Source organism: Sciurus carolinensis, chromosome 11, assembly GCF_902686445.1.
Source record: "Sciurus carolinensis chromosome 11, mSciCar1.2, whole genome shotgun sequence".
In the NCBI taxonomy this organism is placed as follows: domain Eukaryota; kingdom Metazoa; phylum Chordata; class Mammalia; order Rodentia; family Sciuridae; genus Sciurus; species Sciurus carolinensis.
The window spans coordinates 34,171,622-34,436,030 of NC_062223.1; the positions used below are offsets into that span (position 1 = coordinate 34,171,622).

General features: G+C 58.8%; 3 protein-coding genes across 9 annotated transcripts; 1 reads left to right on the forward strand and 2 right to left on the reverse strand.

Moving 5' to 3' along the window:
* Nucleotides 1–14,960: 14,960 nt before the first annotated feature.
* LOC124959453 (putative cuticle collagen 80) lies at nucleotides 14,961–29,562 on the reverse strand. The gene is made up of 3 exons (XM_047517908.1): nucleotides 29,491–29,562; nucleotides 25,932–26,621; nucleotides 14,961–16,343 (listed from the first exon to the last, which is right to left on the reverse strand). Exons 1-3 carry the CDS (start codon nucleotides 29,560–29,562, stop codon nucleotides 16,239–16,241), a joined length of 867 nt encoding a protein of 288 aa, XP_047373864.1. The 3' UTR covers nucleotides 14,961–16,238.
* On the forward strand, nucleotides 25,257–40,892 carry Tp53i11 (tumor protein p53 inducible protein 11). 7 transcript variants are annotated; one of them, XM_047516765.1, is made up of 8 exons: nucleotides 25,257–25,471; nucleotides 34,930–34,993; nucleotides 35,538–35,694; nucleotides 36,405–36,463; nucleotides 36,699–36,747; nucleotides 37,179–37,275; nucleotides 38,392–38,493; nucleotides 38,711–40,892. In XM_047516765.1, the coding sequence occupies exons 3-8, from the start codon at nucleotides 35,566–35,568 to the stop codon at nucleotides 38,842–38,844; spliced, it is 570 nt and encodes a 189-aa protein (XP_047372721.1). In that variant the 5' UTR covers nucleotides 25,257–25,471; nucleotides 34,930–34,993; nucleotides 35,538–35,565; the 3' UTR covers nucleotides 38,845–40,892. The 7 variants fall into 7 exon arrangements, with proteins under 7 accessions (XP_047372721.1, XP_047372722.1, XP_047372720.1 ...); XM_047516764.1 differs by having other exon boundaries at nucleotides 25,262–25,471; nucleotides 34,837–35,026; XM_047516762.1 differs by having other exon boundaries at nucleotides 25,262–25,471; nucleotides 34,930–35,026.
* Tspan18 (tetraspanin 18) lies at nucleotides 39,866–186,501 on the reverse strand. The gene is made up of 11 exons (XM_047516770.1): nucleotides 186,216–186,501; nucleotides 157,523–157,606; nucleotides 86,120–86,234; nucleotides 60,940–61,023; nucleotides 57,718–57,790; nucleotides 55,729–55,923; nucleotides 49,819–49,893; nucleotides 48,986–49,084; nucleotides 48,377–48,559; nucleotides 45,497–45,580; nucleotides 39,866–43,636 (listed from the first exon to the last, which is right to left on the reverse strand). Exons 5-11 carry the CDS (start codon nucleotides 57,778–57,780, stop codon nucleotides 43,589–43,591), a joined length of 747 nt encoding a protein of 248 aa, XP_047372726.1. The 5' UTR covers nucleotides 57,781–57,790; nucleotides 60,940–61,023; nucleotides 86,120–86,234; nucleotides 157,523–157,606; nucleotides 186,216–186,501; the 3' UTR covers nucleotides 39,866–43,588.
* Between the last annotated feature and the right edge of the window lie 77,908 nt (nucleotides 186,502–264,409).

Genomic DNA, 264,409 nt, shown 5'->3' on the forward strand with positions numbered 1-264,409 from the left:
CCCTGCCCCGCCCATTCGGCTCCCCCTCACCCACACCTTCTCCCGGCCCTGCCGCGGGGCCAGCTGGGTTCTGCCCGCGGTGTGAGGACGCTGGTTCCGCCCGTGGGGAGGCACAGGCCCTGGCCACCTACAGGCTGCACGGGGCTGCCCAGACCCTCTGCACCCCAGACACTGCGGCCCCACCTGCTCACCTGTCTGCCTCGCCTGGTGGGGACAGGTGGCTGGGCACAGCATGGGCTCTGCAGGAGGGGGGACCCTGCCGGTTCCTGGCCCCTCACCTCTGCCTGGGTCCCTGGGACGGGGCAGTGGTGTGGGGGGCAGGGGCTGGGCAGATCCGGCCCTGAAATGCGGATGCTGCGGCTCTGATCCACCCAGGCCACAAGGGCGATACCCACCAGGCTTCCCGGCCTTGGGTCAATTCCCGGCGAAGGACGTCTCCTCCCCCATTCATGGGGACAGTCACGCCCACCTCTCGAGGTGTGGCCAGGTCAGGGCCTGGTACGAAGCGAGGGCTCCTTTGCTCAGCTGACCTCTCAAGCCTCAGTTTCTTCGTCTGTAAAGTGGAGATAATACTGTGCGCCCGGCAGCCAGCAGGAAGAATCGGGGTGCTGCCAGAGGTGGGGCAGCTCGGGGGGCCCAGTCCTGGGTGACCTGGGGCCAGCCACTCAGCCTCTCTGTGCCTCCCTCGCTCCTGTCCTGTGAACCACATGTGTGGATGCAGTCAACATGCTCCGAGTGACCCCAGCACACAGTAGGCGCCATTGTCATCATGCATGCCAAGACCCGCTGCACCCAGCACCTAGTAGGTGCTCACAAGACCCCCCTGCACCTGAAACCTAGTAGGTGCTCAGTAAACAACGCCTGTTCGTGGTTGGGGTTCCCCAGCCCTGTTGTGAGGTGGTCACCTCCACCCTCACCCCAGCCCTGTGGCTTCCATGCCCAAACCTCCCCCAGCCTGGGCTGGCTGGGAGCTCCGGTGGGGTGGATCTGGGAGGAGCAGGCCCTCCCCAGCCCTCACCCTCTCTGGGCCTGTCTCCCAGCGCTGGCCCCGAACCTGCCCCTTCTCTCCCCCTCTCTCCACCTGGGGCGGCCCTTACTGTGGGCTCTGTCCCCCACCTGCCACCAGCCGACGGACGGGGCCTGCCGGGAGCTAGGGCTTTGCTGTGTGGCCCTGCCCTCCTTCTGAGGCCCAGGCCCTGCGGCAGGGAACGGCCCCCAGGCCCTACCCGCCTCGGCTCCCGGGCAGCCCCTGTGGCCCGAGTCCCCGGGTGGCCTGCGTCTGTGCCCGTCCTGGTGCACCCCTGCCCACATGGAAGCGGGCGGCTTCCAGAACCCGCCCGGGGCCTCGGGACAGGACCCCCAGCTCTGGGCTTTCCCTCTTCCTCTGGCCCAGCAGGTCGGTACTGCGAGGTTCGTCTCCGCCCTCCCTGGGCCTCAAATGCCCCACAGGGAGCGGGCCGGCCACACGCTGGGCAGCGCGGGCGCCCCCCTGCCCCACCTGGCGCGCCTCCTCTCCGGCTGTAGCGAGCGCGCTCCGGGCAGGCGGTCACCCAGCCGCCCCCTCTGCTCAAGAAACCAACCCAGACAGCAAAGGCGTCCAGGCCCAGCCAGGGCGCCAAGCCGCGGCATCAGGCCCCGGGAAGCCAGGCGGGCCAGCCCTGGCCTCTGGGCTCGGCAGAGAGGCACAGTCCCCGGCCCTGGGAAAGGCGGTCCAGGCGGGCGCCCAGGGAGCCCACCCCAGGCTGCCTGGCTGCTCTTAGCGGAAGCCTCCCGACTGAGTCCACTGCCGAAGGCCGCCTCCCCCACCTCCTGTGACAGGCTCGTCTCTTCCTCTCTTCTGGTGGAAGCGTCTCCCAGCCTCACTTGCTTCAATCTCCTCTCTCCTAGACAGACAGACAGACAGACACACACACACACACACACACACAGACACACACTGCCTCCCTCTCCATCACCCCCTCCCCCCAACTCCCCCGCCAGGCGTGGCCCCGCAGGGCTCCCCGTGACCAGTGTTCTCAATTTCCTTCTAGATTAAACGACGCTTGGCTTCATTCTGCCTGAAAAGCTCCTGTGCTTTAAAGCTCCCTCCCCGGCTTCCGAGGCCTCCGCTCACGGAATTAAATGAGATGCGACGTGCCCCAGGTGGCTCTCTGGCTGCACCAGCCCTCAGAGCGCCCCTCAGATGGCCCCGGGAGGTCCTGCCATCCCCAGAGGCCACAGCGGCCCAGTTGGTGGTGGTGGTGGGGGTGTTTGCAAAGCCTCGCCGCGTGCCGGGATGCTAGGGCAAGGGAGGGCCCCGGGCAGGGTCCTGTGGGGACCCCTGTAGGGTGCCGGCCGCCTGCGTGGGCGGGCAGTGATGGGGGTGGAGCACGGGAGACCTCCAGGCGGCCTGTGGTCCCATCCCTCCCTCGGGGTCTCTCTGCTCTCTCCTGCTGCACCACCATGCCGGCCTCAGAGGTCACTGTGGTCATCAGGGCCTCTGGCTGGGACCGCACCCCTTCCGTGGGTCCCCTCTGCTGAGCTGAGCCAGGCCGTCATCTCCAAAAGCGTTCTGCACAAAGAACAGGTGGAACCCTGTTCCGTCTCTGGCCGCAGGCCCCCCGCTTATTTCTTGAGGCCCGTGGGTTCCGGGAGGCGGCGCAGACTCGCTGAATCTCCACGGGAAGCCAGCCAGCCCCTCGTGCTGCCCAGCGCCGTCTGCCCATCACGCGAGCCTCCTTCCGGATGCTCTCTGATCCGAGGGGCAGCTGTGGTCCTTGGGCTTCGAGTGGACCAGGGAAGGAGTCGGCCACATCCTCAGTCCCGTGCTGGGACAGTGCCGGGAGCTGGTGTCCAGTCGTCCACTCAACCTCACAGCTGCCTTGTGAAACAGGCTCAGTAAGGCCAGGTGACCTGCCTGGGGTCTCAGCTGGAGACCATTGCTCCATGTGTGTGGGGGCGTGTAATCCATGTCACACATGTGACATCACCCACCCAAAGGACAGCAAAAGGTTAGTGCATGGTTCTCCTGTTTTACAGATGAAGCTCAGAGAGGGCAAGCGATTTGTCCAAGATCACCCAGCAAGCAGAGTGGAGGAGAAGAGCCTCCTCCTGCCTCGCCAGGCTGTCTTGAGGAGAGTGGGCAGACACAGCAGTGCCCAGGGCTTCGCCACGAGCACCGCGGGGCTTTTCATGGGCTCGAGGTCCTGGAGGCAAGAAGGTGGGGCTTCTGGTGGCCTGGAGTCCCGCTCTGTCGGCAGCGTCTGGCCCTGGCCACAGTCCCTTCTTTAGACTCAGCAGAGGCAGGGGTTGGGAGGCTGGGGTTCCGATGATCCTGGGCCAGGAGCCCTTCCCCTCGCTCCTCCACCAGCCGCCTCCCCACCCAGGCCTCACTCTAGCCTGGCCCCCAAGGTGGGCAGTGCTCCTTCAGGCTTCCATGTTGCTATGGACAATACCTTTCCAGCCTCTGCAAGATCTTTCTGTCTTCTCTGAAAGGATTAGTTTGCAGGATGGACCAGCAGAGTGTCCAGTGCCAGACCCCCAGGGCTCACATCCCAGCCCTACCATGCGAGAGCAATAGTAGTAAGATGTAACCAATAGCGGTACTCTACTGGAAAGGTTTTCTTCACTGCTCCCTCCTAGCTTTTATTTTCATTGGTATTGAAATGAAATGATGCTGTGTGCACTGTATAATCCTCACCATGAGCCGATGAAGGAGGCTGTTACTATCTTATTTCATAAATGAGAACTCTGAGGCACAGAGAGATCAAGTAACTTGCCCAAAGTCACACAGCTAGTAGGAGGCAGAGGCAGGATTCAGGAGCAGCTTGGTTCCCGAGTCCACACTCTGAATTCTCCTCTACAGTGATATGATGTGCATCAAGTTGTCAGCCTAAAACTCAATAAAGGGGAATGCTTTGCGCCTGGCGCCTGCAGCCGCTGTGTCACCTTAGGCTGGCCATTCTGCTTCTCAGGCAGCTCGGGGCAAAATTTCAGTGGAATCTGGGTGCGGAGTGTCCACCACAGATCCTGACCCAGAGAGGGCAGGGCTTCTGCTGGTCCTCCGGGAAGGGACAGGTGGAGGTGTGGGGGCTGGTGTTAGTCACACAACCAGCCTTGGGGGTCCTGGGTGAAGCGGCAGGTGACAGAGAGCAGGTGGTGCTGAGCAAGGCAGGGCCGAGGCCTGAGGGGTGGAGGCCGGCCAGGAGGAGGCGGGGTAGGGGAGAGGACGCTGCCTCTCCTGGCCGTCGGGCGTCCGGTGCTCACGCTGACCCTCAGCAAGCAAGCCTCAGGGCGGGGACGCGATGACGGAGGCCACACTGCTGGGTAGGGGTGGCAGGGGCTTTGCCTCCAGGACCCTTTGTGGTTGGTCCTTGGTCAGAGCGCCCTTCAGCCAGATGCAAGGCCAGCCACAGGGTCAAGGTTTAGGTCAGGAGCCACCGCGTCCCAAGAGGGCCCCCAAGCAGGCGGTGGCCAGGGGCCCTGAGCTGGCCAAGGACAGCAGCAGGTGGGCAGGGGTGACCAGTGCTCCCTGAGGTCAGGCTCAGCTCTGGAAGGTTCCGGGCCTGACCCGGGTGTGGGGCAGGTCCCCAGATCTGCCCGCCTCTGCCCATCCCCGGGCCTCAGAGCCACCCGCTGCGGGGCTGCGGGCAGCGGATGTGGCCGGCCCTGTCCAGGGAGGCTGTCTGCTGTCTTCAGAGGCAGGAATCGCTTCCTGGGGCCCCTCGTGGAGAACCAGGCTCCGGTGAGCTCAGGAAGGACTAGGAGAGGCCACCCAGGGCCAGAGTCCCAAGAGGCACGGCTTCCCTGGGGGCGGGGACAGTGGTGACAAGCAGGGAGCTTGCTCCTGGCCCAGCCAGAGGCCCGGGGCCCAGGGAGGTCACCACGGTGAGGTCTGGCCTCCACGTTGCCGTGGGGATGACCAGGATGCTGGCACCCCCACCCGGTGAGTGGCACCTTTCGGGGGACCCAGTGCCCGTGGGGCTGCGCGTCTGTGCTCAGGGTGAGGGACAGCGGTGTCCCCGCGCTCGCAGAGGGCGCCACTTCCAGCCTCCCTGGCTGGGCTGGGACGCTGATGGCTGATCACTGTGCTCCTGATGGGGCCAGGCTGACATTCACAGCACCCTGGTCCCCATGGCAACCAGCTGTGATGTCACCAGGGACCCAGGGAGACCGAGCTGAGCAGAGGAAGCGCGAGCAGGGCGAGGGGGCAGAGCCCGCGGCTCCTCCCGAGGTGCCTGCGCCAGGGCAGGTGGCCCGGCGCTGCCAGCGGCCCTGCTTGCGAGTGCCGGGCCTCTGTGCCCGCTTCCCCGTGAGCAGGGTCCCCAGGGGACCCTCCTCCTCCCGCTTCCTGCCCTTTCTCCTGATGCTTGAAAAAATGGCACCTGGGTGTCCTCGACAGTAAGGGGAAGACAGAAGCCGCTCTTGGTGGGCGTCACCAGGCGCCGCCCTGCGTAAGCAGAGGGAGGGGAGGCGCAGAAGCGGCACCGCGGCCTGGCGGGGCGCCCGCTTTCCTCGCTACTCGAGAAACACCAGATTCCCTGCCGCCGCTTCCCGTGCGGCTGCACCTCTATTTCCAGCCCAGCCGGCGAGCGCTGCCAGGCCGGCTCCAGCTCACTCCTCACGGTGCCTTGTGGCAGGAGGCGGTCTCTGCTGCCCTGGGAGGTCCGCAGTGCCCCAGCGAGGATGCGGGCAGGCCTGCCCTCTCCCCCAGGTCCCCACCCATGTCACGGTGTCCACTGGGCCGACCTCAGCCAGCAGCGCCTGGGAGCCAGTGAGGAAAGCCCCGACCAGCCCTTCACCTGGACAGCAGCCGAGGACCCTCCCAGCAGCACGGCCCCGGTCACCCCGGCGTGACCTGAACGTACGTCTCTGCTGCTCCGGCTTTCCTTCATCCCGCTTGTGCCAGCCCCTCACCGCTGCTCCCTGGGTCACCGTGCGTCTGGATGGCCCCAGAGCGCCACCCCACAGTGGCATTCCCCTGGACCCTGGGGAGATGCAGCAGGCCCTGACAGCAGTGGGCTGGGGGCAGCGCCCAGCACGCTGAGCAGCACAGTCGTTGAGACTGTCACCGTGCGGGCCAGAGATGCGTGGGGGGCAGGGTGGAGGGCTGGCATCAGACAGTAGACAGCCGTGGTGCCCGTGAGGCCGGGGTGACCTGGCTGCTTGCCGGCTTTGGAAGCCTAAAAGAAAGAAAATAACAACACTGGAGAACCCACGGCTGACTTGGGCCTGCGGTGAGGGTCCAGATCCTCACGCTGCCATTTAAAGACCCCTCCACTGCAGCCCAAGGGCCCGTGCAACTCAAAGTCAGACTCAGGGTGGGACTGGAGGGGTGGCAGGGTTTGGGAGGAGACCAGAGGCATGGTCTAGACAGATCTGCTCAGCCAAAGTCAGAGAGAGCCCTGTAGGGCCAGTGGGACCCAGAGTCAGAGAAGGGGACAAAGGGTAGATGATTCTGAGAACCTTAGAGGCCCTGACTCCTTTGAGACTTTGAGCTCTGAACCCCACAACCCAGCAAAAGCACCACCGGCTGGTCAGGGCAGGGGACCAAGGCGGGACTCCCCCCAGGGAAGGCTCCCAAGGCTCCCAGCCCCACCCTGTCTCTGCTTGGCTTGGGCATCATGGAGAAGCCCCGTCACCCACAGGAATGTAGCAGCAAAACATGGTGAGGTCCAGTGTGCCTCGTGTCCAGTGAGGCAGGAGTCATGGAGTCTTGAGTGGACAGAGCAGGTCGGAGAGCCAGGGGCAGGCCTGGGCTCGGGCTCAGGGCCCAGCTCCTCAGGGCCCAGGCAGGCTGCCACCTGGTCCATCTCCTGGGTGTCACGCTGCTGGATCCAAAACGCAGGATCAGAGCCTGGACAGGCGTTCGGAGCACCAGGCACCGGGAGACTCGGGCTGCAGCCAGGAAAGAGCTCTTACCTATTTCCAAAGCTCTCAGCGCAGGAGGGAAGACAGATGCCCGTCCACCAACTCTTCCAGCAATAAAGCTGCTTTTGAGATCCTGCTAAGTGCGAGGCTCCGTGCTGAGCGCTCAGATACACAATATCACAAGATCCTAAAACAATCCTGCAAGAGACAGACTTCCTCCCCGTCTGCAAATGGAGACCGGCGGCCAGCTGGGATGCGCCCAGGCTCACCCCTCTGCCCTCTCAGCCGCCTGCTTATTTTGAGAGCAAGACGGTCTGGGCAGGAGGTCCAAGACCACAGGAGAGAAAGACTCCATTGGCCCGATGGGAGGGTCTAGGAAAGCTTCCCAGAGGGACGACAAGGTCCTTTGTCTATTTTAAAAGCAGAATAAATGAGAACCATGGTTAGCTGTCCTTCAGCACCCAACCTGGGATCCAGGGCTCCAGCCTGGGACCAGGTTTCCAGAAATGGCTCAAGGCAACCCAGCTCAAAGCAAGCAGAGCTCTCGCTCATGCTGGGCCGTGCCAGCTCTCCAGGTCGCAGCACCAGCCCTGCCAGGAATCCCACAGGCCAAGCCTCCCCATCCGGGTGTTTTCTGGCCTGCACGGGGGTGGGGCTGCTCTGGTTGGCATTGGGAGTCTGGAGTCAGAGAAGCCCACTGCAGCTGGACTTGGCAAAAACAGGGACTTACTTATGAGCCCCCATGGGTGTCCACAGACTTCCCTGGGTTGGCAGGAAGGGCAGCTCTGGTCTGCGACTTCTTGCACGCTCACCCTCGTCTCGGGCCCTCTCTGTGCTAAGAGTCACCTTCCATTCCCCAGGGCCCCGCGTCCACTCCAGCTGCAGTGAGCCACAGGTGACTTACACTCTGTCCTTCCCGCCCCTTTCCTTTCCAAATCTACTAGGGAGAGAGACCTGATTGGCCCAGAAGGGGTCACGTGCCCAACCGCAGTCCAATCGCCCTTGGCTAGGGCGGGGCCTGCAGGCAGGGCGGGGCCTGAGGAAGAACCCCGCCCCCTTCTGTAGATACAGGGGTCTTCAGCAGCAGCCCTGCGAAGGGACTGGCGTCCGGGATGCGTGCGCCTTCCACCTTCTCCTGGCTCCAGCGAGACTCTTGCAAAGAACAGTTTTTGAAAATGTTCCCATGACCAGGTCTTGAGAAATCTCTAGATAGAGCCTTTCCCTGCCCCTGGAGTTAGAAACGTTATTTTCCTGCAGGTGGTCACTGTTGTCATCATTGATGACGGTCTCCCTATCTTCCAGGCACTAGGCAAAGCCCTTGGCACATCTTCATAACACTGAATCAGACACCATTATTCCCTCCCTCCATGGGCTAGGAGACACCACAGGAAGATGAATCAACCCACCGACGTCACCCTGGAGGGTAGAGCTGGGTGGGGGGTCCCAGAGCCATTGCTCAGCTCTGCCTTGGAGGCTATGGGGACACAGAGCTGCCGGTAGTGGGCTCCTTCCCTGGGAGGTTCTGTTGGTCCTCAGGACTCTCCCAAAGCAAGGAGATCACAAGAAAAGGAGCTCAGGCCGGGCTTGATCAGGCAGGGACGGTTTCCTGGAGAGTTGAGCATCAGACTCAAAGGATCAGGAAGAAAGGGGAGCTCTGCACGAAGACCCTGGGTGGTGCCCAGCTTGCCCGCAGCCTGAGGGTCATGGGCAGATGTTTGGGCAGTTAAGGGACACAGAAAGCACAGAATTCTGGTGGACCTCATTTCTTCTGCACCCTGGAACCAGCACACAACAGAGGTCACGTGGCTGCTCCCAACATTCATTAAATTGAATTGACTTGGAACAGCCAGTCAAGCTGACCCAGAGGGGCAAAAAGGTTTGAGTTGCAACCAAATGTGATCAAGTCCTCCCAAGGACCGGTGTGTGCATCTGTAGATGCAATTTCCCTTCAGGCGGGTCTTCACAAGTCAGGGTCTTCACAAGGGTCACTCTTCCTCATTTCCTGCCGAAGGAGCCAAAGCACAGAGAGGTGAAGCAAGTTGCCCAAGGTCACACAGCAAGTGGAGATTCATACTGTATTCTTTACTTTAAATCCAGGGATTCCAGGAGGAGAGGATTTGGATGGCACCTGGGAACAGGTTTCCAGTGTCTAAAAGAAAACCTGCAATGAGAAAACACTGACGCTTAAAGGCAGCAGAAGTGTTTTGGAACTACAGGGACCTGGCTTTGAATTCAGGCTTTCCTAGATGAACTTGGGCAAGTCACTTATCTTATGAGAACAAGGATTCCTCCAAGGATGAAAGGAGTCAATCAATGCATTTTATAATTGTAGTAAGTGCTCAATAAAAGTTACTTATTGTTCGTTACCATCAGGAGTCACTTAGTCTATGGGTCTTGGTTTTCTCGGCTGCAAAATGTGGCCAAGGACCACAACAACCTTCCTGAAGAGGGTTGTTGGGAAAATAAATGGGACAACATGCTGAGACCCATCCTGGTGTCTGGCCCAACACGTGTTGGTTCCTTTCCCGGACCCCTCCCTCTGTCTGCTGTGCTCCTCTAGCACAGCTATCGGAGACGAGTGGTGCTTTTCTTAGACACTGCAGTCTAAGAAAGGCACACTTGTGAACTAGAACGAGCAGGTGCGAGCTGGGGGGGGCACCTTCCCTCCTGCTGGGATTCGAGCCTCAGAAGGCCTCGGGTACGACTGCTGAGTGCGGGTGCGAGGGGGCACTCCCGAACGGGGTCCTGCTGCATTCAGTGGCCACGACTGTCCTCAGGGGCTGGCGGTGCAGGGAGTGGGGAGGAGGCGGCCAGGCCTGGCAGGAGATCTGGGCGGCTGGGCACGTCCTTTGGGTTGGGTTGACCAGGGGCAGGTGGCAAGTGCTGGGACGCAGGGCAGAGATGACATTCTTCTCCCCAAGAAGGAGTCTGGACCTGAGCCCTTCACAGAAAACAAACCACAAATTAATGAGCACTTATTATGCTCCAGGCACGGCGCCAGGCGCTTTGCATGGGCCCCAGCTGCTGCCGTCTGCGCCGCCTTGGGCGGGTCGTTGAAGGTCCCCGGGCCTCGGTCTCCTCATCTGTGACAGGGATGGTAGTGGCCTCGGCCTCCTGGGGCTGCCGAGGGTGAAATGCTCAAGCTCGAGCAGTCTTGGCTGGCCAGCTAGACACGGGATGACGGCAAGACTGATCTACTGCCTTCCTCCCCTCGCGTTCTCATTTTGGTTGAGAAAATGGAGATTTAGAGAGGTTGGATGAGCAACTCCGAAGTGCTGGCTGGCCCGCGTTCAGAGGCTCGCGGAGAACGCTGACCAGCTGGGCTCCTGTGGAGGGGGACCTGGGCTTCTGGGATGGGCCCTGTGACATGGGCCATGTTCGCAGCTTGGGCGGCGTCCCCGGGGATTGGCGGCCTCCGTGGGCTTAGGGGATTTGGCAAAGGCCTCACAGCCAGTATGGGGCAGGGGTAGGTGGGACCCTAAGCCACCGTAGATCTACTAGACCGAGTGCTTCCCTGCCGGCCCTCTGCCTCTGCCTCGGTGTCTCTGACCTGGCCCTCTCTCTGCAGGAGAGCTGGCCGGCACTCACCGGAGCAAGGTCATCTCGGTGGCCACCTGCAGGCCACCCGGCGCTGTTGTGGCTCCCTTTCCCATAGGCCATCCAAGCCAAGTCACGGCGAGACCGTCAGTCCTGTGGATTCTGGAAGGTGTCACCAGTGATTAGGAAAATGTCCCCCTGTGGTTCCCCAAGCCCCCCACCAGGGCCTGTCCCCACTGGGCATTCAAGGACCTCGGGCAGACTTCAGGAGCTGCCAAAGCATTTGGTTATTTTACTCATTTTATTAATAAATGCGTCCCAACGTCAGCCACATGGAGACGGCTGCCTGGGAACGGGAATTGGAACATGCTCTGGGGATTTTCTGGCTGGGTCGTGGCGCCAGGAGAAACAGGCGGGATTGGAGGGAGGGAGGCTGCTGCCGGCGGGCCCCACCCGGGCATCTGGGGCATCCAAGGACCCCTGCCAATGTGAGGGCCTTCCTGGGGAAGGGGGGCTAGGAGGAGCTGGACCCTCGGCCAGAGGACCTGGGGCGGAGGCTGGCTCGGCCCAGCGGGGACCTGGGACCTCGGGTGTGGCCGGGGTGAGGCAGAGGGCAGCAGCATGGACCCTCACCTTCCACCATTTGGGACGGGAGAAGAAGCCATCCAGATGCACGCCTGGCGGGGGAAAGCGCTGCTCCACAGCGCCAGGGCCGGGGCTTGCCGGATGGCGCACGGGTGGTGATGAGCACCTGCCAGGCAGGCCCCTCAGCCTGGGGCACCTGGAGCGCCCACTCCTGAGACAGCCAGGCTGCTGGGCTGCGTGCACATCCTGAGCCGGCATCTCCCCCTCACTGCCCACAGAAACGCTGATCCCCCATCCCATCTGGGCAGCGTTCACCAAGAGTCACCTGCACGGCCGCGTAACAGGTTAGGAGTGTCACCAAGCACTCAGGGTAGAAGAGATGAGATCATACTGGCAAAGGCCTCGACCCCGGCCAACGTTAATGCTGTCGTGAAGGACGCTCGAGCAGAACACCCATTTAGGGTCAGGGTCTCAAGTCAGAACAGAGGATGAAGTTCTGGGTTCTAATTGTCATCGTCTTCACAGTGTGTCTGGGGCCACCTGCTCATGAGACTTCCGAGCTGACAGTGCAGCCTGGGGACCTGCCGGAGCCTTGTGCCAGCGACAGGCCGTGTTCCCGGCTTGGGCACATCGGCGAGTCTGCCCTGTTCTCCCGTGAATGGGAAGTTCAGCGTGCAGGCAGCAAGGACAGGGCCAGTGCCCCTTCCCACCACCCGGGAGGAGCATGTCACATAAACGCCAAATACGGCATCACCCCGATCTATAAATACTAGGAGGACTAGAGTGTTTTCTTTTTTGGTATGAGATAGAAATAAAAATTTTAAAAATATTTAATATCACTTTTCCCACCAAATCCTAGCTGGCACACCTCCCAGGGTGCTGGGGACCCCCTTTAGGGACCTCTGTGTCCCACCCTCACCACTCACCCAGGGAACCGGTCCACAGGAAAGATAGTGACCCAGACGCAGATCAGCTATGAAAATGTGGAGCGAGGAGACCCACTCAACCTGCGTCCGTGGCTTCCCAAGGGGCCTGAGGACAAGCACAGCCCCCCGGGTCTGGTCCCCACCGTGCCTGCCCCTGCTGCCCACGCTGCATCCACCCCTCCTTCCAGAGCCCCGAGGGCTGGTCTCCCTCCCCCACCCCATGTGACGAGTGGTGGCTCCCTCCCTCCCACCCCCAGGTCTCAGCTGTGCTGTCCCCCTCAGAGGGACCAGGGTCAGGCCCTCATCTAGTGACCCCCACACAGCATTCTCTGTCACAGAGCTTCTGTATGCCTCTAAGGCAGCGTCACATTTTGTCACTGCATCAGTCCCTCTGTGGACTCTGCTGTGCCTTCCTCGAGATGACCAGTTTGGGGTCCATTAGGAAGGAACTGTGTCCGCTCTTTCCGCTGCTTCATGCCCCGGAAACTGGTATACTGTAGGCGCTCAATAAGTGAATGAATAATGAAGTGAATGAATGAGATCTGACCAGATCTACAAATGCCTTGCTGGACTGGGCTGGCTCTTAGTCGCAGCCGGAAGCCACTGGATGTGGGAAACCAGCCTCCCAGCTCCCTGGCCTCAGACCTGGCCAGCCGCCCCGCTTCTACCCAGTAGCTGGAGGTGCCGGGAGGAAGCCTGGGGTGGCCTCCAGGGGTGGGAGAAGCTCCGGAGGGCAGTGAGCCTAGAGGGACAGAGAGGGGCAGGGCCACAGCCAGAGATGCACAGCAGGGCCAGGACCCGGCTGCCAGGCAGAGAGTGGGGCCCCCTTGGCTAAGCAGGCGGGGGCCCTGGGGCACTGGTTGCTGGGGACCCGGCATCTGTCTCCTGGACTGGGCCTCTGGGAGGGCGTGGGCAGGGCCTGCTTCTCTCTCTGGCTCTCAGACCTGTGCTAACAGTCCCTGGGGACACTCCTGGGGCCTTTCCACAGCCTGGCCTAGGGGGCACAGATGAGGCTGGGAACCGCCCACACGCGTAGGGACAGGAAACAGGAGGGCAGTCCCCATGGGGTCTCCCCACACAAAGGGCCTGGGCCGCCCCTCCCTGCAGGCCCAGGCAGCGCATGACCACTCCAGATCACAGGAGGGAGGGGACCTGCATCGGCAGGTGTGGCTGCTCCCAAGTGCCAGCAGCCTCCAACGGCCTCCTGCTCGTGTCTGCCTAGGGGAGGAGCGGAAGTTGGCCAGGGAAACCTGGTGAAGGAGCCTCTCTTCCAGAAAGGGCCCAGAGGGCGGGAGTTCTGCCCAGGCGGACAGCTACATTCTCAAAGCAAAACCGGCCCAGCAGGCGGCTGGGGGCGGCGGGACTTCGGCTCTCCAGGGCCCTCTGGGTCCCAGCCGCTCTCTCTACCGCCAAGCCGCTGACCCCACGGGCAGCACACGTGGGCCTCGGTCGGGCCTCCCCTGGGAGGAGGTGGGCGCTTGACTTGGGTCCTAGAAGGCCTGGCAGGAGCTGGCGGCTTGGGCGGGAGGAAGAGCAGGTCGGACAGGACGCGGCAGGTCTGAGGTCAGGAAGGGGCCGGGGAGGGCGCTGGAGTGACGCCCAGGGCCGCCCAGGGCCTCCCATGGCCTCCAGGCTCCGGCCAGCTCCGCCCCCGGGCGTCGAGGTGAGGCTCCGCCCTCCGCCCGCAGGTCTCCCGGTAGCAAAATGGCCCGGCAGGTTTGGAGGGGGTGAGGCTCAGATCCCGGACGCTGTGCGGAGGCCGTGGCCGCCCTCCTCCACCGCAGCGCCACCTGGGGCCAGGCCGGGTGCTGGGGCCTCTCACACCTGCGCCTCTCTTCTTCGAGCTTGCCATGGGGACCTGCTAATCCCCTAAGCCCCCTGCTTCCTGGGGCCGCTTGTGGGGGCCTGCTCTCCCAGGAAGAGAGCACTTTGCGACTTGGCAGGGGGAGGGGGCAGGCCATCTGTTCTGCAGGCCAGTTCCCAACAGAGAGGCCATTCAGCGCTCGCTGGCCTGCGTCGGCCCCCTTCCCGGGCCCAGGCCTGAGCAGATGGCCCACTCGCCTTCGCTCCACGGGGTCTCCGGGGCCTCAGGCCCAGTTGCAAGCAGCGGGTGGTGGGTCTGCCCTGCCCTGAGAGAAGCGGTCAGCTCAGCCGGCCACCAGAGGCCAGGGCTGGGGGTCTGGCCACCAGGCCTGGAGCCTTCCTTGCCCCTGGCAGCCAGCCCACTCCCCCAGGCCCCTCGAGAGCACAGTAAGGGCCACCCCTCACCTGTCACCCAGGCCAGTCCCTGAGTCACACAGTGGCATCTGTCACCTGCCCAGGGACCAAGCAAGCTGAACCCCATTCTCTGGCTCAGATGGGGGCTCAGGGGCCCGTGAAGCTGCATTTTTAATAAACTCTGGAGGCTCGGCTGTTTCGCTTTCTCGCTGCGCCGGATGGCAGCACAAGGTCTGTGACTAGGGAGCAATTATCTTCATTTAACAGAGGAAGAGATTGAGGCCCAGAGGCACCCAGCCTTACAAAGTACATTCCACATGGCAGATCCTTGAGCGCCAGGAGCGGCGTCCGGTACTCTGGGTCCTTGGTTAATGCCTTCTGGATCTCAGCCCCTGCCATGTCCCCAGGGGAGGCCAGGTCCCCTCCCCTGCATAGTCATATTTAAAGTCCAGAAAAGATCCTGGTGCCTACCCTCATCCCCAGTGAATCCTAAATAAACACTAAACGCGAAATGAACTGTAAGCCATTCCCACGATCACAATAGCAGTTTGATGCATTTTTCAATAAATATTAAGTCTTTTTGCGTGTACAGGGCCCTGGGTTTGGTCGCCAGCATGGCAAAATATATAAATAAATAAAATAAAATAAAACAAAATAAAACTCCCCTCATTTTATTGGCGACATTCCATTCGGAGTGCACAATAACATCTTGGCTCATGGTCCCCAGGGCCCCAGCCAGCCTGGTGTCTCAGTGCGGGACAGGCAGCCACCGATCCTGCCCCGCCCCAGCCCCTCCCCCAGGCCTGGCCCCGCCCCAGCCCCTCCCCCGGGCCAGGCAGGCTCCTGCTGAAGATTTGAAATGTTATGCCTCTTGTCTCCTTGACGACCTGGTATCTTGGAGGAAAGACTGGGCTCCCCTCCCCAGCAGTCTGGGAAAGGGCCTCTCCGACCTCTTTAGAGAGGATAGGGCCCGGAGGGAAGGGCGGCTCATCCAGGGATGCAGCCCAGGCGTATTCTCCTCTTAGGACCCTTGGAGTCGGCCGTGCTGGAGAATGGAGAAGGGTGTGTGGCGGCTAGGACAGCCCAGCTGTGTGTCCTTGGTTAAATCAATGAACTTCTCTGAACCTTAGGAGAGCAACACGGGGCCTACCTTCCTATCCTGCCTAACAGGATTACTACCAAGAAGAAAGGTAGTAGCTCAATACACATGAGATCTTCAGCACAGAGCTGGCCTGGCAGCCAGCCCTGGACACCCTGCAGTTATCCTCCCTGTGACCTTCCCAGGATGAGCACTGGAGAGGGTACAGTCAAGGTACATTTGGGTGACACCACTTACCGTCAGCTTTCAAAGCTTTCCAGATTCCTCATCTGTAAGTGGGAGTGTGGGACAGAACTATGTCGCTAGTCTCTCTTCCAGAGCTGACTTTCCATCACTCTATCACCTTCCATAGCTCCCATGCACCCTTCCCAGCTCAGTTAAATGCAGGACCCCTAGGAACCCTTCTCTGAGATCCCTGAGCTGTGGGCCTCTTTGGGCACCCCTGGCTCCATGTTCTCCCATTGGCTTTTGCAGGAAAAATGTGTCCCTGACAGAGTCCCACACTGGCTGTGTGCCACTTTAATCTCCGATTTCCAGCCCCAGTGAGCATCATGGGAGGAGAGACGTGTGGTCAGTTCCCCTGGGCTCTGTTCCTTCTCTCATGGGAGCAGAGGAGGCTCTAGGGAGGGGTCCAAGGAGTTCCCGGGAGAAGGCGGAACTGACTCAGGACCAGCAGGGTTGCTGGCGGACCCAGGGAAGAGGGTTCCGGCTCTGCCAGTCAGACATCGCAGAGGTGTCTTTGGGAAAGTGGACGCTGGCACATTCCAGAGAGGGCAGGGCTGTCTCAAGAGTGGCGCCTCGGGGTGCAGCAAGGGACGTGCATTCCAGGGAGCTGGGCTCTCTCCAGACCGAGCTGTGATCTCCAGACTCCTGCTCCTCTTTTAAAGGAAAGGCGTCGAGGGGCTGGTGCGGGGCAGTGATGTCCCTCGGGTGGTCTCACAGGGGGTTCCGGGGTGATGGTCAGTCTGGGGAGTCAGGTTGATGTCCTCTTCACTATCTGATCGGCAGATGTGTGGAAAGCCCCCTCAGTTAGGTTCCTCAAGATACCGGAGCTCTTTGCTGGTGTATTTATGAGCCGTGATCAGCAGGGCCGGGCCCATTTCCTCCAGGAGCTGGGAGATCTGACGGGCCTGGGAGAGGAAGGAAACTTCTCAGCTCGGCTGCTGGCGGTCCTTCCTGGGAGCCCCTTCCCACCTGGTTCCCACTGCTTCTGACGCCTCACTCCCATTTCGCAGACGCAGACACTGAGGTTCCGCGATTGAGCCCCGGGATGCGGCGCGGGAGCCTGCGAGTCCCGGAGCGCCGGCCTCAGGGCTTCGCAGTCCTAACACCTTAAGTTGGTGGCTTGTCCCTGTTGCCGGCTGTGCGGGCCTGTTTCCCCGTTCGCATTCTCCAGGCTGCGGGAGGGAGGGTCGCCCGGCAGACGGCAGACAAGAAAAGGAGAGGGGGCGGGAGGGCCGGACCCAGCGCGGAGGCGCGGGGCGTGGGCTTTGTGGCCAGCGCCATCTGCGAGGTGGCCTTGGCCCCCGGGAGTCGCCGGAGTGGGGGCGGGGAGGCGGCAGCAGGTGCGCGTGGGGGGAGTTCAAAGTTGAGCGACACCCCCCCCCAGTTCCAATCAGGCTGGGGGTACTCCAGGGACCCCTCCACCTTCCTGAACTCAGTGAACTTAGCTGTCACAGGACCAGCGTGGGGGCCCTGTGGGTGCCTGGGAATGCTGCCTGGGCCGGACCTTGGACACAGTGAGGGGCTGAGGGGGTCTGCGGGGTCAGGAAGGGTTTCCAGAGAAAACAGGATTCCAGCTGAGGAAGGAAGGGCACAGGCAAGAGCCCGCAGATGAAGGCGGGATGTGATGGGAAGAGAATCCAGCAGAGGGAACAGGCAGGGCACGGGCACGGCCCCAAACCAGGACAGAGGGACAAGAGGGGACCTGGGGCTAGCTTCTCCACCAGACTATGAACAGCTCTGATGCAAAACCATGGATTTTCTGTATCTCTGGAAGTCTGGACACATGCATCCATTGCTGCAGTTGTTTTAGCTGGAAACATTTAAAGTTCATTACAAAATCTTGCAGAACAAATCGACAGATCTATGTGGCCTGTGCCCCGGGGCTGCATTGTACTGCTGCACAGGCTGCGCACTGCACCACTCTGTCTGCGCCTGTGGCCCTGCTATACACTATCATTTTTTAGTAGTGATCACTCATTTCTTTCTCTCTCTCTCTGCTTATATAATGTGAATCGCGAACAATCTGGTGCTAAGTGAGAGAGAGTCTCCATCCTCAAGAAGGAAGTGTTTCAGAGCAGGGAGATAAGAGAAATGGGCACTTTTGGAAATGGAAAGGCAGTCTTGGATGGTGGAGCCATGAGTGACAGGTCTCAGGGGTTCAGTGGTCTGGGACAGCCTCCCCGGGAGGGGAGATGGCAGCAGCCACGTTGGAGAGGAACGGGAAGGGAAAATCAGCCTTGGGGACTCAACAATAGCAAGGTCAATGATAATAATAATATTCAGAGCACTCAGCTCTTCGTAGCTGGTGAAACAGAAAGGTGCCAATCGGTCTGCGTTGGGCTGGGTAAGCCGAGGCTCAGAGCGGGGCAGTCCTGCCCCAGGCCTTGCCTCTCCCCTGACGCCTTCTGTCTCCACCGTCCTGGTCAGCTGACCCGAGAGCCCTGGGGACAGCTGTCCTTCCCTGCTGCAGGATGTGGGCTGCTAGTCCAGGTGGGCCTTAGTTTACAGCCTGGGGTGACGGGCAGCCCGGCGGCTGGATGGCAGGTGCGTGGCGAGCCCTTCCCGAGACGTGGCGGAGCCGTTGGTTCACTGGGACGCTTCCTTCCGCCAGGCCTCCCGCACCCCTTCCTCAGCCCCCCGCAGAGGGCTCCCAGAAGGCCCCGGGCCAGGAGCAGCCCAGGAAGAGCCCCGAAGGGCAGGCAGAAGGAGACCTAAGGGAAGCCTCACGCCGAAGGGGTACTGTTGCCTGCTGGCCCTTAACTGTTTCTCAGGTAATTACCCAAAGCATCCTGTGAAGAGGCTGAGGCAGGAGGAGCGCAAGTTCAAAGCCGGCCTCAGCAACTTAGCGAGGCCCTGCCTCTAAATGAAAGATAAGAAGGGCTGGGACGAGGCTCGGTGGTTAAGCACCCCTGGGTTCAATCCCAGGTACCAAAAAAAAAAAAAAAAAAAAAAAAAAAATCCTGTGAGGTGGGGGGGGGGTGGCTCGGTGGCAAGGCACCTGACATGTGCAAGGCCCCAGGTGTGGGTCCCAGCACTGCAAAGATGATGCTCCTGTAAAAGGGACATGCGAAACAGAAGACAGTGGAAACCCAGGCTCTGCCCCTTATCAGCTGAGTTACTGACCTATGGAATGGAGAGATCTGTCAGTGGCCCCTCCGCAGGGCTGGCGTGCAGAGTCCATGAAGTCACCCAGCACAAAGTAAGTGCTCAGGAAACACTAACCAACATCAGGAGGCTCTTTGACCAATGGGAAAACAGGGGCCCAGGAGGACAAAAGTCACTCAAGGTCACACAGCTAGGAATACACAGCCAGAGGCAGGTCTGTGAAATCTTTCCCTCCCCCACCTTTTCCTTGCTTCCTCCCTCCCTCCCTCCCTCCCTTCCTTTTTCTTCCTTTCTCTTTCTTCCTTTGTGCTGGGGACACAAGCCAAGGCCTCCATGTGTGCCAGACAGGGACTCTGTGCCACCTCCCTAGCCTACGCCAGAGTGTGAGGACCAACAAGCATTAAGCCCTCTGAGGTTGGTCCCTCACCTCAAAGCCAGCCCATGCTGTGGGCTAAGGGGCTGGGCTGGGGCTCTGGGTAAAGATAAGCTGGAGGCTGAGCCCCCATCCCAGACGTGTAGCCTGATGGGGGCAGACAGATGACAAAAGCTTCCGCGAACAGTTGGCGGCTGCTGTAGCCAGGTGCTCCTGGGGCTGCGAGGGGCACCCTGAGGCTTCCTGGCAGTAGAGGGTTGGGGGCGGGGCAGGACTGCCTGGCAGAGGGCCCAGCCTGAGCGGAGGCCAGGAGGCTTGAACTGCCAAGGGTGTTCAGAGGAACTGAGGCCCGAACTGATCCCTGGTGGTTACAAAGACCCCTTGTGAGACCCAAGGCGGGAGAGAGCATGGGCTTTGGAGCTGAGGAGCTGCAGGACTAAACTCTTCCGCGCACGAAGTCAACCATGGGCCTCAGTTTCCCATCTGAAGAATGGACCACCTCACAGAGGTTGTCGAGAGTTGGACACACAGTCCGGGACGCCTGGCACCCAGGAGTCCTGCGTGCCAGGCGCTGCTCCCCTCCCCCACCGCAGAGGGATGTCGGGGCAGAGGGACGCTGTGGGTCAGGAAGGGAGGCTGGCTCAGCCTTCGGGTCCCTGGGGCAGATCTGCCTCCCGGGGCGGAGGGCTGCGTTCGGCCACAGGGGGTGGCCCTCTTCAGGTCGCCGATCGGGCACGAGGCGGGTGCTCCCGACAGATGCTCCCTCTGCCGCCGGGAGCCCAGCTAGTGAGCGCGCCACGGCGCCCGGCCTGCGCCCGGCTCCTGGCAATTACATAACGAGGCCGGCGAGGCGAGGCCGCCTTTGTTACTGCGCTCCGCCTCGGCAGCGCCCCGGGAGTATTAATAAACCGATCGCTCAAAATGCCAGGCTGGGCTGGCTTCATGCAGATTTGGGTTGGGGCGCCCGGGACCGAGGGACCGGCACGGCCCGCCCCTGCCCCGGGAGGGAGGGAGGTGGGCTCCTCCCCGCCTCCTCGCCCCTCCCCCCACACCTTGCCCAGCAGCCTGTCGGGGAAGGCGAAGGGCAATATTCCGGAACCCAGAGCTGTGGGCTCCACGCCCAGCCCTTCCCCTTCCCCAGGGTGGTATCTGACCTTAGCCCTACCTGTCAAATGGGCCCGGTAGTACCTAAGCGTGGGTTTAAATGAGATCATACAGACTCAACTTCAGCTGATTCCAGAATCCCTTGGCTGGCTCCGTGGGACGCAGGTCGCTGCCCCTGCCACGCCCCCTCCAGAGTCTCTGATTCTGTTCTCAGCTGAGACTGATAATTGGCTTTTCCAGCGTGCACTCCCCCGCCCCCCTCCCCAACATGCTTGGAGAAGCACACGACTCTAAAGCCATTTATAAACAAGCATCTGCTGGCAGATGTCCCCGTGGGTCTGGGCGGCACTGGGGAGGGTGCCGCAGAAGTGGCTTTGCCTTGCAAAAGGATCGGCAACCCCTGGCCTGCTTGGTGTTGGAGCCAGAGCCAACCTGGGCTCTGGGCCAGACCACCAGTGAACTTACCGTGTGACCTTGGGCACATGTAACTCAGGGGGCCTTGGCTTTCCCATCTATAACATGGTGTCAGCAATGACACTGACCACGACAGATTTAAGATTAAAGAACTAGCTGGGGCCCGGTTCATGGGAAAGGCTCAGTGGTAAAGCCCCTGGGCCTGGTACCCCGGTGGCCCGCATCCTCCTGAGCAGGGAGCAGGTGAGAGACTCGCCACAGCCCTAGATGGATGCTCAGGCCTATAACCGTGTCCCCATAGCCCAGAGTGACTGGTGGGGGACTTTACCAGGACAGGATTCTGAGGAGGGGGCACCCAAGCTGAGGGTCCAGTGCCTGCTACCCTCCTTCGCCACACACTGATACTCCTCTTGGCTGGGCCTCAGCACCACTCGAGGAGCAGGGCCCAGCCTCCGGCTCCTGCTTGTCTTGTGGAATGGTCAGGTGTCCCCCAGGGGCACTTGTAGTCCATCCAGACTGAGGTCGGGCAGCAGCGATCCTGGGCTTGGAATGTAGGTCCTCAGACTGCTGCTGGGGGGTGGCTCCCACAGACAGTCACACACTGCGCCCGCTCCCTTCCAGCTCCCCTGTTCCTTCAGCACTGAGTCAATGACCATCTTATTGGGCACTTACCACGAGTCAGGCCCAAGCGCAGGCCTCACACGCACATCTCACTTAACCCAAGTGCCCTCTGCATCATTGGCCTCTCTCTATGTGACAGATGAACACATTGGGGCTCAGAGAGGCTGAGCAACTCGCCTACAGTCACAGAGCTGGTTATCAGGGGGCTGGGACCTTGAACCTCAACCCAGGATGGTCTGACTCCCAGGTGCCATCTTCCCGGCCTCCCTGAGCCTTGCCGCGTGGGAAGCAGGCCAGGGCTGACCACAGTCTGTGGTCCCCGCGCTGACCCACTCTGCCTTTGGGGAGACCTGTTAGCTCCCGCCCCCTCCGGATCAGCTCTCTCTCACAGGTAAGGAACTGCCTGACACTTCCGGTCCCAGCAGCAATGCCAGCAGCACAGGGGATGAGTCACAGGAGGAGGGCAGCCATGGGGGCGGGGGCTGGGGGAGGAGGCCGGTCAGTCTCCCCGCTGGAGGAGGGAGAGGAGGCAGGACCTGTGGGGAGGCCTGTCTGGGGCTTCCTGAGCTTCCAGATATTTCTGCTGGCCCCCAAAGCCCCGTCCAGCCCAGGACCACAGGGCTGGAGAGGAAAGCACAGAGGTCATCAACTGAGGAAGGAAGCTGGGGACAGCAGAAGGGGAACCGGAAGGAGCTGAGAAAGCCCCGCCCCTCTGCCCGCTCCCGGCCCGGGGAGGCCCCTTCTGCCTGGGCCAGGCCGAAGCGTGCGCCCGCCACCCGCCTGCTGCCCGGCCTCCCCGAGAGCCGCCCTCCGCAGTCCCCAGAGCACAGCCGCCCGGCTCCCTCCTGCTGAACGGCACACTGGACCCCTGCGTGTGCACAGCAGGGATCTTCTCAGTGGCCTGATGGGTGGCGACCAGAGGCAGGTGGGATGGGCAGAGGCGGTGGGTGGCCGGGCCTGCCTGGAGGATGCCCCCTGCGGCCCCTTCCTGCCGCACCATGAGCTGAGCATCTCCCTCCAGTTCACTCTCCCGTGATGCTGGGCCTCACCTCTGCCCGGGACAGTGAGTCAGCTGACCATGGACTGAGACCTCTGATACCAGGAGCCCCAAATAAACTGTCCCTCCTCTGAGTTGTTCTTGCCAGGTGTTTTGGTCACCGCGATGCAAAGCTGACCAAGACACAGGCGCTGACCCTGAGATTTCTGGAAATCCCGTCATCCCCATTCTACAGATGAGGAATCAGGCTGAGAGGGTCCCACAGGCAGGATTCGAATCCCGCTATCAGCTCCAAAATCCCTGGCCACAAACACTACAGGCCTCTAGCAACGTCTCCACCAGTGCAGGTCCCCAAGCCCCAGGGTAGGGCGGGGTGTTCATTGTTGAAAACTGGGCCTCAGGTCCTGGGCCCGAAGGCCAGGCCCAGCCCCTGCCCCAGCCCCTACCCCAGCCTTTCTGCTGCTTCCTGATCCGGGTGGCACTGAGGTATCTTTGAAATCAGATTACACCCTCATTCTTCCTCCAGGATTCACAGGCCGTAAGTGATTCTGGCGACAGACACTGGCGGCCCCTCACTGCTAGACCCCCCTGCTCAGGCAAACACAGACACAGGGACACAGTCAAAACTCCTTCGCTCCAGGGAACAGACAGGTCCTCAGCCCTTGGTAAGGGACCTTCCGGCCAGCCCTCCTGGCTCCACCCCCACCCCCACTCTACTGGGCTCTCAGAACCTTTCAGCGCAGTTAAGAGTCACAATAATCATGATAATAATAGGAATCAGCGTTTCCAGTTTGCAAACCTTTTAATCGAATCCCTCACTTGACTCTCAAGCTCTGAGAGGCAGACGGTTCTGTTTCCATTTTTCAGGGGCAGCGGAGGGTCATGTAGCCAGGTAGGCGCAGAGCTGAAGTCGCAACCCCTCCTCCCTCAGTTCACGTTCTTCCTCCTGCGCTGCAAATAACCAGATGCCTCCTGGTTACTGCCACCCTGCCAGGTGAGCTTTCTACACCCCGCACCTGGGGCACCATGCAGCCCTGCAGCCCGAGGACTGTCCTGGGCTAGACGCACGTGCACTTGCCTTTAAAGTAGCACACGGGAGCGAGGGAAGCGGCCTTCGAGGGCAGCCCGAGGGAGCCCGGGCCAGGGCACGCTGCTTCTAATAGGCAAGAGGCTTTCCCAGCAGTAGTAAGCACCTGTCACTAGCAGCGTGCAAGCAAGAGCCAGCACAGGGCTGGCAAGGGACCCTGGAGGAGGGCTCCCCACTTTCAGGGTTGTTTGTGGGCGGCCTTGGAGCTGTGCCTTCTGTGGGTCTCCCTATCGCTTCAGCTGTAACTGACAGTGTCCCCTGCCACCCTGGGCTGGCTCCCAGGAGGCCTGGAGCCCGCCAAGGACAGGGACGGGCCCCAGCATGCCGCACCTTGCCAGGCACACAGGAAGGGCCCAGTTAGGACTCCCTCCTTCACAAACGATGGCAGCGCAGCCTCGCCCGACCTGCGATCCAGCTTAGGACACAAGCAACCCAGAGCCCTGCGTGCCGGAAGAGCAGAAGAGGGAGGGACGAGGAACTTGCTCTCCCGGCTCCCTCCAGCTGTGTTAAGGCACTGAGCTGTGGCAATGACCAGGACAGGGTCCCGAGTCAGGTGGCTCTTGGGTCTGTGCTCCCCCCAGCTCACCCCTGGAGCCACACACCTGTTGAGCGATTCATTCCTCATTGACTACCACCAGTGAGGTGTTAGCTGCAAACAGAGTTGGTGGCACTACGACCATCAGAGTTCAGTTACCTTGGTGATCAGGACAGTGAACAGTCACTGCGTGCTATAAGCCAAGCACTGTTCTGTTTACTTCCTGGCAAAGGGCGCAGCCTCTTGTGCCCAGTGCCCGCTCTGTGTGGCACACCAGCCCTGAGCACCTGGCGCACCGCCCGCGCTCAATAAACCCGAGCTGCCCTATTAACTTGAAATCTCTACAACCAACAGAGGTGCTTCCTGCTGTGGGTCACCCCCATTTTGCAGATGAGGAGATGTGACATGAGGTCAGGTAACCTACTTGCCCAGGGCACACTGTCCCTAAAAGGCAGAGCCAGGGTTTGAAGCCCAGCTGTCTGGCTCCCGAGCCTGCTTGACTGACCTTTAAGGAACTAGTGCAGAAAGATTCAGACCCAGTCGGGAGGCCCACCTAGCAAGAGGCCTGGGCAGCCCTTCCCTCCCGCTGTCCTACTTACCTTGTGAAATGGAGCATGTCATCTGCCTGACTTTCCTTTTCCCTCCTCCAGACCCACTGTGGCCACTGTCAGAAAAAATCTCAGCGTTTCTCTAAGCAGGAGGGTGCAGGTGAGATGGGGTGGCCGGGGAGCAGGTGCTGGCCCTAAGGTCCAGAGTGAGCCAGAGGCGCACCTGCTCTCAAGGGCCTGGTTCTTTAGGCTGGCAAGTTCCCAGAGAGCCTCCGCGATCCTCACCTCACACCCCCAAAGCCAAGTGCAGAGAGACAAACGCTCTGACAACTGTGTCCCCAAAGCGTCCCAGAGCCCCAGATACAGTACAATTGCCAGCAGCATCCCTGGGGTTGGATTTTAGGGTGGAGGAGGAAGGTGGGGGTTGAGGGAAGAACAAAGTCACACCGAGCATGGGGAGAGAGGGTGGGCCTAGGCTGGAAGCAAACATGACCCACGACCCTCTGTAAAATGGGATTAAGCGTCCACTCACGTTGACTAACTGGACCGACTGGTATCCGCTCATCATTTCGAGGCGGTTGTGAGAAGCAGATGATTCCAAACTTGCAACTCCGTGAGCACATGGCGTCTGCCCCAAGCCGGAGCTCAGAAATGGTGAGCGTGCTCACACTTGGATGTCGCTGCCAGACAAAGCGGTCCCTTCCATTTTAGACCCCGGCCTAGGCGAGGCCATTCAAGACAGGATGATCTGCCAATCCACGGGGATGCTGGCAGTCCCGGAAAAGGGGCGCTGTCCTCAGAATCTTCAGAACTTGCCAACAAAGTCCTCCTGGGCGGCGCGGGCCACTCTGGGGGTGTCCCCATCCTGGATTTCCCTTGCCAGGCGCCTTCTCCCAGGCAAGGGTGCGCCCCCCGCAGGCGATCTCCAGCAAAGCTTTGGTTGGAGAGCCCGGGGCCCGGTCCCCCAACCCCTCTGCTCCCGCCCCGGCGGCCACCTCGGGGGCGAGGCAGCCGGGCGCGTGGGAGGGGACGGCGTGCCATTGGCTTGTGAGCGGCACTAGAGGAGGGACCAGAGCGGACCGCCAAGACTCGGGCAAAGCCTGCGGCGCAGGAGTCCAGCCGGCCCTGCCCTGCCCTGCCCTGCCCTGCCCTGGCCGCCCGGAGCGGCAGCGCGATGTGAGGCGTGAGGGCCGGAGGTCCCCGGGCACGCCAGCTCCGCGCCGCGCGGGCGCCAGCATGCGCTAGCCACGTAAGTCCGCCGCCCGCCGCCGCCGCTGCCTGCGCAGCTCAGCCCGCGGGGCTCCGCGGCCGCAGGGACCGCCGGGGGCAGCAGCACCCGCGCGCGCCGGCCGTGTGCCGGGACCGCCGGCCACCTGCGGGTTCGGCCGAGACCCAGCGGGTCCCCTCCCCGGCTCCGCCGGGCGCCGTCCCGCCGCCCCTTCGCGCTCTCCCGTTCCTCTGACTCAGTTTCCCTGTCCCCCGGCTTCTGCCTCCGCCGCCTCCTTCCTCCCGGACTGTTTATGTCACCTGGGCCTCCGGGTCTCCGGCTGGCGCCCTCTTCCTCGGAGCAAGAAAGAATCGCAGCAGTTTGCCCCTCTCTGGGGTCTCTGTCCCCGGCGCACGGTGCTCTGTCCCCTCCCCCTCCGTTTCTCTGCCTACCGCACCCCTCCCGCCTTTGTTCCCCGGCCCGACGAGTGCGCTGTACAAACTTGCGGGTTCCCCGATCTTCGCCCCCGCAGGGCTGCGGACCGAGCTGGTGGCGGGGTTGCAGCTGCCCACAAGTCTGGCGCGACCTTCTGGTGTGGGGCGGGGGGTGGACGGGAGGAGGCGGGGGCACCCTGCTGCCAGAGAGCCCGGGTCTCAGAAAGTGGGAGGCGGGGTGCGGAGCCGGGCGGCAAGCGACAGATCGGAGGCGGCAGGGGCGAGGCCGGGCGAGACCCCAGTGCCGGGGCTGGAGAGCAGCGGGAGGAACGCGGGCCGCGGCGAAGCCCCGGCTCAGAGGTGGGTAGAGGCGCGCAGGTGGTCAGCGACGCCCCCGCACCTCCCCAGGCCGCGCGATCAGCCAGAAGAGAGCGGTGTGGCGCCGGTGGCCTAGAGCACGGCGGGCCGGGGCCCCTCCGGTGGGCAAAATACTCGCACCCACCCCCCGGGAGGAAAGGCAGGAACGGCGTGCCCACCCCCGGTGCGCCCCCAGGGCCCGGCGCTCGCTTTGGGTCCCTCTGCTCTCTCTTCCCTGGTCCCCTCCCAATCGGGCGCTCCCGCCTCCTCCTGGCAGCCCCCGGGAAGCGGGTTCCTCCGCGCGAGCCCTGGAGGCTGTGGGCGGGACCCCGGCGGAGGCCCGGAGCCCGGAGGCTTCTCCGAAGCCCGGCGCAGATGGCCAAGGCCGCCTCACGGCCCCACTACCCGCACTTCCTGTTTGGTTTCTTTTAGAAAAACTTTTCTGGGCTGGGCCGGACTGTGGGGAGAAGTCCCCGGGGCTGCAGGAGGCGCACCCTACTGTGCAGCCCCCTGGACCTTCATCTCTGGTGGCCCGTGAGCAGGGGGCCAGGACCCGCAGCCCGAGGATCCCAGGGACACGGGGGTCTCTTTGTTGAAGGACCAGGAGGGGGCACTGTTCACCCCTTAGCTTGTAGTCGCAGGCGCAGCCAGGCTGAGCAGGGATTTTTGGAATCGGGTAGTCAGTCCAGGAGAGTGTTCTCCAGGTCTCTGGTGTTGCATCTGTAAAATGGAACGCTGTCTCCTGATGTCCCCTTTGGCCCCAGCGTCTTAGAGCCAGCTGCCTGTCTTCTTTTGTGCCCACGGCTGTTCGAGTCATCGAGATTTTCAAACGTGGAGTGGGACCCACCTGTTCCCTACAGAGCCCTGCCCTGGGGACCCTGCAGCCTCTCCAGTCCTGCCTGCCCGCAGCCCCTGTCCTGGCTCCAAGGCCAGCGCCCTCTGCTAGAGGGGGTCCTGCCTCTCCGGGTGGGTGGTGGGCATTCCCAGCACCCCAGGTTCACACGGGTTGCTCTTCACTTTTACTGAGCCACACGTTGTAAACACTATGCCAAAAATTACATATTAAGCAAAACCCAGCGCAATTCCAGCCACTTGGGCAAACAACTGTGGACAAAAGGAAGCTGCTTGTTCTCAAAAGGGAGCTGACACTTACGGGCGGGGCTGGCATATAACTAATAAAGAGAGTCTATAGCGTACTGGGAGCTGAGGGGATCATGAGGAGTGCTGGGGTGCTGAGGCGGGGGTGGCACTGCCATCTTAAATAGGCACAGACCTGCATGGTCAGGTAGGCCTCCCCAGGGGGCTGCTCACTTTTGAGCTAAAGCTTTGAGGGAGTGAGCTGTGCAGCTGTGGGGAGCAAAGGTCCTTCCTGCAGGGCACAGCTGGTGCAAGGGGCCTGGGGCAGGAACCAGAGCTGGGTGGAATGAGGGGGCAGGGAGGAGAGAGGAGGCGAGGCCAGCTGCGAAGGGTGGGAACACACCCCCGTTTTTGCAGATGAGGGAATGTTGCTCAGAGATGATACATGAAAGTCACTTCCCTGTGGCCACCCCCTCCCGTGGTATCTCTGAAGCTGGTTTGGCTTGGTTGAGGGAGAAACAGGCGAAGAAATTGAGTCTCCCAGTCCAAACGACAACAGCAACATTATTATCAAGTCTGTTCTACAAGACTGTCCTATTGCAGGTGACTTTGTGCCTCTTCCCATCAGGGAGAGGTAGGTATCATTACCACACCCATTTAACAGAGGGGGAAACTGAGGTCCAGAGAGGCAGAGTCCCTGACCCAAACCATGCAGCCAGTGAATGGCAGGGTCAGGATGTCAGCACCAGCCTTTGAGGGACCTACGCCTTTAACTTCTAAGCTACAACCCTCGATGTTGGGGAGACTCATTCCTGGACTGTGGTTCCGGAAAAGCAGGGGGACGGTCTCCCTGTCAACTGACCCAGAATATAAATCACCTCTTGCTTCTGAAAAAAAGGCCTCAATACGGCAGAGCATCCCTCCAGGGAAGCCCCTCCCTCCCTCCAGGGAAGCCCCTCCCTTCCTCCCCTCTGCACCCTCCTCTCCTGGCCAAGGTCCTGGGCAGCCTCGGGTGGTGGTGGGGGTAGCCCAGCTGCTCTTGTTCTCACAGATCCCTGGCCCCATGGGAGCCGGAAGCCCAGCTGTGCCAATGACAGCGGTAGCCGCCTGGAGGGCCCTGGCATGGTCGCCAGGCCACGGCAAAGGTGGGCCCACTCTGGATTGAAAAGGACAGGAATTCTCCACATGGCCTGCCCTTTGCCACTGACCGTGGAGACAGGAAAGGCCCTCTTGGTGACTTCTGCATGGTGGAGGGTGGCGTCAGAGGGCTGGCCCTCCCTCCCACACAGCAGCAGCTGGTCGAGGTCCCCAGGGATCCTGTCCGCCCTGCCCTCTCAGCCACTCTGGCCAGCAGGGAATGGTTTTTGGTTTTTTTGCCCCTGAAACTTTGGGCATGTTTATAACAAAAGCTGAGGTTTTCCTCTGCCTTTCTGGAAACTGCATGGCTTTGAAAGGGAAGGGACCCGTGGACGAGGACATCCACCTGGCCCGAGGCGCTGGGGGTGCGGGGTGGGCAGGGCTGCCTGAGCCTGGCTGGCGCAGAGGGACGGGTGGGGGAGAGGGGCCGCGGGAGGCAGGAATCGGGCGCCAGGACCTTGGGGGGTCTGGAGACCTCCTGCCCACTCGTGAGGACAAGGACACTGAATCCCAAGACAGGCCCGGCTCCCAGGGCAGCAGACCTGGCTGAGCTGGGCCTCGGAGCCCTGGCCTGCACGGCGCGGCCTCCTGGCGGCAGGGAAGCCCTGCACTGCCAGCGCCCGGCCGTGTTCCTGGAGGTGCCTGGGATCCCTTCCTGGCTCGGTCGGGGGACAGAGCCCTGCCGCAGGGGCACATCAGGCCCCCTCCGCGCCTCGCCCGGCCATTCGGGGCAGCCTGGCCGCTGAGCCCAGCAGGGGCGCTGAGACCCGAGAGGTCAGCAGCTCCGCCCTCCGCTGGCTGGTCTGCCTGGGAGGAGGCCGGGAGGCAGGCCCGGCCTTCACCAGCCTTCAGAGCGCTCTGCTCTCCGGGGACCCAGGGAGGGACGCTCAGCATAAGCCCCCTGTAGCCTCGCCGCAGCTTCCCCCCTTGGCCCATGTCCCCGAGGACCCCCCAAAAGACCTGCACCCCAGAGGCCGCTGTGCTGGTGTCAGTAACAGCCCCTCCTGTGCCACCTCTTCTGCCTCTGGTGACGGACCCCAGGGCAGCCTCCCTCACGGTCAGCATCGCACTCGAGATGCGGGCCACTGTGCCCAGGGGACCCCAGGGCCCAGGCCCAGCGGAGGCCATTTTGCCCCAGGCTGCTGGCTGTCCGGGAAGGGGCCACAGATGACGCAGGCTCTGGACACCCCCGTGGCGAGCCGAGGCTCCATCCCTCCCTGCCTGCCACCCGTCCCAGACCCCATTTCCAGCTATTTTGTCCCAGTGATAACAAAACAATGGGCTCCAAGTTGCGGCCCTTCCCAGGTCCCGCTGTGGGTCCAAGGTCTTAACCCCAGAGACGCTGGACCCCAGGAGGAGCTCAGGTGCTCAAGGACAGGTGCCCTGGGTGAGGTGGCTTGCAGCTCAGTTCTGGGTTGGAGCTCACCAACCTCCTCCCCTCCTCCACCATCTCACGTATGCGCGTGTGCACGCACACAGTACACACACACATTCACACACACGCACACATGCACACACACAGTACCCACGCAAACACATGTACACACGCAAACACGTGCACACACAGTACACACATGCACACACATGCAAACAGATGTACATGCACGCACACAGTACACACATGCACACGCACACACAGTACATGCATGCACACACATGCAAACAGATGTTCATGCATGCACACAGTACCCACGCAAACACATGTACACATGCAAACACGTGCACACACAGTACACATGCACACACAGTACACATGCACATACACACACAGCACACACATGCACACACATGTAAATACATGTACACGTACGCAGCACACACAAACAGATGTACGTGCGTGCACACAGGTGCACATTACACACATGCAAACACATGTATATGCACATACTACACACATGCAAACACGTGTACGTGCATGCATGTGGTACACAGATGCACACACACAGTACACATACACACAGGTACACACGCACACATGTACACACATGCACACATACATGCACATACGCTCCTCTCAGGATGTCTAATTAATGCACCGTTCGTGGTTAACGGTTTGAAGGCCAGCTCTGCCACGTCCCTCGAGGGACACTTGGACAGGTCGCTCTGGCCTTCGTTTCTGGTCTGTGAAACGGGGGTGAAGTGGACCATTGGCATGGGGCTGGGTGGGGATCATCAACTCCTGATCTGGACTGTGCCCTTCCCACCCGCCCTGCGGCTGTGGGGAGCGCCCTTCCCACAGATGGGGGGACGGTTACTGCAGCTGTAACCAGCTGCTTAGGGAAGGAAGTGGCTCCTCGGTGGAGGAGCTCCGCAGAGTGACTTCCCCTCGTCTCCGAGCTGAGCTGCCGCTCGCTGGTGGCTGTTCCGGGTCCCTTCCTCTCCCCACCCCCGCCCCAGCCCCTCAGGGTTTTTAAGCCAGTCGGGACAGCTCTGCCGGCCACCCGTTTCTATGGAAACCAGGCTTCCTGGGAAGGACACAGGGAAGTTGGGGGAAGTCCTCCAGGATCTGCATAGGAATGATGCCCGGGCCCATCTGATCTGCTGCCCAGGGCTGAGCCGGGCAGGCGCCCATTAATTATTAATTGCTCTCCTCTGTGGGGCACATACCAGGTGCCAGGCCCCTGGGCTGCGTGTTCTCATTATTCTGCATCTTGAACCTGTGAGCTGAGTGGAAGCAGTAATCAGCTTTCACCGATGAGGTCATGGAGGCACAGAGAGGTTAAGTAATTTTCCTGAGATCACAGAGCTCTGAAGAGAAAGAGTTGGTTTCCTCAGTCATTAAGGAAATGCTTCCCCACCCCCGCTCTGTCATCCTCTGTTGACACTCATGTCCCCAGATAAATTCCTCTCTTCCTGGCCTGGTTCACACTCTGGGGACGTCACTGGGCTCTGGTTGCTGCCAGTGGGAGTCATGTGGAGATTCCTTCGCTGGCTCCTGGGTCACAGGGGAAAGGAGATCGGGTGGGGCCACAGGGAGCCCGGCCTCGGCTGCGGAGACTGCCGCTGCGGGTGGCCAGGTCCTGCTCCAGCCGCACCCCGGCCCCTCCCACTCCTGAATTCAGTCCCCAGTGTGGGCACTGTCCTGGCCCAGGGAACAGGGGTGACAGAGATCCCTGCCTGGGTCACTCGCTTTCGACCCTGGCCCAGCGCAGAGGTAGGGGCAGCGCCAGGCCCGGTGTCCTGGTCCAGCCCTCCTTGAGCGGGCAGCATGAGTAAGGTGGGGGCGTGCGAGCCGGTGTCCTGCCCAGGGCCACTGGAGCCGCAGGGACTGGGCAGCCTGGAACCCGGCTCTGCCTCACGACAAAGCTCCGCTCCTGCCCTGAGCCAATTGCTCGCCGGGGCCTCGAGTGTGTGGCTGGAGCAGAGCCCTGGCCCTCAGGCCCTCCGCCCCGCCACAGCAGTGCCCAGTGTCCCGGCTGCAGCTCCTCCCGCCTCTGTGGACAGAGCACCTACTGTGCGCCTCAGGCCAGCCAGAGGCTCACTGGGGCACAGAACCTTCCGGGCTTCACATGCTCCCTTTGGGGAACCAAACTGCCATGAAGTGAGCAGGCACAAGCGGGGTGTGGCCAGGAGGGGCGGACACTGGGCCCTGGGGAGCCCCTGGCAGGGGGCCAGGCAGCGGTGGCCTTGACGAGCGAGGCGCGTGGGGCGAGGGAGCAGTGGATGCTTGGTGGCGGTGGCGGGGGGCTGGGGGGACCTTGGTTGCGGGGAAGCGCCCCCCTCCTCTGTGGCAGCTGCGTGTGGATGGAGGCCCGGCCTGTCCTTGGCCAGCCCCAGGCGGCGTGGGGAAGTTCCCAGCTTCAAAAGGCGCCTGGCGGGGCCACAGGCCCAGTGGGCCCCGGGCCTGGCGCTGGCTTTTCCCTGCACAGCCGGGTGGAGGAGGAGGCCGGCCCAGCCTCTCCCCTGCAGCGTGGAGGGCAGTTTTTTTTGGTACCTGGGATTGAACCCAGGGGCACTTGACCACTGAGCCACATCCCAGCCCTATTTTGGTGTTTTATTAGAGACAGGGTCTCACTGAGTTGCTTGGGCCTCCCTGAGTTTCTGAGGCTGGCTTTGAGATCCTCCTGCCTCAGCCTCCTGAGCCACTGGGATTACAGGCACCTGGCATGGTGGCATTCTTATTACCCCACTTCACGGGGGAAGCTGTCTGAGCAGCGAGTGGTAGTGACTTGCCAAACGCCACCCAGCCGGTGAGAAGCGCAGCTGAGACTCACAGGGCTGCCTACCCTGAAGCCAGTGTTTGCCTGGGGTGCCCTGGGTGGAGGGGGGCAGGTACCCTCTCCATTTTAAGGTACTGGATGTCTTTTTTAGGACCCCTTCTTTTCCAAACTATGGAGAGGGAGACTGAGGTACAGAGAGGTTAAGCAACTTTCCCCTAGGCACACAGCTAAGAAGCATAGACTGGGACTGGAAAATGACCTGAGCAAGGAAGCCCTTAGCCATGGCCCTAGCTTTGGCATTCGGGGCTCTTTATGAAGCCCTTGTGGCATTGCTTTGTGTCTCCTCAGACCAGCTACAGGCAAAATGTAGGGTAGTTGCTCCCATTTCACAGACGAGAATCCAGGGGCTCAGAGACGTGTCGCTTGCCCCAAGCCGGGCTGGCGGGGGCCCCTCCCATGCAGGTGGGGCTCCTCAGGGAGTCGCGGCCCCCGCCCCGCCGGGCTCGGAGTGGGCCCCACGAGTGCTCTTGGGGTGCCGTGCCATGCGCTGGGAGGGGTCCGGGGCCCAGGTGCCAGCTCGCTTGGCGGGATTGCGTCGGGCAGCAGGTCCTGCCTCACTGGTGAGAGGGAGCTTGGGATGCCGGGGCCACCTGGAGGGCAAGACCGATGGCAGCAGCGTGTGGGACGCGGAGGCTCTGGAGCGCCCGTGCTGGCCAGGGGACACGTCAGGGCACTCTGGCAGCCAGGTGACACTGTCCCAGAGGTCACCGTAGCCCTGCCGTGCCCCTGCTGAGCACGCCCGGCTGGGCTCTCACCTGAGGGACATGAAAATGTGTGGTCCCACCCAAACCCGGGGCCTGCCATGACAGCGGCTCTGTTTGTGATGGAGGGACACGGCGGGGGGGCGGGGGGGGGGACCCGATGGCCTCGGTGGCGAATGGACTGCAGACGGCACATCTGGGCGTGGCTGGCTCTGCAGGGACAGGAGAGGGCCCCATGCCCAGGGCCGGTGTGACTCCCCAGGTCACGTGCTCCCTGCTGCCGCGTGCGTGTGTGTGTGCGCGTGTGTGCGTGTGTGAGGTGTGCGTGCGAGTGTGTGAGGTGTGCATGTGTGTGTGAGGTGTGCGTGCGAGTGTGAGTGCGTGCGTGTGTGAATGTGCGTGTGTGCGTGTGAATGTGCGTGTGTGTGCATGCGTGCGTGTGCGTGAACGTGTGTGTGCGAGTGTGTGCGCGTGTGTGTGTTTAGCTAGTGGGGAAACCAGACCAGGCGACAGTGGTGGAGGACAGACCCTGCTGCCGGGAGCGGGGTGCGGGCTGTGGCTGGGGAGGGAGTTTTGGGGTGGTGGCACTCCCCGCGTCCAGACTTGGAGGCGGCAGCTCCGTGGATTATCCGTGGACTCAAGTCCACAGAGTCGCACGACAGAAAAGTCCGTTCAAATGAAGGGAGCACCTGGGGGCCGAGTGGGCGGCCGGGCCAGGCGACCTGGGACGCGTCCTTCCATGAGGGACGGGCTGGGGACCAGGCTCTGCCCTCTGCCTCTCACGGGCTCTTGTGGGCAGCCAGGCCAGGCGGTGGGAGGGACGCCGGCCCGTTACAGCTTCCGTGTGGATTCACGGGACGGTGGTGGCCAGGGATGAGGCGTGGGGACAGTGCCCGAGGCCTGGCAGGAGCAGTGAGGTTGGGTGGGGCCCTGGCTCCCTGTGACCAGGCCGTGTCGTGTGGTGGCAGGTGCCTCTGCAGGGCTCCGACTCTCAGGGTCCCCGGGGCACGTGCACAAGGGGCAAAGGAGACACCCCCATTCCGTGGGCGAGGACCTGAGGCAGGGCTCAGGGGCCGTGTGACCAGACATCACCCCACTAACGACCCCTGCACTGCCCCCTGCTGTCCCTCTGACCATGGACGGGCGCAGGGTCCCTGCTTATCTGCCTGAAGCCACGGCCTCCCTGTGCCCTGGGGGACTGCTGGCGCGTCTTTGGGCGCTCCCTTTAAGAGCTCGCAGGCCCAGAGTGGGGGGCAGCCTGGGGACATTTCTGCCCTGTCCTGCAGCCCTGGCTGGGGCTCAGAGGACCAGACTGGCTTGGGGACACATGGCGCTGGCCGGCGGGTGCTCTGAGGAGGGATGGGTGGCTTCTATGCTTCCTTGCCTTGCCAGGGGTGGCCGCCCAGGCTCACGGGGAGGCCAGCGGGGATGCAACTGGTGTCAGTCTGGTCTGAGGAACATTCTGGTTTCCTCCTCTGCAGAATGGGTGTAAGTAGTGCCCGTCTTGCTGGTGGCTGTGTCTGAGGAGCCCAGGGCCACCATGAGACCAGCCTGGGGCTCTTCCCTTTCCTCAGGGACACTCCTGTCTCCTGCTTGGACAGTGCCAGCTGCCGGGGAGGACGCAGCTCATCTCTGACGGTCAGACTCAGCACAGCGCCTGGCTCCCAGGAGGTGGGGAGACCTGCGGGTGTCCCCGGCGGCTGGAGTGGGGGCTGTGGGCGTGGAGGGGGCGTTGGGGGCAGGGCGGGGCAAGGCCTGGGCCCCTGCCAGCCGCCGTCTTCCCTGGGGTCACTGCCCCCTGGTATGCCCCTCCCCTTGCTTGGGTCCTGGGGTTGGCAGGCGGTTGTCTGGAGAGCCCGCAGGGGGGCCGGCTGCGCAGCTCGATCGCCTGGGCAGCCAGCATGGCCAGGACCCCGAAATCAGGAGCCCTCCCAGGCTGGGGCAGGCGGCCCCTGGCCCAGGCTCCCAGGAGAGCGGCTGCCCGGCCTGACTGCCCTCCGCGGCCCAGGCCCTCCCGTGTCCACCGGGTCAGACGAGTTCCCAGAGGCGGAAGGGCCTGAGCAGCGTCCGCCCCACTGTACCGACGGGCAAGCGGAGGCCACGCTGCCTCTGCCCAGGCCCAGGGCGTGGCCTCGCGGGACGCGGCGCAGGAACCGCGGCTGAGGCCAGGTCTCTCCCGCAGCCCTCTGCAGAGGCCACTCGAGGACACGATGGCGGCCAAGCAGCCTCCACCCCTCATGAAGAAGCACAGCCAGACCGACCTCGTGAGCCGCCTGAAGACCCGCAAGATCCTGGGCGTGGGCGGGGAGGACGACGACGGGGAGGTGCACCGCTCCAAGGTGGGCCCGCAGCCCTGCCTGCCAATCCAGGCGCCTCTCAGCGGAGGCCCCCGGGGCGGCTGGAGCCTGGACCGCGGTCGCTGTTGGAGAAACTCGATGGTGATGCGGGGGGCGGTGCAGTGAGGAAAGCCGAGCGTGGGCATGAATGGAGGCCCGCCCGGGGATCCCACAGCCCTGGGGAGTAGATGCCATTATTCACCCACTTTACAGATGAGGAAAACTAACACTCAGAGAGGGTAAGCCACTTTCTTGAGGCCACACCAGTAAGTGGCAGGAGCTTCCATTTTTTGAAGTTTTATTTTGTTTTGTTTATTTTTGGTACTACCAGGGATTGAATCCAGGGGTGCTTTACTACTGAGTTCTATCCCCTTTTATACAAGCTACATTGTCCTTTTTAGTTTTGAGAAGGTCTTACGAAGTTGCCCAGGCTGACCTCGAACTTGGGATCCTCCTGCTTCAGCCTCCTCATTTTCTGGGATTACAGCTGAGCTGAGCTTCCTTTTTTAGCCACTTTACTTCCAGCTTCTCTTAAACCCAGTGCCAAGGGGGGGCAGGAGCGGGCAGCCTCAGTGCAACCTGCCCAGCCCTGGGGGAACCTTCTGCCAGGCCCCAGTGGGCCCCTGAGCAGGCCTGGCGCTGTGGGAGGGGGCCCTGCGCTGCGCTGCTGAGGCCCCGCCCCTCCCGCCTCTGACCCCGCCCCGTGTCCACAGATCAGCCAGGTCTTGGGCAATGAGATCAAGTTTGCTGTCCGGGAGCCTCTGGGGCTCAGGTGAGCATCCGCCCTGAGTGTTGTGTGTGGGAAACGGGTCTGTGTGTTGGCGAGGGTGCAGGACACCCTCCTCTGGCCTTGGCCCTGTCCCGCGTGTCTTCTTGCCCTGTGTGCCACCCCATCCCGATACCCACCCCAACCAGCCACTGCTGGGCATCTTGGCTGGAAAGGGGCAGTCCCCTGGGGCTGGGGCTGGCCCGGGGTCCTGGCTGTGACCTGGCCCCTGTCTCTGCAGGGTCTGGCAGTTCGTTTCTGCTGTGCTCTTCTCCGGCATTGCCATCATGGTGAGCCCCTGTCCCCAGCCCTGTCCCCCCACAACCTGGCCTCCAGCAGGCAGATCCTGGGCCTCCCAGCTGGCTGGACCCCAGGACTCAGAACTGGACACAGGCCCTGGGTGTGGCTCCAGGCCCCCTCCCGCCCTCACAGGGGGCTCCTCCTCACCGGCCCCTGGCAGCCTGTCCCCACGCTGCCGTCATGCTGACCCCTGGGAGGACTCTGGCTGCCTCCCAGGGCTGGCTCCCGCGTCCCTGCCCTGCTGGGACACGCCGCATTCCATGGGCAGTGGCCCTACTCCTCGTCCCAGGAGTCCCAGAGCCTCCTGTCCTGTGGATGGTGGGGGCAGTGGTGACCTGAGCTGCCCGAGGACGCTGGCTCTGACGCAGGAAGTCCACCCCAGCCCTGAGCCTGACCTCGGAGCCCCTCCCACTGTCCCCAGGCCCTGGCCTTCCCTGACCAGCTCTATGATGCTGTCTTCGATGGAGCCCAGGTCACTAGCAAGACCCCCATCCGCCTCTACGGTGGCGCCCTCCTCAGTGAGTATCCTGGGCTGAGGGACCCCAGGGACCTTCCTCTGCACTGGGCTCCCCTTCCTTTCTGGAACTGGCTGGGGCAGCCACCCCTCCTGTGGCTCGGCTGCTGGGTGTGTGCTGCCATCTTGTGGCCACAGGTGGGAAACGCAGGGGATTGGTGGTCGTGCTCTGGGATGCGAGATGAAGGAAGCCCAGGTGACCCTTCCAGGCCTCCCAGCCTCCATGGAGGAGGCAGGCTCAACACACTATTCACAGAGCTCCTCACGCCCACCCCATCTTTATCCTTGGAGTGTTTAACCCCTTCTGCTTCCTCTAATCTGAGTTGCACACTGCGACTGTTAGGAAGGTGAATTAGTTTTCAAAGCTCAGCATTGGTGGCATCTCTCCCCTTCCCTACAACATGCTATGGCTCCCTATTGCCTCCAGAATAAATCCCTGGCACCTCTGCCTGGCATTGAAGAGGTGGATCCATCCCGCCTCCTCATATCTACATTCCGCCCGAACCTGGCTTCCAGCCACTCCTGATGGCGCCCGCTCCCCACTTACACTGTGTCCCCGCCTTGTACACGTGATGCTGTCCATTCGCCCAGGGCCGCTCAGAGAGCTGAGAAAGGGAGCGTGGAGCTGAGCTGCGCTGCCTTCCCGCAGTGGCGGAGCGGAAGCGGGGACTCAGGGGGTCTGGGGTCCGCTGTGTGCGCATCTGGGCACACCTGGGTGAGCTGGCTCGTGCCGAGCCCAGTGGTGATGCTTCCACTGAGAACCGTGGCCCGTCCCACCACCCCAGGCCAGCTCCTGGGCGATTCCTCCGGGGCCTGGGGTCTTCTGCTAGTTTGGAAAGAAAAGCCCAGGTCGGCAGGAACCTGCGGCTTCCACGCAGAGCTACGGCGGGAGGGCCGAGCCGGTCTGGAGCCCGCTCCTCCCGTGCGGCAGATGAAGAGTCCCAGCAAGGGAGCAGGGTGGGCCCAGGGTCCCCGGGCCTCGCAAGCACCATGAGCAGGGTTAAGAGCAGGGACCCAGAGGGCGAGGGCTGGGGACAGCGTCTTCCTGCGAGAGGGCAGGGTGAGGAATGGGCCCGAGGGAGGAGGAGCCGCCCCTCCCATGCCCTCTGTCCCCGTGCAGGCATCTCCCTGATCATGTGGAACGCCCTCTACACGGCGGAGAAGGTCATCATCCGGTGGACCCTGCTCACTGAAGCCTGCTACTTCGGGGTCCAGTTCTTGGGTGAGTCTGGAGGCCGGCGGTGCGGGAGGCCGACGGAGGGGCAGCGGGCAGCCCTGGCCCCTGAGGTTTGCAGAAAGGCTGGGGACCTGGCCTGGGGGGAGGGGGACGGCGGTGCGGGACCCCGGGGTGCAGAGCCCGTCAGCGGCATCCTGTGTGGGGGAGGGGAGGGCACAGCCTCTCCCTGACCTCTGTCCCCTGCCTGGCCTTTCTCCCACAGTGGTCACCGCCACGCTGGCTGAGACAGGGCTCATGTCCCTGGGGATCCTGCTGCTCCTGGCCAGCCGCCTGCTCTTTGTGGTCATCAGCATTTACTACTACTACCAAGTGGGCCGGAAACCCAAGAAAGTCTAGCCGGCCGGGGCCTGTGCGCCTGGGCTGGGGTGGCCGCGGGGCTGTTCCCCTTTGGTTCCCGGAAGGCAGGAGGGACCCCTGCTCTGGCCCGGCAGCCCCAGCAGGCAGGGGGCGCCTCCTCCCCTCCCGGGCGTCCCCAGATGCTGCGACCTGGCCTTTGGGTTTGACACACTGGTCGGGGAGAGGTGGGCCTGTGCCGGCCTCACCCCAGCAGCAGCACCTCCTCTCCTGGGTACTCTCGGCCTCCAGGCCCCCTGGGCAGGCAGCCCTGAGGCTCAGGGTCACAGCAGTGTGGGCTGAGTGGGCTCGTCCCCCGGAGTCCTTCTTCACGGAGAGGCGTGGGCTGTCCCGGCCACCCAGCTAGGGTCCCTCTCTATGCCCGGAAGACCCGAGGCCTGGACCTCGGGCCACTGTCCCTCACCTGGGCCCTCCCCACACGCGGGCCCTCTGCGCCCTGAGCACACACGCCCTCCACAGCCCAGCCGAGGGCCACAGCCAGGGACAGCTGTCTCCTTGGACTTCTCTGCAACCATGGGCCACCTGCAGCCAGAGGCTCTGTCCCCGTCCCCAGGCCTGGTCCACCCTGAGTCCTGGGGCCCTGCTCTAGGGCCCTGAGGCCCCGAGGCCCCTCCTCAACTGGCCTGGGCTCAGGGGTCGCCGGGGGCCACGCCCACACCCCTGCACACAGACGGCTCACCCATCGGGCTTAGCGAGCAGGAAGAGAAGCGCTTGGTATTTCCTTGACCCTTGGCACGTCCTCCAGGCCTGGTGTCCCTGCCCCAGCCCCTCGTCCACTCCACCCCTTCCCCAGGGTGCTGCTGGCCCTGGCTGTCCTGGCTGGGTGGGGCTTGGTACCTCAGACCTGCAGGGGCAGTAAGTAGAGGCTTTTCAGCCCCGTCCCCTCCCGTCCCCCCTGCTTTGCCCTGGACAGTGGCTCCTGAGCCCCAGGAAGGTGGCCCCCACAGGCCCACTGTTAGTCCTGGCTCCCGTGCGCTTCCTCCAGCACACAGGTGTGCCCTGGGAATGCAGCAGTGTCCTGGGGACAGGTGTGGGGGCCACTTGGCCTCCCTTCTGGGGACAGCAGGGTTGGCGGTAGGTGAGGCCGTCTGTGGGTGGTCAGCCTGGCTGCCCCTCTGCCTGGGGGCCTTCCCCTGCCCACCCTGTGCCTAGCTGTCCCTAGCTGTCCCCACAGCCACATGCCCAGTGGCCTGTGCCCAGCAGAGGGGGCTGCATGGTGGAGCTGAGCAGAGGGGCCTTGGGCGCCTGGGCTGTGCTGCTGGTCACCGTGGCCCAGTGGCGTGGGAGGGGCCTCTGAGGAGGGGCTCCTTTCCTGGTCAACTCCTGCCCTTGAAGCCGGACATCTCCCCAGAGCCCCACCTCCTGCCGCGAGCCTGGAGCCCCAGGCAGGTGGGGCCATGTCTCCTGCCACCTCCCCAGGAAGCTGCCCAGCTGCATCCGGAGCTCAGCCCTGTCTGTGGGCCTTTGGAGGCCCGGCTGGTCCTTAGTGGTGACCACTGGCCTGTCCTCCCCCTAGCTGCTGGACACAGGTCCAGTTCTTGAGGGGAGGTGGACGCACTCCCTGGGGTCAGGCTGTGGTGGCATCTGCGTGGCAGGGGCCCGTCCAGCACTGTGGGGTGCGGAGGGCGGCGGGGCTTCTCCCGGTGGTGGCGGGCACTGGGCGGGCGCGGGCGCGGAGCAGTGCTTCAGTCAAACTCCGCGGCCAGGTCTGGGGAGAGGCGCGGGCAGAGCGCACGTGAGGTCCTGTGGCTTGGGGACACGGGGGACGGCAAGACAGGGATGATCGGGGTTGGGAAGGAAGCAGTGACAGGGCAGAGGGACGCAGGGCCCCGGATCTAACGGGGAAAGCCAGGTGGGACCCTCCGCCTTGGAGCTGGGGCCCCGGCCGCCTCTGCCGGGGGAACCTGCCGCTCTGGCTCCGCCCCGCCCAGGCCCCTCCCGAGTCCGACCTCCATTCTTCACGGTCACTATTTATTCTTTGTTCCTTTTTCTTTTTGTAAGAAACAGTCACAAAAACCAGTGCAAACCCATCTGTGCGGGTGTCCTGTTTTCTATTACAAAAAGTCCTCGTGGTGTGTAATATAAAAGGGGCTCGTGAGAGAAACGGGATAAATCAGCCCTGCCGCCACTGCAGGGGACTTCGCGGGTCTCAGAACAGACTCAACATCCGGCCCACAGGGAAGGGCGGGGCTCCTGGGAGAGGGGCTGCCAGGACCTCGGCTGGTTCGTGCAATCGGGTCTGGGCCCCTTGGCTTGGGCAGCAGGGGGACAGGGAAGCCGAGGGGTCCCCATCAAGGCTGGGTACTAACGGGGCGTGGGAGGGCTGAGCCCCTCTCCAGGGTCACTGCGTCAGGGACAGTCTTGTGCCGGCTGTCCTGGAGGAGCCAGGCATCCTGCCCCGCGTGGTAGCTGGGCCACGCCTACAGGGCCCCTGGTGCCTTGCAGTGACCGCAGGTGGCCTTGTAGATTGCTACCAGCCTGGACAGGTGCCTCGGGGACAGAAGCCCTGTGTCCCTTTCAAGCTCAAGGTGCAGGTGGCAGGGAAGTCAGGTCGGGGCTGACAGGGCCCCTTGGCACTTTTACAGAAAGCCCTTGGGGGTGAGTCTCAGATCCACCCTGGGCCAGATGTCCCCCCAGGTCTGCCTTCATGCAGATCCTCACTCGCCCCAGAAGCCTGGATGCCCCTGGGCTGGAGCCCAAGGCTGTGCCCCTGGACTCGGTTCAGCCCTGCCGAGGCGTGGGACTTCTGGTCAACCCGGGCCAGCCATCTGCCTTTCCGGGAAGCTGGAGCTCAGGGCACAGGCGGGTCCGGAGCAGGCAGGCCCTGGCTTTTCTCAGGCTAGGCTGGGCTGGAGGCCAGCCACAAGGCCCCTAGGCCCAGGAACTCAGCCTCTGGGGAGCTTGTGGCAGCACGTGGACAGACTGTCACATGGACAGTTTGGGAAGATGAAGCTCAGAGACCTGGGAGGAAGGCCAGGATGGGTGGGGACAGCAGCAGGAGGAGGAGGGTCTGGCCCCGGGGAACAGCAGGCACAGAACTTCTGGTAGCTTCTCAGAAGGGGCAGGGGCAGGGCAGGGGAGCTCTGGGCTCTGGGCTGTGGCTCTGTCTCTCCCAGGAGGCTGGAAGTGGACACAGAGGCGAGTGGCTTGCAAGACAGAACTAGCTTTGCCCCAGGACTGAAGAGGGCGAGGGAGAGAAAAAGCAGGCAGCACCTGCCTTCCATCCCTGTGTCCTGACAGACATCACTAATCAAACCCAAGGTGTCTGGCAGGCATCACTAATCAGGATTCCATGGCACTGTCCCGCTGAGCCCAGACCAAACTACAGCCCCCCAGCACAGCCTCCAGCAGCCATTTCTGATTGCAAACCATTTGCCAATCTTGATCAGGAATGTGAGGCCTGTACAGTCGTGGGGTTGTGAATCTGTGTCTGTGGGGAAATCTCTGCCTCCACCTGGAGGGGACACAGAAGTGTCATGTGGACAGGAAACTGTTGCAGCAGAAATGGTTGAGATGCCCTGGGGCTCTTTAGCCTGCAGACAAGAAGGCTTCTGGGAGTCAGTGTGTGACCTTGACCCTCACGAAGGGCAAGGAGCAAGAGGGATGCACAGACAGAAGCACAGAAAAGTGGAAGCCAAGACAGCAGTCAGAGTGGACCAAAGGCAGAAGGCTGCCTGGGGAGGTAGTGAGCGCCCCGTCCCTGGAGGTATGCAAGAGGAGGGTGGGGAATTCTTGGCAGCGGTCTTACAGAACATCCAAGCCTCCATGCTGGGTGGGGACAGGGAGAAACAGATGATCTTGGGGGTTTCACCCTGGGGGCCAGGGAGTTAGAGAAGAACATGGAGGGGGAACCTGCGGGGAGAGGTGGGCTGTGTGCCCCATGGGAGGTGACACGTGTACATTGCAGGGGGCTTTGATAGAGAAGGGGACAGCACACAGACTTCTTAGCTGTAGGGCTGGGAGGGGCATTTCCTGGGCAGCTTGTCCATCTTTCCTGGAAAACCAGGATGTGCAGGCCAGAGGGTCTGTGAGCAGCAGATCCGATGGTGAACAGGATGGAGTGACAGCCTCTCAGGCGAGTCAGTTCTTGTTCAGAATCATCACACATGTGCTGTGTGACTGGGCAGCCCACTGACCCTCTCTGGGTCCTACAGGTGATTTGGTCCAACAGATGGGGAAAGGAGGGACTGGCAGCAGGGTCACTTCTACCAGAAGCCCACCCTTGGCCCCTGCTCAGCGTGGGGATGGCTCCATGCTCTGGCGGTCCAGGGACTGCGTCTAGGTTCTGAGCCCTCACGGACGTGGCCACTGAGTCTCCTCTGGCCTCTTGGGCTTTGGCAGTGTCTCTGAAATTCGCTTTTGCCTTCTTGTGGCCTAAATCCTCACTTTCTTGGCACTAGGTCCTGAGGCTGTGGGGAGAGAGGGCCCAGGCCCAGGGATGCCCGTGTCCGGAGAAGGCCTGGGCCTGGTGTTCCTGCATCCTGGTCAGGCGCGGGGGTCCCTGCAGGGAGCCTATGGCGCCCGCCCTGGAGTCCGGGCGAGGGCGCCTCAGTCCACGTTTCTGTCTTCATCTTGTTTTGTTAAAGAAAAATAGCTGTGCGCTTCTGGCCTTCTGACAGTCCAAGGTCCAGAGGGCCTCGTCTCCGCCACTGGGGCCAAGAGGGCAGAGGAGGGGCATCGGTGCTGGGCGTGGTGGTGGGCGGGACAAGTCCTCAGGCCACGCCCTCTACTGGATGCCCCGGAAGAGGCACATGGCGAAGATCATGACGAAAAGCTGCAAAGAAAGCCAGAGTTGATCGACGTGCCTGGCTCGGCCCAGAGCCCAGGGCGCTCAGCCCGTCCTGAGGGGCAGGGGCCGGCTGCCTCTGGGTGCTCTTCTGCAGGGATTCCCCACGTTCCCCTGGGGCAGTCACCTGGGGAGGGCGACTTTGGAAATCATGTCAAGGGTTCAAACCCAGGTCCCCCCTTATCAGTGGTGGCTTTGGGCAAAGTGCTTCCCTTCCCTGGGCCTGAATGTGACACAGCTTAGCCCGCAGGCACAGTTCTCCGTGCTTTCCCAGAAAGCACAGAGAGGTCGCACACCTGCCTAAGGCCTCACAGCACAAATGGGGGAGCCAGGGTTTGCTGCAGGCATGCCGGCCCAGAGGCCACGCATAACACTGATGTCTGCCTCTAGCTCCAAGAGGATAGAGAGACTGAAGTGGAAGGCAATCACTTAACCATGTCCCGAGGCCCGGCACCTAGCAGATGCTCAGTAAAAACTCCTCGGCGCTAAGATTAAGAGCAAGGCAGCTCTGGCCGCCCCCAGGGTCATGAGCACGGGGACGGGTAGAACCTCTGACTCAAGGACTCCGCTTAGATGGGAGCTGCTGCCGCCCTGGAGGTCACAGTTCTTCTTGCCAGCAGCACAAGGAACGGTCCCTAGACCACGTCTCATGGCCAGATTGCCAGGGTCATGGTAAAAGTCTGCTCCACATGGGGCTCAGGGCTGGGATTGGGGCTCTGGGCTGGATCCCAGTCCTGAGCCCCTGCAACACGCCAGACATGCTGTCCCTGTCGCCTGCAACCGTCACACAGCCCAGAGGAGCAGAGCAGTTAGCACCGTTTTGCAGATGAGGAAACGGCTCAGATGATCTGGTCTGAGAGAGCCGGGAGCTGGACTCGGAAGTTGCCCTCTGCCTGCACCGGACACCCTGAGCGCCCCGGCTCCTGGTGCGGAGTGGTCTGTTTCTCCGTCACCACTGCCGCTCATTTACCACACTCTGGCACCCGGCGAGCGAACGAAAGAATGGAAAACAGGCCCTTCTCCTTGCCTCCCCAACAGACTCTACAAAACTGCTCTCAGGGGAGCAGCTGGGCACAGTAAGAAACTGAGCAAGGTGGCGTTTATGGTGCCAGCTGCTCGGGGCGCCCCCGGAGGGGCCCTGCGAGGAGGCAGTGAAGTCGCAGATTGGGCTGCCTGCCTTCATTTCCCCGCAGGCCCTGCAGGCGGAGGCCCGGAGTGTCCCTTCCTGGAGATGGGCGGGGATACTGGTGAGCAACACAGTGGCCCCACCTCCGGGAGCCGCCCGTTTGAGACCCCTGGGAGCAAGGCGGGAACAGCTCCTCCTGTTGGCTGCAGCGCCACCTAGTGGTGACTGGAAGGTCTGCAGCGCTCCCCTTTTGAGAGGCTGGGGTTTGATCACTGTGAGGTTAACAAGGCCCAGAAGGCTCTGAACACCCCCCCCACACACACAGAGGAAGGGCCTGTCTGTAGTCACAGGCTGCAGCCCACCCTCCAGAGTGGCTAGCGGATTCCTTCCTTCGTACCCAGGGGAGACCCTGGGTTCAATCCCGGTGCCGCAAAACAACTAAAAACCAAACAAAACCACACACCCTGCACCTGGGAGCTGCAGGAGTCAGGTGACAGTGCCACCCATTCCCACTGCCCAGAAACTGGCTCCGAAGTGCCATCTCCCGAGCCCAGGCATAACCCTCGGCCTGGGCAGGGGCTGCCAGGCTAACTGCCCCGCAGGGCCCGCATTACAGATCCCCTGAGGAAACGGATGGGAGGGAGGCCCAGGGTGCGGGCGCGGGGTCTGCCCCAGCCCCTGGAGGCTTCCTGGGGGAGCAGCGAGGTGGGGCCTTCACTTACCTCGATGGCCAGCATCCCGATGGCCAGGGCCCCGGCCAGGTAGACGTAGGTTTCGAAGGTGTTGAGGATCACCGTGTAACAGCCCTGGGAGGGAAGGACCAGAGGTGGACCAATGCCAGGGGGACAGTCCAGGCCTCTCCCACCCTCCGCCCCACAATGGTGCTCCCCAGCCCCATGCCCCGTGAGCACCCTGAGGGATCACCCTCACAGGCTGTCCCCAGACGGGTCAGCGGGCCGCAGAGCTGTTGGCAGCGCCTCTCTTTCCTCTCTGCAGAGAGGGAACACCCCGCCCCCTGTTCCCTCCACAGTCACCCCTGCCAGTGTGACGCAGGGCAGCGAGGCCAGGGTAGCCACCCAGCGACCCCCCCACATTCCGTCTCCAGCATGTGCTCCCCTGAGCCCGGCTCCGTGTGCCCAGCCACCCACCAGGAACCTGCTTGGTGTCCCAAGGGCGCCCCCACTCCATACCCCAGGCCTGATGCGGGATCTCCCCCAACCAGGACAAGAGACGTCCTCCATCCCCCCCACACGGACCTGTCCCCAAGGCCGCTGGACCCACCTGCAGAACGTCCCCCAGAGCCCAACGCCTCAATCTCCGGCAGCGTCCCTGATCTAGCCTGCTGTCCCTTCTCCCTGAGACCAGTGTCCACCCAGGCTCACCCCCAACCCCAGCCCTGAGTGCCCACGTGGCACGTCACCTCCACCCCCACGTGGAACTGGGCCCTGCGGCACCTGGACCCGCAGCAGCCAGGGAGGCAGCCGGGCCTTCGAGGAGGAAGCTTTGGAGACAAGCCGGCTAGAAATGGCCCCACGGCGGGGACTCTAACAGGGAAGGAGGCCTCAGGGGATGCGCGTGTCAGAAGAGAAATCCCAGAGGCCACTCTGAGCTGAGCTCCCGAGGAGCAAAGCCACGGTGCGGAACTGAGGTGGCCGCAGAGGGACGGCTGCTGAGAGTGGCTTTGGAAGCCAGGCTGGGAGAAGGCAGGCGGCCCTCGGGGTGGCCCGGGGAGCGCCTGGGAGGCCTGGAGGAGGGGCGCGGAGGGCCCTCTGAAAGGAGCCAGTGCACTAGAAGGACGGGAGTCTGGCCATGAGCCACGCGCAGCCCAAGCTCCTCCGGAACTCAGAAACCCAGCTTTCTGGCACGTCGGCTCCTGAGCGGTGGCCTCGCTCCGTCTGTGACGCGCCAGTGGCCCAGCTCCTCCCGATGGTGCTCTACCTTCATGGGGCGGCCTGGCGCTTTCTAAGGACGTGACTCAGGTGGCCCACACCGCCTCTGCTCGCCTCCCTTTGGCTAGGACTTGGCTCCGCGGCCTAGCTGCAGGGGAAGCTGGGAGGCACGGCCTCTACCTGGAGGCCCTGGGGTGTGGCCACAGTGGAGTGGGAGGGACAGCAGGCAGTGTGCCACCGTGCGGGAGTCTGAGGCCTTCAGTGAAGGTGACAGAAGACCTGGCGAGAAGTCACAGTCCACACCTGCCTGGGGTGGAAGCAAGAGCCCTACATCCCGTGGCAGGTCCTCGGCAGGTCTGTGCAGACCTCAATCCCAGGGTGGCCGAGCTGCCCAGGCTCCCGGTGGCCCGGTCCCAGGTCCTCTTTCTTTCTCCATGTCTCTTTTCCTCACTGCAGGAAGGCAGGGCTGTGTGGGACAGAGGGAGCGGGGCCCTTGGAGCCTCCCAGGTCCTTCACACCCGGGCAGGTGCAGGGGACAGAGGTGCCCAGCTCCCGGGGCCACGCTGAGGCTGCAGGGGGCTGGTCAGCCTCTGGGGGCTGACCCCAGCTCCACAGTCTCCTCCTGGCCACTGCACAGAGCCCACCTGAGCCGCCACCCAGGCCTGCTCAGCCGCCGCCCGGCTCTAGCTTGTCATGGCGATCCTCACCATGTGACGCTGTCACTCTCTGTGGGTTTGACCTGGCTCCCTGTGCTTCCTGTCCCCTGGCCCTGCTGGCTCTGGGTCGTCTGGAACTCTCCCCCCGAGAGCCTTGGTGCGAAGAGGGGTCTGGGTGCACCCAGCTCCCCTCAGCCCCCCGCTGCCCAGCCCGATCTCACACACGCCGCACGAGGGCGGAGCAGAGGGTGTTTCACTCCCAGAGGGGAGAGACACCCCCAAAAGCTCGTCTGTTGGAGACGCCCATGCAGCCATGTTCCAAGGTGGGGTTTGGGGAAATGGTCGATCTCGAGGGCTCTGACCTCATGGGTGGATTAATCCACTTATGGATTCACAGCAGCCCGGGTTTGGGGGAGGGGGCTTTGTTATAACAGCAGCTCTCTTTCTTTGCTCCCCGGCTGCCATGACGTGGGCAGCTCTGCTCCCCAAAATGCCCCTGCTATGATGGGCTGCCTCACCATGGCAATGGAGCCAGCCGACTGTGAATGGAAACCTTTCTTCCTCAAGCTGATTTTTCTCAGGTATTTTGTTACGGCAACGGAAAGCTGACTCACATGGAAGGGCACGGGGCATTCTGTGTCTCATGGAAGGGGCAAAGCTGGGGCTCTGTTCCCATAGACTTGTGAGGAAAAGAAAGGGGTTTCAGTTTGCAAGAGAAGTCTAGAAGCTTCCCTGGCCTGGGACAGTCAGGCTGGGGAGAACGAGCTCCCTGGGAGCCATGGGGTGCTCCCATTTGGCAAACATGAGCTTCCTCGGGAGCAGTGTATGGCGAGGTGGGACTCCACTGGGAAATTCTGTTCTGTCCCTCTTCCCCCTGACCTGCATTCTCAGAAACGAGCTCAAGAACACTGGAAAATTCCTACTCACCCCTGAACCCCAACCCAAATGCCCACTCCAGCCTTGGACCAAGCTCATCGCCATCTTGATCTTTCTCCGCTTTCTTTGAATCTCGGGGTTTGGAAGACTCTCCAGCTCCCGCCAAGCCCAGGGCCCGTACCTGCGTGTGGATGAACAGGCTCCTCCCCAAGAGGCACTCCTCCCTGTTCAGCAGGACCCCGTCCCGCGTCTGGGGTTCCCTCCGGCAGCAGGCCTCTGGCACCTCCTGGCTGTCTTGGGTCAGCATTCGAAAAACTGAGGCGAACTTGAAGTCCTCAGGCCCGTTGACGCCACAGCACCCGAACTGCGGGAGCAGAGAGCAGGCGGAGTGGGTGGGTGGGGAGCAGCCCGGGGGCTCCCAGAGCAGGGCCCGAAGGCCGGGGTGCGCCTGGCTGCCTCCGTCCTGTGTGACTGTGGGGAAGCCACTCAGCTTCCCTGAGCCTTTGTGTCCTGTCTGCACAATGCAGGTGGCAGTGCCCACTCGTGCCTCCCGGGCACTTAGTAAGTGCTCAGTGCACAGCTGCTGTGATCACGGCTACGTCCCCGCCAACCCCGGCAAGCAGGACTGCGAGCGCGCTGAGCTGCCACCGCTGGTTCTGGGCCAGGTCTGGGCAGGGGGCGGGTGGGGTGCTGCGATCGAGGGGGATGTCTGGCCAGCGTGGTAACGGCAGGGCTCTGGAGGCAGCCCCTCCCCAGAGGGAATGTCCGCAGCCCCGGCCGGGGCACTCACCGTGACCATGACCGAGTTCCAGGTGGCGGAGAAGACGTCCGAGTCGTTGCTCCCCTGGTAGTGCTTGCTCAGCTCCTTGGTGAAGAACTCCCGGGTGAGCTGCGGGGAGAGGGCGCTGAGGGCGGTGCCCGCGCTCCCGCCTCTGGGCCGGGTGGGGGTGGCAGCCAGGGTTCTCCTGAGCGGCCAGCCTGGGCCAGCCCTCAGCCCTCCCGGGCCTGCCCCGCTGTCGTCACCAGCTCACTGGTGACAAGGACTCTGTGATGTCTCTGGCACACCCAGAGCTGGGTGCCCGCGACCCTCGCCCAGCCCCTGGCAGGCTCAAGGGTCCTCCGCGCTCGCGGCCGGGCTCCCCGCCCAGCTGCCCCTTGAAAGCGTGTCCAGGTCTCCGAATGCTCTCCGGAGGCGCCTGACCCCTCCTCCGCCACAGGGAGGGCTGCCAGCGGAGCGCCAGGCCCCACGACTGCACCCCCCCCCCCCGGGTCCCTCTGCCCAGGTGCCCAGAGACTCAGGGGAAGGAGTCGGTGCCCTGGCAGTTGGAGCCTCTAGGGAAAAAAAAAAAAGGCCCCGGGGGGCACGGTGCCCAGAGAGGACCCAGCCAGGCCGGGCACGGCCTCTCCAGCCTCCAACCACCGCAGGCCGTCGCTGGGTGGGCTGCAGGGGAGGTTTCGGAGGCAGCCTGGGCTGGCACCAGGGGCTCTGGGAGTGGAGGACACTGACCCTGGGCTGCGGGTCCAGGTTGTGTTTGGGCTCTGTGAGGCCCTCTGGGGAGGAGGGCCGGGCGGCCCGAACGGCCCCCAGCCTCTGATGGGTGGCGGGGGAGGGTCTGCACCTACATTTTCCCTGAAGATGAAGGCCAGGACGGCTGCCGAGAGCTCCGCCAGGAAGATGACCAGGATGAAGAGGAAGAACTGCAAAGACAGGGGCCTGTGAGTCCTCAGCCTGGGCCGGAAGGCCACTCGGGTGGTGCCTGTCTGTCTGCTGCGGAATGGACGTAGTACGCTAACCATGTGAGACTCAGAGACCTCACTGCCATAAATTAGACAGTTGTCACAATAAAGATACCAATGACCCATCAACAGAGTTGTAATAAAAAAATGAAAAATAAATACTGCAAATGGAGTAGGAAGGCCGTGATTGCGCAGTGCACAAGCTGAACAACCAGACCAGGGAAGGAGGCTGTGGCTGAGGCTATTCGGGCTCTCTCCAGGTGCAGTGTCTGAGCTGTGGGAATAGACACTGGGGGATCCCTGACGGGTTTTCCCCAGCCGTCAGCCCCAGACCACTTCTCCCTGCCCCACTACCCCTGGTTCCCATGGGAAGTAAGGCAGTTCCATGGATTTTTTGGTGGGAATAAAAAGAGCAAGATGGGAGGCCAGGTATTGTGAATATCAAAATCTGAAAACCCGGGGCAGGGGTTGGATATGTATAACTGACAGAGGCTCCTCTGCTCCACTCGCCAAGTTTCTGTATGTTTCCCAGGTTAACCACGTTGACTCTGCTGTCAGGGCCCTGGAGGCGGGGCTGCCTCTGCTAGGAAGGCCCCTCCCTCCTTGCCTGCCACTCCAGCGTAAGCCCCGCCCTCCCCGGGAGAAGCCTTTTCCCGCTTCGCCGGCAGGGGGCGCTCTTCCTCTCCTGGGCTGCCCGGAGCCACAGCGCCCACAGGAGGCGTCACGGCCGGTTCCTGGCGGCCAGGGGAATGAGTGAGTCCACCAGTGAGCGACCCTCCGCGAGGACCTTGCCCCTTGATGCATCTCAGGTCCTGGTCCTGGTGGGGACCGTTTGGACTGAGGGCTGCTGGCAGAAGAAAGGGGTGGCTGTGCCTTCCTTCCTCAGCATGGCTGGTGCCCTGGCCCCACAGGAAGCCCCCCACCCCGCAGGACTTAGTCTCTGGTGTGCACAAGACTGGCTCCTGCACACTGTCAGACACCTCGGTGGCACCCCAAGCCCTCAGCATCGCCCGCACTGGACATGCCGGATGGACAGAGGCAAGGGGTGCTGGGCTCAGGGTCAGGCCACAGGGGCCGTCCCAGCCTGTGTGCCTGGGGACAGTCATTCAAACCTCAGAGTCTCAGTTTCCTCATCAGTTAAATGGGGCTGATCACCCCCTCCCTGTGGCTCAGCTGGGTGAAGACACAGACGGTAACGGTGTTGCATCTAAAAGGCAGGTGACCAACGTGGGTCAGCTGGCACGCGTGGGCGCAGGCGGAGCTGGCTGGTGGGGAGGAGACCTCCAAGGTGCCCTTTGGACCATGCTGAGGCCATGGCACGTGTCTCTCCTGGTCAGGAGGCTGTCACTTCATCCTTATCCTGGCCTTTCAGCTGCACAGCGGCTGCGCCACAGCCCCAAGCCCTGGGGTGGCGGGCACTGCGACCCTCCTGCTGCCCAGGGCCTGGCGTCCGTGTGGAGCGGGGCCAGGGCCCTCGCTCAGCGCTGCCGTGGCACAGGACGGCCATCCTGCCCCACCCTGGCTCTGCTCTCTGGCCGCGCCCTTGAGTCCTGCCGCCCGCCTGCCCGCCCTGCTCCCCAGGGCCTGCACAGGGGTCTCGCTGGTTCCCGCTGCGGACACAGGCCGGGTCTCAGGGGTGCTCCGTGGCAGCGCCCTCGTCTGCCGACGAGGAAAGCGGGGCTGGAGGGAGCAGCTGCTTGGGGCTGCGGCCGTCTGAGCGGGTCCCTCCTCGGCTGGCTCTCTGCTCAGCCAGTCCTGCTCCTTGCTCCGCAGGGATGGCGGCTCAGGGATGGCCCCACAGGCCGGTGGGGGACCTAGCAGCATCAGCCATGGGGGCTGCCTGGCACCTCTGGGTGACGGCTTGACCCCACAGATGCGCCTGCATTTCCTGAAGGTTGGGGTGACCCAGGGTTGATTTCAAGTGACAGCTCTGTAAGCAGAGCGAGTGTGACAGAGGACCTCCTGGCCTGGGCAGGTGACGGCCATCCTGTCACCACCACAGTGGTGCACAGCTCAGGGCCAAGTGGCCACCGAGTGGGGGTCCTCTGCCTCGCAGCCTCCTCCCAGCGACCCTCGAGGAGGCCTGGCCCGGGTCCTGGCACTTCCATTGGGCTGAGGAAGGCCAGCCACGGGCTGCGTCGCCGGCCACCCCTCCCGCCCTGCGCCCGCTCTGGCTGCTGGCAGGTCCTGGGGTTGGCAGGGGCGGCCGGGAAATGGTTTCCGGCCTCGGCGATGCGCCTGGGCTGGCGGGGCTCCCGGCCCGGCTGACGCAGCTCTCAATCATGAGCGGGCAGGTGGCGGGCGCGGGTCCCTGGGGACGGCACCATCTCCGTGACTGAGCACCCTGCGGCCTCTGCGCAGGACCGGCGGGACGCGGTGCTCAGCACAAGCTCGGCGCTGCTGCTGGCACCGCGGGCGCCTCCGGAAAAACAGCAGTTGCTGCCACGGATGGAGCATGCGCGACCCTGGCACCGGCGCCACCCGTGGACCCTGCCATCACCCGCTGGCAGCCCCGGAGGCCGGGCCTTAGCAGCAGCACCCCCATTTTACTGGTGGTGGTGTGGCGCGGCGAGAAGCAGCACTTTGCTCAAGCTGGCACAGCTGGTAAGTGGTACAACAGGGACTCAAACTGCCTCTTCACATCACGTGGTCGTGGAAGTTATATGAACATCCGGGTCTTAAAACTTGCAAATAGTCTGCAGGGTCTCTTACAGGCAAACATCAGCTCTCTTCATTTCCGACTTACCAAGTGCATATGCACCTAAGTGGCAGAGCTAAGGTACACATGTTCTCATGGGATCCTGAGCACAAGGAGGTGTAGTAATCCCCGTTTTGCACATGAGGAATCAGGTTCAGAGAAGTTAAGTAAACAGCCCCAGGACACACAGCCAAGACCACAAAGCCCGGGTTCTTTCTCACACCTCTGATAGGGTCTCCTCCCTGTATTTTCCTTCTAGGGCTATTACTGGGCACCTCCTGGGTCAGGCACTATCCTGGGTGTTGGCAAACACATACCTTCAAGGCAGACAGTCCCCAGCCTTGCGGGATTTGCACTGAGTTGCAGCATCAGGAGAGGAAATGAAAGAATGAACTGGCAACTCATGGACCAGGGAAGTGGGAGCAGACTGCCCGCCCTTTGCTCCCGTGTGGAGCAGGTTCTGCCGGGACACAGGGGTGGAGAGGTGACTGGGTGTGGGTGTGGGTCACTCTGGGGAAGTGCAGGACTGCAGGGTTCACATCAGTAGCCACGTCACTTCCGCCTATTCCTGTCCAGCGTGGAAGAACTTCCTCTGCTTCCCCGGCTTCCCACCAGTTATCCGGGGATTCCTGGAGCTCCTCTAACCGGATCGCCTTTGCCCAAGCACCAGGCGCCACCTGTCCCTGACCATCCGATCCACAACACCTCGCTCGGGATGGAACCATCCACGGAGGGCAGCAAGGATTCTGCCAGCGGAAGCTGCTCTTTGCCCCACTTGCAAGCATCTCTAGGCTTCTCCCCCTCTGCCTGCCGCGACATCTGCTTTCAGTTCTCATTCCTAATAAATATTTACCAGATTTACATACTTCACACACAATCCTGCTCATTTATCTTTTAAACACACTCATCTCTTCTTTCGACTGTTCTCTTTTGCAATTTAGCATGCTTCTAATAAGATACATTGTCTAACACAAGGATCTTTAAATACATGGGCTAAAAGGAAGCTTTGAGCTAGTCAAAGGTGAGCAACTCAGAAAAAGGGATAGCACGTGGCTTCCATGGCAGGTGCAACGGTCCTGTGGCAGGCCATGGCTGTGGGGCTCACCGCCAGTGTGCTGGAGAGCACACCTGTGCACACACTGGCTGTTAGCTGGCCGGTCCAGGCCCTGTGGGGCTCAGCTTGGAGCAGAGGGTGCTCAGCTAACCCACCTCCAGGCTGCCTGGCTGCAGACCTCTGAGCCAGGGTCCTGCCCCAGCAGGTTAAGGAGGAGATCAAAGGCTTCTAGAAGGACCCAGAGGCTAGCGGGGCAGAAACACGTGCCCCTCCTCAGGTTAGGAGAGAGAAGCGGTTCTGGGGTTTAGGTCACGAACCTCCTTGAAAACCTTCCAGAAGCTGCAGAGCCTGCCCCAGGAGCGTGCACCAATACACGTGCACGGGTACACGCAGCACACACACAAACACGCATGTGCGCAGCAAGAGCCCACACAGGCGCCTGTGAACACGCACACCCTGCACACGCGAGGTGCCACGTGACACCTGTGTACTGTGCACACACCATACACACACACCCACACATGGTTTCAGGTGGACTTTGACCACCTGGGTCTGTTCCAGGTTGCACACGCCCTGGCCCAGGGGACGGGGGACCTGGGTTCCTGCCTCTGACCCACACTGGCCAGGTCATGTGTGCTGGGCCTGGTGGGGGCTGGCAGGAGAGGGAGGATGAGGCAGGAGAGACGGGCAGAGGCCAGGAAGGTTCCAGAGAGGGGCAGGTGAGGCAGCGGGAGCAGAAACAGAGATGGAGGGACAGGGCGAGAGAGGAGAGGAGGCTGGGCCCAGACGAACTGACCCAGGAGGGACAAGGGGCCGGGGAGGGCCCGGCAGGGCCTGGGACGGGGTGGGTGGCAAGGGCCCTGCCCGGCAGGCAGCTGGGCCTTAACTCTCGGAGGATGATGGGCAGGTCCCGCCGTGTCCCTGGGCCTCAGTCTCCCCGCTGGGCACCGGCAGAGGTGGTCTGTCCTGCTGCAGTGGCTCCGCCCACGCGCAGGCAGGGCACACTGTCACACCCAGGCCTGCGACGGCCGGCACATCCTCAAGGCTTGATGCCGTCCACCCCAGCCAGGAAGGAGGGGATGGCCACCCCGACCCCATGCATCTTGGGCACCAAGTGAACGGCTCGGCCCATCGAGCAGGACGAGGACTCTTAACAAATAAGAAGCCTCCAGAGACCCTGTCATGTGTTCTGGGTTTGGGCATCTGAAAGGCCAAGGGTTCCTCCACAGCTACTGAGGAGTCCTACGTTCGCATCTTCGAAAGAAAAGAGAGACACATCATGAGGCAGGTGCAGTGCCGCGCCTGCCGTCCCAGCGGCAGGGGAGGCTGAGGCGGGAGGGCCACAAGTTCAAAGCCAGCCTCAGCAACGCTGTGAGCCTCAGCAAATCAGCGAGACCTGTCTCTAAATCAGACACATCACGATAAAGGGCCGGGGAGTGGCTCGGTGGGTACGCGCCCTGGGTTTAATTCCTGGTACCAAAAAAACAAGTAAATAAAAGGGAGAGAGAAACAAACGTTATGGTCACTGTCGATGCTGTCCGGCTGCTCGCGCCCCGGAGGCCGAGGCCTCTCCGCCTGGGCAGCATGTCCCAGCGGCAGGCACAGGCCCGGCACAGAGCAGGCTGGGGGGCCAGGACCGCAGGGGAGGGCACGCCCGAGACGCCCTGTTCCTGGCACAGCGCCCTGCGCCCCGGGAGCAGGGACGCGGGCAGGCGGGTGCTGGTCGGGGCCCTGGCCGGGCTGCCTGGGGAGGTGCAGCAGTGCCCGCTGGGAGCCCCCAGGCCACGGGGGAGGCACCTGGCGGCGGATCTCGATTCTGTCCCCTCTGCCGTCACTCCCGTGGGACTCTGGGCGAGTCACGGACACCTCGGGGCTTCTGGACCACGGATACAAAGCAGGCGGGGCTGCTTCTGGGGTCCCTTCGGGCGTCACAGCCCAGGGCCGGGAGGGCCTTGGTCTCTGCACGGGAGCCAGGTGGGCCTGGGGGCTGGACCTCGCCTCCCGCCCCAGAGCACCCACGGGTGACATGTGACGGGCTACTCACGAATAGCAGCAGACACTTGTTCTCCCGGACGGCCCCACAGCAGCCCAGGAAGCCGAGGAGGAAGAGCAGGCCGCCCATGGCCAGCAGGACGTAGGCCCCCGTGACGAGCAGGGGACTGGCGATCACCATCTCCCGGAAGCCGGCGGGGTCCACCATGACCCAGGTGCCCAAGCCCAGCAGGCAGGTGCCCCCCAGCTGCGGGGCGTGGAGGGGACAGGCAGGCGCGTTAGGCAGGCTCCCGAGGGGCAGAGTCTGCTTCCGACGGCCCGGACCTCAAGCACAGCCCGCAACCTTCCAGCCCCATCCTGACCCGTGCCCGCTGCAGGCTGCCAGGGACGGCCGGGGCGGAGGCCATATGTGCTCCTTCAGGGTCAGAGCTCCCACGCTGGACTCTCCAGCTAGAACCTTCTCACTGGTGTCTGCATCTGCAACGGCCTCTCTCCTTGCCCACTTATCTTGGGAGAGAAGCCCCTGAGACCAGAGAAAGGACCGTGCCACTTACTAGCTGTGTGACCCTGGGTAAATGGCTTAACCTCTCTGAGCCTTAGCATCCTCCTGCAGCAGCCCCCAGGAAGGAAGGATAGAAGGGTGTGAGCGCGTTTGGATTTTAGTAAGTGTCAGCTGTACTGCTCTTGAGCACAGACGCGTTTTCATACATATTTGCTTTTAGTTATGGCTGGACCTTTGCTTAATTAATGAACTTAGATGCGGGGCTGAGAATGGAAGCCAGGGGCCCACGCCTGCTGGACGCTCGGCCTCAGCACAGGCCAGCCTCGGGCGCAGCTGTGTCGTGGGGGACACCAAGCTTGGAGGCCCTTGGATGTCAGGCTCGGGTGTCTGAGACCCGAGGCCCCCGAGGCACATGTGACAGTGACCAACGGGCTGTGGGAAGCGGCCGAGCCCCGCTCAGCTGAGGGCGCCTGCAGTGCCGAGGAGCCGGGAGGCCTGAGGGTCCCGGTCGGGGGTAGGAGAGGAGCGGCAGCTGGAGTGGCCACAGCTTGCTCCCTGGTCTCCCCGCACAGCCTCCAGCGGAGCCTCCTCCCTGGCTGCTGTGGAGGCCGCGTGCTGCCCGCCGGCCGCCCAGGCCCAGGCGGCGATGCTGGGGCAGGGCTGGGGCGGAGCCCAGTGGCAGAGGCTGGCTCGGCAGGCGCCAGGCCCGGGTGCCATCCTGAGCGCCACAGGAGAGAAACGAAGGGATGGACAGAGAGCCCGTCAGACAGACAGAGTCCGCTGTGGCCAGAAAGGGGACTCTGGTCGCGGTGACCTGCCCTGGAGGACCCGTGGGGGCTGACCCTCCCAGGCTTGGGTGGCTGGATTCCTCGTGTCTCTGCTCCTGGGAGGGGGGAGCAGGGTGGCCGGGGGCCGCCACCTGGTCTCGGAGGCCGTCCCTTCCTACACAGAGGCCCTGGGTGGGGAGCAGAAGGAGCTGGGCTGGGCTTTACTTTTTAAAAACCGTGTTGAAGTGGGTCATTAGGAGGTGCGGAAGCCAGACAGGCGCAGGGAGGGCGAGGAGGTCGGGGCAGGAGGGTTTCCAGCCCAGCCTGAGCGACTGAGGGAGCTGCTGTCCCCATGAGACATGCAGGACTGGGGGTGCAGCTCAGGGTAGGGCGCTGGCCCAGCCTGCGGGAGCCCCTAGGTTCAATCCCTAAGACCACAAAAAAAGAGATGAAGATACCAAGGTTCAGAGAGGCAGCGTGTGTTTCAAATCGCACAGCTGGCAAGGGGCCACGCTGGGGTCCCAGGTCCCAGGTCCCAGGTCCCAGAGACATTTCTAAGTACATCAGGGGCTATGGGTTCAGCCTCGGGGGGCTCCCACTAGTTCCCAGTGACCACGCCCGCCCCTCCTCCTCCCCACAGGGCCAGACCAGAGGCAGGGGCCTGGCCTCAGCTCCCCACTCCCGCCCCGTCCCAGGGTCTGTCCTGCCCCACGACAAGTTCAAAGCAGCAGCAGTGCCACCCAGCAGTGGTGGGAGACCCGGGAGGACTTACGAATATGAAGAAGTTGAAAACGAACATGAGGTACTTCATGCAGCTCAGACAGTCGCCCTCCATGGCGCTCCACCTACGAGCAAGGCCGCCTCAGTCCCGGTCCGCCAGGGAGGGTCCCGGCTCCTCCCCACCAGGGCCGTGGAGGAAGAAGGAGGCAGGGATAATTCTCCAGGAACAGCGCTTCCCTGGGGCCTGGAGTTAGGGGTGAGATGTAGGAGCCAGCCACCTGGGTGTAAGCTCTCTGCTACCATGCGTGTGCTATGTGACCTTGGACAGATGACTCCACCTCTCTGAGCCTTGCTCTCTCCAACTTTAAAGTGGTGACTATGAGCAGCACCTTCCTGTGAAGATTGACTGCAACTCGCAGCCGCGTGCGGAGCGGAATGTCAGTGTGACATGGCGGGGGCTCCACGCAGCTGCCTCGTTTCATTTGTTCAGCATAGCTGTAGGCTCCACGTGGTCAGGTGGAAAATGCAGGATCGAGCCCTGGGTGCTCCTAAGGTCGCGGGCCAGGCCCCATGCCACGCGCCCTCTGGGCACAGGCCTGACCGAGGCCATTCCTCAGACCCCGCTGCAGGGACAGGAGGTGCAGGCAGCCGCTGGGGTCCCAGCCCTGCTCCTGGCCCAGATCCTGCCCGCCTGACCTCCTGGCCTCCGTCCATCAGCTGCCTCCGGCGTCCACCCACCCAGCCGCCTCCCAGGGACCGTCCCTGGCGCCCACCCTCGCCAAGCTGAGGACTTGCCAGGCCTGCTGCCCACAGCGTGTGCCACCAGGTCCTCAGCCCGTTCCGCCCACGAATCCCGGGAGGGGACGGGGCTGTACCCTCCTGGGACGCAGCGGGCAGGGGCCGGGTGGCGCTGTCTCGCCGGGCACAGGCGCGTGAACGGCCGCCCAGCAGCCAGCCCGCTGGGCTTGGGAGCCAGGCGGCAGCCGCGATCCGAGAGGCCTCCTGGGCCCTCTCTCTGTCGCGCCCCCTCCCCGGCCAGGAGGACCCCACGGTCACTCCTGATGCCCCACCTGCCCGCCCCTCTCCAGACCTCGAGGCTGCAGGGCCCAGAGCTGCGCCGACTGGAGCCTCCAGGAGGATCTGTCCCCTCCCCAGTTCCAGAGCCTGTCCCCTGGGGTGGTGGTCGGGGGCTGGGACGGGCTGGACCCTGCTTGGAGGCCAGCCCCACGGAGGTGACTGTTTCTAGCCTTTCAGCAACCACACAGGCAGGAGGCTCTGTGCCTGGTCACAGGGAGGACACCAAGGCTCAGGGAGGCCAAGGGACCTGCCCAGCATCACAGAGGTGTCCTGCAGCCGCCTCAGACCTTGTGCTCCACCTGGACAGCCTCAGAGAGCAGGGCCCAGGCACACTGGACTGGGAGTCTGGAGTCCCAGGCTCATGCTCCATAAGTCACGGCTGTGTGACCTTGGGCAAAGCACTTTCCCTCTCTGGTCTCAGAGTGTACTTAAAATGACAGACCAGGAATTTGTAATGAATCTGTTTCTTCTATCACACTCTGATTTGGACAAAAGGGCCTCAGGAGGCCAGAAGGCTGTGTGGAAGGGCGAGGCTGAGAAGCAAGTTCTGGAGGCCAGGCCCCGGGGTCCCTCTCTGCCTCGTGAGGCGAACCTCGACACTAGGGAGGGACCCAACTTCGGCAGCTCTGACTGCTTAGCAGCTGAGGGCTGTAATCAACACAGCAGCTCCTAACAGGCCACCTAATGTTGACTGCGACCACGTCGCTGAGGGTTACCACCAGGGGCCAGGTGTGCCGAGGGCGAGTTCCCAAAGGCAATGAATGACAGGCGACCATCTCCAGGGAAGAGCCTCTGCGCCCTCCAGGGAGAGTCAGAGGAGAAACAAAGGAGAGGAGGAAGAGGCCGAGGAGGATGGGGAGGCCGAGGAGGATGGGGAGGCCGAGGAGGATGGGGAGGCCGGGGAGGATGGGGAGGCCGAGGAGGATGGGGAGGCCCGGTGCCAGCCTCGGGCAGGCTGGGCGCGGGGAGAGGGCCTCGGTGCCTGGCAGAGGACTTCGTCCAGGCTCTGCCAGGCTGAGCCCCTGGGCAAGCCCCTAACTGTAAGGAATAAGTTTCCTTCTCTGTAAATTAGGATTAAAATCAAACCTTCCTCATAATTCATGGAAAGTACTGAGCACAGCAATTAGCGCATGGCGGCTGATAACATTAACTGCCCACCGCGGGCACGCCGCCGGCTCCTACTGTGTGCCCAGGGTCATGCGCACTCTCCAGCAAAGTCGGTGCCCTCCATTCTTCGGCTGAGGGAATCGAGGCCAGGGAGGTGGATCCACCTGGCTCAGGTCACACAGCGCGGGCCTACAGCCAGCATTCTAATCCAGCTCTGCCTGAATCGGAAGCTGTGACTCTCCGTCGCCGTTTACAATGGAAGCCAATTAATTCCCTTGTCCCTGTCAGTTGTCGCCTTCCAAAGCACAGACCTCCCTACAGCTCCTGTGCCACATTATGTCCCACAGCCCAGGGAAACAGTCTTTTGGCCATCGTCACATATGGCCAGGCAGAGGCCCGAGGCCGGTGCGGGCCGGCTCCGCTTAGAGACGCCTGCTCCCTAACACGGCAGGACCTCCAGACGCACCCCGCTGCTGCGTGCACACCACACCAGGTGCTCTGGACTTCGGGGACCTCACGCCTCACTAAGGGTCAGTGCCTGCTGAGAATCCTGCCCCAGACGACTCATGTCACCAGCACGCCAATGAGAGAGCTCGCGGTCAGGGGAAGATCGGGAAGCAAGGATCTGGCCCAACAGCCTCATTCTGGGAAGAGAAGACGGGCTGAGCCGCAAGGGCTTGACCGAGGCGGAAAGCCAGCTGGCGGCGGAGCCGAGTCCGGGGCGCAGCTGCTGCCCGGTGCACATGCACCTCCTCCAGGTGCTGTTTACCTGGGGCACGTGGGCGGCCTCCTTTGGTCCCTGTCTTACTCCCGGTGCCTACGGCGGTTCAGGCACGTAGTAGACCCTCAGCTAATGCAGCTGGAGGACTGAGCGAGTGCAGGAGGGATGAATGGTGCGTGCGTGTGGTGGGAAGAGGAGGCAGGGGCAGGAAACCACGGACCAGGACTCACGGCATCCGACAAAGTAACGAGAGAGAGGCGGAGGGAGGGGGCACAGGGAGACAGACTGACGGAACGGGGCGAGGAGAAGGGCGGGCAGGCGACAGGGCACAGATGCACAAGAAGGGAGCGGCGACCGCTGATTTGTCACCTGGGCCGTTCTTCGGGCGTCAGCAGGACAGATGCTCCTGGTCAGAGGGGCTGGCGTGTGTTTCTCTTATCCACCCAACTGGTCCTGGAAGAGGAAATAACCGATTACCGTGGGGGTTGGTGAGGCGTGAGCCCCGGGCTCCAGAGGCACACCACGCCCTGCCAGCATCCCGGGCTGCCATTCTGAGCGCGACGTGGCTCATCTCCCTCTGGACCATGTGGCTTGGGCGACACAGAAGGACCACCCGGTGACATGGAGGAGGTGCTGGACCCCGTGGGCATGGCCGGCACTTGCCAGCCTTCTCTTCCGGGGGCAGCTCCTGGCTCAGCAGCTGTCCCCTGGCATGAGAGCTGTCCCCTCAGAAAGCACTGAAGAGTCCAGGTGTCCCTTTCCGGATGGGGAGCCTAAGGCTCCAGGGCTGGGAGGGTCCCAGAGCTGGACAGCGGGGGTGCTGAGACCTGCGCCAGCCTGGCTGGACCCCGAGACCCACGCTGCCTCCTCCATCAGCCCCTTTGGAGTCCCTGCTGGCCTGAACATCCCTTGGTTCCTGGCTCCTCTCCGTCCTGGAAGAGGACAGCGCGGGGACACCTGCTACACTCAGCCCCGTGGCTTCTGTGGAACCCGGGCAGCCCTGCCCTGCCAGCTCCCTTGAGACCCTGGGCAAGTCTCCGCCTCCCTGAGAGGCAAGGGCTCCTCCGAACGCCAGCGATCGACTTCAGAGGCAAAGGTGGTGGAAAGGGTTGGCGGTGTCGCGGATATGGGGAGACGCCATTCCCGCGGGGACCTCTCACCACCAGCACCGTGGACTGGGAAAAGTGCAGGCCCCTTCTACGTCACCCGTGGGCACCAGGAGAACCACAGACTTCAGCCTTGGTCAGGAAGGGTGTGAACATCTCCCCAAAGGGCTCCAGATTCAGATTGTCACAGTTTTGTGATGACCGAGTTACGAATAATAACTCATAGAATCGAGGGCCCACCAGGTGCCAGACTCTGTCCTGCCTTTCTTCTGCATCTTTTTATTTACTCCCTACTTAAGAGGGGATGGGTACCGTCGCCATCCCATTTTACAGATGAGGAAATTGAGGCCCAGAGAAGGCAACCACTGGCCTGAGATGATTCACCTGCTCAGCGAGACGTGGCCATGATTCAGTTGTATGTCTGCTGAGCCCCAAACCACAGCAGCTGACAAGATGGAGTCCTGTGGGGCACAGCAGCAGAAAGAGACAGCGCCACGCCTCAGTCCCCAGTCCCAGCCCAGCATGGCTCAGTCCTGAACCCGGCAGCCAAGCACAGAGCACAGGAAGCAGCTAGCATCCTCCCCAGAGCCAGCTGGAGGGCCCTGGGGGGTGACCCGGTCCTGCCATCCCTTGACAGATGGGAGCCCCGAGGCCCAGAGAGGGGCAGCGTTGGGGCCGAGGTCACGCAGCGCCTCGGGGTTCTCCTCGGCAGGCTCCCGCCCGGGACAGACAACTTTATTAATCTCGCCGCTCCCAGTGCCCCAGATGGCCGCTCAGCCCATCTGCACGAGCGGGTGGGAGGGGCTCTCTGACGAAGAAGAGCAGCTCCGTTCATAAATCATCCTCTTGCTCTCACTGCCCGCACCCCGGGGCAGCTCTCTGGAGAGAAAGGGAAATGGCAGGTGGGCAGGGGCCAGGGGGACTGCGGGACTGCGGGACGAAACCCAGAGCCAGACACGCTGGAGTGCGCCCCGGCCAGGAGAGGGCGCTGGGGGCTGGGCGGGCGGCACGCGCCTCCTGCGGCCCCGCCCGGCGGCTCTGCTCCCACCAGCCGGGAGCGCGATTATGGAGCCCGGATGGTGGTGAGGGTGTTGACATGCCATGATCTCACTTGATCCTCCGGAAAGCTCTGCAGTTCACATTATCATTCCCTTTCCCGGGTGGAGAGACTAAAGCTCCAGGGGGCTAGGAAGGTCCCAGAGCTGGAAAGCGGCGGGGCCAACGTACCGCCAGCTTGGCTGGACCCGGAGACCCGCGCCGCCTCCTCCTCAGCACCCGGCCTGTAGGAAGGACACCGACCCCTGACGTCAGGCTTCGAGGCTGGGGGACTTAATTGCCCACTGGTTGTGCCTGCTGGGTCTCATCCCAAGACAGATGGTCTCCTAAACAAGCAGTTGGTCCCCAGTCCTGGCAACGGCAGGACAGGGACATGGACACAGATGAATGGGACTAAACCTAATTAGGCTCCTGAGGGGCGGGTGCCCTGAGGGTTCATGGTACCAGGAGCAAAGCCTGCTGTGGATGCAATTAGATCCTAAATGACAGTCTCCCTGGGCCCCCGCACTCACTCAACTGTGAGTGACACGGGGCACAGGCGTCTTTGGCATCTGGGGGCCCCTTCTCCAGCCAGGCTGGGCGCTCAGAGATTCCCATCAGAATCTTCAAACAGGACCTGCCTTCTGTGAGTGCTATCTGCTCATCACACACGTGGAGGGCAGAGGCCCAGGGAGGGACAGGGTCCCGTCCAAAGCCACACAGCATGACTGGAACCACCACCTCCTGAGAGCCAGCCTACTTTCCCACCAATCCAGAGCCTCCCTAAGACCGAAACCTTGGCCTATGTCGACTTCAGAAAGCTCTCGACACAGTACCTCCCTGAATCTACCCACCCTGTGACGTGGACACTTCTGTTTTACAGATGAGGAAACGGAGGCTCATGGGCTCAAAGTCACAATAGGTTGGAGGGACAACTGGGACAAATCAGGGTTTCTTGCTCCTCCAGGACCCTGCTGTCCTTCAGAGGCATGGTCCACGGGCTTCGAGCCTGCTAGCCCCTAGGTGACCACCCCAGTCTGTGCCTCCATTGCCCATGGACCGGGTCTGGACTTCAGCTGCAGAAGCTGCTGGTCCCACAGTGACTCCGGGGCCCATGGCCTGCCTTGGACACCAGGCCTGCACTGTCTCCGGGGACCAGGGCTCTGGACCTGCTTGCAGAGACGTTTACCCCTCCACCCGGTCATGTGGAGGTGGCAGGAGGACTGTAGACAGGAAAGGGCAGATGACAGTGGCCACAGTCAAAACCCGGGAGTGGAAGTCACCGTTACACCCCTTGATCACAAGCAGCTCTATCAGGTCAGTGTCTGACCCCCACCACCGGCACAGCGACCGTCCTGTGCTCACAAGACGGAGCGCATCCAGAACGGAGGAAAATGACCCCCACTCTGGGAGTGGTCAGTCGGTGACCCCCTCCCCGTCCCCTAACGCTCAGCTTGCCCAGCTACAACACCAGGACTGAACTCCCTTAGCTTCTGGCCCTGCACTATCGCAATACTGCGCTGGCGTGCGCTGGCTGAGGGTGGTGGCGCAGCCTCTCCAGGGCCGCCCTCCCAGAGCCCCGCGTCCTGTCTCAGTACGTCCAGTCCGTGCCTCACTTGGCCTTTCCTCGGATTCCTATAGGAGGTGACGTCAAGGACCCTCCCAGCCGGGTGCAGTGGGCACACCTGTAATGCCAGCAGCTTGGGAGGCTGAGGCAGGAGGATCATAAGTCCAAAGACAGCCTCTGCAATTTAGCAAGGCCTTAAGCAACCAGCAAGACGCTGTCTCTAAATAAGATATAAAAAGGGCTGGGATGTGGCTCAGTGGTTAAGTGCCCCTGGGTTCAACCCCGGTACAAAAAAAAAAAAAAAAAAAAAAGAACCCTCACTGCCTGAATTGAGGCCCACCTCCCTTCAGGGGGACCTGGTGACAAGGATATTGAAGGTGGCTTGCACTTGTGGGGGAGCCTAGAGCAGTGGAGGTCACTCTGTAAAGACAGGACTTGGTGCCCCACAGCTGGCTACTACAGCTGGAGCGTCCAGGGAGTGAGCTCAGGGCCTGAGTGCCAGCAGCCGGTCCTGTGCCCACGTGCTGTCCTGCAGAACAGGCGTCCAGCCCAGTGATCTGGCAGACAGGTGCAAGTGGGGAAGAAGGCCACTCAGCTGCAGGGGAGCAGACCAGCCGCAGTCCCCGGCCCCAGGGAAGGGGCTGAGGGCAGGCGCAGGCGGGCGGCCTGGCTGCCTGTGGGCTTCAGAGGCCCTCATGGCCTCCCTGGATGGCCAGAGAACCAGCTCCCTCCGGCGCTGTGGTTCTTTCAGAAATGCTGCCTGTGGCCAGGTTCCTTCCTCCCTCAGTCCCCACCGAGCGAGCACCCGGGGCAGCCGGGAAGGCGGTGCATGGAGCCTGGGTCTGGGGATCACCTCCAGCCGATCTGGGGCTGCTCTCACGATGGCCCTGTCCTGGCTGCTCCCAGGGGTGGCCGTGTCCTCACAGCCACACCTGCTGCTTCACCTGGATGGAGTCCTGCTTCCCTCGCTCTGGGTTGCCTTCTGGAAGGTTCTGTGAAGCTTCTGTCCACCAGAGCCCGTGTTTAGTCAGCTCTTACGGCACACGAGGCCCTGAGCTAAGGCACAAGAACCCTGGGAGGTGGGTCTGCTCCCACCGAAACTGAACCAGGCTGAGAGACGGCGGGCGCCCTGCCTCGGGGACCTCAGCCAGGCCACAGGAGCAACTGGCCTGACCCAAGCCCGTTGGCAGTAGTCTCTCAGTGTGGGGAGGCCCCCGGACTCCTTCTCATTGCATACAGTCAAATTCACAGGACTCAAAGAGAAACCAACTCCATGGAAATTCAGTTATGAAAACATTTTTAAAAAACAAATTCGTCACAGCGTTCCATGGCGATAATGCTTCTTTATCAACACGGAATTCAAGCTCTGGGGGCCGATCGGATTCCGATCATCATACCGAGAATTCTGCAGTGATTTGGGGTACCTTAAAGCATCTGCTGAGATCAGCTCCTGCTGACAGCACATGGTCTGTCCCTTGTGTTCCTGATGCGGACTTTCAGTTCAGTGTTAGTGACAGGGAAGATACAATGTTGCCCCAGGTTCAGAGATCCCTTCAGTTGTAAGTGATCCATGTGAGATGGGACCACCACCCAGCCCCCAGTAATGTCCCCACCCCTCTGTGGCTCACAGTCCAACCTGCCAGCACTTTCCATCCCTACCCAGACATCAGTCACCCCTTGTCCAGTCCCAGCTGCCAGCAGAGGGGCAGTGCAGCAGGATGCTTGACCCGGGAGACGCAGGAGAGGGAAAGGGGCGCGCACAGAACCCCAAATATCAGTTAAAGAATCAGGGGTCAGAAGAAACTCCCTGTGGGCGGCTCCCTGGAGGGGCAGCCCAGCCAGGTGGGTGGAGGGGACAGAGAGCCATGTGGGGGTCGACAACCCCCTGCGGAGCTGGTTAACCCTCATTCCTTTAGACCAGCCCTGAGATCTGAGTTCTGGGGTTCGGGGCGGGGACCACGTGTTTCCCTTGTGCACATCCCAGGGGGCTACACGGCAGGTCCAGAGAAGCCCCTGAAGTTTACCTGGAAGGCGGGGCTCCAGGCAGACCAAACCACGCCTCCCCCCATCCGGGGCTTCCCCGTAAGCAGCCATTGGCCCCCTGCTCTGCCACTCACTCCCAGAGCCAGAGCCGGAGCCGGCCCTGCGGCCTCGCCGGTGGTGTGGACGTTTCTTGTCACAGCGGCCCTTCCCGTGCTAACCGTCCCCTTCCCTCCAAGGCAGCCCCGAGGGGTGATGAATGCGCGCCACTGGCCTCGGGGACCCGCTGGGGCCAGCCAGCGGTGACGGGTGTCTGAAGTAGGGTTTTAATCCTCCGCCTTCCCAGCCTCCGGAGAGCCCCTGAGGCCTGGGCTGGGATGGAGGCTGAACGCCCCGCTTCCCCGCAGGCGTGCGTGGGCGGCTGCGCAGGAAGAGGACCGCGACGTGTCCCGGCCAGCACTGGGGGCTCTGGACCTCTACAGCTGCCCGCCCCAGCCCTGAAATCACCTCCAGGGGCAGGGTCCCCGCCGCGACCAGAGGTGGCTTCAGCCCCTGGCGCCCCCATCCCAGGGAAGCGCCCTGGACCACGTATGGGAGAAGCAGGCGGCCCTCAGCCTGAGTCCCCGAGGGGGCTGGCCAGAGTAACTAGAGGCCACCACGCCCCGCGGCCAGGGCTGGTGTGCAGAGGGGCCCATCAGGGCTGGACGGCATGAACCAGGCTCCTGGCCCAGGCCTGGCCTGCCACACCCTGGGTGGCTCAAAATGAGCCCCGCCTCTGAGTCCCGTCCCGGCACGGAGGGGCTTCCAGACGAGCCCCCTCGGGCAGGTGCAGTAAGTCACCAATGTAATAACCGCGCCTGCCCCGCCTGCGCAGGGCCGTGCTAAGAACTTGCCCGGCGTCATGTGACCCTGGCCCATCACCCCGAGTGACCCAGAGGTACACCGAGGCTGGGGGAAGGGAGGAAGCGGCCCCTGGAGGTGCGCGAAAGCCAGGTTCTGCCCCCGCGCCCGCTCCCGCCAGGTGCCGCGATGGCCGCCTGACACAGGGCAGAGCCGGTGGGGAGAGGCTGCGGGAGGGAGGCCGGGAGGGAGGCCGGGCGCGGGCGGTTGAGTCCTGCCCTCTCGCCGACCTCCGGTCTTCTGGCTCTTTCTCCCCCGCCCCTCCCTTCCCGCTTTATCCCCCCCAGAGCCTGAGGCTCTACAGAGACCCTTTGAAAGCTTGGTAATCCATCCCAAAATACACAGGGCGTTGCCGGGGCAACCGGGCCACCGCACAGGCCGATTTAAATATTTAATGGATTCACGGGTGTTAAGGGGGCCTGGGAACCGCGGGAAGGGCGCGCCTCACCGCAGAGGGTCGCCTGGCCAACGGGCTCCCCCTGCTGTCCCATAGGCTCAGGCGGGCGGCCTGGGGACCCACTGGGCCGGTGGAGGGCGGTCCCAGGCTCTCACTTTCCCAGGCGGACCAGGCGACTGGCTTTGTGGTCTCCACATGGGCGGCTCCGGACCCTGCCGGTTCTCACATCATCCCCACGAGGGCGCGTTGTTAGTCCCAGCTCACTGCAGAGTCACGGGCATCAGAGCGCTCAGGGGACAGGCTGGGACCCAAGGCTGGGCTCCAGAGCCAGTGCTCTCCGCTCCACCCGTCAGTACAGCAGCCAGAGACGGGGAGCCGGGCTGACCATCGTCCTGGTCACTCCGGGCCAGCACTGCCTGCAGACCAGGCCCGGTGCCCAGGGCTTCACAGGTGACCCTTCAGTGTCGGGGGCACCAGCGCCTCCATTATACAGATATGGAAACTGAGGCTGAGGGGTGAGAGCCAGGTCTCAGGGCTGAGGCGGCGGTGGTGGGGTGGCTGCTTCAGCCTCAGCAGACAGACACGCCTGTGGACAGGCTCCCAGGCACGGGCACCGCACACGCCACACCCACCAGCGGCCCTGCAGACCTGGTGCGGGACAGGCACACGGACGCACACGTGTGCAGATACTTCCCGCCTGAGTGACCCAAGTGTAACGAGAGAGGCCAGCGTCCTGCGGCCAAGCCTCCACCCACACCCAGGCTTAATAAGCAGCCCACACGTTTTCTTCAGAACTGGGTGCGGAGCCGGGCTTGATCCACCCCCAGCCACGTGCCCCGCTCTGCCTTTAGAGTCCGGCACCTTGACACAGGGTCCTGCTCCGCTACCGAGGCTGTGCTGGAGGTGGCCGGCCTCCCACCTCCGTCCTCCAGGTCGCTGGGGTTGCATGCGTGCACCACTGTGCCCGGCGCCTGGTCGTGTTCTCAAGAGTCTGCAGGAGGGAAACCCCTAACCTCGCTCCCAGGTCTCCTCCTGCAGTGGGGAAGTTCTTCCTGGCATCTCACCCCATTCTCTCCTGCTCCACTTGAATCTAGCTCAGCTCTGCACCGTGTCTGCTTCGTAGCTCCCCAGGCCCTTCATCTTTATGGTCTTGCTCGATCCACCCGGGAAAACAGATGTGACTGCATCTTATGGGGAGCAGGGCCCAGAGATGCTGAGCCGCCTGCCTGCGCGGCACAGCCGCGGTGGGGGCTCGCGTCGCCAGGCGCTGTGGCTTCCGTTTCACTGCCGACTTCACGTCCCTTCACCCCCCAGGCTGCCGTCAAGGTCTCACCAAGGCCGCGCCCTCGGCTCTTCTCTGCCAGGTGCTCTGGGCCAGTCTTTGGTCACGGGGGGACTTCATGGGCTGGCTGCGAGCGGCCTGGGTGCCGAGGCCCAGGCTCAGGGACAGGCCCCCTGCAGTGCCCGCCCAGAGGCTCCGGTGTGTGGCGGCCCCAGTCCCGCCCGTGCCACCGGAGAGGCCCCTCTTCTCACCTGCTCCAGCTCCATGGCAGGCGCCCCAGGCCCCAGGGCCAGGGACTGTCACCAAACCCCAGCAGACACCAGGCTGGGGCCCAGGCCTCAGCCCGCGGGGTCCCCTGACTGCGTCCACGTGCTGGGCAATGAATACTGGACACAGAGACCCCTGGGGCAGCTGCACCGATTCTAGTCACCTGGCCTGACTCCAGGGAGCCACGGCCCTTTCCTGTGAGAGGACTGGCCACAGGGACTTGGCGGATGGTGACAGAAGCGCCTGAGGCTTGAGAGAAGCCTTCGAGGAAAGGAGTGGCGGGCGGGCGGGGCCCCGGGCCTGGGGTGGGGTCGGGAGGGAGCTCAGGACGGGTCAGGGACAGGGCTGGGCCTCAGACAAAGGGGCGTGTCGCCCTGCGTCACCCGGGGACGTGGCCCCCAGGATGCCCGCGTCACACGGCCCCCACAGGCCTCCGCCTTCCTTCCGGCCCCACAGTCGGGCAGCTGGGCATCTCGGAGCCGCGGTGCTCAGGACGGGAAGCGGTTCAGCCTCCGAGCCCCTGGGACCTGGGAACGTTTGCTGAGCTCACCAGCTGAGACCCCTGGACCCCGGATTTCAGCCTCTGAAACTTTCTGAGCCTCGCGTCGGCGCTCACGGAGCTTCGGGGTTCAGATGTTCTGATGAGCAACGCTGAGCCCGTGACCCCAGCCATCGTCGTCACTGTCCCCGACAAAGCTGGGGACAGAAATCCCCACTTGCTCACCTCACGTCTGGCGCTGGGCAGGGAGGAAGGACCGAGGAGGAGGGAGGCTGGCGGGAAGGGGACAGGAGGTCGCCAGACCCTCATCGAGAACAGCGTTCACCGCAGGTGACTTTCCCCGTCAAGGACCAGATATGGTTCTGTCCCAGCTCCTCAGCTGAGCCTGCAGCCCGGGGCACCAGGAACCAGTGGGGACTCTGGGCCAATACAGGCGGGCAGGACTTGCCTGCGGGCTGCAGCGTGTGGCTCCCTGGTTGGCCACCCACCTGGGCTGGAGGATGGAAGGAATCCCTTTCCCCCTTTGCGTGGATGGGAAGGAACAGAACCGAAGATCCAGACAGCTGTTCAGCCCTGTATTCAGGCTGTGCAGCGTCCGCCAAGTCTCAGCACCTCTCTGAGCCCCAGCAGCCTCCCCTTCAACACGGGGGTGAAGATGGCACCCCCTCCCAGAGTCATCAGGAGGGGCCACAGCAGGCAGGAGCCCTGGTCACACCTCCAGGGACCCGCGGAGGCCTAGCTAGGACCCCAAGAGGGGAGCACAAGAGTCTGAACTTCACAGGAAGACTTTCCCACCAGAGGGGCTGAAGGAACGGCGGCGGAGATCAGAGCTGCTCACCACCGAGACCCAGGCCTGACCCAAGTGTTCTGGGGATCCCAACAAGAGACGGTCCCAGGCCATGTCCCTTGCCAAGAGCTCTGGGAGCCAGCTTTGATGGCGGGAGGCCCAGGCAGGGAGGCCCAGGCAGGGAGGCCGAGTCCGCTGCTGGAGCAGTCGAGATCTTTCTGGGCAGTCTTGGTCAGCCCACCTCTGCAGGCCTTGGCCTCCCTCTGAGACCAGGATGGATGACAAAGGACTTGCCAAGACTGTCCCTCCACTAGCTGGCTGGCTGTGGGAAGCTCGTCCCTGCTCTGCTGAGGCCCAGAGCAATTAGAAAGGACAGGGACAGTGTGGCAGACCAAGGGCCCAGAGGAGGCCGACTCCCTGCGAGGAGCGAGCAGCCCTTGGCTCTGCATGCCTAGGTGGGAGGTCGAAGCAGCAGAGGTGATGCCGGCAGTGTGGTTAACACCGAGCACTTCCTAGGTGCTGGGCAGTTAGAGATGCTTTGCAGCTAGTACCTCATTTAATTTTTGTGGCAACCTGTGCAATTGGTACAACTACTTTCTCTGTTTTACTAATCAGGAAACCAAGGCACAGAGAGGTAAAGTAACTTTCCCAGGGTCACACAGCTATTAAGTCAGCTTTTAAACCCAGGTAATAGACTGATTCCAGCGTCTAGGCTCAGATGGTGTCCGAGATACCCCAGAGCTTGTGTGGCAAAGCCTAGATCTCTCCAGAATTAGAAAACCCACTAGAAAGCATGGCAGTGGGAATCGGGGCGGAGCCGTGGGCAGGGCTTCTCTGGGGAGATGGTGAGCAGAGCAGCCAGCCGAGCAGGGGAGCCTTCTCCAGCCTTGCTGCCACATTGTGGCCTTGGCCTTCGGTGCACCCTGTGGCCTCACAGGTCACTGCGGATGTGCAATGAGACCACGGGGCCAGAATGTGGAAGCCCGGAGCGGCAGGAGCCGCTGTCCTTATTCTCCAGGGAGCACCTTGGATGTGGCCACCCTGGGCCTGCCGCACGGGGGTCTCCGGGCCCCAAGGCCAGCACTGCAGGACTGTCTGGGAGCCGCTGGCTCCTTCTCTGGGAGGAAAGGACTCGGGTCTTCTCTTCTTAGAAATGGAGATGTTGGTCTGGACACTGGGCGGGCCACCTCACTGTGTACAGACGTGAGCCCGCCTGCCCTGGCCTGCGTGGCTCGAGGAGACCCGGGTGAAACCAGACTCTCAGAGAAGGGGCCGCCTGTGGACACGGGATCTCGTGGGGTGCGTCTGAGCCAGGCAGGGAGGTCACACAGCGCCAAGCGCAGGGAGCAATGGGGCCGTGACTTCCAGGGTCCCCTTGAGGCCCAGGCGGGGTGCTGGCTGAGGGCCTCGCAGGGGCTTCAGCCAGGCCCCGGTCAGAAACGGGTACTTTTCTGCAGCTCCTGAGGATGTAAGGACAAAAGGTAGCGCCCCTGGGTCCAGGGATCTGGGTTCAAGTTCAGGGCTCAGGACCAGCGAGCCAGCTCCAGGGCTGGGCCAGGACCCACCCTCTCGGCCCAGGTCTCCCCTGCCTCTCTCCACCTCAGCCTCCGCCCGCCCCTCTCCACACACACACACACACACACACACGCACACACACGCGCACGCACACGCACACGCACACACACACACGCACACGCACTCGCACACACACACACACACACACACTCAGGCCATTTCCTGGCGAGGGGACCTCGGCTGGAACACGGTCTCTTCGAGCTGGCCTGAAGCGGAGGCCGATACCTATAAATCCCTCGATCCTTTCCTGGGACTGTGACCCCCAGGGGGAGGTGACCGCCTTTCATTTAGAGGCGCTGCGTGTGTGCGCCACTGGGCAAAGCCACTTGTCTCCTGCTGGGAGAAGGAAGAACCTGGGAGGTGTTTCATTTCCCCTGTCGCCCGCTGATTAAGGAGGAGGAGGACCCCAGGGTCCAGGGCCGCCGTGGGGCGGGGGCGGGCGGCAGCAGGCTGGGCGCAGAGCTGTCCTGGGCTGGCCCCCACCCTCCGCACCGTGTGCCACCCTGGGCCACTTCGTGGCTGAGGCCCCATAAGGTGACTCAGGGCCAAGGGCAGCTCTGGCTGCCCATGCAGAGCTGGGCCCTGTCCACGGGAGGCCGGGTCCACTCAGGCTAACGGGACAGTCTGGAGGGTGACTCCAGACGTGGCCGAGGTCCTTTCTCCAGCCTCCTCTCCTGGGCCGGCCATTCCGGTGGCAGATGCCCTCCGAGAAGCGGTTCTGCAGGAAAGGCCCAGCTGGCTTCCCGAGGCCAACGTGCCAACGAAGCGGACTCGAGGCCCAACCGAGTCCAAGCGGAGGCCACAGGCCGGGGCCTGGTGTGAGTCCTCGGCCACCTCCCCGCTGGGCGCCTCAGTGGGGCTGAAGGGCACAGGTGGACCGAGCTGGACAGCTGGTGCGGAGCCCTGGAGGGCGACTGGGCTCACGGATGAGGCCAGGAGTGGAGGCCCTGGGGGCGGGAGGCCGTGGAGCCTGCTGGGCCCCCGCTGGCCGGTTCCCTGGCAGCACCAAGGTCACCTTCTCCTCCCAGGGTGGCACTTTCCTGCCTCCATCGCTGAAGCTCGGAGAATCCCCTCCTCCCCAGGGCGCTCTGTCCCCACCCTGGGGCCACCCCTGTCGGCTGCTTCTGGAGGGACGGTCCTGAGGACGCTGTGGAGAGTCGGGTGGCTGGGTCTGAGCAGCCGGCCTGGGAGGGGCCCTTCAGCCGTGGGACAGCTCACCAGGACAGGCCCTGGCCGGGGACACTGTTCCAGAGAAACAACCCTCGGCGAGCGGTGCAGACGCGGCTCTCCCAGCTCAGCAGCCTGTGCGGCCCTGCGTCACCCTCCCTGTCTTCGTCACGAGCACTGAGGCTCGGGCTGCCCTGGTCTGATGTGCTTTGTCACCCAGACAAAGGAGGCTTGGTCCTGGCGAGGACTGGGGAGGTGCTGGGCCCTTTAGGAGGCGGGGCCTGGGGGGGCCGGGGTCACTGAGGGTCAAGGTGGAACCCTGAGAGCTAGTTGTGACGATGCCTGGGTCTGACCTTTGTGTCCTCTGGCTTCCCATCTGAGCTGTGACCCCCTCCTGCCTGGCTCGTGAGCTCCTCTCTGACCACTGTCCTCTCCTTCCTCTTCCTCGGGCCCCAGCCGCCTGCACCCTGTGAGCACCTTCGCACGGAGCTCAGGGCCTTTGCACCTGCTGCTCCTTCAGCCTGGGATGCTCCAATCCCTCCCCTCTGATCAACTTCCTCACTGAGACCTTCCCTGACTCCTTCCCTGGTCCCTCTCCCAGGCACCGTGACCCTTGGAGTCCACACTCTCCCCAACAATGCTTTCTTCCTGTCATTTATCTTCTCTCCCTTCTCCCGAATGTCAGAGGGCAGGGCTTTTCTATCTGGATCAGAGCGGAATCCCAGTGTCCAGTACAGTGTCTGTTACACAGTGACGGCTCGGGATGTTTGGGGAAGGGAGGACATAAAGAAAGAGGGGGGAGCGAGCGAGGAGACGGTATCTCTGCCTGGCTTCCTTTGCCCTCTTCTGATTTGCCCTTGCTAAAACCCTCCTGGAAGATGCAGGACAAGCTTCACGGGAGCAGGGGCCATAAAAGGCGAGTCCCCTGCTGGAAACGATTCAGAATTTCCAGATGTCAGTAGCAGAGGATTGTACCAAGTGTGGGACCCTGTGACATTGGCCTTGGCAGGTGTCATTACCATTTCCCTTGGGCACCAGAGAGGTTCAGTGGCTGGCCCCATGTCACACAGCATGGAAGTGGCGGGGCCATTATCTGGTGACAGAGAACCTCACACATTCTCCTTCCTTGGTGTCTGGAATGGCTATGGGGGGAAACACCTTCCCTCCAAATTTCTGGAAATCTGAGAAGAGAGCAGGAGAGCAAATTGCCTCTAAATATGCTTTGTCTCACACATTCCTGCAAAAAAAAACTGTTTTGTATTTTTTACTTCAAAATATATCCACGGTTGTCTTAATATTAAAATAAGGTGCCGTCTTCCACATCTCCAAGAGCATCAGTATTCCAACAGGATGCACAGGGCCAATCCCGAGACCCTGAACCCCCTGAGTTGGGGAGAAGGACCCCAGGCGGTGAGGCACCCAGCCTCAGTCTGAAAAGCACCACCCTGTGGCCAGCCCCCTGGCATGGCCTCAGCAGCCAGAGCCACGTCTCCACCGTCACGAATGTCCGCTCCAGCGCCTCACCCCCTCCCCCTGCCTGCAAGTTCCCGAGGCAGCCCCTCCCCAACCCGAGACAGCGTGGACCTGGGAGCAGGGAGCGGCTGGATCTCACGGCCCTGCAGTCTGGCTGGGCACACTGGGGACAGGGGCCTCCGCCTGCTGGGAAAGAGAAGGGCATTGTCCCCTCCCAGCCGGCCAGCCAGCTTGGCCTGCCCTGGATCGGATACTGGACCTGGTTTAACTCGGGACGCCAGGCACCGGGCTTGGGGCGGGGCTGCGGGGTGGCAGGGGGGGCGTCGGGGGCGTGGCCCACGTGCTGCCTGGTTTCAGGTGCTTTGCGGAGGGATGTCTTCATCCGGGACGGGCAGGCTGGAAGTCTGCCGTGCTGCTGCGCGTGGGGGGGGGGGGGGATGCCCAGGGGACATGGGACAAGCGGGACATCAGCCTGTGTCCCACCGCAGGGTACAGGACCCAGGAGCAGGGGATGGAACAGAGAGAGCCAGCTGCGGGGCTCCCAGAGGTGGAGCAGGGTGTCGCTTCCTTCAGCAGTGCCGGGGACCGGGCCTGGGGCCTGGCGCAGGTCACCCCAGCGCCCGCCACCGAGCTCCGCCCGCCCGGCGTCCAGTCTCGAGCAGGCCAGCACATCAGCTCTCCACGGCTGGTGCCCCCGCCCATCACGCTGACTAGGAGACTGGGGATCCCACACGCCCCAAGTGGGGAGCAGATTCCCGGGGCAGGGAAGGGGCGCCAGGCCTGTGTCCCTGTCCAAGGTGATGGTGTCACTGAGACCGGCTCGTCCTCCCACCCACTGCCCCTGGACAACAGAGGGCAGCGGGCAAGGCTGCTGGGGGATTTGCTGGCCTCAGGAGCCAAGGAACGGTCGGAGGCCCCGGGAACCTGGGGCCTGTGCCGCTCCCCAGGATGACTGGGGACAGTCCCTCCATGCCATGGCTCAGGCCACCTTCCCAGCCACCTGTCCCGCTCCTCGTCAACAGCCGGTAGATGAATGGTTACAGGCAGCGCCACAGAACCGGCACTACCTCGCGTGACTTAGTGTCACCAGCCTCTCCCCCAGATGCCATACCCGCAGCCAGACAGCAGAGGAACCAGTCAAGCCATTATGAGGCCCCTGAGCTGCCTGGCGGCCAACGGCCACCTTCGCCAGCGCTCGGTGCTTCCCACGCGCTCATCCACACACACGGAGACCCTCCTGCAGGGCCTCCTTGCGCAGAGGCTCAGCAGCCCCTCTGCCCGGCAGCCCCTGCAGGCTCTGGGAGGCCCGGGAGGAGGTGCCCAGGCTCCCTGTGCCTGCCCAGTGGCCCCTGCCTTGTGACCGTGCCAGCCCCGCCCCAGGCCCTGTCCATCTCTCTAGGGCCTGCTCCCAGCCCTGCTTCCAGAAGACAGGCCTTTGTTCTTTCCCATCTGCCTGGAGTGGGGATATTTCACATGTCAGTGTTCCTAAAAACATTTTCTTACTCACATTAAAAAAGCCCGAAGTCCCAGTGACTCAGGAGGCTGAGGCAGGAGGATCGCAAGTTCAAGACCAGCCTCAGCAACTGAGCGAGGCCCTAAGCAACTTAGGGAGACCCTGTCTCAAAAATAGAAATAAAAAGTGCTGGGACGTGGCTCAGTGGTTAAGCACCCCTGGGCTCAATCCCCCAGGCCCCCCACATAGAACACCACCAATAAAAAGTGCTGACACGGCACCCCAGCGTAGCCGCCTGCTGGTGACGTTGGTTCTTCTGGTGATCTCTCTCCTTTTAAACAGGCACACGTATATTCATGCAATTAGAGCAAGCCCTGGTGAGAGGCCACTTAAACCCCACTCTGAGGCTGCAGCCTGGAACGCCTGTCCCCCTTCGTCCCTCTGGAGACCTCCTCATGCCACAGGCCCAGCTTGATGTCTCCTCTGCTGCGAGGCTGCCTGAGGGGCCCCAGTCCGGCAGTGGTCCCTGCGGTTCAGTCCAATGCATCATTTTAGAGATAAGAAGGTGAGGCTCAGAGAGGGGCCAGTGGTCTCCCCGGGCCACACAGCAAGACCATCGTGGCAAAAGCTGCACTGAGACCCTGGGACGGCAGCCAGGCCGGAGGTCGGTGCTTCGCTGCTGCGGCTCTGCGCCGTCCCCTGCAGTCAGAGGCCGTCTGACCCCTCGTCCTCCCAGGAGTGATGGGCCCAGGGTGAGAGCCAGGCTCCTGAGCTGGGCTGGCGTGCGGGCCGCTGGGCTGGGTGGAGGCCCCTGGAGGGAGGCGCGGATGGCGCCTCGAGCTGCCCGGTTTCACCCTCCAGCCGAATGCAGACCCGGCTTCTCCGTCCACTGGAAGGCCAGTGGCCCAGAGAAAGTGGACGCCACTGCTGGGCTGACTGGACTCAGCGTCCTGCATGACACCACTGGGGCAAAGCCCAGCGGGGCCTGGCGTGGGCAGGGCGTCGAGCAGCAGCTCCGGGCTCCCTGGGCGGCCGCGTCCTCACTGGGCACACGCGGGCTGTGCGGGGCCGGCTGCGGGGGCCCCTCGGCACGGAGCTGCCTCCCCAGCCGCAGCGGAGATGGAGTACGGGCCGAGGGCTGAGCTCATCGCCAGGCGTGGGCGGGTTGCTGGGCTCCCCCATCTCTCCGGCACCCTCTCTGTTCTCCTCCACCACTTCCTTTGAACCGAGTGCAGCACCGAGTCTTGTTTGCACCCCGACCCTCATCCCAAGCAGCTTTGAAAAAAAGCCGCTAAAAGGGAGAGACCTCCCTCCAGCAGGTCCCTGGATCGTCCTCAGACGGAACTGGGAGTGGGTCCCGTGCAGCCAGCCCTGGCTGAAGGACAAATATGTCCCCACCCTGCCCCGCCAGGTGCCAGCAGGCCATCCGTTCTCTGGCCGGCTCCTTTCCTCAGTGTCCTCTTTCTGCCGTGGGGACTTCTAGAAGGAAACCTGGGGACAGGGCTGATGGGGCCAAGCCGGGCAGGGATCCTTGCTCTGTGACCTGAGACACTGAGTTGCCTGCTCTGTGCTCCTGCTTGTCTGTAAACTGGGCTGAGGCGGCGCCGTCTCCTGGTGTCCCGAGCAGTGTGGTGGCAGCGATGGTGGCACAGGCGGCTCCCCAGGGCGGAGGAGGGAGGGTCCTCAGAGGCAGCGGTGCAGAGGGGCCGTCCTCTCGAGAACCACCCTCCCCACAGCCAGGACTCCTCGCGGCCCCGGGGTGGCGGGAAGCCTAGGGAAGGATGGCTGCCCTGCATCTGCCGGGTCCGTGCCCTTTGCCGTGACTCCCCTGTGGGGCGGGGCAGGCCCCGGTTCCCCGCTTGGTCTAGGGCTCCCCACCTCCTTGGCCACTGTGGGGACAGCACAGCAGGTCGGTTCTGCAGGTGCGAGGCCCAGGCTGGGGCGGGCGAAGTGACCCAGCTGGCCTGGAACAGTGGCTGGGAATCAGCTGGGCCAGTCCGGGAGCGTCCAGCCCAGAGGGGCCCTGGGGGCAGCGCTGCCACAGCCGTGGGCAGGTGTGCCGCTGGGCTGGGCCACCTCTGCTGCCCGGCTGCCAGGCGCCGTCCTGTCCTCCTGGTCACACGCCAGCAGGTCAGCACACACCCCGCAGACGGCCCGCGGTGCCTGATTCTCAGCTTTTCAGAAAAGAAATCAACCTCACGAGTCCAGACTCCTGGGTCCCCTGGCCTGGGGTGGGGTGGGGGCTGCAGCCACGTCCCAGACCCCCTCCTGCTGGAGCTTGGAATGCCCCTCGGGCACTGTCCCCTCAGCCACTGTCCTTTCCCCAAGGAGGGTCGCGTCTGCTGAGTCTGAGCGCGCCTCTCTTTGCAGCCATCAGAACAGGGCAGGGTCGCAGGACTGCAGCCCCCTGAAGGTCCCCGGGCTCCGGAGTGTGCCAAGACCCTGGGCTCTGGCTGCAGTTTCCTTGTCCTGCTGGTGGCTGGGCTCCACGCTGGCGGGCTCTCTGGAGGCCCTTGCCAAACGGGGGCCCTGGTTCTGGAAGAGCCCTCACCACCGCCCCACTCCCCGGATGTGCCTGCGCAGCCCCCAAAGGCCGGGAGGGAGGCTGGGTCTCGAGGAAGGGCTGGGTCAGGCTGGGCTGGGGCTTCCTTGGCCACCTCTGCTCCGTGGGGCTCCCCAAACTAGTGCGGAGGTGGGCAGGCCGGGCCTTCTGGACCTGTGACACAGCCTCCACTCGGACTTGGCCTCTGGCCCCACACAGCCTCCATCTGGACTTGGCCTCTGGCCCCACACAGCCTCCACCTGCTCCTGGAGCGGGGTGCGTTCTTGGGGTGCATGCTGGCCCAGGACGTGAAGAGCAGCTGGCATTTTAGTCTCCCGCACCCCAAAGAAAGTCAAGGGGAGTCTGGGGGTGGGAAGTCGAGTGCGCAGAGACTGGTTACTGGGGTCGCTGAAGCCTTCCCACAGAGACGGACAGGAGATGACGCCTGGGCTCCATCCTTCAATCAGTTCCCTTGAGGGGACATTCCAGCAACAGGTCAGGGCTCCTCGTGACCCAGAGTGTCCGAGGGCACCTGCCTTCTTTCCCCTGCTCACCTACAGCCTAGGCCTGTCCCCTGCTGGAGGCCTGAGTCCAGACTCAGCTTGCCCCCAAAGAACCCCCCATGCCCGCTGGGAGAGGCTGCCCACCCCTCTGCAGACATGTTTCATGGCGGCACAAAGGCCTATTGATTACCCTCCCCCGCCCACCCGGCACCCGGTCCTGGAATTCCTCGGCTCTATCATGCCCCCGGGACTTTGCACGGCTGAGCCCTCTGCCAGGAGTCCCCGCCCCTCCCCCCGCGCACACACAGCCCTCTTTGTCCACCTTTACGTCACTGGGAGCACAGCCCTTGCCCCTCCCTGCGTGGCTCCATCCCCCTCCTGGGCTGCCCAGCGCGTTAGACACGGCGTCGCCTGCCTTTGTCCTCGGTGGTCTCAGATGGGAGTGGGGAGCAGCGTCTCCCGCAGGCCTTTCAAAACCCAGCCCCAGGCTCTGCTTTCCCAGGTCTGGGCCGTGGCTTCTGAGAATCAGCATTTCCCACAGGTTCCCAGGAGCCGCGGCTCTGAGGTCCACGTGGGGTGGGCTGTCCGTCTGGCCTCTCCTGAGGTGGTTGCGAGGCTCGGGTCCCTCGCCTTGGGATGTAGAGGAGCTGGGCCTGGAGGACAGTCGGCCACCGTCTGGCCTTGGACTCTCACTAGCTGGCGCCCTGAAGGTGCAGGGGAGCAGCCCCTGGGGGTGGGGAGGAGGCCAAGGCCTGTGGGGACAGAGAGTGTCTCTGGAGATCGGTGAGGAGGATGGGATTCGGAGGACCCAAAGTCACGAGCTCAGGTACCCTGCTCCCAGAACAGCCTCCCAGAGGACTTTGACGGGGGACCTTGAGGTACGCGAGAGCGGCTGGGAGTTCAGGTGCCCAAACCCAGGGTCTTGTGACCACAGGCCACGCCGTGCCCTGGTTGGCACAGAAACAGCTGCTGACCCTCCACCTTGACCTGACCCCAGAATGGCAGAGGAGCCTGTCTGTGGGGTCCCTTCCCGAAGGTTTTGGGTCACAAGGCCACCAGGCTCCTGTGACATCTGTGAGGACAAGATGTCCCCCATCCAACGTAACCTACCAGGACCAAGGAGGCTGGGGCTGCACAGAGCCGTGGGACCCTGTGACAGAGGAGGGCTGGCGTGTGGCCAGCAAAGTGTCTGGGAGCGTGGCACTCCTGGCCTGGCCTGCATACGGCTCAGCTCTGGCCACTCCCTCCTCGGTCCTCTGGGACCTCAGAGAGCACTGGAGACCCTTAGGACTCAGAGCCAACAGTGGCCAGAAGCCAGGATGCCTCTGTCCAGTGGCACCACGTGGGTACCAGCCTTGGGACTTCTGATCTGGCCAGCAATCTGTCCAGGCTCCTGTACCCTCCTGACTGAGCCCCCGTCTGCTGCCCTTAAGGAGAAAAACACAAAGGCTCCGAGTTCGAGTTCATCTTGGGACGCTCCATATTCAAAGCGTCTCCCGGGAGCTGGAGAGATGGAGTTGGGGCGGAATGCGGGGAGGGGCACTTGCTGTGTAATTTAAATCCTTCCAGATCATTTGAATTTTTAAAGACCATGTATTACTCCGGTAATAACTTTTTAAAATAATTTTTGTCTTTAAACGGCAAAGCAATCACCCAAACTCCATTTGCAAGAGAGAAGTTGACGCAACAAATAGCTTCAGGGGATCATTAACCGCACCATCTCGTCCTTTCCTGAGCTGCAGGGCCCCGAGCGACGGCACGGCTTAACACCCATTATTTAATTTAGGGCTCATGTTGGCTCTATGAGTTGGATGCTATTAGTGCCACCATCTCCTAGATGAGAAAATGAAATTTGCGGGAGACTAAATAACAAGCCCAAGGTCATCCTGCCTTGAGCTGGGGCTTGGACTCCCGCCTGCCTGGCAGCCAGCTCCACCTGTCCATCAGGGCACACACCAGGCCTCCGAACTGACACAGAATGACAAGCTCCAAGGCCATGGTCCTAAGTCCATTCCGCGACTTGAAAACTACTGATATCCCCCAGGAGCCTAAATCAAATTGTCGCGGGGACACAGACCAAGAGCCTGGTGTCTGCAGCCACACTGGCTGAGGGTCGGGAAGCGTGGAGTGCCCCAGCTCGGCCGCCTGTCCAGCCATTCACCAGCCACTGATTGACAGCCCCACACGCGGGGCTCCGCTCCGAGCCGGGGATCGGAGATGCCCACAGGCCCAGCAAAGGCAGGGCCAGCAGGCTGGATGGGATCCCGGCACTGCCAACTGCAGACTTGGTATTCTTCAGCATGCCCAAACCCCCGCGAATCGGGGTGCCCTGCCAGGACTACACACGCCTGGAGCGGGCCCTTCTCCCTCCCCAGAGCACCGCCACGTTCCGAATGCCGAGGAGGGACCCATGCTCCCGTAGGTCCCGGCGGTTGTGGTGGGTCCTCCGGCATTGCAGCCAGGCCTCCCGCCCAGGAAGGCAGGAGGGGCTCGGGAAAGCTCTAGAAGCTGCTGGAAGCACGGGTGGGATTTCTGGCCAAGGATCCAGCCTGCAGACCTGAGCGGGTGATAGCGGGGCACCTGGTGCCCTACGCAATAGGACCCCATTTGGGAGTTCCATGCCCATTTGGGGACGGCAGGGGCCAGGCCGTGTGGCTCCCTGACCATCACCAGGACTGTTATGGAGCTGCGGTCTACATTACAGCACCAGTAGCACCGGGCTCCAAGCAGACGCTGGATGGGTGCTGTCAATCTCTGTTCTCTTTAATTCCCTCACTTACTCTTCACCTGATGCTCTGAGGTACTGCCTGTTAACTATCCCCGATTATCGATGAGAAAACCGAGGCTCGGGGCTAAGGCTAAGCAGAGCAGGGATGTGAAGCCAGGTCTGACCCGGAGCAGGATGGTTGAAGCTGGCAGGGGCCTCACCCTTCATGGGACAAGTGACAAATTATAGGACAGGGAGGACGCGGTGGAGCACGGGTGGGACAAGGAGCCACGGGTCCCAGGGTCCTCTGCAATGCCTGCTGCTCACGAAGCGCAACGTGAAATGGAAAGATGGAAAAGCCACGGGAAATCTGAATCCCTCCACCGCCTCCCGCTCTTCTCAAGGGCCCGGCCCCCCTCCTTCCCTGTAGGAGGAGGAAGAGGAATTGCTCAACATCAGCCCTGCTCCAGTCTAAGGCTGCCAACCTGAGGCTGCAGGAAGGACAAGGGCTGCCAGGGCACCCGTTCCCGCCTGGCACGTCTGCCCCTCGGCTCCATCCTGATTTATCACCCGCCCCTGGGAATGACACCTTCTGGCCTCTGATTCCTGAGCCTCCTTCCCATCTCTGCCCTGCGCCCCTGGTTCTCTATTTTGGGTGAGGGTTCCCTTTGGTCACAGGCTGGGGGCTCTCAGCCCTGGTCCCCAAGTTGCCTCTGGAGTGCGGCAGAAAGAATGAGAAAGGATGGGAAGCCAAGCCTGCCCCTTCTGTGTGTGCGGGGCGCACCCCTGACCCGGTCCGTATGCGGCTCCCCGGGAGCACCGCAGCTGCATCTTAGACTGAGTCCTAGAGGGTGAGGACCAAGTCATTCTATTATTTCTGCAGACGCAGGTGCAGGCTTTTGAAATTGTGCAAAATAGTTAACTCACAAACGTCCCCCATGGAGGGCTTCACACTGAGGGCTCCCCTGGATGGGGAGCTGGGGACAGGACAAGGGAGGGTCCTGCCCGCTGCGATCTCCCAGGGGCAGGGACATTTGCAATTTGCTCACTGTAATTTCCAGCATGTAGAACAGGCCAGGCACGCAGGCAGTGGGCGTCCCCGGTGGCTGACTGCACGAGAGCCCTCCCTGACCCAGGAGGCTGAGCGCACCATATAAGGTAGGGTGGTGCTGACCGCGGAGCCGGTCTGCGTGGTGACTCAGACCTGCGGAGTCCACAGGCGAGATAGAGCGCAGGAGCCCTGGGGGAGGGCCAAGAGGTTTGTAGTCAGCCAAAACCAAGCAAGGGGCAGATTTTAAAAAGCACGTGGCCACTTTGCCTGGGAGCAGCATTCTAAGCTGTGGGTTTGCTTCATCGCTTTCTGCAAAGCAATCTCTTGTCCTAATGAAATAAGCCGCATGGTAAATGCATAACAGACCTGCCACCGGGACTTCAGCTTGCCCGCAAGGTTGGCCAGCTCCAGCGGGGACGGCGCCCTTCTCCTCCCCTGGACTGCGCAGAAGCGAGGCTGGGACTGGTCCCCGGGGAAGGGGTCCTAGCTGAGAGGCCATGGAGGCCAAGTAAGCCCTAAGGAGTCTGCAGGAATCTCCCAGGTGAAGGAGTGGCAGGGAGACAGGGAGGGAAACGGGCGCCGGTGTGGCCGCTAGGGCGCGCAGGACCGTCGGGGAGAAGGGCTTTCTGGGCAGTCCTTTAGAAAGTCAGGCACCACCCGAGGACAGGCTGATACCTAGTGCGGGCGGTGAACGCGGGCTTTTTCTCTCTTCTTTGTTCTGCAGGGCTGGGGGTCTGAAGTGCAGGCCGGGCCAGCGCTCTGCCGCTGAGTCCCCGCAGCCAGGTCAAGCTTTTAGATTCACCTGTCCTGGGAAGGCCAACCGGGTCCCATGAACCACAGGAAGGGGGACAAGTCAGGGCCCCCGCTGCTTCACGTCCGCCCAGCCACGGTGCCGCAGGGAACCCCTGTGACTTCGCCTGCCCAGCGCTGCGCCTTCCTCCTGGTGAAAGAGGCCTGGGCTTCCCTTCGAGGAACCTCCCAGGCGCACGTGGGCCAGCGGATTCTCGGCGACCAGCGCCCCATCACCACCAGCCACTCTCCCCCCACCTAGCCTGCCAATCAGCACAGCAGCCTGCAGGCTTCGCTGATTGGTCAGGGATGGTCATGTGACCACGCAGCCAATGAGCTTCGACTCTGGGACTGTGGCTGAACTCCTGGGGACAGGCAGCTCCCCTCCGCCTGGCGCTGGACTTGAGGGCCGCGCAGCCGGCCGCCCGGAGCTGGGGCCTCAGCTGCTGCCTCGCACGCTGATGCCCGCCTGGGGACTGACGCCCACCGGAGGGAAGCAGGAACACCGATGTGGTGTGACACCCGCGACGGGCATCCGCCCCGAATTCAGCACCGACTCGACACCAGTAAACAGGCCCTAGATCGCCAGTGTATTGGACACCAATGAAAACCCCACACGTGGTCGGCCTCACTGAACCCCAGGGAGTCGCTTCCCAGTGGCAGCAGCCTGGGCCTGCCCCTCCCCCTCACTGCAGCCCACCCTTACTTGGGGACATCATTGGCTCTGTTTTTTAAAAGATATATATTATTTATTATTATTTTATGTATATTATTTATTTCTAAGTGGTATCATAGTTGTACCTATTCATGGGGGACAGGTGAGATCTCAAGACAGGTATTCACCGTGCAGGGATCAGACCCGGGCAGGTGGCATCTTGAACGCATCACCCCAGACGTCACCATTTCTCTATGTTAGGAAGAGTCAAAATTGGGCCTACCAGCTACTGTGACATAGGCAATCAATTGTCGTCACCCAGAGTCACACATTTTTGACAAAAGGACTCGGGCAGTAATCCACTATTTTGTACAAAGTACTTTGCCACTCTGCAGGCAACTCCAGAGGTTGTGAAACTCTCACCTTTTCATTAGGTATATTTTCTTTTTCCTTTTCCTTTAAAAAAAAGTTTTATTTATTTTGAGGCAGGGCCTCCCTTAGTCACGCAGGACCTGCCGTCCTCCTGCCTCAGTCCCCTGAGGCACCCTGGTTCTTGCTGACCTGGGCACAGCTTTCTCCTTCCCCATTTGGGCCTGGGGACTCTCGGTTCCTGGGACGGTGCTGGGGCCAGCCGGACTGGAAGTCCACCCGGCTCCCACGGCTGGGCCCCCCTTGGGAGTGCTTCTGGGTGACGAGTGAGCCCCTGCACCCTGCTGAGACCCGCTCATCTGTCCCTATCCCTACTGCCCTGAAGGTGGACCTTCGGAGGAGACAGACTAAGCCGTGAACGTTCCTTGGGTCCTGGAGTGCAGGAAGCCTGTCCCAAGGGCTGTACACCACGCGGCTCCAACCATGTAGACCAGGCAAAACGAGTGGCAGTAAAAACCAGCGCCCGGGACCCTGGAAGACTGATGACGAACCAGGACCTGCCCGCCCAGCCAGGCGAGGGGCCTGGGATTCACCTCCCTTCTCCATGGAAGGGGAGTGTCCTCGGGCAGCCGGTCACTAGCAGACGGACGGCTCCCGTGCCCAGTCTCCCTGGCAGCAGGGACACACAGGACCACATCCCGCCACTGGGAGGTGACAGACGCACCAGCTTAGAAGGAGGCAGCACCTCTCCTCTGCCGACACCCCTCTCCCGATGACCAGGATGGGGACCCACGGCGGGTCACCTGGACAATGAGGGTGGAGCTGTAGACGGAAGGAACCTGGGTCCCAGTGTTTTCTTAAAAGAATCGCTTACTCGGGATTTTACTTAGAGAAAAATTCCCCTCTCGGTTGCTTAAGAAACGGTTATTCTGGGTTTTGTTACAGACAAAGGATCTCTTAGGGCCAGACCTTCAAGGACTGGTCTAAGGATTCTGTGGAGCACAGGGAGACTCCTCCCTCCCTCCCCTCACTCACTCACTCAGCAGTTAGCAGCTGGATCGCCAGCTCTGTGGGAATATGATTGGGAGCAGCCACTGCTTCCTGGGTCTCCGCCTGCTGTCTGCCCAGATCTAAGCTCTTATCCATCCTCCCAGCTTTAACACAAACACAGGAGGGGGAGGTCCTTCCCTCCTAATTTGACTAATAAGCAAGATGAGACACAGAGAGGTTGGGGAACCTGTCCCAGGACACACAGCCGGTAATTGGTGGTTCCCAGATTTGAGCCTGGGTCTAATAGATCTCAGAGCCTTAATCACTGGGTCCTCCTGCTAACAGGGAATAAAACGGGGCTGTGACAGAGAATGGCACTGTGCCCTGCTGGTGGTCACGCTTACTGGCAACAAAAGTAGCATAAACCCCCTGGCCGACAAACCTGAAGTGCTTACCAGGGTAATGGCGCTGGGAAGTCTTCGAAAGGGTTGTGCCCGCGTTTCCAGAAACCTTCCGGAGCGGCTCTGTGGGTGGGCTCAGAGCTCGGGTTCCGGCAGGCTTGAGGTGCACCTGTCGGGAGAAGCAGATGCAGCCATGACTGCCTGGCCGGGTCCCATCACCGCCCAGCTCTGCCTGTTTGCCATGCTCCGGGCCAGAGGAGGCTGAGGGAGGAGGCAAAGACCGCAGGCAGCTGGGGTCTGCCGTGGAGGTGGATCCCACCACGTGGGTCCCTACTGAAGCAGCCGGAAACAATTCTAAGACAGAAAGGCAGGCATGGGCCCGAGTGTGCGTGTCCCGAGTGGAAACGCAAGTGTCACACCCACCGCACAGAGCAAAGTGCCCTCCAGAGGTAGAGGCTCAGAAAACGCTTCACGATCAGCTTTGATGTGAAACACGACTCTCCACGTCCAAGTGTGTGGGAGGAAAGGTCGCAGGTCTGAGCCCATTGGAGAAAAGTCCCTTCCTCCTGTCAACCGGCATTCCTGGAATGCTCCAGCCGGCCAAACCAATGCCTTTTTCTACCAATGAGACTGATGCCCAGAGAGGGGTAGTGACATGCCCAAAGTCACACAGCAACTCGGTTGCAGAGCTATGGGTCTCTCCTCATGCATGGCAGGTGCTCTTGCCAGGGCAGTGCCCTTCTTTGCGGTTGTCAGACTCGTAACCCCTGGAGGAGCCCCAGACTCAGGAGCCTGCCGAGTGCTAGCGGGTGAATGCGCACCGCCCCTGCCCTGTGTCCGAGGCTGTGTTCAAGCGCAGGCCAGGTGTGGGAGGCGGTGTCCACAGCGGTCAGGAGTGTGTCTGCAGAGGCGGGTGGCCCTCAGTCACGTGCGGGGCCCGCCTCTTTGCAGACTGGGACTCGGGCAGTCAAGTCCCAGAGCGCGGTCTCTCCATACTAAGCAGCTCGCCGGCAGCCCTCCCGCAGCGCGCTGGAGTTAACCTGGCTCTAGTGAGCCTGGGGACCGCAGGTGGGCACTCGGCACACAGCCAGGCAGTCGCGAGGGCCCAGCTGAGGGCTGGACAGCCTGTGTCCCCACCCTGGGGCCACCGCCCACCTCTCGGAGGCTCGGGAAGCCTCAGAGCTACTGAGAAGCCCAGGGAGGGTGCCAGGCTGTGCCCGCCCGTAGGGCTGCTGTGATCCAGGGGGCCGGCCAGGGGTGTCCAGGAAGCCCTGGCTGAGCCCCAGTCCCTTGTCCCTCCCGGCCTCGCGTTCCCTCTCTAACACCAGCGAGCTTCCAGCTGCAGTTCAGAGCAGGCAGGGCCCGAGGGGCCGGCCTCCCTGTGGTCGTTGGCAGTTCACGTCAGAGCTGACTCTGCGCTGCCGGGAGGCGGGTGAGTTTCCACCAAAGGAGGAGGAAAGGGCTTAGCTGGAGTCACTGACCAGGAAGGGATGTGACCATGACCAGAAAGACAGGAGGTGAGTGGGGAGGGAGAACATGCACACATCGTTCCCCAAGTTCACACGGGCTGCTCCAGAGTCATGGAGTCCTTAAACGTGAACATTCCCTCATTAGGAAAGCATTAATTGAGCACCTGCTGTGTGCCTGGGGCTTCTCGGAAGAAGGAGCAGATCTGAATACTGGAGATGAGAGATGGCACAAGAGGCAGTGACCACATGAGCAGGGTCCTGCAGGTACCCAGGCATGGGACGGGCAGTCAAGACCATGAGCCCAGCTGCCCGCTGAGGCAGAGGGGAAATGAGACCAGAAGAGAAGCCAAAGCTGATGGTTAAGGTCCTTCGATGCCAGGAGAAGAATGGTGAACTTTATCCACAGGCAATAGGGAGCCACTGAAGGTCATAGAGCAGAGTTGTGCTTCAGGGGATTGAGAGCAGCAGGGAGCCAAGGCAGGTGGAGGAGGGAGGGGTGGCAGGGCCTGGAGTGGGGCAGGATAAGGGGCTGATGGAAGACAGGGAGGGCGCTGACTCCGGTGGGCAGAGCAGACAGACTGGGAGGGAGGTGGTGACAGGGTTTTGCCTCCCAGATCTGCCACTGCCACCAACCGCAAGGCTCGGCCAGTCCTTTCACTTCCCTGAGCTTCAGTGTCCTCCGGATGAAGTGGAAAAAAATCAAGCCGCCTCACAGGGATTGGGATGCGCCCAGATCATCCCCTGGAAGCACCACGGGACCTTGCTTTCTCGTGCCTGACCATGACTTCTGTTAACTAAGGCTGTCCTTCCCTCTCGAGGACTGAAGCTCAAGGTCATATAAGCGGCTAGGATTGGCCACGCCGGGCCTCAAATCACAGGAGAAGCAAGTTATGAGCAAATAAACCCGGGATGACTCAGAGAAGAGTCTCGATTTTAAAATATTGTTAAAGGAAAAGACTGTTTTATGACTTTTGCACGGCACGCTTATTAAACCCAAGCTATAAATGCGAACTAATAAGTAAGATGAGTTAAGTTAATGAAAAAAATCAACCTTCAGGATAGATCCATATTACCTAATGGCAGTCCATAAACATGAACATAAAATTTTAAAATACAAGAATGAATCGCAATGCCAGCCGCTCAGGGAACCCACAATTTCTCCGCCTGAAAAATAAAATCCATTGATTTTAGCAGGGTTCTCATTGCTCACGAGTGGGTCTTCGGGAAGTCATAAAGGAAGGAATTATTTCCAGTTGTTTACTCACAGAGGATCATGTGTATTGAATTTAAATCGTCGCCCATTCCTAATTAGTATCGAGCAAATTAGAATCAAGGCTAGCAAAGCTGTTAAGGCCCCGGGAGTCCGGAGCTCAATCTTCTTGGTTTTCCAGAACCGGAACCCACTCAGGCAGAGTGACTTGCTTAAGGTCACACAGCCCCGGGAGGATCCGGGTCAGGACCAGGACTCCTGCACCCAGGAGGACAGTGTCCTGATTTGGTCATGTAGCCTCTGGGCCCAGTCATTGAATCCAGCTCCAGTGAGGTGCCCGGAGGTGCCCAGGTGGCTCCTGCTCCCAGCTGCTGGGGAAAAGTAGCCTCCGCAGGAAAGGCCCTTCCAAGCAGAGCACAGCCCAGGCCGCAGGAGGGGAAGACACAAGGTTTCAAGCAGTTGTGAGACAGGAGGGGACACTGCGTTAGGAAGTGGTGAGCCCCTGGGCCAGCCCAGCCTGGCCAGCAGCTTCGGCAGAAAGGGGACACCCTGGGCCTCCTGTTCTCCTCCCTGCTCCAGGCCAGATCAGTCCCTCCCAGGTGAGGCTGGATAGGGCGGGGCCTTTTAACTCAGCTAGTTCCCCCCATGGAGACCAAGGGCTTCCCCGGGCGCATGCGCACACCGGGTGTTGGTGTTCGGCTTCGGGCTGCACATGATTATGAAGCAGATGTTTAATTACTACCTGAGTGTAATTAATCAAGGCGATTAATACACAGCCCCGACCACAACATTACTTTGCAATTACAACGAACAGAAATATTTTATTGCCAAGGGTTTGCTAATTGCCCAGCCTCACCAGAGGACAGGTGTGACAGACAGCCGGCTTTCCTCCTCTCCTCCCCCCTGCCCTGCCCTCTTTTTGACCTTCGGGGCTGATGTCCCCACCACACAGGGTGGGGAACCCCGGCAGGCTGCAGTCTGCTCCCCGAAGGGCCGCTTCTGCAACCAGGTCGGTTTAAAAATGAACCCCAAGTCGCCCTCGCCCTCTCCTCTGGGCGCCCCACTTGGAGATGCACGTCCTCCCAGAAACAGAGCAGGCCGGCGAATGGGGGCGAGCTCCGCCCACCTGGAGTCCTTGCCGGCCTTGCCAATGGCCAGCTGGTGATCCGTCCAGCCAATGGGGCCTCCGCTTCACAGACGGGTGATCGCAAAGAAGTCGGGATTCTAGAATTTGAACGCTATAAAATGCACGCGGTGCCGGCCCAGATGAAGGCCTCCGGGACCCCCATCCAGGATTATTGCTCGTACTTTCCCAGAGACGACCCGGCAGAAATTCCTCCCATCGGACACTTTCCCAAACTGCCGGATCCCTCTTCCTTCCCCTCCCCCAGCAGCTTAGTCCCATCCACCTGGAAACATCTCCTGACATCTTCCCTCCCTCTACCTGCCACCTCCATGGACCCTCCCTCCCCGCGTCCGCACATGGTCTCCCGGCAGGGACAGTGGAGCCGGGGCCCTGCTACTCTCCTGCCCAACAACCTTCCATAGCTCACCACTGTCCATGCATCAATCCTCCTTCTCTGGTTGTTAGGCCCTGAAAGGTCACTAACACCAAGTCCCCTCGTCTTTCTTGGGGCATTAGTATAGCGAGGGCGCTTGAGTTTCGCACAAGACGATGAGTGACTGATGGGATGCAGGTTTTGGTAGATTCTAGAGGCCTCCATGCCCTCCACACTGGGATGTCCCAGAGCAGTTGACAAGCACCCCAGGGCCTGCTGTGCCTGTGCGCCCGACGAACGGACACCAGTGGGGGTGCAGGTGGGGAGGAGGCACCGGATGGGTGGGCATGGCAGAAGGAGAGGCATTCCCAGCAGAGACAGGCCAAGGCCAGGGTGCCGGAGCCCCCTTGCGTGACGGCCGCCGGAGCCAATCACACTGTGTTCTGGCAGAGGTGGGCGGGGAGAGACCAGGAGGTGGGTGGAGCCAGGCGGGGAGGGCAGGTGTCTGGGCTCACGGAGATCAGGCAGGACTTCTTTCTCACTTTGGTGTTGCAAAGACCAAGGCTCATCCTGCAGACAGGAGGAAACCCAGGCTCCGCCAAACCCCTGGGTGGGCAGTAGAAGCGGGGCTGGCCCTGCTGGCAAACGGGAAGCCGGCTCCAGGGAGGCTGGGGGGTGGGGGAGCAAGCCCCAGGACAAGGCTTCCACTCAGAAGTGGCCACGGCCCAGTCACTCCTGCTGGCCTGCAGCTCACTCCAGCTGTCTGCGACGAGGCCACCCCACCGAGGAGAGAAGTTTCCTTCCTCTCCCTGCATGTGATCAGGACCCCACACGCGTGCATGCGCACACACACACATACACGCACATGCACATGCACACACAGCCAAGGCTGGGTTTGCATTGGAGCCTAAAGGTTAAAAGGTTAAGATGCTAATCCAGCGGTAGGAAAACTTGGCTCTAGCCACAGCTTTGGGGAAGCTTGGCTGTGTGTCCTGGGGAAGGTTAAGTACCCTCTCTGAGCTTCCACTTTTTCCTCTTTAAAATGAAAGAAGTATCCAGTGATCCTCCCCATGAATGGGTAAAGGTTAATTGAGGAGGAATCTGGAGCCGAAGTCCTGGGACTGGAATGACGTGTTCCCAGCATAAAGCAAGGTGGTTCTCGCTGGGACAAGAATCAGGGTCTCTGCCTTATACCACATTGGTGAGAGGCTGAATTTGAACCCTGGTCCCACCACTCACTATGTGACCTTGAACACCTTTTGTGAACCTGAACCTCAGTTTTCTCATCTGTAAAATGGGGAGGATATTACCTGTCCTCGTGGCATTAGATGACAAGACAGAGATTGCCCAGCAGTGTCTGGGGCAGGACCATCTTCAGTAAGGGGACCACAGTGCCTCCGCGTGGAAGGGGGGCTTCCCTGGGGAGACCCCAGCCATCCTCAGGCCACCAGAGACCTGGGAAGTGGCTCGTCCTCGTCCTGGTCCTCCCAGACCCCTGGCAGTCCCTCCGTGGGGGGGACCGTTCCTGACCGCAGCCCAGTCACAGCAGATGGAGTTGACAGCACTCCTCTGGGTAAACGTGGCCACTCTGGGGACCCCGGGACACGGGGACTGCCACCCGGGGCTCCAGCCCACCTGAAACGAGCCACCTCTACATGCAGAATGTATCCACGTCACTTGATAAATGACAATGGGGACGCTTTGACCATGAGGGACAAACACCTCTGGGGAAACCCAGCCTCGGCTGACCCGGGACAGCAGAGGAAGGAGCGAGAACAATGGCCTTCTCCTCTGTTGGCCCGGGGACGGGGTCATCAGGGGTCATGCAGCCCGTCCCCGCACTTAGGGACAGCGCTCAAGGTCTGATGCCAAGCGTCCAACAGACGCCTTGGCCCTCTGTGCACTTGGCCCCAGGAGCCGCTGGCCACAGGACATCGGCGGGCCCTCTGTGGGAGGAGCCGGGAGGTCGGTGAGCCCGTGAGGGACAGAGGGCTTCCCGCCAAGGCCCCTCAGAACCGCAGCCGGGACCTTCTCCAGAATTCCAGAGGAGGGGCTGCCAGGCGCGGGTGCCGCCGCGCTGCGCCCTGGACCCGTCCTGAGTGGGGCGCCCCCGGCAGCGTCCACCGCGCCCGCCTGGACGCAGGTGCCCGGGACGCGACGCCCGGCGCCCACCCAGCGCAACGCAGGAGCCGCTGCCTGGCGCCGATGGGATGCGGGGTGCGCAGCCCGCCCTGTGCCCTGTGGGGACCAGGACACCAGGGGGCGGCCGGACCTCAGCCGGCTCACGCGCTCCGTCTCCTTCCACGCCTGACTGCTGCCCACCCCGCCGCCTCTCTCCCCTGCGGCCAGGCCTTGGACACGGTGCTGCGCTGCGGTCACAGGGCCGCCCCCAGCTGTCCCCACACCTCTCCTAAGAGCGCCCCCTGCAGGTGCCCCGCGGGGCGCTCCTCCCACCTCCCGAAGCCCAGCCGTGGTCCAGGCCGAGAGCAAGGAGCCGGGCTCAGGCTGAACATCTGCCCAGGGCCTCGTGCAACTCCTGAGAGGCTGCACTTGACCTTGAACTCCGTTCCACCTGACTGCTGGGCCCCAGCACCTGCCTCCTACTAACAAAGGGGACTTGATGCAGCTGCAGGGACAGGGTGTCCCCACGGGCCACGTGGCACCCGGAGGCCACAGGGCTGGGGAGGCAGCACTGGAGGGCGGGTGGGCGGGGACTCCCAGGGCCTCTTCCTGGGCACCAGGGTGGCCTCTTCCCCCTGGAGAGTCTGGGGCTCCCTCGTCTCAATGGCCTCATTGTGGCTGCTCCCGCCACCCTCCCCTTGCCAGTTCCTGTCACTGCAGACTGTGGGCATGGCCAGGCGGCGACGGAAGAGCAGACGCTACCTGCTCCCTGTGTTTCCGAGCCTCTGCTGCCGGCCAAGCCCCAGGGCTCCGCAGCAGCAGGGTGGGGCAGGTGGCCTCACTGGGGCGCCAGCCTCCCTGGCCTTGGAGGCAGAGGGAGACCTGCTGGATCTGCCCATCCTTGGCAGGGAGAAGGCAGAAGTCCTGAGGGCCCCTAACTCAGAGAGGGGCCAGGTGGGCACAGGACCCCCTCTGCCCCTGCCGTCCACCCCGGGGGCCTCGCTGCCTGGCCTTCTCCTCACCTCCCTTTTATCCCTCATGAGATCACTGTTGTTGTTATTATTATTATCCCCCCTTTTTTTGGTCTGGGGATTGAACCCAGGGGTACTTACCACCGAGCCACATCCCCAGCCCTTTTCAATTTTTTAATTTAGAGACAGGGTCTCACTAAATCGCTCAGGGCCTCGCTAAGTTACCGAGGCTGGCTGTGTACTGTGATCCTCCTGCCTCAGCCTCCCCAGCCGTTGGATAACAGGTATGCACCTGGCATTATCCCCATTTTACAGAGAAAAAAGACTGAGGTTCAAGGAGGCAGCGAACCTTCAAGAAGCCCGACGCAGAATGGCCGTGGCCCCCGTTCCACTCAGGGTCCTGCCCCGAGGAGCTGGAGACGGCTGAGGCACGCTCCGTTCCTGTCGGCCTGGCTCACAGGGGAAACACCCCGGATGCCACCAACATCGCGAGGAGAAACAGGTGCGCGGCCCCTGACGCAGGGGAGCATCACCCAGCCGTCGGAAGGAAGGAGAGCGGATGGGAGCCACGGCAGGAGGAAGGCCAGAGGGACGGGAGGAGAGTCGTGGGGGCCGGGGGAAGGACACGGTGGCCGCGTGACATGCCGCGTCCTAGATGCTACCGCGCTGCCTACTTTAAGACGGCTGATTTCATGTTCAATAAGTTTTACTTCAATCGTGAAGAAAAAGGCGCTGTAGCTCTCGGAAGGTCAGGAGCTGGGTGGCGGGGAGCGCGATGCTCCGGGTCTTTCTGATGCCGGGCCTGGGCCCTCGGGCCCCTGCTCTTGGCCTGCTGCTCCACCTCCCGGCCTTTGCCAGGGAAGCCCTCTCTCTACGTCTCAGCTGCCAAATCCCGCCCGACCTTCCGGGGCCCTGGGGAAAGCCGCCTCTGGGTCTGCTGGGCATTGTCCTGGCGTGCAGGCCCTGGGTCCTGCATGCTGTCCCCACGGCAATGCCCAGGGGCTCCCGCTGGAGATGCCCCGCGTGGAGCCCCCGCCGGCCTGGGTTAAATGACTTCAGTGCCCTGGAGTCTCAGCCCTGTGCTCGGCACACAGTAAGCGCTCAATAGTGGTCGTCAAGGGCTGGGTCACTCCTACAGAGGAGGGGCTCCTCAGGGGGTGGGACAGAGGCCCGAGGGCCAGCTGCCCTGACGGGCCCTTCCCGCTGGGCGGGCAGCGGTCTCCTCCGCTCAGTGGGATGGTGACCGCGAGTCCGTCCCTCCTGGGGGCGGCCTGTGCCTGTCACGTGCCTCTGGAGAAGCCCCTCACGGAGCCTGCCGACCAGGACCCTGGTGGGGCTCCAGCTGGATGCGGGAGCCACAGGCAGGTCCTTCCCCTCCCTGGGCCTCAGGGTCCCCCTGTCCACGGTGGGGTAGAGGGGCGCCCGTGAAGTGCCTGCCCCACCGGCAGACCCACCAACAGCAAGGACGTCATTCTCCATTGACGGATGCGGTGACGGGGTGACAGAGGCCTGGGAAGGCGCAGCAGCACCTACGCGGGTCACGGGGTCCCCAAACTGACGCTGGACACCCAGAATAGCCTCTGCTGCCTGAGAGACGGGCCCTGGCTCTGCCACTGGCGGTGGCTCGGCCCGGCTGGGCGGAAATGGCTGTCCCACCCGCCCACCTCTCCGCCAGCTGTCCACGGGCAGCATCTCGCCAGATTCACGGCGGCTCCAAGAACAGAGATCTGGGAACGGAAGGCCGGGGTGAGCAAGGAGCGCCTCCGTTTCCCGGCCAGCTCCAGGCTCCTGCCCACACCCCGTCCCCACCCACCTGACGGACTCCTATCCACCCTTCAAGACCCAAGTCACATGTTACCTCCATGTGAATCTCCCCGGAGTCAGTGGCCCCTGTAGTGCCATCTCCCGCTACGTATTCCTCATCTCGGCCAGCTCTGGGAGGGCAGGACTGGGCCTGGGGGCTCTGCAGTGTCCTCCACAGTGACCACAGTGGCATGGACACACCAGGCAGTCAAAACTCAGTGAATCAAGAATGAGTCTCTATGACATCTCCCATGTTGGCCACACGTACAGCTCACCTGACTTTGAAGGCCCAGACAGGACTCCTTCCCGTGTCCCCCTGTCCCGGTCAGTCCTTGGTAGAAGTCTGTGGGTCACAATCTCTGTAATAATTGTCGCCGTGCATACTTCACGGGCTTAAACTAGCTGATATGCAATAGAACATGCTCATGCCATCATGGGGCGCTTCGTAAGGGAACCCTGCACTTAACGCGCAGGCGTTACGGGTAATTGCAAACACTATGCAGCGTCGACCTGTCAGTGCGTTTATGCGGAGATGACAAGAACTTCTCTTCACTCCAGGGAACAGAGAGAATCACCAATGTCCCTAATCTCACCCCAGCTTGACTGCTGGTGATGGGACAAGCTAAGGGCAGGGAGCCTGTCCTCTCTGAGTGACACCCGAAGCAGAGACAGGAAGCTTTGGGACCAGGGAAACACTGCCCAGGTCCTTGACCTCTGCGACCTGGGACTGGTCCCCGAATATTAGCATCAGAGAAGCTCAAACCACAATGAGACACCACTACAGACCCGACAGTCGCTAAAACCCAATGGCTGGGGAGCAGCTACCACTCTGTATGCCGCTGGCAGGGCCCTCGAACCACATGCTCAGCTATATGACAGTGCCTGTCAAAGCTCAACCCATTTCTACTCCAGTTGTGTACCCAAGATAAAAGCCCATGCACACCCACAAAAAGATGTGGACCAGAATGTCCGCTGCAGCTTTAATCACAAACACCCCAAATAGGAAACAATATGATGTTCATCCATGGAGAATGGAAAGCAATCATCATATATCGATGCAAAGGAATACTATACAGTAATAAAAAGGACCAGCCATGTGCAATAATATGAATGGATCACAAAAATGTTATGTTGAGCAAACAAAGAAAATCAGAGGAGGACAAGCCATATGATTCCACCTACGGGAAATTCAAGAACTGGCACAACTGCTTGGTGGTGATGACAGCCAGGAAAGAAGTCTCCTGGGGCAAAGGGGAGAAGCGGGTATTGACCGAGACGGAGCCCAGGAGAGCTTTCTGGGCTTGTGGGGTGGGGGTGTTCCATATTTTGATCTGAGTGGTGGTCACCAGCAGTATAAACACCATCCAGCTGCCTCGGGTGATTCATGACTCGACTGTATAGATGCTACACCTAATCCAGAGTTAAAACCACCAGGCCGGAGGGCAGAGCGGAGGGCACCTCCCTAAGACCACCAGCTCTATTGCCTCGTGATTCTCAGGGCCCAGGCATGATGGCCAGTTCTCATGCTGGAGTTCAGGGGATTCCGGGCTCCTGCCACCTGGCGGATCCCGAGAGGCCCTCCCCTGGCTCCCTCTCCCTGCCTGACTACAAGTCAGCCGGCCATCGGGGATCCCCGCCCCTCTGTAAACGGGGACGTGCAGCCCGAGGAGACGTGGTTAGGAGAAGGCTCCCTGAGCCAGAGCCGAAATGGGAAGTGCGTCCGGAGAGCCCGAGCGGCCACACCTTTGCGGGACAAGCACATTGAGGCTGGGACAGGGGCGTCGTCTACGATTCAAAGTCGGCCCACGTGGTGCATTTCACAGGAGGCACCCGAGAGCGATGGGAGGGCAGTCATCCTGGGAAAGGGCAGCCCTGGCCTGACCCGGGAAGGCCTGGAGATTGCTGGCCTGGTCGCTCGTCCCTGAAGGACACCAAGGCAGTGCCTGCCGGGCAGCTTCTCAAAGGCAGGCACTGGATCTGGAGTCCAGAGCTCCATCCAAGGCCTGCTTCTGCCCAGGTTACCCCCCCCCGTGCCTCAGTTTCCCCACTGCACAACTAAAAGGCAGAGCAGATCCCATGTAGGAGATTTTACTTCTAGCCATTGATTGACTCACAAAGTTTTATTTAAATGCCATCACGTCCCTTCAAGTTTAAAGCCTTATCTACAACTTCATAACAAACTAGGATAAAGTTCAAAACCATCATTCGGTCCTTGCTGACTTCTGCTGGAACCAGCACCCCATCTCCCACTACACCCCAGCCACAGTGTTCTTCTCTCCATTCTGAAACGCCTCAATCTCATTCCTGCCCCAGGACCTTTGCACACACCATCCTTTCAATAGCAACTCTCTCACCAGTTCTGTATGCTGGCTTCACCAGTGGAGGACACTGACCGGGAGGGGTTCCCTGGCAAGCCCTCTCCTGCTTGCTGTTGTTCAGTTGTTCTGTTTTGCCTTTTGGTTTTTGTTTGTTTGTTTTTCAGTACTGGGGATTGAGACCAGGGGATTGCCACCACGGGGTTAGAGCTCCAGCTCTTTTTTTCATTTTTGAGACAGGTTCTCACTCAGGTGCCCGGGCTGGCCTTGAACTTGGCCTCCTGCCTCAGCCTCCTGTGGAGCTGGGATCACTGATGTGCCACTGCGACCCGCTCGTTCCCCTCCCCCACTTCACACCACTAATGGCGACAGGTACTCACTTGATGAACTCAGAGCGACTTTGCTTCCTGTCCCTATTGGAGCGTAAGCTCCATGCAGGCTCTGCTGTCCCTGTCACCATGACACCGCTGACACACACGCATAGGCCCTTGGCGAGCGGTTGTGCCTTTTGCAGTCCACCCAGGCACCCTCAGGCCCCGCTGCCCCAGGGGCTGGGGTAAGTTTCCCACCGGGATCCGGCACGGTGGCGCATGCCTGTAATCCCAGTGACCTGGGAGGCTGAGGCAGGAGGATCGCAAGTTCAAGGCCAGCCTGGGCGACTTAGCAAGACCCCGTCCCAAAGTGAGAAATAAAAAGGGCTGGGGACGCAGCTCAGTGGCAGAGCAGCCCTGGGTTCAATCCCCAGCACCAAAGAAAAAAAGTTTCCCAAAGGAAGAAGGCGCTCCCGGGCACCGCGGTCCCACCAGGGGAACCGAGGCAGGTGCCGGCTTCTGCGTCCTTCCGTGATTCACTCACTGCCACCCCGGGTCAGTGTCACGGGGAAACCGAGGCTGAGGTGGAGAGGAGGGTGCGTGATCATCTGCGGTGACCAGGAGCCTGGGCTGGAGGCGGTGGCTCGTGCCGCCCGCTGGCTGGGGATCGCAGGTGGGTCCGACCTCTCCAGCTGTGCTTTCCCGCAAAGCCGGCCGACGCTCTGGCGTCTGAACTGCAGGTTGAGTCACGACCGGGCAGGATGATGAACGGGTGCGCCAAGCAGCAGGGCTGGGCTGGTTGAAAGGGAAACACAGCCTGGGGTCTGCCGTGGCCCCGAGGCAGCGAGGGTGGGAGGGCCAGCCTGGGGAAGGCCAGGCACCCAGGCCGCTGCCCTCCTTTGAACTTCGGTTTTCTAATTTGCAAAATGAGAAGAATAATCCCTCACCCGGGGCTGTGAGGTGTGTTAGGGGATCACCTACAAAGAGGACTCCATTCTTTCCAAAGTACTATGCAAATGTCGTCCTTTGATGTCTCATGAAATCTAGTCCTAACTCTAGACTCCCCTGAAGAGGGAGTGCCAGGCGAGGTGGGTGGGGAGCCCAGGGCTGCGGCCCCACGCGGAGCCCCTGGGAGCCTTCGGGGCCTCCCCGTGCAGGATGCGCTGTCCGCAGGTGCTCCTGTGGAGCACAGCCCAGGTGACGTGGGGACAGGGGGAGGTCCTCCGCCACAGGCTCCAGTCTCGGCTCTGCCAGGGGCAGGGCAGCCACCCGGGTGTGGCCGCCAGGAGCTGTGCACAGAAGGCAGCGTGCTTGGGAGGGTGGCCTGGCCCCGCCCCGGACCACAGCCACATCCAGCCCTGCCCTCTGGCTGCTCACACCCCGCCTGAGCCCCTCAGCCCCTCACCACCTGCCCCTCAGCCGCATGGCAGCCCAGTCCTGGCTCTGGGAAGCAAGTAGCCCAGACTGTGGGACAGAGAAGGCGGAGGGTGGGCCACGCGTGGGCACGGGTGGCTGGTGGAGAGACCCCCGCGGCAGAGGCTTTGGGTGGAGGAGGGAGGCGTCTGGAGGGAGACAGAAGGACGCAGCGCCCAGGGGCCTCTGGGAGGGACAGAGCTGGACGCAGAGACCCAGGGGAGGCTGAGGGGATGTCGTGGAGGGAGGCAGGCAGACGGCTCGTTGGCTTGCCTCATCCCAGAGCGTGCCTGGGGGGGAGGGAGGCAGCCTCGGCAGAGAGGCCAGGGGCGGCTGGCAGGTGGCGTCCAAGCCACTCACCCTTGCATGTCGTCTGGTAAACCGAGAGCAGAAATGGCCTAGGACCTTCCACGGGCCGGTTCACAGACGGACGGTGCGGACCCCGCGGGCAGGGGCGGGCGGGTGGCTCGGCTGGAGCAGGAGCGCCTGTCTGGAGCTGGGATCCCTTCCCTTCAGGACACCTGCCTTTGCCATCAGGGCCGTCGAATGTGGACGCGGCCCCACCCCTAATGTCACCCGACTGCGGATGCAGGACACGTGTCCAAGCCCTTTCCAGCAGCTCCTGAGTCAGCATTTGATTAAAGAGCTGGGTCCTCTGGCCCCGCCAGCGTGACCAGTGTTAAACGTCACGCCACCTGGCGCGGCTCCCCAAGGCCGCTGTGGAGGAGCAACCTGTCCACCACCTCACAGCCGTGGAAGTCAGCGCTGTGGAAAGGGGCCTCACGGCGCTAAGACCCAGGAGCCGGGCATGTGCTTCCCGCCTTTTCTAGATGCTAGCGGCTGACTGTGTTCTTGGCATGGCCCTGTCCTGCTCGAGGCCAGCAAGGGCCGGTCCAGTCTTCTGAAGCATCCCGGAAGCTCCTGCAGGTGACTAGGATGGCACCTGCGCGTTCCGGGATAATCCCCGCCCCAGGTCCCTGGCCAACTCCACCAACAGTTCCGTTAGCCGCCTCAGAACCTGTAGACACCCCGACTCACGATGGGGCTCCAGCCCTGCACACCCCACGCCCTCTTCCCCCGTAGGCTGAAACGCATTTAACCCGCGCCGCGCGGCGCGGAGCAGGCAGGGCCCACCAGGCATGCTGGCTGGCTCTGCCCAGCATCCAGAGCACAGGGGCGACGCAGCCCAGGAAAAGCTCCAAGTTCAGAGTGGGGTCTGTGCTGAGAGGTCAGCACTTGTACACCGCCCGCAGGTCAGAAGACCCTGCTGGGTCAAGCCGCCGGCCGGTCTGCACTCTCAGGCGGGACTAGCGTGCGGGCATCGCTGGGGCCATCGCTCTGCAGACCCACCACCAGGCGCTCATTGGTCGTACAGTGGACACACTCGGGGGCCACTGCCCATTGGGAAATCACAGAGTGGCCACGGGAAGGGCTGAGCTGGGGGCGCGTGGTCAGGCGGGGCTGCGGAGGGCTGTCCCTGTGGACTCGGTGCTGGTCCAGGCCGGCCTACCGCAGCCAAGCCTCCAGAGCCCCAGGAGTGAGAGCGACTCGGGAAGTAAGAGTCCAGCTCAGCTCCAGAGGACCACGCTGGCAGCCCAGCTGGCATGCTGGGCTCCTGCAGGTCGCATCCTGCCCCCCGCCTCCCTTCTCCTGATGAACTGCCCGGTGACCCTGGTCCCGGGGCCACGCCTGTGCACTCTCGCGTCGGGCTGGGAGCTTCGCAGGCTGCAGCCACACCATGGGGTCCCGCTGAGCCCCTCGGCTCCCCCCCCCCCCGCCCTCGGGGTGGCCCTTAGCCAACGTCTGTGGTGTGGAGGATGGAAGCTCAGCACTCAAGCTGAGGCAAACACAGAGATGCCATGAAAACCCCCGAGCGGCTGTCTGCAGGACTGTTGTTGGCATGGCCGCCTGGCCGGCTTCCTGCCCTGCCCGCCCTCAGGGAGCGCATCCTAGGTAAGGGCTTTGTCCACAAACGCTTGCTTTGGGTGCCTCTGGATTATTATTCCCCTGAATGGCAATCCTTTGAAGCGAGAGGTGATCATTCCCATTTCTCAGATGAGGAAACTGAGTCGGAGAAATTCAGTAATCCATCCGAGTTGTGGGGAAAGCAAGCAGTCGGGTGGGATGTGACCCCGTGGGCCCACCCTGAGCTCTGAGCTCCGTGCCTCACCTCCTCCTCTGACCACCCACCAGCCACAGGCAGGAGGCCTGGGGCAAGGGCCCCGGAGGGCAGCGGGAACTCCTGCTGGGCCTCAGGTTTCCTCCAAGCACAGCAACGGGAACAGGAAAAGGACGTCGCTTGCCAACCGGGAGCCGTGACAGGCAGCGGGATATGGAGCCCTGGCCATCTTCCCCTGGGGCTGCTGCTTCTCCCTGGAAGACCCGCCAGGCTCTCTCCCCGGGAACCGGCACAGAGCCCTGTTCAGGCGGGGACTTGCTTCCTCAGCTGAGAGCAGAGGCTCCGGGGCCGGAAGGTGCAGCGGGACCTTAGCCAGGCCGTCTGGGTGCCGGGAGGAGGGAAGCTGGTGGCCCCCACACCGTCCGCCCCGCCCAGCACACCCGGGCCACTGGTAAGGGAGAGACCATCTCAGGGTTCCTGCTGATCCCAGGGCCTCCTGGTGGCTGAGCAGAGGGGCCAGCAACAATGAATGACCCCACAGCGGCCTCCATAAACCTGGCCCAGTGTCCTTCGCCTGCCCAGCAGGCTCCCTTAGGTGACCAGGCATCAGGGCTAATTGCAGGGGCGGAGGGTCTGTTCCCTGCAAGTCCCAGGCCCCAGGCCCCCAGGGAACTTTCGGGAGGGAGGACGAGGCCCAGGGGAGGCGGGTAGGCAGGAGGTGCTGGCAGCTGCCCCTCTGGCTTGGCCCCTGGCTCCCGGGCTTCCTGGCCAGGCCACCTTCTGGTTTATGGTGACACCGACAGGGAGCCCGTGGAGGTGGGATGGTCCTGTCTTCCGTCCTCACCTAGCACAGCAGGTAAGGCGTGACTGGCCAGGGCTCAGGGGCGGCTGGGAAAGCCCTTGGCCCCGAGGCAGCCGGGGTCCCAGCAGAGATGAGAGCCACCCCTTGCCACATGCTGCTCAGGGCCTGGGGCTCGGTTTCTGATCATCACACCAACCCAAGAAGGTGGCCTGTCATCGTGCTTTACAGATGCAGATTAGCCCCTCTGAAGGCTCAGAGAGGTTAAGTTACTTGCCTAAAGTCACTAAGCCAATGCAAAGGAATGTCAGCATTTTTGAAGCCAGGCGCATGAGTCCACCCAGGCCCTGCTCTGTTCCCTGAGTCCAGGACAGCTGGCCGAGGTGGACACAGCGGCAGGCTGTGGCAGGAAGGCAGGCGTCCCGGAGGAGGTGTCTTCCAAACGTGGAGGCCTCTGGCAGGCAGGAAAGGAGGAAGGGCGTTTTGGGTGGAGGGCAGCATGACGCCAAGGCTGAGAGAGGGAGTGCGTGTGGCGCAGGGAACAGCCTCGCCTGAGGGACGTGGAGGGGCGTCGGAGAGCAGGGCCCAGGATTTCAGGACGTGCAGACCGTCCTCTGGAGACCTCAGTGAAGACTGCCAGTGACAGCCACCCAGTCAGCCAGAGAGAGATTCCGCCCCCCAGGGACAGGGCGGTTTGGGGAAAGGACTGTCCTGTCCCAGGCTTATGGACATGGGGAGAGGAGCTCGGGGTTGGGAAGGCCCCTGGGGGTGGGGGTGGGCTCTGAGGGTCCTGGGTAAAGCTGGGCAGGGGAGGGTCAAAAATAGGGGCAGCTGAGGACAAAGACCAGCCGGCCTTCCCTCAGGAGGAAAACCCACAGGGACCAGGCGTCCACCGGGGCGGTGCGGGCGTCGTGCGGGAGGTTGGATCCGTGGACATGGTGAGGAGGTCAGTGTGTGGGGTGGAGAGGACAGGAAGAGGCGCTGCCTGCAGGACCGGCCACCAACCTGGTCGAGTCCTGTCCCCTCCGCCCTCATCTGATGCGGAAGTATGAGGGTGCCTGTCACCAGGTGTCACCGGAGATGACAGTGACGTGGTCTGAGTGCTCGGCCAGCACCTGCCAGACACTCAGCAGGGAGCGTGGTGGGCTCCTCCTCTCTGCCCGCCCCACCCTCTGCGGTCGTGGGTCCTCGAAAGCTGAGCCGTGCCGCCAAGTCCAGGTAGCCGGCTGGCTCTGCCTAGGCACCCTGGTGCTGTTGACAACCTCTGGCAGGCGCTGGTCTGTTTGCTTGCTACAGACACTGGAGGCCAGTTCCCGGAGGGCAGAGATCCGGTCCCCTGTTTCCCCAGCACATGGGGAACTGCCCAGTGGAGTGGACACAGCATCTGGGGACAGATGAAGGAGTGGGGGGTGAGGGAGTGGCCCCGACACCCGGCCTACCGGGGCTTCCCTAGCAGGACCGGGACGGGGCCAGGGCTGTAACCAGCGCCCTGACGTCTGGCTCCTTGGACAAGCTTATTCAAAGTCAAGTCCTGGTTCCCCTGGGGCTTGGGCGGGTGGTGGGGGCTAGAAAACACTAGACCAGCAACTCAAGGACACTTGTCAGCTCCAGTGTACCGCGAGGTCCCGACACCCGGGTGGTGGTGGGGCACGTCTTTTGACTGAGTCTGGAGCTCTGCACACACGTCACGTTTCTATTGGTTCCTGAGGCACGAGACAGCCTTCCCACAGGTCTGCAGGGGTGGGACGTAGGGATTCCCTGAACCGCTCCGCTTCCCTGCTTCCCATCCTAAGCCCGAGTTGGAGGCCCGGGCCCAGCCTACGGCAGCTCCCCTGGCCTAACCCAGCAACGGCCAGGTGGTGTTTCTAAAAACTGTGAATTAGGTCGGCAGTATTTAGCAACTAGGAAACAACTCCTTAAACTTTTGAGTTTCTAACTTCTTTTCAAGCATATCACAAGATCCGAAAATACTGAGGCTGAAAAATAACTCCTCACTTTACATGGAGCCCTTGTTGGAGTTGGCCACATACAACCGTCCTCCCTGATAGTTACTCAAGGAAGCCAGAACTTGTATCTCCATAGAAACCCCCGGGCTGTGTTTACAGTATTTTATACACAATGCCAAAAACTCAAAGCCATCGAGATGGCCTTCAATGCGCTAATGGATGTACAAACATTTGTACAATGAAATATTATTCAGCGATGAAAAGAGATGAGCTAGCCACAGGAAAAGACATGGAGGACCCTTCAAGGCATATTGCATAGGGAGGGAGAGCTGTGTGCAATCCCAATCACAGGACATCTTGGAGAAAGCAGAACTATGGGAGGCGGGAAAAGACCCGGGCAGCTGAGGGCCTGGGGAAGAGAGGGAGGAGCCAGGAAGCGAGCCGGAGGGTGTTTAGAGCCGAGGAGTGTTCTGCACCACACGGTGACAGGGAACACGAGTACGCGAGTCGTTGCACGTTTGGAATGAATGACAGGAGGAAGGAAGTCTGATGTAGACTGGGCTTCAGTTCATAATAACCCATCAAACGTATCTCACACCAGGTGTTGAGCAGCACGTGCCTGCAAACCCAGCTACTCAGGGGGCCGAGGCAGGAGGATCGCAGGTCCAAGGCCAGCCCCAGCACCTCCGCAAGGCCCCGTCTCAAAATAAAAAACGAAAAGGGCCAGGATGTAGCTCCGTAGCAGTGACCCTGGCTTCCCCTCCCCAGTGCAGAGAAAGAAAAAAAGTTCCGTTGTGACAAATGTACCACAATAATGTAAGATGTTAATAATGGTGTATTTACCTTAGTTCTGCTGTACCCAGGATGCCACAATAGCAAGGAAGCAAAGAAGGCGGGCCTGGGGAGGTCGCCATGGCTGCGTTTGAGAACACTGTTTTTTTTTAAACCTAAGACTACAAATTAAAGTCACTAGACTTTAAAAACAAACATATTGTAATTTTAAAAAGTGGTTTACAACGAGGCCCTGGGTTCAATTCCCCCCACCACCCAAAAAAAAAAAAAAGTGGTTTACAGTGGAGAGACTGGATGGGGCAGGACCAGAGTGGAGATGGGGAGGGGCCAGAGTAAAGGTGGGGAGGGCCAGAGTGTGGGGGAGGGGCCAGGGTGGAGATGGTGAGGGGCCAGAGTGGAGATGGGAAGGGGCCAGAGTGGAGATGGTGAGGGGCCAGAGTGGAGATGGTGAGGGGCCAGAGTGGAGACGGCGTGGGGCCAGAGTGGAAGTGAGGGACCAGAGTAGAGATGGGAAGGGGCCAGAGTGGAAGTGGGGGAGGAGTCAGAGTGGAGATGGGGAGGGGCCAGAGTGAAGATGGGGAGGAGTCAGAGTGGAGGTGGGGAGGGGCCAGAGTGGAGGTGAGGGATCAGAGTGGAGATGGGGAGGAGTCAGAGTGGAGGTGGGAAGGGGCCAGTTGGTGATGGGGAGGGGCCAGAGCAGAGATGGGGTGGGGCCAGAGTGGAAGTGGGGTGGGGGTAGAGTGCGGGGGTGAGGGGGGGGACCATTACCAGTTGTCCAGGTAGCCTAATGGTGGCTTTGGTGAGTTTGGGACTGGGGAGGAGGAGGGGGTTCAGTCCTTCTCTGTAGGAAACATGGACAGGACCCGGGATAGGCTGGTTGTCCCAGGCAGTGCAGGAAGGGGAGAGTCACGGATTCCCTGCCAGTGGCCTTGGGCAGTGGGTAAACTGAGGGTCCCCGCACACTGTAGCCAGGCTAGATACGCAAACAGAATGCTGGTGAGGGAAGCCGCTAAGTCCATCAGGTGCCTGTAGGACACCCAGATACTAGGGCTGTGGGTCTGGAGCGTAGGCAAGAGATCTAGCTTGAAATTCAGGAACTTCATCACATCAGCAGCGGTGGAAGCCAGGGAGCCGGCCTAGGGCCCCTGCCTCAGCGCTGAAGGCTTTGTAATTACGCACGGTGACACCGCTCTGCACAGGCCCCCACAGATGAAGAAACTGAGTCTCAGAGCAGTCGGGGACATTGCCAACCATCCTTCGGCCTGGCGAGGGCAGAGTGCGCTCCAGGCTGTCCCTTGTCTCCTTGGTGGGCACCGTCCCTCACTGGCCTTCTCCTGGGCATCTGGCCCTGCACCCGGCTGCTCCTCCCAAGTACGTGTGCATATCCTGGATCAAAAGATGTCCACTGCGTGTCGCAAAATGTGGGACCTCTCTCCAGACTGACACCCCGAGTGGCTTGGCCCGCCCTGGTTCACGCCGTGGGCCTCCAGTCTATCCTGGGCTCAGGCGGAGATGACAGAAACAGCCCTCTCCTTCCGGGCGGAGGTCCTGGCACACCGCTCAGCACAGGAAAGCAGCCACTGGCACCGCAGCCCCTCCCGCGGAGCGCCGCCCTGGCGTCCCCACCCCCGAGTCTCCTTGCGGCACCGGCTCATGCCCTCTAGGGAATGTCCTGACTGGGGCACCCCGGCCTGCACAGGCACTCAGGGCCCAGGACTCAGGAGGGACCAAGGGAGGACGTGAAGCCAACTGGAGGAGGAGAAGCAGCCATTGGGCCTGGCTGGAAAGGGAGAGGGTGACAGGCTGGGTCTAGGGTCTAAGGTCTGAGGACCAGAGCCAAGGGGCCAGGACCCCATTCTTTCTGGATGCTGGCAAGTTGGCCAGGGGACCGTGGCAGGGCTGGACAGACAGAGGACGGAGTGACGCTCACAAACGCTCCTTCCTTGCTCGTTGCCACTGACGGTGCCACCCCACCTTCCCAGCGCGTGCGGCCCGGCCTGGCCTCTCTTCCTTCCCCCACCAATTCTCCTCCGGGAGCCCCAGTGCCTGCTGTCCAGGGATGAAGGCGCAGGAGGCACTCACCATCTGATTCTGCTGCTCACTTTATCACCCCATTTCACAGACCGGGAGACTGAGGCTGGGGGCGTGGCTTCCAGGGGGCGGAGCTTTCATCTCAGAGCCAGGTCTCCTCTCCTCTCCCCGCACGACCTCCCCCACCCAACAGAGTTCATCAGGAACCCAGCCAGGGGCTTCCTTCAGCCTTGCTGGTCTTGGTCTGTCTGCTGGAGGGGTCCAGGGGCAGAGCTGGCTGTTCCATCGCCCGAGGGCCTGGCCACCCAGTCAGCCAGCTCAGCCACCCTTCTGAACTACAAGGCAAGACCACAGGCCCTAACCTGTGAAAGAGAGCTGTACTCCAGGCCCCAGCCAGGAGAGGCGCTGGCGGGCTGGGCACAGGAGCCGCAGGGACAGGGAGAGGAAAAGACAAACAGGAGAAAGGACATCATACAGAAAGGGGGTCAAGTCATGGCGCTCCCCGGACCGCCCCAGTGAACCCCACACACACCACGGCTGACTCACCGTGTTCCAAGCTCAAGCACCTGCCTGGGTCTATCCACGGACATTAAGAAACAAACCCAAGAAGAGCTCTGGCTTTACAGTCCAACGTCTGCTTCCAAACCCTGTCTCTATCACCTTTTGCTGTGTGACTTTAGGCAAGTGACTCAACCACTCTGCATCCAATTCCTCACCCCTAAACCAGGCACGAGGAGACAAGCATGTAAATCCCTGGGCACAGCTCCTGGCACAAAGCAAGCTTAGATGTCACTGTTGGTGGTACAGGGGACAGACACACGAAGACTCCCGGGAAGCCCACTGTTCATCTATGGTGGGCGCAAACCTTTCCTTTTAGCCTTCTCTGTTCCAGGAAAGCCCTTTCTGCCTGGAGCCCCCGACTTGGGGGGTGATAGGTCCCTGTCTCGCAGCATGTTTCCTCCAGCCTCTGAGGTGGAGAGAGCTGCTCCTTGTGACCCACCCGTCTTAGTTGAACACAACTACCCCCCTATACGCCGGAGCTGTGCAGCAGAGCGCAGCTTAGTCTCCTCGTCTCCCCTCCTGATCGCGGCTGCCTGGGGGCTGCGGCTTCCTGCCACCACCCAGCAAGGAGAGGGTGTTGTGCCTTGTGTCCCTTTCCCGCAGAGATCAGAAATGGAACTTCAGGGTCCAGTTCCTACCCGACGGACATTGCTCCTGCATCATGGTGAGTCGAGAAATCTCAAGCGAGCCGTGTAGGTGGCAACCACCTGTGCTGTGGTTCTGACGCTGACGTGATCTAACGATGGAAAGGCTGGGAGAGGCTGGCGCACGCCCTGTGTTCAGGGCCCCGCCTGGCCTGGGTAGCGTGAGCACCAACCCTAACCATGCCAACGGGGCCCAGAGCGACCTTGGTAAGAACAGGCTCCAGGCGGGAGCGACCAGGGTGACCTGCCGGAAGCTCTTCTGTCAGGCCAAGGATTGAGCCAGAGACACCTCACATCAGGCAAGGCCAGCCAGCTTTGTAGGAGGGGCCCAGCCTCTGCTGGTGCCTCGGAACCCAACAGCACAACGTGGTGACGGCCAGGCAGAAGCCCTAGGGTGCAGGTCCTGCAGACCCGGCTCCCAGGCGTCTGTCCAGAGCCCACTGGGTGAACAGGGCCTCGGTCTCCTCATCTGTGAAGTGGGGATGCAGTCCTTGGACGGGATGCCAGGGAGCTGCTGGGTAGGTGCCTTGCTCTGCCTGCTCGGAGTCCTGTGGTTTGGGGTCACGGTGGAGACCCGCCGGAGCTCCCCACCCACCTGAAAACTCAGGGGTCAGCAAGGGCACTCCCTCCCAGCCTGGGGCCCTGGCCAGTGTCCTTGCCCAGGAAGGTGGTCAGCGCTCCGTCCTCGGCACACCCTCTACAGCATCTGACCTGAACGCTGAACTGCCGGTCTGTCTGGTGTCTGCTCCAGGACCAGAGAGAGCCGAGACCACGAGGGGGTGACATGAACCTCCAGAGTCCAGCACCACGCCGAGCCCACGGCACGCGGCTGGTGCCGAGAAGCGTCCCAGGACAGAAAGGAAAGCAAGGGACAGCGAAAGCAAGAGAGAGCAGCCACCAAGCGGCATCTCTCCATGCGGGGCTGGCCTGGCTCAGGCCCTCCCCATGCAAATCATCATCTGGACGGCAGCAGCCGCGGTCCACGCTGGCCCGCAGGAAGCCCGCCCACGGCCCACCGCAGGCCTCTTGCCGCTGGGGTGTGAGGAGGCCTCTGCGTCCATCTGTCCCAGGCCTGGGCTTTATCTCCCAGCCTCTCCTTCCTCCCATTGTCCCCGCAGACTTCCCACAGCCCCAGCCCAGAGGACAGAGCAGCCCCCAGTGCCCAGAGGCAGAAGGAGGAGCAGAGAGACCGGTCCCCCTCCCAGGGGAACATTCCCTTCTGATCTGTGGCTGGAGACCCTCTCCCTCACTGCCCGGTCTCCTTGGCCCCACATGTTCTGCCCCTGCCCCGTCCACCCCCGGTGGCTGGGGGTCAGAGGCCCCCACAGGGCTGACTGGTTAGCCAACGTGGAGCGGGCGACAAATCGCCATGCCAGCTACAACACCTGGACCAATGGATTAGGACGACAGCTAGGAGGCGCTCGGCCATCCTTCCCTGGCACAGGGCACCAGAGAAGGTCACAGCAGCTGAAACCCAGATCTTCTGAGAGCCCAAGTGACAAAACATGATCACTCAGAGGCCCAACTCCAAGCTGGAGGGACCCAGGGAAGCAGAAGCAGGGCCGGGTGGCCAGGACTGAGCCCTGTGGAAGAGCAGCTGGCTGCAGAGCAGAAGTCCAGTGCAGGAAATAGGCCCCAGGGACCGTCATCTTCTAGTTCAAGTGGGACTCGACTGGAGTAGCTGACCCCTTCTCCCCCGCCCCAGCTACTTCCCTCCAATAGGCTTCTCCCTGTGATGCAAAAAGCTGAAGACAGTATCTCATGCCAGTATCAATTCTATCCACCTTGGCCTTAAAGTTCAGTCAAGACCATAAACTGGTGACATGCCAAGGGGGTGGAGGCCACATGGACACCAGAAGCAGCAGCTGGCATTGGCCGAGGGCTGACGAGACGCCCAGAGTGTCTTACTTATCTTCCTAGCAACTCAGGGAGGATTTCATAAAGGCTCAGGAAGTTTAGGACACCTGCCCCATGTCACACAGCTAGCAGGTGAGAGCACAGGTACTCCAACTCAGCTCCCTGTTTGTGACACCCTGGTTCCTTTAATCCCCTCAGATTGGTCCAGTAGGACTTAAAATTATACAACCAGTCTTCATTTGGGGTCTGCTCTCTTCCCAGAGCTAGACTGGTTCTCCTCAGGCTGTTGGGAAGTACAGTGGAAAGGGGTTGTCATTCCAGGAGGCTGGCTGTTCCCAAACACCGGAGCTCCCCTTCCAGAGAGAAGGGACCGTCCAGCAGGGAACTACATTTCCCAGCCTCCTCTGCCCCTGTGTGGTCATGTGACCCACCCTCACCAATGGGAGTGAAGTGTGTGGTCCAGGTCAAAGCGATTAGCAGCGCAGTCTTCCCTTTCTTCTTCCCTCCATGGTGACCTTGGAAGCCACACGAAGACAGAAGGAACTGGAGGCTAAATACCACGAGGACAGCCACCCACTTTCACAGAACTAAGACTCAGGGTTTCCCTCTTACGGCACCAAACACCGTCTTCACCAGTACACTGGTCATGGGTTCCCCATTATTACCAACCTGGAGGAGGCTGAGGATGGCCTGGCACCCCGGGAGCTCACACAGGGGTTTGTCTGAGTCAGGACTGCTTCCTACGTGCCTGCTCCCCGGCCCTGACTCCATGCAGATGCGTTTCCTGGAATCTCCGTCACCTCTGTCTCCCCTCGCACCTGTGAACCTCCTCTCTCCCCCCGCCACACCTAATTTCTCAAGGGAGTCGTCTATACCACCTGTCAGCCTTCCTACATCCTCTCCCCACCCCTCCACCTCGGCCCTCTATCCTCGGAAGCAGACCCAGCATAGGCCAAAGACCACGCTCCCCCACTATGGTCACCATTGGGAGTATCTGGAGGTCCCAGATCCGCACTCCCTGAACAGCTGCACCCCTTGTCAACGGGGGCACATCCCAAGACCACTGGATGCCTAAAGCCACAGATGGGACTGAACCCTATTTTTCCTATGTGCCCAATACCTACGGTAAAATTCAACTTTTAAATTTGGCATAGGAAGAGATTAACAACAATAACTAATAATAAAAATAGAATGATTGTTTTAATATACTGCAATAAAAGTTATGTAAATGTGGTCTTTCTCAAAATATCCTATTTTACTGTGTTCACTCTTCTTGTGATGATGTGAGCAGATATTTAAAGGAAGCACTTTATGGCTTCTCTTCGATATATACAAATTGCCAGCATCTCTACTTTTGAGCTTTGGGACCATTATCAAGAAAAATAAGGATGACTTGAGTATCAGCACTGTGGTATAGTAATGTTGACCTGATAACCAAAATGGCTACTCAGGAATTGATGGGTGGGTAGCATATACATCTTGGATACGCAGGGCAAAGGGCTGATTTATGTCCCAGATAGGACAGAGCAGGATGAGTCGAGATTTCATCACACTACTCCGAATGATGTACAACTTAAAACTTATAAATTAGTCCTTTCTGGGGTTTTCCACTTAATATTTTTGAATCTTTGTTGACCACAGGTAACTGAGCTCATCGATAACTGAAACCACAGAGGATGAAACTGTGCTTAAGGATGAAACTGTGCTTAAGGATGAAACTGTAGCGTCTTAGTCCATTTCCTGCTGCTATGGTAGAATATTGCAGACTGAGCATTTTATAAAGAAGAAATTCCTTTTTCACAGTTCTGGGAACTGGGAAGTCAAGTACCAAGGTGCTGGCATCTGATAAGGGCTTCATGATCCCACGGTAGAAGACACACGGGTAAAATGAGCCCAGGAGACTGAGAGAGAATGGGGGCTCAAATCACCCTTTCGGTGGGACCCCATTCCCGTGATAACTGTCCCACTCCTTCAATGACCCGTTCGTGTGGACGGAGCCCTTGTGATCTAATTACCTTTTAAAGCTCTCACTTCTTAATCAGGATGCAATCCATGTCAACATGATTTTGGAGGGGACATCAAATCATAGACATACCAAGTGGCCTCATTTTCAGAAGCCCAGCCGCCAGTAAGCCAGTGTCCTGTGACTCTCCCTACTGATCCCTTGAGGGATCATCAAGCAGTTTTCCAGGAATATTTGCAGGAACCTACTGTGCACATCTACACAATGGTGTAGTTAAGGATGAGGAAAAGGAAAAAGAGGTAAAAAAAAAATGAAGCTATTCCTGCCCTTGAGAGATTTTTAGTCCAAGCAGATAGATTATATCTCCATTTTTCAGATGAGGAAACTGAGGCTCAGAGAAGTTACGTGTCTAACGTAACATGGCCAATTAGTGTCATGTCTCCTACTGACCCAACATGAATCATCTGAAAATGATGATCCGTAAAAATAATGCACTTTGAGAGAGACAAAAACTTTAATATGCGCCTAACTCATCTCCCAGACAGGGACAAAGGAGAGAATAGAGCAATCCCAGGATCGGCTTCCCTTCCACCCAATTTTATTATCTATAATGTTCTAATTAAAAGTCAAGCACTCGCAATAATCCCCGATGAGATCCAAGAAAATGTCTCGGTCCTAATTTTAGCTCCATGCAAAATAGTCCAATATCATATTAACCAAAATTATTTGACCTTCAAAAAAGGTCACGTGCTATCTTTGTGCTTCCGTTCCCAAGTGTGCAGCGAGAGGACTGAGCCAGATGATCCCATGGGCTCACTGCAGACATCAGTGTCTGTGATTCTAGAATATTCTCTCTTGCTTTATTAGACACCAGGGGCCGACTCATCTGTCCTCCTGTACCCTGAAAAGGTGATATTTTTTGTTTAGTGCTTAACAGCTGCATTCAAGGTTGGACATTTGTCTTTTATAACAAAACTAGAAAGTAGGTGCTATCAGAGTGCACAGGGACCCCAGGTCAGAAAGCCTCAGTAACTTGCCCAAGGATGACCAGCAAGCAGGGAGCCAAACCAGGGTTCATACTGGAGCAGCCTAGCTCCTGTGCTAGCCTGGTGCCTCCCACAGATCCAGCGATCTGCAAAAGGGTCTGTCCCCAGCTTCTGACTCACCCTTGCACCAAGGCTGGTGGGACCAGAAGGCCTTCAGCATCGGGAACGGCCTGGTGCGGGAGGCCTCGCTGCAGACGCGACCAGCCTTGCCAGGGAGGCTCCAGGGACATCTGCCAGTTGGCTATGAGAAGCTGAGCTGAACTCGTGGGGACCAGGTGGGTAAGGTCAAGATCAGGATGAGTCAGCAGACCTCACTGGTCAAATCTGAGAGGCCAACGAACCACCCTAGGGAGCCTGGCCAGAGAGGCAGACGTGTTCTTGGCACCAGGAGCTGGAGGGTGCTCCACTTTTATCCCTGGGATCTCCTGAGTCCTTACTATACCGTGACAGCCCGCTCCCTTGGGGGCGCAGGTGGCCTGTGTGCCCTTTTTTACCAAAACCTGTGAGCAGACCAACTCCCTTCCCTTGCCTGACATCCGGCTGGACATTTGTTAAAGCCAGTGTTGGTAATGAGCAGCCACCAGCCCGGGCACTGAACTTCCTGTCATATAGAGATTTTCGCTGTCACAATATTTATTGTAATAAGATTTGAGCACTGGTGTGCGAGACAGTCTGTACAAGAGAAAAAAGAGAAAGGGGATTAAAAAAGAAGGGGGAAGAAAAATCCTCCCAGCTCAAGAAAATGGAAACAGCCGAGTGCAGAGCAGAGGGGAGAAGAGTCAATTAAATCACGATAATTACTTCCGCTGCCGTGCCCGAGAGCAGCGCGATCGTCGATTAATTAGGAGTTCCGCGTTGACGGTGGCCGTTTGACTTCATGAGGCTGCCAGTGTGCTCGGTAATGACATTCTCCTGGAGAGCGACTGTGCAAAAATATTTTCACCCTGGCAATTAGCAGTTTTAAAGAACCCAACACCCACACACGTGTGTGCGCGCGCGCGCACACACAAACGGAGCCAGGTTCCCCAGGCCCCTGTGATTAGCATGAAATGCAGTCATTTCTGCTGTCCCCAATTCCCATTCCCGGAAGATGGGATGCCCCGTTCCCAGGTCCTATAATTGCCAGTTCTCCTCGCTCTCGAATCAGAAGCTTCTCTGGGTGCAAATTCCTGCACAGATGCATAGACAGGAGCCTGAAGGGATGGACAAAGGGTGATCTTGTCCAACCTTCTGCCTTGGGCAAGACTGGCCCAAACCACTCAGCAGCAGAGCCTGGCTGAGAGTCACCGAACACGCCTCGGGACAAGAGGACTCCATCCTCGCGTCTGGACCCCACCTGGACGCCAGGTGCCGCCACGCCTCAGAGGAGCCAGACAGCTCCTGAGCGGGTCTGAGAGGATGGCGGGACAGGCCCCTGACACTTGCTCAGGCGGGCTGTTACCCGACTCGGGTACCAGGTCAGGAGGGATGTGAGACATCACCTTGGCCACCTGGCAACTGGGGAAACGGCAGATGGGGGAGTCAGATCATGGCTTTTATTTATTTATTTGGCACCAGGGATTGAACCCAGGGGCGCTTACCCACTGAGCCACATCCCCAGCCCTTTTTAGTTTTTATTGAGAGACAGGGTCTTGCTGAGTTGCTAAGGGCCACGCTAAGTTGCTGAGGCTGGCTTTGAACTTGCAATTCTCCTGCCTCGGCCTCCGGAACCACTGGGATCACAGGTGTGCCTGGCCCAGGCCGTGCGTCTTTAATAGCAGGACTAGGGCCTGGGGCTTCTCTGAAGATACGGTCTGGGGCTGGACTTGGTGGTGGAGTGCTCGCCTAGCACGTGTGAGGCTCTGGGTTGCCCCGTACTGAAAAAAATTATAGGCTAATAGGCTACTATAGGATACATTATATCATATATTATTATTTCACTGTAATGACCGTTGCTATACAGTGTCTGGCACATAAAAGAAGGCCAATAAATAAGAGCTCACTTCTCCCCACTCCCTCCTTCTCTGAGGATGAGAGGCAGGCGGTGGCTGCCTGTCTCCCAGCCCGGGGGCCTGGCAGGGGCTGGGGAGAATGCTAGGGGGCTCCAGTTTTTCCTGGGGTGAAGCAGACACTGGCCTCACCTCTTGCTTTGCAGAGGAGAAAAGCAGAGAGCCAGGTCTCAGATAAATGTGGGACACCAAGCCACCAGCCCTGCCTGTCCTCAGAGAACCAAGCAGGCACCAGAGTGAGCCCATGCTCTCTGGCCAGCCATTGGGGCTAAGCCAGGAAATCCTCCGGGCCCAGGGCCCCAGGCTCTCCCTGGCTTCAGAGGAAGGTGAGGGTCAAAGCTTGGGAGGCTGCGTCCTGGAGGATGTATAGAAATAGTGTCCCCTGCCCAGGGAGGGTGCCGGAGGGAAGCGGGCCTTCCTGCCATTCACCGTCGGCTCCGCCCAGCCAAGTTCAACAACCCTCCTCACACACTAAACCTGCCAAGTGTGGAACCCCGACTCGCAGGCCGTGCACCGCCCCGCTCACCTCAACCTGCTCAGGGTAAAGGCGCAGACATTAGCGTTCTACCCGGAAAGAACCAAAGCTGGGGACAGACTCCCCTGTCCCTGGACAGGGCTCTCAGCTCTGGGCCTCCCCTCTCCAGCCTCAGACTTCCAGGGACAAGCAGAAACAACCACGGTGGCCTCTGCAGACCACTGTCCAGCTGGAGTTAAAGGAAACCACGCTGGGAAAGGGTTTAGACCCAGAGTCAGGTGGCCTGCTTGAGGCTTCGGCTCCACGAACCTCGATCCCAGCAGGGCAGGAGACCAGAGGGGACAGTCGGCGGCGTTGTGTGTGGCACACAGTGAGCACACACCCCTGCTGTGGCCTCACCTGCGCAGAGTGGCCACCCACCTCCGGACATGACCCCATGACTCACTCTGGCCGATGGGACATCAGAGCGGAGGCAAGGGCGTGGGTGCCGGCGGGGAGGGCCCACTTGTCCTTTGGTCACTTGCTGTGTCCCCTCAGCCCCTGTGTCCCATAATAAACATTTGTAGAACAGAGCAGGGGCCCAGGCAGCTGCTGGCCCGAGGGGAAGGAGAGGCACAGGGACCAGACTCAAACCCACACTACAGCCGGAGCCTGGCGTCCAAGGCCAGGGGTCCAGGCGGGGACAGCCAAGCTGCAGCTGAACTCACGAACGTGAGAATAAACGCTGCTGGAAGCCACAGTCACGCAGCTGATGTTGGTGATGCTAATATAACTGTGCTTCACGAGAGAGAGGAAGAGGGGCCTGCCCAGGCCCACGAGGCTGGCGGACAGCAAAGTCAGGGCGGGTGGCCTCTCCGACACCCTGATCCGGTGACGTCTGAAGCTAAGGCTACACTCCCAGTAAGTCTGCACTCACTTGGATGTGGCGGCAGACTCCGCTGTTGTCAGGGAGGCCAGGGGAGAGCAGGAGGGGACAGGAGAAGCATCCGGGCAACTGTGGCTGCTCATTGGCCCACTGCCCAGTGACCCTCAGGGCGCGGTCCACCTGCCCTGCCAGGCTTGGACCCCACCAGCCAGTGCTGTGCCTATTCCTGGTTCGTATTCCGAGTTGGCAGATCTACCAAGGCAGCGCCAGAAGTTATCCGAGGATGGACGGAGGGAGGAATGAATGAATGGGCGAGGGATTCTGCTGCCACTCCCTGGGACCAGCCATCCCAGGTGGCCCGGGACTGACCCAGCCACGGCACACGGCATGAGCCAGGCTCCAGGGCTGAGTGGCGAGCTGCCTCCTCCTCAGAGCCTCAGTCTCCACGTCTGTAGGGTGGGACACTGGGACCAGTCAGTGCCCTCCAAAGCGTACGTCCAGGACACCACCGGAGGGTCCCCACCTCTGCCCCGCTGCTGCTGCTCCCAGAGAAGCAAAGGAGCAAGCTCTAGACGGGAGAGAGTGTCACATGAGGCCAAGTGTCCCCTCTGGAGAGCTTCCTCCTTCTCTTCAGGAGGCGGGAGGGGGACAGATCTTTTTTTCTGTAAAATCATGGTGATGGGCATTGATTGTTGTCTTTTAAAAAAAAAAACACCCTCCTTCTGCGACAGGAAGGAGTTGGCACCGGACTCAGATGTCAACCCTGACTTTTTAAATCAGTCCGTTGGTAAAGGAAGCACAGTCTGGGAACCTCTGCCCCACGCTCTGAGAAACGCCAGACAATGCAGTGTTTTCCACTGAACAATGAAGAATTCAACGGCGGGGACGCCTTTTTGGCCTTTGTCTTGTTTGTTTTCCTGGTTTGGGTTTCCTCTGGAACGGTGGTTTTGCTGCTTTGTAAAGCTCAGTGATCTCAGAAGCGCTGTCTCCGGGGTCCCGTTCCCAGGCTCCCCGCTCTCCGACTCCTCTCCAGCCCTGGGCATGGTTGGATCCCAAGCTTGCAGACGGTCCAGGGGGCCTCTGCCCAGCTCAGCTCAGCCCTCCGTGCCGGAGTGACAGTGGCCACGGACCTCTGGCCCATGCACTCCTTCCTGGCCACTCTGCTGGGTTGTGTGCATCTTGCAAAAAAACGGCCCCTGAAGAGCGTCCTCTCCGACACGCCGGTCACTTGCAGAGCATTTTCGCGGTGTGTGTAGCTGGACCCTGGTGCTGGCCGTGTTCACGTGGTCCCCATTTCAGCCTCATTCCACAAGGAGAGGCACAAAGCCCGCTCTCAGAGGGCTTTCCCTCGGCGGCGCCTGCAGAGCGGACATTTCAAAGGTCCTTTGGCAGCTGTGCCCCCGCTTGAGAAAACGTGCAGCCGGTTCCCTCAGCCTTGCTCGGAGCTCGTGTGCTGAGCAGGTGCTGCGACAGGCTCTTGCACGTTTTGTCTCAGTCTCACAAAGGCAAACATGTTTATGACCCCGCTTTCCCCAGGGTTCAGAGAGGTTCTGTGCCTACCCGAGACCACACAGTAAGCAATGGGCCAGATGGGCAATCACATCCTTTGCGTCTGTCCCCATGTCATGGCCTGTGGGCCTCTGCCCACAGGTTGTCCAGCTGGCCTTTCTCCACTCTGGGTCAGCGTGGCTGGGCACCTGCTTGCAGGGGAAGGGGTGACAGGCCACTGAGACCAGTAGTGAACGATCAGGGCTGCAGAAAGTCACGCCAGCTGTTGGGGCACATGCCGCAGGTCATGGTGAGGTGAAGGGCGTGCGAAGCCCAGAGGAGCAGCAGGTGCTGAGGGTGCAGGAGAGGAGCCGGGCTCCCGGGGCAGCACGCGGACCCACACGCTGGGGCTGGTTTCCGCCAAGAGACAGAGAGTGTGTGTGAGTGTGTGTGTGAGTATGTGTGTATGTGTGAGTGTGTGTGGGGGAGTATATGAGTGTGTGTGTATGTGAGTGCATGTGAGTGTGTGTGAGAGTGAGTGTGTGAGTATGTGTATGTGTGTGTATGTGTGAGTGTGCGGGGGGGTATGTGAGTGTGTGTGTATGTGAGTATGTGTGAGAAAGAGTGTGTGTGAGTGTGAGAGAGTGTGAGTGTATGTGAGTACGTGTGTGTGTGTGAGTGGGTGTGAGAGTGTGTGTGAGTGTGAGAGAGTGTGAGTGTATGAAAGTGTGTGAGTGTGTATGTGTATGTGTGAGTGTGTGATGTGTGTGTGAGTGTATGTGTGTATGTGAGTGTATATGTGTATGAGTGTGAGTATGTGAGTGTGAGAGAGTTGTGTGAATGTGTGTGAGAGTGTGTGTGTGTGAATGTATGTGTGTGTGTGCATGTGAGCGTGAGTATGAGCCTGTGTGAGTGTGTGTGTATGTGAGTGTGTGTGTGTATGTGTGTGAGCATGTGAGTGTGTGTGAATGTGTGTGTGAGCATGTGTGTGTGTTAGCATGTGTGTGCGTGTGAGCGTGTGTAAGTATGAGCCTGTGTGAGTGTGTGTGTATGTGAGTGTGTATGTGAGTGTGTGTGTGAGTGTGTGAGCGTGTGTGAGTGTGTGTGAGCATGAATGTGAGTGTATACGTGTGTGAGTGTGTGAGCGTGTGTGAGTGTGTGTGAGCATGAATGTGAGTGTATACGTGTGTGAGTGTGTGAGCATGTGTGAGTGTGTGTGTATATGAGTGTGAGTGAGTGAATGTGTGTATGTGAGTGTATATGTGTATGAGTGTGAGTATGTGAGTGTGAGAGTTGTGTGAATGTGTGTGTGTGTGTGAGCGTGTGTGAGTATGAGCCTGTGTGAGTGTGTGTGTATGTGAGTGTGTGTGTGAGTGTGTGTGAGTGTGTGAGAGCATGAATGTGAGTGTATACGTGTGTGAGTGTGTGAGCGTGTGTGAGTGTGTGTGTCTGCGAGCGCACACATGTGTGCACACGCCTCGGCCTTCCCAGGAGCCTAAGCGCCCACTGGTGTGGGGCAGTAGTGGCACAGGCTGGCCTCCCCGCCCCTCCAGACACCGAGGCTGAGAGCCCAGCAGCCCTGGCCTGTGGGCCGTTGCAGGAAGCTGCCTGTGTGGTAGAGGCGCCCTTCCGAAGCGCGTGGGGCAGCCCCTCGAACCTGCTGAGCCCCCAGCTCCCCTGCGGCTTCCTCACCCGCCACCCTTTGATGTGGGAGTGGCTAGTTCTGCAGGCACAAGAGCCGAAGGCACTAGGACGGACGCTCACTTCCCCCTGGACTTGGCTCTATTAGATTTCACCTTGAGCACATGTGCGTGCCTGTGAACGTGAACACGTGTGCACACGCAGGCACACACACACACACACACACACACACACTCTGCCTTCAGGACACCTGGGGGCCTGCCTAGCCTCAGGTCCTGCCGCCCTGCCTCTGCCCACGCCCAGCCCATCTTCTCTACCAGGCCAACTTTTAATCATCCTTGAAGAACCAGTTATAAGCGGTGCTCTGTGAACACACGCACACTCACACACACACGGGACATTACCACTCCCGCCCCTGTTGCTCACGGAGCCCTGATGTGACTCTGTTCACCTGTCATCCCCACGGAGAGCAGAGGAGCCCTTCAGTTTGATGAACCACACAGAGAATGTCCGTCCCATGCAGGAGGGAAGGAGAGGGCACAGGGACAATGACTAGAACTGAGCCAGCACCTCACTAAGCACATCACAAACTCAAGTTCATGTCATCGTTAGTGTGACTGCAATAGAAAACCCAGGTCCAGAGAGGTTAAGGCATTTGTCCAAGGTCACACAGCCAAGAAGTGGCCAGGTTGGCATTTGAACCAGGCCTGCAGATCTGCGAAGGGCACGTTCTCTGCCCTGGTTGGGTGTGCCTGGCGTGGGAAGAACGTGTGGCACCCGTTTGGGGTCTCACCTGGTGAGAGCTGGGGGGCTCGTTCGGATGAATCACTGACAGCAGAGTGAACAGGGAAGGCAGAGCCCATGCCCGTCAGGCACAGCATGAAGGAGCGATGGTGGGGGTGCAGGGTATTGCTGGCCCTACCTGCTTGGAGGCTCGACCGGGACAGCTGTGGTCCTGGGAGCGAGCTGGCCTTTCTGTTCTCCTCTGGGGGCTCCTCCTTTTACCTGGCAGCTGCCCTCCTCCCTAGGAGCTTCCAGCCCTTCACCTGCTCCGACTCCTGAGCAAGGATGGGCAGAGCCCCCACTGCCCGCAGAGCTAAAGGGGATGTCTTCAGACAGCACAAACGCAGGGCTGTAGCTCGGTGGTGGAGCACCTGCCCAGCACGCACGAGGCCTGGGTTCAATCCAAAACATAAGAGTGTCCATGTAGCGCACGTCGTTGAGGGTTCATCCCCCAAGACTAATTGTGTGAGCGCTTCGGCTTCCATTTCCAAGGCTTTCCGTGGAGCGCGTCTCCCCCGCCAACCCCCGCCTTCTGCTCCCATCCTCTGAGGGGTACCCCGTGCCTGATGGAGATAGTAAAACAAAAAGTCAGAGTACGTCAATCAACACCAACAGAGACGCATCTCCCAGCTGGAGAGCAGCTAGCGGAAAGGCCCTGGCTGCTGGGTGGGAGACTCGGGGGTGTGTGTGCGTGTGTGCGTGTGTGCGTGTGTGCACACGCGCCGTCAGAACAATCACAGGCCAAGGAGGGGAAGAGCGGTGGCGGCATTCACTGAACAGGAAAACTCACCATTTGGGATGAGACAGATATTAACCCGATTCTTTAATTATGAAAGCCTGCTGGGTAGCGAGGCACGCATCTGCCTATCCTTTCCAAATCAAGCAGTATGCACCCAGACGACGGGAACAGGCACCGGGACACAGGGCACTGTTCACAGTCGCCAAGGGACAGTGTGTCCTCACGGGGAAAGACCGCCCAGCCCTGAAAGGGCACGGAGTCCTGCCACCTGCTGCAGCGTGATGGTCCCCAAACACAGTATGCTTGGTGACAGAAGCCAGGCGCAAGAGGCCAGTGCTGTGGGACTCCATTTATGTCCAGAACAGGTGAACTGGAAGAGGAAGAAGGCAGATTGGCGGTCGCCAGAAGCCGGGGAAGAAGAGGCAGGAGAGATGACGTGGTGGGCGTGGGTCTTTGCTCTGGAGTGATGGAGACGGTTCAGAACTAGAGGTGCTGGTCACACAACGGGCGGACTGAACTAAATGTGGCTCAGTCGTGCACGTGAAAGTGCCTAGTTTTACATGGCCTGAACTTATTCATTCACCTCAATGAAGAATAATAGTAATAATATTTAGTACTGGGGATTGAACCCAGGGGTGCTTTACCACTGAGCCACATCCCCAGCCCTTTTAATTTTTTATTTTGAGACTGGGTCTTAATTACTTAGGACCTTGCTAAGCTGCTGAGGCTGGCCTCAAACTTGTGATCCTCCTGCCTCAGCCTCCGAGTCACTGGGACTCCCGGTGAGCACACCGCACTGGCTCAATGGGTAATCTTTGAAAACCGAGAACTCGAGGAAAGTCTGTATTCTTCCAGAGACATGAAGGTGACAGCCAATGTGGGGTGCAGGTGCCGGGGTGTGTAGGGAACACGGCTCACTCTCGCCCTATCCCTCTCACACTGTGGCCCAGGGAGGTCATTTTTATATGCTCTCAGCCTCAGTTTTCCCCTCTGTCAAGTAGGGTCTCCCAATCAGGTGATGACGCAGGGCACTCGCTGGGACAGTGATGTTGAAGACGTCAGCTGGAACCTGGGGGTGGCAGGGCCAGAGTCCCTGCGTGGCTGCCTAAGCCCAAGGCCACGTGGCCTGGTCCACAGCTTGCTCTGCACCCTGGGACGCAGGCGCGCAGTGCCACGTGAACACGCCAAGCCCCTCAAGACCACGGGGCCCGCCTCCACGCCAAGCTAACAAACGTTCGGCACCAAGTGAGACGCTGGTCTCTGTCCCCTGCCACGTCTCTGGGCTGAGGCCAGTCGCTTCTGAACTGCCCCTTCCGACTCCTCGGCTCCCCAGACCGGCACACCCCTAAAAGTGAACTGCAGCCTCAAAGCCGTCGGTCTCAGAGCATCACTGGCTGTCTCCAAGGGCCAAGGGCCAGGCCAGCGCCTAGGGACGGGAGCTGAGTGAGCTCGTACCCCAGCTTCAGGGATCTCCCAATAGACACAAAGGGGGGGATAAAGGAGGACTCCCCAGTGTGACCAAGTCAGTGACAGACATCTGCAAGGTGCTTGATGGGAATCCTGGGAAACTGAGATGGCACAGAGTTAAGAAGGCAGACTCAGGTTCAATTCCTGCTTCCACCACAGTCAGGCTGTGTGGCCTTGGGAAGTCCCCTAACCTCTCTGTGCCTCTCTGAAAATAGGAGGTGACTGGTCTCTGCCTCGAAGGGTGTGCCCAGGGTTGAATAACTCAGGGCATGAGGAGACCTTGGAGTAAGACCTGACCAAGGCCACTGCCACACAATCAGGGCTGCTCTGACCGTGGTCTCTGAGGAAGTGTAGCCAGAGAAGGAGTCAAGACATGAAGTTCAAGGACACCTGGCGGGGCTGGGGGCGGAGCTCAGGGGTAGAGCGCTTGCTTCACATGCCAAGGCCCTGGGTTCCATCCCCAGCACCCCCAAAACCAGACGGCTGGTGAGCCCTGTAGACCCAGGTACTGGAGCATCGCAGGCCTGCTTTTAAAAGCCTGTGGTTCTGCACAAGTAAGTGCTGTTAGCACTTGTCACCAGCCCTGGGGAGGGAGAGGGACCCGGGAGACCATCCACAAATCCAGACCTGAGGGAAGCGAGAACATCAATTTCCAGGAAATGTCAAATTAGATCCTCTTCCCCCTGTGGCTGCCAGACCCCGGGGTGGTGGGGGGCATTTCTTGTTCCGATTGCTTTGTGATCCCAGGAGCTCGCCCCTCCCCCGCCCTCCCCAGGGCCCCTGGCGGAGATCCAGGTCTCCCCCCTGCGAGGGGAAATGAGAGCAAGCTGGGTGCCGGGTGTCCTTGCCTGGGGCCCTTATCTCACTTGGCTGCTCTTTCCACGGGCCTAGGATGTTCTGGGTACTTCCTGTCTTTTCCCCTGTGCTAGGTCTGTCCCTCAGCACGGCTGTCCTGTGAATCCAGGCTTGGAAACCCCCACCAGGCTGGGTGCTGGAGGAAGACAAGGGAGGATACCAGCCTCCCTCGGCCTCTGCCCCCTCCGCCACCTGAGTAAGTCACTTCACCTCTCGGTGCCTCGGTGTCCGGCTCTGTAAGATGGCAACGACGTCACTTTCCTCAGGGGACAGTATAGGGACAATAGACATCCCTATGAAGCACCCAACACATAGTAGGATTTTTAAGTAGAGAAAAGCAAAATCAGCTTTCAGAATTATGTCAGCAGTACCTCCTCCCGGCCCCATCTTGAACCTGCGGGCAGCTGCCTCCTAGGACCACAGACCAGGGGCCGGCATTCCAGGGGACCCCCCAGCTCAGAGCCTGGGACCAAGCCAGCCCCGCAGGGCCCTCCCTCCAGCAGCATCTGTCCCCCATCCTGCTGCAGGCAATTCTAATCCAAGAGCCACATCCGGCCACCGCTGCTCTGCCCCCCACTCCACAGGGACCAGCCCTCTGGCCTCGGGGGCTCTGCCCACCCCCTTCCAGAGGGGAACTGGTGTTTGACACCAGGAGACGTGGCTGAGGCTGCCAGGCCAGTGAGCAGTGGAGCAGAGACTGGGACCCAGGCGTGAAGGGGAAGCTCTCAGTGCCCAGAGGGCGGTGACAGGGCCACCCAAGGTGAGCGACGCCTCCGGCTGCCGTTTTCAGTCACGCCATCGAGACCCACCTGCGCCCTTCTTCAGGGAAGGGTTTTCTTTCAAATGACTTGAAACCACTCGTTTCCCGTAAACTCCTGCTTCAGTGACACTCTCCTGGAAAGCAGGGGTTTGACGTCCTGAATACACTTCCTCAAACACTCGCTCAGATGACTCCATCACCATCAAAACGAGATGCTCCAGTTCTTGCGAGTCCCCCCCAGAACTGCCTGACAGGCTCATGGCGCTCCTCACCGACACGCTGCCTCCGGCTCTGGCGGTGTGGAGGAGGCAGCCTCCCGGAGCTAGGTGTGATCCCATCTGCCAAGGACTCCTGAGATTATTCAAGCAGGTTCCAGCAATTGCTGGAGACAGTCTGGAAGGAGAAGCGTTCTTTCAGCCCCCACGCAAGCTACATTTTTATGGTGGAGCGTCTGATATTTTCTTGAGACATCTGAGCCAGTTCAAAGGTGTCGTGCCGACAGCCCAGGTGCTGTCCTTAGGCAGGGACTGCTTGGAAAGAGCCCTGGCCTTCCCATCTCAGCCTCCACTCCTAATAGACAGGGCCCCGGGCGGCGGACAGAGGTTGGTTAGGAAGGAGACTGGCGACTCCAAACAGGGCCTCCGTCATCCCGGCGGGCCCCTCCTCCAGCCCTCTGTACCCAACAGGCACTTAATAATTGTTGATAAATTGCACATGTTCAACTTCATAATATATAGCAATGCTTGACAGGAGGAAGGTGAACCAGATTGAATGCCCCACCCCCAGTCCTTAGCCATGCAAAACCTCTGGCTGTGACCTTATTTGGAAAAAGAGTCTTTGCAGATGTTGCTGAGGATGAGGTCATATTGAACGGAGGACGGGCCGTAAATCCAATGACTGTGTCCTAACAAGAGAGGAGGACACAGAGAGATGGATGCACAGTGGGAGATGGCCATGCGGTCCCAGCGATGGAACTCCACGTCAAGGACCATCCAGGATGGCAGGCCACCGTCCAAAGCTGGGAGAGGCTAGGAAGGAGGCCCCGCCCCTGCCAGGGCCACAGAGGGAGCCCGGCCCTGCCCGCACCTGGGCTTCACACTCCTAGCCCAGAACTGTGAGAGGCCGCCCTCGTTTTATTTTAAACCGCCTGGTGTGAGGTCACTTGTCACAGCAGCCCTGGGAATCTAATGCATTAGGCGAGTACGGAGGCCCAGAGGGACCACATGGCTGAGCGGAGGCCCAGACCCAGCTAAGCTCAGGACTGGGACTGGAACACCCTCCCTGGCCTGGGACCGCGTGATCTCGCCATTCCGGAGCTCCCTGGAATCCAGCAGCCAGTCCTCTGAAGACCTGGGAAGGTCCCCGAGATGAGGCCCGCCTCCGTGAGAGCGGGTTTTTTTTTTTTTTAACTTCTGCATCACAAGAGCTGTGAAGTGGCCAGAAATGTCACCTGTCCTTGGCCAAGTCCCTGTCTGTGTTCTCAGTGGCTGTCTGGGTGGACGGACATCCAGGGCAACCTCCCTGAGTTGCCTTTTCATTCCACATGGTAGCTTTGATGAGCCCCAAGCTTTAGGAAGCCCTAAGCAGCTCTGTTGTCCCAGCCAGTGTCCCCAGCCGGCTGCTCCAGGCTGCAGGGAGAAGGACCCGCTCCCACGCCCAGGCAGCACGGGGCACAGTGCCAGGCGGCCCCTCCCTTCCGGGCGGGCTCACAGCTCGCCCCACTTCAACACCCCATCTGTTCCGTGGCCCTAACCTGCCTCCCAGGTCACCAGCAGGCAGGGCAGGGCATGAAGAGGTTCCTGGTTTCCCCTCTGCCTTCTCCCCACCCTTTCTCCTCAGGCAGAAATGCAAGCCAGTTGTTGTTTTAGGCTGGGGTTTGCAAAAGCCTTGGACTTGAAAGAAAAAGTCAGCTGCAGACCTTCAGGGTAAACATACCGCGGCAGGCACAGTAGCTGCGGCAGGAAACTCCAAGACCCCAGCCCGCTGTGGACTGCTACCCGCTGCTGGCTGGTCCCCAAATACTAGCCGTGGGGCCGGCTCTGTGCTGGACTGGAGGAACAAGGCATCCCACAAACACCTGTGGGACTCTTCAATGGCCGGCTGTTCACCATACTGTCCTCTGGCTCCGTCGAGGTCAAAAAGAACTGGCCCTGCAGGAACCCCCCAGCAAGACCCTGAAGCAAAGCAGAGGTGAACAGCAACGCGATCCGATGAAGGCGGTGCAGGCCGGCTCTCGGGCTGGTATCGTTCGGTTCTTATTTTCAAGGCTTAATAAATACTGGTCTAACGTCCATCCAAGCGCTGGGAGTTCAGCCCCGCTGGGCTTCTGATGGAGGCAGGGGAGAGGCAGGAATACTTCCTTCTTTGCCCAAAGCTGATTTCATTACTCGGGCCCCTTCAGCTAGCTTTTCCCCCTCTTAGAATTTCCATCACTTTTCTTAGCACCCCTAACAAACTCCCAGACACCTGCAATCAAAGACTCAGAGACTCAAGCATTTCTGTCCTTGACCTAGCCAACATGTCCCAAAGTCCTCTTGTTGCCTCCTGCCTCTGCTCCTGCTCCATTTCAAGCCTGCATCTCCTATTGCTTGGACCTCTGCAGTAGACAACTGGCTCCAGTCTCTCATTTCTTCCAGCCACCTTTTACCCACTATCAAAGCCAGATCTGCAGACCACTGGCCTGACCCCAAACCACTGAAGACTCCCAAGGCAGAACAGTAACACTCAAATTCAGCCTGCAAGGACTTTTATAATCCAACCCTAAACTGGCCTTTCCAATTTAGTACTTTCCTACTTCTCTATGTGTCCCCAGAAACCTTCTTTGTTGAAAATACACACCCTGTGCTGTCCCACGTCCAAGCACCGGAAAATGCTGTCCCACCCACTGGACCGCCAACCTCCCAGCTCCAGCCCCCCGTGGACACCTCAGTAAAGACTTTCGTCCTCTAAAGAGCCCTGAGCATTCTTGGGGACTGTGTTGCTGGTGTGTCATATGCTGCTTCTGTTTCGGGCTGTCTATATCCCGTTATTTTTCCCCAGGTGAACTCCTAGGAGAACCAAGGAGGTCTTCTGACACTTTATTTTTAACATCTAGAAAACATCAGGTGCTTAATGAATGGGGAGCTTCTGAACACAGCAGATGCTCCATTACTGCCTGAGACAGGAAACGTCCTATTTGCAGCGCGTGCCCTGGCCCACCGCCGTCTCTGGGGTCAAGGGGCTGGTGTCCCGTGTGCCCAGTGGGCGCAGGGTTAGAGTCCTTTTTGTTTGGTGCTGGGCACCGACCCTGGCCTGGCCCTTGCAGACACGTGCTCCACCTGTGTCAAAACCTGACCGGAAGTCCACGCGGCTGCGCTGGTCAGACAACAGGCCTGCGTGCCCGGGCTCCCTGGGAAAGCCTCCCGACCATTTTCTCTGACCTCCCAGCATTTTGGGAGCCTGTCTGGACAAACGAAGGGTGCCACCCAGAGCTTCCGCCACCTGCAGCCCCAGCCCTCCGCCCCAGGTCTTGTGGCCCACCTGGCTGAAGCAGCACCCAGCCCACCCAGCTGGTCCATCCAGGGACAGCCTGACTTCTGTCCCCCATTCCTCTGGTCTCCTCCCTCTTTGCTCCCATAATTCCTTCGCAGCAGCAGCAGCAGCAGCAGCAGCAGCAGCAGCAGCTGAGGGACTTATTTAAAATGCAAATGAGACCCTGGAGCACCTCTGCTTAGAACCTCTGAAGCTTCTGGCTGCATTTAGAATAAAATCCAAACTCTTCCTGGCCCTGCGGCACCCCACCTCCCCGCAGCCCACCCCACCCACCCAGCCACAGGAAGTCCTGCTTCTCCGATCCCTGGTGGCTGCTGTCCCCTCTCCTACAGGGTTCTGCCCATCAAAGATCCCCAGGGTGTCCCCTCCGCATTGTGTGCTCCCCAAACCCTGCATGGCCACTTCTACCCTGGGAGGGACTCTCGCTGGTTCCCAATGGGGCAGCTCCAAGACCCAGGGGAAGGACAGAAGTGACATCCTCTAACCCTGCTGCTGGAACCAGGGCTATGCCACTCCACAGTGACTGGGAGGCAGCCGGGATTCGAACCCAGCGCATCCCGGCCGCTCTTCACCCCGCCCCAGGCGGCCGATCCCGGAGGCTCTTTGACCCAGCACCTCGGCAACCCTGCAGACAGAGCTCCTGCGGTTTCTCCAGATGCTGGATGTTTTTATTTCACTCCACAAGTATGTATTGTGTCCCCTGCGCAGCCAGTTCTGTGCCCACAGGCATGGCCACCCCTCCACGCAGCAAACCCAGGGAGCTCTGGCTGCAGCCAGACAGCCACAGACCCTCACAGACCTGGGGGACGGCGCGCCTCGCGGGAGGCGAAGCAGAAGCGGCAGAGCCCGGAGGCAGGCCTTGGGAGCGCAGCCGTTGCTGCGGACACACGCCTGTGCACACAGGAGCACCCACAGCCCCACGTCCCAACCGTGCAGCTTCGACTATGCTTGCTGTGGCACTATTTCCGTATTTTAGATGAAAGCTGGCTCTTGCTGGTGCGGGATGGAACCCAGGGCCTTGATCGTGCTAGGCAAATGCTCTGCCGCCAAGCCCATCCCAGCCCGGGTGAAGCTATTTAAAAACGAATCAGTGAATCAGTGTGCAAGGCTTCGGCCTGGGGTCGGAGGCCTGGGGGTCAGCCCCGCTGGCTTTGTCACAGCCTTGGGCAGCGGGTCAGCCCACGGGTCCCTGCATGGGGAGCTCATTGGGCCCCTCTTCTCCTGTCCCCAGGAGACTGACTTTGGTGGATGCTGAGCCTCTGTGGGAGAAAACTGCAATCTGGCCCTGACGTTTGTCCCCACAGAACGCCCGAGAAGTCCCTGCCCTGCCTGCTCCAAGCCCGGAGCTTCTCTGGAGGCTGGGAAAATCTGGTCCAGAAACTTCTGCAGACCGGTGTCACCCAGAACCCTGCTGGGCAACCCCGGAAGAGCACAGCGACATGCACTCTGAGCAACACTATCCAACACTGACCAGGGGAAGGGACTTTCACCGCTGGGGAGGCCCCACCGGGCACCTCTCACACCACGGAGGGGCGTGCCGGGGACGGGCCCGGCCGCCTGCGTTCCACCGCTGTCACCCACAGTGCACAGACTGGCTGCTGGATCTGAGCGGGGGTTCAGTTGAGATTCAAGGAAACCAGAAGAGGCTTCCCATCCCAGCCGCAGAGCCACCAGCTCCGGGCCTCGGCAACACTGTTGGCTCCTTTGAACCTCAGTTTCTCCCTCCAAATGACTGGGGTCATGCCTGCTGGCCGCCAGCTGGGTCTGAACCCGACGCCCCTGGGGCGAGGCGGTTCAAGCAGGGAGGAGAAAGCCTGGCTTGGTAAAGACCCAGTCAACATTCCAGAAACCGCTGTGGGCGCTTCTGGGCAGCTCGGGGCGGCTGGGTTGGGATCCTGGCCCTGCCTCTTACCAGGAGCTGCAGGAGGGCGCTCACCGAGGTTCCAGCTGGCACATAATAAACACTCACTAAACACAACTGCACACAGCGCCCTGGGAGGGGCCGCCCTTCCCCACCAGGACCCCCAGCTCCCCCTGCTTCCTTGCCTGCAGCCGCGTGTGGGGCTGACGGGAAGAAAGGACGGGCCAGTGTGACGAACCCCCCAGTCTGAGGTCACTCATTTCATGGTCGTGATGCTGGCGGGGCCCAGGACACACCAGGGCACTGAGACCCTCCCAAGTGGGGGATGGGCAGGGAACATCGCTGTCCCCATCAGACCGGTTGAGTCTGGTTCTCGAGGGGACAAGGGTTCAAGAAGGTCCCAGGCAGGGCTGAGGAATGTGTGAGGGGGCTCCTGGGAGGGGCTGAGGCTTCATAAGGGGCCCATTGTGTCCCGTGGGCGCCGACAGCCCCACAGGCCTCTCTCCCAGAAGAACAGAACCCGTGAGGGCAAGGGTGAGCCCAGGCGGCGGGAGGGAGCTGCCGGGGGGCGCGCGGGCCGGGCGACCCAGGGACAGAGCGTGGCGGGAGGGGCAGCAACGAGGCCCACTGGTAAGGGGTTCCCGGCGCGCCGGCCCCTCAGCTCGACGAAAGGGAAAACAAGACAAGGAAAGCCAGGCAGCCTGTCCTCTGCCCTGGCACCCCGAGAACACGGGAACCTGTCGCACCTCCAGGGTCACCTAGGCTGGGCGGGCGGGGCCAGCTCTGTCAGGATGGGGCAGGGGTTAGGGGACACCCGGGGGCCTCAGTGCCTGCCTCATGGCGTGGCCACCGCGCGGGCTCTGAGCTGGGCTGGGGCCCTGGGCCTTCGCCCGGCTTTCCTCCTCTGTGGGAAGACGGGGATGGCAGGGGTGCGTCCCCGCTGCGTGAGCTTTCAGTGGGACACAGGAAGCCGTGCACGACCTGTGTGTGAAGACTAACGAGTGACCGCCATGACCGCCAACCAGGGGTGGGACATCCCCAGGACCCTCCTCCACAGCAAAGCGCCAGGTCCCGGGAGCCTCCTGGGAGGCCACTGGCCTCTCGGGTCCTCTCCAGTGGCAGCTGGCCCCCAGGCAGAGGGAGGTGGCCGCACTAAGGGCTTGGGAAGCCTGTGCTCCAGGGAACACCGCCCGGCGACCCTCCCGGCTGCCAATGACTGGCTCACCAGCACAACAGGCTCTGGGTGCGGGACTTCCCAGAGCCTTGATCCCTCCAGCATGCAACGTGGGTCTCCAAAAAGGGGGCAGAGCCTGCGTCAGTTCCTGAGCTCTGCTGCGCGGTCGGCTGGCGTTCTGTCTTCCACTTGGGGCAAGGTTCTGTCGCTTCCGCTCGGGTGGGGCTGTGCGACTTAATGGCTTCTCTCATGCATTCACCCCCTCGCGCCTTTGTGCACTTGACGCCCCACCCCTGAGAACCTTATTCTGTCAGGCCCTGTGCTAGGCACCCCGGAAATCCCAGGGTGAATCTGGCAGGAAATGAGTCCTTAAGAATCTTTCAGTCTTGCTGGGCACGGTGGCACACACCTGTAATCCCAGCAGCTCGGGAGGCTGAGGTTGGAGGACTGCAAGTTCAAAGCCAGCCTCGGCGATTTAGGGAGGCCCAAAGTCACTCTGTGAGACCCTGTTTCAAAATAAAATGCAAGATAGGGCTGGAGTGTGGCTCAGTGGTTAAGCACCCCTGGTTCCACCCCCCAATAAACCTCTCTCGGTCTTGCTGGGCACGGTAGCACATGTCTGTAACCCCAGCCACCTGGGAAGATCACCAAGGCAACTGAGCAAGACCGTGTCAAAAACAGAATCTCCGTCTCACCAGGTAACATTCATTGCTTCTGGCAGGTATGTCTACCTGTCCCCATTTCATTAATGGCCGACTCTTCCCCAGATGTTGGACACAGAGTTTGCTAGTCACTGTCCAGTCCCTGCCCGCGTCCATCATCCCTCACACCCCCCAGCAGGAGCCCCCAGATCTACCTTCCCAGCTGCCACAGTAGGGAGGGAGGCAGAGGTGACCGTCATGTGCACCTTAGCAAAGCCCTGTGGGCATGCCTCGGTCTGCCGGCCAGGGTGAGAGTCCGGAGCAGGGGCAGAGGAGGTGCCAGCGGCTGGCCGGGCTGGCGTTGGCTCGTCGCTGGGTGGTTGCAGACATCCTGTCCATCTCTGGTCATTATTTTCTTTGGCGCATAAAACAATAGACAACCACAGTCTTGCCGCTCCTGACCTTTGGGGTTCCCTTCTGGACAGTGTGAGCAGGCCACGCCCCGTGGGGAGCTAACAATAAAATCCAAAGAGGACCAAACGCAGCTGGGGCCAGGGACCTGACTCAGCCAGCCCAGGCGACCCTGCGCACCAGGCTGGATTTTACGTCTTCACGATGTGGAAATAGTCTTTCTTCCGTGATGGTGGAGGAACGCATGGGGGAGGGGTGCAGAGGACATTGACATCCCCGTCCCCCAAGTCGGCAAAAAGATCATAAGAGACAAAAAGAGCCCGGAGCCTCTCTTCCCTCCTCCTGCCCGCCCCCGGCAGTTCTCAGGCTGCTCTTCAGTAAAAATGGATTGAAGGCAAAGGTCTCCTGCACATGGGGGCAGGGGCGGCAAATGAGAGAGACGCGGCTGGGATGCAGAGGCCAGGGGGCACCCTGAGGTCTGCGTGGTGCATAAAGGACCAGGTGTGCACAGCAGCCCGAGCCGGGCCAGGAAGGCCTGTCAGGCTGTTTCTGAGTGGGGACCTCAGACCAGTCCCAGGTCACTCAGAAGCCTCGGAAGTCCCTGGAGCAAACCCACAGGGCTCAGGGCACAGAGCAGGCCTCCTGCACACTCGCAGGTACCAACCCACCTGGGAACCAATCAGAGTCCAAGAAGTAAATGTGGACCCTGCTAGGAGATGGGGTTCCACCTGTCTTCCTGCTGCTGGGCCAGGACTGGGTCTCAGGCCCCGGGGATCTGAGCAACCCCAAGGGGCAGGAGTGAGGGGGGCAGGCGCAGGAGCAGCCTCATTACTGGATGTTCAGCCCATGCCTGATCTTCACACCTGCCTCCAACAGCCTGGCCTCCACTGTGGCCCGCTTGGACTACTGCAGTAGCCTCCTGCCTGATCTCCTGCGGTCCCTGTTGCCCCCTGTTTGGGTGAGTGGACGCAGGACTATTGTCAGGCCCAGTTCACAGATGGGAGCTGAGTTTAGATGCATCATCTGGCCCTGATTACGGGACAGGCAGTGGGACATTGTGTCTGAACACAAGCAGGCAGGCTCCAGGGTGAGCATCTTAAGTGTCACCCGAGGCCTCCACGAGGACACGGAATTAGGTAGCAGCAACCCTCCGGTGGTGCCAGACCCTTCGTCACTGCACCAGATCAGTGAGGGAAGAGGGTCCTGGCAGAAGGACGGGAACTGGCCGAGCGTGTTGAAGGAGCCCAGGGGAGTCAGTGGCCTTGGCGGACTGACCGGGGTGGGGTGGGGTGAGATCTGACTCCAATGCAAGGGGAGGACCCGGGGCCTCCGGGCAGAGTCGGCAGCACCTCTCAGGGGAGGGCCTGCCGAGTCGCTTCCCACCAAGGCCAGTCAGGACACCGAGCAAAGCGATATCGTTTTCCCCGTGGAATCAGTTGATAATAATGAATGTCACAAACTAGCGTTTATTAAGCCCCGACTGTGTGTCAGGCCCAGGGCTGAGCACCATCACGTATGTTCTCATGGGTGCCTCCTGCCCACCTCCAGAGACAGGCGCTGGGCCATTATCCCCATTTTACAGAGGAGGAAACGGAGGGTTCGCTGGGTCAATCGCTCGTCCAACACCAGCCCCTGGAGAGCCAGGACTTGAACCCGCGCGTCTGAATACTGAGCCTGAGTTCCACCTGCCAACTCCCACCCGGAGTAGACACGCACAGCACACGCACAGCACACGCACACGCACAGCACACGCACACGCACAGCACACGCACAGCACATGCACACGCACAGCACACGCACACGCACAGCACACACACACGCACAGCCTCTGGCCCAGCTGGGTGCTCCCGGGCGACAGGAGGCCCTTGGTGAGGTGGAGCTGGCAAGTCTGCCAGCTGCGTTTCTCCCACAACACTTGCCCATGGCTCTTTCCCTTTCTTCCTCGTGCGCGTCGCGTGCGCGGGTCCCGAGGCAGCCCTGCTGCAGCCAAGGGGCCCTGCTCCTCCAGCGTCACAGCCGGCGCGTGATGGTTCCCGGACGAAGCAGAGCTCCAGGACTAATGGACGTGGCTCTGGCTTTCAAGTCCCTCCCGCTGACAGCCCACCTGATTCCCCCACCCCTGTCCCTCCACCTTTCAGAAAAAAACACAGGCGCTTGCTTATCTTAGTGTGGGGTTGCCGTGGAAACGGCATCCCCTGCGAGATGCGCTGTCATAACATCTCAGGGCTGTTCGGAACACTTAAAGACACAGCCTCCTTCCTGGCCTCAGCCCGTGGGCCAGTCGTCAAACGGCTGGGGAAGGGCGGCAGGAGGTGAGGAGCAGGAAGAGCCCTGGGTTCTGACGAGGCGGCTGGCGTCCCGCCGGGGCTCCGAGTCCCCAGGTGCCCAGCAGTGGGGGCAGGTGCCTAGAGGGTGACGGTCCCTCGAGAGGCTCCCGGCCCAGGCATTGTGCCTCGTGGTGACTCTCACCAGCATCCCCAAGAAGTTGGCGGGAAAATGATGCCCATTTTACAGAGAAGGAAGCTGAGGCTCCAGGAAATCAGGTCCCGGCGGCGGATGCTGTGTAGCACTCCTGGGACCACAGTCCTGACCAGCACTCAAGGTCCTGCATCCCGAGAAACCCTCCCACGCATCTGCCCCTCCTCTGCAGCAGGCCAGCTTAGGGCTGGAGTTGCAGGCAGGAAGTGGGAAGGACTCGAACCCGCCACCGCCCTGCTGGCTGAGCAACCCTTGGCCAAGGACAGGCGGGTGAGGTAGGAAGGAGGCGCGACTTACACCCGGGGCCCTGCAGGACATCGTCCCAACGCCTCTCGCTGGGCTTCTCCCCCACCCCCAGGACACATCCTTGCACATCACCCTCCTCTCAGGCTCTGTGCCGGGCCCAGCCTGCCCTCGGTCACTCAGGAGGCCCTGCTGAGGCTGCACCCTGCCTGACCGCAGTGCCAGCGCTGCCACACCGAGACATGGCCTTGCCCACGAGCCACGTGCTCTCTGGCCTCTGGGCCGTGGCACGTGCTGCTTGTCACTCTGCTGGGGACATGTGCCCAGGCTTCTTCCCCACACTGAGGTCTCCTGCGCCTTCCAGGCTGGTCGAGGTGTCTCCTTAGCTGGGAGGCCTTCCCGGGTCCTCCCTGAACCTCCCACTGGGCTCCACAACGTCCCCCCTGCCCGGAGCCCCACGGAGGGGACGACTCCCCGATCCCCACCTGCCACCCAGAGCCGCCCGTGAGCCCAGGGGCGGCCGTCTTCACCTCTGAAGTACCCCCGTCCCGCTCGCCCAGGGTCTGCCTCTGAGAAAACGCTGATGAACCAAAAGAGTGAATGAAAATGCACTTACGTGGCACCTACTGTGTGCCAAGCAGTCAGTAAGAGACACCACAGTCTCCACGGCACCTGCAGGAGTCCACGTGGCCACGCGGCCACCTCCCCTTCACCTGCTTCCCTTCCACGCCGGTTCCCTCCACTGCCCTGCCCTGCTGGGTCCCAGCTCCACCAGCCTGCAGTCCCCTCTGTCCAAAGCCATCTTCCCACAGATGCTGCTCTGGGCCGGTCCCTCCCTTCCTCAGGTCTCTGCTCAGATGTTCCCCTCAGAGAGGGCGCCCTGGCCTTGCGGAACGCCTTCCCCCACCGCCGCGCGTCAGTTTCTCACTGACAGAGACAGAGACAGCTGAATACAGACCGTTCTATAAAACGAACGCCCGAGCCAACAAGAATGTAATCATGCACATAAGTAGATAAATACATGTTTGCATCACATCTAAACAAATACTCTTATGTATAAACCAATTCACATTGAATACACCCCGAACTGTCTGTCCCTCTCACAACAGCAGCAGCGCCACAAGGGTGGGGATCCCATCCACCGCCGTGACTCCCGCCTCCAGCAGGCGGTCTGCAGCACATGGTAGGTGGTCAATAAACACTTATGAATGAACGAATCAGGTGCTAGCCCGGCTGTACTGCTGCAGGGAGCCCTGTGCTGTAAGTGCTCTTACAAACCACACCCAGTGGGCTAAACGGCCGCCCAAAGCCACGCAGCCAAGGACGCAGTGTCCTGAGCCGTGCTGGCTACGCTGCTGGCCTTGACCACGCCCTCTCTGGCATGCTGTGCGCGCAGCGGTTGCTCCAGGGCCCGTCTCCTCTTTCCAGAGTGGGCGCCCAGGCCTGGGTGACTGGCTCCCTGGTGGCGGGGATGCAGCGGTGGAGACCAGGAGGGGAGGAGCGTCCACGGAAGCGGTGCCCGGAGAAGGCCGTGGGCCGGGGGCCGCACGGGAACAATCATGACAGAGTCCCTGGCCGGTCTGCAGTCCTGGGGGTCCAGGCGGGCCCCTCCAGCCCCCTTAGAGGACCCAACCTGCCCGTGACTGATGACATGTCCAAGCCAATTCGTTCGGGCTTCACGTGGAGATCATGAACGCGTTTCAGGCGGATGTCCTCCTGGGCCACAGATGTTATGGGGGACAGATCAGCTTTGGGGCTCACACCCCAGGCCCAGCTGGCCCACAGTGGAGCATGCCACGTGTGGGCTCCTCCCGGGCCTGGCCTGGACTCCAACCTGGGCAGTTCAGTGGCATGGGAACAGGGAGGGAGTCCCCAGGCCAGTCCCCAGAAGCCCAGGAGGCTGCCACTCAAGCCAGGCTTTGGACAGCCTAGGGCGGGACACCCTCTAGGGACCCGGGGACCTGGGCAGCCGTTGTTTTCCACAGGCCTGAAGAAAAGGTCTGGGGAGAGACCCTCACCAGATGCTCCCAGGGGATGGAGGGAGGAGGAGACTCCAACCTCAAAGCCCAAAAAGCCATTTCCTGAAAGGATCCACAGGAGGACGCTGACTTGGGCATGACAACATGGCCACGTTGTCCTGTCCCCATGGCTACTCTTCTGGTGTCCCCAGGCTCGCACTGACCTGCTAACCCTGTGACAGAGCCATCGCCGTCCCACTGAACAGACGGGGAGGGGGCTGGGGCTCAGGTAGGGGTGCGGGACTCTGACCCTCACGGTGCGCCCTGGGGTGGCGAGCTCTGCTTGACGAGGTTCCAGACTCCCGACACATCTGTCACGCCATCTCCTTTCCTGACCTACCGCTCAGAGCAAGTCCTGTGCACCGGCGCACACGCGTGTGCACACACAAAAGGGGCACCAGCACCACAGAAGAGGTGCCCCGAGAAGGCAGTGGGCCGGGGCTCGCGGGGCAGCGATCATGACAGACTCCCCTGCCGGTCTGCAGCCCCGCACGCTGGGGGTCCAGGTGGGCCCCGCAAGCCCCCTCAGAGGACCCTCCCAAGGTCCTCTGCACCTTTGCGCCCTCACGCAGGTAAGAAATGGAGTGGGGAGGGCAGGTTGCAGCTCCCCTGAGCCCCGGAGGCGCGTCTTGTGTGCGAATCACTGACGCTTTTTCCTGTTTCTAATACTTGCAGTGTCCTGCTGACAGACGAGAATAAAGACTCCTCTCCTACTGATCTGGGGTGCTTTTTAATTCTGGTTCCCCAAATACGATAATTTGGGGTGTGTGGTATGCAACCCGCCCCTGGTTTGCTCCCGGATCAGCATCACTAATCCGAACACTTCTGGAGCACGTGCCTCCTCCACCCAAGGACACAGCCCGCTGGGGGCAGTCAGAGCTGCCCTGCTGCGTGTCTCATGGAATTCCAGCAAGCCCCGGGGGCGGAATCCACACCTATCTCTGGCAGGTGAGGTGACCGAGGCTCAGAGAGGTTAAGTAATTTGTCCTGAGGTGCAGAGCGAATCCACGAAGAAACAGACACATTTTGTCCTTAGCAGACACAAAGCCAGTGGAGATATTTCTTTCCGGAAACTCCAAATGGAACAATTTAATCTTGGCGTTGGCTGAGGATGAGAAGGAACTTAAGGATTTGACGTTGGGCGGTTGGTGTATTCTCCCCGCTGTGGTTTATTTCCCTAGGGAAGTGGGAACCTCAGCTGCTCCTATGCCCCAGGCTCTCCTCGTGCAAACGCTTGGGAGTGGCGAGGAGAGTCCGCGGTCAAGTCCATGCGCGTGGAATCCCGTGACAGACACTGCAGTGTGTGGGCGCGGGTACTTTCCCTTTGCTGTTCCTACGCCCTCGGGAGGCCCCCGGGCTGAAGCAGAAAGTACGGCAGAAGACGACCCCCCACCAAGCAGGATCGCGGTGCTGCTTGCGGTTTTCTCCCCAGAGGAGTCTGCGGAAGGCAGGGCAGCCACGCGGGGGGTCCTCCTTCTGCTCGGCCCTCCCTTCTTCCCGGGAGGGAACTGGTGTCACATCAGCTCTGATGCGTGACCTCCTTAATCCTGCCCAGCTTCTCCACGTGTGAGAGAAACGATGGCCAGCCAGGGGCCCCTGCACTGGGAAGCACGTCCCTTCTCAGGAAGCCCCTCCAACACGCTGTCCGCTGTGGTGGCCCTACTGACTCTGTCACTGAAAACTTCGTGGACCCGTCTGCTGCAAGAGCTGCGAGTCACAGGACAGGCCGCTGGGTGTGCCCAGCAGGGCTCCCCCGGGTCCCTGGGCCTCGCAAACTCCAACTGCCAACGGTCCACGTCTGGTCTCGGCCCCGGCGACACAGGGAGAAAGTTCACCCAGGCAGCTCCCGTTTCCAGGCTCCGCATCTCAACTTCCCAACTGCAGAGCAGGAGAAATCACATCCGCCCTGCGGAGACGGTCATGGAGCACGGGGGCCGGGCCAGCGCCCGTGGGGTCCTCAGAAATGAAGCCAGCCTGGCTCTGCCCTGGGCTCCCCGGGGGGCTTTGGGCAGGCACACGGGCAGGGGCCAGCAAGGAACCGTGACCAGAGCCTTCTGAGCGGCAGAGGGCAGGTCATTCCCGTCACCTCAGTGTCCGAGACAGCTGGAGGACAGGGCCACCTGATCCCTGGCTTTGACCCTGGCAGAGGTGAGACACCTGCGTAGTGTCTGCTGGGGGCGCAGATGGTTCCACCTGTGGGTGGGGACGAGAGCAGGGAGGTGACTCACCCAGGGTCATGTGGACACAAAGCAGCAAGTGTCCACAGCCCTCTGCCAGCAAGTCCTCAGCTGCCACAGGAACCTGTGGCCCCTGCCCTCTGACCACAGCGCCCCAGCCCCACAGCTCCCTGCACTGCCCGTGAGCGGGAGAACAGAGTGAGTGCCCTGGGGACAAAGGGCCCAAGTCCAGGACACCAGGCGTTGGTCCAGGGCCCCCAGCATGCAACGGAAAGGGGAAGAAGATGGACGAAGGACTTCTGAACAACACGAAGCCACGGACACTGTGGTCAACACACCACCAGGGGCCACAGTGGGGTGGAGACATCAGCAAGGCGCTGGAGGGCCAACCAGGGACACAGCTGCGGAGGGAGGGAGGGCACGTGCCACCCGAGACACGCTCCGTCAGAGGGGACAAAATCAGCTGCCTTTCACCAACTGCAGGGCTGGGGCTGGACACCCTGCCACTCTAGCTGGAGGACAGCTGGATGGACACACGCATGGACAGGAAGCATGAAGGCACCCGCACAGCACGAAGCCATTTCCAAGAAGGCGGCGTCCTGGCCGGGTCGGGCAGGTGGGCTGGCCAGCGCTTCTGGTGGGGGCGGGGTACTCGGGTTCAGCATATGTTATGATTTACCCCGTACTTATTTTCCAAGCCGCCTTTTGTATCTCATTGACGTGGACCGAAAGCATCTGCCACGCAGAATGGATCAGGTCCCTGCAACATCTGGATGGGTGGCCAGCCCCGCCCGGGTTGAAGTAACGCTCCACTCTACTGTGGACGGGGTGATAAACATCACCAGTTATTTTTTAATGATACATTTTATTTATATAGCACTCCGCATTCTATAGCATTTGCCACTGGCGTTATTGGAGAATAAGTTAGGATGAGGAGCGTGGCCAGCGTCGCATAGAAATATCCAACCCCAAACCCGCTGTTCCCTCGTGACCCATCTCCACCCAGCAGTGAGACTCCAGAGGCCGCTGCGGTCTCCACGGCCTCGGTTTCCCCATCGGGAACATGGAGAGAAGGCCCTCGTGCATCTAGCTCGCCAGACAGCTGCCAGGTATTCTTGGGACTTTGCTCTGCAGTGGCAGATTCCTGAGAGCGGGGACAACAGAGGACAAGGTAGAGGCGGTGGCTGGCTGGAGGCTGCTGTCCAGGGAGGGAGACGGGGGTGGGCAGAGACTCACAGTGGTCTCTCCCTGAACGTGGGAAGTGAGGTGCGGGCCTCCCAGGAGTCCAGCCCAGCGTGGGAGAGGTCTGACCGCCCCCTCCAGGTTCGTGACTTTTTGGGAAGGTAACGGGTTGGCACAGCTTTGGCAAAGCAAGAATAAATTGGCTTTGGAGAGAGACAGGGTGAGAAGGTGCATCTGAACAGAGCCCAGGAGCGGGCTGGGAGCTCGCCTGTCCACACTGTTCAGGTCCCGGCTGGGAGCCCCCAGCATCGTCCCGCAGGCCCCAGGACCTCCCCAGGTAGGCAAAGGGGGGTCATGTCCCCCAGCAAGGGTCCCTGAACACTGAGCATCATGGCCACTGCGCACTCAGCTGGCCGTCACCCACACCTCACTTGTCCCTAAATCGTTGCTTTCTCATGACTGTCACAAGATGGGCCTCAAAACGGCACCTCACCTCTGCCCTCTTCCACAGCACTGTGCCCTGGCTCCTCCTGGGTTAGCTTCCGGGGTCCAGGGAAGTGTCCCTGATGGAGATGCAAAGCAGCTGAGTCCCAAGGTGGACTGAGGTAGCTCAGGGACGGCAGGGAACAGCGTGTTGCAGAGAGCGACCCAGGCCAGGGCAGCGTCCAGGGGAAAGGGTTTCGAGGCCCGAGGAAAGGAGAGGCCATGGCCCACGCGCTGGTCCAGACGGCGAGGAGAGACAGGGAGGCCGCTGGAGGCCTGTGGCCAGAGCCAGGGCTCTGGGGCTGGAGGGGCCGCCATGATCATAAGGTGCTGCACCCGACGCTCTTGGCCGCCACAGGGAGCGGGACATACAGGACCACGCAGGACCAGGGAGGCGCCCCAGGAGGCAGGCCTCGGAGACGGCTGTGGTGCTTCTAGACACACGGGGTTGGGGGGGTATTTTCTTCCAGCCTGCAGCTTTTCTATTCATTTTCTTAAGTACTTTTTTCTAACTTTTTAACTTTTAAATAATTAATCAATTAATTAATTATTTGAGACACGGTTTTGCCAAGTTGCTCAGGCTGGATTGGAACTCTGTTCTCATGCGATCCTCCTGCCTCAGCCTCCCCCCACCACTGGAGCTACAGTGCTGTCCTACTTTAACACTGTCTCTGGATGAGCAGAAGTTTTTAATTTTAATGAAGTCCAATGTATCAAATTTCCTTTTACAGTTACTACTTTAACATCCTAAGGTCTCCATGCCTGCCTCCCGCAAGGTCGTGGAGAGTGTCCCGTGTTTCCTCTGGTACACTCAATATTAAAAAGACAAGCAATCCCATACAAAATGGGTAGAAGTCTTGAACAGATATTTCGCCAAAGAAAATGTTCAGATGACAAGAGGCATTGAAAGACACGCGACCTCGTGAGCGAAAGAGGGAGGTGCCGATTAACGCCACCCCGATAGGATCCAGCCGCTGGTTGAATATCTAAAATGAAAAGACGGATCACTGACCAGGTTGTGGGAGAATTGGAACTCTCCTACGTAGCTGGAAGGTAAAGCGGGACAGTATTTGGTTTTACTGAGTTAAACACGTATCTACTCTACGATGCAATTATTGCATTCCAAGAAAGGTACCCAAGAGAAAAGAAGGTAGGTATCCACACAAAACTTCACTGGAACATTCCTAGCAGCTTGGCTACACGGTAGCCTACGCTTCGGAGCCTAAAGGCACTGGAAGGGTGAGTGGATAAACTCGCGTAGACACAAGAAGGAATGTTACTCAGCAATAAAAAGTAACAGGATTAATCTTAGGAACATGATGCAGAGCGGAGGAAGGAACATTCCATTCATGGAAGGTTCTAGAACAGGCAAAGCTAACCCATGGGGATAGAAAGCACTGCCGCCCCTGGGAAAAGAACAGGAAGTGATGGGGCAGCAGCATGAGAGAAGTTCCTGGTCTGACAGAGGGCTCATATTATGACTGACTGTAGACCAGGCCGGGACGGATTGAAGTGCGCAGTTCAGATCTTTTATAAATGAAATCTCCATAAAGTTATTTGGGGAAAAGAAAAACGGTTGTTGGATGAATGTACGTGGAAGTACTAGTGAGTTTAAAGAACTCTGTGGTCCTCGAATCTACCGACCACGTCGGGGGACCAGAGGCAGACGCACGTGCTGCCACAAGAACCCATTTATTTGCCATCCCGCAGAGATCTGTTGGCCTACTGTGTGCTCTTACAGCCTCTGGAGCAACAGATGGGTACCACGGTGTCTCGCCCTCCATCAAGAAGCTAACAGACGTCTGAGAGCTTGTCGGTGCCCGTGTGGGCTGTCTCCCTTCTCCAGAAGTGGGCCGTCAGATTTCCCAGTGGCCAGTGAAACATCAAAAAATTAAAAAATAAAAAAGATAAAAAAAAAAAAAGTCGTCCCGCCACCTCTTGGTCCCGCCCAGCCCTTGGCAGCCCAGCACCTGGATCTGCCCCACCCAGGAACTAGGTGAGGAGGACTCAGGTAGGTGCCAGAGAAGTCTTCCAAGCCGTCACCAACGGGCCTCCCTGTCCCAGGCCACAGCCACAAGAGGACAAGCTGCTCCCTGTCCTTTGCAGAGACCTCTCTCTGTGCCTGCTGCTCAGCAAGCCCCTTCTCCAGTGCTTTCTCTTAAAGGAACAGAAAGAAGAAATGGACCAAGCCTGCTGCAACATGCGGATGCTACACACGGGCTTAAGGGCGCCGGCTCTTCATCCGGGCCCCAGGGAGCGGGCAGACCACAGCCCCTGTTTTCAGGAGGGTCGAACACAAGATGGGCACGGAGTTTCCCTCAGTCTCTGAGAGCACTGGGCTCGCAGAGGCCCTGGACAGTTTGAAAATAGCTAGTCTTTCCCTGGCCCCAGAATCCCCAGGGTAAAGGTGGCTCCCGTGTCAAGTGACGGGGTGAACTGAGAAGAGCTGAGAAGGAGCCACTCCAACACTCATGGGTGCAGCTCAGAGCCCATGAGCTGGGGAGGGAGGGGAGGAGGGTCACTGAACCCCGGGAAGCCAAGCACAGGGAGGCCTCTGCTCTGCCAAGGACCGTGAGGTCAGTCCTGGGGCAGCTCCCAGAGTGCTTGGCCAGAGGCCTTCTCAGGGACCACGGGGGCCACCTCAATTCCCCTCCGGCTTTGCAGGACCTGGAGTGTGGGCTGTCACACTGCATGGATGTGGTCAGTGACAAGTAACCTGCCCCAGGCTGGCACAGGGGTGGGAGACCAAGACCAGCGTCCCTAGGGAGCCTGGAGTGATCCCAAGTGCTGCAGTCCCTGGACAGGTGGCCCCCCTGCTCACCGTCTGTCTGGAAGAGATGAGGTTTGTCCCGCTTTTGGGCTCAGCAGACTTCAAGCCTGGAGTTCTGAGAACACAGACCCCCAGGACTATCTGCTTCCAGAGGCCAGAGTTCAGCTTCCTGGACCACCAGGGTCTTCCCGGGACCCTGCCAAGCACCAAGTAGCAGGTGTGCACGCTGTGACTTTGTGGAAAGAATAAAGAAAGAAATGAGAGGATTAACAAACGCTGGCGAGCCCTGGAATGGTCCCCAGAAATCAGGCAAGCCATCCCTCTGCGCAGTTTGCAGGTGAGGAAACTGAAGCAGAGAAAAGAAGCAATTTCCTCACCAGGCATCGTGGCCAAGGCTGCCCAAGAGCCAGCCATCCACGGCGGAGCCCTGAGACTCTCTTCTTGAGAGTTTCCGCTATCGATGCGCAATACCTGCTGGGCTCACGTGCCTGAGGGTCACAGGGGCCCATGATGGTGCTGCAACTGACTAGGATGTCTGCTGGGGAAAAGGGCGGGCGTGGCAGTTTGGTTCTCTCTTATTTGCTCTTCCTGGCCTGAGGGAGGGAGCTGTGCCAGAGACCCCTCCCCCCGCAGGGCCGATTTGCCCAAGCAGTTCCTTACCCAGGAGGAACCCCGGGCTCTAGCTCTCCCTTCTCCCGCTTCTTCCCACATCGGAAGATACACTGCCCCCCAGAAACTCCCATCCCTTTATAACTCCGACGGTCATTTCTTCTGTCCCCCTGCCTGGCTTGTCCTTCCTGCTGGAAAGAGAGTCCTTCAAGGCCACTGTGTGGCACCCACTTCTGCTGACTAAGCCTTCCCCAAGTCCTGCAGAGAAAACCCCCCAAGTACGAGGTGTTCACCTTGATAGCCCCAACCCGGCCAGGGCTCCGCATACAGTAGGTGCTCAATAAATGTGTGGTGCCTTAAACAGGCATGCCCACCCAGCCGCAAAAAGAAAAGGGAAGGAGGTGGGAGCCGGTGACAGGAACCGTGGCGTGATCTATGGACGCTGGGTGAGGATTCTTTTCCTCTCTGTGGTAATTTGCCTGTAAATATTCACAAACCATGGCTGCCCACAGCTTCCCATTAAAGACAAAGGCACAGATAAAGCTGCCGGCCCAGGCTCTGCACACAGGCGGCCGTCCCTCTCTGACCACACCAGAGCGACTGGCCAGGTGGCTGCAATGCCCCTGCCCTGAAGCATCTTCGGGCTAGTCCCAGGGGTGTGTCCACAAGGGGGTGACCTGCAGGGTGAGGCAGGGGTGGACAGGCGCAGGTGCTGGTCCCTGGGAGCTGAAGCAGGTCTGCTCACCAGACCCAGAGTGTGATCGACCCAGTGCCCCCAGGGCCACACCCGGTGGCCTCATTTGTCAGGGTTTGGCTTGGCAACGTGTCCTCCTGCCCCCATGCTGCGCCCAGGAGGGTTCAAGGGCCATACCCAGACAGACCTCGGTGTCCTCTGGATCCCTTGATAGGAACTAAAGCAACTGCCCTTGGAAAGCTCGAGGTGCCTGGCCTATGGGGGAGGGCACGGAGTCCCAGCCAGAGGCCTTCCGGGGCTGGGCTGGGAAGAAGTCTTCCTGAGGCTCAGAGCCCCTCAGTGCCCTTCCCTGGGACCAGGACAGGCGAGCTGGGGGAGGGGCAAACATCAGCCGGTCGATGGCAGGAACTGGCTCCTCCTCCCCTGCAAACTCCAAAGAACGAGACCAGAGCCCACCCTGTCCAAGGGCCCAGGACGTGAGGACACTTCAGAGCAGCACGGCTGAGCCAGACCCCCGTCACCCAAGTCCTGGAATGACAGTGCCAAACCCCATCCCACCACTTGCCTTGGGACAGGTTCCCTACCTCGGAGCCCTGATGATGGCCTCAGAGCCTGGTCACTATTCTGATCCCCATTTTACAGATGAGACACTGAGGCCCAGACCCACACAGGGAGCCGGGCACAGAGTCAGGATCCAAAGCCACACTTTCTGGCTGCAGGATCTGTGCACAAAACCAGCAGGACAGAGAGGAGGATGGAGAGGCGGCAAGAAGCGGGAGGCGGGGTCCCAGGGCTGGGCGTGCGGGCTTCAGGGAGCGGGGCTGGGCTCCTTTCAACAGATGAGGGCCCTGGGGTGCAGCCCCCGCAGCTCACGGCAAAGAAGGGCCATGGTGCCCAAGTCACAGATGAGGAAATCGAGGCTTGTGCAGCCGGAGGGTCTCCGTCCAGCCAGCGAGAGCCAGGATGCCAATCTGGCCAACACCATGGCCGCCTCTGCTGGCCGCGGGACTGCTTCTCACCAGCCGAGGTGATGTGCAAGCGGCTCACCAGCTGGGCCTCAGTTCCCGCATCCACGCAATGGCCGTCTACCACCTTCCTGAGCCCAGGCCCTGGAGATGGAGGGAAGGCTCAGGTCCACACAGAGCACGCGCCCCGCCCAGGGCCCCAGAGCCCCGGCCGCAGCCCGCAGGCAAAGCCTCCGCTCCCAGCAGCATCCTCTGCCAGCAGAGAGATTCAATTATGGTCATTACGGTGCACTTGGGAAAACCAGGGAGCAGGCCGACACATTTGAGAAAGACTGGCAACAGCAGAGGCTGCTTCGAAAGGAGTTTCCTGCTGAACCCCAGTTAAACAGAAAACCCACTTAACCACAGGCAACAGCCTGCCTCCCAGGCTCCGGCACTGTGGGCTTTGTTTTTTTTAAACCGTCTGCCACTTAGCTTATATTTTTATCACCCTAGAGTTGCCTTAGAATTAAAAATACATTCATTGATGAAGAGAAGGGCGTTGCTAACCTCTGGGGCTTGCAGCCCTGGGCCGGCGTCCTCAAACCCTGCCTCCTGACAACACGGCAAGAACACGACTCTGGTCTTGTTTCCAGCTGCGTCAAAGACGCAGGTGGGGGCTGGAGGAAGCAGCTCCATGTCCCCAAGAGAGATTGCTGAGTCACGCTCCCACCGGGCCAGCAAACCAGCCTCTGCAGTCTTTGGAGGCTCCCAGAGGGAGGCTGGGGGTGGAATGGGCCTTCATGACCTCCAAGCTGCAGAGCACAGATCAGAGGTGTCAGGGGACATATGGTTGAGAGACAGGGGAGATTCAAGTTAGGGAGAGTGTTCCCCACAAAATGAGAAAGAAAATCCATCAGCCAGGGAGTTTTCTCCATCGTTAAATAAAGAGCATTAACTCCACTTGTTGCTCTACCTGGTTCCCAGAGCGTTACGTATTGAAGACTGGTCCCAGCTCAGTGCAGTGGGAAGGTGATGGAGCCTTTAAGAGGTGGAGCCTGGTGGAAGGTCTTCAGGTCCTTGGGGGTGAAACCTTCCACCCCTCCTCTCCTGCTCTTTTGCTCCCCAACTGTGAGGCGAGCAGTTTTTGTCTGCAACTGCTCCCTCCAGGATGTGCCACCCCAGGCCCCAATAACAGGGCCAACTGATCATGAACTGAACTTCCTGAAATCATGAACACAAACAAACCTTTGTTCTTTATAAGTTGATTGTTTCCGCTATGTGTTACAGTAACAGAAAGCTGCCCGCATACGCATGCGCAAGAGATGCCACAAATCTAGCACAAGCTGCCACACAAAACACAGAACATCCAGTTAAGTTTCAATTTCAGATAAACAACCCCCTTTCCATGTAGGTCCCAACATTACAGGGAACAAATATTGTATGGGATGGACTTGCACTGAAAATCTATTCATCATCTGCACGGAGGTCAAGTTTAACTGCGCGTCCTGAGATTTTATTGGGTAGATCTGGAAACTACCCCCAGGAGCTCCCAGCTGCGTGTCCACCAGCAGGGTCCCTCTGACCCTGTGATGGCCAGGAAGGAACCTCATATACTGTAATGCAGTGAGAGATGGCCGGCAAAGAAAAGCAGGAAGCGAAGGGAGCGGACGTCCTGAGGCATCTCCTCGGAGCTCACAGGGACGGGAACAAAGGCAGGAAGCCAGGGGCCTCTCTCTCGGAGGGAGCTGAACGGCCCTGGCCTTCATTTTCCAAGCTCTGCAAACTGTTGTTTTATTGCCTTAACAATAACAGCCGCACACACGCGACCTGCGTGTACAGCTCTTCTCTTGCGAGAGGGACCTGGCTATTCTGTCACCGTGAGCACTCTGAGGGCGGTTTGGAGTTTAATATCTGTGACAAGGAATGTGGGGGGAGCGGGGAGGCGGGAGGCTGAAGGAGCTCTGGGGACCCACCCGGGGCCTGGCAGACCACCAGCTGGAAAGCCATTTTCTAAGGGCTACTGTGAGCCCCAGGGGAGCAGCCAGCTCTGCTGCCCAGGTCTCCTTGCCGTCTCCTGGGCTCGCACGGTAGATGTGCAGACATGTCCCTTCTGTTTACTGCCCAGCCCTGGACACTGCGAGGCACAGGAAGGATTCTCCCAGGGACAGAGCAAACGCTGCTCCCGGGCCTCACTCCTCCTCCTGGGGACCCGCCGGCCTCCTAGTGCAAGTGCAGTTTAAACAGATGTTGGGCTCCTCCGAAGACTCGTCTTTGAAGTCTGGGAGAGAAATCTCAGCTCCAAAGGGACCTTTCCTACCAAAAAGACTCTCTGGGGAGTCGAGCTAGAGATAAAAAACAAAACCCCTGGATTCTTATCTCCCGGTATTTATGAGATTTTTAATTAGAACAGCTGCTTCACAGACTGCGCTGTGAAAGAGGGCGGGTGGGGCGGAGGCGGGGGGAGACCAAGGGCAGGGAGCCACTGAGGGGCGGGGCCGGCTGGGGGTACCGCACGGGCACCAGGCAAACTGCCACCCCGAGGACCAGGCCTGCAGGGCCTGACTCTCCTTAACTCCAGGACAGGGACACCGGTGGTACGGGACCCTGCCAGCTCCTAGGAGCTACAGCCACCAAGGCACCGAGTGGAGGACCTGGGCTCTGTCCTGCCTCCCTCCTCTCCTCCTGCAGCACCTCCCTGGGAAATCTCCCTCCAGCAGCTGGCCAAGGGCAGGGCCCCCACCGTCCATCTGGGGAGGGTAGGGGGTCAACGGCCCCTGGGGGATTTAGACACGGACCTCAGAGCAACTACAAGCTGACCATTCTGAGCAACGGCTCCAAGAAAGAGCTCTGGTCATCTGAGTTCTGAGCCAGGCGGCTTTCGCTGGGAGTTTGACGAAGGATATGCAGACTTCAGATGGACGCGAGTGTATTCCTGGGCACAAAGCTCACCCAGAGAACTCGGCATATTCCACGAGACCCGACCTCGCGCACGGGGACGCACTTGCACTTCAAGAGCGTCCAAACCCTTCCAGCTCCTCCGTGCAGCTAGGGTCTCCTGTCCCTGTGCTCAGATGACGAACTTAGTGATAAACTGAAAATGAAGAGTAGCACAGGGCGGTAAGGACAAGGACATGGGGACAGGACTGCTGCCAACGTGGCCATCCCCTGGGCAAAATGTCCTCCCAACTTCACGGTGTGACCTTCAGAAATGACATAAATAAACATAAATATTCAAAAACACGTATTTGTTTCCTCTATTTCAAGATATCCATTAAGGTAACTGAAGGGTGTTAGCCTCTCGCTTGTTCCTCCTTTTTTGACGAGGTGGCCTCTGTCTATTGGCACAGTCACTCCGACTGTTCACCACAAGCCTCACGTGTTTCTTTATTGACCAGTCTGATCATGGATTCTACTTCATCATTATTAAAAATGACCTTCTTGTTGTCCAGCAGGTACAGTGACACATGCCTGTAACCCCAGTGACTCAGGAGGCTGAGGTGACAATGACAAGTCCCAGGCTAACCAGGCAACCTAGCCAGAATCTGTTCCGAAATAAAAAACAAAAAGGCTGGGGATGCAGCCAGTGGAGGAGCATCCTGGGTTTGATCCCAGGACGGAGAGCGAGCATCGTCATCTGCGTGTACAGGAACACAGGTGTGACAAGTCTCCTGCCCTGGGCGTGACTACCCAGAGTGACAGCCTAACGCACCCACGTGACTGGGCCACGGGTGCCCAGCTTCTGGTCAGACGTCAGCCTGAGTCCGCGCCTGTGGTTCTGGCTGAGATTAAGTCTGAATGGGTGACCTGGGTAAAGCAGGTGGTGTCCCCAGTGTGGGTGGCTTCGTCCAGTCAAAGACACCAGCAGAACAGAGCCTCCAGCCGAGGCCTGAACGTGCCCCTCTGAAGCACAGGTGCCGACACCCAGCGGCCAGGGCGGGGTGCCAGGGGCGGGGCCTGGAGAGGAGGCTTGGGGACCAAGGGCCTCCCTGAAGAGGCCGCTCCATCCTGGCGCCCCGCCCCTCCCGCCACCCGGGACCCAGCGCCTAAATCCACACCCACAGCTTGGACTTCGGGCTCCAGAGGGAGGGACAGCTCAGGCCTGCCCTTCCCAACGGACAGCCTCAGAGGCGTGTCGGGAGCGCAAAGCGCACGCGTGGACTGCGACGCCGAGAGGGAGGTCGGCCTCCGGGCTTCTTGAGCTGGACACTGGCCTTCTCCTGCCCGGGGACTGGACCGCCGCCAACCACTGTCCTGGGTCTCAGCCTGCCCCTCGCAGAGCGGGGACTTGTCATCGGCCACAGTCCTGTGAGCCAGGGTTCCATCTCACACACACACACACACACACACACCACACACCACACACACACATACACACGCCACACACACACATGTACACACATACACACATACACACACACACCACACATACACACACACACCACACACCAGCACACCACACACACACACACACCACACACACACACACACGCACGCACACACCACACACCACACACATACACACACACCACACACACACACACACCACACACACACACACACGCACGCACACACCACACACCACACACACACACATACACACACCACACACACACATACACACACGCACACACCACACACCACACACGTACACACACGCACACATACACACACACACATACACCACACATACACACACCACACACACACATACACACACCAACACACACACATGTACACACACACACACATACACACACACATACACCACACATACACACACACGCACACACACACACCACACACCCACACACCACACATACACACACACACCACACACACACACACACACACACATACACCACACATACACACACGCACACATACACACACCGCACACGCACACATACACACACCACACATACACACACACACACACACACCACACACCACACACACCACACACACACACATGTACACACACGCACACATACACACACACACATACACCACACATACACAGACCACATACCACACACACACATACACACACCACACACACACCACACACACACACATGTACACACCCACATACACCACACATACACACACGCACATACACACACACGCACACACACACACACCACACACCCACATACCACATACCATTGGTTCTTGGTTCTGTTTCTCTGGAAAATTCTAAGGGACACTAGTCTGGCTCCGCTCTACCCACCGCTTTATCCCCAGCAAGGAGCAGGCGGTTTGAAATCAGCAGAAACCGTTTCCCCTGAGCCAGAGGAAGGGCGCGTGGGAGCCGGGAGGAGAGCCGCCCAGGGGGTCGGAGCCCTCAGGACGCTGGGCCTTCGCGCCTCTCTAGGTTCCGTGATCCAACCCAAACGCCCACGTCGCTGGCTGGCGATCCACAGGCTGAGGCTCGAGTTCACTGGGACGGGCAGCACTAAGCAGGGAGAGACCAGGACAGCGGGCAGGACAGGACCGGCAACAGGGACGCAGCGTTGCCACCAAGACGCTCCACGAAGCCACAGTCATCAGAGCCCCGCCACCGCAGAGGACAGGCGAAGAGGACAGCCCAGAAACTGCCCCTTAGACGCAGTCAACGGGCGCCTGACCACGGAGCAGGGCCAGGACCTCGGGGACAGGAGCGTCTCCAGCAAATCGCGCTGGAACCATGGAAACCCACACGCCGTCACCCAGACGCAGTCCTTGCGCCTGCACAGAAACCGACCCCCGTGGATCCCAGACCCACCTGTGAAAGGTAACCTCGGAGACGGCACAGGAGAAAGTCCAGGTGGCCTCGGGAGGGAGGCGGCGTCCTGAAAGTCCAAGCCGCCAACCAGGAGAAATCACTGATCAGCTGCGCGTGGGAAAAGCGCGAAGCTCGAGCTCTGGGGACGTCACTGCGGAGAGCACGTGAAGGCAAGCCAGCCTCGGACTGGGCTTGGCTGACGAAGGGCTCAAACACACCAAGGGAAGGACTCGCAAAACTCAACAAGAGGAAAACACGCCACCCAATTAAAAAGGGGCAAAGGTCCCAGATGACACGACCAAAGAAGATGTCTAGATGGCGACACCCAGGAGGCTCGAAGGAAAATTAGGTCACCGCGTGTTTATCAGGATGGCCAAAATCCACACCCTGAGAACTCCAAGTGCTGACAAGGATGGGAGCACCGGACGCTGTCCCACACTGCCCCTGGGGTCCAGCCGGGCACAGCAGCTCTCAAGGACAGAGTGACCATTTCTTACAAACCGGAGGCTGCTCTGACCCTACAACCTTGCAACTGTGAGTTGAACACGGATCCACACAAAAACCTGAACACAGGTGTTCACACCAGCTGTCTTCACAACTGCTAAAATCTGCAAGCAAAAAGATGCCATTCGGTAGGTGACCGGGGAGATCAACGGGGAAATTCAGATAACAGAGTACTTCTCAGGGCTAAGGAGCAGGGAGCTCATGGCATTATTCATAGCAGCTAAAATATGGAAGCAGCCCAGCGTCCACTGCTGGCTGGCTGGCTGATGGACGGGAAGAATGTGGTGTGTGCATAAAATGGAATATTAGTCAACCTTAAAAAAGGAGACAAATTCCAGAAAATGCTACAACACAGGTGGCCTGGAGGACAGCATGCTAAGTAACATAAGACAATCTGAAGGAGAAAAAAAAAAAGATAAAGAATATGTGGTTCTTCTAATCCCAGGTATTTAGGGAAATGAAAATCACAGAGACAGAAAATAGAATTGTGGTTCCAGGACCTGGGGGGGAGGGGAAAGGAGAGCTATTCTTTCATGGATGAAGAATTTCGGTTTTGGGAGATGGAGAGAGTTCTGGAAAGGAATGGTGGGGTGGCCCCACCTCAGTATGAACGTACTGCACACACTGAACGACTTACATACAAACGGCTGCAGAGGGAGATTTTATCTTGGTGCATTTTACCACTGAGATAGAAAAAAAAGAAAAACATAAAAGCAGAAGAGAGAAAGGGTCTCCCAAGCCTGCAGAGATGCGGAGTGGGTGGCCGTAGGCGCAAGGTCATCTGGAGAGGCCACGGACAGCGCCGTCCCAACTACGTGACGAGCGGAGAAGGCTGGAACCGTGGGGACAGGAAAGGGTCAGTGGGTGCTGGGATTTAGGGGCAGGGAGGGTGACCAGAGGAAGCACGGAGGACGTCTGAGATGGGGGACTGTCCTGCACAACCTGCACAGTGACAGTGGACACGTCATCTTACATAGAAGCCCAGCACCAGAGGGGCCTGGGGCCAGCGATGCTGCTGTGGTCACACTGTGTCAGCTGCGTGCATCGGTGACAGTACGGGGGTGCCTCTGGTGCAGGGCAGCCACAGTGCGGAGGCCGTGAGCCTCAGAGGGCTCCAGAAAGTAAGTGGATTTTCAAAATAGATAAAAAGCAGCGGCGTCGGAGACCCCCCTCCTTCCCAGATCCCGAGTCCCTCTTTCCTGCCGGGGAGACACCCTTGGCTTCCCCAGCACGGGGACAGCTGGCTCTTCCCCTGCCGCCAGCAGCTCTGGGAGGGCGGTGGACGGTGGCGGCCGACCCAGCAGAGTCGCAGCCCGCGAGGCTTCTCGCTTTACTTGTAAGTGGCTCCTTGGAAGATTCCATTTCATATTCACCCACGACCCAGAGGGGCAGCCGGGGCAGCAGACCAGGACTGGCCGGGAGGCCAGCTCTGAGTCCAGTGGCCTGTGACCTGGGGCAGCCGCGCCCGCCCCCGAGGCGGATGTGGCACTTGGGAGCGCGGTCCTGGTCCTTCCTTCTCCCCACGGTGGCCATTTGGGGATTCGTCTCCGGGGGACGTGGGTCTGGCTTCACGGTGTTATCCACAAGCAGCAGTGGAGCCTGTGCAGGGCGGTCCTGCTGCTTCCTGCTGCCCAACCGGAGGACAGGGATGTGTAGGGGAGATGGGAGGGCGGATCGTCACCTCTCCACCATGTCAGGGACGGTCCCCCGCGAGAGAACGGCCGCCTGGCGTGGTGCTGACAGGCCGGGGTCTCCTGAATCTCTGGGGAAACCACCCACCCAGCCGCTGTGGGGACGGCAGTGCCTGAACCTGCCTGCGGGAATCCCAGCTGCACCCCGAGAAAGAAAAGGAGGACAGGGTTTGGGGTAGAGAATATCCCAGACGGGCAAGAAAGGCCAGGGGCTGTCCTGCGTGACAGGTGGACGCGCCAGGACGTTCCTGGACAAGCAGGAAGCGGGACCGTGAGAACCTGTCATCCTGTCTGACACACGAGTCCCCCAAGCCAGGAGGGGGACGAGGTCTGGGGCCACTGCCAAGGCTGTGAGCACCCCCGGGGACAGTCCGCTGTCTGACGCAGACATAAGGTGGACGACGTGCCGTGCAGAGCGGCAGGGAACCCTCCGCCCCCGGCCAACGGGCAGGGGAAGCCAGCGTCCCGCGGGTAGTGGGAATGGCTGGACCCGACACAGAGGCCAGGAGGAGCCCGGCAGGTCCCACCACCATGGCTGGGCATCCACACAGTCGGGCCTCTGCCCCTGCCCCATGGAGGTTTGAACACAGGCCCGAGTCTACCCGGAGCATGGTGGATGAGAAGTCCAGGCAGTCCTTGACCCAGCAGCCTCAGAGGGAGGCAGAGGTGGCCACAGCCCATCCGCAGACAGGCACTGGGGGGCTCCAGGAGGAACCTGGGGACCCCTCCTTCTCTGTAGCCCAACCGGGCAGACGGAGGATACGAGTGGACACCTTCCACCTGTCAGTCAACCCAGGGAAGCAAGGCGCTGTGCAGGGGTGGGAGCACTCTGGGCGGAGACTGCGCTGTGCCGTCACTGCCTGAAGTCACTTCCAGCGTTGGCTGAGCTGACCCACGGGACCTCACTCAACCCTCTTCATGAGCAGGTAGAGAATTTTGATACACCTTATAGAGGCAATGAGAGTGCTCAGAGAGGCTGAATCACTTGGTCAAGGTCACACAGTGGGGCAGAGCTGTGAATTGGTCTAGGTCTTCCTCTAAATCATTTTGTGGGTGAGTAAGAAGACACTCGTGTTCTCTTGAACGCCTTCTTTTCTCTCCGCTGGCCTCTCCAAGGCCTTCTGGAATCAGGAAGGATCAGGTATCTCCCTTACAGCCTCTCTCTCCGCCCCAGCCTCAACACCCATGTGACTACAGCTTTGCTTGGGCTGCATCTTCTCTGCCCTGCACTGGCCTGGATCATTCCAGCAGCCTCCCAAAGGCTGCCCCGACCTGTGCTCCATCTTCCTCTAAAATCCAGCCGTGCTCGATCTCGGTTGCACTTTGGAATCACCAGCAGACCTTTAAAATACACTGAGGCTCCTCAGAAAGCTAGACACACAGCCTCAGAAATCAAGAGGGCAGCCAGGCACCGTGGTGCACACCTGTAGTCCCAGCAGCTCAGGGGCCTGAGGCAGGAGGATCTCAAGTCAAAGCCAGCCTCAGAAACTTAGGGAGGCCCCCAGCAACTCAGTGAGAACCTGTCTCAAAATAAAAAATAAAATAAAAAGGGCTGGGGATGTGGCTCAGTGGTTTCGTGCCCCTGGGTTCAATCTCAGTACCCACAAAAATCAGTCAGTCGATCAAGAGTGTGGCGATCCTGGTGTAAGGATAGATATGTGGACGGGTGGAACACAATGGAGAGGCCAGAAGCAAACCTGTACCTCTACAACCAATCAATTTTCAGTAAGGGTGCCGAGATGGTTCAGTGAGGAGGGATTCTTTAACACAGGGAGCTGGACCTGCGGGATATCTACGTGCAACCCAGTAAAGCTGGCCCGAACTCACACCATATGCAGACGTTAACCCGGGAGTGGGGTGGCGCTCAGTGGCAGAGCATTTATACAGCAGGCCTGGGGCTCGGGGTCTGGTCCCCAGCCCTGCAAATAATGATGACGGTAATAGCAACTCGCAGGGGAACCAAAGACCCAAAGAGGAGAGCTGAAGCTGTAGACCTCTCAGGAGGAGACCCAGGGCAAACCTCCAAATCTCCTTGACCTTGGATCTGGCAGTGGACCCCTGGACAGGGCCAAAAGCACGAGTCACAAAAGAAGAACCCACAGGCTGGAGCCGGGCTGGGCTCTGCCGCGGAAGCCAGTCCTGCCACCGGCTGGCCCTGCCACCTGCCTCCTGTTGTCACCTCTCGGGTGCGTCATAGCCACTGCATTCTCTCACTCAGCGGCTGCAGGCAGATAAAAGCCCGGGACCCCCTTTTCTGCCGCGCTGGAACTTGGCGTGCTTGGCGGAAGATTCGGGAAGGGTGGCGGCGTGGGGCGGCCGCGCACTCAGGAGGCGCCTCGGGGTTGAGGTCACCCCCCTGCCCAGAGTCCTTTATCACGTCTGGGGACTGCAGAGGGACCACTTGGGAAGAGCACATTAACGCAGGCCTGGGGTGCAGGTGGGTGGAACCAGCGGCCACCTACTGAAAGGGAGCGAAGGGTCCGCCGTGGGCAGAGGCCAGGAAAGGCTTCACGCCCAAGATGGCCCCGAGCCCGGGACGTCAGAACAGCGTTGACACAGGCCAGGCTCCTCGGCCGCCCTTTTTAGACCCTGAGTGGAGAGAGGTCTGCTTCTCCAGGGAAACCTCACTGCTGGTGATAAATACCCACTCTTACGTCCCAGAGCCTCTTCAGGGAGGTCACCCTGGGCAGCCACCCTGCTCCAAGGGGGCTTCCCACTGTGGTGACCTTGCCCACACAGCCGCCTGGTGAGATGCATGTCACATGCCCATTTCATAGACGAGAAAACTAAGGCTGGGGAAGATCCCTCACCCTGAGTCTAACGGCGACTCGAGGGCTGAGCAGGGGCCTGCCTCCGCCTTCGGGCTCCAGAGTCCCAGCCAGGTGCCTCCAGGCACGTGCTCTCTGCCTGCCGCCCTCCGGCCACCTGTATGTTTCCAGGCTAGCAAGAGGGGTGGGGCTAAGTCGGCAGGCTCCTGGCCCCTCTCCAGGTGGGCTGAGAGCAAGGCCCCTGCTGCTTTCTCTGTGTTCAGAGAGTCTTCCCTGTGGAGGAACCACGCGGCAGAAACGCCCCGGGAGGCGCCCGGCCCACCACTCCAGCGACCTTCTGATGAAGACAACCAGCAGGACCCAGGCCCCGAGAAAAGAGAGGTATGCTTCCTGGCAGCCTCTGCCTCCTGGCAGCCTCTGCCAGGAGGTCTGCAATTAAGATCTTGGCTCCACATTGCCGCAGGACACGGAGGCTGGGGTGACAGACAGCCACACAGGCCGCAGTCCATTGGAGCCCCGGGCTGGCCTGGCTTTGCCAGTCACCCTGCTTTGGATGGCAGCCAAAAATAATGCCAGGCAGCCGGCAGCACACTCCAGAGGGAAGAGGACGAAGAAGCAGCCCCGGGCACCAGAAGCTCCTTCCAAGGGAGGCAGTCAGCTCTCCCTGGACAGCCGAATGGCCTCTCCTGTCTGCAGCCTCCCCCCACAGCCTCCTTCCTCCCACACACCTGTCTCCTCCTCCTGGTCAGCTCTGGTCTGGAACCTCAAGCTGGAACAGTCACATCCCAGGTGCCTCATTTCACAGAGAAGACAAATGGCTCGTAGGGCACACTGGTGGCTGAGGCCAGCCCAAGGCTGGATGTCCCGGTCCCTCATCAGGAACCTCCATGAGGCCGAGCAGCTCATCTCCAGTCCGGGGCTGCGGACACCCCAGAAGCAGCCCCCCGGGGCCTCGGGAGCGGAGCGAGCTTTCCCATTCCCAACTGCATCCCAGAATGCGGGGCCGATCCCAGGCCTTGTGGATTTCACTCCATCCAAACGATGCTGAGCTGGGGTCAGGGGGTGGGGACAGTAGTACCACCCTGGGAAGGTGTTCCCTTCCCATGTGCCGAGGCCGGGTGGGTGAGGGAGAGGCGGAGGCCAGGCAGGGAAGGCCCCCTCAACCCAGGTGCCTGGGCCCTCGGAAGCCCTCCTGGCTCCCCTCGAAGGGCTCATCCCGCTGCCTGGATCAGCTCGGGGCCCTTTTGTCCCCTTCCCTGAACTACCGTCTAGGCCGCCCGGGCTCTGAAATGAAGGGTATGCAGAGCAGAGAGAGAAGTTTGGACCTTTAATCAATGAATTAATCTACTTAGTACTGAGGGCTGAACCCCAGGGTGCTCTACCCTGAGCTGCATCTCCAGCCCTTTTTATTTTTTATTTTGAGACAGGGTCTTGCTAAGTTGCCCGGCTGGCCTCCAACTTGTGATCCTCCTGCCTCAGCCTCCCGGCAGCTGGGAACACAGGCCTGCGCCACTGAGCGGGACTGAGATGAGACCGGCGTGTTTACACAGACTGAGGTGCCATCGTGTCTTAAACCCTACCTCTCTCAGCGCCTCCTTCCCTCTCAGCCCCCAGGTGCCACGATCCCTCGAGGTCTCCTTCTGCCGGTGGCTTCAGGATAGACTCTAGAGGAAGAAGAGAGAGAAAGGCAAGGATGTGTGAGGCGTGTGGCTTCCAGCGCCACTTCTGCCCAGACGCGGCTTCCACCCTCTGCAGGTGAGAAGGCAGACAGCGACTCGGCTGGAAAGAGACCTAAGCAGCCGCCCCACAGAGGTGTCCCGGGCCTGTGGACTGGGCACATGTTCAGTCCTCCCGAGGGAGCCCACAGCCTGGACGCATCCAGGATGACACCGAGCCCGCGCATCAACGTCGCCCTGTGTTCCTTTGCCTCCAGGTGGAACATCATCACTCGGGGTGGGGACTGTTGCTCTGGCTGAAACGGGGCTTTCCGAGTACCTGTGAAGACCAAAGCGAATCCATCGTTCCTAATGATCGCAGGCTCTCTGCGCAGACAGGGAATGTCAAGATCCCTGTGGGAGGAGACGAGCCGCAGAGGCGAGGTGAAGAAAAACCGAGCCCCAGATGGCGTCCTCCGCCACTTCGAGGGGGCGTTCCCAGGTGCAGGGGAAGGATCAAGTTCACCCTTGCAAGACGAGGCGCAGGCCAGCCCCGGACCTGCTTGTTCACAGCAAGCCAAGACAGCAAGGAGCCGCTCTCAGCCCGCCCGCCCCGCCCAGATCCTTCCGCCCCATGACCACTGGGCAGTGGAAGGACTGAGACCCTGATCAAGTTCACGATGCCTTCGTGACAATGACGAGAACACCGAGAGGAAGACTCTCCGCCTCCAGGATGAGGACTGGGAGCTCAGAGGAGGCGGATAACACGGCCCCAGTCATGCAACGCAAACCGGGCCCCCACCGCAAGTCAACCTGCCGCAGGGCCACCTCCACAGCGGGAGAGGTCCTCGCAGGACCGGCGTTGAGTTCACGGTCCACCCCACAGACCCTGACATCAACGCCCCCCACAGAGGAGGGTCCTCGGCTTTGGGGGAGCAGGGCTTGACCAGAGGGCAGGTATACGTGTGCCTCAGTGGCCCATCCAGGCTGCGACAGCCCCGAGGGCTCTCCTAGGTGGTGGTCCTACAGTCAAAGGCTTTAGAGATGATGGGTACACATGCACATGCACACACGCGCGCGCGCACGCACACATGCACACACGCGCGCGCACACACATAATGTTCATGACCCACCCACTGTCTTGAACAGAACATCCTTGGAATGGGACTTTGCAGACCTGCGGCAGAATCACATTCGTGTGCGCATGCGCCTATGTGGGCACGCGGGTAGACGTGTGCCTTTATAAACTCCGGATCTGAACCCGCACGTTCTACTCGCCATGTGGCGGGGGTGCCTTGTGCTCCCGGGCATGGAAACGTACCCGTGTCCCTGAGTCCCTTCCCTAGCTGCAGTGATCCCACGGTGTGTGTGGACCACATCTTTGACTGTTCATTTGCGACGCTTCTATGTGGGCTATGTCCATTCCGGTCACTGGGGCCTGGCTGTCCTGATCCCAGGTGCCCGTGCCTGCACACCTGCTTTTGGGTAGACGTCAACACACGGCTTCCTCAAATGCTGGATGGGTTTACAGCAAATCACAGGGCAAAGGGGCCGCGGGGCTGGGCGGTAAAATGGAACCCAGGGCTCCGCCTACAGAAGGGCTTTCCTGGTCTCCTCCCTGCAGCGTGGGGGGCTGACCAAGGGAGTTTGTCACTTGGCTTGTGCAGATGTCCACTGCTCTGCTGCCCAGGGCATCTCGGGTACTCAGGCCTACCTGAGCTGGGGACTGCATTTACTGGCGCAGAACTGATAATCAGCTTTTATGAGCTCCGGGGACCGCTCGCAAGGCGTATTAATGTCAAGCATGCCCGTCAGCCACGCAGCCTGGGTGAATGTCACACATTAACGAAATTAAAGGCTGCAGCCACGCTGGGAAGGAGCTGGGGCTGCGTATCAGGAGGTGCGGGCAAGGCCCGTCACTAACAAAATTACTTTTCAGGTCTGGCGCTCACGAGCCTTCTGCTCTCGCTGGGTTCGGGTGGAATTCTGCCCTCCCGCAGCCCAAGAGGGGATTAGCTTATTACCAGTCTGCCAGGAGCGCAAAACCCAGCGCTAATCCCGATTCCCATTTAAGCACATCTGCATTGTGTGGGTGAAGTCAGCTGGCCTTGGCATTGCGGCCCCCTTGCCTGAGACCTCACTCCAGCCTCTCAGGGCTGCCGGAGCCGAGGAGGGCGTGGCCCTGGGGGCGCCCTCCCGGGTTTAGGACCCAGAGGGGAGACTGGCCTTGGGTGACAGGAGGCCGCCTGGAGAGACCAAGGGCCTGGCCAAGTTTTCACCTGGGAAATTAGATCCCAGTCTGGTGACGCAGCGTGATCAGAGGGTCCTATATGGGAAGTGGCAGAACAGGGCACACAGCAGGTGGCTCCTGGATGTAAGTCCCTGTGGATGGCGATCACACCACACTGTTAAGCACGTCTAACACTGGCAATTGATTTAATTATATATGACGTCACTTTTTGTATGATGCTGCCCTGCTTCATCAATATTAAAATGTAAAAACAAACAAACAAAAAAAAAAAACGATGCCTTAAATCCACAAAGTTCAGCGAGTGCTTCATCAGTGGGGGTGAATAGGAAATGGGCACGTCTGCCTGTGTTGTGGGTTTGCTGTGAAGATAACTCTCAGGCTGGGGCACAGCTCCGTGGCAGAGTGTGCGGGCCCTGGGCTTGACTCTCAGCAGCAACAACAACAACAAAAAAGGCTAGCTCATCTCCTTCCCCTTTTTTCTTCTAAATTAATAACTAAGGGCTGAGCTCGCAATTTATAAGGAAAGCTCTGAGAGCCACTGGTGTCCTGGATGAGACCCAGATGAGAACCTTTAATATCAGACCTGCCGTTTGCAACCAGCACACACACACACACACACACACAATAGTGCACACACAACCTGCTGAATTTTCACCACAGAGCACCCCTGGGACACTGATACCCACACCAGTAACTTGTCTTTATTTTCCTAGCTATTATTTCTCATTCTCCCAATCGTCTGTGCATCTCCGTGGCCAGAACTCCTGCCTACTCCTGCCTGACTCAGCCTCATCACTGGCTACAAACAGGCTCCTGGCTGGTCTGCCAGTCTGCAGCTGCTGTGTCCTCCTGCCTGCCCTTTCCACTGTCAAAGTGAGCCAATAAATGTAGAGCACTGTGTCTGTCTTCTGCTCCAGTGGGTTCCCTGGCCTCCCTTTGTCAACACACAAGACCTTTTATTATCTGATCACCAGCTACCTCCCAGACCAATCTTCAGATCCTCACAACGCACACAGCCTCCACAAACTAACCCCACCTGGACTCATATTCTCTACCGGCAGGCTCAGCCCAGCCTTGCTGATTTTCACTGGGTCTGGAATTCTCTTTCCTTTCCTAACTCTGAACTTCACCCCTCCCCACACTTAACAAACTCCTGTACATCCTCGAAACCTTTCCATTATTTCTTCTGAGAAACCTGCGAAGTCCCCCAACAGTCTGAACATGTACTTATTTTCTGGGTTCCCCTAACAACTTGTGTGTAAAAGTAATAGTACATTTTTGGTTCGTGTGATTTTGCCTACTTACCAGGCTGTAAGTTCCCCTACAGAGATGGTGCCATCTCTGTCTGTGGGCCTCAAACCCTGACTCTGAAATGAGAGCTGGATGGATAGGGGCTGGGATAGACAGATGGATGGGTAGAGGAGAGATGTATAGAAGAACTTGACTAGGGGAAAGGAGGAGCTAGGTTATCATTGATTGCAGGAATAGAAGAATGAATGGATGAATGGATGGACGGATGGATGGATGGATGGATGGGTGGATGGATAGATGGGTGGATGGATGGACGGATAGATGGATGTGTGAATGGATGGATGGTTTGGATGGATGGATAGGTGGATGGATGGATGGTTTGGATGGATAGATGGGTGGATGATGGATGGATGGGTGGATGAATGAACTGGTGGATAGATGGATGGATGGATTGGTGGATGGATGGATGGGTGGGTGGGTGGACAAATGTATGGATGGGTGGATGGATGGATGGATGGGTGGGAGGGTGGGTGGGTGGATGGATGAATGGATGGATGGGTGGATGGATGAATTAGTGGATAGATGGATGGATTGGTGGATGGATGGATGGGTTGGTGGGTGGGTGGAAGAAGTATGGATGGGTGGGTGAATGGATGGATGGGTAGATAGGTGGACGGATGGATGGATTGGTGGATGGATGGATGGATGGTTGGATGAATGAATGGATGGGTGCATGGAAGCAAACAAGGACAGATGGGGGACAAATAGACCCTTCATAGAAATAAGTTAAGTGAATAGGAGAAGCAGGGCCAAGTTGATGGAGACCAGGAAGGAATGGGTGGTTCTCTACTATTTGTACAATTCACTAGAGCCCGAGAGATGGAAATGCTCACAGTTACGTGGGTTCTTGCTTCAGTCATCCAGAGTGTGTGGATCTGAGCAAAGGTCAAGTAGACAAAACTGTCAGATCCCAGCTCACCCCATCACCCCACCTGCTCCTCCCGCTCCATCTGTCGACCACCAAGATGATCTCTCAGAAAGGAGTGGTCAGAGATACCCTGTGCCTTGTCCCTGGTTGATCCAGGTGGACCAGATATCAGAAGTGTGATAAGGAGACCAAAGTCATCTTGTGTCTCAGTCACAACTTATGTCTAACCAGGGATTCACATTCAGAACTCCTGAAACTCAACCACAACAAAATGAGCAGCATAATTAAAAGGTGGGTAAAAGACGTTAATAGACAGTTCTCCAAAAATGATATACAAATGGCTAATAAGTACAAATAAAGATGTTCAACATCCCTGATATTAGGAAATGCACATCAAAACTACAGCGACCTACACTTCACTCCCATTAGGATGGTCACCGAGAAGAAAGGAAGAAAGAAAGAGAGAGAGAGAGGGAGGGAGGAAAAGAAAAGAAAAAAGGAAGGAAGGAGGGAGGGAGGGAGGAAGGAAGGAAAGAAAGAAAAAGAGAAAGAAAGAAAGAAAGAAAGAAAGAAAGAAAGAAAGAAAGAAAGAAAGGAAGGAAGGAAGGAAGGAAGGAGGGAGAGAAGGAGGGAGAGAAGGAGGGAGGATGAAGACAAACAGAAAATAACAAGTGGCAAGGATGTGGAACCCTTGTGCACTGTTGGTGGGAATGTAAATGGAATGGAAAACAATATGGAAGATCCTCAAAAACTTGAGCATAAGCCGGGCACCGTGGTGCATGCCTGCAATTCCAGTGGCTTGGGAGGCTGAGGCAGGAGAATCTCAAGCTCAAAGCCAGCCTCAGTAATGGTGAGGTACTAAGCAACTCAGTGAGACCCTGTCTCTAAATAAAATACAAAATAGGGCTGGGGCTGGGGCTCAGTGGCCGAGTGCCCCTGAGTTCAATCCTCAATACCAAAAAAAGGAAGAAAGAAAAGAAACTTGACCGGTCTTTGGGTATAGGACCAAAATGATTGGAAGCAGGGTCTCGGAGCCGTGTCTGCACACCCACGTCTGTCGCACCCTTATTTGCACAGCTACAACATAGAAGCAACCCAAATGTCCATTAACAAATAAATGGATGAAAACCGTGAACACAAAGTGTGTGCACCAGGGCCGGGCAGAGGGCTGAGGAGGTGGTGTCGCCTGGACACAGTTCCCATGTCACAAGACCAGAAGAGTCGCGGAGCTGTGGGGGGGTCGGACATTAGGATCATTCATACCGCCAAACCGTGCTCTTGAACATGGTCAAGATGGTAACTTTTATGTGATTTTTTTAAAACCACAATTAAAAAACAAAACAAAACCAAAAAACCCTCCAGGGAAAGAGCCTAGTGGCCATGATGGGGGCTTCCAGCTCCCCTCCTTGGCGCCCCTTCCTCGCTCCAGGAGAGTCCTACACGAGGAGCAGCGGGGTCCACGCCCCGTCCACATACCGACATTTAATTGGCACCAGCTGGACTTTTGAATATTTCATGCGTTAAGTTTTCAGATAGCACTGAAGATGGGTTTCGTCTCTCCGGGTCCTGGAATCCCAAGAGAGTCGGATTTCAGAGGAGGAAGCAAGCTGGGGAGGCTGCCTGGAGGAGGCCACGCAGTCCTCCCTCCCAGCCCCACCACCTCTCTGTCCACTGGTCTCCCTCCCTCTCGGGCCATCCCTCTCCCTCTCCTCTGTCCACTGGTCTCCCTCCTGGTGGGGATCTCTCTCCCTCTCCCCTCTCCACCTCTCTCCACCCGGTTCCACCTTCCACTCGGCTGCCCCGCCTCTCCTCCTGGCTCCTGGGCACGAGGCCACCCTTGGGAGTCCGGAGACCGCGAGAACTCTTGGTCTTAGGCCACAAGAGGAGGCAGCGTCCTGGGGGAGGTGGCAGAGGTCTGGAGTGGCCTGGCCCGGAGCCACTTCACACAGCTCCAGGCCACAGAATCCAGACTGGGCCGCCGCCAGCCGGATGCATTGTTTGTTGACAGATAAAAGCTCCGCAGTTTATGGCTCCAAAGCAGAGCCAGGCCTTTGTTTTGCTTTGTTTTAAATGAGCCTCGCAGGAGGCTGGGGAGGAGGAGGGCGGGGGCGGAGGGCCGGTTCCTGCTGCATCCTGCTGCGTCCTGCCGCTCACAAGCCCCCGGGCCGCCCTTAATGAAGCTGCTCGGCGCTTCAGTCTCCTGGCGCGGCACAGGAACCCTCCACCTGCATCTGTCTGGCTGGGGCGGGAGGGGGCTTCCCCGTCACCCTGCCTCTCAGCCCCTCACCCTCTGCTCCGGTAATGAGACTCCCAGCCAGCCTCCTCACTGTGCCCCAGGGCCTCCCTGGGCTGAGGTGGGGCCATGACGCTCTGGGACAGAGCAGGGTCTAGTTTGGCTGGGGCGCGCAGGGTCTCTCCACAGACTCCGGATGCTGCCAGCAAGACCCCTGAGGGTGGCCCAGAGGACCTGAGCCGTTCACTCTTGGTGACGGGCAGGGAAGCCAGGGCACGTCCCAGCCCCACGAAGGGGCTCTGGACTTGTCATTCTCAAGGGCTGGCAGCAATCCTCTCCCCCGGCCTCCCGCCCGCTCTGGGGCTCTCCTGCAGATGATGCTCGTGCCAGGGCCTCTCGGTGCCCCCTGCCCAGTACCTGGCCCGAGACTCATGAGTCCAGGCAGCCTGCTGAGCAGGAAGGAGCACACAGAGCCCTGTGGCCCTCAGCCCTGGGGCTCCCTGCACCTGCTCCCTTGGTCGCCTCCAAGAGCCCCTGCCACAGCCTGAAGGAGGGGGGACGAGGGGCAGCCCAAGCCTGGCTGGGCACTGAACTTGGCTCTTCCCCCAACACCACAGGGCAGTCTTAGCCATGTGCCCATTTTGCAGGTGAGGAGGGGGAGTCACAGCGTGTTTGTGTGACGAGAACTGGCGAGCCACTCTTGGAGGACAGGCTGCCGAAAAACATACCCTAACAGCCCGGTCACCAGGTCACCCGGTCACCCTCTGGCTGAGAAGGGCAGGAACTGAGGCGCTGGGACCAGAGGCCCTGTGTGCAGTCCCAGAGCGCAGGGAGGGTCACAGCCCAGGATCTTTTTGCATCCAAAGCTTCCAGGGACTCCAGCATGCCGTGCAGCTGACATGGGAGATTCGGTCAGCACCAATGTCCTGCTCCCAGTGGGGACACCTGAGAGGGACCAGGCCACCGGGCTGCAGGGGCCAGGACCCCCGGGTCTGAAGGGCCTCAAGAACAGCCTGGCACCGGGTTAAAGAACAGAGAGGCTGGAGCTGGCCTTGGCGCTGGACGTGTCCCGCCGCGTTCCAGACCTTGAACTCCACGTGGACGCAGTGTGCGGTCTCCGGCATCCGGGAACACATGTCCAAGGATACGCCGCCTCTGAGAGAAGCGGTATTAAAAAGCCACACGACAGTAATAGAGATGTTTCTAAACTGGCCACCCTGCCGCTAGCAAGGCAGTGAAAGCTGAGAACTTCACCCTGGAGCTGAGGGAAGGGCCCAGCCGGCGGCCGCCACCGCGTCCCGCCTCAGCTGGGCTGTTAATTCAGAACTGCTCCCCAACTCTCCGTAATCCTTCCCTGCACCAGTCCATGTAAATATATTCTAATGCAGAGAGGGCTGCTGGGGAGGTCGCCTGCAGGGCCATTAGCATTTTGATAGGCTTTCTCGACGCGGGCGACCAGAGAGCTTTAAAATTCATAGCGTGGAGATTAATCCTTCAAGCCCCACTCCGCCCTCCCCAGCTCGAGCCCGCCAAGAACTTTTTACCCCTTTAAGGACCTTGATTACGAAAGAAAGTCAGGAACCCAGAGAGCTCAGTCAAGAGAGACCCAGAGAGAAGGGACCAAGCTGGTTTTCTAGATCAGGTGCGTCCCGTCCCGGAAACACAATTAAATGGCGGAACTGGGGAAGGGGTTGATTTAAAAAAGAAAAACAAAAAAAAAAAACTCACGGGGGTTGGAGCTTCTTTGACTCAAAGAACAAGAGGTTCTGGAGAGAGGAGCCCCTGCCCGTCCCTAGCAGCACGGCTCATCTGATGGTAAGTGACAAAGGCCAGGCCCCCTTCCCATCCAGGCTGGCTGGCTCCACAGCCTCTGGGAAGCGAATCACGTGCCCAAGCACTTCGTGCCTGGGACACAGGCTCAGGAAGGTCCTTCAGTTCTACACGCCCCTGACTCCCAGAAACCCCCTCCAGCTGGGAAACTGAAAATTACAATAAAACATGGTAAGTAACCAGGACAAGTCCTAGGGATGCCTGGGGACCCCGGCAGGAGGTCGGGACACGCAGAGAGGACTCCCCAGCCCAGGAGTGTGTGAGCAGCTCGCGTCCCCTGGGGGAGTTCCCTGGGCCTCCCTCAAACCCTGCTGGTGAAACGCGCCGCTGTGGTATTGAGGGGACGCGCGAGGTGGCACCGCGCTCCAGACCAATCAGAGAGAAAACTGCCGACTGTTAAGGAAAAGGATGAAGGGGTGGGGATCGGGCAGGGAGGGGCCTTCTCACCACCTTCCTGAGCCCCTCTGAGCAAGCCCACCCGAGCATCACTAAGCGTCAGGGGATTCTTCTAGAACACCATGCACTGTGAAATGGCATGCGCTTGTTCACGTTTTTTGGCTGGTTAAAAAAAAAAAAAAAACAGAAAAACCCAGCTAACCCTCCAGGCTTTGGTTTTACTGCCATATTAGGGGACCAATGGAACCCAAGTCATCTCCACCCCAGACGTCTTCTTCCAGCATCCCTCCTCCTCCAAGAACCCCGTTCCTCTGAGTCGTCTCAGGACGGGTCTGGAAATCCAACTGACCCCTTCATGAATAACGAACGTGAGTCTGCGACCTACATTCATTCTAGATTTATAGGAGAGTCCTGGCTTTGACTTTTTCTCAATCTACTAACAATACACGTCCAGCTCTCTCAATAATATCTACACAAACACACACACACACACACAACTGTCAAAGAACACAATTTCAGCAAAGGGAATCTTTAATTGGCTTCATCAGGATTCATGAACCGGGCAGCATCCCTCTACAAAACAGGAAGGCGCCCACTGAGCTGAGCTGAGCTGGCGGGGGTGGGGAGGGGCCTTGGAGGCAGAACAGCGGAGATGCAGAAGGAGGAGCAGCCAGCACCTCAGCTGTTCCCAGTCCCTTTCCTTGATGGGTTAAGGCAGAGGACACTTCCTCATCCCACTGCCTAACCGTGGCCTGTCTGGGGATTTTGCTGTCCCCTCACGCCTGATTTCTCTCAAGGCCGGATCTCACCCATAAGCAGCTCAGGTTGGGGATTGGTGATGTGGAACCTTAGCATGAGCGACTCCATTCTGATGGGCCTGCTGGGGCCTGGCAGGAGCCCAGTCCAAAACAATCCCCGCCCGTAAACCTTATCTAACATATATACACACGGAGAGCGTGGGGACACTGGAAATAGAGGCAAAGTCACTTTAGCTTGTTGGCATGCGTACAAGTGTGACTTTCATAACCAGGAAAAGAAAAGGGCTGATCATTATTTTTTCAATGGCAGTCAAGCTGTGTCCTATGATCCCCGAATCCATAGCCAACGCAAACGGCTCGCTCGCACCAGCCGGGGCTCTTCTAAGCACCTACGGAGGGGTGGACTGCTGGCTGCACCCCGCGGAAGGTCAGGTCCTCTCCATCTGCAGGGACAGAGAGGGGAGCCCAAGCCGTGGCCTGGGATCAGGTCCACGGCCTAAGAACCCACATGGGAACCCGGCAGCCCCACCCAGAGCCTGTCTGCTCACCCACCCACCCTGCCAGACCCCCACCTGCCTCCCAGGAGGACAGGAATAAGCACACCTCCCCGGCTGCCGGGCCATGCTGGGCAGGACGCTGTGCCAGGCCCACCCCAGAAAGGGCCGCGCAAAGCCAAGCCCAGCTGCCCGCCTGGAACTGGACCCACATGTCCCCCTGTTGCCAGCCACCACGGGCTCCTCCACTCTCCAGCCCCCCGTCCCCACATGGGGACAGCGGGCACAGCTGGGCAACCAGTGACCGGCTGAGGTCCTGGGCACCTCTCCCCATACTCCGATGACGTCACGGGCTGTCATTCACAGCTGCTCTCTCTGCCTGCGCTGAGGAAGCGGTTTAGGACCCGCCCTTGGCTTTATGGCGGCTTTATTATTATTCTCTCTTTGGTTCAGTGTGTTGGGAAGGGCCTCAGCCTGGAACCCCAGGGGACGCGGCTGTGCCTCTCACTCACTGTGTGGCCTTGGTGAAGTCACCGGGCCTCGCTGAGCCACATCACCTGGTCTTTAAAATGCGGGGATCTGGACGCCCCTGCCTGCATACCCGTCTTTCTTCGCTGCCTCTTGTTTGTTTGGGGTGTTTTATATGCAGCGGACAGGGAGCCTCACCAGCTCCCCGCCGGGGCCATCGCCTATGGATTCTCATGCAGTCTCCTCCTGTGGCAGGTCACTGCTGGCTAAATCCACGTGAAATTAGGTTTTGAGGGAAGACTGTCATGTGGTCTGGAAAACCAGACCACAGCAGGGCGGCAAAAGAGGAGATGCTTCATTAAAACAGCCCCCGGCCCTCACACCCCCTTGTGTAAGCAGTCGCTCTGGTCACGATATCGATTCATTTATTAGGTACGATATATTTTCCCAGGTCTCTAAACACCTGCAAACTCAGGCAGGATTCTTTGGGTAAACACCGTGTTTCACAAGCCTCCACCCCGTTTCTCCTCGCTTTGCCAGTAAAGACCCATCTAGCCTTTACCTAGGACTGCGGGGAAGACAGGAAAGAGCATTCAGCAATGTCAGCCGCTAAGTGAGCGTCGATACTGAAGGATGCATCTCTAGGTGACCAATTAAGATCAATGGCCAAAAGAAACACAGGCGAGTCCTCCTATTAAAAAAAAAAAAAAAGTTCCTGCTAATGGAAACCTTCTGGCACGCAGGCCTGCTTCGGATTCCTAGGTGAGTGACTGCCCTTTCTGGGTCTCAGCCTCATTACGTCACCCAATGGCCTGTGATTGTCAAAGGGGGTTCCCCAGGGTTCCTCCAGGCACCAAAGTGGAGGAGGAGTTGGGAAAGGGACCAACCCCCGCCACCCCTGATATTGGCTCCGACCGCGGGGATTCATCTTGGGTGGTTTCATATTTGAAAATTCCATTTGGAACTTTCTTTGAGTTCCGTGGCTAGACAACACCCTCCCGGGTCCTTCTCGCTTGGTGTTTGGAATGGCGAAGACGCATTGGTTAGGAGACCCACGGAGCTCTGGTGGCCAGGGCTCCTGGGGAAAGGCGTCCCTCAGGGATGCGACTCCCTGACTCTGTGCCTCTGTGCCGGGAGCGAGCCACGTCCCTAGTAAAAGGGTCGCAGAGACGGATCAAGAGCACCGCGCGGGCCGACAGCCGTGCAGTAGCCCTCGCTGGTCCTGCTCCGTGGTGCTGGAGGCAGGTCACGCAGTCGTCCGGGTTTCCTCCCCACGATGCACATGGAGAACCGGAGCATAAAGAGGCTGGGTGCCGGCTCCCGCCACACGGCCGTCAAGCAGAGATTCCACCCCCAGCCCCAGAGAGACCCGGGCCGCGGTGCCGGACCTGTCCTGAGGCCTCCTCCCTCCGCCAGGGCTGTAAGGAAGCCCAGAGAAGAGAAGGGGACGATGGAGCTGCAGCAGCGCTGGACTGACTCAGGCTCCTGTCTTTAAATCCGGTCTTTCCACCCAGTGTCCCTGTGGGCCCCTCAGGACTGCGTGGTTCAGTGGTCAAAAGCTCAGCTGGACATGGGGACCACCCGGTGCAGAGTGAGCCCCGGCTCCGGTCCACTGGGGGTGCTGGGCTGTTGCTCCAGCCTGCCGTTCCTACGTGGGACGATCCGCCTGTCACCTGCCGGGCTGTGCCCAGGGTCCACAGGGCAGTACCCGCCAAGCCACGTGGTCAGCTCTTAGCGAGTTCCAGCTCTTGCCCCTGGAATGTGGCAGGAGGAGGACACCCCCAAATAAACCACTCCTCCAGACTCGGTGCAGGAAACCCAGGATCCCATCTACCCCACTCCCTCCTCCGCCACCAGCCGAGGGGCAGCTTGACCACGGCGTCCATTTCCCCTGGCAACTCAACGGGCCTCGGTTTACCCCCTTGAGAAGCCAGCTGAGCAGCCCATGGAGAGAGGGCGGGGACAGAAGCAGGGCAGCTCTGAGGCGCCCTGGCCTCGGGTCAGCGGTGAATCCCCACCTTGAACTTCCTGCTGTCTCCTGACCTGTGTTCATTTCAGTGCCAGGGAGAGCCTGAAGCGTAGCTGCAGGCTGGCACGCAGCCGACCTGGTGAGCTCAAATCCACGCACTGGCGGAGCCTGGGAATCTCAGGGGCAGGAGGGACCTTGCCTCGGCTCATCTGAGACACCCTGCGGGAAAGCCATGGTCTCTCCACGTGTGCAGAGAGCAAGGAAACCGAGGCCCAGAGAAGTTGAGAGACTTGGTCCATGTCACACAGCCATAGAGCCAGTTGGTAAGAGAAAATGAGCAGCAGGTCTTCTGTCCTCCCAGCTCTGCTGGGGGTCAGGAGGGACGTCCAAGCGTGAGAACGAGTGTGCGAACGCGTGTGAGCGTGCACCGCTGAAAGACTGCTGAGGCGGGAGGGCAAGTTGGGGGGCACCTGAGGTGGCACCTGCATCTCAGTGCGTGTAAGGAGACAAGTGTGAACAGCTGGGAGAGCAGATGAGTGAGACGAGTGCAAGGGTGCTGAGAGGGAGCCGCGGGGGAAGAAATCCGCGTGCTAGGAGGTGCGGGCAGGAGGGAGGGAGGGAGGAGCAACGTTTGCGCCATCTTCAGATTCCACGGTTGAATAAATCAACACGGACTGTTCTGGGACCCAGAGGCCGAACCACACCACATCCTCTCCACCGAGTCGGCCCAGGGCCTGCTCACAGCCACCCGCCACACGAGCAGCACAGCGTCACGGTCACCGTCAGGAGGCGGAGCACAGAGGGCCAGCCAGGCCCAGCGCCGGCACCTCCTCCATAATCGCATTTAGACCCATTCTTCAGGCAGGATCACCGAGGCTAATGAAGGGAAGTCACGTGCCCGCGTCTCCCTCCTCGGTGATTTCTGGGCTAGGAAAGCCAGATGGACAGCAGAGGCAGGACCGGTGAGCATCTTGCTGAAGCACAGTGTCCCCAAGAGCCCTCCACTCGGCAGGGCTGCTCCTGCTGCTGTGGGCTGGGGGAAGGCAGGCGCGGGGAGCTGGCGGGTTCCCGGGAGCCAGCTGTCCTGCGAGGCCCAGCAGACGCTCGCCCGCAGAGGAGGGCCTGGCGTCCCGGCCAGACCAGAGGACCAGCTGCGGAGCTGCGGAGCTGCAGCCGTGTCGCCCGGGCACCTGAGCAGGAAGGCGCTGCTCCTGGGTGCAAGCCGGCTCTGGGTGTCCGTGCCTCCTTGCGTCTTTCTAGCTCACTCGCCTGCAAGCCTTTCTCTCTGACAGAGGTCGGAAGCCCCAGAGGGGAGCACTGTCACGTGTCCCCATTTCAAATCCAAACGAGGACCCAGAAGCAAAACCGGGGAGCGGCAACAGGCTTCACCCAGAGAGGGGACGGCTGCCCCTCCCCACAACCCACTTGTGCCACATGGGGTTACAGGCTTCCAGAATGTTCCATTTGCCAAGGAAAGCAGAAATCCCCAGTGTGGGCCACATCGCCTGCTTTTCCACCTGGTTAGAATGAGCTTTGACGTTTTCTGCTTTGTTATTAGAATTTTAAAAACTGGAATGTCACAGATAGAGAGGGAAGTTCATGGATCTGAAAGTGTACAGCTCAGTGACTGTGCATAGAAGAAACAGATCTAGACAACCACCAATGAGAATAAAGGAACAGCAGCACCCAGAAGCCCCATGTGGCTCCTTCCGGGCACACTCAACTCCTGCCCAAAGGTAGTTACCATACGGCTTCTTTGAACTTTGAACTTCACATAAAGAGAATCATGCTGTGTGCTCTTTTACATCGGGGAACTTCTGTTCATGTTGGGATGCTGAGATTTCCCCAAGCTGTTGTCATCCATTTTCTTTGCTGTATAGTATTCCACTGTGGGGCTCTACAGTTCCCTAATCCACTCTACTATCTGTTGACATCTGAATTGTTCCAGTTATTGCCTGTCCTGAGCAATGAATTTTGTGAACATCCTTACACAGGATTTTTGAAGAGTATTTATGGCTTCTCCATTGGGTAGATTCCTGAGAGCAGAGGTGGGGGTCATAAGGTCTGTGTATGTGCTCAGCTTTAGTTGCATTTCTCACCCTATTACTGTGGGGTCAAGTTCATGTTTTAAACATTGTGCACATTAAACAAAGTGACTCCTAAGCTCTGATCTGGCCAACACATCACTGGCCTGTATGCTTATTTTAGTCGGCTTTGCCTCACTGTGACCAAAAGACCTGGCGAGAACAACTCAGAGGAGGAAACGCTCATTTTGGCTCACGGTTTCAGAGGTTCAGTTCATGGATGGCTGACTCCAGAGCTCTGGGCCCAGGGCGAGGAAGAACAACATGGCGGAGGGGCCTGGCGGAGGAGAGCAGCTCAGGACATGGTGCCAGGAAGCGAGAGCTCAGAGAAGCACTCCACTCACCAGGGACAAACACCCCCCCCCAGGCCAGCCCCCCAGTGACAGACTGTCCAGCCATAACCACACCGCCAGGTTACAGCTCTCCTAACCCAATCATCTCACTTCTGAACACTTGAGTTGTCTCACACGTGAGTTCTTGGGGACACCTCCTATCTTAACCAGGACAGTGCTTCATTCATCTTGCCACTGGCCAGATCATGGCCCCACTGAGCCCTGGACTCCACAAGTTCACCTAGCCCGCTGGGGCAAGTTCTAATACCCTACTGCATACCCGTGAGCCAGTCAGGCCTACGGGAGCTGCCGATTGCCGCACGTGGTGTCTCCCTACCAGGATGAAGTATGTGAAAAGTCCTTCACCATACGCATGCCCAGCAGCGCCCAGGTCCAACCTGGGGTGCCCACCAGGCCTTCTGAGGAAGGAAGACATCCTTGCACAATTATGAAATCCGGCCCAACTGAGTGCCATCACTTAAGGTCATTCATCCCCAAACTCAGTGACAGAGCATCCAGGTTCCCGGTGCCTCCCACCTGTTCAGTTTGCTGGCGCTCCACCGCCTCCGACCATAGCAGACATCAATAATGGATGTTGGCACTCCTTCCCGCTGAGCTGGGGAAAATGGCCCCATCTTCCCATCACTGCGCTCAGGACAGACCCTACCAATCAATCAACTGGGATCTGAGATGAAAAGCCTATGCCATCCGGGTCCTCACACTGCTCCCGCGAGTCAGCACTGGACCTGGGAACTCTTGTTCTCTTCTGCGGCTCAGCCTTCTCACCCCCAGGATGGTTATGAGAGGAACAGAGAAACCCCAGCCTGGCGGCTCCCCAGCCTGGCGGCCCCCCAGCCCGGCCGCTGCCTCGCGTACTGGATTCTACTCCCTGGGCCACCAGAGACGCGAGCTGTGGAGATCAGTTGTCTCTGCCTGGGTGCATTTTTGTTTCTGTGGTTTTTTGTTCTGTTTTGTGCTCTGCCCTGCTTTTGGCAGATGAGAGGCAGGCCCAGAGAGGACTAGTGCCTTGCCCAAAGCCACCCAGCTCGCTGTGGCGATGCTGGCACTAGGACGGACACCCCCATTTCCAACCCAGGTCTCTTTCCGGCTCCGTGGAGTTTCTCAAGACCAATTAGGAACCACCGGGAAAGTCAGGGATGTGACGGTGGCCTCGTTCATCTGCACATCTGTTTCCCCTCTTCCTGGTTAAGCATAAACAGCGGAGGCGGCCGGGGCCGAGAGCAGCCCTGCGCCCAGAGCAGCAGCCGGCCTCGGAGTCCAGCCCCGGACCCTGGGAGAGTGTCCCCTAGGCCGCTGGGCCGGTGCTCCGACATATCTCAAGATCGCCTTTTCCCGAAGTGAGGACACACACGCAGCCAGGGAGGCCGCGTGGAGGTGTTCCGGGGCCAGGCGCCCTGCTGTCCCCACTTCCTGCTTTATTAACGTCCGAGAACGCACGGCACACTCTGCGGCAAATGGGAACCAAGCCATCTCTGCCCCCCTCGGCCAGCCCGATGGCTCCGTCCTGAGCTCCTCCCCTCACTCTGTGCTGGAACTATTTCATTTTTTAAGTTTCAAGAACTGGAAGTCCCTCACATCTGCAGCTCTGCCTTTTCAAAGCCATTTTGAGCAAAATGTGCCCCCAGCTGGGTCCTCCCTCCAGAGCAGCTTCCTCCCCGACCCAGAGCCCTTCACGGCGCGGGGCTGTGGGGCAGAGGAAGGTCCGGCCTGCCTGGACTCCCCAGGTGGCTGCAGGTCCGGTGCTCTCCTGCTGCCACGGAAGGTGGCAGAACAGGTGTGATGGGAAAGTGTCCGCAGGGCCACTCAACACGTGGGGAGTCCCTAGCTCAGGCTTCTCCGGCCAGGAGGCCTCCAGCTTCCAAGGGACTCTGTTCACAGGGAGGCCCTGCCGGCCTCTCCCTGGGCACCTGCACACAGCTGCTCGCCCCGCTTCACGGGGAAGAGGGAGGCGCCAGGACTTCGTGGGCTATGGTCACACCAACCAGAGCGCGGCAGGGCTGGATCCAGCCACAGTGGCCTGACCCTCGCGCCCAGCGCTAACCACTGCCCCACAGGGCTCGTTCCAGCGCCTAACAGAGGCAGGCTGGACCTTCCTCTGCCCCACAGCCCCGCACCGGGAGGGCTTGGTCTCATGTTGCCACTCTCACCCCAAAGATGTGGTCATCCTCTGCCCTCAAGGTCCCGCTCACCCCCGGCAGGACCCTCGGGGACTCCCGAGGCCCAGGTCAGTGTCTAGACGGCAGCAGCTCAGAATCCTGCCTGGGTCTGCTACCAACAGGAGAGGCCAGACAGGGCCGTGCGGGAGGCAGAGGCTGCCAGTGACGCCGGAGGCTGCTCCCTGAGGCGCCTCCGGGTCTCCTGGAGTGACTCAGGCTCAGGGAAGCAGGCGGCCCTGGAGAGCGAGGGCAGGGAGCACTGTCCCTCTGCAGGAGGAAGAGGACGCACGCTGTCCAGGGAGTGTCCCAGGGAGGTGGGGCCCGCTGGGCACAGCAGCCAGGTCTGTAGAAAGAGCCTCCGCACCGCGGAGTCGCTAGGGCGGAGGGACGGCTGTGTGCCCGTGGCACCAGCCCTGGTCACCACGGAGGGGCCTGGGATCCTCCAGGTGACACCTGGAGCCCAGAGCACTGAGTCCCCCGGAGACCCGAGGGAGGGGCCGAGACCAGGAGAAGCCGGGGAGGCGGGGTGGGGGAGCCGCCCCGGAAGTCGGTTCCCACCAGGACACGGCTGAGCAGGGACGGAGCCAAAGAGCCAACGGGCACCGGCCGGCTGCCCAGGACAGAGCCACTGCTCAGGTCTCCGGTAAGCCGCGTGCACAACGGAAAGAGGAGAGGCAGAGCTGCGGCGGGACACAACCTGTCGGCCCTCAACAGACCTGGGCCAAAGGCCCCTCTCCACGGACAGGGCCCGGCCCTGTGGGGGTTCAGAGGAACCTTGCCAGTGCCCCAGGCCCCTCGGCCCGCCGGGTGAGCCCCACTCCACATGACCTCCAGGCCTCGGGCTTCCGTTCTGTAAAATGGGAGCGAGAATCCACCCCAGTGTGAACTGCTGGGCGGCAGTGAGCTAGGATGTGTGTGGGACCGGCGTGCTCATGGCCACCCCTGAGTGGACGGGGACAGGCGGGGGCTCCCTCACCTGACCCTCTCTTTTCTTCAGGTGGAGACTGAGGCTTAGATGGGATAAATGATTGCCAGGGGTCAGGCATGCAGCCCGTGAGGGGCTGAGCAGGATTGGAACCCAGGTTCAGGGGACGCCGAAGCTAAAATCCGCTCCACTGTTTCCCAGCCCCATCCAAACGCCACGCCTCAGATCCTTCTCATGTGTATATATGGATACATACATAGATATATATGTGATTTTTTTTCAGTACTGGGGCAGGAATCCAGGGCCACGCACGTGCCAGGCAAATGCTCTCACACCAAGCCGTGCGCCCAGCCCCGGCTGCCTCCAGACGGCTCTCCCCTAGCAGGCACTGACTGGGACCCCGAGGTGCGCCTGAACTCACGCACGCGACTTTATTTAACGATATCATTAACATTATTAGTATTTTTCCCCACAGACTCCAGCCGTGAGGCCCTTTCTCTTTATATACAAACACACGCACCCGCGCACGCACACGCTCCTCTCGAGCAGGTTTGAATAGACCTTTGTGAGTGGTTGGGCTACCGAGAAACAAAAATTGCCCGTTATTTAAATTCGATTACATAGCAACCACATTTAAAAAGAATATTTTCATTTGAGCCCATTGTGCAGCGAATCAGCAGACACTTTCTTTCTTCAAACTACTTTGAGGAGGAAAAATTATCAAATGAAAGGGAGGGAATGTCAGGCACATCATTCCCTCCATTGAAACTCCTCCGGGGGTGGAGGGTCCTCTGTCTGCTCGTCATTGATTCCGACAACACCCCTCGGCCACCAGCGACCACGCCTGGGCTTTCAGAGCGCCAGGCTTCGGGGTCACATTCCCAGGGGCCCTGGAGCTGGAGGGAGACCCCGAGAACCATCAGCCCCCACCACCCCAACGCGGACCCGACCTGGGGAACCCAGGGCACTGAGGATTTGTCAGAGCCTGGCAGGATCGGGCCCAAGGCGGGAGCCTCTCACTCCCGGATGCTCTCCCGCCCAGCGTCTCAGGAATGGCGGGAACGTGCTTTGCAGGTTAGGGCTGGGCTGCAGCCACTGCCTCATTCTGACTCTGTGCTCACGCCACTGCCCAGGCCCCTGACCCTGCGGGGGTCCCCAGCACCCCCACAGGTCTCTAGACACTGAGGCGAAGGAGTCAAGGCCCCGGGGAGAGCACCGCCCTTGTCCCAGCTCTGGCCCCTCAGCAGCAGCCACGGACCCCCAGCTGGGCCCTGCCCTCGGCAGGACATGCAGGCCAAGCCTCAGGCGCCAGAGAGGCCTTGTGGACCTTGGCTCTGCTGCCTGCTTTCCCAGCAAGAAGCCTCTGGAAAGGAGAAAACAACAACAAGGCTCTGTCCCAACGGCAAGATGAAATCGGATCCTCGGACCCGCTGCTCTCCCCTCCCAGGGCCTCCCGAGGGGCCAGCGGCTTGTCCAGACCCACTTCACCCCAGCCCACAGACCCTGAGGGACGAAGAGGCCCACATGATGTTTGTAAGGACCCCGCGGGGATGGGCGGGGGGCAGGAAAGCCCGAAGAGTGTCCATCAGCCGTGAAAGCGGGCAGCTGTCGACCTGGCCGGCCGCGCCACAGCGGGGCGTCTCTATAGCTCGTCTGCTTCGTGGGGTGTCAGGCAAGGGGCACGAGACAGAGCAGCTCAGACCCCAGCAGGGACAGAACCTTCCGTGACCATCCACGGAGCAGAGGACGCGGCCCTGACGCGGATGTGGGCAGCAGCCAGCCTGCCAGCCATGCCTCCCACCCCTCCGTCCACCTGGAACCCCAGTGGCTTCGGTGGACAGCTCCGCCCGCGGCAGTCGCTACCATGAGCACCCACTGCAGTCTCGGCCTGGAAGCATCTGGAAGCCGCCATCTCCAAGGGCAGACGAAGCGACAGCCTGACTTGTCCACCCCTCGTGGCTGGTGGACTCCAGGGTCCCTGGGAGCCCTGAGCTCAGCGGCCACTGCAGGCCACATGCTTCGTTTTCCTATAGAAATTATTTGTGTTCAAATCCTGCACAGCTGAAACCGAGTGGACGCGTCCATGCTAACACAGACGGAGCAGATGCAAAGAGCACGCCACGCCACCAAGTACAGGGACGCTCTGTGTTGAGACTGGGGCACAGAAAAGTGACTGTCAAAGCAGTGACCACGGTCCCCAGGGGAACTGGGATTGGAACCCAGGCGGTGCTGTTCAGAAGCTGCAGGCCTGGTCCTCAAGGGCCTGTGCCTGCCACCCTGGAGGGGCCGCTGCGTCACTAAGCCCTGCGGCCTCTGCAGCGGGTGCCCTCGTCCTCCTGGGCCCTTGAGGGAAGGGCTCCCGGCTGAGAGCCGTCATGAAACGCTCTCAGGGGCCCGGACAGCTGTCCCTGGGGAAAAGAGCCTGATCTTTGCAAGATGCAGTGACTTCTGATGCTCACAGTAAACCCACGATGCACCTCCAGAGAGACCCACTCATCTCGGCTGATAATGACCAGAGACAGAGCCACCGGCCACTCCAGGAAGACACATGGCCAAATGTGAATGGGCCCTTCAGTCAGCTCAAATGGTATTTTTTCTAGAAAACATTTTTATCTCCAATGGGCTTTGGTTCATGTACACTGGTGTTTCCTGAGTCCAGCTGGACACCCAGCAGCAGCCGGGACTGTGGGGATGGAGTAGAGACGGTGACCGGCAAGCGCGGATGCTGAGGTGTGGGCTGAATGTGCCTGACACAGACATGTCTCTCCTCTAACGCTCAAAACCTGGGGAGGGAGGTGCAGAAACACTCCCCACTTTGCTAACTGAAGTACAGCTGGGTGTGGTGGCGCACGCCTGTGATCTCAGCAACACGGGAGGCTGAGGCGGGAGGATTGCAAGTTCAAGGCCAGCCTCAGCAGCTTAGCAAGGCTCTGTCTCAAAAATAAAAAAAATAAAAAGGGCTGGGGAGGTAACTCAGTGGTTCAGCACCCCTGGTACCAAAAACAGAACAAAATCAGAAAACTGAATGTAGAGCTGGCGACTCACCAACCACTTACTAGCTGTGTAGGCGTCAGGACTCAGGAAACGGGCCTGACGGGCTCGCGCTGCTTTTTCTTGGTTATACACAGGACAACAGCATTATCGCTGTTACCGGCTGACCTGGGGACCCTGAAACCATATTCCGAAGTCCAGCCCTGGTACCTGTGGATGTGACGTCACTTGGAAACAGGGTCCTGGCAGGTGTAATCAGGTTAGGAGGAGGTGTCCCACTGTGACCATGTCCTCATAAGGAGAGACGGACACACAGGAGCAGCCACGTGAAGGCACAGGGGTCAGAGGTCGGAGAGACGGGGTAAGGACGGCAGGATTGCCAGGGGTGACCAGAAGCCAGGAAGCAGGGCACAGGGAGCCCCCCGAGAGCTGTCAGAGAGACCTGGTCCATGCTGCAGGCAGGGCCTGGCCTCCAGAACTCTAAGACTACGTTCCTGTTGTGTGCACCCCGTTTGGGGCACCATGTTCCCGCGGCCCTAGGAAAGGCCCGAGCACTGTGCTTAGAGCTTCTCGCTGACCCAGGCCCCGCCTCAAATGCTGGGCAGAGGAAGCCGGGTCTGGAGCCGGGATGACGGGTGTACCTGAGGGACCCCCAGTGCTGGAGTCCCCGTCACAGCTGGCCGCGGTGCTGGTCAGGAGTCAGGAGTCAGACCCTCTCCCAGCACCCTGCTGGCAGGGCAGTGCAAGGCTGCTGTCTTCAGAGTCCCCCATGCCCAGTGGAGAAAGGGCAACCGTGGGGAGCCATCTGCGGACCCCGTTCTTCCACCCAGGCCCTGGGGCTCCTTGGTCCAGCCCACTCCGCCTCCTCACACGAGGGCCATTTGGGGGCACTTTTGTTTGGCTGGAAAAGCACCTCGTGCCTCCTGCCCCAGGCTAAACCCCCAAAGAGCTCAGGAGCCAGGGAGTGCGGGCCGCCCTGCTGGGAGGAGCCCTAAATGTCAGGCAGCAGGTGGCCGCGGGCTGGTCCCCCGGGAGGCTCCGCACACTTGGCCGGCGAGAGCACACTGCAATCTGTCCCCGCAGGAGAGGCAGCCAGGGGGGCGGGGCGGTGGCAGGGAGCCCGGGCCTGGAGACAGCATGGTGGGGGGCTCGGACCCTTCTCCCTTTTCACGCAGAAGCCGTGGTCCTTCCGCAGGACGACCCGGCCTGGGCCGCAGGATGGGAGCCAGGTGCCTCTCTGAGTCGCTCACTGGGCCCACTCCCAGTCCTCTGCCCAGGAGGTGCCTTGCTGGGGGCAGCTCTTCCCTGTGACCCAGGTGGTGAGGAGGTCCCTGCAAACCTGACACCCGACCACGCGCCAGGAGCTTGAGTAGCTGTCCAGCCTTCCCACGCTGCGCCACCTTTGCCCCAGAGAGATGCGGGCTGAGCGGAGACGCCAGGGTCCAGCCTGTGCCCGGCCCTCTTATGGCCACCGAGGAGGAAGGGCCCAAAGCCTCTTCAGGGGCTGCTCCGCCCAGTGCCTTGGGGGCAAAGCCACCCGGGGCTGCGTGTGCAGAACCAGAACCACAGACCCCACCCCGCGTGTGCTTCTGCGGAGAACCAGACCCTCAGCCACTCCCCAGCCGTGGCGGGCCGACCCCTGGGGCTGGCGCTAGGAATATTGGAGGCCCTGGCTTCTCGGGCTCACGCCCGTCCCTCCCTCTCAGCTCCCAGAGTTCCTGCACCTGCCTCCCACCCGCAGCCCACACGCCGGTGGACACAGAAGCGCCTGGGAGGAGAGCGGAGCAGAAGCAGGTGCTGGCGGACCTGGAAGAAGTTTTGGGAAAAGTGCTCAGAGGAGCAAGTTTCGCGAAGCCGAAGCAGGACACCGAGCGCCGGCTGAAGGCCCAGGGCCTGGAGGTGCCTCGGCGGCCCGAGGGCCCCGCCCACTCAGTGGTAAAGGCACAGCACCATCTGCCTAAAATCGCCTCCATTCACCGTCCGCCATCTCTAGGGAGCCGCACACCTCAGGACTCATCTGGAACGAAGCCACCGTGTTCTGAGGGCTGGTGACACGCTGGGTCTGGCTGCGAGTCCTGAATGCATCATCTCAACTAACCCTCCACGTCCCCGGGCCACGGGAACGCGGGCTCATCCAGACCCACGTGCTGCCTTATGTCCCCTGCAGCTGGCTTGGGATCAGGGATAGTCCAGCCACCGTCCTGCAGCTGAAGGGAAGCGTGTTACCTCCCAGCCGAGTGTCGGTGTGGCTCTCCATCTCCCTGTCTCCTCCCGCAGTCGCTTGGCTGCCACAGGCCCAGCAGGTGCAGCCACAAAGACGGCAGAGTCGCCATTGGTCTGCCTCCGGGCGCAACTGCGTGGAGCAGAAACGTCCCATGCCGGCCAGGTGACGCTGTCGACGCAATGCCCTGCCGCGCCAAGCCCCCAAGACCTGGGGCCCGAGCTCTGGCAGCTCAGGTGGTCCCCCCGAGACCTGGCGCCCGAGCTCTGGCAGCTCAGGTGGTCCCCCCGAGACCTGGGGTCCGAGCTCTGGCAGCTCAGGTGGTCCCCCCGAGACCTGGGGCCCGAGCTCTGGCAGCTCAGGTGGTCCCCCGAGACCAGGGCCCAAGCTCTGGCAGCTCAGGTGGTCCCCCTGAGACCTGGGGCCCGAGCTCTGGCAGCTCAGGTGGTCCCCCTGAGACCAGGGCCCGAGCTCTGGCAGCTCAGGTGGTCCCCCTGAGACCAGGGCCCAAGCTCTGGCAGCTCAGGTGGTCCCCCTGAGACCAGGGCCCGAGCTCTGGCAGCTCAGGTGGTCCCCCTGAGACCAGGGCCCGAGCTCTGGCAGCTCAGGTGGTCCAGCTGGCCCGCAGGGTCGTCGCTCTAAGTTCCGGGGATGAGGATCCCAAGGCCACACGGCAGCAAGGGCAGAGGCAAGACTGGAATCCAAGGGGGCAGCAACGCGTGCCCTGGCCTCACTGCAACTCTGGTTGCTTCCTGGGATCCGTCCACACCCGTTAGCAGCCAGGTCCCCCAAACTCTCACCCCTCTCTGTCCCCAGGACGGCAGAGGAGCCTGTGCGGGGACAGGGGCCCTCAGGAGGTGCTTGAGCCTGAAGGTAGTCAGAAGCAGGGAGGAGGAGCCCGGCCCAAGCCCTCGCTCCCCGGCCGTGGGCTCACAGCAGCCTGGGCCTGGGGCCTCAGAGTGCCTGCCGACAGGCCAGAGAATGAGGTCAACCGGGGACAAAGCCGGGTGGGGTGAGGGGGAAGCAGGGTCCCGCTCCCGTCCCATGGTGAGCAGTGCCACAGTGTCTGCCCCTTGAGGAACCCTCGCTCCAGCTGCCCGGAGGGAGAAGCCGCGGAGGTGCAGCTCAGGAAGCACAAGGCCTCAGACCACAGGCCCGCCCAGCCCAGGTCCCCACAGCAGGCCAGGGACGGGGCAGCCAGACTCAAAGCAAAGGAGCAGAGCAGAGATGATCTACTGGAAAGTGGAAGTGTCTTGTGGGAGGTGGCCTTCTATTTGGGTGAGTCTGGGCCCTCGGTGTCAGCTTAAACTCATTATCTGCACACATGGACCCTGCGCCGCGGCTGGGGCGAGAAAGGGCGGAGCAGAGGACATAGCTTCCCTGAGTGCCAGAAACCAGGGTATTTCAGTGACGTCAGGTTGGGCTTCCTGCCACAGGGACGGGGCCACCAGGAGAACAATTATAAGACTCAGGAGAGTCCCTCCAGGAGGCAGGGAGGCAAGAACTTACTCACCCTCATCAGACCCATGAGCAAATGTTCTGCACACCCACAGAACCGCCACCCAGATTACTGCAAAGGATTCAAGCTGATTCTTCCAATACGATGGTATTATTTTTTAAAATGACAGTAACGACAGTGACAATGGTGAGCGTTTATTGAGCATTTGCTATGTCCTGGGCACCACGGGCTCTACAAGTTCTATCTCGTTGACAGGTCACAACAGACTGGTGTGGTGTTATTAGCTCCATTTTACAGACCAGGAAATTGAGGCACAAGAGGGTGAATGGCCTAAGGTCACACTCGCCATCATTTGAGCCCAGGCTGTCTAACCACCTTGCAATGATTCTTCTAAAGAAAAAGAGAAAATGGGTTCCGAGAGGGTCGGTGACTCTGTTGAGGTCACACAGCTTTATCTGTGAGAGATGAAAGGCTAGGACACGGGTCTCCTAACTCCTGGCTAGTGACTCTCCAGGCGTTCTGTTGCCTGGATGGACACCCCCCCACCATGAGCAATGAACTTGCCTGTGCTCATCTCCCAGTTGGTGAACTCACCTAGCCCAGCCTGGGTGTGCGGAGAAGGAGTAAGGGCTGGGCCACAGAGAACAAGACCCGGATGAGAGCTCTGCTCTGAGTTGCAAACACAGGGGCTCCTCCTGCCCGTCTGTTTCTCTTCTTTAAAAAAATGTCGTGCTGCCTGCCCCCACTCCCTCGGAGGGAGCGCTGATGCGGGTCCCGGGCGGCACCCTGGCAGCAGGAGCGGCCCAGCCTGGCATCTTAGCTCCACGGCATCAGGCTGCAGAGACGCCGGAGCCACAAGCGGCATGTGCTCTGGGACCACAGTGCTGGTTCCAAGCCTCCCTCCTGTCGCCGTGTCCCAGCCGAGCATGAGCAAATGTCCCTGATTTTCCTTCTCAATGGCTGATGAAATAGGTCCCTATTTCATCAGAGCAGTCCTCTGGAAAGGGAGGGGTCCCTGCAACGGGTCATCCGGCCACCGACTCTGACTCTTGCCGGGGATGCGTGGGTCTGGACAAGCGGGCGGAGGAGTCTGCAGAGCGGAGTGGGGTTCCCAGCAGGAACTGGTCCCCAACACTATCCTTTACGCCCCAAACTGCTGCGCAGTTTATCCACGCAAGCCAAAAAATGACAGGAGCCGGGTTTCAAATCCCCTGGGTTCACTTGACACAGGACTTGGCCGTGGAGGCTGCACTGAGCAGGGCCAGACAGCAGGAGGGGCCCCTCTGCTGGACTGAAGGCAGAGCCCACCCAGCAAGGCTGCCGGGCACCAGGAACGGTGGCACTTCAGTTCCAAAGGTCCCCTCCCCCCACTACCGCACTCAGGGAACAGCCTGGGGTAGGAGCCAGGAGGCCACCCTGGGGCTCAGGAGAGGTGGACTTCAACCCTGTTGTCCCTCCCTTGCCTCAAGGCCTCCTCCAGACCTGGCCCTGCCCAGCGCCTGTCCCTCAGCCCGCTGTGGCCACTGAAACTGCATCATGAACCCGGGGAGCTACTTGCAGGCTTCTGTGGTTGTTTCCTTCTTTCCGGTCTTTTCCTAAGGCAGGGAGTCCTTCCTGAAGTCAACCAAGGCATCCTACACCCAAGTCCAGATGAACTTCGAGAACGTGGCCTGCAGCTTTCATTGATTTCCTGCCATTGCATATTTGGGAGCAGGGTGGACAAGGGCGGTGGGCGCCTGCCACTTGACATTCTGTGGAATCAGGGACCCTGGAGCTTGTCTGAGACTCGGTGCAGCACAGGAAGATGATGTTAGCACCCCTGGACAGGTAGGGGGACAGAGAGCAAAGGCAGGAGAAGGGGCTGCCAGACTTCAGGGGCCTGCGCTCCCACCCAGGTCCCACGGGCAGGGCTGTTCCCGGCAGGCTTCCCTCAGCAGAAAAACAAGAGTCACTACAAGTGAAACAGAATAAAAACGAGACAGAACAGAAACACCTTTTGTTTTCTGGACCCTGGAATGCCTTAAAGACGGCCAGAGACAGCGACCCTCCACCCTTCCCTCTCTCCTTCTCTGTTCAAATCAGAAGTCGGGCTGATCCCAGGGCCACCTCAGCGGAGAGCATTTTGGTTGCATCCAACAAAAACATGTGGCAGTCTATGACAAACCCACGTCCCTCACCTTCCAGAGCGGGGACTCTCAGGACGGAGTGGGACAGGTCTACCCAAAGAGAGCGTGTTGAGGGAAGGACAGATGAAAACTTGCTCCGGCCACTGTGAGGCCACTGCTAGGTGTCTGGTTTGCTCCTGTGCCCTCTCTTTGGGTGCAGGGAGGAAGGAGGGAATTTGAGAGAAAAACGAGGCAACATCCCTCCCGTGTCCCTTCAGTGTTGGGCAGCCCCACATGACGAAGATGACACTTTTCACAAACCAGGCGCCGGCTCACTTTCCAAGGCACAGCCACACAGACTCCACACACCCGGGTTCTAGCTACAGGGCCGCAGAGCAGGGTTTCACCAGTACTTGTGAAATGACCAGATGAAGGAGCCCTGGAGACCCCAGACCCGGGAGTGAGCAGTTGACCCCTGAGAAATCCAACACCCGCCGACTGCGGCTCTCTAGGGCCCCTCCCCCACCCTGCACCTCCCAGGCTACCGTGCCCGGGAGAGACAGGCGAGGAGTGGCGCCACCCCAAGACCCCACCCAGCCCACACCTAGAGCCCCTGCCAGATCCAAGGAACAAAAGGTGCCACTTTTACAAAAAGGAAGCATTCCACAGTTTGGGTTTTGGAAACTTCGAGAAACCTCAGAAAGTGAATGTTCCAACCCACTCTCTCCATGCCAACTCTGTTCACGGAAAGTTTCTTTTGTTTTTGTTTTTCTGGGGGTGAATGTTTCTCTCACACTTTGCCAGACCCCCAAGACATACCACCTCCTGTCAGCCGATCTGTCCAGTGATTACTGAGGCAGCCCCGCCTCAGGCTCGGGCCGGCTCCCCAGGTCGGCGGGGCGGGGCGCGCGTGCTCCCAGAGCCGACCCCGCGCGGGCAGTGGGTCTGTGGTTCCGCGCGTCCCGAATTTCAGCGCGGGTAAGCGCCGGCGCTCGCCTTCCTAGGGCCAGTGGGCCTGGGCGGGCGCCCCCTGGCGGGGACACACCTCGCTCCAGCCAGAAGCCAGCGCCGGCGCAAACCATCCTGGCCGGCAACGCTCCGAGCCATCTCTCCACACGACACCGCGCCAAACCCGAGCTTCCGACGCACCCAGTGCCCCCAATTCTCCTCTCCCCCAAGCCGCGCACACCTCGTAGGGAATAACGCGGGCGCGGGAGGCGAGCGAGGCGTCCCCGCCCTGCCCTGCCGCCTGGGGCCCCGCAGGCGGCGCGCGCTCCGGGACCCGGCGGGGTCCAGCAATCTTCCCAGCCCGATCCCCGCTCCGGTCCCCAGTCCTTACCTGTCGGCCTCCAGGCTGGCGGGCGGCGCAGCCCTTTCCTCTGGGCACAGCCCTGGCCGAAGCCCCGAATCTTGGAACCACACCTGCCACCACCGCCCCTCGCCACTCTCGGGAGCGCCCCCTCACCCCCCGGGAGCGCGTGTCGCCGCCAGGTACTGCACCTGTGCTGGGCGAAGCTCGCGGTCCCGGGCGGTCTCCGGACAAGGACCGGGGCGAGCGCGCTTCCCGAGCCCCCTCCGTGGCTAGTTTGAGTGGAACTTGCTCCTGGGCTTCCCCGGGACGATCCCGGGACCCGCGTACCGCCCCCGCCCCCACGGGCAGCACGTTCCCCCAAGGGTCGCGCGCCGTGTCCCGGGCCCCGGGGCGCAGCGGCGGAGCGCGCGGAGCGCACGGCGGGCCGAGCCTACCTTGCAGCGGCGGCCGGACCCCGCGCCAACTCGCCGGGGCCGCGGGGGAAAGTTTCCCCGGGCGGAGAGGCGCGCGCTCAACTTGCTGGGCGCGGGCTGCCTGCCTGGCGGTGGCGGCGCGGCCGGGGACCCGGGGCGCGAGGCGGCGACGCTCGCTTGGGGCCGCGGCCGGGCTCGGGCTGGGGCGGCCTCGCGCGGCTTCGCGGTGGATCGCTCGGCGCTGCGTCCGCCCGCAGCCTGGAGCCCCCGAGACGCCGGCGGCAGCAGCAGCCGCCCGCCCGCCGCCCGCCGCCGGCCCCACCTCCCAGCCCCGCTCCGTCCCGCCCCCTCCGCTCCCTCCCCTCGCCGCCGCCTCCCTCCGGTCGCCAGTCGCCGCCGCCGCCGCTGCCGTGGCGGCCGCCGCGGAGGCACGTCTCCCGGCCGCTACCTCGGCCTCCGCCTCCCGCGGGCAACCAGACCTCGCCTGGGCCCGGGGCCGCTCTGCCGCCTCCCCGCCTCCGCCCCGACCCCATCGCCGTCCCCGCCGCGCTCCTGGCCCTCGCTCGGTCTGAATTCGGGAGATCCGCTGGGAGATCGGGGCCGCGGCGCGCCGACCCCGCGGGTGTATTGCGGGGGCGCTTTCACGCTGCGCCCCTGGGCCCTCCCGCAGGGTGGGTGGGGGAATCCTCCATGGCGACCTCCCGGCTGGGCTCCGGCTGCCCTGGGAGGACCGCGGGGAGCCTGGGGAGGGAACCCTCCTTTGACTTGCAGATAACGGGCGCCTAGAGGGGCTCTGGCCGGGAGGAGGGAGACCCCGATCAGAGGCAAATGACGATTGTCAGGAGCCCGATTTGCTGCTCCAACCTCAGGGCCGGGGTTTTCGGGGAAGCTGATCGGCTCTTCTTTGTACGACTGCCACAGCAACACCCCTCCCTGGCCCCTGACACATGACTTCAGGAGACATTTAACCTCTGAGCCTTCTCTGAAAAGGCTGCGGGGCCCTGCCGGGGCCAGAGGATCAAAGCAAGCGGCAAAAGAGAAAGGGCTTGGTAATTGCCCAGATGAGAGGCTCCGGTTGCTCCGTCTTCTTCCCGTGGTGACACAGTTCTGAATCTTCCCCTCTGAAAGGTCCCTGTGGATGGACCCTGGAGAGATAGACAGTCACACACATACAAACACACACACCCTGCAGGAGGGCCTTGGCCAACTCATTCTCACTAAGGAGTGAGTGACTGATAGGAATGGAAGCTACTTCCATCTTGAATATGAATGTTGGGTGGTGTCAGGCCATGGAACAGAGTTTTTGAGGAGCAGAAAGTCCCTGCCTCTCCTTGTCCACACTCTAGGAAACAGGTGTGTACCTCTAAGGACTTAGGGGACAGCTGGTCCTTTCAACCACTACACACTGGATCACAGGGAGTGATCCAGTTGGGGAGGGGAGTTGAGGAGGGGAGGTATCTAGGGTGGACCGTGAAGCTGGCGGGGGAAGCCCTGGCCTCACGGTTCTCCAGTGGACCAGAGTGAGCCTCGCTTCACCTCGGGAGAAAATTCCATAGTGGAATTTCTGTCAAAACATGGACAAGACAAGAGGTCCATGCTCGCCCCTCCAGCTGCCAAAACAGGGTAAGGGGAGAGGCTGACCCTTCTGGCTGAGAAACCCCACAGGGTGCTGCTGCAGGAGGCTCTGTGGGCTTCGGCGGACACATAACTTAAAGAGAAAAACATCCTCGGAGTGAGGGTGCTGGGCTCGGGAGGTAGAGGCCGGGAACGTTGGAGGGAGGCGGGAAGGAGCACCAGGCCCAGAAGGCAGGGAAGGAGGCCAGGCAACCCACATGCCAGCCAGGGGTGGGTCCAGTTCCAAGGCAGATACTCCCAGGCCTCCGCACTCATTCGCCTCCGCGGAGACCGGGCCTAGCTATGCGCCCCTGCGGGCCTTCTGCTTAATAGCTCTCTTTAAATCAACTCCGATTTTATTTTTTGTTTTACTTAAACAAGCTTGTTTTTAAAAAGATATCTTATATCATTACCATAAATGGAAAACTAGCATCACATTACTATAAATAGAAGGTAACCATAAAAATAAATATAAGGAAAGTAACAGTATCATTAAATTCTAACAATGTATCTTTAAGCACCATTCAAAGACTTCTAACTGGAAGGTGCAGAGCTTGGGTCCTAGAAGCTCTCTTGAAATGGGTGATTAGCAAGGCCCAGAAGGAGACCTGTCAGCCACAGACTTGTGATGTTCCACAACCCACGGATCTCTGCAGATAAAGCCAAATATATATGTATGTAATTTTTTTTTCCCAAAAGTTAGGAGCCCAGAGAGTTCAGGAGATAAAGCCAATCTGCTGCAGAGCGCAGACCCTCACAAGATATTCTTGGGGAAGCTGCCTGCTTCTCTGGCCTCAGTGTGTCCATCTGTAAAATGGGGGTTTAGGCAAATGGGAGAGTTCTTTTAACTATTCTTTGATGAAATCAAGAAAGGACTCAGGGTCCCGGCTGGTCAGGAAACCAAGAAGGTGAAGTTGCCCCAGACAGTGGGTACAGAGGGGACAGAGAAAGAATCCGGGGTGGGGCACTTGGCTGGAAATCAATAGGAGGGAGTGGAGGGAGGAGGCCATCTCTGGCCCTCCGGAGCCCTGCTGGCATGAGCCAGAAGTGACCTGGTCCAGAGCCTCCGGACTCCCACCTGCCCGTGCCACGAGGAACCTGTGGAGACTTCACTGTAAACCAGCCACTTTGCTATGCCTACGGGGAAACGGGAAGAACCCCGGGTTCCACACTCGTGGTCGGAGAGCGGGTGAGGCAAGGCCTCCCGCTGCCCGGGAGTCTGGGGTCTGGTAGAAAGGGTTCCTTTGAAGACATTTCTCCTCCAGAAGCTCAGACTGGGCCCAGGAACCTGGCACGCCTGTTTGCGCCCCAGCCTCCTGGGAGCACGGACGCCGGGGAGAGAACCGCAAGCCACAACCCCAGGCCCGAGCTCCAGTCCTGCGGTCTTGGCGATTCCCCTCCTTGCTCGGCCTCGGTGTTCCCTGGGTTGGACACGATGGCTGGCTTTGGGTCGTGCTGGTGGGTCCTGCCCCTGGGCACCTTAAGGACGGTGGGCGGGAAGGGGAATCCCGCCTGGCTCCTGCGGGAGTGGGCGCCCTTTGTGGTGGTTTTGCACCCGGTGTCGCACTTAAGAGCTCAAGGAGAACGTGTCTCATTTGAACAGGGTTTGAAACCCCGGAAGGGATGACTTCTGTGACTCCAGGGGGGGTCAGGCTGGAGCTTCCCCGGGGCCGGCCCCTTGTTCTCCGGGTGTCCAGCACCTGATGATGCCCAGGTGGGCTGGGGGGCCTGCCCACGTCCTACCTGGAGCCAGTCTCCTAACTCTCCGGTGCTTTCTAAAATGGGCGTCTTTCCCTTGAGGGGGTACCAGAGGTTGGACTCAGGGCCACTTGCCCACTGGGTCACATCCCCAGCCCTATTTTGTATTTTATTTAGAGACAGGACCCCACTGAGCTGCTTAGCACCTGGCTTTTGCTGAGGCTGGCTTTGAACGTTGATCCTCCTGCCTCAGCCTCCCAAACTGCTGGGATGACAGGCGTGTGCCGCCAGGCCCGGCATCTTAATAGCACCTCTGGCACTGAGTGACTTGGATCTGTGCAAAGCTTGGGAACACGGAGAACGCTCTGTAAGCGTGACGTTTGGCTGGCTTGCTGGGTAGACACCCCCTCCAGCCCGCTGACCTCGCAACGCAGCTCCTCCGAGGCAGGCTGCGTTTTAAGTGTTTAATCACCGCCTCCCTGATGTTTTTTTCTGAATTGTCTTCCTTTCTGTGTAATTTGCAATCATTTCCAAAAAAAAAAAAAAAAAAAGAAGAAGAAGACAGTTCATTAAATGTACAACCGAGAGTGATTAAAATTGTTTATCTTTGCAATGACTTTCACAGACAGACAGGGACAAAGCCTGGGAACGCCCTTCCCAGGTTGGAAGGATTTGGTGCTGACCTTCAGGGCCTGGAAGGGCTGCAGGAGCCTTGACTTTCTCTCTCCTTCTCCCCGCCCGCAGGCCATGAGGCGTCTCTGTGTTTTCAGCCCGTGGCCCAGGGGTCTGACCCTCCTCCACCCCAGGAACGCTGCTGAGCATGTTCACACACACACACACACACACACACACACACATACACACTCTGCTGGAAAAGGTAGAGTCCAGAAGGCTCTGCTGGGAGGGGCCCAGGGTCCAGCTTCCTCCTGGTGCTTTGTGGCTGGGCTTTCCAGAAAGCAGCTCCCTGGGAAGAGCTGCAGGAGACCCTGCTCCTAAGGAGGCGGCTGCCTAGGTCCATTCTGTTTCTTAACTTACAGCAAACAGTATAACAGGAATAACCATTTGTGGAGTGCTTACCTGGGTAGAAGCTCAAGTTCTGCCTTTAGATGGACCCAGGTTCAAAGACAGGCAGCTTCATTCTTAAGCTGTGTGTCTTCAGGCAAGTTACTTTGCTTCTCTGTTCTTCATCTCTTCTGTTATTCAACATGAGGAATGCCACTATGTGGCACGCATTGGGATAAGAGCTTCAGAGACGTACCAGTTCATTTAGACTTTCAAATAATTCAATGTGGTAGGTTAGGGAGCCTGGGGTGTGTGTGCGTGTCTCGTGTGTGTGTGTGTGTCTGTGTTTCACTGGGGTTTTTTTGGGTTTGTTTTTGCTTTCGTTGTCGTTGTCCTGGGGACTGAACCCAGAGGTGCTCTACCACTGAGCTCCATCCCCAGCCTTCTTATTTTGGACAGGGTCTCACGAAGTTGCCACCTTGACCTTGCCATCTTCCTGCCTCTGAGTGGTGGGGAGGACAGGCAGGCAGGCTGGGGGCCGGTTTTACAGAGCGGAAGTGGGAGAGGCCACCCAAGGCCACCCCGCAGTGAAGACCTGGGACCCAAGCCCCAAACACCCTTGCTCACATCGGGACCTCTGCTCGGGGCAGGGAGAGTGCTGGCCACACCTGGCAGAGCCAGAAGAGCCGGATGTTCCGACTGCTTGTGGCTGCGGCTGGAGAAAGGCCAGGTGACTGCCCTTCAGGTCCCTCTGGCCAATAAGGGCTGCCGGCTCAGAAGCAAAGTGGCCAGAGGGCTCACCCAAGGTGCTCAGGCCATGGGGGTGGGGTGGTGGCGAGCCCACCTGCCCTCCAGCCTCTGAGGTCCATGTCTGCTCCCCAGCTGGCCGCCGGTCAGGAGCAGTGGGCAGAGCCAGGAGCCCGGATCCCTGCTGGGCCATCCAAGGACAGTCCCGCTCGCTGTCCTGCTGGTACACAGTCCACCCCCACTCGCCAGCCTCCCCTCCCTCCGCCGGCCCCCTCCTTCCCTCCCCTTGGTTGTGGACGCAGTGTGTCCCCTGAAGTCACGCTGGGCCTACGTCCTGCTGTCTGTGAACAGGACCTTGTTTGGAAGAGGATGGCTGCAGAAGCCCCAGCCCAGCGAGGCCCTGACCCTCACCTTATCAAATGTGGTCACTTGGACCCCCGGACGGACATGCAGGGAGAGCCGTGGGAGGGTGGACAGTGGGCGGAGGCGGCCACAGGCCAGGAACACCGCGGCGGGAAGGGCTTCGCCCACTCTGGAGCGACAGGTCCCGCCAGCGCCCATCCAGCCTTCCCACCTCCGAACATGCGAGGCACCGAGCGCCAACTCTGGTGGCTGTTGTTAGGACCCCCTGCTCACCAGCCTTCACCCCACGTAGCCTCCGTGTTCTCAGTACAGCCTCTGAGGGGACAGGTGCTAACCAAGGTGCTCACCAGGTCCTCACTGACCAGCGTGTCCTGAGCTCCTGTCCCGGAGCAGAGGACTAAGGAGGGGCACCCGCCTTCCCCGGCCCCTGGAAGCAGTTCAGTGCTGGGTGCCGGGTGCTCCGGAGTCCTGAGTGCTGACCACTCTAATCCACAGAATGACAAAGTCCTTGGGTAAAGGTCACCCAGCCGAGTGGCCCAGCTGCCAGCCAGGGCCTAGGAACACCTCCCCACTTCTTCTTGCTGCTTGAACAACCCACACCTGCAGGAAGGAATCCAAGCCCCTCACAGCGCAGGATCCGGTGGCCACCGGGCACTTACGGAGTCCCGGGCGGAAGGACGGAAGCAGGGTGCCCGGCTAGCCCTGCGTGTGCGTGCGTGTCTCCGGGTGTTGGTACCCGTCCCTTCAACTTAATAGCATCTTTCTTTTTTTTTTCAGAGCAAGGCTGATTCACTTACTCAGATTAATGTTGGCATCGCCTGACTCACTCGGTGGGAAGAGCCAGCTCGGGCGCCCGCCTGCCAGCTGACCCAAGACCTTCCAGGACCTTCCAGAGCTGTCTTCTCCTGCTCACAAGCCCTGGCCGACGCTCAGCTCCTGGAACACAAGAGGGTGGAGAGAGCGGGTGGGGAAGGAGGAGGAACCCGAGACTCAGGAGCCGTTCCATGTGGAGGATGCACCTGGAGGGTCAGGGAGGGCCGTGTCCTGGCCAAGTCCATCCACCAGTGACGGCGACCCAGGCCAGGTCCGCAGAACTCCGTCGCTCTCTCCTGGCGTTCCTCCTCCCTGGGTTCCCCGGCCATGCTGCTGTCCCCGACTCCTTGCTTTTTATTCCAAATGTGCAACCCTGCAGTCACCCTGGGGACAGGCTCACGCTGACCCTCCCCAGTTACAGGGCAGCCGGAGCCAATTACAAGGTGGACGCAGGCCTGCGGGCAGTTTCAGAAGCGCGTCCCCAGCAGGAGCAGCTGAGCCCCCCCACACGCACATTTGCTCAGTGGCCCGTTTCTAAGAGGCTGCAGGACTCAGGTCTCTTCAGATGATGACACCGGACACCCACTCACCCCCGTGCACCAGCCGCGATGGAGAGGCCTCCTCCGTGGGCTGCTCAGGGGCTGGGACCCGGTGGGGGCTCCGGGGACACCCAGGCACCGAGAGTCCGTGAGCCTCGGCTCCGGCAAGGCACCCTTGGGGGTCCGTCTTCTAAAGGAGAAACACGCCCCGCGGCATGTGCTCGCGGCCTTTTGATGGTGGGACGACCCAGCACCCTGTCCGCAGAGGGGTCAGGCCACATTCTGGGGAGGGAGGCCTCAAGCCCAAGGTGCCCCCCGTCTGTTCTCTATTCTATGGTGGGGGTGGGGCTGCACCCAGCGTGATCTGGCCTGACCAGCTGGCGCGCGGTCCAGCTCCGTGCCAGCACTGAACCACTGTGTGCACGTGTGCGTAGGTACACACACGTGTGTGAGTGTGCACTGTGTACACAACGCTAGCACACGTACGTATGTACACACACAGGCACACACACACGCACACAAGGTCCTGCCCAGGTGCCGTCCACCACGTCAGGCAAGCCCTGGGCACAGGACAGGGGATCCAACAGGGGCCCCTGGGCCATGAGCTCATGGATCCAGGAAGAGGATACCTGCAGTGGGGGTTATTAGACTAGAGGCCACCCTGTGAAGGGACCCATATTTTACCATCGGCCTCAGAGGTCAAAGGGCGAAGTGCACGGTGCCGCTGGGCCAGGGGCCCGGGAGCACCTGAACCTGTGCCCAGGGAGAGCCCTGCCTCCTGTGCCAGATCACCCAGAGGTTTGCCAGGGACCTTGGCCTGGGACTTCCTCTCTCTCACCTGCCAGGAGGTGCTGCTACTGGGCCTTGCCCACAGAGCCCCCAGCCCACAGAGCCTCCAGCCCACAGAGCCTCCAGCCCAGAGACTCTGGCGAACAGAGCCTCCAGCCCACAGAGCCTCCAGCTCAGAGCCTCCAGCCCAAGAGCCTCCAGCCCACAGAGCCTCCAGCCCAGAGCTTCCAGCCCACAGAGCCTCCAGCCCACAAAGCCTCCAGCTCTCAGAGCCTCCGGCCCACAGAGCCTCCAGTCCACTCTTCCTCTGCAGAGCAGGGCAGAGCACTGACAAGGGGTAGGACTGTCTGTCCTTGCTGCCTCCCAGAATAAAAGTCAAGGTGCTGACCATGACCTTCCTGCCCCCTGCTCCAGCCAGGCTGGCTGCTTGGACTTCCCTCCAACACCAACGTGGCAGCCATGCCTGGCCTCAGGACATTTGCACGTGCTGGTCCCCTGACTGGAATGCTCTTTCCTACAGAACTGTGTGACTCACTGCCTCCTCTCTGGCAGGGCTTCCCACAAATGTCCCTTTTGCAGCCAGTATTGCCCCATTTAAAATTGGGATATTGCCACTGGTCCTGTCCCGGGCCTCTGGCACGGGCCCTCCCAGGCTCTGCCTCCTGTGCTTACTTAGGCGTGAGGCAGAAGCTCCTCGAGGGTGGGGTTGTCCCGCTCGCCCTTCATCCCTGCGCCTGGACCAAGCTGGCACCCCATGGGCACCTAGTGGAGAATCACGGACCAGCCAGTGAAGCTCTGGGCCGGGCACCTCCGTGGGCAGAGTCAGCGCTTCTGTAGCCTTTGCCCCCACACGGCAGGCCTGCCGGAGACCCCCTGTGTGCCAGGCAGAGAGGTGGGCACTGGGGGCGCTGCCCTGGCCAGCAGGCGCGACCCCCAGTCACTGTGCCAGTCGCCTTGTGTGTGACTGGGCTCGGCTGCCACTCTGGGGACCGAGGCCTCCGCAGTCATGACTTTCCTGGGGTCTCGCTGGGCACTGAGGGGGTGTGGCTTCAGAGCCCATGCTCTCAGGACGCTCCCAGACTGCAGAGGAGCCAGCCGTGCCAGGGGACTCGGGGACAGCGAGGGAGGGGCAGCCCACGCGGCTGGGGAGTGAAGGGAACCACTGAAGCCAGACGGACGGAGAGCCGAGAGCGCCGTCAGGAGAGGCCAGGCCGCAACCGGGTCCCCAGGGATGCAGCTGAAGACGGGGGTATGACCGCTGGGGGTCCCCTAGGAACTCTGAGGGGTCGCAGCCGACACCATGGCAGGCACCTGGGGGTGGGGAGGAGCAGAGCCAGAGAACCAGCTCATGAAGTGCCAGCCAAGGGCTTGGGCCTGCCAGGTGCCGCCACGCCCGCAATCCGAGGCTGGAGGCTGAGGCAGGAGGCTCGCAAGTGCAAAGGCGCTGCCCCGAGTTAGCCAGGCCCTGAGGAGCTTCGCAGGACCCTGGCTCTAAATAAAATACACACGGGCTGGGGAGGTGGCCCAGAGGCGGCCCTGGGTTCAACCCCAGTACCAAGACCAAAACAGCGTCTGGGCCCGAAGGGGGTCTGGAGGCCGGGCTTCCCGGCCCGGAGCAGCGGCTTCACTTGTTCATTCAGAGAACAAACACCTTCCGCAGGGTTGCTGGGGAGGGGACGCAGCCCTGTGTTCTGGGGCCTGGACCTGAAGCCGACTCCGAGCGGACAGGACACTGGGTCAAATCCTGACTCGGAGCAGAGGTTCCGAGGGGTCTCTTAGTGGAATGAGTGAATGGACGGAAACGCCCTCTAGCTAGAGAGGGCTCTCTGGAGCCCCCAGGCCATGAGACCCCAGGCTGATAATGTCCCTGGGGGGCGGGGTCACCGTACTATGGAGGAGGGGGTGCCACACTGCCCTCTGGTCGCTGGGGCTCTGGCACTCCAGGGAGGGGAGCCTGGCCTTCTGATGCGCCTCCTCCCGCCGAGCTCAGGCCCCCACGGCAGGAAAAGAAAGGGCAGAAGGAAAGGCGGGCAGGTTCGGCAAGCAGTGCGGGGCCCGTCGGTCTGCAAGAGGAGTGTCACGGTCCTGTGGTTATTTTCCGGGTCGGTCTTGTTTTCTCATGAGCCGCCTTTGGTTCAATTTCTGTCCGACCAGCTGGTGCTTGGAGACCTGCGGGAGGCATCGGGGAATATGTGGAGTGAGTCGGGCAGGTGTGCATTTAGTGAACACCTACTGTATGCCATGCTAGAAGTCACATCGGAGGCGGCTTGGCACCTACTGTAGCCAGGGCTTCTGCCCCCAGCTGCCTCCTCCCCAGGGCACTTCTGCTGTGGCATCAGCAGAGGGCTCCTCACCACGACCCTGTGACGGGACAAGGGGCCTGTCCCTGTGTCACGGAGAGAGGCACAGGGTCACAGGGGATGTACACACCTCTGGGGAGTCCAGAAGGTTCCCGTGGAGAGGAACTGAGGCCTCCAACCAACAGCCGTGTGAGGGCGCCCTCCCGGGAAGAGGTCTCCAGCCCCGTCCAGCCTCCGATGCGACCACAGCCCGGCTGACATCTTGACCATAACTCCATGAGGAAACCCAACCCGACCCACCTAGCCAGACGCCGTGAATTCCAGACCCACAGGATTGTGGGAGATACTTTATGCCACTCAAGCGGGTTGCTCTGCTTCTCAGCCATGGGCCACTCATGAAGTATGGGCCAGGCTGGGGGCGGGTGGCCCGGAGGACGTGGGTGGGAGACCAGAGAAGGAGGCTCGGTGGAGGTCAGCTGACGCTTAAGTGGCTGCGTTGGATGTCCAGGTGGAGCAATGGTAATGATCCCTGGGGCTTCACCACGCACAGGCCGGGCTTCACGTGGTGGGTAATTTATCATCCCCACTTACAGATGAAGAGACGGACGTTCAGAGAGGCCCGCCGAGCTCCCCAAGGTCACAAAGCCCACGCCAAGCAGAGTCAGGATGTGGATGGAGACAGACTGGGCCCAAAGCCTGCGGCCTCAGCCATCACACTCCATTCTGTTTGAGACAGATTCCCGGTAAGTCACATCCTAGGAAGGGATTTTAGGGTGAGGGACATGAACCAGGGCCAAGTGGATTGGTGGCAGTTCATACTGGGGCAAAGCAAGAGCTGGGAGTGCTGGAGGTTGAGAGCCTAGGAGTCCAGCCAGACCTGACCTGGGGTGGAGGGGACACGGCCAGGGGCACCGCATACCTTGCCAAACAGCCCTGGGAACTGGGTGTCTCCAGTAGTCACCCCCTCCCTCCCTCCCCCTCTCTCTCCCTCCCCCTCCCCCTCCCTCCCTCTCTTCCTCCCTTTCTCTCTCCCTCCCTCCCTCCCTCTTTCTCTCCCTCTCTCTCTCCCTCCCTCCCTCTCTCTCTCTCCCCCTCCTTCTCTCCCTCCCTCCCTCTCTCTCCCTCTCTCCCTTTCCCTCCCTCTCTCTCTCCCTCCCTCCCCCACTCCCTCCCTCCCTCTCTCCCTCCCCCTCCCTCCCTCCCTCTCTCCCTCCCCCTCTCCCTCCCTCCCTCTCTCCCTCCCCCTCCCTCCCTCTCCCTCCCTCTCTCCCTCCCTCTCTCTCCCTCCCCCACCCCCTCCCTCCCTCTCTCTCCTTCCCTCCCTCTTCCTCCCTCCCTCCCTCCCTCCCTCTCTCAGCCTGTGACTCCCAGGCCCCTCTCATCCGTGTCCAGCTCTTTTTACCCGTGTCCCTCTTCCTGGCTGGTAGGGAAGAGGCCCCCAGGTCCCCGTGCTGCACAAATCCAAGCGGCGCCGTCAGCCAGGCCCGCGCCTGCGCCTCGCAGATGCCCCCTTTCCAGCATCCGGTTGTGTCCTGGCCGCCGACGCCCCATCTCCGTCCCCCAGGGGGCAGAGTGGCCCCTGAGCCCGGCCTGGCTGCGGTCTCCCGTGCAACCCGCTGCTCTCCACTCCAGCTCCCCTCTGGTTGCCATGGCTACCCCAGTCCTCCAAGGCCACGGGGACACTGGTGGCTCCAACTGACCAGGCCAGAAACACCTCCTGCCCCCTCGTTCCCGTCCACAGGCCTCCCACCTCCTCTGCCGACCAGAGAACCCACCCAACTCTCCAGGGCCATTCGGGTCCCCAGGGGATGTCGCTCTACTTCATCTGGAGAGAGGCATCGGACCAGGGCTAGTCCACCCAGCTGGATGCTGTGGCCGGGACACCGTTGGCCACGGGTGGGTCAGACCCAGATCCCAGCTGCGTCATCCCACTGCCTCCACCGAGCATGTGGGGCGGAGGCCTGAATCCAGACATATTGATACCTTTGAGAAGCTCCACAGGTGACAGAGCAGAAGGAGCTGGACACGCTCACCTCCTTGTGTCCAGAGCATCAGAAAGGTCCCCAGAGCAGAGGGTACCAGAGGGCCCTGTGGGTGAGTAGAGCAAGAGGAAGAGGTGGCTGGTATCTGAGGCAAATGACAGCTTGTGCAAAGGCACTGGGGTGGGGAAGAATGTGAGGAGCATCGGGTTGTGGTGCTCCCGCCCAATTCAGCGTCTAGCAGTCTAAATGCTAACCCAGTGCCACGCGAGTGAATGGACGAGGGAACGGGTGGCCGGGGGCTTCGTGAAGCGTGGGGGCAGGAAACAGCATGAAAGGTGTCTGGGTGACATCGTGGTCTCTTTCTGTTTTTTCGTTGCTATCACAGAATACCTGACACTGGGCAGTTTATAATGACAAACATGTATTTGGTTGGTGGTTCTGGAGGCGGGAAGTTCAAGGTCAAGGGTGCCAGTGTCTGGCAAGGGCCTTCCTGCCTGGAACAGGGCAGAAGGCAGGAGGGAGAGAGAAGGCGGGAGGGAGCGGGAGGTCGAACTCACAGCCTCAAACCCTCTGTCTGGTGGGTCCAAATGCTTACTCAGATTTGTGGTTGACATAACAACTGTATACATTCATAGCACAGTAACAATGCACGCATACAGTAGGCGATGGACTCAGGAGGTCGGCATTTCTTGGGCTGGGCGGAGCCCTCCAGGATAGCCAGCCTGCCCCTTCACAGGGCCACGCCCCCAGACTGGCCCTCTGGTCAGGCCACGCCCCCAACTCCCGCTCTGGGGTTGCACCGGGGATCAGGAACCCTGGGGTACACGCTCAAACCACACAGGCAGGTTCTCCAAGACCCTCCACCGGAGTAAGGGCCTCGAGGCCTGGCCACCCAGGCCCGGCAGCTGGCTCTGAAGTTGAACCTAAGGGCTCCACAGCCAGGGCTGCCCTCCGCCTCCCCACCCGCCCCAGAGCCTGCAGACGGGAAGCCTGAGGAACCACAGGCCTCCGGAGTTGGTGGGAGGAGCCTGTGGGAGGCCGGCCAGCCTTAGGGCCGCGCAGGGGGAAGCCCCTGGTGTCCTCAGGCTGGTCTCTCTCCCACGCTACGCGGGATCCGCTGGGAAATCCTGGGCCTGGAGCCCAGTCCCTTCTCCCCGCTGCGGCCTCCACCGTCCTCGCTCAGGACCCCTCCTCTCCCACCTGCACTATGGTCACAGCCCCCGACTTTCAGACCCACCCTCTGCCCCACCATCCTTGTTAAAGGAGTCAAATCACTTCATTCTTTAGCTCAAAACTGCGAAGGCTCCATCTCACACTGAGTCAAAGTTGGAGTCTGTGCCGAGGCCTGAGAGCCCCGTGTGATCTGCCTGTCCCCCTTCTGTCCAGCCTCCCTCCCATGGTGCTGGCCCTCCACTGCACCTGGGCCTCCCTGCTTTCCTTCCACACTTCAGGCAAGCACTTGCCCCAGGACCTTTGCACGGGTTGTTTACGCTGCCTGGCTTGCTCTTCCCCCATGTCCTCCATGTCCTATGGTTGTCTCCCTCACCTCCTCTCAGTCCAGATACAGGCCATGAAGGAGAGGTGGCGAACAGGGGACAGACAGGGAGGCCACCATGGCGGTAAGACGGGCAGGAGCCAGTGACGCTCAGAGGACAGAAGCCGGGGTGCAGGGGGGAAGCGTCCTCAAGATTTCTTTCCTAAGGAGAGAGGTTTTTCCAAAATCCTGGCTAGTCTCGTGACAGATGCCATTGGCTGACCCCCGAGAGCCTGCCCTTCCCCGGCTTCCTTGGCACCTTGAGCGAGTTAACGTTGGAGACGTGACCGTCACCTTCCCTCGGGAGGGAAGAGCCAGCGCATCAGAGGCTGGCAGCGCGGACAGCGGTCAGTCCCTCCAGACGCGCTGGCGTGGACGCGCGAGCCCTGCGCCTTCTCCGCTGTCGGCCAAGGCGGGGGTTCAGGGATGGGCCGCTCGGTCTCCTGGGGAGCCAATGGGGAGCGGCAGTCATTCCCAGACTCCCTCGCAGCGAGGACTTAGGGAGGGGCGCCCGTGCCGGTGGCTGGGAAGGGGTGGCAGCCGCCCGGCTGCAGCCAGGGCAACCCGGGTCTGCGTGCCAGCCTCTCGGTGGGTGGCTCTTGCGGTGCAGCAGCTGTGGCCGTCCGGAGCCCAGGCACGGCCCTGACCGTCCCTCCGGCAGCCGTCCACACATCACAAAGCCCACTCCCGTGTTGACGTGGGAGCTGCTGGAGTCTCCTGGAGTGGCCTCTGTCCGCAGGCCGGGCTCCCCGTCACAGCCTGGAGGGACACCACCTGTGTTCCCCCCGCCTCTTCCCCAGACCCACCGACCCTGTCCCAAGAACCTCCTGCCCTTTGGAGACCTGTGGTCTGGATCCAGAACGTCCTCGAAGGCTGTGTGTTGAAGGCTGGTCCCCGGGGCAGCAGCGGACGGGGCAACTTGGGGGCGCGGCGGGTCCGTCAGGGCTCTGACCCTCCTAGTGGATTAATCCACGACGGGTCCACAGCTCCCAGGCGTCATCGGGAGGGGGCAGCGGGGCCTGGGGATGTGCCCCTGGGGACTCCGTCTCGCCCCTTCCTCTCTCCCTCTGCTTCACAGCTGCCCGGAGCTGAGCGCGTCCCTCCCACACCGGCCGCCATGTCCTTCAGCCTCCCCGCAGGCCCAGGAATGGAGCCGGCCAGCCCTGGACTGGGCCCCGAGCCCCGTACGCCTTCCTTCCCTCAGGCGTTTGTCACAGGGGCGAGAAGCTGACCCACACGGACCCCACGTCTGAGGCCGTCCCGCGTGCTCTCTGCCCCTCTGGGAGGAAGTGGCTTCGGGCGGCTCTAGACTGAACGCTCCCGGACTACGCTCTTCGCAGGTCCCCGCGGGAACCTAAGGAGACGTGGGACTTAGCCACACTCCAGAAGGCTGGGCAAAGGCCACCTCCCAGAACCAGGGGGGACTCAGTCGGGCAGGTGTCTGTGGCGGGGCTTCTCAGGGCCTCTGCTGGGCTCAGTGGACAGCCAGTCCCTACAGGGCCCCTGGGGCAGTGTTGCACACACGTGGACTTGGCTGCCCGCAGCACTCAGTGAGTGGCTTGTCACTTGGACCCTCCGTGTGGCCGAGGTTCAGTGGGACCGGGTGGCCGCTCTCCAGGGAGCGAGGGGGAGGCCAGAAGCCCAGCCTGCGTGGAGAGGGGCCTGCGCTGCGGGCGCTCCCGCCCTTTCTGGGGAAAGTGATCTCCCCACTCTGAACCTCAGTTTCCTCCTTGGGGACGGGCCACCTACCAGGCAGGAGGACTGCTCTGGTGCCTGAGATGAGGGATTACGAGGTGCTGGTGTCTCTGACCACAGCTGGCTCGGCACCGCCCAGCCTGCACCGTCCAGCAGGCGGACGCCCGGAGAGGAGGCCGGTGGTCCTGGCAGGCTGTGCGGAGAAGCCCCGGGGACCTTCTCCTGAATTCCGATCGTGCCTGTGGCGCTCTCGGGTTTCCGCAGACGGCATCGGAGAGCTGCTGTGCTACCTGGGCGAGTCCTGTGATCCAGAGCTGGGAGACCTGTCCACGCTGATCAGCAACAGACGTGCCTGCTCCAGCGGGGGAGGCGGGCCGAGCCGTTGGAGGACCAGAGGATGGAGGCTGATGTGGCCAGAGGACCAGAGGACGGAGGCTGATGTGGCCAGAGGACCAGAGGACGGAGGCTGATGTGGCCAGAGGGCTGGAGGACAGAGGCTGATGTGGCGGAGGACCAGGGGGACGAAGGCGGATGTGGCAGGATGCCACTTACCCTCTTGTTCCACCCAGTATGAGCCAAGGAGGTGGGTCCTGGTGGCACTGGCTCCTCCACAGCCTCCCCCGCAGCCTCCTCCGCAGCCCGCAGCCCCAGCTCTCTTGGGTCAGCTCTCTGGTCTCTGATGCTCCAGCGCTGTCCATCCAGAAATGTCGGGCTTGAGGTAGCCCAGGTAGCTGTGCTTCTGGGTGGAGAGTGGACCAAGTCTTGGCAAGCAGCCCCTGGTGTTCCGATGTGATCCGGGTCACTCTGCTTCTCTGAGCCTTCTGGAGTGTGGCTAAGGCCCACGTCCCTCGCTAGGTGACACATCAGTGTGGATGCAGATCAAAAATGAACTCAAGCGGCCTCGACAGAAAGGAAACGTCCTAGTCGTGTGCCAACAGAAGTCCAGAACTAGAGGAAGTGACTGACGTCCAGTGATGTCCTTGGTGACCCTTGTTCCCTCCTGTTTCTGTTTATCCATCCTTGCCTGCCTCATGGTGGCAAAGTGGCTGCAGCAGCTCTAGGCACAATATGCTCAAACAACAATATCCACGGGCCTGAAAAAAAGTCACGATCCTTTTGAAGAGAGAAAGAACAGCCCCGGCACCACACCTGGAGATTAGTTTGCTAAGGCTGCCGTAATCAGGTGCCACCGGCTGCGTAGCTTCAACAAGGAAGATCAGTCTTCTCACAGTTCTGGAGGCCAAACCTGGCGGGGCCCTGCACCCACCTTGTGCTCACCACCCACGCCTGGGAGGGCAGAGCCCTCAGGACTCACTCGCCTCTCCATCCTGCTGCCCCCGGGACTTCAGGGGACACTCTCATTTTTGGAATTTTTAGTCCTAGGAACTGACCCCAGAGGCACTCGACCACTGAGCCACATCCCAGCTCTTTTTGGTGTTTTATTTAGAGACGGTCTACCTGAGTTGCTTGGGGCCTAAGTTGCCGAGGCTGGCTTGGCACCTGCCATCCTCCTGCCTCGGCCTCCTGAGCTGGGACTCAGGCATGAGCCACTGCACCCAGCCTCAGGGGACACTCGGACCCCAGCACAGCGATCCCTCTCTAGTCCAGGGCCAGCGCATGCCCCGGTTCACCCGCTTGCACCCCCCACCTGGAAGCCTGTTCTCAGGGAAGATTCCGGACAGGGAGGAGAGGCTGGAGGCTGGCAGGAGGCCCGGGCAGCCAGGGCCCAGAGGTGGCCCAGGCAGGTGTCCTCGGGAGCAGCGTCTCAGCACAGAGGCGTCTGGGTGAGGACGCCAGTGCTGGTGCGGCGCGTCGTCCTGGAGCCACGCCTGCCCAGCCACCCGCCCGGCAGCCCCTCGGCATGAGGCAGCACCCCACGGGGGCCTGGGGACCATGACCACTCCTTCAGGGGACACTGGGGGCCAGCTGCCCGCCTGGGTCTGTCCATCCTCAGAGGCAGGACGTGCCACGGCCAGGGGCCTGGACCCTCGTCCTGTGCCTCCCCCCACACACGCTGGCACGGGTGGACGGGTGGGCCTGGCCCTGGCTCTCGCGGGGTTCCCGACGTGCTCTGCCCCCCCATGTGAATGCGCCCCTCCGGCCCCTCGGCTTCGGGGACGCTCCCCCCACTCCCTCTCCCTGAGGCCACTCTGACCCCCTGCCTGGGGCTCCTGAGCCCTCCGGCCCCATCTCGGCCCACTGCCTCCTGCACTGCCAAGGGCCACCCCTCCCCGAAGCCTCCACCTCCTCATCGCCCCAGAACGGACTGCCTGCCCCGGAGCCCCAGCCTCCTGCCCACCCTCCGTCATGGGACCTGAGGGCAGGCCGCCATTCCCTGCTGCAGTCCTCGAGGGCCGGGAAGCCCACGTGACCACCAGAGGGACAATGTGACCAGCACCACAGAAAGGGGAGGCCAGGGCTGTGGGGGTCCACGGGCCACCTTCCTGGCACCGGACTTGAGAAGGCTTCCCAGGGGATGTTGGGTCTCCACGGAGACCTGAAGCATAAGTCAGCAAGGTGAGGAGTGGTAGGGGAGAGCTGCAGAAGGAGGAGCAGCCACAGGAGGCCCAGAGGCCGGGGTGGAGGCTCAGAGTTTAGGGTGGAGGCCCAGAGGCTGGGGTGGAGGCTGAGGCTGGGGTGGAGGCTGAGGCTGGGGTGGAGGCTTAGAGTTTGGGGTGGAGGTGGGATGAGTGAGGCGGAGGAGTGGGTGGCTGAGTGTTGGCTGGAGGGAGGGCTGCCGGGCAAGTTGGGGGACAGGGGACGGAGTGAGCCACTCGGTCAACCACAGGGCCGGGCTGGGAGGTGGCAGGAGGTGCTGCTGGTGGCCCTGGCTCATCCGTTGCCCTCTGCTTGGCCCTTTGATCTGAATCTCGGCAGACAGCGCCACTGTCCCCCCCTCGGCCACACAGCCCAGGCCCCTGCCTCGTCCCTCTGGGCAGGGGAACTGGAGATGGGCTTATTTGCAGCCGGTGGCTTCCCTGCCCGTAGCCACCACCCAGGCCCTGCCGGCCCTCCGACCACCTCCTCCCACTCCCCGCACCCCAGCCAGGCCTGCCCGTCTTGGTCTCCCTATCGCCCCGGCCTCACTTCCTGCCCAGCAAGCCGGCCGGAGGGGCCTCCCGGGGGCTGGGGGGGGCGCCCCGCCTGCTGGGCGACTGCCGGGGCCCAGGGCCCCCACCGGCCTCTCCCTCTGCAGAGGTGGGGTGCAGACCGGGGGCAGAGTCCAGGCCCGGGGCTGGGGGCGGTGACAGCGCGAGCCCGTGTGGCGTGGCCAAGAGAACCTGGTGCGCCTGCCCTCGGCCTGGCTGCGCGGTGCCCAGCCTCAGGGACGGTGGCACCGTCCCTCTCCCAGGGGCAGGGCTACAAGATGGTGGACGTCGCAGCAGGACTCGGGGTACTGACCCTCTATGTTAAGGCCACACTGTCCCTTGAGGGCCCCGTGGGGAAGGGAAAGCTGGCCACCTGCAGGACATCGCAGCACAGGTGGGGCGTCCCCGACCTGCCGAGCTCCGTCCGGCCCTCCTGCTCCCTCTCCTCCCCCAGCCCGCGCACCCTGGGGCGGAGGGGCCGCTCCCGCTGTCCTCTGGCTGCGCGTGGGGGGACCAGCCTCTGCCCAGGCCCTAGGCCCCCGAGGCACCCCTCCCAGCAAGGTGGCTCTGAGGGAGGGGCTGGCGGCCATGTGAGGACCGAGCGAGTGTCCTCGAGGAGAGGGACCGAGGGTGGCCCGGGCAGCGGGCCCTTGCTTTCCAGGGGCCTCGCAGTGTCTGGCTGCCTCACTGGAGGAATGGGGCACGGACCTCCTAGTGCCTGCGCCGTGGGGGCCCAGCTGGAGAACCCCAGCTCTCCCCGCGGGACCAAAGGCGGCAGGTCAAGGACGGCAAGAGCTACCCTCGGCGGCCCGTGCCACCATCGGGGTCAGCGGCAGGCCGGGGCTCGGACGCCCCGGGGAGGCATGGAGCTGAAGCCCTTCTCTGTTCCCTGAGAGCTGGAGGTGACCTTTCCGGGTGGACAGAGCAGCAGGTGGACATCACTGCGGGGAGAGTTCAAACTGGAAACGCCTCATCTGGAGCGTGGTTTCTCCTCCATCCAGCACCCAACTGTCCTGGCCCACCACCCACCCATCGCCATGCTGCTGAATCTCTGAAGTGGCCCCCTGGCTTGCTCCCACCCCGTCCCCACCTGGACCTTGAGGTGCCCACTCGCTGCCCCGTCCTCCCACTTCATCCCCCACCTGTTCCCAGGGATTGTTCAAAAATCAACACCCTTGTGGAGCTACCCTGCTCTAAAACCTGCTATGGCTCCCCATTGCCTGCCGAGCCCAAACCACTCTGCTTCCCCAGCCTCTGGGACACTGCAGCCTTCTCACTCAGGCCTTGTTCCAGTGGCCCTGCCGGGAACTCTGGGCCCCCATGCTTGTCCCCGTCATCGCTCGCCTCTCGTCACTCTACAGTCATTCCTCGGCCCTGTGTCCCTAGCACTCATTCAGTCCCCTATTCAAGTCCCCCCCATGCTGCATAGAGAAGAGGGTGTCTGTGTGTGTGGGACCCCCGTGTGGCCTTAGCACCAGCCTGGGCCTGATAGACAAGAGGAGGGCAGACCCAGGGGTGCGGCCGCCTCAGAGAGGGCCCTGCAGTCCCGGGCGGTGGGGGTGACGTGGGTACTTCTCGCCTGGGATTGTTGAGATGATCGACCGTCTATTGGCACAGTGTCCCCTGGGGTGTTTTGAACATGGACGGGGATAATCAGAGCTCAGGCAGTGAGCAAGGAGGGGACCGTCCACCATGTGCGGGGTGTTCACGTGTCCTGCTGGACACCCTCGACGGGAGGAAAGCCTGTGTATCATTATGAGTCTAGACTTCAACTGACGGTCTGCAGGGATAAACACAGACGCTGTGCAGGGCTTGACTGCACACCGGCTTTTCCAGGGCTGCGACGTGGGACACAAACACGGCTATATTTAGTTTTATTCAGACCATGCCAAGAATCGCTCACGATTCTGGAATCGCACGGCAGACGGGGACAGGGTTGGAGCGGTGGAGTCTCCGCTCCGCACCCCTCATTCCTGCATCTCTGTGCCTGTCACCTTGACGGTGGCTCCAGAGGCTGCGACCCCCAGCCACCCCTTTAGGTCCTCCAGAGTCACCAGGCCCGAGCGGTGACAGGGTCAGATTCTACAGGACCTTCTTCCTCTTTCTGTCTGGGGCATTATACGAGGAGATTTAAAATGATCGTGCAGGTAGGTCACAACATCCTGGGGCTCGCCTCAGAATTCCAAAGGGGACGCGGTGGGTCTTTGACAGAGGAAGGTGCTGTCACGGGTGTGGGGAGCCCTGGACCTGCAAGAATTCAGACCTCATCTGGGGCCTCAGACACATTCCCTGGGCGACTGAAGGACCGACGCACGCTGCTGCAGAAGGAGGTTCTCTGATGTCCCTTAGCACCACCTGCGGGGACTCTTGCCTCTGTCCTCCTTCCTGGCCTTGCACCCATTCCAGAACCTTCCACGGGGCAGACTCAGCAGAAGGCTCCGTCAACCCCAGCGGCCCGTTGGCTTGTCGCTGGCTGGAGAAGCTGCTCAGGGTAGCTGCGGCCCAGCCTCGGGGACCCTGTGCAGCCAGCCCCCCATCTGGGGTCCCGGCCAGGGGAGGCCGAGGGCAGGGGGATGGCCGCAGGTGTCACGCTCTTTCCCGCTGGGAATTAAAACCATCATACTTCCTTCAAGTTAATTTCTGTCTTTTAACCTATTTTCTCTTTACAGGTTGCACCTGCCGGTTGTTAGAAGAGTCGTGCGCAGCGCAGGTCGCGGAATTCTGCGCGTAGCCTTTCTTATTGCCGCCAGCGCGCAGGCGCGGCTGACCAGGTACCACCTTGCCTGCTTGGCATTTTTGCTGAATCCCCAACGCCTCACTTCAAATCCTCCGGTCTTTACAAAACGCAGATCATTTCGAGCCTGCTACTCTGCCATCTGTACGTCCGCAGCTTGCGGAGCTGTTGCTCCCTTCTGAGCCGAGAGGCCGCTTGCTTTAACCGCTCTCGTTTGTGCGCATGCTCCCTCGTTCATTTGTCTTTAAATTATTTATTATTTTTTTCCCTCAGTACTGGGGATTGAACCAGGGGCACTTAACCACTGAGCCATATCCCCATCCATGTTTTCTATTTTATTTAGAGACAGGGTCTCACTGAGTTGCTTAGGGCCTCACTAAGTTGCTGAGGCTGGCTTTGAACCCGAGATCCTCCTGCCTCAGCCTCCTGAGCTGCTGGAATTACAGGCGTGTGTCACACCTGGTTCATTAACTTTTTTTTTTTAAATCGCATGGGATGAATACTGGGTTAAAAAGAATCAGACATAAATGTCTCTATTCTCTTAACCACTCCAAGTTTGGTTTTCATTTTTCCCAAACAAAACTGTAAAAAAAAATTCCACAGCTGTTTCCTCATTTACCCGCCTTGGACCTTATCTACTAATGACACTCTGGGACAGGCGAGGGACCTGGGGGCCGATTCCTAACTCTGCCGGCTGAGTGACTCTACTTCATAACTGGGAAGGCTAATAGCATTTACATTCTATTTTATAATGGTAACTAAAATGGATTGTAATGAGTGAAAGCGAATACCCAGCATTTTTAGTAACTTGCAAAATTCCTAATTCACACCCGGTATCACTCAAAGTAGAAGCTGGTGTGCTTAATACTCAAAACACGAGGACGTAGCAACTGTTAATCCTCCCACTTAACAGATGAGGAAACTGAGGCCAGAAAGGCACCAGCATTTGCTCGGGTGGCTCAGCGGGTAAGTGCCTCTCCGGGCTGGTTCCAGGGTTCTCAGCCTCCCTCTGGGACTTCCTTTCTGTGGCGATTTCCATACTACAGTTCCCAAGGCATGGACACACCCCCGGAGCCCCGCCCCTTCCGTCACAGATGGACACACACAGGCCAGCGCTACCACCTTCTGAGGAATGCTCACGTCCCTGAGGACTTGAGACTCCCCTGTGCTCAGGACAGTGTACATGAGCCCCTCACAGTGAGCTGAGCTAGGCAGGTCCTGCTGCGGTCCCCAACTGTGAGGGGACACAGAGGTTAGAAATTGAACAAGAAGGGTCAGGGTCTCTTATCCTCTGCCCAGCATCTGAGTGCTCGGGCAGACTGTAGGGGTGTCATGGTGCGAACCCTGAATTGGCAGTTGCTCTGGGACAGTAATTTGCTGTGTGACTTGAGGAAGCAAATTCACCCTCTCTGGGCTCAGGTTCCCCAGCTTAGGGTCAACGTGTTGGTTAAGCCAATCCCAAGGGGCCACCTGGCTCTAGGACTCTGTGTGACCTTAGGCCACTTCCTCCACAGACAGACACAAGTTTAGGTAAAAGTCCTGATTCTTGTGTTGGACGATCGGGTCCTGGGAGTGGATTCAGAGCAAGGAGAACCCTCCCAGAACCTGTGGCAGGAGGGAGTCATGGACGAAGGACTGTGACCAACTCCATCCTGTGACCCAGGGTCTAATCTGGAGAAAGAGGAGGAAGAAAGGAACCGGCTGGTGTCGGGATTCTGGGGACTGGAGGGTAGTGCTTCCCGAGCCGAGGGAGCGGCGCAGAGAGGAGGTCGGCTGGGGCCGCCAGACCCTCCAGGGCTGTCTCCGGAGCCGGGTGCTGCCTGGGCCAGCCGCGCCCCAGGCCCTCCGCGCGGGCAGTCCCGTGGCGCACACGGATCCTCCGCTGCTGTGTCCAGGTTCCAGTGCATTTCTGTCGCCCGCCACCAGCAGGCTCCTGCAGATGCCCGCGCCTGCCTCTTCTCGGTCGGCTGAGGAGAGTCCAGGAGCAGAGGACGCCGGAACCCCCAGACGTGGCGGGGCCAGGAGGCACAGGGCAGACGCACACCAGGAGCTGGGCTGTGGGCATCTAGCCTCTGCATGGCGCGGGAGGAGCCAACCCGAGAGCTGGGAGGTCTGCTTGTGCCCGTGACCGGGAGTCCGCATCCACTCTCACCGCTCATGGCGATGACAGGAAGCAGGACACACCATCCAAACCCTTCCCGAGAAAGGTGGGCGCCACAGCTCAGCGGGCTTGGCTCAGGTCGTGTGCAGAGAGGAGCCGGGCTGGAAGGTGAGCAGCCCCAGCGGCCGGGGGACTTCGGGAGGCATGTGCACCTGCATCCACTTTCCCCATGGGGCCTGCCTCCTCTGGTCTGGAAAGAGGGACAGCCAGGCAGAAGGCGGAGGGCTGTTTGGCCTTAGCTGGCCATGTCGTCTTGACTGGCCCCTTGATGGCATTAACTCAACCCTCACACTCATCTTATGAGGTGCCGGTGCCCTTACCTGCAGGAGGTGGAAGTCTGAGGGCTCAGAGGGACAAGCATCTCCTGGTGACACTTCTTCATTCTAACCACATGGCAGGAATGGTGGTGGCCTTTTCACTGTCCTAGAGAAGGGCACGTGACTTCTTAATGACCCGGCAGTAGTGTGAGCTAAGGGGACATTTGCCTGTGATCATTCATTGCCATAGAAGCTGTGAACGCAAAGATCTGACCCCAACACAGATCAGGGGAGTGGTTTAGAAATATTGCAACCATAATGTAAATCATCGCCATCGTCAATCACCCATGACCAGCATCTCAGCGCGGGGAGAGGCGCTCTGACCCCCGAGGCTCTGCACGCGGCTTGTAAACCCCCAAGTCTTGGGGTTGGGGGCGTGGCTGGGGCGGGGCTGGGGCGGGGCTGGAGGCCGAGCTCTTGCCTAGCAGGCAGGAGACCCTGGGTTTCAGGCATCACAAAACAAAGCCAAGTCTTGCAATTCTTCACAGGACTGGGCTATGGGTGGGGGAGGGACGGAGCCAGTCCTAGGTTCTGGGTTCGAGTCTCATCTCCACTCCTCACTCTGGGGGCTTGGGCAGACCTTCTTCCCCTCTTGCCCTGGTTCCTGCATTTTAAACGGAACGGTAAGGGAGCCTACCTCCTAGGAAGTTTCCAGCCGACTGAGTGAATGTTCTTGCAAACGGTTTACCCAGCCTCCTGCTTCAAGACTTCCATACATTTATTCATTTAATTGAATGAAATAATGAAATTCTGCAGAGAATATAAAACCTCTTATAATCTGAGGCTAAGTGGGCGAGTGGGTGACCTAGTCTGCAACCTTGCGAACGGGGACGGGACGAGGGCGGGCGGTGGAGGAGGACCCTGGGATCCCCGGCGACCCCGCCGGCAGGGGGCGTGGCTCGGCTCGGGTCTCCACCGACCCGGCTTGTGAGGCACCGATCCGAGCAGGGGACACATGGAGGGGGCAGACACCATCGCCCGGCACTGCCACCGCTCCAGGGGGCGCGCCCGGGTGGCCTCCTTTGTGCCCCCTTGTCACTGAGGGGAATCGAGGTCCCGCGGAGAGACGTGCGGGGCAGCCAGGTCAGGAGACCAGCGCAGACGGGTCCGACGCCGGCCACCTTTCTTCCTGTAGAAATTCGGCCCCCCGCCCCCGCCACCGCGCTGCGAGCCGGCAGAGGCGGCCGGTTTCGGGCCTAGGGGTCCAGCACCTCAGGCCGAGGTGGGAGGCGGGGAGGCCGGCGGGGGCAGGAGCTTCTGCTGGCCCAGCGCCCAGGGCAGACCCCGAGCGGGTGGCCAGCCAGGCGGAGTGCCTCCGCCCATCCCCGCCGTCCCCGCCGTCCCCGCCGCTGCTCATCACCTCCAGTGAGTGACATCCCCCCGGGAGGGCGGCCCTGCTGGCCGAGGCAGACCGGTTGCTTAACGGGACTCCGGGGAGGGAGGTGTTGACTGGCAGCAGGGGGTGTGGCCGGCAGGAGGGGGTGTGGCCGGCAGCAGGGGGTGTGGCCGGCAGGAGGGGTGTGGCCAGCAGCAGGGGGCGTGGCCGCAGAGTTATGGCATTAGCAGGCCTCAGGACAGACTGGGCTCAGCTCTCTCCAGGGAGAAGACGACATGTGGAACTCCAGGCCAGTACCTGTGCCCCAAGGCCCCGCCTCCTTCACTCAGGCCACCCGGTGTCCTGGGGCAACCAGGGTTTTGCTATGATAAGGATAATAACAACAAAGACAAGGGTCACTGTGATCCTCTAGTGCTTACCTGGCAGTGAAGAGCTTTCCCTGCTGGTTCTCAGGCTTCGCACCTACTTCTAAGATAGGTACTATGTAGTCCCCACTTGGTTGCCACAGGACCAGAGAGGTGAAGTCATTTGCCCTAGGTCACACAGCATCTAGCCCAGGTCAGAAGGGATCCCCAACTCTACCCCTCTCATCTCAGTGGCTCTATGACTCCTCAACTTCAGTGTTCATCAGACCACCTGGTAACATGCAGATTCCTGGGCCCCACCTCAACCCACTGGATCAGAACACAAGGGGCGTCAGGGTCTGGGAGTTGACCCTGGAGGTTCCTGTGAACAGACATGTTTGCAAAATCCTGCTCTGGGCTGGCACAGGGACCCACCCAGAGAACGCTAGGAGGGTCCAGCTGTGGCTCAGGAGCAGTGGGTGAGAGGGGCTCTCCATGACTGCTCAGGGTGGACCAAGGCTGCCCAGGGTTCTGCGGGCGGCCACTGTGTTCCTCCGCCCTCCTCTGCCCCCTTTGCCTGGCAGTCTAGACCCAGCAGAAGGTCAAAGGCCTTGTCTAAAAGGCCCTGGCAGGTGGGGCTCTCGGGGCCCCGTCCATCAAGAGGGCTCTTCTGCCTCCGGGGTGCGGTGGTGGGGAGAACAGCAGATGGACACCCCAGGCCTCCCCCTGGGGCCTGCCAGAGCCAGTCCCGGCCCACCTTCTCAGGACTCCGCTTGCCCCCTTCCCTCCCACTCCTCCCAGTTTGCCACAGCTGCAGTCCCACCCCCTCCCCACGAGGACATAGCAGGTGCAGGACACTGGACTGTCCATGGCCCTTTCACTGCGACAACCACTCTGATAGACACGGGGTCCCGGGTAGCCTCTGCCTGATCGGAGAGGGCACAGACTGGGAAGACGGGCTGGCTGGCACTGCCCATGGGCACGGACTGCTGCCCCGTCCTGACCCAGTGTGGGACTGTGTTCCAGGGTCAGGTGGGAGGGGCCCGTTTTCCAGTTGCACAGTGGCGCCTGGCTGGCAGGTCCAGTTCTCAGGGGAGGCAGAGGCTCACACTGGGTCACACAGTTGTCAGGTCATGCCAGGTCTATGGACTCCAGGAACTTCCGTTCTGATCAACTAGTGGTGGCACACGCTTGCAGTCCCAGCAACCGGAGAGGCTGAGGCAGGAGGATCGCAAGTTTGAAGTCAACCTCTGCAACTTAGTAAGGTCCTAAACTACTTAGCTTGAGATCCTGCCTCAAAAAAAAAAAAAAAAAAAAAAAAAAAAAAAAAAAAAAATAATAATAATAATAAAATAAAATAAAAAGAGCCGGTTGTGGTGACGCACACCTGTAATTCCAGCAGTTCAGGAGGCTGAAGTAGGAGGATCATGAGTTCAAAGCCGGCCTCAGTAACTTAGTGAGGGCCTAAGCACCTCAGTGAGACCCTGTCTCTAAAAAAAATGCAAAGTAGGACTGGGGATGTGGCTCAGTGGTTGAGTGTCCCTGAGTTCAATCCCTGGTACCACCTACCAAAACAAAAAAAAAAAAAAAAAAAAAAAAAAAAGAAGAAAGAAAAGAAAGCCAGTGTCCAGATAATTCTAAACATGACATTTATACTTGAGCCAGAAAACACATCAAAACAATGAGCCATATCAAGTTGAATCAGGGACAGCTCTTCCTCCAACCAAAGCGACTGTTTTGTGACTGGCAACCCCACCTCGCCACCCCCACCCACGAAAGCCACCTCACGCCCCACAAGTGGAAATGCCCGACTTCTGCTTTATCCGTCTGGGCTGCACCCGGCCCTTCTCTCTGGGGTCAAGGCCCTCTCCCTGGTCCTTCGCAAGTTTGTAGGCGGGGCTGGCTGCCCGGCTCCGACGCGGCCCCGCCCCCAGGTCACAGTTGATTGGCCTAGGGGTGGGGGTTGGTTCCAGCGGAGCCAATCAGAGCCTTCCACAGGCTTTCCGGGCGGGAAGTGTTCCCGCCCAGGGAGGGGGCTGTCGGTGGGGCTGGGGTCTCCTTGGCCGTGCGCCCCTCCTGGCGGACTCGGTCTGCAAAGACAGGGAACGAGGACGGCAGGCAGGGAGCGCAGGAAGGCCCTTGCTCTGTTTCCAGCTCCTGAGCCCCAGCGACGTGGCCGCCCTTCTCCGCGCGGGCTCCCTGCTCCCGAGTTGCGGGGCCGGTTTCTGTTGCTGCCAGGAGTGGGAAGCGTCTAGGAGAACCAAGCCGCTTTCCCGGCTGCCCCCGCGTCATTCCGTGCCCAGCTCGAGTGGACCCCTCAACAGCCATTCTTGCCCTTCTTTTTCCTTGGCAGAGCCTGAGCCCCAGCCAGCTGGGCTTCCTGGCAGATGGGTGTCTGATGCCGGGAGTCGGGGTACCTGGAAGGTTTTCCTTGTTATTCAGAGGACACAGGACCCATGGGGAGGTGGCTTGATGAGGCCAATCCTGCCGTGTCTAAGGCGTGTAATACATTTTGTTCACTTTTCTCTGTTAAAAATTGAGGGGGGCGGAGTGTGATTGTCCCCAAGTATCTGCTTTCCTCTCTTGCATGTGGGGGGACACCCCTGCGGAGGGAGCCCGGAATTCCTGTGGCTGACTGAAGTCTTGGAAAGAAGCAGAAATCATATCAGCTGGGATTTTGAGCAAGATTTAATGAAGGGACTTTACAGAGGCATGGGCATGGGTAGGGCTAAAGGAACTGACCAGGGATGCTAGGTGCCTCCAGGTCTGCAGGCACCAGGGGAGGGGTAGCCTCAGCAGAACCTGGCAGGGACCAGAGTGTGGGGTTGGGCCACCCTACAGAAGTCATGTAGAGGGTTGCAGCCTAAACGTTGGTGAAAATACCCCAGCCCTCTCCTCTCCCACTCTCTGGTGTCCTGCCAGAGTCTCCCACTCACTAACCCAACCACAATCAAGAACAGTAAGGTAGCCTGGGGATTCGATCCTTAGAGGTCAACCTCCTGGGGCAGGGAGGGCAGGACACCCATAAGGGCGTGGTACTGGAGACGAAGGCAGGAGTCTGGGATTTGCAATCAGATACGTTTTCTCTACAATGTCCACTACCCCCTCCTTGGGGAGACGCCATAGTGGCATCCCATCCTGCCTGGAGGCCACTGAGCGTGCAGCTGGCGCTGGGCTGCCTTACAGGAAAGGGGAGACACCCCAAGGAGGAGGGAGAGCAGAGCCAGTTCCCCTGCCAGGCGGGCACCAGAGGGGCTCTCAGGGGGAGCCCCTGCAAATCAATGGCAAATGATGAAAATGCAGACAGATGAAGAACTTGAAAGACCGGTTTGCTGGAAGTGGTCTCTGAACTCAGCTCAGGGCTGGGCAGCCGGCTCGCAGGCTCTGTATTGAGGTTGGGTGAAGACCACTGGGTCCTTTTGTCACTTGAAAGGAGGCTCTGCCTGCTGGTCCCTGCTGGCTGCCTTTGCCGGTCCCCAGGAGCCTTTCCTCTTCAGCCAGCATGACAAAGGTCAGTGGGAGCCCCTCCTGGGGCACAGAACCACGGAGAGCCTGGGTTCAGGTCTCAGGATGGGGTTCCAGTCCCGGGTCGGCACGTAAGTGCGTGCCTGGAGACCTGTTAGTTACGCCCTGTGAGCCTCGACAGCCTCGTCTGTGACCGGGTGACGACACCACTCAGCTCACAGGCACTATTTTTTGGTTTTTTGCAGCACTGGAGATTGAACCTGGGGTGCTCTTCCATGGAGCTACCCCCTCAGCCCTTTTTATTTTTTTATTTTGAGACTGTGTCTCCCTAAGTTGCTAAGGATCTAAGTTGCCCAGGCTGGCCTTGAACTTGTGATCCTCCTGCCTCAGCCTCTCAAATGGCTGGGACTAGGCGTGGGCCACCACACCTGGCTCCCAGGGTGCTGCTGATCCACAGTCCTTAGCACATGCGGTTGCTGCAGAGGGAGAGCTTGATGAACCTCAAGGAACTGAGCTGAAATATCAGAGGCTGGCTCTCTGGGTTCAAATCCTGGCTCTGCTTTTTCTTCAATTTCCTCATCTGCAAAATCTTTGTACTGGCCATGCCTACCTCCATGGTGAACATGGGATCCAGAGAGTCACCTCCGGATGACGGCTCTGTGGTAAGCCAGGAGCTGATGTGGCATGATTGTTATTATTTCATGAGATGCTCAGTAGGAAAGAGCAAGGAACTCCAAGTTCCTACTACAGGAATGGGGTCTGAGCGGGACATGCTCTCAGTCACAAAACACATCCCTGGGTTGGAATGGGGCACTGGTTGGTGAGCATCATGCCGAGCAGCTCAGCACCCCCTGTATCAGCTCTGGACAGCTCCTGAGCCCTGTCGTTTGACCACTCTGAGCCTCAGTATCTTCATCTGTGAGACCCCTCCCCCTACAGCGGAGATGGTTGAATGTACAGCACTTAGTACCCTGATCTAAACAAAGGGTGACCATCTTTTGAAAATCATTTCTTGAGCAGGCTCAGGACCCCTGACACCCGGGGGAGGGACCCAACTCCCATTTGGATGAGGGGAGAAGACAGGACGGTGGCCCACGCCCTGTGAACACCAATGCCATGGGTGGGGCGGGCGGAGCGGAGGGGCTCCAGCTCTCCGCTCCCAGGGCTGCGGTCCAGGTCCACACCACACAGAAGGGGCTCTCTGGACTGCCAGGGCCTCCCTGGCCCCGGGAGAGCGGGACCAAACCTCCCCTCCACCCGCTCTGGGCGGTGGCCCAGCAGGCCACCAGAGCTCTGGGAGGAGCCGTCCAAGTGCACAGCGTGTTCCTGGCTGGGAACTCGCACGCCTCCCACCAGCCCTGGGCCCTCGGGGCTCTTCACCCCCCCGGCCTCCTGGGTCCCGTGGCCAGGAGGCTGCCTGAGGACACACAGCGTCTGTCGCACCCTAAAGTGATAGGTGGACGCTGTTGGTTTGGGGTTGGGGTTTCTTGCTCTTGGTGGTTCTGGTTCTGAAATCCTCAGTGTCCCCAGCCACGTGCTGGGGCTGGACTCCTGTCGCCCTGTCCAGTCCTCCACGGCGTCAGCAGGTGAGCGATGCCGTGGTCCCCATCTGCCGGTGTGGTTGGGGAGGCCTGATGTCCTCACTTGCTCCTGGTCACACTGCCGCTGGACAGAGCCATGGTGTGGGGCCAGGCCCCTCCTGCCCTTGGCCCTTGGCCCCTGGAGTTCACCTCCCACTGCCCACAGTTCCTTTCCCACATCCAAAGCCACATTCAGTGACCACAAGTGCCTCCCCTATTGGATGTCAAGATTGCCGTATCCGGTGTCCTCCTCCCTCCACCTCCGCCCCAGGACAAGCTAAGGCAGAAGGAATGGGCAGAGGGGGACACGGGGAGGAGACACAACCCGTCAGGGACACCTGGTGTTAGGCAGCAAATCCAGGATCAGGTCTGCACCCTGACCGACCGAGGGCCGCCCGCCATTTTTCTTTCGGTTGGCGTCATCGGGTTCTGTAAAGGAACGCTGGTCCCTCGGGCCTTCTCCATCCCCGGCTCCCACGCATCGCATCGCAGTGACAGGCTCATCTTTAGAGTTAAGGACCCCATGCGACCCCGTATGTCCAGAGCCGGTGCCCAGGCCCTGCAGAGAGGGGCGCCTCCCTGTTCTGGAACCTCCGGCTGAGCGGCCTCGGGTCTCCAGGGGCGGCACCTGCACAGGGACTCCGCCCAGCACCGGGACTCCGCGACCCAGCCGCGAACCGGGTTGATGAGGGAGGGCCGCAGCCGCAGCAGGCTGCTGGTTTCCTCTCCATCCCAACCTCAGGGAGCCCGAGGGGCCAGACCCTGAGGGGACACGGTGTGGACGGCCTCCAGAGCATCGGCCGAGCGTGTGGCTCTAGACCAGCCTGGATTCAAATTCTGACTGCCACAGAGAGGTGGCCGGCCTCAGGCCAGGTGCTCGGCCTCTGCCATTAGCCGAGGGGCGGCCGCAGTCCCAGGCTGCGGGTAGGAGGCGCCTCCGGGCAGAGGCTTCTCGTGGCAGGCTCCACGGGGGGCACGGGGTGGGGCGATGGCAGGCGGACCTCACTGCCTGTCCTCCCCCGGCCTCCCTGGCGGCCAGCTTTGTGCCTCTGCCGGGCCAAGTGCATAAAGCCTTGTTAATAATGAATAGGCCCGTCCGCCTCCCTGGACACCGGCAGGCAGATGCGCAGGCCGTGATAAATGAGCCGTCGGGCTGATGAGGCCCCGCGGGGCGTCCTGCCTCCAGCCTCTTGTTCCCGTAATGGGATCAGGATGTTAATGTGATCTCAATTAGGGCGGGTTTCAGAACACAGGTGGGCGGAGCCGCGGGCGGCGGGCCTCCGGGACTCACTTCCTGGGAAAGGTACTTGTGTTTCCAAAGCCCCCTCCAAGCTCAGGGAAGAGCAAGAGGCGGCCTGAGGGGATGTGCAAGCGGGCAGCAGAGGCACCTCGGCCGCTCCTGCTGGTCCGGCCAGGCCTGTGCTTCTCCTTCAGACCTGAGGAGAGAGACCCCTGTACAGAAGGGATGCGTCTCCGGGACCGCCAACATCCACAGGTCCCAGTTTGAGAAACGCTGGCCCAAGACCTGGCCAAAATCGGACTCTAGGCCAACGTCTTCCCACTGGGAATTGTCGCTGCAGAAGGGACATCATCCCAGGAATGGCAGCAGCAACAGCGTTTCTTCTTACTAAAAAGAGTTCACACATATTTATGGAGAGTTGATTATGTGCCAGACACAATCCTTAGTCTTTTATGTGTATAAACTAATTTCTTGGATTTTTATCATCAAAACAAAAGCATGAAAATATTTTTGGACGATTTTTGTAGAATGTAAGGAGGCCCAAGAACGCATTCCAGACCCCCTCTGAGAAACTTCAGCCGGGGCAGCTGGGCCACGTGGTTCCTCGGGGAAGCACTAGCCAATTCCCATTCTGCAAATCAGGAGCCCATGAGCAGGCCCAGAGAAAGAACTGACCCTGGTCTTCTAACAGGTTGTGGATTTAAAGGAAATTAGAACCCAGGTTCCTGCCTCCCAGCCCTGCTACCTCATTGATATCATTGAGAAAATGTGAAGAGAAAGTATAAGTCACTCCAAATCCCACGACCCAGAAATCTTCATGGCTAACATTCTAGAATATTCTTCTAGTCTTTAATCTACATAAATATATAGTAGCAACCAGCTTACTTAGTGATCTGGTATTTTTCCCCACCTAAGGATAGCAGGTCAGTTGGGCAGCACTGGGGCATTTATCTCTGAGACCCACACCACTCTAATAGCCCTGAGGGCCCAAGCTGGTCTTGCTTGAACGTCTTCTCTTCCTCAGGTTCTCCTACGCTGCCTCTGCTCTGAAAACAGAAAAGTACTTGCAGTTCTCTGGCCAGATCTCTGTCCAGGCCTCCACGCTCTCGTACGTGTGGCTTCTACCAGGGAAGCCCTTTCCTGTCTCACACTTTAATACCCAGCCCAAATATCGCCTCTGCGGCCAAGTCTTCCCGGCTACCCTAGCGTCCCTTGTCCCTTCTCCTCTGGCAGTGCCTCTGCAAACCTTCTTACAGGGTCTTTTTGGAACATCTATCACTTTGTATTTCCACTGGAAAGGGTTTCTATAAAGTCTAGAAACTCCAGTAAATATATTGAATGTTGTCAAGGATGTCCTCATCCTTGATTGCTATTATTTTCTTTTCTATGCTTCTAGACTTGATAAATACTCTGTATTTTCACAGACCCATCTCCTGAAGAATGCAGGAAGTCAAGAGAAATGAATCTGCTCCATATTTGTATCCCTGAGGAAGCATCTAGGTGATTAGACATAGTCAGGGATTACAAATAACCACTGAGATAAATCTCAGTTTCCTCATCTGTGACATGGGCTCTTTAGATGGAGGTATGTTAAATGAGATAAAGTGAGCAAAGCCATTAGCATGGTACTTTTGATAAATAGTAGCTCTGTTGTTTGTATTGGCAGCGTCGTCATGAACGTTCTAAAGCCTATGGTTTTTCAACAAGGGCGGAACAGAGGGAGGGAGGACGACTGGATGAATAGATGGTGGGTGGATAGACGGTCGGATGGGTGGACAATAAATGAAAGGATGAAAATATGGAGGGATAATAAATAGAGGATGGTGGGTGATGAATATAATACAGTAGGCAGCCTTAGGTAGACAGGTGGACATGTGGGCGATGGACGGATGGACAGGTGGGTGGTGCTGGTTAATGGGCGAGTGTGTGGGTGCGTGACAGGTGGGTGCTGGATGGATATGTGAATGGATGAGTGGACGTTGGGTCCCATCCTCTCCTTTTATAAATAAACATAGAAGAAAGAAGGCGAGATGGTGGTGGGAAGACCAAAGGTCTTGGAGACAATACAGGCTGCTTGTCACAGCCTTGGCTACAGCCAAACCTCAACCAGGTCCCACGACGTAGCCCCCTGTGACTGTCCCCAGGCCAGTCTATCCCTGGAGTAAGTGGAGACTTCCTGGGGAGCATCGGGCCAGGAAACTGTTGGGCCAGGAGGCTGCCCTTGACCAGAGAGGCTCCCTGGCCACAGACCATGACCTTTGCCCACCAAGCCCCAGCTCCCCTGGGAAGAGTCCTGAGGCCTCTGCTCCTGGCCAAGAAGAGCAATGGTCACGGTGACCTCCCAGAAACAAGTCCCCGGTGCTGCCCAGCGGGCCCTGGCCTGGGGCCCTGGGGGCCGTCTCAGACACACCTGGAGAGGCCTCAGGGAAGGCCCGGCTGGGTTACGGGAGGCTAGAGATCAGGGCAGCCCCCGGGGAGCTGGGCGGGAACCTGACTCCTGTAGCACCAGCCGGGTGGAGGCCGGGGAGTCCGCCTGGCCACCCCTCCCACTGTCAGGGAGACCCATGAGAGGGGACAGTGGCTTCCCCAGGGGCCCCGCGGGGACTCCAGTAGCAGAGCGGGGACCTGAACATTGGTCCTGCCTCGGGGTTCTCGCCGCCCTTGCTGCCCAGGCCCCGCTCTGTCCCCAGCTGCAGGTGGATCCACACGGGAGCTCCAAGAGCCAGAGGCCTCTCCCTGGACGGGGCTGGGCAGTGTCCTGGGGGCTGGTTTACATTCAGAACCGGGTGTGCCGCTCTGGGCGACCCCTGTGATGGTCCCGGCGGGTCCCTCCCGCTGGACTGTGGGAGCCCGTTATCATTCCTGGGGTTCATGCCCAGCAGGCAGCGGGGCGGCGTGGTGGTCCCTGCAGGGACGCAGGGAGATGCGCCCTGTGGAAACGCGGCCACCCCGAGCAGCCTGCTGCTTCCTGGTGGGATCGGGCTCCTCCCCTACCAGCCGGGGGCCTCCCGCAAGCCACCTCCTTTCTGTCTACAGTTTTGGGCTGGATAGAGGAGGATGGGGACAAAGAGTGCCAAGAAAGGGTGGCCTGCGAGAAGACCGGACAATGAGAAAGGCGCTTCAGGTCCCAGAAGCCCAGAGAAGACTTCTCACGAACGCAGGTTTCCGAAGTGGCAGCCCAGAGCCCGCTCGCTCCGCCGTGCGCCCCAAACCTCGGGGAGCAAGGAACTTGGAAGGAAGAAAAAAGACAGAGCAAGACATGCAGGTTTTGTTAAACCCAAAGCAGACTTGGTGAACGCCACAAAATACGATCTCTAAAAGGAAGGGCCAGCACCCCGGGAGGAGGCCAGTCCCCTACAGAGGGCCCCACGGGGCCCCCCCCCCCCGGTGACGGAGCCATCAGGGATCTCCATGCAGGCCCAGCTCCACATGCAGGGCGGCTCAGGGGTGAGGAGGGGACTGCACACCAGGTGTCTGTCCCTGCCTGGCACCTCAGGAAGGAGGAGACCACGGGGAGCGGGAGAGGAAGGAGGGAGACCAGCAGCTCAGAGGCCCTGACGGGCAGCTCACCACCCCTAGTGCTGAAGTGGGGGCTCCAAGGAAGAAATGCAGGGGGGCTCTGGTCGTTTGAGAATGCGGACCCTGATTCCTCTCGGATCACCGAGCCTGTTCCTTTCAACCTCAGCCTTCACCCAGTGGCTGGCCCTGCTCCAAGAGGGATGGGGGGGTGAGGGGATGAGGGTGGAGCCACTCTGGAAAGCAGTGTGGAGACTCCTCAGAAAACTTGGAATGGACCCACCATTTGACCCAGCTATCCCACTCCTCAGCCTATACCCAAAGGACTTAAAATCAGCATACTACAGTGGTGCAGCCACATCAATGTTTATAGCAGGTCAATTCACAATAGCCAAGCTATGGAACCAACCTAGTGCCCTTCAACAGATGAATGGATAAAGAAACTGTGGTATATATACACAATGGAATATTACTCAGTCTTGAAGAAGAATGAAATTATGGCATTTGCAGGTAAATGGATGGAGTTGGATGCTATCATGCTGAGTGAAATAAGCCAATCCCAGAAAACCAAAGGCTCCACTCTGATATGTGAATGCTAACACACAATAAGCGGGGGAGGATTAGGAGTATTTGGATTAGACAAAGGGGAATGAAAGGAAGGAAGCGGGGATGGGAACAGGAAAGACAGTAGGATGAATCGAACAACTTTCCTTTGTTCCTTTATGAACACATGGCTAATGTAACTCCACATCATATACAACCGCAAGAATGGGAAGTTATACTCCTTGTATGTCATATCCTCTGTGTATGATATGTCAAAACAATTCCACTGTCCTGCATAGCTAAAAAGAACAAATTAAAAATTTTAAAAAATTGAAGGTGGAAGCAAGGAGCATAGAGCCCCATGGACAGGATACAAAGAGGCTGCAGAGGCTCCGACCTCCTCCATGAGCTGAATGAGGAAGCTCTTAGAAGCCAGCAGACAGAAAGCAAGCTAGGTAGCAACACCCTGGAAAGAAAGGGAAACAGCAAAGCCAATTGAAATCCAAGAGACATTAGAACTAAGAAGAACCACTCACCAGATGCACAGAGAGAGAGGGAAGATGACATCGCGAGCACGTGGAGGGAAACACAAAGACAAATGGGAAGGAACAAGTCACATGTGGAAATAGCATTTTGGCCTCCTGGGGCTTCCATACCAAGGCCACAGGCGGGGTGGCTTGAAACTGAGGAATCTATCCTTTCAAGGTTCTGGGGCCCCGAATTCTGACATCCGGTTGTCAGCAATGCCGGCTGCTGCTTCCAAGGGCCTGGGGAGACTGAGGGCAGGGTTCCCTCTGGCCCCTGGGGACGCCAGGCTTGCCTCGTCCGTCACGTCCTTCCATCCCTGCATGTCTGTGTCTCTTCTCCCCTTCATAAGGACAGCGTCACGATCAATTAAGCACCTACTCCAATCCAGTGGGACCTCATCTCCATCAGTTACATACGCAGTGGCCAGTTCCCAGGAGGGTCACATGCTGAAGGGCGGCGGGCGAGGACTTCAACATATCTTTATCTTTTTCTTTTTTCAGTGCTGGGGATGGAACCTCGCAAACGCCAGGCAAGCGCTCTGCCACTGAGCCACACCCCCGTCTGCCGCATGTCATTCCAGCGAATTGCAACTCAACCCATAACAAGTAGTTACAGAAAAACTAAAAGACTTGGAGGAAAAGCAGTCACACAATCAGGGTTCCTGGAAAGAAAAAGAAATAGAACAAGGAGAACAATGATTAAAAATGATTTTTTCAGAAAGAATGGAGAAAAAATTTCCCAAGATAAAGACGTGAGTGTAGGGATGTGAAATGGATTCAGGACCCTCAGCACAAAGCAGCGCACCCGGATGAAGACAGGAAGATGTGAAGATGGGTGTCCGGGCAGCAGAACCGCGGGGTCCAGGCTGGAATCTCAAGTGCAGGGGTGAGCTGGCTGCAGGTTTCTCTCTAGAAATAAACCATGTGGGGACAGCAGAGTGATGCCCAGCAGGCCCCAAGGATGGAAGGGGACCCAGAGTGACTTCCTCAAGTCAGAAAGAGCACAGCTGTTCCCCGGCATCCGAGACAGAAGGAATGAGTGCCTCTTAGTCCTTCTCAAAGTAAACAAATCGCAGGCAATAAAATCGGGTCCACAAAGGGATTTATCCAAATAAGTAGCTGAGAACCAGAAACCAGGAGAATGTATCGGCCATAAGTTCTGAGTCCACTTAGATACAGAAATAAAGGTCTTCAAGAGTGTGGACAATGGAGCCGGGAATGTCAAACAGGGGCAATAAAAGCAAGATGACTGACTCAGAGGACTGGGAGTGAGGAGTGGGGGCGGGAGGCGGGCCAGGCCTGGGTTTCCTCGTCTGTCCCAGCCAGAGTCCATCGGGATGGGGTGAAGGCCAAGGTCGGCAGTCTGCCTTATCAAAGAACATCATTATCCTCTCCTAATTGGAATCTGAAATACTTGTGTTTAACTTTAAAGGTCCTGTTGGGAACTTAGGTCCCTTGTGGTCTAAAAAGGAAAACAGAAAATGTTGCCATTTCTTCCGTTTTAATTATTAGTTTGTGTCTTAAGCTTTTTTTTTTTTTTTTTTTTTTTTCGGTGGTGGGGATCGAACCCAGGGCCTGTCTTTTGACATCATTGGGGATTTACAGATAATTCGCCCAGGGTTCCCCGGAGCCTCCCCACCTACACCTGACGTCACCATTTGTCCCAGCTGAGACCTCACCACTGTCTAACACTGTGAAGGAAGCCCCCGGCCTCCTTCCCGCTGCGTCCCGTCCCGGGACCCCATGAGGGGTCCCTTGGCCACCACCTTGCCTGCACTGGCTGCTGCAGAGCTGCCCATGGGCTCCAACCTCCAGGGACAGGCAGGTGCCTGTGCTCAGGACGCAGTGCGAGGCGGAGGTCCCAGCGCTGTGGCTCGCCTCCCGCCTCCTGCGCTCTGTGGCACGGGGAAGGGGGGGGCGCTTTCCTACCTCGGGGAGCCGCTCCAGGCTCCTCCTACGCGTCACCTGTTCCAGCCTAGAACCCGGCGCTCTCCAGGCAGCCCAGGTGCCTTAATTGCAGAATGTTGTTTAGAAATCAAAATCTGGATTCCCGGCCCGATTGGGCTGGTACGGGTACACACATACGCAGAAGCAGATTTATTTCTTCACCTGTGTATACAGTAGTCCCGTGATCTGTGGGCTCCTTACCCATCCATTCACCCACCTTGGAGCAAAACTATTCCAGCATATATTTGCATTGAACACGCACATTTTTTTCTTTGTTATTATCCCCTAAACAAATGGAATAACGTTAGCTGTGAGGAACACAGTCTCCTGCGCCAAGAATGGGCTCAGACACAGCAGGTACGCAGAACAGCGGGTGTCAGGGACCCCCAGCGGGGTCACATCAGGATTTTATCCCCTGGTGCGCAAGGTCCCGCCCCCAGGCTGCTCATTGGCTGAGTGCTAGGGGCGCGCAGCCTTCCTGAAGGTGACCTGGGTTGTACCCATCCGATTGGGTTATTTAAAGAAATATACCTTTAGTCGTCCCTACACTTGGTCCTCTGTGGCCGGAAGGCTGTCGTCTGGAGGAGTGTATTCTGACGTGTACATGGCCCTTGCTTCCTTACCTGAGTTACTCTTTCTTTCTTTCTTTCTTTTTTTTTTTTTTTTTTTTTTTTTTTTTTTTTTTTTTTTTGGTACCAGGGATTGAACTCAAGGGCACTCAACCACTGAGCCACATCCCCAGCCCTATTTTGTATTTTATTTAGAGACAGGCTGTCACTGAGTTGTTTAGCGCCTCACTTTTGCTGAGGCTGGCTTTGAGCTCTGGATCCTCCTACCTCAGCCTCCTGAACCTGGGATTACAGGTGTGCACCACCACATTGGGCCTGAGTTGCTATTTCTTAACAGAGATTTCTATCTCTGTTGGTCAGGCGACCCCTGCCCCACCTCCTGTTTGTCAGGGGCTGTTCAGGTGCAGGGACTTTGGAGCTGGCCCGTCCACAGGCTGTGGTGCTCTGGTGTGAGTTACCTGGTGGAAGGTTCCACTCTGCTCTATCACCCTCTACTGCCTTTCTTACGCCTGGATTTTACACTTAAAGCTAAAAACCGCATTCAGAAAATGGACCACTGGACTTTCTATTTCCCCACCATTTACATAACATTTGCATTGAATTAGGCATTATAGTAACCTGGAGACTATTTTAACAATATTGGAAGGATGCGTGTTGCTTACATGCACACACCACGCCATTTTTATGTAAGAAACTTGAGCATCTGTGGATTTTGGTGTCAGAAGATTTGGGTATCCATGGGGGGTCGGTGAACCGACCTCTCGGGAGACAACTGTGCATTAAGATCGGCATGACTTCATTCTGACGGCTCTGACTCCAACCCCGCATTCTTTCTGGCTCCCCCGCTTACTTCCTGCCAGTTGTTTCTCTGATAGTGAAAAACCTGGTTCTAGTTATCTACACGATGTGTGCCTATTTGCTCAACTTAGCAAATTAAAATAGGTTTCGGATCGCTAACCTGGACCCCTCCAGAAACAAATTAGCCAGACTCGAGTCTGCATATGGTTCGGTCCTCCTTCACCTTCCAGCATCCAGTGGACTCTGTCAATTGTTTTTTTACTTTTACAGACTGCATTTTGATTCACTGTACACAAAAGGGGTATAACTTTTCGTTTTTATGGTTGTGCACGATGTAGATTCACACCATTCGTGTGATCGTACATGTACAAAGGGTAATGATGTCTGTCTCACTCCACCATTTTTCCTCCCCCAACCCCTCCCTCCTCTAATTTCCCTCTTACGTATGCCATTCTTCTCTCACCCCCTGACACCCACACCCCAGTTATGTATCATCATCCACTTATCAGAGAAAATATTTGGCCTTTGGTTTGGGGGGATTGGCTTATTTCACTTAACATGATAGTATCCAACTCCATCCACTTACCTGCAAATGCTATAATATTATTATTCTTTATGGTTGAATAATATTCCATTGAGTATATATACCACAGTTTCTTTATCCATTCATCTGTTGAAGGGCATCTAGGTTGGTTCCACAATCTAGCTATTGTGAATTAAGCAGCTGTAAACATTGATATGGCTGTGTTACTGTAGTATGGTAATTTTAAGTCCTTTGGGTATAAGCCGAGGAGTGGGATAACTGGGTCAAATGGTGGGTCCATTCCAAGTTTTCTGAGGATTCTTCACACTGCTTTCCAGAGTGCCTGCACCAATTTGCAACTCCATCGTTAATGTACAAGTGTGCCTTTTTCCCCACATCCACACCAACACCTATTATTGCTTGTGTTCTTGATAATAGCCATTCTAATTGGAGTTACATGATATCTTAGAGTTGCTCTAATTTGCATTTCTCTAATTACTAGAGATGTTGAACACTTTTTCATATATTTGTTAATCGCCTGTGTATCTTCTTCTGTAAAGTGTCCAGTTTCTTGGCCCATTTTTTAAAGTTACTTTGTTCAACAATTTTTCCCCACTGAACTTTTTTCAAGCTGTTACAAAGTCAATAAAATTAGATGCAATAGTTTTAACTTTAATACAACATATTTATGATTGCATATTACTGTAGTACAACTCCAGTTTTCCTATTACCTACTGATCTGCCCTTCTCTCTGTAGATATGCATCAAGAGGTATCTGGAATTCCACTAATCAAATATCAGTAACAGATGCTTTGGGGTGATGACTTTGGGGTGATTGCTTTGACATTATTCAAGTTCATATTCTGTTATTAATTTTCATAATAAGCATATGTTATTTTGACAGAAAACATTAAAGGAACTTTTCTTTACAAAACAGGGGGAAGCCAGACATGGAGTCGCAGGCCTGTGATCCCAGGGGCTCAGGAGGCTGGGGCTGGAGGATGGAAAGTCCAGCACCTTAGGGAGACCTATCTGAAAAAAAAGCATAAAAACCCAGCTGGGCTGTGGCTCAGTGAGAGGGACTCTGGGTTCGAGCTCTGGTACCCGTTCCACAGGTGGCATACTGCGGGCACAGGAATTCCCATGGGAATGGAGGTCATTTTTGAGCCTAATGAGAGCCAGCGCCTTAGGCAGAGCCATGGGACAGGAGCCAGACTGGACGGACAGTAGAGGGCAAGTGACTGGGTGACTCCTGTCTTATCCACCTTTTCTCATCTCATCCCTGGAAATCACCCAGGTGCCCGGTACAACGCATCCACAGGCCCCATCCCCGGAGGGTCCCTCCGCTGCTCCGGGGTAGAATCCCAAACTTGCTTCTTTACCAAGCTCCCGGAGGCCGCTGGTGCTGCTGGTCCTCAGACCACACTGAAGTGAACAGCCGAGACAGACATGAGGAGAGACTGGCTGGGAGGAGAGAGGGCTGTGGCCGTGGCTGTGGGTGGGGACCGGGCTTTCTTGGGATCATTCTGTTGTGTTTTTTAACAGCGCCTAATAATATAAAAGAGAGAGAGAGAGAGAGAGAGAGAGAGAGAGAGAGAGAGAGAGAGAGAATATTATAAAAGGAAATAAAACAATAGCCTGGACTGGAAGATTTTAACACTCCTTTCTCAGTCATTTACAGAGCAAATACATCAAAGAAGGACAGGATCATTTTCAAGTGCATGCCGGATTTGCCACAAACAATGCTACTGGTCCCTAAAATACATTTCAAGCCATTTCAAAAGACTGAAATAATAGTATGGTGATATTAATAAAGATATAAGTACAAAATTTTGAAAGGGTTAGAATTTTTGTAACACATTTCTAGTTGCATGACTTTGTATTTGGAAGTAACTTCAAGGTGACCCAAGAAAAGATGCAAATATAAAAATAGTGGAGCCCTCATATCCTGGTGGCCCAGATCCACGTATTGGAAACGTCTGACCCTCATTTACTTCCTCATTCCTCCTCCTCCTTCCCTCCTGACCCAGACACACACACACACACACACACACACACACACACACACACACACGCGACAGTGAGTCCCTTAAGAGAAGAACCCAGGGCCAATACTGTCCCAGCTGAACTGTGATGGGGCGGGCACTTCCGGGAAACTGAGGCAGTGAGAAGCCCCTCCCCTTCAGGCCCTGATTCTTGTGATGGGGTCCAGAAGGTTTCAGACATGTCACTCAGGCATGCGTTTATCAGAAGAGACAGGAAAGGGGAAAGGGACACTCTCCAGGGAGAGGGAGGGTCCTCTCAGAGAGGAGAGGGACCAGGTGCCTCTCCTGCTGTCCAGTTTATTGGGGAGCCCAGAGAAGTTTCCCGAGAGTTGCGCCCAGGTCCACCTCTTGCCTTGACTGACAGCAGGATGACATCAGACTTTCAAGTCCCCACTGTCATGGCAACTCCGGGTCACTTTGGCTCAGGCTGACCGGTTCTAACTGGAACCTGGTCCTGCAGACGGTGCTGTGAGAGGGAATTATCTTTATCTCCCTGAGTTCCGGCAACTGGTCTGTGCAAGGGTCACAGATGTCCCCGCCCGGGGGCAGCTTGTGTTCTTCCTATGGGTGTTTTGGGACCTGCATTTTTCCTGCAGATAACAGGTAGTTTGGGGAGGAATGTAACGCGTCCTGGTGAGCCGGCCGGGCAAATAGCTTTTTGAAAGTGGAAGCTGCAAGGGTCAGCAGGTGGGCCTGCGTGTGGAATTAGCCCCTCACCCTGTGTTCCCACCACGCACGTCAATGCCACGCGTGGCCAGAGGAGCCTCGCCTCAGCCGCAGGTCCGAGAGGTTGATAAGCACCGTTCTAAGCCAGTGAGCCATGCTCGCTGTATGGAAATCCTGTGCTGCCTGGGAGCCAGGGAGCTGGAGATGGGCTAGGTGTCACCTGGCATCCCCTGGTGACCTCTGGCTCCTGTGTGTCCCGTGGGACCCAGCTGCCCGACCAGGTGGCTTCTCCTGGAAGCGTGTTGCTGGTGTGGTAAGCAGGAAGCAGGGATGAGCTGATCCAGGGCTGCGTTTCACAGGCAGGTGCCGGAGGGGGCTCGGGAGGGGACGCGCTCCCTGGTGGAGCCAGGAGTGTTCTAACTTGGACCCAGAAAAAAGGGAAGGCAGGAGATGGTGGCCAAAACGGAAACAGACGCCCGGGGCTGGGGCCTGGAAACTCCGGGGACGCTGAAGGACTTTGTGATGGAAGAGGTCCAGCGGCAAGATGGAGGCCAGGAAGCAGGAAGCAGGCTCTGCGGAGAAGCTGCACTAGATCCCGCCACAGGCGGGGCGGCGTGGGGTCTCGGGAACGCTTCCCTGCAGGCTGCTACTTGGAAATCTCGGCCTTCCCTGACTCTCCAGCACCCCTCTGCCAAGGGCCCGTGCTCCCCTGAATTCTCAGGGTCTCCCCTGTCTGCCTTCCTGAAGGCTGGCTCTGGGCCTTGCTCACAGTGCTGTTCTCGGCACCCTGTGGGACACATTCTGAGGCTGAATAAACCACCGGGTGGAAGCTGGGATGGATGGATGGATCCAAGAGTCCCAAGCCCTCATTATTTCTGTTCCACCTTCCAAAAGGTAAAATGGGAGATCAGAGAGGTCAGAAGACCTGTCCTGGGTCACACAGCAGACCAGCCCTGGGGACTGAAGCGGCAGCTGGAGGAAGCCCCCGAGCCCCTGCTCCAGGATGTGTCAGCACCCCAGCTGGAGTGGGGGCGCTCCCCCCTGCTCCTCCACCCCGCCCCTCCGCCTGCTGCATGAGCTAGCCCAGCGCAGGGGCAGGGGCGGCTGCCCTGGAACCCTCCGCAGCCTGTTAACTGAATCCTGGTCTGGCTTGGGGGAGCCGCCTGTCACCTCGTTTCCCGTTTCCCCTTTAGAAGCAGCTCCAGGCTTCTGGGGAAACAGCTGGGAGGCCCAGCTGTGTTTTCCTCCTCCCTCTCTGCCCCACCCCCAGGCCAGCAAGGAAAAGGAAAAGGACAATTAAAAGGAAATCCAGGCGAGAAGGCAGGCTTACAGCCAGGCCGGGCTGCCTGGGGGGTGCACCCCAGGAAATGCGGTGAATGCTGAGTGCAATGGGGGGCCGGGAGCAGACCTGGGCGCAGGGCAGGAGGGAGGGAGAAGATGCAGAGAGTGCACTCAGAAACTCAGGGGGCTCCGGGAAGCCCAGGGGCTGCATGGGGGGACAGCCTGCTCCCCTGAGCTCAGCAGTCCCGTCTCCACCTGGCCAGTGGCTCCTCCATGCATCTTCCCCTGCCACTCGTGCCCCCTCTCCACCCTGAACTCACATCAATCCTTTGCTACTTCAATACCCTCGACTTCCCCCCAGGTTCCTGTGATACCCCAACCTAGGGTTGGGTAAAGGATGACCAAGCAGTCCTGGTCCCCACCAGGGGAAGCAGAGGGGAGGCCCACAGCTAAGTGGGTCCTTTGAGATGGGGGAGGGGAAAATGCTGCAATGGCTGGAGCCCAGGGGCTAGCGGAGCTCCAGGAGGCAGGAGTTGTCTGTTGCCCAGGCCCAGCGAGTACAGGACAGAGAGCCTTCCCATGTCTGGGGCCCCAGGGTCCCGGGAAGGGCTACTCTGGCTGGCACATCATGAGTGTCTGGTAAACCGACTGGACACCGGGAGCCCCACAATTTCTCTGTCTTCTCCAATGGCAGCCCAGGTGGATCCGTCACCCTTGATGGAACTCTGGGGCTCTCTGATGACCAGTCAGACCCTGACTCTCCTCAAGGCCAGACTCGCTTCTGCCCCTCCTCCCTCCCTGTTTGGTCCTCAGCCCTTGGGGAGCCCTGCAGGGGGTCCAAGCTCAAAGCCCAAATTCCACACTCACTCAGTCAACCAATACGCAGGGCTCACCTCTTCTGTGCCCGCTTTTCGTGGCACCCAGGATTGAACCCAGGGGTGCTCTACCACTGACCCCCTTTCAAAGTCTCATTCTGAGTCAGAGTCTCACTCCGTGGCTGAGGCTGACCTGGAATCTGCCATCCTCCTGCCTCAGTCGCCAGGGTTACTGGCGTGGGCACGGCGCCCAGCTGTGGGCGGGGCCTGGGGTTTAAAATCCCTGCCCTTCGGAGCGAGCCGGGTGCAGAGAGGCTGAAGCCATGGGCCAGCCGGCCACGACTGAGAGCGGCCGGAGGGAGCGCGATACCCGTGCTGTCTGTCTTCATTCTGCTCCTGGGGGGCGCGCCAGGTGCTAAGCGGCCAAGCCTTCTTCACCTCCTCCTCCCGGGGCCCTGCAGACTGGTCCTGAGGTCAGCAGGGCTTTATGAATGACGTCAGAGGGAGGCCACCCAGAGGCTCCCACACTAGTCAGCGGGCGGGCAGCCACAGCTCGGTCCCCACCCTCCCTGGTCAGAGGAGACAGAGAAGCTGAAGGACACTGACCTCCGCAGGGGCTTCTGCTGTGGTCTGGACCCAGGAGGCCTGCAGCTGCAGAGGTCTGGCCTCCCTCGGGAGGGCCCGGCAATGAGGAGCCCTCCTAGGGGCCCACTTTGCCCCTGGTCAGAGCCAGGGAAGCCCTGTGCTTGGAAGGACGAGTCCTGGATGGTGGTCGGAAGGTCTGGGCTCTAGCCCAGCTGGGCCCAAGTGAACAGGTCGGCTCCAGCCGCCTCTTTGTGTCTCGCTCTCCTGATCTGTGAGGAAAGGGGGCTTAGCCGAGACGATCCCTAAGCCCTGTGGGTCTAGCCTGCAGTTTCCCTGGTGTCTGGGTATGGGACACCTTTGGGACAAACTAGGACCGACTCTTTCATGCATGCAGGACTCTGGAGGGGACACCTCAGCCAGGAGAGATCGGGGGACTGACTTTTCACAGAGACCCTTTCTAAAACCCTTTTTGAAACTGTGTGTTACCAATTAAATTTAATTTTAAAAAGTTAAACTTCAGGCCTTCTGCATTTCCTGCCTTTCGAGGGACTACGAGTGTCTGCTTAGGAAAGCGGAGGTTCCTGACTCAACTGCCACAAGGGGGACAGGAGCTGGCATGCACCCTCCTCCCGTCACTCCTGGGGACCTGCCTCTGCCACCTGCCCCACACAGGCCCCTGGACTCAGTTCAGGAAGCCCCTCTCCACCCGCAGGTGCCCAGACACGCGTGCACATGCGGGGCACACGCACATGGGACGCACACACACACCCACCTGGTCCTCTGGGGCACTGTGCACATCCCTTAGCCCGTGACTGGGACGTATTTGCTAAATAATAAATGAGTGTAAACCCAGATCCAGGAAAGCAGAGAGCCCGGCCGGGTCTGCCTGCCTCCAGGGGCCCCGCCTCCGGGGATGCCTGGGAGCCATCAGCTCGGAGGGGGAAGGCTGCACAGAGCCCGGGACAGGCTGAGCTGGCCGCTGTGCCTGGAGCTGGCGGGACGATTCTTTGCAAGTCACTAAGACTGTCCTCCTACGGCAGTAGGAGGGAAGCCCCTGGGGAGCTGGGGAGCGGAGCTGCAGTCCAGCCTGGGAACACCCCTGGCTCCGGCCACCCCCAGCGCCCCTCGTCTGGTCTGCCGGGCCTGGAGGACTCAGCGGCGCTCAGCCTGACCACATTTGCTGAGGCTTGCAAATGTCTTCTGTGGCCCGACCCGCCCAGCCCAGCTGGGATGAACTTGAACTGGACTCTCCAGAGGCAGGGCAGTTGGCAGGGCGCAATCGCCAGCCCACGATCCTCCTGCCTGGAGTTGTCCTGGGTTCCTCTTGGGGTCTGCTCACAGGATCACCAGGGCAGTGGACCATTCTGGCTGAGCTGAACGGAGTATAGACCGCAGGGCTCAGACACCCCATTGAGGACCGGGGCTCTGTTCTGGCCTCAGAGAGAACTCCGCTGGCACCTGAAACCCCACCGGGCACTGCTGCCCTCAGGACCACGCGGGACGTCGTGGGTATTGATCTGCCAATCAGAGCCCTAGTGGGCCAGAGGGACCTATCCGAGAGGGACAGAGACGTGTACCTCGCTCAGGAAGGCCCCAAGGAACAGTCTCGTCTAGTAGTGAATGACTTCAGGTTTCCTGCACCAGTCAATAAAAATAGGGGCTGGGGGCGTAGCTCAGTGGTAATGCACTTGCCTCGCACATGCAAGACCTGGGGTGCCATCCCAGTCCTGAAAAAAATCACAAAAATGCATGGAGGAGGAGGTGTCTGTCTGGACTGTCTCCTGGCTGTACTTCCGCCCACCCGAAGAGCAGGTGGGCGTGGCTCCGCCTGACAGACAGGCCTCACATGGAGAAGCCCCGCTCTGGGAAAGCCTAAAACAGCGTGCGTGCGTGGCTTTCTCGCTTGGTGATGAAACTGTCATCACTGATGAGCTCCGGTGGCGGCAGGGCACTTGGAACGATGTGGAAACTGAAGGGAACCCCAGAGAAATGGGGTGTTGGAGGCTGCGTGGTGAGTGAGTGGTCAGATCTGTGGACCCTGCATCCAGGCCTCCTTCCCTGATGCTAGATGCCTGTGAGGATGGGGGCCTGGTCCCTGCTGGTGGCCCCAGGACTCTGCTTCTGGAGGGGTAGCTGTGCCTGAAAGCTTCCTGCTGGTGTCCCACCAAGCAGAGCCCTGGGGGCAGGGCAGACGGAGCCCACCTCTCCTCCACGTCCCCGTCCCCGAGGGCCCAGCCCCGAGCCAGGCTCCAGACTGTCTCTTCCCACACTGCCTCCTGCCTGACTGCCAGTTCCCTCTGGGAACGCTCTGTGCCCTCGGCTGCCAGCATCCTGGCATGACGTGTCCCTGGTGCCAGGAGGGAGGGGGCCACATGTTCCCATATGCCACTGGGGTGGGACGTTTACCCTGAACAGCTGAGCCGGCCTCTCCTCCCCCCACAGCCACGACTTCCCTGCCGCGCCTCTCTGTCCTCCTCGAGGGATCTCCCACGCCCAAGCAAGCGGGGACAATAGGGGCGGTTTCTGGGTTTCCAGGGCCCTGCATGCACTGGTTTCAATTCAACAGATACGTCTACTCTGAAACCACACAAATCACCAGGAGAGCCCTCGGTCAGGGACTGCAAGTAGGGGTGAGCTTGTCTCTCCATCCATTCCCCCATCTCCCTAGCCCATCATCCATCCGCCCATCTCTCCTCATTACCAGATTTCTCCATCCCTCCCTCCCTCTGTTCTCCATCTGGTTCAAATATGTTCTCCAAAGTTCCTGTGTTGGAAACTTAACCCTCAGTGCAACCATGCTGAGCAAAAGACTTGTAAGAGGTGGTTAGGCCGTGAGGGCAGAGCCCTAATGTTTCATCCTGGGAGTGCGTTTGTTGTAAAGGAGGACTCAGCTTCTCTTGCTTTCTTGCCTTTTGACACCTTCCACCATGTTACGATGCAGCAAGAAGACTCTCACTAGAGCCTCTCCTTGATATGGCACTTCTCAGCCTCCAGATTCGTGAGCCCAACAAAGTTCTAGCTGCAGTATTCTGTTATAGTAGCACAGAATGGACTAGACCACATCACCTTATTCCTCATTCTCTCGGCCCTTCCATATCTTCATCCATCCAGTTCTCTGCTCCACGTACCTCTATCCTTCTAGTCATCTCTCCCTCGAGCCTCCACCCATTTCTCTGTCCCTTTATCCAGTCCACCAGCTATCTTTATCTCCCTTTTTCTGTTCATGCACCCATCCATTCCTCACCCACCCACTAATCCATCTGTCTATCCACCCACTTATCCACTCACCCATCCATCCATCCATCCATTCATTCACCCATCCACCCACTCACCCACCCATTAATCGATCCATTCATCCACTACCCGTCCATCTATCCATCTATCTATCCACTCACCCACCCATTCATCTATCTACCTACTCACCCACCCATCCATCCATCCATTCACCCACCACCCATTCATCCACCCATCTACCCATCCACCAACTCACCCACACATCCGTCATCCACCCATCTATCCATTCACTCATCCATTCTTCCATTTACTATCCGTCCATTCACCCACCCACCACCCATCCATCCACCTGCTTACCCATCCACCCACCTGCTTACCCATTCATCCACCCACCCACCCACCCACTCACCCATCCACCTATCCATCCGTCCACCCACCCACCCACCCACTCACCCATCCACCTATCCATCCGTCCACCCACCCACCCACCCACTCACCCATCCACCTATCCATCCGTCCACCCACCCACTCACCCATCCACCTATCCACCTATCCATCCGTCCACCTACCCACTCACCCATCCACCTATCCATCCGTCCACCCACCCACCCACCCATCCACCTATCCATCCATCTACCCACCCACCCACCCATCTCTTCGTCTCTCCGTCTCTCTCTGATTCTCCCCATCCCTCCACTGTTCCACCCAGTTTCTGCCCTTGCAGCCCGCCATCCATCTGCTTCTTCAGGGCCCACACTCCATGCTCCTCCTTCCCTCCCTCCCGCTCCTTTCCCCGCCCTCCGTCCTTTTATCCTTCACCCGCCCCCAGGCCTCACTTCACTCCCCAGCTCCCCTCCCATCCACCCACTTCTCCATCCCCTCTCTCCTCTTACCGAGAACTTTCCATGAGCCAGAGCCCCGTGCCTTCTCAGAGGCCAGCCGCTCCCCGAGACCCTCAGTGCTGTCGATGTGGTCCCTCAGGAGCTCACCCTGCAGTGACGGTCAAGTCCTCAGGTAACTCTGACTCCGCTGAGTCTGCAGTTGGAGCTGGTGTGTGCGTGGCAGCAGGTGGACAGAGTGGCCCAGCCGTCACAAGTACTTACAAGGAAACCTGAAGGCCCCGCTCCATTTCCCTTCCCCAGTCTGTGAGGCCCATCTGATTGGCCTCCATGTGTGACTGAGGAATAGACAGACGTCCGGTATGGGGAGAATCTGGGGTCACCTCTGCCTTATCGTCAGCTCCACTCGGGGGCCAAATGGCTGCCCCCTAGTTTCACCATAAGCTTCTCTTACAGCAAATGGCAGGCTCCACCAAACAGGCTGCTCTTGGGGACTTGATGTTTTGCTCCCACTGTCCCCCATTCTGAGATACCCGAGTCTGCGTTCCCAGCGGGAGAACCCCCACCCGCTCTCCAGCCCTCACCCCAAGGACCCCTCCCTCAGGAGGCCTTCCGAGGTCGCCCCACCTCGGCCACCTTTGGCAAGAGTTAATGGTTTCCTTGTTCCTGGAGGCTTTGGTGACTCCCCCTTTACACAGGTCTGGTCCTCCGCCCTGTCTGAAGATGCACTAAGGGGCATGTCCGTTTTCTCCCCCTGAGCTCCTTAGTTGGGTTGCGGGCTGCTGAGTCCCCTTTGTCCCCCCACTACATACACACACTTGCCTAACACCAGAATATGCTCGGTGGGCAAGCAGAAAGTGCAGCCGAAGCAGATTTATAACCAGGGGTGATGTCAAAAATATTTGCTGACCAGCAGAGTGTGGACAGCGACCAATGGAAAGGTTAGAACCAAGAGGGCACCATCTCTGAAATTCACAGAGCTTCAAGCTTCGCCCAGCACCTCCTGACCTGATCTCCACCCGAGCAGGGGGAAGCGGCAGGGAGGCGTTCGGTGTCTGGGGAGAGAGGTACCGCAGCTGTGAGCCTGGGCCCCTCAGAACAGACCTGAGACCTCCTTTCCTCACCTTCCCTGCCCAGACCAACCCTGTCCAGGCCTTGGAGGAATCTGGGGAAGGAGGAGAAAAATCTAGAAACCAAATGGTAACAGCTAATGTCTAATGGCTGCCACAGGCGCCCTAGATGCGGAGCTGAGATCCAGCGTGAAAGAGCGCACGAAATCCCAACCACCCTCTGGAGCCGGCGCCCTTGTTACCGCCACTTTGCAGAGAGAACAAGTGAGGTCCGGGAGCGTGGGAGAGTCTCCCAGGACTCCTTGGCCGGTGAGCCATGGGCGGGTTGGAATTCTGCCGGGACCTGGCGCTGTGGAGTCCACACGCTCTCCGCATACCTCCCCGGCATGGGAGACGCCGGGCCCAGGTGGCCGCTTGGAGACGGGAAGGCTGGAGACCACGGTGCCAGGCCTGTGCCGGTCACTCCTGGCCGTGAGGCTTGTGGGAGCCCAGACTGCACAGACGGTCTGGGAAAGAGGACCTCACCCCTGCCCGCGGGAAGTCCAGCCTTACCATCGAGATGACCAGGTGGCCTGCAAGACCTCGGGGGCAGCACTTAGTACGATGGGTGAATGGCTCATCAGCCTCTGCTGGGACTCGGGAGCTGGCGAGGCAGTGGCCTCTTGCTGCTGAGCCCCGTGTCCCCTTCCTGGGCAGACTGCTGGGCGGAGGACTTGCCCTCTCTAGCTCTGCTCAGTCACCATGGCAGAGGTCTCAGCCAAGGACACCGCAAGGTCCCTCTCAGCCACAGAGCAGGCCCAGGCTGTAGCATCCTGCCCAGCCGCTCTGGAACCACCCTGGTGACAGTCCCAGGGGCTGCCCTGGGTGACAGGGACACCCAGGAGAGCACTCAGACCACAACAGGGCCCTTCTCCTCAGACCCCGCCTGGGCCAGGCACACTGCACAACTTAGGTCGAAGCTCAAGCGAGACTTGCATCACCACGCGGCAGGTGAGACAAGTGCGCTCAGAGAGGCTGACCAGCTTGCCCCGAGTGGCACAGCGGGCCGCCCCCACGCAGGCGCCCCCATTGCCTCCCTGACATTGGTGCACGAATGATTGTGTCCAGCGACACACTGGGCACAGGGAGGAGACCATGGGGCAAGGTCGGAGTGCCAGGGCCCTGGTCAGGTGGGCAGTACTGGGAGAGGTCCCCTGCCCTGAGAATGTCACATCCGGTGTCCCAGCAGGGGTCAGTGTCTCTCCCAGGCTGTGGGCCCAGGTTCCTTGGTTGGATGACCCACTTCTGTGGCGGACGTCTGGGAAGGCAGGAGCAAGCCAGGAGTCCCAGCGTGACCAGCGTCGTGTGCCCAGGGTCTGCCTCGCACGGGCACTGGGGAGTCCTGTCCTGATGTCCACCTTAGTGAACCCAAGAAAGGCAGGCGGGACGGGTGGCGGAGGGGAGCAGCCACGGAGCAGGCTCTGAGAGCCCTTCCCAGGGTCTTCCTGGGGACCCAGAAGCCTGACCCGGGAGGCCGATGCTCCTGGCCTCGCTGCTTCTCAGCCTCCAGGCCGTTTTCTGCCCCTGGAATCCTGCGGGTGGGAGGGAGAGGAGGGAGAAGAAGGCTGCTGGAGTTGAGGGGCGCCACCTTCCTCCCTCAGAGCCGGCCCTGCGGAGGTTCAGGAAGAAGCAGAAAAGCAGTGTCAGCAGAACCGTGTCCCCTCCCCCGTGGCCTGCAGCAGCTGCCTCCCTCCAGCCTCCAGCCTCCTCTCCACCAGGGCTGCAGGCGTATGAGCAGGAAGGTCCTGGGAAAGCAGCAAGTGGGCAGGGGACTCCAGTGCTTCTGGGCAGCTGCCCCTGAGCCCCCGGGTGGGAGGGAGGACAGGAGAACCAGCCCTCGGCAGGCCCCTCGGGTGGAGCTGTGTGTGTCCCTGTCTCCACAGTGACGGTGGGGCACTGCCCCCTTCTCGAGATGAGAAGACAGAGGCTCAGCAAGGTGACAGCTGGGCATGGTGGGGACCTGAGCCTAAGCATGTGTTCCTTCAGAGCATTCCCACCATGCAAGTGGGATGCGTGTGCGTGCGTGTGCACGCGTGTGCAGATTGCTCTCTGGTCTGTACTTTCCAGTGCTTTTTGCTTGGGGCCTCCTAAGAGGAAAGCGCTTTGCCCCGGGGGTCTGATGAACTTGGGGGACCGTCTCTGAAATTTCCTGGAGAGTCCCCATCCCATACCACTTGAGTGTTGTCACCAACAGTGACACAGGTCACTGCGGGGATCCTCCTGGGTTGTGGGTTTGTGTGGCCAGCCCACTTGGCCCCAACAGAGCTGCAGGACACCCTCCTTCACAGCCCTGGCATGTGGGCAGAATTCAGGAGGCTGCTGAGTGACCAGCGTGGGGACACCCCTGTGACAGATGAGCAGGAAGACCCCGTTCTGTAGGACGGAAGGAACCAGATGCTGGATTCAGGGCCGTGGGCTGGGCAGGGTGGCTTCTGTGGTTGAGCTGGAGGCTGTGAGCCTCAGCAGGCCCCCTCGGTCTCCAGACCCCTCCCCATCCTCCCAGGCCTGTCTCCACGAGGACCTGGGAGCTGGGAGGCGCAGCTCTGGAACCCCCAGCCCTGCAGCTGCTGTCCCTGTGCTGAGGAGGTCCCTTTGGTACCTTCAGGTTGGTTTCTTCCCCTTGATACGGGGAATTGGACCCAGAGGCTCTTTACCACTGGGCTGCAGCCCCAGCCCTATTTATTCATTCATTTACTTATTATTTATCCTTGTGGTACTGGGGCTGGAACTCGAGCTACATTCCCGGGCACTTTCACGTGTTGACTTTTTGGAGAGGGTCTCACTAAATTGCCCAGGCTGACCTTGAACTTGGAATTCTCCCGCCTTGACTTCCCAAGTGGCTGGGATTACAGGCGTGCACCCCCGTGCCTGGCTGGCCGTCACTCCTGACAGAGTGTGTCGGTTGGGGCTGGGGCTCCTGCCCACCCTCTGCGGGCCTCCACCCACAAGTGGACTGGCCTCCTTGACACCCGCTCAGGAGCCCCTGGCCTGCAACCCCCCCGGGAGAAAACACAACCCCTTTCCTCCTCCAGCCTGCCTGTCTGGGGACGGAAAATGCGCGGCGGCGGTAGAGCGGCATGTGCAACCCTCCCACGGCCAGAGCCCCAGGTAGGACGGGGCGGGGCACCAGAGCCCGGAAGCCGGAAGCCGGGCGGGCGGGAGAAGAGAGGGGGCGGCCGCCCTGATCCACCCCAGCTGTTCAAACATCCAGGCGCCCTTCCCGCTTCCTTCCCAGAGCCCTAGTCAGCACTAGGCCTGGCTGGCGGCCACCCCGCTCCCGGGGTCCCCGCAGTAAACACCTTGCAGAGATTTCCTCCTGCGGCCAGAGGCTTCTCTCTACATCTCCCGGTGGAAGGCCACCATCCTGGGGAGCCACCAGGGCAGGTGCAGCAGGGAAGGGCGCGGCCCTGCTGAGCTCAGAGGCTAGCGCCGAAGGAACCTGGGAGCAGGGAGGGCACAGATGCCCGCCGATGCCACCCGCCGCACTCGGTCTCCACACTGTGCCCTGCGCCACAGTGTCCTCCCACCTCCCCCGGGAGGGTGGCGCAGGGAAGGGCTCCAGGTGGAAAGCGGCTCACCACCCTCTGGCCCACGGGGCTCGTCCCTCGCGGCCCTGGTCCCTCTCTGCCTCCTATGATGGATGGTTGGCCGAGGGTCACGCTTGTGTTCCTGGGGCTCCTGGGGCCGCAGTGGGCTGAGTCCTGCCAGCTGGGCGTCCCTAGACGGCCTAACCCGGTGGCGTGGAGGAGCAGGAGGACCAGAGGTTGAGCTACTTCTTCTATTTAATCTTCCCGTGAGCCTGGCGGTGTAGACGCGGCCGTCCACATCCCGCAGATGGGCAACCGCTGTGAACGCTACCTTTTTTGTTATTTTCAGTTCCTAATTGTACGGGGACATAGAATATGGATTTTTCTATGTTGATTTTGTACCCAGTAATCCTGCTAAATCCTCTTAATCCTGTGAACTCCTCTGGGTGTCGGTGTAAACCGTCATATCATTCGCAAGTAGGCTTTTCCCCTTTTCTTTCCAATATTTGTATCCTTTGATTTTTTTTTTTTTTTTTTTTTTGTGGTGGTGCTGGGGATTGAACCCAGGGCCTTGTGCATGTGAGGCAAGCACTCTGCCAACTGAGCTATATCCCCAGACCTCCTTCAATTTTTAGAAATATTACTTTATTTATTCTGTCTTACGATGCTGGCTAGGATCCGCGGTTTTAACTGGAGTTAGTATTGGCAGGTGTCTTTGCCTTCCACCTGATTTTAAGGGAACGTTCTCAGCGCTTCCAGCTTTACGACACTTGTGCTGGGGTTTCTGTACATACCGCTTACTAGGTCAAAGAAAAAATTTTCTCTTCTGGGTTGTTAGAGTTTCCTTTTTTGTCACACATGAATGCTGAGACTCATTGACCCTGTCTGTGCATCTGGTGAGGTTACTACACAGCACCTGTCCCTTGACTTTTCTAATGTGAATTACCCTAGTCTATTTCCCGACATCAAACCAACCTTGCATTCCTGGGATAAATCAAACATGGCCAATGAAGTGTTAGGGTTTTCATTCATTACAGGGTTCACGTTGCTAAAACCTTGGCTCATAGTTTTGGGGTTCCTTTCAAGCATGAGGGGTTTGTTTTCCCCTTGTGTTGCACTTTGCTTGGGAGTCAAATGCTACTAACCCCACAGTGTGCTGAGGGGTAGCCTCTTTTGTTCTCACCTCTGGAATATGTGGGTGAGACTACAATGATCTGAAACTTGAATGTTTGGTAGAACTTGCCTGTAAAGCTGTGGAATAGTTGAAACTTCCAGTTCAGTTCTGGGACTATTCAGATCAGGGGTCCCAGGTTGCCCCACTTTAGTTTTGATTTTTACTTTTTTGTTTCTTTCAATATTATTCTATTTTTTAAAGTTTTTTATTTGTTCTTTTTAGTTACACATGACAGTAGAATGTATTTTGACATATCATACCTACATGGACTATAACTTCCCATTCTTATAGTTGAACATGATGTGAAGTTACACTGGTCATGTATTCACATATGAACATACGAAAGTTATGTCTCATTCATTCTACTGTCTTTCTCATTCCTTCCTCTCATTCTCCCCTGCCCAATATGGTGAACCTCCAGTCCTCGCTCCCACCTCCCACCTATTGTGAGTCAGTATCCACATATCAGAGAGATCATTCAGCCTTTGGTTTTTTGGGGACTGGCTTATTTCACTCAGCATGATAGTCTCCAGTTCCATCCATTTACCAGCAAATACCATAATTTCAATCTTCTTTATGGCTAAGTAATATTCCATTCTGTATATATACTACAGTTTCTTTATCCATTCATCTGTTGAAGGACACCTAGTTTGGTTCCATAGTTTAGCTATTGTGAATTGAGCTGCTATAAACGTTGATGTGACTGTGTCACTGTAGTATGCTGATTTTAAGTCCTTTGGGTAGAAATCAAGGAGTGGGATAGCTGGGTCAAATGGTGGTTCCATTCCAAGTTTTCTGAGGAATCTCTATTCTGCTTTCCAGAGTGGTTGCACCAATTTGCAGGCCCACCAACAATGTATGAGTGAATCTTTTTCCCCACATCCTCACCAACACTTATTGTTACTTGTATTCTTGATAATTGCCATTCTGATTGGAGTGAGATAAAATCTTGGTGCAGTTTTAATTTGCATTTCTCTAATTGTTGGTGATGTTGAACATTTTTTCATAAATTTGTTGATCAATTGTATTTCTTCTGTGAAATGTCTGTTCAGTTCCTTTGCCCATTTATTGATTGGATTATTTGTTTTTTTGGTGTTAAGTTTTTTGAGTTCTTTTGTATATAGTGGAGATTAGTGCTCTCTCTGAGGTGCATGTGATAAAGATTCTCTTCCATTCTGTAGGCTCTCTATTCAGGTTCTTGATTGTTTCCTTTGTGGTGAAGAAGTTTTGTTTCTTTTGTGGTGAAGAAGTTTTTTAGTTTGATACCTTCCCATTTATTGATTCTTTTTTTTTTTTTTAAATATTTTTTAGTTGCGATGGACACAATATCTTTAAAAATTTTTTTTTTTTGTTGTAGATGGATACAATACCTTTATAGTATTTATTTATTCATTGTGTGGTGCTGAGCATTGAACCCAGCACCTCACACATGTGAGGTGAGCACTCTGCCACTGAACCACAGCCCTAGCCCTGATTCTTGATTTTACTTCTTGCACCTCAGGAGTCTTGTTGGGGAATTTGGTTCCTAAGCCAACATAATGGATAGTTGGGTCTACTTTTTCTTCTAGTAGGTATAGGGTCTCAGGTCTAATGCCTAGGTTCTTAATCCACTTTGAGTTGAGTTTTGTGCAGGGTGAGAGATAGGGGACTAATTTCATTCTGCTGCATACGGATTTCCAATTTCCCCAGCACCATTGTTGAAGAGGCTATCTTTTCTCCAGAGAATGTTTATGGCACCTTTGTCTAGATTTAGATAACCGTACTTACATGAGTTTTCCCCTGAGTCTTCTGTTCCACTGGTCTTCCCGTCTATTTTGGTGCCAATGCCATGCTGTTTTGTTGCTGTGGCTCTGCAGTATAGTCTGAGGTCTGGGATTGTGCTGCCTCCTGCTTCACTCTCGCTGGGCATTGCTGGGTCGCCCCACTTCAGAAGATACTCCTCTTTTATGTTTCTTTGGATGTTGACTTTACAGTCTTATGTTTCTAAGAATTCAATCATGTCATGTATTTTTAAAAATATATTTGGATGATGTGACTAAGACCTCTGATTATTTTAACAACTTAATGAAGTACAATTGATGTGAGTTAACTTTCCCCATACAGAGCATCAGTCGGGGGAGTGTTGACGTGAGTCTGGTGATGTTCAGAAAACGCTGCCCCCAGCTCAGCCCCTGGCACTTTTGGGAACAGCAGAGCAGGAAGATCTCTCTACCCTTCTCCCCAGTGATAGGCTGAAGTAGGTCCTGAGACCCTCATCTTAGGGGACACTACCCTATCCTCATTGGAAAGCAACATCCTTGTTCCAGGAGACAGAGAGGCCAAGAAGACCCTAAACCTGAGGGTCTTGCTGAGCCCCCCATTTGTAACCATTAGATCACACCCCCTTCTGTCCACCCAGACTTCTGCACGACTATTTGTAAAAACACACGGTTTTCCCCTTGTCTCTGGGTCTTCATTTCTGAAAGCTCCTGTTTCACCCAAGACTTACGTTAAAGGTATTTGTATGCTTTCTTGTTAATCTGTCCTTTTTTTATAACTGCACCAACCATGAACCACGATGGAAGAGAAGACTTTTTCTCCCTCCACATACACGTGTGAACCCAGGCCTGTGTTCAAGGTGGGGATCACATCCATCCCCCCCCAAGCTTCTCAGGTCCCTGGGTGCCTCCTTCCTGCCCATTTCCCTCCCACTCCCTGTCACTACTGAACTTTGTGTCTCTGTATATTTGGTTTGTATTTTCTAGAATTTTACAAAATGGATTCATAGAATGTGTATTCTTTCTGCATAATTATTTGGAGGTTCATCTAAATTACTTCACATATCAATAGTTTATTCCTTTATTCCTTTTTTTGGGGGGGGGTACTGGCAATTGAACCCAGGGGAGCTCTGTCACTGAGCCCTTTTTTTTTTTTTTTTTTTTTTTTTTTTTGCAGTGCTGGGGATCGAACCCAGGGCCTTGTGCTTGCAAGGCAAGCACTCTACCAACTGAGCTATCTCCCCAGCCCTCACTGAGCCCTTTTAAATTTTTATTTTGAGACGGGATCTCATGAAGGTTGGCCTCAAATTTGTGATCTTCCTGCTCAGCCTCTGGGGTCACTGGGATTATGGGTGTGCACCATCGTGCCCAGCTACTTCATTCCCTTTTACTGCAGAGTAATATTTCGTTTGTATGGACATACCACAGTTCATCTTTTCACCTCTCAAAGGACATTTAAAACCAGACTTGGCCATACCATAAACACTGGTGTACAAATATTTGAATGACAGGTACTGGGTAGTGTGGAGTGGCTGTCCCCTATGATTGGTATATTTTTAACTTTTCAAGAAGCCACCAAACTCTTTGCCAAGTGGTCCTGTCATTACATTCCCCTGCCAGTGTTTGAGAGTTCTAGTTTCTCCACTTCCTCACCCACACTCAGTTGGGACTCAGTTGGGTCTTTTGAAATCCAAATGTTCTAATAGGTGTGTAATGGTATCTCTGTGGCTTAATCTGCATCTCTGTCTTTGGCTAAAGATGTTAAAAGATTTCCACGGGCTTATTTAACACCTGCACTGTATTTTTTCTTTGGTAAAGTATTTGTTCCAATTTTTGCCTGTTTCTGATTTTTATTTGCAATTTCTTTTTAAACAGGAAAAGAATACAAAAATTTTTTTACACTTGACTCCTCTTTGTTGAATTTTACAGTTCTCTCTGTGTTCTGAATCTGTCTTTTAGCGGATATTTGATTCACAAACATTTCCTCCCTAAATGTGGTTTATCTTTTTATTCTCTTTTGAAGAGCAGAAGTACAGTATTTCAATTTTTCTTTAATGGTTGGAGGTCACAGATATTTTCTCTTATGCTTTCTTCAAAAATTTTTACAATTGCAGGTTTTACGTAAGTCTATGACCCACTTGGAGTAGATTTTTATGTGATGTGAGGTGTGGATCAAAGTGATTTTGTGGGGTCCTCCACACCACACTCGCCTGGGTCTAGTGACAGCCTGTATCTGTCCCGTTCATCTTCCTCTTGACTTTAGTGACACACTGTTGGCATTTCTGTGCCTCGTCAAAGACTTGAAGTGAGGTGATATAAGGACTTCAGTTCTGTTCCTTTTTTAAAAAAAAATTGTTGGTTGAAAAGATTTAAAACTTGTTGGCTGTTCTGGGTCCTCTGCCTATTCAAGAGAATTTTAGAATCTGCTTGTCAGGTTCTGTGGAAATAGGTGGACAAGAAGCTAACTGCAGATCACTCTGGGGAGAGCTGACGTCTTAGCGTGGTCCTCCAGTCCATCCACGTGGTCTAGATCTTCATTTACTTAGGTCTCCTTTAACTTCTCTCTGCAATGTTTCCAATTTCAGTGCATACGTTTTCACATTTTTTCCAGATTTAAACCTAAGTATTTCCTTTTTTTTTTTCTCTCTCTCTCTCTTATTTTCTTTCCCTGTTTCCTCTTTGGGTACCGGGGACTAAACCCAGGGAGCTTTTACTACTGAACTCCATCCCCAGATCTTTTCATTTTTTATTTTGAAACAGGGTCTCACCAAATTGCTCAGGCTCTTGCTAGGTTGCTGAGGCTGGCCTCAAACTTGTGATCCTTCCTGGCTCAGCCTCCCAAGTCACAGGGAATACAGGCTTGCGGGCCTGTGCCACTCACTGCAGGGGTTTCAGCCACATCAGCGTGGATGAGGCAAGGGTTAACTGCTGGAGGAAGGAAGTGCCGGCCATAAATCAATTCATTACTGATAAACTTATCGACTCAATAAACACACAAGAGCCAATACTCTTCAGTTGGAAGCGGGTGTGGCGGATCGGATCGGGCCATACCAGACCTGGCCTCCAACAACATGGAGAATCTCACCTTCACCTTTATTTAGAGTCACAAAGGTGAAGGGGCCAGGACCAGAAGGGGCTTCTTCTGTGAGGAACAGGATGGGGTGGAGTTAGGGAAGCCGTTTGCTTAGGGAACTAGCATCTCCTCAGATGGTGAACCACTCCCACACAGGACGACCTACCCCAGGCTCTCTGAAGCAGTCTCCCATGACCGCCAGTTCCTGGGAGTCAGACCTCTGTGTCCCGCGGCTCAGCCAAGCCTGATTCTGCGAGACATGGATGGCTCCCTACAGGCCACTGCCCCTCACTTATTTTTCTTTTAAGAGATGAGGTCTCACTATGTAGCCCCGGCTGGTCTTGAACTCCTGGCTTACATGATCCTCCTGCTTCAGCCTCCTGAGCAGCTGGGAGAGCTGGCTACAGGAGTATACCTTCAGCCCTAAGTATTTCATAATTTTATATGATTATAAATGATATTTGGGGGCTCCAATTCCCTATTGTGACAGGTCTATAGAAATATGATTGCTTTTATATATCGATCTTAGGCCTCACCATTTGCTTAACTCATTTATTAGTTAAGGTAGCATTTTCTAGATGACGTGGAATTTGTTGTAGAGATCATCATGTCATCTACAAGATAAAGTTCCCTTTATATTTACAGTTGGACTCTTTGGTGATGAGGATGACTTTCATTTCTTTTTCTTGCCTGATTGCACTGGCCAGAACCTCCAGTAGAAGGCTGATTGGGAGCAATGACAACAGAGGTCCCCACCTCGTTCCTCATCATTGAGGAAGAACATCCGGTCACTGGTTGTAACACACCTTAAGTGTGTTAGGGTAGGTTTTATATTAACCTTTTTATCAGGTTGGACGCCATCTTCTTCCTGAAGGTTTTTGTAGGGAATGGATGTTGGGTTTGACAAGTACGCTTACTAGCTTCATTCAGATGATCAAAGCCATTTCTTTTTAAATCTGTTCACATATTGAACTATAGATGGTTTTTTTGAATGTTAAATCACCTTTATTTATTTATTTATTTCTGTAATAAACCACACTTGGTCATGATGCATTGTCAGTTTATTATGTTTATTGCATTATCAACATTATTTAATTTGGTAAGATGTTTGTTAAGAATTTTGTAACTATGTCCATTTATTTCCATCAGAACTATAATCTTACTTTTTATAAGTCTTTATCTGGCTATTTTATCAAAATAATGCCAATCTAATAGGATGAGTTGAGAAGTATCACTTTCAGTTGTTGTTTGTTTCATTTTTGAGAGTTCTTGTAGAACTTTGATTTTTTAAGTACTGTGGATTGAACTCAGGGTCTTGAACAGGCCAGGCAAGTGCCCTACCACTGAGCTACATCCCCAGCCTGGAATTATTTTTTCCTTCAAAGTTTGGTAGAATTCCCCAGTGAAGCTATCTTGGCCAAGCATTTTTCTTGTGGAGTATTTTAAACTATATATTCAATTCTTTTCTAGGAATGGGATCATTCAAGTTATTTCCTTCTTGAGTTTAGCTTTGACAGTTTGTGTCTTTGAAGGAATTTTTACACTTAAAGTTGCCAAACTTTTTGGCATAAAGTTTATAATATTCGGTAGCTTCCTTCGAGTACCTGTAGGACCTGTAGTGATGTCTCTTGTCTCACTCCTGACTTAAGTAACTTGTGTCTTCTCACTCCATTTTTACCAGGCAGGCCAGAGATTTACCAATGTTATTGTTCTTCTCAATAAATCAGCTTTTGGATTCATTGATTTTTTTCTCTATTATTTTTCTATTTTTAAGTTTACCACATTTCACTAGAATCTGCATTATTTTCTTTCTGCTTACTTGGGTTTAATTTCCTTCTTCATTTCTAGTTTCCTAGAGTGAAAACTAAGGTCATTTATTTCAGACCCTTACTAATACATGTACTTAATGACATAAACATCACTGTAAATACTGCTCAAATATTTAATCTGTGCTTTCCATTATCATTCCATTCAAACTAATTTATAATTTCCCTTTTGATTTCTTCTTTTACCTATGGGTTATCTAGAACTTTTATTAGTTTCAAAATATTTGGAGATATTTCAGGTGGTTTTCTGTTAATGAGTTCTGATTTAATTTCATTGTGGTAAGAAAATATACTTTGTATGACCTAGATTATTTTTAAAGAGTATTGAGATTTTTAATGATCCAGAATATACTCTTGGTATATATTCTCTATACACTTAAAAATGTGTTTTCTGGTTGGGGTTGGGTCCAATGTCTTACAAGTATCAATTAGACCAAGTAAGTCAGCCTTCTTCAAGCCATCTATATACTTACTAGTTTTCTATCTCATGTTTTATTTTTGAAAGAGTGTTGAAATCTCCAACTATAATTGTGGATTTGTCTATTTTCCCTTGTGTTTCTATTAATTTTGGTTCCATACATTTTGAAAACTGTTACCAGGTGAATAAACATTAGGATTTTATTTCTTCATGATAAATTGACCCTCTTATCATTATAAAATGATGCTCATTGTACTTCTGTAGTCTTCACTCTGAAATCTAACATCTATATGTTTACTCTAGTTTCTTTTGGTTGGTATTAGCTGGTATCTTTTCCCACATCTTAACCTTTAACTGATTTGTGCCTTTATGTTTATAGGCCGTAGATGATTGGGTCTTTCTTGTGTATCGAGACAATCTCTTTCTCCTTCCTTTTAGTTGGAGTGTTTAGCCATTTACATTTAATGGGATTATTGACATGTGTATTTAGTCAGGGTTCTCCAGGGAAACAGGATCCATAGAATTTATGCAACTAGTTCCAGAGTAAGAGACTGAATAGTCTCAAGCTGGCTGGCTGCAGTTGGAGAGCCAGCGAAGCCATGGCTGCTCAGCCCAAGAAGCTAGAAGCCTCGAATGAGGGAGAGAGGCCAACAGTGCAGCCCCAGATGGAGATCAAAAGCCCCAAAACAACCTGGAGAGGACAGTAGTTCAATTCTGTGTTCAAAGGCTCAATAACCTGGAATCTGGAGCCCTTAATGACAGCAGCAGAAAATGCACCTGCTCGAGAAGCATCTGAGCTCACGCCAGAGTGAGCTCCCCCCTTGTTCTGCTTTTTCATTCCATCTGGGTCCCCACCTCTTGGATGTGTTGCCCACATTTGGGGAAGGTCTTCCCCACTCAGCTTGCTGACTGACTTGCCAGTCTTCTCTGGAAATACCCTCACAGACACACCCAGAAATATATTTTACCAATTTTGTAGGCATCTGTCAATCCAAACTGACAACCAAAATTAACCATGGCCATGAGATTGAGTTCAAAGGCAGTACGTCTTGTATGTTCTTTGTTCCATGTTCTCCCTTTTTCTTCCTTTCTTATTTTTTGCATTGAGTATTTTTATCTCATTTGTCATCTATTAGCTGTAACCCTTTGTTGTATCATTTCCTTTAGGATTTGTAGTTATACTTTTTTTTTTTTTTTTTTTTTTTTTTTTTTTTTTGCGGTGCTGGGGATTGAACCCAGGGCCCTGTGCTTGCGAGGCAAGCACTCTACCAACCCCATAGTTATACATCTTTAACTTATGGATCTACTGCAAGTGACGTAGTGCTACCTCATGTGCATAAATGTGTCCAGCAGTATACTTCCACGTCTCCACTTCCTGAATTTGTGACTTTTTATCATACATTTCATGTTCATGTGTATTATAAATACCATAATATGTTGCTTTTACTTTGGCTTCAGGCAGATTATGTTTTAAAGATACTTAAATAATAATTAAGTAAAACTTTATATACTCATATAAATAGCATGTCTAAGTGTTGTATTCCTTTGTGTAGATCTAGATTTTCCACTGGTATTATTTTTCTTCTCTCAAAGGAACTCATTTAACACGTCTGTAGCACAAGCTTGCTAGTCATGAAATGTGTCAGTTTTTCTGTGTCTGAAAGGACTTTATTTCATCTCCAGTTTTGAAAGATGCTTTTGCTGGAGGAGGAATTCCAGGTGACAGACTTTGGGGATGTGCCTCCGCCAACTTCAGGCTTGCGTCGTCTCCAATGCAAAGTCTGCTCTCATCCTGATCTTTGTTCTTCTGTTTATGACATTCTTTTCTGTCTGACTGCTTTAAGGTTTTGCCTTTATCGTGGGTTTTAAGCAGCTTGATTGTTATAATGGTGCCATGTCAACTCCTTCATGTTTCCTGTGCCTACTTAGAGTTTTCACCGACTTTGGAAAAATTCTGGCCATTATGCCTTTGAATATTCTTTCTGCTCCCCTCTTCTCTAACGGCGTGCCTCGTAGGCCTCTCGGAGCTGCACACAGCTCACTCACGCTGCAGTCCTGGGTTTACTCCATCTCTTTTCTATTCACATTTTTTTTGGATAATTTCTATCACAACAAGTTCAAGTTCACTGTCTTTTTATCCACAACGTTTAATCTGTCATTCATCCCAGCATATGTTTCATCTCAGATGCTGTCGTTTTATCTACTTACCTGGTAATTTTCAGTTGAATACCAGGCACTGTGAATTTACCTTGATGGGTCCTGGATATTTAACTATTCCCATGGCTCTTTTGAACATTGCTTTGGATACTTGGAAACACATTGACTCTTTTAGGTCTGGTTTTAAGCTTCAGTAGGAGACACCAGAGCAGCATTTAGTCAAGGATGATTTTTCCCCAACACTGAGACAACAGTGTTGGGTATCCTACTCATGATCGGGAACTATAAAATTATTTCTCCTGGCTGGTGCTAACAGGACCGATTCCCAGTCCTATGTGAGCTCTAATCTTGTTGGGTGGTTCTTTCCCCAGGCTTGGTATGATCCTCCAATGCACCTAACTTGAATACCCAGGAAGAATCTTTTGCCTCAGAATTCTCTCCAAACACAATTCTCTCTTCTCTCTGGGAATCTTCCCTGTGAACTCCAGACTTTTTGACTTCAAACATCTCTGAGTTCCATCACCTTAATCCAAGAAACACTCAGGCTCCACCAGGACCTGCCTTCCCAGGGCCATGGCCTGGAAACTCTCAATACAGTAAAAAGTTACAGGGCCACCTCGTTTCCCAGATTTCAGGATTATTGTCTTTTATCGCCTGATGTCCACTATTTCAAGTATTTTGTTGGTTGTTTGAAGTGAAAAAGTCAATCCAGACCCTGTGACTCAGTCTTGACCAGGAGTGGACTCTCTAATCAGCTTTTTAATCTCTTTTGTGACTGTGGTTATGTTTCCTTTTCATTCCTGGTACTGATATTTTATTCCTTGTCTTCTTTTTCTTCCTTTTTCAACTATTCAGGAGTGTGTTTTTGTCTTTTTAAAAATCCAGTTGCATTAAACTATCAGTTTGCTGTAATAAGGGTTCAAAAACAGCAGTAGCTGAAACAAGATGAAAACCTATTTCTATTCATGTGTAATTTGAAATGGGCAGACCAGGACTGGAGAGGTCACTTCATGCTGATTAGGAACTCTGATTCTAATCTAATCTGCTATCATTAATGCACATCTTCCACCTTGTACACTCTGGCAGCAAGAAATGGAAAGGAGGAAAGAGTGGACAGGTCCTTCCTTTTAAAGGCAAGACAGGGAAGATAGGCACCATAAGTACTCTTCTCTTATTGGCTAAAGTTAGTCACATGATCACATGTCCATACCTAGCTTGCAAGGGAAGATGGGAGATGTAGTCTTTAACCGTGAAGCCACAAACACAACTAAATCCAGGAAGAGTTAGCTGCGGGTTTATCAGCAACATGTGCCACATGATCTCTCGGTTTTGTTATACCTTTACGCTATATTGTGAGGGTGGTTCAGGGTGACTGAATGGGGTGGGGGAAGAGCCTGCGCATGCATATATAAACAATGTAGCCTGCGCATGCCCAAAGGAGCAACCAATCAGGCGCTGACAACGACCCCAGCCAATCCCAGGAGGACACGGAGTCCTCATGCTTCCCCTCCCCAACCCCCGGGTTATAAAAACTCAGCCGCATAGGGCCTCGTGGACTTCTCGGCCCAGCACCCTGTTGGACTGGAACCTCATCTGGGAGCCCTTCTGCCTTCTTTTTTTGATTCCCATCTGGCCTGTCTGTTCTCTGGCTCCCATCCTCTGATTAGGTACCCCAGTCTGCTCTTACATATATTAATGTTTTCTCTTCCTTTCGTTTTAGATCAGCTTCATTTGGATTTGTTCCGAATGTATATTTCTAACTTCTTAGCTTGGATATTTAGTTCATTTATCTTTCGATTTTCTTCCCCTTTTAAAAATAATATTATGACTACATTTCTTTCCAAGCACAACCTCAGTTATATCCCACAAATTTTAATATGAGGTCTTTTAGTATTCTTTAATGCTAAGGATTTTCTAATTTCTAATGATTTCTATTTTACTTATGAGTTGCTTAAACATGGTTTTCAAATTTCCATATCAGTGTGGTGTTCTAGTTGTCTGCTTTTTAAAATTTTTATTGTGTGTGTGCGTGTGTGGTTTTGTTTGCTTGGTTTTGAAAGTACCCAGAAACCACTCCGGAAGCAGGAACTCACGCAAGAGATTTATTAAGCGAGCAGGCAGAGTGCCCGCAGGGTGAGAGAGAGAGAGAAAGAGTGAGGAGGAGGAGAGAGAGAGTGCATGGAAGAGGAAGAGCAAGGGAGGAGAGAGAGTGGCAGTGGAGCTATTCTTAAGTAGTCGAATTTTGTGAGGCTAATAACAACGGACTGATGACTGATGAGGAGATTTGCAGGCTGACAATCTGGGTTGTAAAGTGGTGTGGGGGAGGGAGAATAATGACGGCAGCAAATAGCAGATCCGATGCCAGTAGTTTTATTACCTGGGACTGACCCCAGAGTTGCTTACCACTGAGCCACATCCCCAGCCCTTTTTATTTTTTATTTTGAGATAGGGTCTCACTAAGTTGCTGATGCTGGCTTTGAACTTGTGATCCTCCTGCCTCAGCCTCCTGACCACTGGGACTATGGGTTTGTGCTGTTGTTCCAGTGTTTTGTGTCTTGTGCTGGGAGCAAACGCCAGGCCTCAGGCATACTGGGCATGCACCTTCCACTGTGCTACAACTTATAGTAGGTTATCTATTTATCTTTTGTTTTTATGTAATTTCAAGCTTCTGAAATTTGATATGAGGTTTGTTTTATGGCAAGCATGAAGTAATGTGTTACAACAATTCCTTGTGTGCTGAGAATAAGGTTTATTTCCTTGTCTTTGGCTACAAGGTTCTCTATCTGTCCATTAGATCAAATTCCATTACTGCAGGTTTAATATCTTTTAAATGTTTTATTGATCCTTTCTGACCCTTTAGCCCATTACTGAGAAAGACACTGTAAAATCTCCTGTAATGGTGGTTTATTCATTTTTCCCTGGAATGTTACAATTTCTACTTTATATTTTTTAAGTTATAGTAGGCATACACATTTAGAATTGTTAAATTTTTACTTGTTTGTTGAATCACTTATTATAGTTTAGGGCCCTCTAGTAATGCTTCAGACATAAAATCTATTATGTCTGTTATAAATATAGCTATATAAGCTTTGTTTGATTAGATTTGCTGTGTACATCTTTCCCGTTCTTTTGTTTTCAACCTTTCCATATTTTCATGATTTCATTTCTTAAAAAAATCCGATTTATTCAATAATAAAAGACAAATAATTCAATCAAAAAGTAGGGAAAAGATCTGAATATGCATTTTTACAAAGACTATAATAAATAACCAATAAATACATCAAAAGTGTTCAACATCATTAGAAATGAGGGAAAGCAAATGAAAACCAGGAAAAATAGCAGTTCATACCTAGTATGGTGACTTTGACCAAAAGTTGTAATAAACAAGTGGTAGCATATGAAGAAACTGGAACCCTCATGTATTGTAATGGGAATGTGCAGTGGTGAGCTCCTTTAGAACAATTAACTTCCTCAAAGTACTAAACACGTAGTTACCATATTGCCCAGCAATTCATCTTAAAAAAAAAAAAAAGTTAGCTATAGGTGGACACAGTACCTTTATTTTACTTTTTTTTTTTATGTGTTGCTGAGAATCGAACCCAGTGCTTCACGTGTGCTAGGCAAGTGCGCTACCACTGAGCCACAAGCCCAGCCCAGCAGCCTTGATGCTTATACATAGCCTACATCTGCATCATTCTTCATACGTGAGCATTATTCATAGCAGCCAGAAAGTAGAAACAAGCCTGGGTCTTTCTGCTGATTAATTGATCAATGATCTCCACACAATGGAATATTATATTGGTAGTAAAAAAAGAACAAAGAAGTGAGATGCGCAGCAATATGGATAAATCTTGGAAAAATGATCCGAAGAGAAAGAAGTCAGTTGCAAGGTAATATATTGTGTGATTCCACTTGAACGAACAGTCCTGAGCAAGTACATCTGTAGAGACAGAAAAGAGATTAGCCCCTACCCAGGGCTGGTGCATCTTGAGGGAAATCAGAAGTGACTGCTAACGGGCATGGGGTATCTTTTTGGAATGATGAAAATGTTCTAAATGGATGATTGCCAGCCTGTGAATATGCTAGAAACTTCTGAATTGTTCACTTAAAATGAGTGAATGGTGCAGCATGTGAATTTGAGTTCATCAATCTGCTATTTTTAAAACAAGAAAAATATGCAAGCATCTAAGCTCAAAGATAAAAATAAATAAATAGCTTAGGGCTGGAAGTTAAACTTTAACTGAGCCTGAAAGTTTTCTCTTCTAACCACAGCATTTAGTCCACGCTTATCAAGTGTGACCACCGAGATATCTATTTCCATTGTCTTATTTTGTGTGGTTTGTACAACTTTCTCTGTTTCTTCTCTTTCCCGCCTCACTTTAGTTAAATGGATTTGTTCCTCGGTGGAAAGCATTTTCAAAGGGGAAAATAAGCAGTAGGAACAAAAGGTACCATTTCCCAGCAAAGCCCAAACACCCAGCCCTGGACACGCTTGTCTGCCCTGAGTCCAGCTCTGTGGTCTGCTTAGATGGCCAGGAATAACACAAGGTCCAGTTTTGTGTGTGTATTGAATTTCATACGCAAAACTAGTGAAACGGTTTTATTTTTTTCTACACCTCCTTTTAGTTGTGATCTTTATATTTTGAGATTCTTCCTTAATGAAGTGGATACACGGTCACTGTCCTCCCTAGTGAGACAAGGACCTCCTGACATCCTGATTCCATTCACTCTCCTATGGGTTCATCCTTGCCATATCAACTGTCACCACTAGACGTCCTCACCACCGTTTTAACATTCCCCGGGGTTTTTAATTGAACCACACATGTTCCATTATCTCTGTCCATCATTCTTCCTTGTATCAGGCCTTCTGAGATATTTTCCTTTCTGCCTAGAGTAAAAAAAAAAAAGAAATTAAAGGCAGCTTTATTGAGATCTAATTTGCATACCATATAATCCATGTAACTCGTAGAATTCAGTGGATTTTGGTGTATTCACAGAGTTGTGCAACTACCACCACAGTCAACGATAGGACACTCACAGTCAACGTTAGGACAGAAACCAGGTCACTGAGTGCCGCGCCTCCTCCGCCCTGCTCCTCTTAGGGAGAGTCATCCTGGTAGGGTGGAGTAGTATCCCATCATGTTTTGGTTTGCATTTCCCCCCATGCCTATTGATGTGGAGCCTTTTTTAACTTTTGTTTATCTTCTTTGAAAAAAGTTCTTTTCAAATCCTTTGCCTATTTTTTCAATTGGGTTGTCTTTTTAATATTGATTTGAAAGCACTCTTTATATATGCTGGATACAAGTGTTCGATCAGATATATGATTTGCAAATATATTCTCCCCTTCTACAGCTATCTTTTCACTGTTTAATATTTACTTTTTGGTGGTGCTGGGCCTCTGGCATACGGAGCAAGTGCCCTTGGACCACCCAGCGACACCCCCGCCTCACTTTCCCCACCGCGTCCTTTGAAGCAGGAAGAGTTTCACCTACTTTTTCCTTTGGCTGCTTGCACTTGGGTGTGTAATTGGGAGCGTCTTGCTAGCCCCAACGGTCCCTACAATGTACTCTCTGCTCCTGTCTTGTCAGTGTTTCGTTTCTAGCTCTTTCCTTTGGGTTTCTGATCCATGGTAAGATGGTGTTAGTGCACAGTACGAGGAAAGAATCCAGCTTCATTCTTTTGCACGCTGGAATTCAGCAGCTCTAGTGCCATTTGCTGAAAAGAATATTCGGTTCCCACTGAGCAGTCCTGGCAGGCTTTCCCGGCGTGGTACGCGTTTATTTCCGGATTCTCGATTCTGTTCCATTGATCTATATGTCTCCCCTTTTCTGCCAGTGTCACATGGTCCTAATTACTTCAGCTTGTAGTAGGTTTAAAATCAGGAAGTGTGACTCCTCCAACTTTGTTCTTTTTCAAGTTCGTTTCAGCAATCCTCATTCCCTTACATTTCCATATGAATTTTAGGATCGGCTTGTCAGTTTCTGTTCAACAGCCTGCTGGAATCTGGGTAGAAACTGCACTGAATTTGTAAATCATTTTGGAGTATGCTGTCATCTTAACGATATTAAATCCTGCACTTCGTGAACAGCAGAGATTTTTTTCATTTCTTTAGCTCTCCCTTAATTTATTGCAATAATATTTTATGGTTTTTAGAGTGCAAATTTTGACCTTCTTTGGTTAAATGTATTCCTACACATTTTATTCTTTTTGATGCTATGATAAATGGGGTTATTTTCTTAAATCATTTTCCATACCAGTGCATAGAAATAAAACTATGTTTGTACATTGATCTTGTAACCTGCATCCTTCCTGAAACTATTATTGGTCTGTCTTTCTATCTATCTATCATCTATATATCTATATTTCTATATACATATATATGTATATATGTTGATTCCTTAGAATTTTCTCCTACAAACATGTCATCTACAAATAAAGGCATTTTTGCTTCTCTTTTCCAATCTGGATACCTTTAATTTCTTTTCCTTGTCTAATTACTCTGACCAGAACCCTAGTACTGTTAAGAGATTTGGTGGCTGCAGACATCCTGATCTTGTTCTTGGAGGGAATAAATATATTCTTCAATGAGGTCTATCGTGACAAACCCTCTCGGTGTTGTTGTATCTGTGTTCTTGCCATATGAATTCATTAGATGGAGAATTTTATGTTAACAGCTATTTTATTTTAGTAAAATAAGTTTCAGCTGTACTACTGAAACTACCCGACCGTCCTGTTCTGGACTGAATCCTTGCTATTGAGAATTCCACCACCTGCCTGAGGCGGGGTGGTGTGATTTTCTTTTTCTTTCTCCCCTTATTGGTCTCCGGCTACTTTTCACGATCTCTTAGTTCTGCTGCTTATGTCGACTTGGCGAGGTTTTCCTGTTCCTTTGGTCTGTAGGACGCACTGAGTTTCCTGGGTCTAAGATGTGGAGCGTTCCACCGGTTCCTAGAACACGCCGGCTCTCCTCCCTCAGGTCCTGCTCTTCCTGGGACCTCCCGTCTCTTTGCCGGTTCCCATGTCGCGTTAGACCTCACTCCACTCCCCGAAATCTTTTTCTTCTCTTTGTATTTTCCACTTTGTTATCTCTTTGTCCGAATCCAGGGTCGTTTCCACAGCTCGACTGCGTATCTCGCTAAATCTGCCTTTAACTCCGTGTAATCCCTTTTTTGACTCCCGCCTTGAATTCTGCGATTTCAGAGATGACATTCTTCACTTCTGCAACTTTACTGGATGAATTTCCAAGTCGGTTTAGTTACTTGCTCATATTTTCAAGTCTCTCTCTTATTTTTCTAAAAAACATTCTATATTTGCACCTAATTTCAATGCTGCATGTCATCCCAGGTCTGACTGCGCTGTTATTCCTGCTGACTCTAATTCGTGGTATTTTCTTTGTATGTTTTTTCCTTTTTTTATTTTTTATTGGGATCTAATATTTCTTGGCACGTCCTCTGTGAGTCTCTAAAGTTGCATTCCTCCAGAGGGAGTTTGTCTCAGACCCTGTAAGCCACATGTGAACGTCACCCACCTAGGACCAAATTAAATCTGAACCTCTACTTGGAGTTCATTGACCTACACAGGCTGTATCTCTTGAGATGCAAACTCAGGGTCTGGGCTGTAGCTCAGTGGCAGAGGCTTGCCTAGCATGTCTGAGGCCCTGGGTCTCATCCTTAGCACTGCATAAAAATAAACAAACTAAAGGCAGTCTGTCCATCTGCAACTGCAAACAATTATTTTAAAACTTGGGACTCTTCTGGGCTGGCTTCTGTTGGTGCCTCTCATTGTTGGTGCTTCCCCTCCCTCCTCAGCGCCTTAGGATGATCTACTATCGCCTTTACTAAGGGCAGAGTCCTCCGAGAGGCCAGCTGCATTCAGCTGTCCCCAGTCACCCAACCCTCACGACTACTGTTTTATTTTTGGTGCTGATGTGGGTGGAGTGTGGCTTGTGAAATGCGTTGCAAGACTAGCATCCTGGGGGCCGTGCTGGCTGCGGGGCGCCTGCGGGGCCGCCGAGAGGTGTCAGGCAGGGCAGGTGGGCGGAGCCACGGAGGTAGGTTGCGGTCAGGTCCTGGCTCCCGGTGGCCAGCCAGCCCGCCTTGTGCATCTGAATTCTGGGGCCCGGAGGCGGGGTTAGCAGCCTGCCTGTCTTTCAGGGTCGCCCCCGTGTAAAACCTCTGTCCAGGTGTTTGTTTCCTTGAGAGGAAGGGAGAAGCGTGCGCGGGGTTGGGAGGGTGGCCTTGGCCTCGTGGAGGAGGGGTGTCCTGCCGCCGGGGCGAAGAGGGGCGCTGGGCTTCCACACGCACCGGGCCTGAGTGCCACGCCAGCGGTGCCCATACTGCAGGGTGGCCACAGTGGTCCCTGGAAGCAGGTGCTGACCATGCATCCTGAGAGCACTGGCCAGAAGTCCTGTTCCTCAGGTGACCACGACTAGCCGTTCTCCCTTGTAGTGGACCTTGAGGAGCTAGGAGTGACCGTCCTGGAATGACCAAGGCAGAAGGTCCCCGAGTCAGGGGCAGACTGGCCGCACATCATCTCATTCGCGCCTGGTGCCCGACCCTGAGGCGGGTCCCCTTATGATCCCCTGTGGAGGTGAGCTGCAGGACACAGCCGCCCTCCAGGGCCACCAGCTGGGGAGCACGGGAGCCCCACGCGCATGAGGACCTGCCCGGCTCCATCTGCAGGGTCCAGCCAGCTGTGGGGAGCTGCCCAGAGGCAGCAGTGTCCTGCGGGGCTGAGCTGGGGAGGACCTGTGCGAGTGTCCCCGGGGACAGACGGCCCCTCCCCCGCCCGGATGTGTCATCTTCAGGGGGGCAGCCAAGGGTGAAGGGCTGGGGGCGGGGTGGGAACAGGGAGGGTGACGTCACCCTGCTCTTAGTAATGCTTTGGCAGAGCCTGAAGCTCCCACCTTGGGGGCGTAGCTGGGGCCAGCGGCAGGCTGCCAAGTCTGATCCGGGCTGGGCACCCTGCCAGGAGCACCTCGGACCGGGCCTCCTGGGCAGGGGCCTGGGGAAGGAGCCACCCTCCTGGGGGCTCTGGAGAGCGGTGTCCACGTCGGATGTCTGCAGAGGGATCCTCAGAACAGCTGTCTGTCTGCTTGATAAGACGGGTGGCCAGCCGTCCCCAGTCCATGTCCGACTGTCTGACTGTCTGACTGTCTGACTGTCCGGCGGCTTGTTCCCTCCACGCTCTGTCTGGGTTACAGCCCTGCCGCTGGGAGATGCCAGGCGGGGTGGGTGGACCCCAAGCAGGCCCCTGCGGACTTGGGGACCCTCTGACCCCGTCCACTGGGGCTCATCAGATACCCAGCCCTGGGCCAGGAGCCGGGGGGATATAGCCACCCTGCTGAGGCCCTGCCTTTGGGTGCCCGTGTTCTCTAGGGGGACAGCCACAACGCCCTGGAGGAGGCCTGTGCGGGGCGGGCCAGGTGTCGGTGGACGAGGAGCGCCACTTCCCTCCTGGGTCCTGCTCTCATCCACTCCCAGGGGGATGGTGCCCCCATCCCTGGATAAAAGGCTGGGCTGTCCCAAGAGAGTTCTGACCCCCTTCGGTGATAAGAGGTCTCACTCATCCTGCGCTGCAAACACAGGTGACAACGCAAAGCACCTGCGGCCCCGTGAGTTACAAAGTTGACCTCGATTTGAAGCTCAGACCCTTTCGGCCCCTGCTGCCCTCTGCAGGCAGAGGCTGGGGCAGGGTGGACCTTCTGTCCCTGCCACCCAGGGGCCCAGCTCCTCCCTCTGCTATGGCACCTCTGGAAGCCACGGGCTCGGAGGGGAGGGAGGGTTCCAGCCCAGCCGCGGCCAGCTGAATACCTCCCACCAGGCACCGCAGGCCCCAGGCGGCGACACTCCCGCCCCCTGCTTCCCACGGGTTCGGCCTCCTCAGTGAGTTTGGGCGGAAGCCCTGAGGAGGGAGAGGAGCTGTTTCCTGAAACAGCTTGGCAGGCTGGCAGAACACACAGCGGTCACAAGTTCCGGGGACCCCGGCCCATCCCACTTCAGACTGGGTCCTTCTCTCCGCCCCAGCAGCTAGCAGCCATCTCTGGCCTCCCCCAAGCGAGGCGGCTGTGACCAGGCTGCTGGGTCCCCACCTGCTGGGGATGCATGGGCCATCTGCTCATGGTCCCCGGGGAAGCCTTGGCCAAGCCTGAGGGAGGGACAGGGACACCCCCTCCGCAGGGGCTGAAGTGCAGGCGCCCCCAGCCCTCCCTGCCAAGAGCCTTAGATGAACTTGCTCTCGGGCCGCCGGACCCCAGACCCTCTCCTCAGGCAGGCCGTTCATCTGCGCCTGGCCAAGCTCCGCCAGGCTCTTGTTCTCCGATGCCCTCAGCTCTGCCCTCAGCTGTGCCCTCCTCCAGGATCCCCAAGCACAGCGGACGGCGGGGCCTGGCATTCGGAGCCGCTCAAGCTGGAATGGGGGCCTCCCTCCCCGGCCTCCCCTCTCACATAGGACGCCCGCCTCGGCCCTCTGGGACGCGTGACTGGTGCTCCTCTGCCCAGCTCCCCTCTCCCAGCCTGGCCTGCGGCAGCGTTCCTCAGATTGTCCGGGTCCCCAGATCCACAGAGCTGCTGGTGCAAAGCCAGGTTCCCAGAGCCCCTCACACCCAAGGGGTCAGTCTGCAGCGTGGGCTCAGGGATCCGGGTCTCAGGTCAGGCAAGTAGGGGGCCCTGCACCGATGGAACGCACGGCTGTCCGGCTGTCCGGCTGTCCACGCACCTTACTTCACCCTGGTGCTGAGAAGGGCGCGCGTGTCTCTCTCCACTCAGTCACAGCGTCCTATGACCTCGCTGTGTCTGGCCCTGTGCTCCAGGCCGTGCCCGGGCGGGGACAAGCCACAGGCCCTCAGGGCAGCTGGGGTTCAGAGGGGTTGCCACCCTTAGCCAGCTATTGCCACTGACCTCAGGGAGCTGCTGGGGACAGTGCCTGGAGTCGGGCGTCCAGGGCTGGCTTGGCGTCCAGCAGCCTTTGGCCCAGTAGCTCAGGAGCCCTTGCAACTGCCCCGAGGGGTCGCGACCATCGCAGCGCTGCTTTTGAGGGGAGGACTCAAAGCAAGGGAAGGGCCTGGGCTTGAACTTGTGGGCCGGGTGTTGGCTGGTGGGAGGCAGCTCCCCGTGCTCAGGGTGCCCAGCAAGGCCGTCTGTGTATGGGGCACAGTCCCAAAGGCAGGTCCCAGGGCGCCGGAGCTGGGGGGAGCGCCCCGTGGAGGCCCTTCGGAGCTGGCCGGGCGGGCTCCCCGTGAGCCCCTCTCAGCCACGTTCAAGGTTCCAGTTCAAGTTCAGGGCTGGCAGCTCTGCCCAGGCCCCCAGGCAAGCCCACGGCCAGCAGCCCTGGAACCTGGCAGGGCGTCCACACATCCGTGAGTGCTACTGGCCCGAGCAGCAGGTGGCAGCTGAGGCTGAGCCCTGCACGGGGGTCAGGGTGGCCCTCCCCAGCCTGCCGTGGGATCCGGGCAGGGCAAGCCGTGCAGCTGGGCCCAGCCGGTCCGGCCTCCCCATCTGGGAAAGGCCGCCCGGGTGCTGCCGTCCGAGGCCTGCTGTGGGGTTAGCTGAGACACCGGCCATGCGGAGCCCATCCTGGGGCCTTCTGTCCAGTTCAAAGATGAGGAGGTGGGGGTCCAGCCGGGCGGGGTGACCTGCCTAAGCTTTCTCAGCCAGCGAGGGTCCATCTGTAGGGACCTCCCCAGCACCCAGGTGGCCCCAGGGGAGGACAGCCACGTGGTCCCCTCACTGCCTGGGAGACCTCAGGCCCCGCCAGCTCCTCTCCTGCTCCTCTCCCCACCGCCCAGCTTCCCAGCTCCTGGCCGCGGGAAGGCTCCCTGCAGGGGACTGGCGGGCACCTGCGTGGGGACCCCCTTCCGCCTGAAGGAGGACCTGCTGGGGGACTGGGCTGAGGACCCTTGGAGGCCTGAGGCTAAGCCCCCTCCGCAGGGATGTGACCGCCCCTTAGGAGGAGCCTCGCCCGAATCTTCCATCTGTAAGCAGCTCCCCCAGGGAGGCGGGCGCGGTGCCCTGCAGGAGATGGCAGGGGTCCAGTCGCTAGGCAGGAGCGGGCGGGGACGGAGCTGTCCACCATGGCCGCCCGGACAGGAGGGAGCAGGATGGGGCCTGCTCTACCCTCCCCCGCCAGCACACGTCACCCCCTCCTTGGCCGGCTGCCACCCACAGCGTCACCCAGGCCTGAGCCATGCCACCAGAAGCCAGCCAGCTCTTGGGTCAGGCGACGTCCTCCAAAGGTCCCACTGCTCTCTTCCTCCTCTCAGCCCCCAGGCCCCCACCCGCCAGCCTGGGGGAACTTTCAAAATCCCTTTTATAAAGAGGCCGGGTGTGGGGACGAGTAGGAGGCCCTCCTGAACTCAGGCAGACGCAGACCTGAATCCCGTCCTGGCCACGTCCGGTCCAGGGGACCTCACGGTGGCACTTTCCAGAACCTCAGTCTTCTCACCTGCAAAGTGGGAATGGCCCCAGCTCCCCAGTGTCACTGGAGGGACACACGGGCTGAGCGAGGGACCCAGGAAATGTGTCCTGGAGGAAAGACCCGGGACGTGGAGGGCAACAGGCCTGGATGGATACCTCCTGGCTCAGTGGCAGGTGGAATAAAGAGAAAGCCATCGGCGCCGCATCTGGGGGCGGAAGCGTCTCTTCTTTGTCTTCCTTTCTGGAAGCAGGGGAATTGGAGGCTGGCTGGGGCCAGCGGGACCGGGTGAGACAGGGCATAATTCTCGGGGATGGAAGGCTGAGAACATTCCGAATGACGTCAGCGCCGTGTGCAGAGTGCATTCCGCTCTCCCAAGTGCTGCTGCCTTCTCTGGCTCACTGCAGAGGGAGGCTCAGAGCCCGAGTCCCCGGGGCCGGTGTGGCTCAGGGGCAGAGCACTGTCCTGTCCTGTGGGCACGGGGCCCTGGGTCCCATCCCGGACGGCAAAGGAGGGAGAGGGAGAGAGTGTGCACCAGCTCCGCTCCAGGGCCCTTTCTTGCCCGCTTGGCGGTGCATGAGCCTCAGACCAGACCCACGTTGTTTATTCAGCTTTTTTGCTGCTGTGACCAAACAGCCTGTTTAGAGGAGGGAACTGATTCGGGGCTCCTGCTCCAGAGGTCTCAGTCCACGGGCGGCAGGCTCCGTTGCTCTGGGCCCGGGTGAGGCAGCACAGCATGGAGGAAGAGTGTGGAGGAGGGCAGCAGCTCAGGGCCCGAAGCGGGGAGAGCGCCTCTCGCCAGGGCGGCCACCGGCTCCTCCAGCCACGCCCAGCTGCCTGCGCTGGCTCACCGAGGCTCCAGGGCGCCTCACTCCCAGCCGCGACACGGGTCTTCTCTGAGCCTCTGTTTTCTTGTCTGGGACACCAACCCTCTGAGCCCCTGTGAGGATGACAGTAGGCTCAGGGCCGGGCCTGGCCTACCGTGGCCCTTAGCACACGCTGGCTGCCATTATCGTCACCCAAATGTCACCGTCTCAGGCGCTGTTGCGGTGTGTAGTGACCCCCAAGTTCAGGGTCTGCAGGACCACCATTTCTGTAGCTTGTGTCTCTGCGCAGACACCAGCTTGGGCTCCGTGGGCGGCTCCTCTGGTCTCCTTTGCACCTGTGGCTGGGGGTGACCCACCTGCCTATCATCTGCCATCGGGCTGACCTGGGCTTCACAGGGGAAAGACGTGTGTGTCGGACAGACAGACAGACAGACGTGAGGGTGAGCGTGCGTGAGACTCTGGAGACTCAGGCTCAGGATGGGAACTCTGTCCTGTTCCCGACATCTCCTGCCCAAAGCCAGTCCCGAGGCCGGCCCGGCTGTTTTGCAAGCACCTGACGGCGCTCGGCAGTCCGGGGACAGGCACCAGGCCTCTGGAGTGCCTGGTCAGTGGCTCCCACCCAGCTGCACCTCTGCCCTTGGAGGGCCCGAGACCCCACTCTGCACCCCCGCAGAGCCCGACCCCTCAGGAACTGGAAACCAAGCTG

Excerpts from the sequence above, each read along its gene's own strand:
- LOC124959453 (XM_047517908.1), bottom strand. The coding sequence starts at position 29,562 with ATGGCCTCCGCTGGGCCTGGGCCCTGGGGTCCCCTGGGCACAGTGGCC. Across the intron at positions 26,622-29,490 it reads TCTCGAGTGCGATGCTGACC|TGGGGCCGTGAGGCGGCCTT; the intron begins GTGAGGGAGGCT and ends AAGTGCGGGTAG. Across the intron at positions 16,344-25,931 it reads GAAGATCGGGGAACCCGCAA|GCCCGTCAGATCTCCCAGCT; the intron begins GTTTGTACAGCG and ends TTCCTCTCCCAG.
- Tp53i11 (XM_047516765.1), top strand. The coding sequence starts at position 35,566 with ATGGCGGCCAAGCAGCCTCCACCCCTCATGAAGAAGCACAGCCAGACC. Across the intron at positions 36,464-36,698 it reads CGGGAGCCTCTGGGGCTCAG|GGTCTGGCAGTTCGTTTCTG; the intron begins GTGAGCATCCGC and ends CTGTCTCTGCAG. Across the intron at positions 36,748-37,178 it reads TCTCCGGCATTGCCATCATG|GCCCTGGCCTTCCCTGACCA; the intron begins GTGAGCCCCTGT and ends CACTGTCCCCAG.
- Tspan18 (XM_047516770.1), bottom strand. The coding sequence starts at position 57,780 with ATGGAGGGCGACTGTCTGAGCTGCATGAAGTACCTCATGTTCGTTTTC. Across the intron at positions 55,924-57,717 it reads TTTTCAACTTCTTCATATTC|CTGGGGGGCACCTGCCTGCT; the intron begins GTAAGTCCTCCC and ends CACGCCCCGCAG. Across the intron at positions 43,637-45,496 it reads TCGGGATGCTGGCCATCGAG|CTTTTCGTCATGATCTTCGC; the intron begins GTAAGTGAAGGC and ends CTTTCTTTGCAG.